We start from the raw sequence: 282,818 nt of genomic DNA, 5'->3' as shown, positions 1-282,818 counted from the left end.
TTCATGAAGACCCAGGTTTAGAAAAGCAGAGAACACAAAAAATAAGAGAAAATTCAGAAGGAAAGAGAAGAGTTAGACAAATCAAACCCCATGGAATCAAGCATATCCTCAAGATATTTTGAGTTACACTGTCGTTTCTGAACTCCATCACATAAACATAGACAAAACTATAATGTCAAGAGTTTGAACCCTAAAGCTCGAATCATTGGACTTTGCCTCAGCGAAGTGAAGTCATCGACGTGTTATGCACTTCGGATATTGCTATGTGTCAGGATATTTTTCTTGGTTTTATCACAAAAGACAAGCAAGTGTTCTCTTTTAGAAAGTTTGTGTACTAATTTGAAGCAACCACCGACCAACCAATGGGGTCTCCACCTTCAAGAACCCTACAACACGGGCTTGCTGGAATCACTTGAATTTAGATTGGCAAGAATTGGGCTTATTACTGAGCAGATGCTCCAAGGATGTTTTGATGAATTCATGTTGGGAGCGCGTGACAGAATTTCGATATTTTCACTAGGGAAGATCGCCAATAGGGGAATCCAAATCTAAGCCCGTCAACATATCTAGTGGATCCACATCTACTCAAAAGCTTAAACCAATGAGTAGTGGTCAACTAGGATAGATACACTACTTCACCTCACACCATTCTCCGATGTGGAAATTTTCTAATACAACCGACATGTGTATTGCAACAATCTCCCATTACTTATGAACTCTGTGTTAGATTTGCTTCCCTTTAATCTAGGTATACCTTGAGTCTCCATCAACACCAAACTTCATCCCCGATTTCTTTCTCTAGATCGAACCTTGAAGTCCGTCATTGAGCTAGCATTGTTACACATGATGCCCTTCGCCCAAAAATCGCGTTAGTCACCAGATTCCTTTCTTGAGATATTAATCATACATCATAATAGATTTGGGGTCCACCAATTAACCACTGGCTCTGATACCATTTGTTGGGAGCGTGCATCAGAAATTCGATACTTTCACTACGGGAGATCATCAAGAGGGAGCCCAAATTCGAAACCATCAACATGTTCAATTAGACTCACATTCATTCAAAAAATTAAACTAATGATTGTAAGCCAATTAGGATATATAAATTTTTCCACCCCACACCAATATAGGACTTTTCCATCATACATCAGAATAGATTTGGGACCCACCAATTAACCATTGGCTCTAATGCCATTTGTTAAGAGTGCACAGTAGAAGTCTAATACCTTCACCACATGAGATTGTTATGAGGGAGCCCAAGTCTAAACCCATTAATATGTTCAGTTAAACTCACTTTCACTAAAAAAACTTAAACTAATGAATTATGAGCCATTTAAGATATATAAACTTTTACACCCTACACAAATATATGACTTTTCTGACATAACTCACACGTGCATCTAAACAAACTTTTTGTGTTCGAACTATCATTTCTTTTTGGGAGAAGGACACAAGTGTCATTAACTTTCCTTCATCACTCATTTGAGTGATATAACTTTTTTACTTGAGTGTCATAACTTTCATACGACATCCACTTGAATGCCATAACTTTTTAAGCGATCGCTTGAGTGTTACAATTTTTAAAAACTTCCATCATATGTAAATAATTGAAAAGTTATGACACTGAATTGAACGTTTTTCAAAATTTATGGTACTTAACTGAGCTCCATACGAAAGGTATAACCCTTGTGACGTCTCTTTGCCACATTTCTCTTTAGTTTACTTCATGCAAATTCCCAACTCATCCCATAGGATGAGAGCGAGGATTGGCTATTGCAGAGGCGGTAGGTTGAACTCGAGCATTTGGCGTTTTTCTATGATGTGGAAGTGAGGAAGTACACCTTACTTAGATAAATCCTGAGACCATGAAATAACTCCAATAATCACATCAACCAGGTAAGACAAGTTAGAACCAGGGTGCTTGAATTAAATATAAAATATTTGCACTTGATGGTGTAGGGGATCAACTATATGTTGAGCACCTAATCAGTGCATATGCATACAATTATATGACTAATTTTCCACTCTTCAAAGCAACAAAATGGTCAAATGTGCTGCACAGAACTGCTTTTGTTTCACTTGGTCCTCACAACTTTGTGCTTGGAAGCATAGTCACCATTACACCAATCAGTTCCTGTCATGCCCAGGAAAAAACTTGCCTAGATTAATTCCTAATTGACTAGTCAGACGATAGCCTTTAGATCACGTTGGTCTCAACTAAATTAGGCTTAGCCGGTTCACGGGTACCTTTTACCGTCATAAATGATCATATTGGGTGTGTAGGAAACAGGCATTGTCATGCTTGAGATGGCATCTTTCAATCTAGAATGGCATCTTTGCATGAATGACAGAATGCAAGCTGTAGGAAAGATGCTTCCATGGTAAAAGAACAATGCTTCCTGATTCAGACACCGATTTAAATAGTCGACTTAGAGGTTCCCCGGCACATCTCGGATGGTCAGGTCGCGCCAAGAACTACGGAATTGAGTCCCCCTACATTTCGGAAAGAGTGGTGGACCGGAGAGCTTCCCTATCCATGTGATTGGCTACTGAACGATCAACATATTAAAAAGGTCATCAATCTAATACTAACTAGGCCCACCTAAACAATGATCAAGTTTTGAATAATTTTTAAGTTTGTCTTGCCGGATATGCGTCTGTTTGTTTCTAGATGCGTAAGCGCTCGTTTGAACATTAAGTACGTCACTTGTACTGCTCGTTTGAGACAGATGTTGATCACAATGTGTCTCTTAAAGCTGGTATATATATATATGGAAGTCTTTGAACTCAATCAGGCAAAGAATAGTTCAGTTTCTCCTAAGAAGTTGATCGGCTTGTTGTCTGTTCTTGTTTCGTTGTCATGGAGCATGAACCAATCAACCTCCCCTCTGATGTTCTTGTCTCATTCGAAAACTTCTATGAATCCTATACATCAAACTCATTTCCTCTGCAACCAGACTCTCCCTCCAACTTCAACCCAGAAAGACTGCTCCAAATTGAGTCAGAAATCACCCAACTGTTGGACTTCGACATTGCGATTGCATCACTGCCAGAGGCACAAGACTCCATGGAAGATCTTGAAACTGGCATCATGGAAGTTGTCGAAACTGGCGTCATGGAAATTGACCCGCTTTCGGACATTATGTTTCATGGTCAAGAAGAAGCGAATGAGGAAGACTCTTTGGGTGAAGAACATTCCCTTTTGAGGGTAATCCAAGAAGAGTTGATGGAAGAAAGCAGCCTGACTGATCTTTTACTGATGGGAGCTGAAGCTGTCGAATCGCAGAACTGGCCTGTGGTTTCTGCAATCATCTCCAAACTGAATGACAATCTGTTCAATCAAGAAAATGGGAACAGCTCGTTTAACAGATTGGCTTGGTTTTTCACTCAAGGCCTTCACTGGAAGAGCATCAACAGTCCTCTCGAAATGCCGCCTCAGACTTTCTCAAGGGGACCAAACACCATCTCCGCCATTCAGATGATCCAAGAGCTCTCCCCGTACATCAAGTTCGCGCACTTCACGGCCAACCAAGCGATCCTCGAGGCGACCCTGGCAGACCGGGATGTCCACGTGGTCGACTTCGACATCATGGAGGGGATCCAATGGCCGCCCTTGATGGTCGACCTAGCACTACGCGACGATGCCTCTCTGCAGATCACCACGATTGTCACCGACCCAGATACTGAAGCTTCAATCCGACAGACCGGAAGGAGGCTCAAGGAGTTCGCGGACTCGATCGACCTCAGGTTCACATTCGATCAGCTCCTAATCCAGGAAGAAGAGGACTTCAGGACTATCCACCAAGCAGGCCACACAGTGATAGCGAACTGCATGGTCAACCAACTGCACATGCCTGACAAGAGCCTCTCAATGGTGAGGACATTCCTGGGGGGCATGACAACATTGTCACCCAAGATTGTTGTCCTGGTGGAAGAAGAGCTGCTGAATTTCGCCAAGGCCTCATCTTCCTTGTCCTTTGTGGAGTTCTTCTGTGAGGCACTCCATCACTACATGGCTCTCTCCGACTCGCTGGTGACCGTGAGCAGCTTCGCAGGCCGGTACGAGATGTGCCTCAAAGTGATAGAGCAGGAGGTGCTGGGGAGGAGGATTCTGGACAGTGTGAGGCAGTTCCCTTGCGAGGAATTGGAGAGGAAGCTGTGGAGAGATGGGCTTTGCCTGAAGGGGTTTAGGCCTGTGCCTTTGAGCTCAAGCAATGTGGCTCAAGCCAAGTACCTGGTGAGTGTCTTCAGTGGGGATTACCGGGTGCGGTGTGAGAAGTTTAGGTTGGCTCTGTGCTGGAAATCTAGGCCATTGACAACAGCTTCCATTTGGGCTCCAATTTCGAGAGCTGTTTGAGGGACTCGAGAGCTTATCTTGTTCATTTGCATGTTTTCTTTGGGCTACTTGTCCACTGTACGTTTAATGATTCGACCTTGGGTCCTCCGTTTTTCACATTAGTGGAATTCCACATCTCTAGGGAGTTATAAAAGACTCCAATGGGGCGAGCATCGGGTTTGGTTCAACTCGAGAACTGAACCAAACTGGCCTACACAGACCGGTTCAAGGCCAATATCGCCGATTCTACTAAGAATCTAGTTTTGAAGCTTCTTTTAGGGGGAAAGTTTGCCTTTAAACCTATGGAGAATCGAACCGTAGTCTTCATAATAAATAAGCAATGTCATAATCACTCGATGAAAATATGCTTTTATAATGAATGACGCAACTTAGAATTTGAGTTTTTCAAACAAAGCAAATTGTGGTTAATTTTCAAGTACTACTGGATACCGACCCATTCGATTCTCTGTTCCAAAGTTTAGATTCGGGAGTCACAAGGTTCATTCTCGGATCTAGGTGGAATACCGATTCATCTAAAAACCAATCACTCCCATCAAATTGTTACTATGGGACCTAACCCTTGCACAGAAAAATATTCACCTGCTTGTTCATTGATTTGTGGGTTTGACAGCAAATGCACAATATGGAGCCTGCTTGTTAAGATTGAGCAAAAGTGAATGGCATTTTCTTCTTGGAGGGCGCTATTTTCACCTTTTAGACGAGTAAATCTACCCAATTTTTACCAAAAAGACATAATTGCCATCAATCATTTAACTGCAATTTAAAGTGATTTTTTTTTTCTATTCTTGTGTAGGATCTAGTTGCCATAATTAAGATTTCACATGTTGTTTTTTTTTTTTGTGGGTATCCCATGTATATCGACGGTATTATGTTTTTAATTTATTGTTAGATATTACTTATGTCAAATTTACTTTTGTTTAAAGAGAAATTTTCAAGAAACTTAATTTTGTTCAACATTGTCTAACAAATTTTTGGATTAATTGACAAATAGAATCGAGAACACTTTTAACATAGACACTTTCTTTTTTAATGCAATTACTTGTTTATAAACTTTCAAATTTGTTGCGCACACCGTCAAATTCTTTTTTATTAGTTGTCTTCTATATATATAATCTGACAATTGATGAAGAGAAACTCCTACATAGAATTCCAAAACAAATCATATTCTCCAATGTGAGACTCTAAAAGATGAAATGCAAGTAAATCGCGAAATTCATAAAATAAGAAATGCTCTTTTTAAATGCCACTGGAATGTCGTCATTTTGCACTGAGAAGAGTTAATATCATCAATGAAGCGTTCTCGAAAATCAAGATAAGAAAGGGGGTTTGATGGCGATATGCACAACATTAGTGAAAGCTTATAAAGATACTATTGTTTTACAAAGTTATCCATAAATTTTGCTTGACAAATTTTAAAAGAAAAAAAATTAGATCACTTGGAATTGTTATTATCGACAAAACTTATTTCATGTAAGTAAAAATTTAAAAATAATAAAAAAGAAAAAAATAATGCCTTTAATATACACAAGATAGCAACATTAATGAAACACAAAATATGAGGAATGTTTGATTAATTGAATGATTGGTGGCAATTTTGTCTTTTCAATAAAAAAATGTGGGGGTGAATTTACTTATATAAGAATAGCGCCACCTAGACATGGCCGGTTTGTTGGAACCGCCGATTTCGATTCCTAAAAAAAGGTGGAATTGGAACCGCCGGTTCCCGGGCCCAATAACTCTTTTTCCCTGGGCCTTCTCCCCTTTTTTTTTTTTTTTTCGGGCCGGTTCCGACAATTTAGAAATTGGAACCGGCCTTTGAGGGCCGGTTCTGATTTCGGGCCCCTGGTTCCATTTGGCCATGTCTAGCGCCACCCTTTTTTTCTTTTGATAGAAAACGTATGCATATATAATCCAATATTATCAAAATTACAGATACTTGGAATTTGAGGAAAGGTTCAAATCTGTATACATTTAATCTGTATATTCATGGCCGTCGTTGGCGTTGTTCGGCCAGATCCGATGGGCTCGGTCGGCGATGCTGGCAAGGGAGGACTGCTCGAGTCCTCTATGAAGTTGAGGGTGACGACGAGGGGTCTCGAGCTTGCAGGTGCCATGGCCGCTCGAGCTCGAGCTTTGGGTTCGCCAGCCACGGGTGAGGCAGCTGCAAGCTCGACATCTGGCGGAGATGGCCGCGAACCGGCAAGGCTGCCTGGGCCATGGCTGCTCGAGCTCGAACTCTGGGTTCGCCAGCCACGGGCGACTGCAAGCTTGACATTTGGCGGCCACGGCCGCAAAACGCAAGCTTATCGCCTATTCCAATCGGCGCACGAAGGACAGGATCAATTGACGGCGAGCCTGTTGCCGGAGACTCCGATCGGGCTCTTCGCCGTTGGCGGTGGCTCGGGCTCGAGGTCGGAGAAAAGAGGGTCAGGCGGAAGAGAGGGGGAAAGAGAGGGGGAGGGAAAGACACAGACGAGAGAGGGAGGGAAACCGTGAAGGTTTTTTGCCCTTTTCATTTGGTGGGGCCCGGTTCGACACGTGTCGCACGATGAATGGATTATGAACCACGTCAGCTCCATCCCGTAGGTACGCAATATTTTCTCTCAGAAAAAAGGGAAAAAAAATGTTGTCTTTATCTAAGCAAATCGAGCACTTCTCTCGGACATTGATGGAACCTGAAGCAGCAACAGTGAATCTCTCCGAAGCGATCGCGTTGGGCGACTACGTCCTGTCGTCGAAGCTCGGTGAAGGGTCTTTCTCGACGGTGTGGAAGGCGGTGCACAGTGCCAGCGGCGAGGTGGTGGCGGTGAAGCAAGTCCACCTCTCGAAGCTTAGTCGGCATCTCAGGAGCTGCATGGACTGCGAGCTCAATTTCTTGTCCTCCGTCGATCACCCCAACATCATTCGCCTTCTTCGCGTGTTTCAGGTTGGTTACGTCGGTCTCTACGTGGATGCTCAGCTCTTATTCACTCGTGGGTCATAGTCTTATATAGACGAACGTGTGATTTTCTATTGCTCTGTCTTAGTTGGTTTTGTGGGAATTGAAAAGCTTCTGTGAGAGTTAATGAAAATTTTGAGGTACTCGTTAGCATCTTCGATGTAGTAAATACGGATCAAAGATGTAGTTTTTACATTCTAAGCTCCAGCTGTTTATTCTTTACATTCCAATTTAGGGTGGGACTTCGTAATGTATCTTCGATTCGGTGTAGTAGATAAAATTTCTGGTGACGGGATTTCTCATGGGATTGAAATGGGTTTGGTTTTCATCATCAGGCAAATGGTTGCATATACATGGTCCTGGAGTTTTGTGCCGGAGGAGATTTAGCATCTTATGTCCGATTGCATGGGCCAGTTCGAGAAGAAACCGCGAGAAGATTCATGCAGCAGCTGGGTATGTCCTTTGTTTCATTCGTATATTATGCAAGTGTTGCTTTCTTCGGATTGATTAGGGACTTTGCTTTCTTGGAAAACATGTAGGAGCTGCCTTGGAAATACTGCACTCTTACCATATTGTTCATAGGGACTTGAAACCGCAGGTATGAGATTTTTTTTCCCTTTGCAAATAGGCGGGTCGTGCGCTTTTGCATATATGTGCCTCGCCTTGAAGGTTTGCATTGTTGAGGCCTATTTTATCATCAAGATTTACTCGAGCCTCAGCAAAATTTCTACTGCACAAGACATGCTATCTAATGGTTGTCAAGACTGGCTTAACTAAAGAGAATTATTAGGCTCACCAATTAGAGCAACTCAACAATGATCCCTTCCATGGGTACTTTCCTGGACTGATTACTTTGGTTTCACTTACCTTACAAACATTTCAACATTCCGAGTTGTCGATGGAATAATTAGGCAAATAATCAGCACGAAGCTAAATGCCTTGTTGTCGATTGTGTTTACTTACTTTAATTGTTGCTTATATGCATATGGATACCCTTGTTTTGTGAGGACTGCTTCCTAGAGGGAGAATTCAGTGATTAAGTGATACATTGAAATATGTTATGACTGATTTCTGGTTATTTTGATGGTTGTGCATTCTTTTTCCCCTTTTCAATTAGTTAGCATTTGAAGCAGTGCATCTAGCACTCTGTTTCTAATGAATAACTTCAGACACAACAATGTCTCTTCTCTAGATGCAAGATTTTGAGAGTTTAAATTACGGACATGTCTTTGTCTAAACTTCAAATGAGCTTATCTCTGCTCTTGCTTTTTCGGCACTGTGTGAGCAGAACATCTTGTTATCTGGTTCTGAAGAGGATAAAGTGCTCAAGGTAGCTGATTTTGGTCTCTCAAGGTATACGCAAATGTTTTGACATCTTATAGAATTCAATTTGGCAACTGTTTTCATTTTTGAGTTGAAATGCTGGGATTTTTGTTGGTATCTTTGGAACAGAACCTTACAACCCGGTTGCTCTGGTGATACTGTATGTGGATCTCCATTGTACATGGCCCCAGAGGTTCTTCTATTCCAAAAGTATGATGAAAAGGTATGAGATTCCGATGTCAATGCATAATAAACCTGGAAGGAGATTGGCATTCTCCAAATGTTTTGGCTAAGGATCAATTCCCTGGCCTTGGTTGGGGTGGCAACGGTGGTCTCCATTGAGACCAGTAGGATGTACACAAAATACTGGAAAAAGAAAAGGAAACAGACAAGAAGAAAGAATTTAGGTTGGGTGATTTGCTGCAGGTGGATATGTGGAGTATCGGTGCTATTCTTTTTGAGCTTATCAATGGTTGTCCACCATTTGGTGGGCGGACTAATGTTCAGGTTGGATAATCTCCTCAAGCAACAGCTTGTTTTAACTTATTGAAAACAGTAATACAAGTTCCCTTAAATAGTTTGTTTCTTTACTCTGCAGCTTCTGCGGAGCATCAAGTCATCTAAAAGCCTTCCATTTTCTCACAACGTGCTTCCTGATTTGCATCCTGACTGCATTGACATATGTTCCAGGCTACTCTCTGTTAATCCAGGTTTAGCATCTACCTTGTCTCAGCTTCATTTGAAAAGAGTTGTGGAATTAATTCTTCTATATGCATCATTGCAGTGAACCGTCTGTCCTTTGAAGAGTTTTACCAGCACAGATTTTTGAGGAGAAAAAGATCGATTATGTAAAAACTAAAAGCTATGTTTCAGTGGAAGTACTACCAATTTTCACTCGCGGTGATATTCCTTGTTGGAGGTTAGTATCTTGAATACCATCTAAATCAACTGCAAGAAAACGCCGTCTTCCAGTAATTCAGCTTTCCATCAACATGCTTCAGTGTAGAGGACTAAGCAATCTCGTATATCATCATTGTAATTCATTATTAACTGTTTCCAGTTCCAGCCCTAGAGTGGTACATTAATCAGGCTATCTCAGTAATTTTTTTTTCTCTGTGTCATGTTTTCTCTTAGCTCATGCATCTGGTGTGATCTCCAATTTCAGAATTAGTGGATCCTCGGCATGCTATGGCTCCTGTACAATCACTGTACTGCAGATGGTTTGGAGAATTGGAATCTTTTGTAGCCAAATCTCTTATACATTTTGTAAAGGTAATTGAATGTCAATATCAATGTTTATAATTGCTATAGAGCCAGCCATAAGGCCTGTGCTATGCACGGGAGAAAAACTACATTTTTTCGAATGAAGTGCGTAACAGATTTCTTCGAAAAAGATCATATGATTTTATCTAAGCTAAATCATCGAATTTTGATGTCATGTTACGTTGAGGAAGTAAATCAAATTATTTTGGAGATAGATAAATTAGGGAAGTTCTACAGGATATGTAGTCCGTCCTCACGCTCCATGAAGCTAATATAGCTAGATTGACTTGAAATGATGATTTCTAGATTTATTTAAGAATATTTCGTGATCTTTCTTGTCTTGCAGCTAGGCAATCTGATTTTACAATGTCTTTTCAAAATTCTTGATGCCGAGCTAATAGCCTCGACCAATTACTCCCTTACTCAGCGTCCAACGAATCCCGGCCAGTGTTTAGCTACCTAACTTGCATTTGCTTGATCATTCCATGTTTTTCTTCAGAGCAAGCAGCAAGATCAGTCTCTTTAGCATTACCATTTTTGCTTGACATTGTCTTGACTCAGGACGAGAACTGGCGTCTCTGAGGATTCTTGCATCTCTCTCTTACCATATACCCAAGCATATGGAAGCAGTGTGTGTTCCGCTTCCATACGCCATCACTTTAGAATGTCTTCATCACTGAACTACTCGAGCCGCATTTGCTCGATACAAGCTAAGATACTTGAGTTCGGTAGCGAGTTCGACCCTCGACACCCCCCTTCACAGATTGGTCACCTATTCGTCGTCGGTTACAGCTTGCGGTGTTCGCCATCAAAGTGTTCGTTGCAGAACGATGGGTATTTGCAAACACTTGATGGTGTTGACATTGACGACGGCGACCGAGCAGAATCGCAGCACCGCGACCGAGCAGAATCGCAGAAAGCACACCGATAAAACTGAAACAAAAGTCTCTTGCAGAAACTGCCCACCACCTGTGCAAACTCCATCTCTCAAAAGCTTTGGCAACCGATATGTTGTCGTTTCTCCGTTCCATGAAATAACCCGCTAAAGAATTCGTGGCGATTCGATGAACAGCACTCCTTTTTCTATGTTATTGGTTTGTAAACGGCGGAGATCTTGAATCCTCTATATATGAGTATTTGCCGCAGAAATTCGCCACAGAAATGGGAGATATTGTCAAAGAAGTCCTAAGCCTTTTAAGTTTATTGATTTAGTTCTAAATCTTTTCACATTTTGTCGATTCAGTCCTATTAATTGGAAATTGCCGATTTGGACATTGGCCATCCTATGTGCTCCCCACTAGTGCTAATGTGGATAATTTTTAACAACTTTGTAAGAATTTTTTTGAATTTTTTAATCTTTTTTTTTTCTGAGTTTAGGGGCCGGTGGCACTGTCGGCTTAGAGCTAGCAGGGTTCATTGGTGATCTAGCCACAGTGAGGGCCGCGAGGGCTTTGTCGCAGTCGTTAGGGCCTCCGACCTCTAAAGCCAGAAAGGAAAAAAAATAAAATAAAAATAGAAATTTTTTTATAAAATTATTAAAATTGTTCATGTCAGCATCGATGATGCCATGTAGGTCGAACGGCGTCCACGTTTGGTTAATATGACTAAATCGGTGAAAGGTAAAAAAAAAATTAGGATTGAATCAGCAAGCTTAAAAGGTTTAGAACTGAATTGACAAGAATGCAAAAATATTCAAAGACTTTTCTGACAATTTCCCGCAAAAATGTCAAATTTGTTTGTGTTGGTGAAATGGGACTCGTTCAGCAACCCAGCATATCACGGCAAGTGATCTTCCAAGTAAGAGCATCCACACATGTCAATTCCGGTCTATTGACGCTATTTTGTAGAGTTCTCGACTGACCAATTCTTCCAACTTACAAAGGAGAACAATCTTTGACGATTGGTCTAGATAATTTATTTTCAATCTTTCTCCATCACCACCAGGTGTCCCGCACATTATATTAAGGGGTAATGACAACGTAAGTGCCTGAACTTTTGCCCGTTTTACAGGCACAGTACCTTAAAAAATCCCCTACTTTAGGTCTAGTCCCAATTCGATTATAAACTTTAGGTGTAGAGAAATTCCATACTGAACTTTTTTTTTATCTCATAAAAAAATCACCGGCTTTTAATTGAGTCTAAATCTGCCCTTGTTAACCATCCATCCAAAAAAAATTTCTGCCCCCCCCAGTGCGACCTATTCAAGCATCTCAAGCCGAGTGTCTAGAGCGCGAGCTCTCCAACAGCGAGAGATGAAAGACTTCCGAGCCCGAGAGATTAAGGAGTGAGCTCAAAATTCAAGATCTCGAGCGAGATGGAAAGGAGGCTATCTTAAGAGTAAAAGCAATTGAAGAAAGCCAAACCAAATAGCTTTATTTTTTACCCAAATTTTAGATCTAATAAGACGTCGTCCAAGAGACATGAATAAAAAAAAAAAAGTTAAGAGTAACGATGTGGAAACGCCACATCCCTAAGGGAGATTTTATGAGACGAAAATGTTTAGAATAGAATTGCGACTGGAGTTAAAGTTGGGATTTTTTAAGGGTAGTAGGCCCGTTTTAAAATGAAGTATCTGAGAAAAAAACCCGGAACAGTAGAAAATAGCTCTGTAAAATACTAAAAAGATAAGTTTTGATGTTGGAACAAATTGAGCACGTTCACACAGCCATCCGGGGTTTGTAAACAAAATTTGATGACGTTAATAGTAAAAGTTAGAATGAATCTGGAAAAGATAAGTTTTGATGTTGGAACAAATTGAGCACGTTCACACAGCCATCCGGGGTTTGTAAACAAAATTTGATGACGTTAATAGTAAAAGTTAGAATGAATCTGGAAAACCATTGCCATCCTATTCTCATCTTTAAGTTTGAGCAAAGCATTCATGGCTGTGCAGCATGAGTTCTGTTGCGTCTGAAGACATATATTGTGAAGACTGAAGAGAATGAAACGATAGTCGAATGAAGCATGAACTCTGAGACGATAACCCTCGTTCACCGCCACCGTAGTCGGTTTCATTCTATTCTGTCTATAAGTCGGGCATGCAACGGCGACTCACCGTATGGCACCGGAAAGTAACCTATGCTAGTAGACACACAATTGAATATCATCTGTACTTTATTTAGTGAACAAAAATAACGTCTGCATATATTGGTCTAATCCCAGAAGGATTACTAGATAGGAGCTCTTGATTCCCCAGCATTATCTACATCAATCTGTAAAGTATTCAGACAAAACTTTTGTCGGTGCAAATGGAAGATGAAGGAATAGGAGGGGTCGGGATTTCGGCACTTCCTTCCAACATCAGTAGAACTCTCTTCATCGGAGGACGGAGAATCGGGTCATCAGAGATGCACCAGAGCGCAACCTTGATAGCGGCCTTCAGTTCATCCTCATCAACCTTCTCGTCACCGGTCAATTTACCGATCTCGCCATTCCAGAAACATTCACAAACCCATTCTTCCAAGATTGCTTCGCTCTCCGGTAAGTCCACATCCACTTTCCTCCGACCACAGATGATCTCCAAGAGCACGATCCCGAAGCTGTAAACATCTGCTTTCACCGTCACAGGCTTGTTCTGGTGCCACTCGGGCGCCACATAACCTCTCGTCCCTCGAATACCGGTGAAAGTTCTGGTTTGGTCTGCGTTTAGCAGCTTTGCAAGTCCGAAATCCGAAATCTTGGCACGGTTTTTGTCCATGAGTATGTTCTGTGGCTTTATGTCGCAGTGGATAATTTGGGTCTCGCACTCTTCGTGCAGATATAGCACTCCTCGGGCTATATCCCGTGCTATCTCCATTCTTTCGTCCCAAGAAGGTCGGCTTTCGGAACTATCGAAGAGAACGTTTGCAAGCGATCCGTTGCTCATGTACTCGTACACCAAAAGCCTATTCGTTCCTTCCAGACAATACCCGATGAGGCGGACCAGGTTTCGATGATGGGTTCGACCGATGACTTCGACCTCGGTCTGAAACTCCCTTTCCCCTTCAGCCAAGTACTTATCGAGTCTTTTGACGGCAACTGTCTTCTCCCCAATCACCCCTTTGTAAACTGTTCCGAATGCTCCTCTACCTATCTGTTCCTTGAAACTGTCAGTGACTACCTCGAGTTCTGCATAAGTGAACGGTCGAGGCGCCGGATCTTTCGCCAAACCAACCTCTATCTTGTTACGGATCCTTTGGTACGTCCACATGCTGTTCTTGCATATTATAACTACTGAAATAGCCATCATAACGAATCCGAAAGCGAGGAGCGAAAGGCTAACGTATAGTATATCCCTCCGAGTCATCTCCTTCTTATTTTGATCAGCGGTAACGGGTTTCGCGATGCCTACCTTGATCAGTGCGCTAGTCGGTTCAGTTAACAATATTCTTCCATATCTCAATGGAAGCCTTTGTTTCCTGCAATTCCCACCATTGTAGAGCGCAGCCTCACAGTTACAATCCTCCAAACAGGCCTGTTTGCACCCATCTTTATCTGTCGACGGAACGACCGAGTACGAATCATCTTCCCAAAGGGTATTATCAACAGCTTGGATGACGTAACTCGCACTCGCGTCGCCTGTCCTGCAAGTCTCGGCGGTGAAATTCCTCTCGCAGCCCGCTGCCCAATTTCCCGGCTCAACAAAATCGAATCCGGGAAGACATTGGCAATTAGCTTGTTGGTCATTTTTTACACAAAAACCGTTTAGGCCGCATAAACCCTTCGGATCACATTCATCATTCGTAGACTGCCATACGACCGACCAATTTCCCTTTTGATTCAAATCATACGAATACATTCTCATCAAGCCATCAGAGTCAATCCTAAAGATGAAAATGGTGCTTTTCGTTGGTAACCCTCCCGGCGTTACATTCCTTATGATATATCCCGTGGTGTTGAGCAAGAACATATGACCATCAACATCAAAGTTGAGCGAGACATTATCTCCCGCTCCGCCCGTCCAAGATGTGAAGTAAGAATATGGAGCAGTATCCGGAGTGTTCACTGGATACTGAATCAGATTCCCATCGTGTTGCATCTTGAGACGGAAAATTCCCGTCGAGTGGTTCGTTGCCGAGATGCTAGAGATTATCTGTTGGCCTGCCAAAAGGCGCTGTGTCGGCAAAAGGGTATCGGTCGGGTAGTCAAAGCTCTCCCACAACACACTTCCCTTAGGATCGTACAGCGCAAAATTGCCCGAATCAAGCATAGAAGCGGAATAGGCCGACAGAGAGGCCGAAGTAATATAAGTTTCTTCACCTTGCGAGGATCGCAGTATAAGGCGGCCATCGTTGGTGAAGAGCAAGGTGGCACCAGCGGAAACAGGTGGATCGTCCCTGTTCGCAGTCCAGACGACGGTTCCCTGCGGGATCCCGGCGAGGAAAACTCCGACCGCGTAGCCTCGGCCTTGAGGGTAGAACCCGAAGGCGTAGAGTCCTGAAGGTGAGAGCCAAGAAGACGAGTTAGCGGTTGGACTTAGGGAAGAACCTGCTGTTATGTTTGATCTTGTTTCTTGAGCTTTTGCAAGAGAAGCAAAAGCGAGAAGAAGGAGAAAACATATGATAGATGCCATGTTGAGAAGATGGAGACTGTGATGAGTTCCTTAGTTATATCAGAGAACAGGTAACGTCTGATCTCCTAGGAATCGTTCAAGGTTGGATAGCAAACAAGTGTCTTTTTCAGGGATTAAGGTTGGGCCAACTAAGTCAAAGTCAACGCGAGGTTTGATTATTGTTTTCTTGATTGGTTGCTAAGGAAACACTCAAATCACGCCGCCAGGCATAAAACCTAGATAATGCGGTTTAATTTTCTTCAAGCACCTCTTAATCGAAAGATTAATTAGTTGAGAGCATGGCCTTCATCGAAACCTTGATTCGCTATTGCCAATGGTTATTCATGTTTTGCTTATGCTTGATCACTGTGAATTGCTAGATTAATGTAAGTGAAAATGCGAAGCTAAGGGTGTATTTGGTTTGACGTTGGAGAAAGTTTTTGAAAAAATGCAAATACCTTTGAGGGTAAAGCGGTTTTCCGAAATACAATTGCATTTGGCAAAAACTCATTTGTAAAGCAACTTTTAGGATAACCAGTGCTCGGCAAAATTCTTCTTGCAAAGGATTTTGGCTGTCGGTAGCCCCCAACAAGGGTCGCGACCTCCTCAAACATTCATCACTTAGATCGCGCTTGTCTTGTTGGGAGTGCGTAGCAGAAATCCGATACCTAGAGAGCCCAAGTCTAAGCCCATTAACATATCTAATTGGACCCACATTCACTCAAAAACTTAAGTCAATGAGTTATAGACTAATTAGGATATATTAACCGCTCCACACTATATTAATTATCCGATATGGGACTTTTCTAACACAATTCATATATGCATCCTAACATGTCTCTCGCTAGTCAAAGAAAAAAAAATGGTAAAGGTAGCTTTGGAAGAGAAAAACTATCTAACCTTAGGAATAGAATTCCACAAATGCTAAAGCCTAAGGCTTTCAACTTTACCAAAGCCAGCATGTGACCAAAGGCTCTAAAAAATTTTGTCAAGCACTCCATATTTTTCCCTACTCAAAACCGTCAAACACTCCATATTTTCCCCCACTCAAAACCCCTTCCCAAGGCTGAACTGAAAGCATCCAAAGATCATCTTGGAACGATTCAAGCATTGGTTGGCGACCAGTCTCTTTCTGGGTAGTTAAGATGAGGCTAACAAAGTCAAAGTCAACTTTTTTTTTTGGGGGTCAAAATCAATGTCAACATCACTGGACTTGTTCCTAACATGTCCATTAAATGCTTTTCCGACGTAGAACCCGTCTGGGTGCACTGGATATTGCATTGCTTGAATGGTGCGGCAATTATTCAATCTTGGACTTGGTTATCATTTTCTCAGGTTACTAATGATGCTGTCTTCGATGTTTGCTACCCCGCGACATGGCACGACACCGAGTTACGGTTGACCTTTTAAGCCCCTTTCCATTAGGAAATTGATCGGGGGAGAGCATAGGCCTCCCGCCACCATGCCGGCTCCAAATAAACCTCGGTTCTAGCATGAGATCCCACCAGCGCCGCTGCCCCCCGCCACCCGAATCTTCTAATGTATGTTGTTCTTGTGAATGAATGATGTTGGGAGCAGCCCAACATGTTCGGGATTTGATTTGAAAGATCTCAATGATTGCTCATCAAGAATACATAATAGGAAGGAGTCCTATTATGGTGGGATGCTGAAAAGGAAGAATACCACAATAAAATCAATTCTGGAGATCATCCAAATTAGAGAGATTTTCAATCAAGAGGTGATTGCGAAATCGGTTAAACGAATATTCTAATTTGGATGGAGATATATCACTATAACAGAGCGATTGAAAGGAGGATTTTGTGTGTGTACCAGAAAATCACTCCGGGGAAATCACAAAAGTTCTCAACAATGAGTAAACATGAGAGATCTTGAGAGTTCGTCAAGTGAGGGTATGTTTTGTGACAATTGTGAGGATTTATTGTGAGAGAGACGCCATTAGAGTGTCGGTTGTAATCCTTTGATTATAGTGGAGCGGTTCTTGGACTAGCGTCCCGTGGTTTTTCCCGCATCGGGTTCTTCACGTAAAAACTTTTGGTGTATCGTTCTTCTAGTCTTCTTTTATTTTGTTGTGTTATTTACGTTTTTTTCTCGAAAGAGAAATTACGGCATCATATTGCGCAAATCTGACGGTTAGAATTCCGCTGCGATCAATTGCGATCCAACTTTATTTACAACAAAGTGGTATTAGAGTAAAGTTGTAAAAGATGTCAGATGACAAGGATAATATGATCAAGCTCACGGCTACGAATTACGCAATATGGAGGTGCAAGATGGAGGATCATCTCTACATCAAGGGCTTGCAAAGGCCAATCAAGACAAGAGTGCCTCCAAAGAGCATGATAAAGACTCCGACATCAGCTTCTAAATCGAAAAAGGCCGAAGAAGAAGAAGAAGAAGAGGATGAATGGACCATTCTCAACAGAAGATGTGTGGCAACCATCGGAAAGTGGCTAGATCTCAGCATCTTTGAAAACTTCACCCAAGAAGACAACGCTTATGATTTGTGGAGAAATCTGGTGCATACAAACGCGAGGAATACATCTCAAAACATAGCAAGTTTGATAAAAAAAGGGTGTCGCGTATGGAGTACAAAGATGGAACAAGTGTCTCCGAACATATAGGCACTATGGGAGGTTTGGTAAATCAAATCAATGCAATGGAGAAGATGATCTCCCCGAAGTTGCATGCACACTTCCCGACAAATTCTATGCCAAAAAGCTGGGACACCTTAGTTGTGTCGATTCACAATTCCACGCCCGATGGAACATTGACCATGGAGTTAGTGAAGGACAGATTGCTGAGCTAAGAGCAAAGGCGCAAAGATGAGGGGTACTACAACCATGGTGAAAGAACTCTTGTTATCAATGAACAAGAGAAGAAAGTAGATCGTGGGAGGAGCAAAAGCCGTGGACCTAATGGTCGCTCAACCTCAAGGCCAAGGACTGAGAAGAGACCTTGTTTTCACTGTGGAAAAACTAGACATCTCATTAGAGATTGTCGATTAAAGGCAGCCAAAAGGCAAGTTGAAGCATCAGCTGCAAATGTCACTACGGTTTATGAAGACATGATGGTTATCCGCACTGATGATAGCATCAACTTAACGTGCCAAGATACCACTTGGCTAGTTGATTTTGGAGCTTCCTTTCACGTTGTCCCTAAGAGAGTTTTTCTCTTCATATACAGCTGGAGACTTCGGTCTCGTGAGGATGGGTAATGATGGCTCACCACATGTTGTTGGCATAGGAAGTGTTAATATCGAGACCAACAATGGATGCAAGTTGATCTTGAAAGAGGTAAGGCATGTCCTTGATATTCGTCTTAACCTAATCTCCACAGGAAAACTAGATGATGATGGTTATGTGAGTCACTCCGGCGAAGGCAAGTGGAAGTTAACAAAGGGTAGCTTGGTGGTAGCAAGAGGAGTGAAAGATAAATCGCTCTATACTATACAAGCAAAGCTATGCAGAGGAGATGCTAATGCGGTGAGAGAGGTATCTACCGAGCTTTGGCATAAAAGGCTCGGACATATGGGTGAGAATGGAATGAAGGTTCTCATATCAAAGAAGCTACTCCCGAAAATAAAAGGTACCTCTATAAACCCTTGTAAAGATTGCATTATAGGAAAAAATAATAGAGTTGCCTTTAAATCTACTCCGCCATTAAAAAAGCCAAATCGACTTGATTTGTTACATACCGATGTTTGTGCTATGACTTCGAGAACTACTGGTGGTGCTTCCTATTATGTTACTTTTATAGATGATTTTTCTAGAAAAGTGTGGGCTATTACATTGAAGACAAAAGATCAAGTTCTTGATACCTTCAAGGACTTGCATATGAAACTAGAAAGGAAGACTAGCAGAAAATTGAAGTGTGTGAGGGCTGACAACGGTGGGGAATACCGAGGGCCATTTGAGGATTACTGCAGAGTTCATGGCATAAGGCTCGAGACAACAATGCCTAAGACACTACAACACAATGGTGTTGCCGAGAGGATGAATTGAACAATATGTGAGAGGATAAGGTGTATGCTCTCCCATCCGAAGTTGCCAAATTCTTTCTGGGGGGAGGCAATGAGGACGGCAAAGGATTTGATAAATCTGTCACCTTCGATTCCACTCAAAGGCAAGACTCCACAAAGTGTATGGAATGGTAATAATTCATCTTACAATCACTTGAAAGTGTTTGGTTGCAGGGCATTCGTACATATACCGAGAGACGAACGAGCTAAGCTAGATGGAAAGGCCAAGGAGTGCATATTCTTGGGATATGCTCACAAAGATTTTGGCTATAGATTGTGGGATCCCGAAAACAAGAAGGTGTTTCAAAGCCGAGATGTGGTGTTCTTTGAGGATCAAAAAATTAAAGATCTCAAGAAGCACGAAGAATCTCAAAGTATAGAGGAAGATTTAGTCGACTTGGAACCCTCGGATTTATCAGAAAATTCGGCTCATGGGGGAGCACAAGAAGAGGTCGAGAATGACTCGGCTAAGCAAGCACAAATCAAGACAACATCCAATGATGATGCTTTCGAAGAAATTGAGGTCGAGACTAATAATGAAGATAGTGGAGATGATGGAGCGGAAGCTCAAGAAGAAGGAGAAGCAGAAACCGATGATGCGGTTGACGAAGAAATAATTGATGTTGGTGATACTCTTCAAGAGCAACCAAGGAGATCAATGAGAGAAAGGCAACCTAGCAGAAAATACTCTCAAAACGAATATTGTTCCTCACCGATGAGGGAGAACCTAAGAATTTGCAAGAAGTGGAAATTAATACCCACAAGAAGGAATGGATGAAAGCGATGCAAGAAGAGATGCAATCATTACATGACAATCACACTTATGATTTGGTAAAGCTACCAAAGGGCCGAGAAACACTCAAAAATAAATGGGTGTTCCGAAGAAAATAACCACAAACCACGTTACAAAGCAAGATTGGTGGTGAATGGTTTCGATCAGCAGAAGGGAGTTGATTATGAGGAGATTTTCTCTCATGTTATAAAGATGTCATCCATTCAAGTAATTCTTGGTTTGACAGCAACCTTGAACTTAGAGGTCGAGCAACTCGACGTGAAAATAGCATTCTTACATGGAGATCTTGACGAGGAGATATTTATGGAGCAGCACGAAGGTTTTGTGACCAAAGGGAAGGAAAATCTTGTGTGCAAGTTGAAGAAGAGTTTCTATGGGCTCAAACAAGCTCCAAGGCAATGGTACAAGAAGTTCAATTCATATATGGAGAGGATTGAATACAAAAGGACGACGGGAGATCATTGCGCATTCATCAAGAAGTTTAATGACGGTGATTTTCTGATTCTTTTATTATATGTTGATGATATGTTAATTGTAAGGCATGATGTCAGAAAAATCACGAAGTTCAAGGAGGAGTTGAGTAAAGAATTCTCCATGAAGGACCTTGGACCGGCAAGGCAGATACTTGGGATGAGGATATCGCGCAATAGAGATTGTAGAAAGCTGTGGTTGTCCCAAGAGAGATATGTAGAGAAAGTTGTGCAAAGATTCAACATAAGCAACACCAAAGCAGTCAGCTCACCTTTGGCCAATAATTTTCAGCTTAGCACGAGGCAATGTCCCTCAAGTGAAAGGGAGAAGGAAGAAATGCTACAGATTCCTTATGCCTCTGCTGTCAAAAGTCTCATGTATGCGATGGTGTGCCCACGACCGGATATTGGGTATGCTGTTGGAATTGTTAGCCGATATATGTCAAACCCTGGCAAACAACACTGGGAGGCTGTCAAGTGGATACTTCGGTATCTTAAAGGTACGTCTAGTTTGTGTTTGTGTTTTGGTGATGGAAAACCCATACTTGAGGGGTTCACCAATGCAAACATGGCAGGAGATGTGGATTCCAGGCGGTCTACGTCTAGTTATTTAATAACTTTTGCAGGTGAAGGCATGCATTGGCAATCAAGATTGCAAAAGTGCGTTGCACTATCCACAACGGAGGTTGAGTATATAGCCGCCACCAAAGCTAGCAAAGAGATGTTGTGGATGAAGAGATTTTTGCAAGAGTTAGGGCACAAGCAAGATGAATATGTTGTGTATTGCGACAACCAAAGAGCTATTCATCTCAAGAAAAATTTCACATTTCATTCGAGAACGAAGCATATTGATATTAGGTATCATTGAATACGAGAAATGTTGGAAGAGAAGCAATTGAAGATCGAGAAGATCCACACCGATAGAAATCGTGCTGATATGTTTACAAAGTCTCTACCTACGGAAAAACTAAAATTCTATAGAAAGGAGGCTGGTTTATCGAACTAATAAGGAAGTTCGAGATCCTCCATGGTGGGCTGGGGGGAGATTTGTTGGGAGCAGCCCAACATGTTCGGGATTTGATTTGAAAGATCTCGATGATTGCTCATCAAGAATACCTAATAGGAAGGAGTCCTATTATGGTGGGATACTGAAAAGGAAGAATACCATAATAAAATCAATTCTGGAGATCATCCAAATTAGAGAGATTTTCAATCAAGAGGTGATTGCGAAATTGGTTAAAAGAAGATTCTAATTTGGATGGAGATATATCACTACAACAAAGCAATTGAAAGGAGGATTTTGTGTGTGCACCAGAAAATCACTCCAGGGAAATCACAAAAGTTCTCAACAATGAGTAAACACGAGAGATCTTGAGAGTTCGTCAAGTGAGGGTGTGTTTTGTGACAATTGTGTGTATCGTTCTTCTAGTCTTCTTTTATTTTGTTGTATTATTTACGTTTTTTTCTCGAAAGAGAAAATACGGCATCATGTTGCGCAAATCTGACGGTTAGAATTCCGTTGCGATCAATTGCGATCCGACTTTATTTACAACAAATGAAACATTAGCATGTTCGTTCCTGCCCAACCTTGAGAAACAAAGAACTCCGGAACCTAATCCATCTATCGGGATTGGTGAGTAATAAATGTGGTTATCGCCATCCACGTTATATTTGTTAAGTCCGTATGTGATTGGTATCCATAATTTTGTAACCCACCGATCACACGCATGATCCGATAAAATTTCCAGCCCGTCGGAGATGGTGGAAAGTTTTCCAAACTTCGCAATTTCCAAAGCAAAGTCAGGCTCGAAGGTTCCTTTCAACCACCAAGTGTTGACAATGGATCACCAAGTAGGTTTAGCTTAGAGGAAATGTGAGCCGCGTATTATACCTATCAATAGCTGCGAATCGTGTTTCGGGTCGGGTATCATGAAAACCCGACCCGACCCGACAATCCCGAGATATGAATGTGTGAAAAGTCCAGCTTTCCAAAATATCATTCTACGCCTTCATATGCTACTGCTATCAATAAATACTCGAGGCGTCAAAATTACCTCCATATATTAACACAGACAATTTCGTGCAAAAATGGGAAAATCCTATGTTCATATTACTCTGACTCAAATTGCCTGCGGATCTTCCAACTATAGAAAACAATCACTCAAGACTTACCGTGTCAATGATCGTAGAATTTCCGATTGCCAATGAAGCATGAAGACAATAGAAGAGAAGAAACTTGGAAAGGGCATACATCATTCCAACTGCAACCTCATATGGCTACTTTTGCCATAGATCGTATGAACAGAGCTTAAATGGCCAATGGCGACTCCTTTCGGCTACGGTGAATGCTACGCATGTGGGCCAGGAGAGATTGTACTTTGCATATTTGGGTTTCGGCTACCCAGCGGTTCTTAGATTAATAGGATTGGACGAGAGATCTCAGTCATCTACCTTGCCAAAAAGACTTTTTAGGGCCTATTTGGTAAATCTCTTGTTTCTACGATTCTTGTTCTTTTGTTCTTGGGAACAAAAATCTGTTTGGTGATGTCGGTTAACTTTTCCGTTGCGAGAACAGAAAAGTGGAGAATAGATTTAGAACAGAAATAAAAAGAAAAAAGAATCCACTTCTCTATTCTGAAAATACAATTAGAAAAAATCATTCCCGCACGTAAATTGTTCCCGAGAACAAAATCGTTACCAAACAAGCCCATACTCATCAAACCTGCAAAAAACCCATCTCAATCGTCCGCCTTTACTAATTTCAATGGAGTTTCAGCCTCATATTTCACTAATTTTGGCAATGTGAAACAGGCTCTAGAATAGGAATTCTTTTTATGGATTTCATCTTCAGCTTTTCCATGAAATAAACATGCAGTGAAGTGGTTTTGCTCACCACGTAGTCCTCCATGTATTTTGTGACCCTTTCCCATAAACTTTTGTGGGACCTTTTTTGTCATTATCAACTCTTCTCTGTTGCTTTGGGGAAGTAAGATTTCTCCATTCTGTGACCCATTCCCACAACTTTTGTGCGACCTTTTCATCGTAATCAGCTCTTATCCGTGATTAGAGTAGTCTGATTACTCTATGTTTCTTTCTTGTGTATGGGAGTGTTATAATTATATATGATATCAATAATGTGATCCCACGTTCAATTTATTGTCACCCACATTAATTTCATTGAAGTTATGTTGCCCGCATTAAGTTACATAATAACTATCCATTAAGTCCAAAAGATATGATAGCGTCTAGATGGAAGACCTTTAGTTATATAAAAGGGTGCAAATGGGATTGTATATATAGGTCTTCTAAGCCAAATGCTCTCAATTAAGAAAACATATCATCGATGTTTGAGAGGGCAAATTGGTTAGAGACGTTCCCATTCACTAGCGTTTGAGGCTTCGCGAAACCTGTTCCTCAAATGAACTTCATCAATAGCTAAAGGTAAGTACATATTCCTTCACGTTTCTGCATTTGATCATGATTACACAGGATTTTGTTCATCCATGTGTAAACGGAATCTATGGTCACTTCAGCAGAGCATGTTATTATCTTGCCTTGATGAATTTTCGTGGATTATGAATGAATTGTAAAATGAGGCAATTCTAGCTGGAGGGGAAACTATCGATTCCGGCCAAATTCTGGCATTTTTGAAATGTTGAAGCACTCATTAATGCAATTAGTGAGATACCTATTTTACCCTCAAAATATTATTAAATATTCATTTTTACCCCTTTTTAAAAGTGAAACCCTAGATTGTTGCATTTATTCTTCTTCTTCAGGGTGACCGGCAAAGGCCAGCAACGGCCACTTGGGGGTCGCACGACTAAGATGGCTATTGGAACACTTGTGACTCAGTATGTTCTGTTTGTACAAATTGTTGATTTCTTCACGAAGCCATTATCCAAAAATGCATTTGGAAACTTTTGTCGATTCTCACATTCCCAATTTGAGGAGCTAATTTATTAATCAAGTGAGAAAAATCTTAAAATGGCAATCAAAATCACAAGTAGATTCTTGAGATGCTATGATTAAGGAAATGACGGCTCTTTTCATTTACCATTTTCGTTATTATATTGTTTCCTTATGAAGTGCAGCACTGTATAATATCTTCAATGAAAATTCTAAATAATAGCCTAAAGTGCCCTCGTTTTCTCAAATAATAGCTTGAAGTGAACCTTATTTCAAAAAAGGGCCTGAAATGCCCTCATTATTTCAAAAAAATGGCTTAACAAGGGTATTTTTGTCATTTATTTTTCTTTTTCTATTTTTCCATTTCTTTTTTGTTTCCTTTTTTTTTCCCCTTCCTTTTTTATGGTGGCCAGCCTTAGGAGACAGCCACCCACCGGCGACAAAAGCCATGACTCAAGCATGCCAAGGGTGGCCCTCGCCCGGGCGAGGCAAGGGCTATTCTCACTAGCCTCGCTTGGGCCTTGCTTAGGCGAGCCAAGGGCTGCCCTTGCCTGCAACTACCAGCGAGAAGGGAAAAGAAATTAAAAAAAAAGAAAAAGAAAAAGAAAAAAGTAAATGATGAAAATGTCATTGATCGAGCACTTCTTTAAAATAATTAAGACACTTCAGACCCTTATTTAAAACAAGCTCAACTTCGGGCATTTATTTAAAAAATTGGGGCATTTCGAACTCTTATTTGGAATTTTTTTCATATCTTTATACAGTGAAAATTATCAATAATTTTATGTTGAGATCAAGAATCAAACAGATTTGCTCTTTTAATTTCTTCTCTCTAAGGCCCTCCTCTCAAAAGTCTCAACCTTACACCGAGTTTCCTCTTTTCCTTAATGTCGGTGCCCCCGTCTACTCTCATTAGTATAATCCAACACTTCATATAAATAAAGGACAATATTATTTAGTTCAAAAAGAACTTAATTAACTTGCACAGTGAGAAATTCGAACAAATGAAAAGAAAAAAATTGTATGTAAACTAGGTTACTTTAAGGAAATGCAAGACCATTACCTCTAGGTGAATGCAGTCGGTTCAGAAGTCAAAATCAACCAACACTAAACCCAAAAGGTCGTAAGGACAATAGGCCACAAGGCCCAACGCCAACAATACTTCACCACCATACGTGACAACGTTAAATCAAACTCACAATCAAATTTCAAGAGTTCGATTCGATTTGAATCAGCCAAGCCGACGTGGTTTTTTTTTTTTTTTTTAATCGAAAGTAAGATGTCATTATACGGCGGTGCCTAGGGTTTTCACAGAGTTGAATCTAAACGTAGAATCGCGCAGAGACGAAGATGAGATGAGAGGAGATGGGAAGAGACATGGATGATGAAGCTTTTCTGGTGGGATTGAACCTCAAAGTTTCGATCATTTTATACGAACACGAATTGATGATGGGAAGTGGGGGAAGCGAAACGTTTCCTTCTGCTTTGGAAGTAGCAATAATTTGATTTTGATTTTCGATCTTAGGATTTCGTAATTTTTCTTTTTCTTTTTTTTTTTTTTATATTTTGGACCTAAAGAGAAGCTTCTTTTTTCTCTTATTATTTTGTTGTTTTAAATTTGACCAAATTAAAAAAAAACGAAACAAAACAAAACAAAACAAATTGGGTCCCACTCTTGCAGATCACGGCACGAAGGCAAAAGGCCTGACTGCTCTTTTAAGGTTGGACAGACTAAAAACTTTAGTGGGAAAAAAATTGCCATGGAAAATAAGAAGGGCAATGTCAATAGCATGGTCACAGAAATTGAGTAAAAAGCACGGCAAGTAGCGCGCATGACAATATTTTTAGAGTAGAATTTTTACTTTAGAAATGCTTTTCAAGCATAAATCTATTTGCCTAGGTTTAGATGCTTTAAACTTAGTTTAGTTTTAGAAAATTTGAAAAAAGACAAAAACAACATACGTGAACACTTAGTAGTGGCTTACCTCATAACTTTAAATATGAATTGAAAATTTGCATGAAACACATTTAGAAAACACTCAACTTCGATATCGAAAAGGCGTCGGTGAAAACACCGATGTAGCCAAGTTTCCGACCTCTAGATTTCCTTGGTTACGTATAACCAAACGGTTTCTCCCAACCGCTCAATAAGGTTTTCGGCCTACCTTCATCAATGACTGGTGGTGATTTCATTGCATGTACACATACATATGCTACCGATTACAGTAACATCGAACTTGATATTCTCTCATTGCGATTTGGTATAAGCTGGGGATGCCCTAAGCCAATCTGAAATCACGAACTAACCCAATATAGTATCTTATTTTTTAAGCTTAAAATGACTCGTTATGACATGTCAATTAGACAGAATAGCACGAAAAATTTTTATATGCAATATATTATATAAGAGAATCAATATGAATTAATCTTCAATTAATTCGAAATGTATGATGAAATTTCACAAAGTAACTACATAATTATTTGACTTAAATGACAAAAATTGGGAAAAAAATTGTTCCTAGGAACAAAAAAAATTTCAGTTACCAAATGTGTTTCTGTTTCGGAAGCAGAAATTTTGTGCGATTATTAAACACATTCTGATTTTCTAAAACTCATCTAGTGAATAAAATATAAAAATAAAATTCTAATCGAATTACCTTTTTGGATCGAGAATCGTTGCCATGTAGGCCCTAAATGGACAAAATTAATAGAAAAATTCTATTACACCCATTTGACAAGTTTTAAGAATTAATTGCACTTTTTGTAAGTTTTTGGACTCAATTGTACTTTCTTTGCAAGTTTCGCTAATGTGATCTCATATTCAGTTTATTATTACCCACATTAATTTCATTGACTTTTTATTGTCCTCATTAGTTACGTAATAACTATCCATTAAGCCCAAAAGATACGATAACGTCACGAAGACGTTATGTAAAAGGGTACGATTGGGATTGCATATCCATTTACACATGATTTTGTTCATCCATGTGTAAATGGGATCTACAATCACCTTATCAGAGCATTTTATTATCTCTACCTTGATGAATTTTCACGGATTATGAATGAATTGCAAAACGAGGCAATTATAGTCGAAGGGGAAACTGTCGATTCTTGCCAAAATTCGGCAACCCATTACCTAGCTTCAGACCGGTACGGTCGCACTGCCATGGGCAAGAAAAGCTCTAAGGATGCATTTGGTTTAACTTTTCCAATGAGCTTTGGGCCTCTAAACCCCCTTAGGGAATTGTTAGGGTGTTTGGCATATCTTTTCAAGCGGTATTAGGCCAAATTTCAATCTTGAAAAGGCTGAAAGCCCAATGCTAGTAAGGACCGACAATGGGCTTTCGGTATTTTTGGAATGTTCAAGGCCCCATTAACGAGAATTAGTGAGTTACCTATTTTGCTCTTAAAACCTTACTAAAATCCATTTTTACTCGATTGTAAAAGTGAAACACTGGGTTGTTGAATTTTATCATCTTCTTCGGAGTGACCGGCGAAGTCCGGCTGGGGTCGCGCAACTAAGTTTGCCATTGGAACACTTGTGAATAATGCGTTTGGTTCAGCATTTTAAATGCCCCTTCAGGTCTCAAAGCCCCTTCGAGAAAATTTCAGGTATTTGGAAACCATTCCCAAGAGACTTTGGGGGTGAAAGTTGATATTGGAAATGTTGAAAGTTTAATACTAATAGGGACCAGCATTGACCTTTCAACATTTTCGGAATGTTAAAGGCCCGATTAATGAAAATTAGTTAGTTGTCTATTTTGCCTACAAAACTTTACTAACAATCAAATTTTACCACTTTTGAAAAGTCAAAACCCTGGTCTACCGTTCATCTTCTTGAGCAAGAGCGGTCAGCGAGGGCCAACGAGACCCGATTCGACTAGCGAGGGGCTAGCAAGGTGCCGATGAGGTCACTCACCAAGTGACCGTCGCCCGAGGTGGCGCGACCACATCAAGGGTCGTGTGACCCTACTCGACGGTTGCCCAATCGCGCGAGACCTCATGTGAAGGCTAGAATTTTCGCAAATTAGATTATTAGGCGGATTAAGGCTTAATGGAGTTGGATTTATAGCAATGTGAATGGGAGATCTATGAGTTTGGTGCGATGAACTATGGGACGTGACTAAGATGACGGACGCGAGAAATATCTGAACGAGGGACCGTTGTACATCGTTATTGTTTTAGATCAAATAGTTTTGTTTGCACAAAAGTTAGTTCTCGAATTGGACCGCGAAACTCCCTTAAACTAACCCAGGCCTCACACCCCACATAACCCCTTCTCTTCTCTCTCCTCCCTCATTTTCCTAAGTTTCTCATCGTGGACATCCCCTCCCTCTCAAGTTTTCTCTTTTCTCTCTTTCTCGCCGAGCTCTTGTGCTCCTTCTTACTTGGATGACGATAGCACGAGGCGACGGCGACTCCTTGAGACTTCAAGACCCTGTGTCTCAGCCCTCGAGGCTCGCCGGTCGGTCCCTTGTTCGCTCGTCTCAATGGCCGTGATGCCAAGGAGGAAGGAAGGCAATATGCACCGGTTTCGTTGTTGATTCGACTTTCGTCTTCACCGATAGTCCGATTATCATTCGTCATAGCACGGATTGGTTTCTTGAAAATGGGTATAGTGTTTGTGAGTTCAGCTTGCATGGAAGCGGGAACACTTTTAGATGAACGATCAGCTACTTGGGTTTGCGCCTTTGGGTCATGGGTAGTTGAGATATGGGAGTTTTTGAAGTGAATTGGACTTGAAACCCATAGTGGGGTATTCAGCCTTGAACTTAAGATGGAGGATTAATTGCCAAATCCGTTCTTTAGTCGTGGGTGAGCTGAATATGGAGGCGGATCGTTTGGATTTCTGTTGAGACGCCTCGGATTGGAATCAGAGCCCTAATGAGTATTCGATCGTGGGGTTTGATGGGGAAGATTGAATCTTTGTTTTTTCATGTTTGCTTTGGCAGATAGACTCACGATTGTTTTGTGACTTCTCTGTGTATGTGTGTCATGGTTTTCCTCGATATTCCATCGTTTGGTTGCCCGTTAAGATTTACTTGACTGAATGAATGGATGGACTGCCTAGTCATATGGCTAGATGTTTACTTGCAAAGCCTTCGGTTCACTCCAGTTGATTTACCCCTTTTTTCAGATAAGCTTTCCATTTGAGAAGCAGTGGACTTGGAGGATGGTGTTGGAGCTTGCCGAAAGAGACGGCGAATAGTACTCTGGAGAACTTCTTCCTTTGTAATCCGCTTAGTGTAATTGTGTTTGTTTGATGTAAAGAAAGATTTAATCAAACGGTTATCTATTATATAAAAATAGATATTTTTGAAATGTGTAACTTATGTGTGCTATGTAACGCATGCTATACAGGTTAGCGAACTCAATAAGGCCATATCCATTACGCATACGTGCTTGCCATTTTTGTTTTGATGCACTTGTCTTTTTCGTATGGCCGACTGCTTATTTATAGTTGATTAAGCTTCCGCATGCGCCCTCCGTTATATGTAAATATCATATTAAGGAAGACCGTAATTAGTGGGGACATCCCGAGACGTCCCGGTCGTTTCACCTCAGGCCTCGTTGCTTGTGGTCGCACGACCCTCATCGAGGGTCGCCACAGGACGTGCGACCTCAGCCTACGGCCGCCAACGCCAGATCCGGCTCTTCGCTGCTCGAACCCTATTTTTTTTATTTTCTTTTCAATAATTCTTTTGGAATAAGAAATAATGCAACCAAAGCCATTTGTAAATTCTTTTTTTTATCAGACATTACTTAACCCAAAGTTACTTTTCAAAAAAATTTCTATCAAACAAACGTCATTTGTATTTTCTAAAATCCCTTAAGCTAAAGGTATTTGTATTTCTCCAAACCTCATTTTCAAAGCCGAAACAAAGGCAACCTAATAAGTATGTTCCATTTGTGCAAATTGTTCATTTCTTCACGAAGCCATCGTCTAAAAATGCATTTGGAACTTTTGTTGATTCTCACATTCCCAATTGGAGGGGAGTAAATGCACTGATTTATCAATCAAAGGAGAAAAATCTTAAAATGGCAATCAAAATCACAAGCAGGTTCTTGAGATGCTAAAATTGAGGAAATGATGGCTCTTGTAACAAAGAATCTTTTCATTTACCATTTCCGTTGTTATATTGTTTCTTTATGAAGTGCAATAGTTTATGATATCTTTATACAGTGGAAATTATCTCAATAATTTTATGCAGAGATCAAAAACAAAACAAATTTGTTGTTTTAATTTCTTCTCTCTAGGGCCCTCCTCTCAAAAGTCTCAACCTTACGTATAGTTTCCTCTTTTCCTTAATGTCGGTGCCCTTCCACTTCTATTAGTATAATCTAATACTTCATATAAATATAGGATAACATCATTTAATTAAAAAAGAACTTAATTAACTTCTGGTTCGTGTGCCCTTTTACTTGCATTATTATATTCTAACACTTCATAAAAGTGTAAGGCCTCTATTATTAAATTAAAAAAGAATTTAATTAACGCGTACATTGACAAATTCGATCAAATGAAAAAGAAAAGTATGTAAACTAGATTATTCTAATGAAATGTAAGATCATTACCTCTAGGTGAATGCATTTCGTTGACATGTCGGGATATCTCCAGCCCAAAAATCGGGGATTAAGTTTTCAAGTTTTATCAATTGCGTGTAAATTGCTATGAGTCTAGGCGAATGCGGTTGGTTCATACTTTGGGAGATCTCCGATTCAAAAATCAGAGGTCAAATTTTCAAGTTTAATTAACTGCATGTAGCTGCTATAAGTCGAGACCCTAGCACATGCCAAGGGCCCGAACATAACCAATTCATGGGGCTTGTATGGTACTTCATGAACCTTTAGAAAGTCGAGCCTCCACATCCGTGCCCTGGAGTATCAATATATATATATATATATTCACAGACAAGTGAGACATACCAAAGAAACAATATGAAGCCCCAAAAGCAGAGTGGACACTTGGGCTAAAAGTCGAGCCTCCACATCCGTGCCATGGAGTATATATATATATTCACAGACAAGTGAGACATACCAAAGAAACAATATGAAGCCCCAAAAGCAGAGTGGACACTTGGGCTAAAATCAACCAATACTAGACCCAAAAGATCATAAGGACAAAAGGCCACAAGGCCCAAAGCCAACAATACTTCACCACCATGCGTGGCCACGTTAAATCAAACTCAATCAAATTTCAAGAGTTGGATTCGATTCGAATCAGCCAACCCGAAGTGGTTTTTCTAATTTATTTTTTTTATCGAAAGAAAGATTTCATTCATATGTTATAATAAGACTTAAGAGTTACATCTTTCAAATTTAATAAATTTCAAATGACTGTTGAAAAAGCAAAAGCAAGAAAGTAAATAATAAAGCACAATTTACAAGAACAAGCGCACTCTCATCCTTTTAGAACAAATCTTCTACCATATAACTTCGGCGCCCAATCACCAAATGCAGTGATGAGCACACTCTGAGATCTCCCACTTTATTTACAACGGCTTTCGTGACCAGAAAATTGCACGAGTTGGAAATTAGGGATGAAATTTGAAAAAAAAAAAAACACTCTGAAATTTTATTATTACCTGTCGTGACGTTAACGTATGTTCCAATCCCTAATCTCATTAGCTGTTGCCATGTTGGCATTTTCATTCAGTTGTTTGTTTTTTAGTGTAGAGTTGCAGGCTAGCAAGTTAGTAAAATTGACTTTTTTTGGCTCTCATGCCACGATGTCAAATTACACGGACTTTACATAAATTTTTGACTAACTGACAGTGATAGATCGTCTTATCGATCTTTGCTCGTCGGGCAATTGAAATTTAATTCATCCTCTTTCTTGTTTTCTAGCCTTCATTCTTGTAGCTTTCCAAAGGACATCATTAATTGAAATTAATTTGCAAAACCCCCCATTCTTTTGTGATGTAGCTATTGCAATTTTATCGTTTAATGTGAATAGTCAAAATGGGAAATAGAAAAAAATATTTCATTAAAGCATGATGGTGGGACCTCTTATAGTCTCTCCCCTTAGTAAGATTTACCCTTGATGCATCTGATCATCAAGTGAAAGAGGGAGGATCATCATGATTGTCATTTCAATGGGCATTCTCTAATTGTTCATTGGACTTGACATTCTCAAGTTTTTGAGCACATTTTCATGACATTGGATTAACTTAATATATCTAGCAAACAAATGCAGCCAAAAAAAAAAAAGACTCTTCTTGTCATTTGGCCTAACCTATAATGACCCGATTCGACAAGGGTGTAGAGTGATTACGAGGGCAAGATGTTGAGATAAGGAGCAGCTCCCGACAAATTTGTAGGATGGAGCATGGGGATAAAAATGAATTGAGTTGTGCACCAAACATGAGGAAAGCATCCTTGAATTATACACGAGAAACTGAAAATGACTTACAAGATGTGTGTTTTGACATAGTGATAACATTTAACATTAAAACTCTAACGACAAACGTGCTCACGTGAGTGCACTACCAAGTTCGGTGATCTCTTGAGGAATAGTCTACTTGCATGTGAAAAGACAAAATTGTGAGGCTCGGGAGGCAAAGTGGATAATATCTCGAGTTAGTTAATTCCAAAAAATGACAACACAAGAAAGGGGAAAACAAAAACAAAAATTCCCCTCTTTACTTGAGCTTATAAAAATATTCATCATACATTCACCATCTTTACGCAACAAACGTGCCAAAAGTAAAGCTTCATAGCTTCGAAACTCATGATTCATCAGACTCAGAGAATTATTTCCATCGGCTCTCCTAATTATTTTCCTTTCAGAAAAAGCTGGTCCACCAACGCAAAAAAGTCATCATTGCATTTCTAGCTCTTAGCCAATCGGGCAAACGTTCTTTCAATTTCATTATCTTATGTAAAACTTTTCGCCATGAAACAAGGAAGGGGTTGAGCATTTATACTATTGTCTTAATGGTCAATGAGGGACTAAATAAAAAATAAAGAAAATTGTCAAAAAAAACCCTAAACCTTTTGCATTATTATCAATTTGATCTTAAACTCTTTGAGTTTGTCAATTCAACTCTAAACATTTGCACCTTTTGTCGATTTAGTCCTATTAATCGAAAATCGCTGACGTGGACGTCAAAGACTATCCTATATGACACCGCCAGCACTAATGTGAACAATTTTTAATAATTTTGTAGAAAATTTTTTTTTTTTTCCTTTTTTTTTTCTTTCCGGCAGAGGCCGGTACCTATGTTGGCGATTTTCGGCCAATAGGACTAAATTGGTAAAAGTTGAAAAGGGACTAAATCAACAAACTTAAAAGGTTTAGGACTGAATTAGCAATAGTGCAAAAATTTAGGACTTTTCTGACAATTTTTTCCTAAAAAGTAATTTTGAGGAATTTCCCCACAAGGCGACCACTTTGAATATAATAAAATATGAAAATTGAGAGACCTCACATGGCACACAGAAAGAAGATATTCGATTGACTTTTAGGTTATATAAAATTGACTTTCATATCCCTTTTGTTTCGAAATAAAATCTTTAATTCTTTAAGAAAATGAAGATGAAAATTGTCTCCACAATGACCCACAGTCTTAACAGTCCCTTTGACTCTAAAAGAAAATTAGACAACATATATGTTTTTATATATATATATTCAAATGAACATGAATTTCAACACCTTATACCATCAATGTTCCTTCTTGACTAGGGATCCCATACCTATGTTCTTAGCCACCTAAACAAAATAATGAAAGATCTCTATTGTTAGGTCCCAACCGTATTTAATTTGGTACAAGTATTAGATCACTAGGTTAAGCTTAAACATGTAATTTTACAAGAGGGTCGCACTTAAATTACCGGACAAGCTTGTGGGACACTGTCATTTAATGAAATTAATTTAGGCAGTACGAGCATTTAATCCTAGCTAAAGAATGGTACCCTTCTAAATTGAACTTAGTTTTGTGTCACTATAAGTGCTAGATCTCCATGGAAGCTTCATGATTTTCCAATCATAAAATAATATTCAAATACCCTTATACTATATACTCCTCCAATAATTAATATCTTTTTTATTTTACTTTTTAAAATTCAGCTTTATATTATGGCCACTAATCACCATTAAGCGGTGATCTCATCAATTACCCTGCTCGCCCACACATGGTGTAGTAGCACTTGACATTATATTTATTATACACATGGACATCTTTGGAGTAATAATTGGACTGCCTTTTTCTCATGAAAAACAGGCGCAAGTTAAGGAATACGCATAAAGGACGAGCCTTTTTCTTCTTCTTGTTGTTTTTTTAATTTATTTCCTTTTTCCAATTAATAATAAAAAAATTCTTTTTTTCTCTCTTAATCAATATTAATTTACAGAGCGAATTACTTAGCTAAGTCACAAAGGGTAATTATACTTTACGCATCGCATTAGGCACGAGGTTCGATTCTTAATCACTCGAAAGTCATCCCTCGACGACTAAGGACGCAATTAACCACACTTAGCACGTAATCGGGAAATCGATAGTACTTGAGTAACAAATTAAGAAAATCCTCCACCGATGATCGCTTAACGATAATGCCCCTCTGCATTAGAAATGACTGGGTCGTGATTTAAGGTTTTCACAAACCACGGCGTTTGAGGTTTTCACCAACATCCTGCGGCGCATAACTCTAGCAAATTCCTCTAGAGCCTAGATCAAAAATCCATAATTCATCTCGTTGGTCGTTTTTTTTTTTTTTAATACCACTAATCTCTTTGTTTCATTAAATGCTCGTTGGCACAAAATAAGAAAAGCAAATGCTCCACCAAACTTCAACTTCAACTTGCCAGCCCAAAAAATCTCGAGAGAGCCTGTTGATGATTTAGGACCTATAGATAGATACCCGTGAAACAACTTATCGAAAAGACATCAGCAGGAGATAAAATTCATTTCTTCCTATGCTAAAGGCCGGTCCGGATCGAAATTATCTTCATTCATCTGAATTTATTATTTGGATAAAGCAAATGAAAATTGCAATGGCTTCCATGACAAAAGGTGCTGGGAAAATTAAAAGAAATGCAAAAAATTGCAAAAAAACAAAAGAGAGAGAGAGAGAGAGAGAGAGAGAAAAAAGGGGAAATGAAGATCAAACTCGTGGTACAAACTTAAAGAACTTGTGCATGTATGTATTGGGGGCTTTTGCCTTTACCCACACGAGTAGTTCGTCCCCACGAACAGATGCGTACAGCATGAACAGAAGTTTCAATCATCAGATCTCTGACAAAACTCTTCCTCAACTGCTCCAAATCTCTCTACGTTTGGACTATGAACCAACACTCGAAATCCCAAGAATACACGAAAGAAGCGTATACATACACAAGTAATAATTGATTCTCCAGTATTTTTCTTCTTCTTCTTCTTCCTCCTTCAGTACAAGGGGAGGAATCCACAGCAGACCTAATACAATACCATCACCAAAAGGGAAAAACACTGAGTTTTACCCAACCACTCCCCCCAATGTACAGTACCCACCAGCAACTCTGCAAATTTTCTTGAACAAAAGCAAGAAAAGGAAGAAGAAAAAGGGTCACCTTCTGTTAAAAAAGAATTGACTCTCTCTCTCTCTCTCTCTCTCTTCGCTGTCAAGGTGATGATCTTGAGCTCTGCAAGCCGATGTCGTTGTGCTTCCTTGAAGGGCCGGAGGCCGGGACTGGGAGGCCTCTCGGCAGGTACCCGGAGAAGTGGCCGATGCTCTGGGACCTGGTGGGGTGGCCGCCGCTCACCTTGAACGTGTTGGTGCTTCTTGGCGATCCATGGCAATGCCAGAGGAAGAGGAGGGACATCAACAGGAACAAACAGATACGCGGAGGAGTCGTGGGAGGCCTTCTGTGGAAGAAGATCATCGCTTGCTATGGTGGGAATTTGCCGTCACTTGGGTTTGTGGGTTCTTGGGGCTGGTGGGGAGCGGTGAAGGGAAGGAAACATGGGCAGTTTAGAGAGAGAGAGAGAGAGAGAGAGAGAGAGAGCTAGAGAGAGAGAAGAAATCAGAAGCTTCTTCGACTGAAAATGGTGGAAGCAGAAAAGTTAGGGACGGCTTTGAGGAAAAGGCTTCTTTGAATGGGTCTAACTTGGTTCAGAGAGATGAGAGACTTCATTTTTTTTCGATTTTTTGTATCTTTTGTACTTTTTTTTTTTTTAATCTGTCACTTTGTCAAACGACGTGAAAAGTAGGCATGGAAGAGGCAAAACGCAAAAGGGTGAAAAGGGGGAGGAGAGGAGGAAGCTTTTTCCAAATCCTCCTTTAATTTTTTTGGAAAATGAAAAATAGTCGAACTTTACTAAGTAATATGGCCCGAACTTTAATTGTTCAATAGTCCCGAACTTAACCCAATGGCAATTGGTCCCAAACTTTGACTGTTCAATGTAGTCCTTGAATTTTTAGTAAATGTTCAATTTAGTCCTTGGATTATATGAAAATATTCATTATTGTCCTTGATCTTAAATTAATGGAAAGACTACATTGAATATTTTCATATAGTCCAGGGACTATAATGAACATGTAGCAAAAAACTAAGGACCATATTGAACAAACTAAAAGTTCAAGGATCATATTGAACATCAAGCTAAAGTTCAAGGATCATATTGAACAAGTTTAAAGTTCAAGGACTATAATGCACATTAGGTCAAAGTTCAGGGACTATTTATGTCATTATCCCATTTTTTTTTTACATTGATCATTAGAGCAGGAGTTACTTAAGCAAGAACAGGATCAATAATTTATGTCCCAAGATTAGAATTCTCTAATCTTAAACATCTCTCTCTCTCTCTCTCTCTGAAGTCTAACCAAAAGAAAGCCATCCACACTGAAGTTATGGGGTTAAAAGAGCTAAAGATTCATTATTCCGCGTTAATCTCTCGTAAAACAGGTTATAATCATAGATTTTTCCTACGGGATAAGTGCAAAGACTAATTTACAATGATGGGTTCTGAGCATCACCGCTTCCTAGTATTCTACAACTAGATGTGTTTTTGGATATGTATTAGGGAGAAATCACGTACAAAAGCTGTAATATTGAATCGAGATAATCTACACAAGGGGCTGAGATAGCTATTAGTTCATCATACCAAACAAAGGTCTAATATCCTAAATTTAAATTCAATTCCAATTCTACTTTAAACTTTTTTTGTTTCATAAAAAACCTTAAATTTTAAGTCTAGTCTAGATTTTACGCTAATTTTTTTCTCTCATAAAAACCACCAACTTTTACTTAATTCCCAAATTGGCCCTCGTTAACCTTTCTTCCAAAGTTCCTCTTGACAACCGAGAGATGGAAAACTTGAGTGCGAGTAGCTCGAACATCTTGCGCTTGAGTGTCTTAAGCATGAACTCTCCAAAAGTGAGAGATGAAAAACTCACATGCACAAAAGATTGAAGACCGAGCGCAAAATCAAAGATTCCCGAGCAAGATGGAAAGGAAGACTCTCTTAAGAATAAGTGAGACTAACTTTCATGAGATTAGTTTTTTTAGTGTTTTTTTAGGCTAGACGATGAGATTAGAATCTGAAATTTGGGTAAAAGTTAGAACAATTAGGATTGGCTTTCCTCAATTGCTCTTATTCTTAAAAGAGTCTTCCTTCCATCTCGTCCAGGGATCTTCGATTTTGTGCTCAGACTTCAATCTCTCATGCTCGGGAGTCTTCCATCTCTCACTTTCAAAGAGCTCGCGCTCAAGACACTTGGCTCGAGACATTCGAATAGCTTGCACTCAGGAGGTTTTCATCTCTTGATTGTCAAGAAAAACTTTGGAGGGATGGTTAACGGAGATAGATATGGGGCTCAAATAAAAGTTTGTGATTGTTTATGAGATAAAAAAAAAGTTTAGGGTAGAATTGAGATTGGACCTAAAGTTTATGTTTTTTATGAGGCAAAAAAAATTATAATAGAATTGAGACTAGACAAAGAGTTGGGGTTTTGAGAAGAAAAAAGTTTATGATAGAGTTAGGACTAAAGTTAAAGTTGGGTTTTTTAGGGTATTAGGGGACCAAACATATGAAATTCTAGGAAAATTTTCATCTAACCCCCTATGTTTGTCTCAGATTTTCAAAATACCCCATCTACTGGCCAAAAGTATGTCAATACACCCCTAAAAGTAGTATGTAAGTATGAAAATCCGAAGGGCCATGAGTCACATCCATCTCACGTGCCTTTTCTATGCCAAGAAAAAGGCATGTTTTTACCAAAAGTATTTTTCTCAAGAGGAAGACAAGCAATTCTGCTATAAGAATAAAAGGGGAGTAGAAATTGGCCTTATGCTTTGCTTCGCCATTTGAGGAAGGGATATCTTAACCTTGATGCGAGTGTTTCCGGGCATAACATTTTCGTGCAAAGAAAACTATGTAATAGGATAGGATAGAACTAGACCAAAAAAAAAAAAAAAACACCCGCTAATTTTTTTTTTTGGTAAAGGACACTCACTAATGTTAATCTCGTTCACAAAAATAAAAATAATAATAATAATCTCATCCCACAAAGCAAACATGATCCCAAAGGTAATTTCCTCTGACCAATTGCATTTTCACTCAAAAAGTCAATTTCAATCTATTAATTCCACGCTAAATAAGGAAGGGATTTTAAATCAGGGGCAGGCAGGCACATGACAATCACGGCAGAAAAATGTTGTCTGTTGCAAGATAGCCTTTTTTTTTTGTCCTATTTCTAACTTTTCTCATTCAGACTTTTGCTCTGCCTATTTGCAAAGCGCAAGAGTTGAATCTTGCATTCATGATACTAACGCCCCCATCCCCCGATCCCTCTACCAGCGGAGCCGCATGCCTATTGGGCTTTTGCCAAAGTTAACTCACGCATCTTTGCACTACACAATCTGTTGAGTATGTACTTTCTTTTCGTTTTCTTATTCTTTTCACTTTTCGCATTGTTATTATTATTATTGTATTATTTGCAACTCAAGATCACAAGAGTAGAAATCCGACTATTTGGACGCCTATGAATCACTCATGGAAGGCCCATAATCGACTTTTTTTGCATTATCGGTGAAAGATAATTACCTTTTCATTTCCTCACACATCTCTACATGAAATGGTATAGCACGACGATATAAATATACAATCCAGTCAGTAACCATTCTTATTTTTAAAAAAGAATGACCTTACGATGCATTTAAAGTAAATTTTTGGAGGGGATGTATGAGAAATCCTAACCCTCTACATACCACAAAACAAGACCTTAGTCAATCCCAATAGAAATTAGAAAGTTTAAGTTAAATCTTAAGATCCCATTTACATAAAAACGATCCGAGCAAATTGCATTGAAAGTCCTAAATTTTGCATACAAAATGCAATCAAAATCTACACCTTTCTATTATTGCAATTATCTCCAAAAATCTTTTTGAGAAAGTACATTTGCACCTTTTCAATGAACAGTACTGGCACACTACGTAGTATAAAAGACTAGTCTACATGGCAACTTAACTTTCTGGATGGATTGCAATTTTTAGTAAATATAGGAATTAATTACATTAATGGAGTGATTACAAACAGACCACCCTTGGTTCAGAACTTGATTGTGAATTCAAAGTTTTAAACTTCGACTATATTTTGTATGTAAGATTTCAAACTAAAGTGATCGTTTTTTCTTTCGATTTGGTACTTAAGTGATCCAAAAAAAATATTGACACCAAAGTGAGCGTTGTATAGAAATATTGACATTTGAGATGTTCTCATGCCAATTTCAAACTCTAGAGTATTTCCTCGTACAAAATTGACTTTTGTAAAAGTATATTAGAGAGGCAATTCGAGATGAAGTGCCATGGCATGACACGGCATCACACAAGAACCTAATTTCACCCCCTACAAGGATCGTGAGCTATTGCAAATTTGCAATTGTGTTAATCATATATCTCTCAAAATCATGTGCCACATCGCTCAATAACATCGACAAAGGCTTTGCTTAAAAAAGTCTATTTCAATAATGCTAATAATTATATTTCCAATGAGTATTTCTTACAAGATATGTCACTTAAGCAATTGCATTGCATTCTCATTTAGACTTCTATATATGCTTCATTTATTTCGCGAAAAATAAATAATTTAAAAGTAATTTCCTACAAATGGTTATTTCGCAAAAAACATATTCACCGTTCACGAAAATATTACGATAGTGAAAGTATGTTTCATTAATTAATTATTTCAAACAATACGAATGATTATTTTTTTAAAAATATATTTTGAAATTTTTTTTAGGATAAATGGAGCCTGATATAATATTTCTTCCTGCCACAAACGGCGGGTTGCTCGCCAGATGCGCATCAAAATCTGAAATGAACCTTTCCTCTCGTCCTTCGAATTCAGAAAGATAGGGAAAGGTGTCGTTGGAGAGACGGACAAGCCCAATTATAAAATTAATATAAATAATACAATAATTTTAATTTTTTTAGTTAAAACAGTAATTTAATTTGTCTTATCACCTTTAGAGCCGAAGCCCTCCTTTCTTTCGTAGGTTTGTCTGGTGGCATTCCTGTACTCTTGACATTAATTAATGATTTAATACAACAAAAAACTCCAATGAGATATATCTATAACAAATTTCCTTTTCATTAAATTTCGTTAAATATAAAAGTGAAATTGCTAAGTTAGATGACACGTGATAGTTGACGGGCATACTGATTTAGGATTTATATACTAATTTGAGATTTTTCATAATATTAATTAAATCTAACGAAAATTAACATATGGTAAATTTGTCAAAAATATATTGACATAGGGTTTTTAATGATAAAAAAATTATATTTGAATAAGTTTATTACAAGTATATCAGTTTGAATTTTTTATTTATAAAAAAATTAATTTAAGATAAATTATTTACAAATATAACGATTTGAGATTTTTGAGAATATTAATTTTTAATTAATTTATTTATTTTGTTCGTTTTATAAAATGTGAACGTCCAGTCCATTTTCCTTAATTAATGAAGGGAATGCACTGTCTATTCAGGTGAATAGTAGAGTGAAATCAGCAAATCTTGTCCTTTTCACCCATCTCCTTCAGACACAACAAACTGACACGCTACTGGCCTCAAATCCATTCCTCCCATTCCTCTCCAATTACTGGCATGAGCTTTTTCAGACACTGCTCTTTTAATTGCCCAATATATTGATTTTTTAATGCTATTCTTTAATTGTTCACACATGTCCTTTCTTGGCAATATGTAAGAGGAAATTATTTCTTTTCACTTATATTCTCTTTACTACTTGTGTTTTTGGTCAAATCTTTATTACTAGTATTTTTGTCAGAATTCTTTATTAATAGTTTTTGTCAGAATTCCTTCCTACTAGTTTTTTTTTTGGGCAGATTTTATTAGTATTTTTTAACATCACAAAAAACTCAAAATTGGTAAATTTATGATAAATTTACTAAACGGAAAAATGGTACACATGGGAAAAATTTTACTCTAAATTAAATTTTTTATCATTAAAAATCTCAAATAGGTATACATGTGACAAATTTACCATCCATTAATTTACATTAAATTGAATTAATATCACGAAAAATCTGAAATTGACACATATGTGACAAATGGAGGGTAAAACTCCAAACTAGTACATCCTTAATTGCCACGTGTCATCCAATTCAAAATTTGATAGTAAAATTTAACGAAAATTGACGAATGGTAAATTTATCAAAGATATATTAGTTTGGAGTTTTTTATGGTAACAAAATTAGTTTAAAGCAAATTTGTCATAAATGTACCAATTTAATATTTTTCGTAATATAAAATAATTTTTTGTCAAAAGATTTTATTGCTAGTTGACTGTGTTAGAGGATGTGCTTTTCCCACTTGATCATGAGACCAAACATTCAAATTCTTTGCCTCTCAATTTATTAAAGTGCCATTCAGAAATTGACATATCGAAATTAAATGGATTAATTACAAGAGACTCGATTCCTTCAGAAAAGAGATAGAATGACTTGACTAAATTCCCAAATGACCTGGAATATTAGGGAGTCAAATCATAGTTTTCTCTGTATTTTGACCTTCAATCAACCTCGACTCGATTCGTTCATAAAGGAGAGTCGGATCAAAATCAAGATTTACTCAATTTCAATCATAAACTTTTAAATGTTAGCTCTTAGTTGAATTCAGAGGAAAACGTGATGACTATATGTGGGATCTATTAGCTAATTCATATAGCTCAATCTCAATATTGTATATTGTCGATATAAAACTCCCCTAGATCTCACTTTTTTCAATTAATTAATTTTAGCATATGGAGACATGAACAAAATTTTTATGCAATGAGAGTGTATGTCTCTCAACTCTCATGCCTTTGTTGAGTATGATTGCCCTGTTTCCTTCTTCATATAAAAAAATGAAAGGGATAGTTACATAAATAATTCCTCAATTTTGGTCTAATGTGCAATGTGATCCCTGAACTTTTAATTTATTCAATGTGGTCTTTGAATTTTAAGTACATATTAGATTTAGTCCATAAATTTTATAAAAATATTCAATATTGTCCGTTAATTTAAGTTCATCAAGAACAACATTGAACATTTTTGTATAGCTCATGGAATTAAATTGAACATGTACTAAAAGTCAATAGATCGATCACATTAAGCTATTTAAAAGTTCAAGTATAACATTATATATTTAGCTAAAGTTCAAGAATTATATTAAATAAATTAAAAATTTATTCAATAATTATATTTGTTATTTTCTCAAAATGGAAATTCAGATGTGGTCATATCTTCCTGTTGTGTTTTCGAAGCAAGAGTAATAAATGTCTGTCGCAAAAGTATTTGATTCTGACATTGGTTTTTTAAAGTAAAATTCTGGCAAGAAATGGCGTTGGTTCAGCTGGAGGGAAAACGTTGTAAGTGCTTGGAGCATTAACTGCGGTCGAACTTAGCTGTGGAGAATTCAATGCATTTCCAGTTCAGGTTGACCCGGATCTTCCGATGCTTCCAAGCTCGGATGTCCATTAAATGATCTCACAAAAAGCCACTGCCAATCGTTTATAGTACGGAGCTTGCAATTAATATTTACGATTAAAGCTCCGCATGTTTCGCGATAAAATAAATAATTTTATAAAATATCTTTTTACAAGTTATTGATTAAAATATTTAATCAATTAGAATTATTTTCATTGCCGACAATGATATATATTTAATTATTTTCGTAAACGATGAGAATGTTTTTTGTTTCACGCAAAGAAAGTTCTCGTTTTTTCACATTTTCTTGTGCAACTTACCAACTCTACCTGTGAAACCTTGATTTTCTTCTTTTTAATCCAAGTTCAAAAACTATCAAATTCTGTCATCCACCAATTTTGCTTGGAGATAAATTCCAAGACAGATGACATCTAGTATACATGCTGGACTTTCATTGGGTTGAGTTTTTTATCAACAAATTGGAGACATAAATTATGTGCCATAATTTGAAAAAAGTTATTACATACTAAACTTCATTATGATGACATAGCTAAAAGTCTCAACTTCGATTCCTCGTACCCTCTCATTTCAGGGAAAAATACCAAAAACATCCCAAGCCTACTACATTGGTACCAATTTAGTCCTAAATATTTTAATTGAATTGATTTAATCCTAAATTTTTTTACATCAAGTACCAATTCAGTTCATTTGGCTAATTTTGACTAGAAATTGCTAACATCAACGCTAATTGTCCTACTTTGATGTGGACATTTTCAAATATATTTAATATACTTTTTTAGTTTTTATGTTTTATTAATTTATTCCTTTTTCTTTTTTTTTCCTTCCCATTTCTATTTGCCTTCTTCTTTTTTTCCTTATATTTTTTGTTTGCCAGTCGTCGGCCAAAGGTGAGGGTCGGCTTTACCGGGCCACACTTGGGCAAGGACTAGCGTCGGCGAGGCCAACCCTCGCCCGGGCCATGGCAGCCTTGTTGGGTGTCACCCGGGCAATGTTTGGCCATGCGATGCCGACCCTTGCCCATTGCCTTCACCTAGATAAGGTAGCCCTGGCCTAAGCGAGGGTCGGCCTCACTAGATCCGGGCGAGGGGGCCTCGCTTGCACTCGCCCTCGCCGACCATCGGCAAACAGAAAAACATGAGAAAAATAAATAAATTAATTAGAATACTAAAAAAATTTTAAAAATATATATATGAGCACCGACCATGTTACGTAGGACGATCAACGTTTACGTTAGCAATTTCTAGCTAAAATTGGCCGAATGAACTAAATTGGTACAAATGTAATAGGTTTAGAAATTTTTTTTATGCCCTATTGGTACATCTCGGGCCTCGACAACTCTAATCGACATGAATGTCCGGTATCCCTTCCTCTCCCAATGTGTTTTCTCTTTGTTGCTTGGCAAGAGACAATCTCTGGTGTTTTTTCTCCGCAACACAGACGTAGCTTTGTCCGACTTTATCCGGCCAGCCTCGAATACATTTCACGTACCACTTTGCTCATCTGCCATGTTCCACCAAACACCGGACTAGGATATGCTGGCCAAGATTACATTATCTTGTCCGGCCTCGCCCGAAAGCCACCGATCGGAACATACCGGAATAGCCGAGCCGGGGAGGGAAAAAAAAAAACACGGGCGATTCGAAAATCGGATGCATCACGTGACGTTGGGGACAACCCCCCTGAATCGAATTAGCGACAAACACGAGCAAGTGGAAGCGCAACTTTTTCCATGGGGCCTCCACAGTCGTCGTCCAAAGCTTAACATGAAAGAAGCAACTGGCGGCAACAGTGCTCGCCATCAATGGGATCTCACACAAAGTTTGCTGTAAAGTTGGTGGCGATCATGAACGCCCTTGCCCTGTTCTATCACATGTTTTTTCTATTCCTTTATCTCTTCAGCTTTTTCCGGATAGATGAAGTCTTGCATGGGAATGTGAAATGTGATCTAGGTAAAAGGTTGAATTCTCATTCAGCACCAGTGGATTTACTGCTCTGTTTTTTTTTTTTTTTTTCCTCTTCTTTTGGGTGATAGGAAGTACTCAGGTTCAATGTGAAGTTATAGGGAAAAAAAAATCGATGAAGGGTCATGTGGCTCCCTAGGGGAAAAAAATTGGGAAAGGACAAACAAAGTATTGGTTGCACCGGGGGATGGAGAATCCTATATAGTCCTTCCGCCAATTTTCACCAAGAATTAATGAGATGTGGTGTGCCGTGTAAGGTGGCCGACGATGACTGGATTGCCACGTTAGTGGTTTTCCGGTGAAAATTAATCGGAAGGACTACACCGAAATTTCATACAAAGGTTTATGATTAATTGGCCAAATTAAAAAGTTAAAGACTAAATTGGCATCCGTAAAATAGGTTTATGACTGATTAGGTAATTTTTTCATGTGGCACTAGTGTGGTACCCCTGATTCACATGATTTCGTTGGATGTTGCGAGTTCACGTGGGTCTAGAAGATTCAATAGATCATGTGCACTGGACTTATATGTTTTGGTGTAGCTATCTAAAAGTCAGGAAATTTTTTTTTTTTTTTGGGTTGAAAGGAAAAGTCATGAATAAGGACACCACAAGTGTCGTAACTTTCGTATAACGCTCACTTTAGTCCCACAATATTTTTTCAATTAGTTGAGTGCCATGACTTTTAAAGAACGTTTACTTAAGTGTCATAACTTTCAATCGATCACTTCTGACACGACTTTTAAAAAACTTTCACCCAAGTGTCGAAAATCCGACGTGGTATGGCAATTGTGGTGAATGTTTTTAAAAAAAATTTGGCAATCAAATGAACACTCAAGTGATAAGGAAAAAAATCATGGCACTCAAGTAAGTACCAAATGAAAGTTATAGCATTTAGGTGATTGAGAAAAAAGTTATGGCCTCAAGTAAGCGGCGTACGATAATTATGACATTGACTAATTTTCCAATAAAACATTGATGTCCGCATGGCTGATTATCCAATCTTATTGTTGGTCCCTTTGGCTAAGTTGTAAATTTTAAAATACAATATTGATGTCCTATCAGAAGTATCAACACAAACTTAAAATAGCATTGATTTCATATACATGACTAGACTCTTGCAATGAGCAAATCCGGACATTAGAGTACGACATTAATAAAGAAATAAGAGATGGGCTAAAAGTACACAACTAAGAAGGTCCAAAATAAGAAAAGTGGATTGGGACACATGGAAATGATAGATTTTTCGAAGTCAATAAAATGGCATCAAGCTGATTGATATTACAAGTCCTTAACTCTAGCAACATAAAAAAAAAAATTAGGGAAATATTTAACGATGGTCCTAAATTGGGGGCGTTTTCTTTAAAAGGGTCCAGAGTGGACCGTGCCTCAAATAATATTAAATAAGCGCTCGAACTCCTAGGGTGGCCAAATCTTCACCGGCCAGCTTATTCCGGCTGTAAGATTAGGGGAAATTTTGTTTGAAATTTTATGCTTTGACTCAATTTGGAGAAGCCCCAAATTACAGTTAGGGTTTGCTCCTTGTAGTGGCTACTCGAGAGTGCTGAGGAGAATCGCCGCCACCCATTTCTTCTGTCCAAAATGGTTATATTGTTGGGTCACCACGACAATCGTCAAAACCTTTAATCATCCACCAAGTCCTCAAACGAGCTCCTCTCTACCATAAGAAGTATAGGCTTGCCTGCCATTCACACATCGAGCTGTATAAGGTGAAAACTTTGTACACCGGTGTTTGATGCAAACATGAACTAGATCAGATGAATGAAGAAGCGGAAGAACTAAAGGGGTTGGTCGATGAAGGGTGTAAGTTGTTGGGCACGCTCGAACTGGTTGGACCACTTTCCTTGGCTGGTTAATTGAGCCTTCGAGCTAAATGTCAATGACTCTTAAAGTTCTTTTTTAGTCGAAAGATCACAACATGGAAAGCCCCGAATCGAAGCTACGTTGGGGATATTAGGAGGAACCCTCTAAAACCTCTAGCTTCCATTTGGGGCTTCTTCAAATTTGGTTAAAGTAAAAAAAAAAAAAAAATTGACTAACTTTGATGCTGCTGCTGCTGGAATAAGCTGGTTAGGGAAGATTTGAACGGTTGGTGAGCTTAGACCTTTATTTGAAACTAAATGGGCCGCTTCAGACTCTTATTTAAAAGAAGATCCACATTCATTTTGGGCTCTTATTTGAAGTTTTCTCAAATTATAACTTATTTATAGCATGACGATGGAAATCTTATTCCAAGCCCGCCTTTTGGATTATGTTTATATGAACGCTCCGGTTACTCTTTAGCATCAATTTCAAATGTTCTGGCTCATAGGACTTTAAAAGTTCAATTGAAGAAACTAAATTTTTTTTGGCAGAGTATTGATAACTGGCTCCAACTACTTGGTCAAGCCATAACTCTGTCCATTTGGTACAGTTCTTGCAGTGGTTACACCTGTGAAAAGGATTGTTGCAGCTTTATGAGTCGTATGGTGAAATTGTCACGGACACAACATTCTTATAATTACAGCAGTTTATAACAGTTTTAAGGAAACTGTCTTATTCAGGTTTGAGGTGCTGTAATTCAAAAACATGTATAGACAATGTTTTTCTCTTCCCTATTGGCAATATCGAGAAGTTTAGTTGATTCAGCATATCTTTCAGGATTATGCATATATCTTATTTGATAATGCATGTCCTTATTTGATTATAATTGATATTATCTTTATTTGTTTCCTTTGATAGTGATCTCATAAAGCCTATAAACAGGCTCGATGTAATTCATTATGATATATCGGAATATATTGAAATTCCTCTCTTCCGATTTATATTATTTAACTTTTCTCATCATTGATTGGACGAAACTTTCTCTGACCAGTCTTTTGATTGGCAGGTTACAAAAATGAGCATCATCTATATTTGTTTTTAAGCAATTTTATTCATACAACTAATGGATAATTTCCTCCAACCACAAAAGCTGAAGGAAAACACAGATGGTCAAGGAGGATTCATCTTGACAATATAGCACTACCACAACAAATGAATTGCTTGCTGCTTATATGAATAATGTGTCTCCATTTACCAACATTTACAATCGAAAAATACGTATAGGAAACGAAATAATCTAACAAAAAAAATTAGCTTACCTAGGAAATAACCGAAATTATCGGACCAATTACATTCTCATACAAATCGATGAGATCTCCTAGCACTCCGACAATATCTTAATATATAGAATCAGAAACCAAGGCCCCCCCCCAAATTTGGAGAAATAGGTAGGGACTCATTTTTCCTCTTATGCAATTATGATTGCCCTTGCTGCTACAATTCAATATTGTAGGAAGCTGAGAAGCGAGACAAACTCAAAACAGTGACTGGATAAGCCTTTGGCAAACTCAAAACAGTGAAAGGAACATTGTATGCCAAAAACGTTTAGATTTCCAGGACAGATGAAACGGAAGACCCGCTCTGGTTCCTGTCCTGAAATGCCTGGCCTGTCCTCGGCTTTTATCGCAGGAGCATTATTTCATGGGAATAATGACAAAATCAGTCCGTAAACTTTGGCCCAACATGTAATTTCGTCCATAACTAACAAAGAGACTTGCACTATTCCTTCCATCCCACGTGAAATTAAAAAGAGGGGCACATTTAGTTTGTTTTGTAGACAAACTCCAACATATAGCTCAGCTCAACTCAAAAGTTCGTTTCGTGGCTCATTAGTTGCTTGTGGCGGGTTCCCAATAATTGGCTCCCACAAAATAAAAGCAAATCAACACCTACACGTCACGTGATTAGCTAATCTTATTTTGCTTGTGGTAGTCATTTTGAGGAGTGCTACTTATGAATCAAGCTTCTTCTATTGCACTAATGTTCTTGTCGGTATCGACTCCTCAGCTTAAAACCGCATCGGGCACGGCGACACTTTATTCCTCACGGCAAATAACTCTCGTACTTCCCAGTTGATGTTTTGCTTTGATACCACTTATTCGTAACGCGGACGTTCTCATTAGCATCGACTCCTTAGCCTAGGAATTGTCCGGCCACAGCACGACATTTTATCTCTCGTGACGTTCGAAAACTGGCACTTCTTGATGGTAAAATATGTTGACACCATTTGTAATGATCAGACCTATTTTACGGGTGCTCGAGAGGATCATGTGGAGGTACGTTTTTGATTATTATGAATGACATCACGACACAAGTTTTGCCCTTCGTCCGACGTTGGATTGCATTGGGATAGACCGGTTCAAACCGAGGGCATTTCTGTAGCAATTGACCTTGTCAGCCGTTTCTTTAGCCGATGGTTGGGCCTACATAAATAAGGCCCATTGAAATGATTTCTCTCTTTTCCCCTCTTTTTAATGCCTTCAAAATTGGAAAATAAAATCATAGAAAAGAGTGAGAATAAGAAATTTATTGAAAAGAAGGAAGTGTCAAATTACATTTCGATCAATTAATGGCGAATTGGTCCCCGCGATAAGCTGGCGTATATTTTACTAGTAAATTGCATACTTAATTAATTTTATCACTAGGCTAGGGGTAAAGAGGATTGGGGAAAAGTTGAGAGAATAAACGCAAATAACAGTTAATTTCGGACACACCTCTTTATATCTCAAGAACAGTTAATTCGGACACAACTATTCGTTGTCTAAAAAAATAATTTATTCGGACACAACTCTTCGTTGTCCGAAAATCTTCACGTCTGAAAATTGCAATTCTTGAACTTAAATAATTAATTAAGACGAAACTCTCTCAACTCAATTTGCTCTCCAAATTACAAATAAGTACCACGAGAAAAAAAAAAAAACCTCTAAGGCTCCATTTATTTCGCGAAAAATGAATAGTTTGGAAAATATTTTCCTAAAATTGATTGCATTTATTGAGTAAAATAATTAGTCAATGAGAAATATTTTCATTACTAGCGATAATTTATGCCTTAATTTTTTTTTGGGTGATAAACATATTTTTCGTTCATTTATTTTTATAAGTGATACAAGCTACCTTTTTAAAAAAAACATTTTCCAAAATATTCATTATCCGTGAAACAAACGGAGCATAAAACCCCACAAATTTTTCGGTCTTTTAAAATCGAATCTTTCCCCGGGTGCGTAAAACTAGAAAACCAGTATGAAACCTATGGAACTGATGGCCTTCAAAGTATAAAACAACCCCAAAAAAAATCCTCAATATTAACAAAAAATTATGCGGAATCTAAGCTAACTTTAGGAGTCGATATTGATAATTAAGGGCTCTCTAACTCCTTCGTTACCGCCCGTCAACAAAATAGTGTGCAAATTATTGTTCGAAACTTGCTTTTCGGGTTTTCACTTATCAAAACGCTTCAAAAATTTATCAACAGGCAAAAACTAAAATAGCTGAAATTAATTAAAGGGCGAGTTAATCTAATTAAGTCTCTAAAACTTATGTTTTAGTTAATCGTTAAGAGAGAGAGAGAGAGAGAGATCCGTTTGCCCCCAATTTGAGGTTCCCATGGGTCAAGAGAGCGGTCGGTCCGAACCCGAAATTTATCAAAAGTACGAGAAAATGTCGGGAAGTTGAAATTGGTCGGAGCGCCGTATGGTGGTGCATAGGCATGCCCACCAAATCCGGCTTTTATCTGTCGAAATTGACAAGCTGATACGTTTTCAGTCAAAACTGGTTCAGTCTCTTTCGTCGTCTTTCGGCTGCAATCGAAATTGAAGTCTACGTCCTTTTCGTGAGGAAAATCTATGACATCAATAAAACAAACCAGATCTTAATTTCCCCATGCAAAGTAACTAATTTTAGAAGAAAAAATACATAAAAGCTCCTAAACCATGATCGAATGTGTACTGTCGTCATTGAGCTATTAATTTGCTAGGTCCGGTTCCTGAACTACCGCCCGAATTTCAATTTTTTCGAAATGCACTATTTAACTTAATTTAACTAAGAAAACACCAGGGAAAAAAAAAACAAACCTTGAAAGTTTTATCTATCTAGAAAATTAGGAGTACGATTAAGAGATAAAGGAAAACTTCAAATGAGGGTCAGAAATTCATTCGTTTTCTTAAATAAAGATCTGAATTGTCCTCATTTTCTCGAATAAAAGCCTATAGTAGAGTTTATTTCAAATAAAAGGCCTGCAGAGGCTATGTCAATCTCAAAAAAGGGTCCGACCTTATCGGTTGATCAAGGGCATTTTCGTCCTTTATTTTTTTTTATTTTTTTCTTTATTTTTTTTCCCTTTTTCTATTTTCTTTTCATTTCTTTTCCGACGAGTGGCGATGCCTGGAGAGGGCCGGACGAATCAAAACCCATAGGTGAGGGTGGCTTCTCATAGACATCATTTTGATCCTCAATCCCGATTTTTACACGGAATTTTAATTAAATTAGGTTAAAAATGTAAAAAAAGTCCATAAAAAAATCAAAAAAAAAAAAAAAGGCTAAAAAATTATAATAAAAAAGAATATAAAAAAAGGAAAAGATTCGGGCCCTTCTCCCACAACCGCCGCCCCATCGCGAGTTGGGCATTAGGTGTGACAAACGGGGTCAACGGCACCTAGGCGCCAACTACCCCTCCGACGGGCGGTGAGGGCCTCCGGTTGGCGAGGGTCATTGACGATCCCGCCGGCCATCGGTGCTTGTATATTTTTGAATGTTTATCTTTTCTAGAAACTCTTAGTTTTCTTAATTTTTTCATCAAGTCGGAATATTTAGCCAGCCGACGAGGTTAAGTCTTATTTGAAATAAGGTCAACTTCAAATCTTTATTTGATAAAATAAGGGCACTTAAAGCCCTTAATGAAATTTTTTTCCTTGATATAATAATGAGAAATCTATAGGTAAATTAACCCTGTTATTAAACATGCTTATCAAACAAATTATTTTAAAAAAAATAACGGAATATAAATCCTATATAAGTTTATACTCTATTATTATAGAGATCATACGTTAAAATATAGTACTTTCACTTAACTTTGGTGATACTTATAAAGACCGAAAAGGAAAAAAAAAAAAGCTAATAAAAAGATAGCATTTTTTGTTTGATTTTGTGAAGGATTAAAATGAAAATATATTTTGAACTCCTGGCAATAGTGCAATTATGAAAACTTGTGAATAATACTAAATGACCGATTTAACTTTATTATTTGATATTGAGGGACCAAACAAAACAAATTGAAAGTTTCGGGACTAAATTGAAGCATTTAAGAATAATTCAAGAACCATATTGAATGGATTAAATGTTCAACGATGACATTACACATTAGGCCAAAGTATAGAGATTATTTATGTTATTTTTTCATATAGGTAAATACCATGTCTAGTATCCTCGCAGGATTGGAGCAGTTGGTTGGAGACACGAGGAGATTCACAGCTCAAGAATTGGAGATAGCCGCTCGAATTCCACCAACTACATGCATACTGTTATGGGTAAAAGCCACATGCACAAGCCTAAGGTTCGAGCTTCACCAGTTCATGAAACTTCCAGGGTTTTTCATGGGCATCCAGGTAGCCATATTTTCATGCCCACGTCCCTGGTTCCTCATAAAAAAAAAAAAAGAAAAAAAAGAGACCACGTACATAAATGAGCAACCCCCTACCAACCTCGATCTCATAGATCAAGTAAAATGTGACTCAAAAACTCGAGTGCATTGTGAATATCGAAGTATAATTCATACTTTCCATCGATAGAAAAGTACGGGGATCCCGTTCTCCGATTAGAGAACAGGAGTTCGGGGGAGCCGTCCTAGCGAGGGTCTCAAGGGGGAGAGTCCTCCGGACACTAGAGATCTTTTATAGTTTGAACCCATTTTTTTAATTGGTAGTTTAGGATTGAATTCATGAATAACTATTGTTATATATATATTCTTTTTCACTTATAATCAAGTTATGCAACAAAAGATGAGATGTGCTAATTATAATGAAATTCTCTGCTGGACGTAGTCCTAATTTAAGAGTGAACCAGGATAAAGATGTTGTGTCTCCATTTTTTTTTCTTGCTTTAACATCATGAAAGTACTTAAAGTCGGCATAACAGGAAATCATGCCTAGCTACGTCTGCACTAATCCACACACACAAGTATACAACGATAAGACAAAGAAATATTATAGAGATCACAAGCCCACTCTGAATATTCTCGGAATGCACGAACCGGAACATCATGAGAGGCCGGCCACCCCGGAACTAGCGGGAACCGCAATCGAAATCGCGAAATCATGAACCAAGAGAAAAGCTCCAAAAACCCTAAGTTTTGCATCTTCCATGGCAGGCTAAAGCTGCCGGACCTTTTCCTTTCTTCTCCTGGCGCGAGATGCTGGGCCAGCAAGGTCGCTGTGGGAGATGAAGCTTTCGGTGCGAGACTCCATCATTGACGTCCTCAAATGCATGATTATGTTTCCAGGAATCAATCGAGAATATCTCCACTCGAGTGAAAGTAACTCGCCCTTATTGCAGATACATCGTGTGTTGGTATAATGTTTGTTTTTTTTCAATCATTCATGTCATCTTTTCGTCGGTGTATCGGGCCTAGGTAATTCGCAGTGACATTCGTAACAATTAGGACACACGTTTTATGTTAAATTCTGCAAATAAGAATCCTCTCGACGTAACCAACAGCCACGGATAGGGGGTTTTGTTAATTGCTTCCTTTGGGACATCGGTTGTCGAGATATCGAAAAATGAGGGAAATACGGTGACGAATTTACCCGAAACGCCAAAACGTACGCAAGTTGTTCTTTGGCCCGTTTAAGATGGCTAAGGAAATGCCGAATGGGGTTAACATCTCGTCGTAGCATTACTCCCACATGAGAAATTTGTTGTTCGAGGGACAAATTTGGCGTTTTGGGGCTGGTGGAGAGGCATCTCTGTAATGACCTGGTCCAATGAGGGCGCTATGGCATGTGGGCTTGGATAAGAAGCGGCTATTGGCAGACTTCTAAGGTAGCAAATGAGGCATTGATGAACCGAATTGTTCACTATTCTGAGTTATATAAATTGAAATTAGCACTTTTTAACGTAACGGCAAGTCTAGCTTTAAAACTCCAAAGTTAAGCGTGATCGGGTGATGGTAGTCATAGAATGGGTGACCTCCTAGGAAAGTGCTCACATATATGCCAAAGGACAAGACCCTCAGGGAGTTAATCCAAAAATGTTACAATCACTATGTTCAAATAAAAACTTCTTGAAATCAGAATAATCTCGTTGCCTTTGGCCCCCTGCCTAATACCTAAAAAACCTTCAACTTTAGCTCTTGTATCAATTTTACATTTTATTTCTTAAAAAACCTCCAACTTTAGGAGCAACCCCAATTTTACCCTAAACTTTCTTCCCCATAAAAAACCCTCAACTTTATATCCAGTCTCAATTCTATTTTAAATTTTTTCTTCTTTCATTAAAAAACCTTCAACTTTAGGTCCAATATCAATTCTACTTTAAACTTTTTTTGTTTCATAAAAAAATCCTAGCTAGGTCCAGTTTCAATTTTGCTGTTTTTTTCCTCATAAAAGATCATTAACTTTTACTTTAGTCCTAAACTACCTCCCCTCTGTCAAAGTAATTTTGCGCTTAGTCTTTGATCTCTCGTGCTTGGGAATATTCCATTTCTCGCGATGGGAGAGCTCACACTTGAGATGCTCGAATACCTCGCTCTTAGGAGTTTTTCATTTTTTGGTTGTTAACGAGAAATTTTGAACATAAGGTTAATGGGGGTAGTTTTTGTGTCTCAAGTAAAAATCTGTGGCTTTTTATGAGACTATAAAAATTTTAGGGTAAAATTGAGCCAATACCTAAAGTTGGGAGTTTTCCATAGGACAAAAAAGATTATGGTAGAATCGGACATGATCTAAAATTGAGGTTTTTTTATGCGACAAAAAAATAGTTTAGGATAAAATTGGGACATGAGCTAAAATTTGAGGTTTTTAATAAGATAAAAGATAGAATTGGGACAAACAATAAAGTTGAAGATTTTTTTAGGAGAACAAACGGTAATTAGTGGATTACAAAGTATCCATTGCTTCGAATTCAAATTTGATCTCCTTCCATACTTTGCAAGCAGCAGCTAAGTTGAGGACTCTATTTGCTAGCCTCACGGATATTTTCATTGATCTCTCATGAGCAAGATCACGTCCCTCATTACAAGCTTGTAAGCATGCTTCCAGAGCTACTCGATTCACTACGGCACTAGGATATCCATTTTTGTACATTCAATGTACTCTACGGATAGAGGAATACATAGAGTTGAACATGGTAAAATAAGAAATTGAAAAATTTCGTTAAAATTCTTCATTTGAAAATTTCCTAAAAAGATAATCATAGGTTCTTCTCTCTATCGAAACAATAGGGCTATTATGCTTATTACTAAACTTGTTGAAGAGATGAAATATAATCAAGGTATATCTTTTTGATCCAAGGTTGAATCGATCATCAGAAGAAGAATTAAGCCAAAACTTAGGATACATTCTAAGAAAATAAAACTTCCTTCGAAGGGAAGCAAATGAAAGGCTTTCATAAAAATTCTCGTAGAATCGAGGATGGGGTTTTCATTCTATACATGTCGGATCATGAATTAGTAACCGCATGCAATCTCTAAAAAGGAGGAAGAAAGCTATGCCATCATAAAATGTTGCTAAATGGAAGGGTGTTATCAACATCCATGTATTAAGTCATTTTCTTAGGTTGGTCTCTGTCTGACCTGTATTGTCAAAAATTAATCAAGTCGAAAATTTTAAAATATTCTCTAACGCGGAGAGAAGTCCTTGGAATTGCTTCCAATCCATATCCAACTGGAGTACCAAAAGAAAAAAAAAAAAAAAAGAGAATAACATGATGTCGGGCGTGAACTTCAAGAAGCATGATGAGTTATATCTCCATAACACATATACCCAAATATTCCAACTTGATTAATCTCACGGATGCATGCAAACTAACTCGATCACGTTCATCGAGTAAAGCTCCATCTACATGATGTCGGGCGTGAACTTCAAGATTACTTTTCAATAGGAGGTACTAGTAAACGACACTCGATTCAAACACAGGATCTATCCCATCCAACCTAAGTGGCTAACCACTATTCGAACATAAAGCCGAGCGTCGTAGGAAATTATTCTCTCTCTCTCTCTCTCTGTAATACCAAAAGCAATAATGAAGCAAAATAAATAAATGGATTTTCCATTTTGCTTTTTCACATCCTTCATGTTCATTGGCTTTCACATTATTGCCTCCACGATGGTATATAATGCACAATCAATTCTCGTACCAACACTCATCAATCGATGGTATCTCGTTCGTGGAGTAGAAGACCGTTGAACCCACGAATGAGTGCGCCCGCAATTACGGGAGTCATCATTCATGGGGGCAATTGCTGATACCCGAAATCACCGGACCCCCGACAATAATTGCACCGTATTTTTAGGCTTTGATTATAATTGAAGTTATTATTGCATTAGTGCAATAATAGAAGACTTTAGGTGAAAGGGTTTTTTTTTCAAAATACAAAGAGTATTTGCTAAAATACACCTTTTTTTTTGTCAGAGGTAAAATACACTTTAAATACACATGGAGAAGCAATTTTGACTTAAATGATGTTTGGAAAAAATTACATTTTGTAAAGGACTTTTGTTAACTTTTTTTTTAATGCTCGGACCATTTGCCGGCGGGACTCGGTGGCCGACGAACCAAATCGGAGGCCAATGAGCCTCGCCTGAGGTTGCGCGACCAAGGTGACAATAGCCTGGGGTCGCACGACCCTGGATAACGGTCGCCCGGGTTCCCGTGACCTAGGGGATGCAGCATGAGGTCGCGCGATCTCAAGTGATGGTGGCTAGCTCTAGGCCGGCTTGTCGGCGGTCGGATTTGGCCTCGCTAGCAGCTTGAACCCCTAGCTGGTGACGTTGCATGAGGTGGGAAAATTTTCAGAATTATGAAAGTTGTGTGAGAACAAAAGTGGAAGAAAAAAAAATTGTATTTGCATTTTGGAATGCTCAAAGCTCAAAGCACCTTCGGTCCTACTTTGGGCTAAAAGCCTTTAGAGGCCTTTCAAAATGCAATTTCATCTTCTAAAATCTCTTTAAAAGATTTGTGAAATGGTATTTGCATTTCTCCAAGGGACTTTGGAACCTTGACAACACAGTTCCGAAAGAAAGTTAGTGTACAAATTTCATTTTCCTAGATTCTGTTTTTATTAATTGTTGTGGTATAATCTGATTTCAATTTACCTCTTCCAAGAGTTATAAAAAAAGGGTAAGCCCGACTTGATATAATAGAATGAGAAAATAACACAAGCGGTCTCCGAACTTTGGTCTAATGTGAGATTATGCCCTGGACATTTTAATATGTATTATTTAGTCACCAAACTATCAGTAAATGCTCAATGTAGTCGCTCTATTAGCTCAAATGGCAAATTTGATGTTATTTTGATGATAGAAACGATCCCTAAACTTTGGCCTTATGTATAATGTAGTCCATGAAATTTTAATTTATTTAGTGTTATCACTAAACTATTGGTAAATGCTCAATGTAATCCTTTCCGTGCGCTCAAATGACAAATCAAATGTTGTTAGTGACGTAGATTATTATATCTCGAGTTGGACTTTTTAAAAACGATGAGTCAACATGTCCATCCTTTCATCTATCTACCTTAGACAAGGAAAAAATATTGGGTGTTACCATGTCCATCCATCATTATTTGATGAAATGGATTATCATACACCGATTTAAGATGAACACTTTACGTAGCCAATTCAATTACAACCTTTTTTTTAATCTATTGTTTAAAGTTAACGGATTGGAAACTGCGTTAGCATATTTCGTTAACTTGAATTTATGGAAGGATGGCACTAAACATTTTCATATACTTTAGGAATTAAATTGAACATTTATCGAAAGTTTAGGGTCACATTAAACAAATTAAAAATCTGAAAAACACATTGCACGTGTTGCGCTAAACTTCATGGATCATTTGTGTCATTTTCCTCATTAATTCACTTCAAAAGAATGTTGTTCAACCGAAGTAATCCAGAAAAAGGAAAATGATCTCTATTGCTAGGTAATGCCAGAACGTTTCTAAAGTCCATTATCACACAATGACATTGCATTTTGGGATCACGAGACAGTGTACTACTAATTTTCAAATGACATGAAATTTAGATTTTACAACATGGGTACGACTTCCTGGCGATGCCGCACGCTGTAAAAGTAGGAAAATGATTCTCGAGATATCATTCTCCACGAGTATCTGTCAGCCAATGCTGTCCACAAAAAACTTATCTAAAATGCATGACCAGGCATGACATTTCATGTGCTTTGACATATGATACAAAGGCCAAACGATGTTATGTTTAAGTTATTCAATTTCAAACACTTCATCGATCCGAAATCAACCTACTTAGGTCGACTTCCTCACTGTGTAAAAAAGATGCGTATCATGTCTCTGATTTGTGGGTTGTACACGCATTGGATATCACCCACAGGAGTTTTCTTGTGGGTGACATGTCTAAACTTGTAATCACACCCACCAAAGGTATGATTTGAAGAGAGCCCCGAAGGAAATGGGATAATTACTCAATACGCCCTGAACTTATTGTGCAGATGTCAATTCGGTTATGAACTTTTCAATTTTGCCAATATAGCATTAAACCTCTGCACGAAATTTCAATAAAATCCTTCTTATCAATTGCCGCCGTAGATCGTTGGCGTGGCGATTAACAAATTGTCCATGTCAACATGCCACGTGGGATGGTGGGCAATGACTAGACGCTACGTCGGCAAGTACCGGCGACAGTTGCTTGGAAGAACTACATTGGAATTCCGCGAAAAAGTTTAAGATTGTATTGGTAAAATTAAAAAATTTATGAATGAATTAATAATTTTCCCTAAAGGAAATAGTAGAGAGCTGTCACGACTTTTGAGTCACTTCTAGATTTACCAAGGAGACATTCTTTTTGTAAAGGTTCGGATTATATAGTAATAAAGTTTTTGCTCGAGAGCCTATCCAAATTCATGTATGTCTCACATTATGGCATGATAATACAGTAGCGTGTGCATGTGCTTTATAATGTCAATGACTTTCATAATAATGACATATAAGAGCGCCCGTCATTCATGAAGGGGGTGATAATTGCAATTATTGTATAGCGCGGTTTTGTCACCGCAATTAAATTTTCTACCCATATATGAAAAGTAATTTAATGAAAAAAATATCGCATTTTATGGTTTAACTGTGTTTAAGTTATCATTTATGAACCTATCATATATAGATAATGCTAAAGTGCAAAATGACTCGTAATAATCATATTATTGCATCGCATTTTTTATATACAAAGTCAAAGTATAAATATTAATGAAGTAACATTTAGCAGAAAATACGCCGTATGATCGTAAAAATTTGAATAAATTTACTAGCATCCTACACCTCCACAATCCCTTGACCAATAGGGTCGCATGCCTATTAGCAATTGAAAAGGTTATATAGCTATATCTAGTTATAATTGAAGCTAATAGTCGGGTTTCTTATTTGGCTAGAAATCACCAGAAGAAAAATTATCATTGATTGCATACTCTCCAATGTGAATGAAAAGATAGAAAGAAAAATTTTAATCCACTATTATACAAAGTCATGTGATTGTTAGGATGCACGTGTACGTAAATTGTGTTAGAGATGTCCCATATCGGAGAAAATTTTTAATCCACTATTATATAAAGTCATGTCTTCTTCTTTTGCACTAAAATTGAAGAAGTTTAAATTTTTTTACAAGAACCGTCCTAGATTCGAGTAATTTAATATTTTTACTGATTGAGATTCTAACCGAAGGATATTAATAAAATGCTTTTTATTTTACAATGTCTCTCTCAAGTTCAATCCGGAATAAGTCATTGCAGTGCGCAATGCTTCAGCTTAAGTTTTACTTAGAGGAATTATTCGAGTAAACTCTTTATGATTATAATTTATGTTTAAAAAAGGTTAACTAACAAGGACCATTCTTTTAATTAACATGGGCAGCATTCTTGTATTTTCACGAATAGTAACTTACACCCTTTTTCATTTGTGATTTTCTTTAATTGACTATCTCGAGGTTATTTTTGTCAATTTGGTAAGTTAGGTAGTGTCGTAGCCAATTAAAGGATGGAAATAACGTGAGCCAAAAAAATGGATGAATTATTCTACGTCACAGTCATGTTTTTAGATATTTAAGGCGTTTAACGTCAAACGAAAAGAAAAAAAATCAACTTGAAAGTTGGAATTAGTTTGCGTTACATTTGTTACGGGTGTATCAATTCGGGATATTTTGTGATATTAATCATGAATTTTATTTGTGTAATTGCTTAGAGAATCTGCTAGGGGTAATTATTTTTTTAAAATAAATTCAACAATTAATATTACGAAAAAGGAGGTTGGACTTTCAGTGGGAAGTGCTCTCGGACAGCTGGTGGAGCTATGCATCAAATGTTATTTATTGCGGAAAAAGCTGACCTTAGGAATATAACTAATGCTTCCTATTAAAAAAAAATAATAAAGAAAATAAAATAAAAACCACTCTTTTGTCTTACCCCAACCAAAAAAGAAAAAGAGATGCCTCTCGAAATTCAACCACGGAAAAAGAACATAAAGTTAGAATAATACCCCCCTTTTTAAGTATAATGCAATAATGGTAATAATGTAGGGACCACTTTAGAAATCAATTTACTAAATAAAATGTGGCATTAATATATATGGCGTCTTAATTGAATGTGTTTATTTGAACATCATGATCGGTTCCACACTTTCGAATCGGTCCGACCACGGAAAAAGAACATAAAGTTAGAATAATACCCCCCCCTTTTTAAGTATAATGCAATAATATATATGGCGTCTTAATTGGACGTGTTTATTTGAACATCATGATCGGTTCCACACTTTTGAATCGGTCCGACCATTTGTCTCGACAGATCCGACGCACTGTACAATTTCGATTCTTCGTCTTAGCATATATAAATCATTTTCGAATGAAGACGATATGGTGTTAATTTGAACTAATGAAGATAAAAAAAATATATTGTATGCGTTTAGATGTAATTAGTTACGTTATATTTCCTAATATTGCTATAAATTACATAATGAGATTATCTTAAAGATTAAAGAAAAAGATTTTAAAAAAAAAAGGTTAAAAAAGGGGGCCTCCACCTTCCGGGTTTCCTTGTAACGCACCTTTGAATAACTCCGTGATGCGAGCCGGACCGACCAACCGAACCCTCCGGTGGGCCCCGGCTTCGAGCACCATTGCCTACTGCTGTGGGCCCCACACCCCGTACGTTCACCCGTTTCCCATCCTCTGCTTCGCTTTCCTCTCCTCACGTGTCGCTCTCCTCGAATCGCGGCCGTCGAAATGATCCCGCGTTCCCATCAGAGCCGCACGGCGCGGCGGTGGCGGGCCGCGCGGGGAGGGCGGGCGGGCTCAGGAGCGCCCTCTGTGCCGCGGCACACGCAAGCGCGCCCCGTAACCGAATGGGGTTAGGGAAAGCGAACCACCTCTCGTTGACCGAAGACCGGAAATCGGTAGTGGGGGTTGCGTACGTTAGAGAGAGGAAAAAAGGGAAACCCAATCATAAATTTGGGCAAAAAGAAAAGATGACAAAAAAATAAAATAAAAAAAAAAAAAGAGTGTTTGTACTTTGCATTGTATTCTTTTATTTTTAAATACCCAATTTTATCAAGAGCCCGTTTATTTATATTTAACACACAAACAAAAAAATAATAATTAATTTTCAGTCATAATTCAGAATATTGTCTCTACCCAATGTATTTATACTCGACACATAAGTAGGACACAATAATTTATTTTTCCATCGTAATTTAGAACACTACTTAAACTTCAAAAGTTTATACAGAATTTACTAAATTCACGTGACAATTTTTCGATATTGTGCATACTTAAGAAGTTTCGATCCAAAAAAGAACGGTCAAAGTGCACAAGCTAAAGATTTAGAATAAGTAAAGAATACAGCAATTAAAGCCAATCCAATCAGGTCTTAACTTTGACCCAAAAAGGAAAAAAATCAGATCTTAGCACTTACTAATAACCTTACCGGTAGATTAATCGAACGTGGACTCCGTCGAAATTTCTAACTATGCTTGTCGGCTATTAAGTAATAGCGAAGTATCGCTTGATCGTGCATAACTGCGAATATATCCTTTTCTAGATGTCTTTGAGGCGCAGCCCGGATTTTCTCTGGCTCGACTACTATTGCATTCCATGGAATCAATATTTTGAAAATCGAATTACTCTCAATAATTATTAAATAATCACAAAATTTTATTTGTGATAAATTTTTTATAAAATTCCAAAAATCTATAGTTTCCTAAAAGGAGGATGACGTCACCAAATGCTTTGACTCTCTCTCTCTCTCTCTCTTTCTCTGTCTTCTTTAAACCCACCCACGCTCTTTCGCTTCACGATCTCCATCTCCCATCACATTCCATTCCTTCTCCGCTTTCCCTTTCCCTGCGAAAAAAGCTTCCTTCCTTCGCCTCCTCGGTCGGAGAAGATGGTGCGGGCGCGACACCGGGACGACCTCTTCATCACCGTCCCCAGCTTCTTCCGGTGCCCCATCTCCCTCGACGTCATGACGTCGCCGGTCAGCCTCTGCACCGGCGTCACCTACGACCGCGCCAGCATCCAGCGCTGGCTCGATGGCGGCAACAACACCTGCCCCGCCACCATGCAGGTCCTCCACTCCCGGGACTTCGTCCCCAACCTCACCCTCCAGCGCCTCATCCGGATCTGGTCCGACTCCGCCCGCCCCGCCGACCAGCCGCCGCCCCCGCCTCCGGACTCGCCTCCCTCCCGCGACCGCGCCCTCGCGGCGGCCAGGAGCGTCGCGGCGGGAGGCGCCGGCGAATGCGCGGACGCGCTGCCGAGGATCCTGTGGTTCGCGAGCGAGTCGGAGGAGAACCGCGGTTTCCTCGCGAGGATCGAGGGTTTCCCGAGCGCGCTGCTGAGGTTGCTCGACTTCGACGGCGACGAATCGGAGAGGAGAGTGAGGTCTCTCGAGCTTGTGGTTAGGGTTTTGGGAATGGTGTCGAGCAAGCTCGAAGACCGCGAGAGCTTCGCGAGCGCGGTCGCCAAGAGCGATCGCCGCTGCTTGGATTCCATTCTCATGGTGATCGAACGGGGCAAATCGGAGTCCAAGGTTGCGGCGGTCAGAATCCTCGAATCGGCCGCCATAGACGCCGAGAAGAAGCTCGCGATGGCGGAGTGCGAGCAACTCCTCCTCCGACTGCTGAACCTGGTCGCTCCGGAGACCGATCTCGGCCTGCTCGAAGCGAGCCTCTCGTGCCTCATCCAAATATCGGTCTCGAAGCGCGCGAAGACCAGGCTGGTGGCGCTCCGAACGATCGGGCGGCTCGCGCGGCTGCTCTCCGCGCCGAGCTTGACAGTCCCGGTGACGGAGAAGGCGCTGAAGCTGCTCGAGGTGGCGTCCTCCGTGAAGGAAGGGCGGGCGGCGCTGTGCAGCGACGCGGCGTGCCTGGAGTCGGTGCTGCAGAAGGTGTTCAAGGTGTCGGGGCCGGCGACGGAGCACGCGGTGGCGACGCTGTGGAGCGTGTGCTGCCTGTTCGGGGACCAGAGGGCGCGGGAGGTGGTGGCGGAGTGCAACGGGGTGGCGAAGATGCTGCTGCTGATGCAGAGCAATTCCCCGGCTCCGGTGAGGCAGATGGCGGGCGATCTGCTCAGGACCTGTAAGGTGAGCTCCAGGCGTCCATGCTTGTCTAGCTACGATACCAAGACGACCCACATCATGCCCTTCTGATCTTGGCTTAACCGAAATCGACCATGGAGACCAGGCACGAACGAACAGAGTGATCGACAGGGAGGGAGATTTGACTGTGTAATGCGTGTAAAAAATCAAAAGGAGAAATTTTTGGTAGTGAATACAAGAGGCGAAACATTCATTTGATTCTGTCCATGGATTGGGGCTTAAAGAAAAAGGTAAGAAGACAGCTTTTCGTCCAAATCGCTGCTGGCCATGGCTGTACGATCACAGTCAAAGGTGGGGCAGCAGCAACAGCAGCTGATGCAGGATACACAGTTTTGAGGATGTCCTTTCCTTGTCTCTCTCTCTCTCTTTCTCTCTGTTTCGCTCTGTCTCGCTCTGTTTCGCTTCGATCAAAATTGGAGCGATCGTAAAGGCTCGAGTTTTCACAGGAATTATTCACGACAAGATCGTTTCCCAATTTCGTACTTTTGCCTTCAACCCAGTGACAAATTCAGGACCTTACATTCGGATGAACAGGGCAACCTGTGACCGTTCTCGAATTTGGGAAATGGGTCTTCGAGATTTTCATCGAACGGATTGGATGTTCGGCAAGTGGTCTGAGATCCATCATCGTTTGGAACGGATTCATGGGTATCAATCAAATCTTGAAGGACAGTCTCGCTCTAGGATTTTTAGGACTTGACACACATCCTGCTGCCCACACACGAAGTGCTAGGATTAGTCAATAGATTTGCGCGACGAAATGCCAAATAAATTCCGACCCAAAGAAATGCCAAATAATTGTACTTTATGATTGGCACTTTTTTGGGAATTTTTCGTTTTACTATATGCTTCAATCTTGAAGAAATACTTAATCTCGACGCTTAAATTTCAACCCCCCTTAGTCACAGCATCAAGAAGATAGAGATTTCTTCGTGCGAGAATGGAAAGTTAGAGTTTACACATAATGCAATATGAAATAGAGCGAAATTGGGGTTTGTCGCCATTGCCCCCCTCTCTCTCTCCACTCGCTCGGTAAGCCCTTTCAAGCGATTGTTCACTAGAAATTTTTATAGAAAACTAACAAATGCTAGGTTTTTCCCCTTTTTTAAATAATTAATCTTATTTTGTGGTATTAATTCAGTAATCGATTGTGCTTAAAGGAGCTAATAAGCCACATCGACTCCCACATCATTTCCTCTATACGTTTTGAAAAATTCGATCTTTTTGTCGGTATCATCCAAAAAAGAATTATTTGGGCTGAAAATTTCAGGTAATCGTATTATACAGACAGAGACAAAACAAAAACAAAAAAAAAAATGAAAAAGGGTCGCCGGAATTCAGCAGGAATTAGGGTTGCTTTGCTGACTGCGATGCAGCTTTCCCTGTCACTAAGATGGTTTGTTTAATTATTGGAAGGAAATGGAAACTGGAAAGGGGACCGAATCACAGTCCGACAAGTCACAAGAAAAAAAATGGAAATCTTAGAATACGATGTCTTTGAAGAAAGCAATTGAAAAAGATGGGTTTGACCGCTCCAACATCGGCCGTGGTGATGCGTATTTATAAACAAATATAACATGGGGGGTAAAAGGACACTAATCTTGGCGAAATCAAACATGCTCCATTGCACAACCTGTGATCCGCACGTATCTAGGGCCCATCTCGACGTGAGTGAGTGAGTGGGTGGCATGCAAAAACCAAGTTGATATGACATTTTAATCACTTTTAGAGGCCGACGGATTAGCGAATCCGGTTAATTACGGACCCTGTTGATTCGAACCACGTCTTCTCGAACAGTAGCCCTGTTTAAGTTTGGAATTTGGGTCTCAAATCATCTCAAACCTTCGATTTTTCTTTTATTTTATGTCTATTTTACCCTATGTCGATGAACCGTATATTTAGAATTGAAATTTTGACGGAAACAACTATAGAGATCGATGGAGTGGAGATCCACATACATATTTCATAGAAGGACAATGAGTAAATAACATTGACAATATTCACAACTATTCCCTAAATTGAATTACCTGCACTAGTAGTTAGTCAGTGGATTTATCATTATTTGTTAGCTTTAGGGGCCTAAAGCATGTGCTTTGGGAAGATTTGAGTTGGACCACTTGAACCAGAAGTTAAAGTTGCATATTTATTAGCAATAAATCAAGTGCATATATATAGTTTTTTTTTATATTTAAAAAATGCCTTTATATAGTTTTTTTTTCCCCTTTCTTGAAATGGGTATGAGCTTCCTTTAAATTTGCAAGGGACAAGGCATTGGTTGGTTGCAACTTGCAATGCCAATAGTGGCTTTTTCACTCTTTCTATGATGAATAATAGCAAATATACTAAAATCGATCTACGACTTTGATGATATTAAGTGATGAGACACGTTCGCGATTGATATCCAAGTGTCTTGCCTCGATAAAGCCCCGATGAAAAGGAATGGCCTAATCCCTTAATACCCTTCAACTTTAGGTGCAATCTCAATTCTACCTCAAATATATATATTTTTTATTTCGAAAAAAGTTCCAACTTTTAATATAATCCCAAATCTGCCAGCGAGTCTAAAATTGCCACTAACTTCTTAAAAATTATCAACATTAGGGTCGATCAGAGATGCATCTTCATCAACACCCGCATCTTCGTATGGAACAACAGCAACCTCCCGATGTTGATAAACTCAAAAAAAAAACTTGTGCCGATTTTTAAGTACGTGGGCAGATTTGGGACTAAAGTGAAGTTGACGATTTCCTTAGACAAAAAGTAATAGTTTAAGGTAGAATTGGGGTTAGATCTAAAGTTGGGATTTGTTTAGATCTAACATTCTTTGAAGTTTGACCGACCCTCTCCGCATAAGTTGGATCTAGGGAACAAATTGACCCCGTCATTTGAATTTTGTGAAGAAAGAGGAGGATGCTTGTGACATAGAGTTTAGCTAGCATTGGAGTCTTCAATGGAGGCACAAGCATCATCCACTTCGTTTGGTGGTCAAATGTGGTCCCAAAACACCTTCTAGTCGTCCATACCGCATCCTTTGTGAAAATTGCGTTTAAAGTTCCACATTCCTGCATAAACTACCATTGACTAAAAGATTTTTCTTTCAATTTGTGGCAGTAATCCTAAGTCACTTTACAGGCCACTTCTACAAGTTATCGAAAATCCGATCTTCGGAGACCTGGTGCCGATGAATCATAAAAGAACGTATCTCCGTCGTTCATTGAAAACCTTCATAAGTGTTTGAGGTGCAACATCTCTTGTGTAAGAGGGACAGCAAAATGTACTAAGATGCGACGTTTTCAGGTCAGGGGATTAGTCCCTCGGGGGACCGTAAAAATCCCATTATTCTCATTTGTTCTTTGTTCTTTCCATGAACAAAACTTTGTTGTTTCACAGCCTATAAGCTTACTGAAATGCGATTCTTAAAAGGAAGTTTGATCGCGCCTCCCAAAAAGGGTTTAGGATTTGATTGCATCAATCGAAAAATTTAAAATCAATTGCATTCTACAGTTAAAACAGATAGTTAATTATTTTGTCGTCTATGAGTTTTTTCTTGAACAATTTAGCGGATGTGCATGTGATGAATCTTTTTTTTTCTTGAACATAATAGGCTCTCGTGTAGGATGTACGCGTGCAATTATTTAAGGTAATTGAAAAAAAAGTAGAGACCAAAGAGGATCGAAGAAACCCAACCGAAAGCAATCGAAGTTGGTGGCCTTGGGCGACCGGAGCAGCCTCGGCGAGGGTCGCGCGACCTTGGTCCATGGCCGCTATCTGGGGCGATGCTGGTCAAAGTTGAGATCATTGCCGATGATGTGCAATGTTAGTCTAATTTGACCAATAAAGTGAGGGTAATGGTAAAGTTGAAATTTAGATAATTTAGTAAGAAAAAAGTTAGAAGATTTTTTTTTCTCATTAAAGCATCATTCTATAAATGTTGAATGCCAATGCTAAGGGGGTGGGTGGGTCGGAATAGACTCATTTAACTGTTTGTGATCATTTATTGCAATAGAAATTAAGTGACATACCCCACTAGACCATACCCAATTTATACTCGGCCCGACCCGATCCATATTTCTAAAACGTTTTCATATTTAATTCAATCTAGTAAAACTTGTAGCCAAATTCAGGTGAGAGTACTAAGTGAGTGAGCGTGAGGTCGAGTGAAGGCGAGAGAGAACGAAGAGAGAACCACACACATGGATTGGATCTAAGTAAGCTGTAAACTCATTTTGGACTTATTTAATACTCATACTATGCCTAAACTCAATTATTGTATATTTATTGAATATAACTAGCCCATGTAACAATTTGACCTATCACATATGGGTGAGTTTATTATCTATTTTGACAGATTTATGTGGCACTTGCATCCAACTAAGTGATTTGCAAATTAACTTTGATTGAAAGGCTTTTTGGGAACGCTATATTAAACACCTCAATTTTATCCCAAAAGCCTTTAGAGCCTCAACGTCTTATCGCAATTGGGAACGCAGGCATTTGCCGATGGGCAAAAACCCAAAGGAGGATGAAATTTGGGAAGACAAACCCTAATTTTAATTGCTAAATCAACCTATTATGTATAGGCACGTCTAGAGTTCAAATTTCCAAATGGAATGTCAAACTTCCAAATTCTCTTACATCACAAGAGCACGAGACCGAATAAAGGAGAGGCCTCCAACGTAGGGGTGGGCGCAATCTAGAGAAACCATGTCTTTTCAATCTTTTAAACTAGTAGAATCATTTCTTTAGCTCAAAAAAATTACATATTGGCATTGCGGTCGTGCCATATTATTCCCTCGGATAAGGAAAATTCATGTCCAAATTTTTTATGTTTCGATACAACTATCTAATTAAACTTTTTGCTGGCTTTATGGAATTATTGCGTCATCGTTATTGAAGTGGATGGGGCCGGACGAATTTCATCGAATGACTGGCTGTCCAATCGGTCGAAGATAAAACGCATAATTGCCCACCATTAAACCCCACCAAAAAAAAAAAAGAAAATGAAAACAGAAATATATTCTTTCTCTTTGGTTGCTTTCAGCTTGGTGACGTCATCCAAACTATGAATAGTCGTAATATAAGTACTGCGTAATTTGGGGTCGTAATCTCAAGTACTGCGTAATTTGGGGTCGTAATCTCACAGATTATGATTTGATTGTGGAGCGTCGCTCTGTGCTCACGTCACAGATCGTGGGAATATATGTCTCGTGTTGGCTCCTTATGAAACATGAACGTTGGTTACGTTGCTTTCACCGTGAGCTCGACACTACACCGGCGAAAATACCCATCGCTCTAGAATACAATAGTGGGCAAGAATCCAAGGAACGCTTATGCTACGTGGCCTGCGATTAGGGTTTGCGCCGGCGCATTTCGGTGACCACACGATTATGTTTCTTATCGAGATGTGTCGGAGTCGTCGGGAATAGAACAGTGAGCAAGAATCTAGTGAAAGTTTATTCTACTGGGTCGGCGATTAGGGTTTGCACCGGCGTGTGCCACCGATTGCATGATGATGCTTCTTATCGAGGTGTGCCGGAGTCGTCAGGTGAAGATGGGAATAGAATAGTGGGCAAGAATCTAGGGAAAGATTATCTTGCTAGGCCAATGGTTAGGGTTTGCGTCGGCACGTGCCAATCATCGCATGATTATGCTTCTTATCGAGGTGATTAGAGTCGTCGGATGAAGCCGGGTTAAATTGTCGTATAGGTACTGAGAAATTGCGATGTAGTTGCTTCTCGATGTTCATGTAAAATGGTTGTGTCCATCCATAGGACATGCCCTTCCTTCCGTGAGCATATTAGTTCTCTTGACGTGGGCAAGAATCTAGGAAAAGTGGTCATGTTGAACCCATGATTATCTCTCATATTAGCATTGTGAAAGATGGTTACTACTCTATATCTAGGCGCACGACGATGGGGAAGAGAATGTCGCGCCCGATCTCACTTTCGACCGGTGCTTAGAACATCGGACTAGATCGACTAGAAATGCCATTTCATTTCTACAAAAAAAAAAAAAAAACCCACATCCAAATTCCGTAGCCTTCGCCCGATATCCCGAATTTTCGCTCCGCATCTCTTGCAAGGTTTAATCTCGATACTTGTTATATGTTATATGTTTATACCCTTCCTTGTATGTATATTTATATTGGCATTGTACCCAATGAAAAATTATCCATTCCATTATCTAGTTACGGTATCAAAGCCGGTGTTGTCCGCGAATGTGCGTCTACCTCCATTAGTCAAATTTTATGTGCCGCTCACAATCTGGCTTGAACTTGAGATGTGGTGTTGAAGTTGTTCTCCCACATCGCTTGACCACGGGTCCTATATGGTCTTTATATTCACATAGTCTATCTCCACCTATCGGTATGAACTTTTAGGTTGGACTTTCTAATACTGATATTTGTTCGTATCCGATCCTCTTCAGCTAAGTACTAAAATGTCCTGGACGGTAACGCATGCCATCGATAATACAATACCATAGATCGTTAGGATTGTTAGGCCTCTATGGTAACCTTGTGCTGTAGTGTCTAGTCCACATCTGGCATTTCCATGATAATCATAGGGATTTGCAATTTATTTCATCTTGGCTCTTCTCAATTGGGCCGTGCTTGTGTTTTGGATAAATTATGTCGGGTCTGTTCAAAAGTGAATTGGGTCTAGGCCCGCTCTAGAATTCAAGTGGCTGGCCCAATGAATTGTTCCAATTTCACCACGATTGGCTTGTAAGCGCGCACAGATTGGACCACAGGACCAAGATGTATAGCCTTCCTAGTCAATTTGTTCCATACAAACTTGGTCCGATGCACTTTAAAAGTCTGCCCCTTTTCTTTCTTAACATTCCAAATGCCCCACAGGAGCAAAGGGGAAGAGTCGGGCTTGGATCCACTACCCGAATTACCTACACACCCGCCCGCCCGCTTTTACCCTTTCAACTCCGTGTCGGATTGACTTTTACCTTTTGCTTTAAGTTTGATCTAATTGTCAACTTGCCGCATTGATTTACACATAATTTTTTCGTTTCATTTGAACGATATTTGAAATTGCGACGCGAAAATGAGAAGACACCTCCCTAACTCTTTTTGTTCGACGACCACTCTACAATGAAGTCTACAAGATCGAGTGCCTCATTACATGGACATGAACATGAACACTTAGCCTCCGTTTAATTCGCGAAAAGGAAAAAATGCTAAAAGAACAAGGAAAACCGAAGCGGTGTCATATTTTATTGAAAATAATTATTTATACTACTTTGAAATAAGTCAATGAAAACTGTTTGTATTATCGACTATTACTTATGCCCAATCATTTCTTGTGGACGAGAGACCATTTTACACTCATTCACGATGTAAGTCCTATAAGTAATCACTTTCATTCCTTTTTTTTTTTCGTGAAATAAACGTGGCCTTACATTCTGACGCGTAATTTGAATACAACCCTCTTCTTTTTGTAGCCAAGTTTGTTCGATCCTTGCCGAGATTGCACGAAATTTGTGCACTTTTCTAGTCAACCACCACTAGGGCAATCAATAGGCTGCTTATAAGGTACATTGTTACATGATGATTTTGTTATTGGGGCCAACACTATCCTGTGCCAATCATTGAATTGGTGAAATATGAACCAACATGCGCCACGCCCACTTCTTCAAATATTTCCCAATTTTTTCAGAAAGAAAGAAGAAATGGTTGGTATTTGAGATAGCATTGTATCTTTCAATGGCGACATCTGCAGTCGACATGTCCACATCCCACTATTTTCCCCCCCAATTCAACGAACGACTTTCTTCTCGTTTTTCCTCATGATCCCCGATGAAGATTATTCGAGCATCCTATGAGCACCATGAGCTTCGCTTTCCATTCCATTATTTTTGGGGGGGGTCAATTTCCATTTTTCATTTACTTTCATATAATTTAAAAGCAACTAAAAAGCATATGCAAAATTAGGGAAGCGTATAGAAAAAAAAAATCCTAAACATATTACATTTGATACCAATTCAGTCGTAAACCTTTTAATTAGATCAATTTTAGTCCTAAACTTTTTCACATTGGTACCAATTCAGTCCATTCGGGTAATTTAAATAGAAAATCGCCGATATGGACGTCGACAATCGGACGTGATATTGCTGGCATTAATGGGATCATTTTTTTCGTGGCGAGGGTTTGCCCGGCGGCGCCTAGGCCAACTCTTTCCTATGGCGGCGAGGGTGACCCTCGCTCGAGCAAGGCCAACCCTTAGTGGTCATGGCCCTGCACAGGCCATGGAAGAGAAAGAAAGGAAAAAATAAATAAATAAAAATCAAAATAATAAGAAGATATTATTAAGAATTGTCCATATCAGCACTAGCCATGTCACATACGAATGTCGGGGTTAAAGTCGGGAATTTCCTGCCGCGATTGGTCGGATGAAACCGAATTAAAACCAATGTGAAAAGGTTTAAGACTAAATTAATATAATTAAAAGATTTATGACTGAATTGGTACCAATGCAATAGGTTTAAAACTTTTTTGATAGTTTTTCCTGCAAAATTAGGTTCAATCGAGATATTAACCTACAAAACACGAAGATCTCATTAAGGGCTCGAGGGAAAGAGAATAGCACGTCGAAGTCTTCCGAATCGTTTATATATAGGCTTATATACCTCTCCTCTTTACGCATTATTTTCAATTGTCTTAGACCTTTATTGAATTAGAATTCTTCTTCCGGAAAACAAGTGAGGATGGAAAAGAGAGATACACGAGAAAGCAGCCAAAGAAGAAACGGCAAGAAATGGGTTTGAATCCGTGTCCACAGCACCATCAACTTCATTCCTATGAAGTGAGTGGACGACGCCGTATTAGACCACAGAAAAGTCAACATCGCATTACCTTTCGGACAACGTACGCGATGTACCTTCTGTTCTTTCCTCTCTCTTTTTTTTTTTTTTCCTCTTTGGCCATTCCGTCGTGTCGTGTCTTGACTCTCTGAAGAGAGCCTCGGACAAGAGAGAGAGAGAGAGAGAGATGGTGATGTATTTGCATCTGAGGCCACACACTCGTTTTCGTAGCTTACGATGCGACAAGAACATTGCGATCCCGGTGATCCATCTCTCCCCTGGAAGGTCCGATGTCTCTTTCGATTTCCCTGCTTGTGATAGACACAGGCACGAGTAGGCGCCATCGCAAGTCGATTCTTGTCCAACGCATGTTAGAATGTATATCCGAGTTGTGTTTTGGTGTGGTGTAAAGCAATCAATTTTGTTTATCGTAACTTATTGGCTTAAGCTTTTAATTGATGGTGGATCCAACCAAATTTGTTGATGAGCCCGGTCTTAGATTTCCTATTGATGATCTCCCTAGGTGAAATTATCGAGCTTTTATTGCGCGCTCCTAACAAATGGCATTCCAAATATGTTCTGGTGTTTGGTGGATGAAGTTGAGCGTGATTTCCAGGCGGTGGGTGTTGTGGGGTAATAATGCGGGATTGGTGGCAGGCTTCATAGTTCGATCCTAGAGAATCTTGATGCAAAAGGATAATTGGATGAAGGGGGAGAAGACCTAACATTGAGATGACATGTGAGGGAGAGATTATTAGGTTGCTCGTGTAAGTTTTGTCGGAGAAATTTCACATTGAAGATCGGTTAATACATTTTAGTTGATCCATAACTCATTGGCTTAAACTTTTTGAGTGAAGTGGATCCAACTAAATATATTGACGAGCTCATATTTTGGCTCTTTCTTGGCAATCTCTTCAAGTGAAGATATAGGACTTCTATTGCACCCTTTCTTAACTCTTACTCATGTCTAAATGTATTCTCGCAACCTTGTATTGCCGAAATCGAGTCAAACCGCTCATCTTGACCGAAATGGAAGGGTTGCGAACGAGTGTTACGGTTGGTGCGTACTTCAAAGCTAGAGATACTTTTGTTCTTTCCTTCCCTTTTATCTCTAGATCAAGATGATCACATGGGCGAGACGAGAAATTGTTGTTAACTTAATTGCTGTACACAAGATATCTAAGTTGCTAATTAGACATTAAAATGGGATACTTAATCAAATAGACATATATTTATCCAAATGGGTGACCATTATGTGGGTCTAAAGTAATAAGTTAAGCTACCAAACCTAGCTTTTCCTCATCATCTCCCAAATCTTATCAACCACTTAAATAATTTCATCCATAATTCTTCGGTTGAATATCCATGATTTGCGTATAATATCGAGGAAATCACTCTTGTTATACGATCACATGGTTTCCAACAGTCCTCTCTCCAAATAAGCATCGCATCTCGAGGAGGGTCAACAAATCGTGGGTTTTAATTCTTTAATTAAGAGAGAGTTAGGCTGTGATTTGGCTATACAGACATATGGGCCAAGGAAATCTCTAGTGCCAGCTGAGCAAAATTCTTTGGAAAATGAACAAAATCAAGGAGGGGTGAGGGTGGCTTTGGCCGTCAACTATGGACCAAACCCTAGAAAATGGATGAGACAAGCACTTGTCTACTTTGCAAAATGTGGAGGGAGTGATTGAGTGAGTGCTCTTGGAGAAATGTGGATTCCAAGTCTAGTCCTATTAAGTTTGGCCAAAAAAGAAGTCAACAGAGCATGTGAGTGGGACATAGAGAGTCTGATCAAGTTATATATTTGTGAAAAAAATACCCCAACGAATCCCTAGATTTGGTAAGCCAATGAAAGATGTGTACGTATGTTCATGATTCAAGATGATGTGTGGCTACATCTCTTTTGAATTTCAAGTTAAATCAAGATGTAAATGAGTGGGTGTGTGCACCTCGTGGAATGGTGGAACTTAACTAGTTTAATGGTGATGATCTTGTCGAATGAAAGATCGTTACGTGGCCCCTTTTGGTCAATATTATCGATTGCCAATGATTAATCTCTAATGTTTTTAGCAATTTGCAATTAAGTACGTCCTTCTCTTCAATTTGAACTTGCAATGTTTCTATCCAACGTTGCATGTATTCAATGTCCTTGATAGGGAAGCCGTGTTCAATGCCCCTGTAGTTCTTCAACCGAAACACGGACGGCCAGTTCATCTCACCGAGCTAAGTTTTCGAAACCTTCTGAAAAGAAAAGTATATGGTCGATATCGATATGTAGACAAAATAACTTACATCTAACACTTTGCGAGTGCAAATTATAATTCCCGAAGAGAAACCGGTATCGAGCATGCTCGGCTTTTACCATTGATGGTATCAGCCAAAGTTTCCCGGATTTTGTGATCCCGATTCTCGATTAACCAAGCATGTCCAAAAGAGGAAAGATTCGAGAGATGAAAATACCGCAAGAGCACATAAATTGGAGAAAAATGAAAAAGGAGTAATCCCTTAAAGATAGGGAAGTTGGCATTATTGTATAAATAAGATCTGATATGTAGGTATAAAATAAGAATAAAGGACAGTAACTTTTGGGTTTTAATGAGGGGCAGATCGAGGCAAGATCGAGCGGAGATATGCTCCCAACAATTAGGGTCCAAGCCTTTGCTTTTTGGCATTTTGCTTAGGTGGCTCCATGAAATTCTTTAATTTTTCTTTGCCCAATTTAAATAATTTCATCATTCATTTTCCTATTTGTTCCCAATATGATATCCCAGCTTCAATGGCTTACACAAAGGCACATCTCTCTCTCTCTCTCTTAGACAAGAGAGTCCACAGTCCACCATTGCTGGAGCCTCAGGCAAATTCAGCAAATTTGAGCAAAAGGTCAGTCTTTCTGCTTCCATGCCCTTGTATTTACATTTTTCCATTTGAGTTCTTCGCAATAATGGGACTTAGAACCGATTCACACTTGTTCGTGGAGTTTCATTCGTGCACACAAAAGTGGAACAAACCCACGATCGCATTTTTTGGCCAGAACTAGGGTTTTTTGTTTTGGCTAAGAATTAGGGTTTTGTTCTGGCTAAGAATTATTATCTGAGAGTAGTATCTAAATTGCCCTTTTGTTCCTTCCTCTAGTGTTCTTGTTTGCTTTTAGAGAAGGGTTGTTATTATTCGAGCTTTCACCATTTTTCTCGAGCCATTTCTTGAATATCTTCTTGTACATCGAGCGAACCGTTTAAGATCTAATACTTTTGAGTTGGTGAATGCTCGAATGAGTTTGATCATTTAACAAGTAATAAACAAAAATAAGGGGACTTAGAACCGATTCACACTTATTCTAGGAGTTTCCTTTGTCTGTTGCTTGAGAGAAATTCGTGCACACAAAAGTGGAACAAACCCACATCACATGTCTTGACCAGAACTAGGGTTTTGGTTTTTGCTAGCCATTATGATCTAAGAGTAGTATATGAATTGCCCTGTTGTTCCTTCCTCTAGTGTTCTTGCTTGCTTTTATGAAAAGGGTTGTTATTATATGAGCTTTTGCCTTTTTTCTCGAGCCATTTCTTGAATATCTTCTTGTACATGGAGCGAACAGTTTAAGGTCTAATACTTTTGAGTCGGTAAATGCTCGAATGAGTGTGATCATTTGACAAGTAATAAAGAAAAATACCAACAACAAAAAAACGAAAGAACCTTTGAAAATCACCATGTTGATTTCTATATACACATGGTTGCCATCTCACATTTTTAAATGAAGTTAATCAAAAATCATAATTGTCTTGTCATAGAAGATAGGTTTCGGTTATTGGCATTCATACTTAGGGAATTTGCTAGCATAATAGTCTTTGGATGACTTGACAAATTCTTAAAAGAGTGGACTCCACAATAATTTTTATAAATGATTTTTTTTTTTTTCAAAACAGATCAGTTAGCATAACAATCACCTAAAAACGATTATATATTTCTCCGATATGAGGGAGATTAGACTTCCTATCATCAACTTGGCACCCATTAAGCTTGAGAAATAGCAATTTAGCTCAAATGCCGATTCTTAAGAATTAATTACAAAGATTAATATTTTAAGATATTAAATACCCAATTTCTAAATTTAAAAAAAATGGGAGATTCGGGCATTAACTAAATCTAATGCTGTTATCAGATCCTCAATCAATTCATTAATGATAAGTTAATTAGGCATGGAGAGCATGGGCACTGTTTTAAACTTTTTCCACCTAATTATTTGCTTAATTAAAAAATTGACGTTCCACTCTTGGCAGAATTTTTTAAGGAAAAAAAAAGACAAAACCTTCGTGGCCCAAGTTGCCACGTGAAAGTAAGTCCCACACGAGCGTCGGGCGCACCATCAAATCTTTGCTCGAAATGACATTTTAGTAGAAAGAAAATTTAAAAAAACCGTACAAGTTGTCCGTACGCACACCTTTGATTTCTTTGCCTTCTTTTGTCTGATCACACCCATTAATTTCAGTCCCCCGAGAGATTGAGAGCTCGATTCGAAGGGTCATCTTTGTCTGGATATCCATTCATGCGTCTCGAATTTTTAATTTGGATAAGTCTCTCGCGGAGTCCATATTTAAGCTCTCATGATATTATGTGCAACAATCGGGTTATGATTTTCCCATCAGACGTCATGTTTCGTATAGAGTATGTCGTATCGAACGGAAGTATACTCCCCATCAATGAAAAAATGCGGGAGCTCACTCCCCGGTGATCGGATCGACATCCGAGGGAGTCGCAGGAGCTAGCACCCCCGAGTTACTAGAGGGCTTTTATAATTTGAAGGTGAATCTAGATAAATCTTGTGTCTCGATTTATTTTTTCGTGTTTACTCTCTACTTCATTGTGTTTGTATGCTCAATTTTAATATGTTGTAGAACCATTTATGTTTAGTCAAATTTAAGGAAAAAGAAAAGCAGTTATAAGGCATAGCATTCCATCTAATCATGGGGATGATAAATTTTTTTTTTTCAAGCCTAAGAATATACTACTTTTGTGCATGATTCTGTTTTTTTTTTTTTTTTTTTTTTTTATAGTCATATGTACTTGTATTGCTCTAGGTAAGAACTTACACTTGTGTTTGTTCAAAGGAATGGGCATGCCTTGCACATTTGCTAGGTGGGGCTTTTTAGATAATGTCACTCCCCTCATGTAGAGGGAGTCATTCATTAATGTGAAGGAATCATAACTCCATTGTAATATTGCCCCAAAATTTAACTTAACAAGATTTTGATTATTATTAGTTAATAAAAAGCTATAATTGATGAAACGCTAATTTAAAATCGATAAATTTGAATAGTAAAATATTGACCGTCATGATTGATCATAATGTGATTAAAGTAATTGTATGATTAAAACTTAAGAGTAACATATATTAGACAAAAAGAAAATCACAAGTAATGATTAATACATTAAGTAGTCATTTGTCATGCTACAAATTATCCAATTACGGTTTTAGCCCAATATCCGGTGAATTATTTTATGCTAAAGTTATCATTATGTCACGTTATAACAATGTCGTCGTTTGAAAATTGCAAGCATATTTTAAATTTACTACATAAATCATCCGTTTCTATCTCCCGCCACATATCTTTCATAAACCAAACAAAAGAACCCTAATCGAAAATTATACTTCTGATTCGAGTCGATTCCATTTCATTTCATTCCACCGGACCAGACGCATCGTAAGTATCAAGAACTCAGTGCTCGCTTCAATTTTTCTTCTTCTTCTTCTTTTTCTTTATTGAATTTATGACACATTGCAACTAATTTGCATTTGCACAACAAGCCAATTCGAGCACAGTGTGTTCACAACCATGGTTGGAGGAGCTTGATTAGGCATTCTTCAATGGTGAAGGACACACTCTGCAATCATTTCCCAAGCCCAAGAATTGCAGAGACTCTAGAGAGAGCTGCAGGCTGTAGGGGTGGGGGGAGGGAGGGAGGTAGGTCACTAGGATTAGGAACAATCGCTGTCCCCAATTGAAAGGGTCAGATGGTTTTGCAGAGAGGAATTATTAATGTCTGCCTAAAAAAATGTGATATATTAAATTGAAAAAAAAAATAGAAAAAAAAATATTAAAAAATGAATTGTAATAATACCAAATAAATGTTGGGATTTAAAGATTGGTTTGTGGGCTTTGGAGATAGAGTTGGCACTGGCAGTGACTGTTGAAAGTGTTTGTTGTGTGACTGGCCTTTTTGAGCACAGCCTGTCTCTGGCCATCCCCTTTTCCACTTTCCTGTCTCCTTCTGTGTTTTGAGTTCATGTTTGGATTTTGGAGGTGAAATCCACCCACAATAAGAAATAAAATAAAACAATAATTGGTATTTATCCAGTTATTATCTTCATGAAAAAGAGCCTAAAAAAAAAGAAGTTAAAATTTGGACATCCCTCTCCTATTGTTTAGTTCCCAAATATTATCAAATAGTGATTTTTTATGAACTTATAAAGTACCTAAACTTTCGACCAAAAAAAAAAGTACCTAAACAAAAAACAAATACATATTCAATGGACCGTACTTTTCCTGATCTATATAGTTAATATTTTGAGAATCATACATTTTTCTGATAAGAACTTCCAAGGCGCCATAATATATCGATATGGAGGTTGGCTTGTGTCAATGATGCCTAAACGCCAAGGCAATCCATTTCCGACACACAATTATAGCATGGATTTTTAAACTCATATATTTTGTATTCTCATCGTATTCAATGTACTTTTTTATTGTCATTTTACTATGGTGGAATTAGTTGGATAGAGTTTTTTTTTTTTTTTAACACTAGTTGAATAGAGTTAGACATGTGACTTTTAGATGCAATCACGAATCAAAACGAGCTACATTAAAGCTATGTTTGTTTCGTGGAAAATGAATAGCTTTGAAAATATTTTCATAAAATTGAGCACTTATATTGGTTGAAATAATTAGTCAATAAAAAATAATTTCATTATCGATAACGCTTTATGTCTAAATATTTTCATCGACGACCAAAATTTTTATTTGTAAGCGATAGAAGCAATCGATCTCTCAAAAAAATATTTTTTAAATCATTTATATTTTGTGAAACAAACGGAGCCTAACTATATATTGTAGGATTTTCTCAATGGTCATTCTCCTTGTGACGTTAAGTCTTTTAATTATTAGGTCTCAAAATCACTCTTTAACATAAATTTCGCATATTGAGCTACAAAAGTTGCAGTTAATATATATATATACACATACCTTCAATTCCATTTTTCGAATAAGCAAATTGTATGTCCTTAATTCAATATTATTTACGCAAAAAAATAATTATTTTAAACATTAACCAAGATTTTGCCAAGACAAGTAGGATAATAAATGGTGAAGGCCAGGATGCCATTTGTCAGATTTGGCCAGCGATGAGGAGGGGACAACTCTGTTTTTTTTTTTTTTTTTTGGTCTTTCGATAAAAGAGGTTGGCCTAATTGAAACCTGCGAAGACAATAGGCCATTCTATAAGAACATCCCTACTTTTTATTACACCCTTTTTTCTATCTTTTTTTTTTTTTTTAAGTTTTGGCCAATTGGTTCGTTATTTATTACGCTTTGAAGGAGCATTAATAGCAAATTGGAAAGTCAACACCTTTGGTCCTTCTCACATTGCTGTCCTATATATGTAGTAATTTTAAATAAATTCATTATATTATTTGGTGAGCAAATCAATTTACTGTAGAGTAAAAAAAAAAAAGAGTTTTCCCTCAGATTACTTTTAGTAATAATTTTCTCGAAAGTATAAGATATTTGGTAAACACCTATCAGCAAGTTTTCGCGATTTCATTTTTCAATTGCTAAGCTGCTAATGAAAAGGGTTTTTTTTTTTAATCCAATAAGAACAAATGGGTTTACTTTAATGCTTTAAAAGGAAGATAGAGGTCATCTTAACCTAAAAACGATACGAAATGATTAACGTCTTTTGAGACAATTAAGAACTACTTGGATATGCGCTTTTGAATGACCGGTATGATTTTTTTTTTTATGATGATTTGTTGTCATGTTAAGAAGTAATTTAAATTCGTTTTGAATCGTGGGTTCTCGATTTCACTTTCTCTTTATTGATCATCAAAGGAAGATTTTGTTAATGAATATCCCCTAGACACATGTCACCTAGCTAGTAAATGGAAATCATGTAGTTTTTGAACATACTATCTTTCTCGAGTCATATGTAATCAATATATTGAAGATCAAAAACTTGTCGGCCATAAAAGCACACTTGCATTTTTCTTAGTCACAAATTTACACCCCGTTTGTACCTGTCAATAAGCGAAAATCCTTTGTTCATCGTGAAAATTTGAAAAATCGTTCACATTTTAAGTATTATGTTAAAAAAAAATTATGGGAGCCTACGCACCCATATCGGAGTATTGTGAAAGTTCTAGAAATTTTACATTCGAAAAATGAAAAAAAAAATAGAAAATGCATGGATCATAAAAATTCAAATGAGGTAAAAAAAAAGAGTAAAAAATTGGTTTTTTTTTTTTTTTTTGGTTTTCAGCTTTTGCCATTTCGACAATGGACTCAGACACACACACTCCCTCTCTCTCTCTCTCTCTCTCTCTAAAACCTTTCTCTGCTAACTTAATGTCGCAGAAAGTGAAACGCTTTTGCTTGCTGGGGAATTCCTGAAGCACAAGAAAGCAAAGGCTCGACTGGAAAAGGCAGGGGCTAAACTTGGCTTGCGGCCTTTCTTCCCCTACGCATTGTTTTGCTGCTTCGGCCACAGCTACACCAGCAAAGGCTTTTCTTGTTTCACGGGCCGCGCCGCTCGTTCTTGTCGCTCGTGCGCTCCACCCTCGCCACGCTTCTCAAGACACACCCTCCCCACTCCACCACACCACCCTTCATTGATTTCTTCATCCATTCCCCCTCTCGGGATTTTGAAGAAACCAAAGAAATCGCGAAGGAGGAAGGAAAGAAAGAAACCCATTTGCCTGATTTGTTTATGCGCCGGGCTTTGTTTATCAGTTTTCGGCAGCAGCCAGTCCATGTAAGACACCCCCCATACACACGCCTTTTCTTGTTCCGCCATTTCCTCTCCAGAACCCGAGTGCCCCGACCCCTAAAATTTCTCCTCTGGGTTCAATGCATTGTGGCGATTGAATTCGGAAGAGGTGTCTTGTTCTGGTCCTGCTGGTGATTTGGCTCCTATGAGCCATAATCTCAGGAGGGTCGGTGGATTACGTGTCGGAATTGTCCGCGTTTTTGCTTTGCATTGAGACCGAGGTAAAAATATTATCTTTTTGTCCTCCATTTGTTTATGTTATCCCAACTTTTGAGGCCTTTGGAGCTCTCCGATTTGTGGTTCCTGAGACTTTTTGGCCATCTGGGTGGTTGCTTGGATTAGTTTTTTATGCTGTGTGTTGGAACTGATCTTTTTCAACACTCACATATAAAAAATTTTCCTGGGTGGTCTTTTTTGGGAGCTAGAGCTTCGTACGTCGTACTTAACCCATCTCGGGGAATTAATTTATGCGATCGTGTAGTTTTTAGTGAGGTTGGGGGAATACCTGCTGCTGCATACCGTGGGTTTTCCCGGCATTAACGAGCGAAATTTGTTGCTTGAACCCAGGGTGTTGCAGGGTGTATAAAGTGATTTGAGCTGCTCCAAGAATTTGATTGCATTGGGGAAGGGGGGTGGCGATCATAGTTGGATCTTTGATATGAATATTAGGCCAATTGCAAGACATGCTGGGTCATAATGAGGTAGAGAATGATCAGTTCTTTGATTCTGCTGAGCAATTTTCGTTACCTGAGGAGTCAGATGTGGCTAAAGATGAATTAGAATTAAGTCCAAGTGGGTTCCGGTACGGTATTTGGTTGAACAAACCACAAAGTGTCAAAGAAAGGCGCGATACCTTCTTGCGCGGGATGGGTTTTGCTGAACTCAACTTTCCGGGCGTGTGTTCTGATGAAAGTGAGATAGATGTGGATAGGTTAAGTGTGTGCAGTGGAGCTGTTTCGAGCTCATTTTTGTCCAGAACTGATTCTCCAGAGGAAGATTTTGTATGCTCTAGGAATGGACTGGAAATTGATGGAGTTTATCTGGTTGATGAATTTGATCAACAACAGGAGAACAAATCAGCCGATGTGGGGGCAGATGGGTTTTCACATTTATCCGTGACATGCAAACAGACGCCTCTTGAAAGTAAAAGGAGAATGAATCGGTGGTGGAAGTTTCTCAGGAACAAGAGGAACAACCACCATGCGATGTCTGTTTCTGAAGCATTCAAACCAGATCCTGAAGTACCCAGATTGAGAAAGCTGAACACCCGACACAACAAAAAGAGGTGGACGGAGTTATCTGCGCTCTATGCTGGACAAGAAGTTCAAGCTCACGACGGCATAATCTGGACGATGAAGTTCAGTCCAGATGGTGAATTCTTGGCAACCGGTGGCTCGGATGGCGTGGTCCGGGTATGGCAGGTCACATCAGCAGATGCCTCTCATAGTTATGTGGATTCTTGTGAAGATCAAAATTGCAGCCTGGGGAAAAATGACTTGTTGCTCCTTGAAGGAAAGAAGTCGAACCACGCCTCAGTTGTAATGCCTGATCAGATCTTCTGGATTGGCAATACACCGCTGCATGAGTTTCATGCCCATACAAGCGATGTTCTGGAGTTGGCTTGGTCTTCTTCTAATGTGAGTTATAGCTAACCCTTCTATATATTGCTGAAGTGATCATGACCTCTCACTTATTCGGCAATGTTTTACTCGGTTTTATGGCTGATGGGAGCTTTCTTTCAACCTTTGCTGTTGCAGAAACTGCTTTCATCTTCTAAAGACAATACCGTTCGTCTGTGGAAAGTGGGTTGTGATCAATGCCTGAATGTCTTCCGTCATAGTAATTATGGTAAACATTAAATTTCTGTTCTTTTCAGCTCAAGATGTCCTCATATAGTTATTCAATAATTTCCCATTATTTTATTTGTTTGCCTTTTTGATCTGAAACAGTGACGTGCATTCAATTCGACCCTCTCAATGAGAACTACTTCATGAGTGGTTCTATAGATGGTAAAGCTCGGATTTGGGGAATATCCGAAGGGCGAGTTGTGGATTGGGCTGACGCACGAGATGTAATAACCGCCATTTGCTACCAGCCTGATGGCAAAGTATGATCGATAGCTTTATGCTGCTAAGCCATATCTAAAGTTTTAGGATGATAACAATTATGCTCATCTCGTCCTCTCTTCAATGCTTTTTGCAGGGAATTGTTGTTGGGTGCATAACGGGCACTTGCCGATTCTTTGAGATGTCAGGTAACTTACTCCTCATATGTTGACTGAATGGCTAGTTTACAAATATAAATAGTGGGTACTTAACTTAGTTTACCTGGCTGCAGGCAATCATCTCCAGCAAGATGCAGTTATCCATGTTCAAGGTAAAAAAGGGACCTTTGGCAACAAGATCACTAGCATTCAGGTTTGGCATAAGTAAAGCTCGAGTTTCTGAAAGGTTCTCCTTACAGTGCTCGTGAATGACATTTAAATGGTTTCCCATTGCAGTTTTCTCGGGAAAATTCTCGAAGGGTAATGATTTCGTCAGAAGATTGCAGACTCCGTATTTTAGAAGGAACAGAGATCATCTCCAAGTATAGAGGTATTGAGCTTCATTCTCATTTGAGGTTTCATGAAATGGTTGCTCATCATTATCCACATTCTGAAGATTAAAATCAAGGCATCTCTCATATTTGCCTTGTAAAAATGCATGGCTTAGTCAATTAATTTGCATCTGAGAGTTGAGTGAAAAGTCCAATAATTTCTGGGAAAAAGAGTTGAGGGCTTATCATTCTTGTGGTGTCACATCTGATCTGTGTCCACAAGAACATGAACCAAGAACACAGGCCTATTTACCAGTGTAAAATTTTGCCAATGTGAAGCGAGGCTTTTCGTTTTGGTTCCACAATCTCCCAGCGATGTTTAAAGCGGTAATTTGCTGAATTTCACAGGGCATCCAAAGTCGGTAAATCAGATGTCTGCTTCTTTTACTTCGAGCGGCAATCACATGGTATCTACTGGAGAGGATCGCGTTTACTTGTGGAACTATAATGACTTTGGTGTGCCTCCTTCAAAGAGCATGAAGTCCGTGCGCTCTTGCGAGTATTTTTCATCCAAAGGCGTGTCTGTTGCAATGCCATGGTCAGGCACACATAGAGGACCGAAGGACCAAGAAAATCACAAAAGCAGATGCTCCTTTTGCGTGCCTGATCCTAAGGAACCCGGACGTTTTTCACTCGGTAATTGCTTCTCCCTCGACTGGTCATGCATGGGCTCGGCCACATGGCCCGAAGAGAGGCTTCCTCTATGCGAATGTGAAGTTCCAGTCAAGGAAGAATACCATGAATTCGGAAAGCGTCAAGGAGACCATTTCCCCCTTTCAGAAGCATGGGGCCTCGTGATTGTGACCGGAAGCTACGACGGTAAACTTAGAGTTTTTCATAATTATGGACTGCCGGTCAGGCTCTAGAAACTCTTTCCGATCAGCTCAGGATGAAACTTCAGTTTGTATCCGAAAGTAGAGACAGAGAAACTCTGTGAAGTCAATAGAGCTCAGCAATTCCATGTTATCCTCGTCCATTCAAAGACGGCTCTGTGCAAAGTGATCAGAATAGTCTCCTGCTGTCCATCAGAGCGAGTTTTGTAAGCTCGTTGAAAGAGGTTACGTAATTTTCCCTGTAATTAGCATTCTTTCTTGGGTAGAGCGAGTTTGTCGGAGCACGGCAGGAAGGAGATACTGTGTTGTTTCCAGTGTTGGGTATTCAGCAAGATGCTTGCTCACCTGTTGGTGCAAGTCACCGAACTTAGCGTTAAGACAGTTGAGTAGTTTGTATGAGAAAACCGGTTAACCTTATCTGACCGAGCCAAGAAAACGAGGAAGTTTGGAAGGGAAGTCGGAAAATTGATACCCGGGCAAAAGCAGAGGATTCTTCTACATATGTTGTATGAATGGTGTGAATGCAATTGTTCTTGAAGTAGCTTGTAAAGAGTGGGTTGTGTTGTATTCCCAACCGAAAGGCAGGAGAGGATAGAATTTGAAGTGGCTTGCAAAGAAGGGAAATCAGGAGGAAGAAGATGGTGATGCAAAAGAAAGTGTGGCAGCTGTGGATGAACATAGGAGTAACTGAACTGTGAATGAAAAATTGGATTTTTAAGTAGCTGTCTTAGAATGTGATTATAGACAAAGACGAAAAGAAAAATTTAGAGAAATTTATTGACCAAAAAGAAACATTTACTCCCGATAGTATATTCTCTTTATGTCGAAAAATGTTCAGTGCTTGAAATTTACTGATATTCATTAATTTCAAGGTTACTTTTATTTATGAAGAGTTAAGATAAAATTTATCAATTATTAATATGATCAAACTAGCTAGTGTCAGTCTGAAATGACTTTCAGTTTTTCAGTTTTTGAATTTTTTCTTAAAATCGGAATCCCGAAATTTTCACAGTATTTAAATGTTGACACTTTTATTCACGTAAATGTTTTCATAGTTTTCTAAAATTTGAATGATATTCCAAAATACAAAATATTGCCCCTGTTTTTTTTCTAATGCAAAAAAAAGAAAAGGGGCTCTCAAAATGTTACGAAATTACTAATTATTGATAGGACAAAAAAATTAACTTTTGTAATTGAGCAAGTTACTAGCCTCTATGAAAAGCATACGGCCTATAAGGTGAAATTTTGTTGATAGCTTGCTAATGTTGGTGCTAATTGTAGTTTGGTCATGAACTTTTTTTTTTTTTTTGGTCCAAAGTTTGGTCATGAACTTGGACCTCAATAACTTTTGAATTTTGTCTTTTAAGAATTCATTTACTTTGTCGGAAGCCTGCTGAGTCTTTTGGCAAGTTGCTGAAAATGGCGTCCCGTGGCTATAATATCGCACCCACCTTAGCCATGACTTTATAATGAGCTTTCACAAAATATAGAAAAAAAAAAGAAAAAAATTCCAAAAAAAAGAGGGGCAAAGGCCGCCGCTTTCTATTACCTCCGGTCGAGGGTCACCGATCCTTTGCTAGCAACGGCAAAGCATCAAAGAACCTTACCACCTTCGCGAACGGTTGCACCATCCTCTATAACTTCCCGTGAGACTCTCCACTTGAAATATATGTGTTGCATTATATAGTATACTTACTAGTCAGTATGGTTTATTTGAGATGACCAATTTTAGAAAAGACATAATGACAATGAAATTTTAGAAATTTATGTCAATTCGTCGTGTTAATTATAAAACTTCTTTTTGGATCATTTAATTCCTAAAATTTGTTGCCTTCATCCAAATTAGTCCTTCTGTTAATGTTGCTGGTTTTCTTTTTAATTTTTTAATTCTAAATTTGAATTGATTAATAAAATAAATAAATGACGAAAATGCCCTTAGCTAGCTAGTGGAGTCAGGCCCTTTTTTGAAACCGATATGGCCACTTCGGACTCTTATTTGAAACAAAGTCTACTTCAGGTCCTTATGTGAGAAAATAAAGGTACCTCGGGCCCTTATTGAAACAAAGTCCACTTTTGGCCCTTATTTGAAAAAATAGGTGCACTTGAGAGCTTTATTTCGAAAATTTCCTTTTCTCAATATTCCTTTTTTCCACACAAATGAAGTTAATGTGATTTCATATTAGAAGAAAATAAATAAAATTGAAAAAAGGAAGAGCAAAAGCACGTGGATAGAGAAATCGAGGGTGAGGGTGCCGGGAGGTGCTGCTCGCAAGAGCTATGTACCCTCGTTCAGGGTGCATTTGATTTAACTTTCGGGAAAAGCCTTTTGGAAATTGCGAAAAACGGTCAGGTTAAAGGGTTTTTTGAAATGCAAGTTGTGTCCGGTAAACCATTAGGGCTGCGCTTTTTTCACTCCCCTTATGGCTTAGATACTCCCCTTTTTTTATTTTATGTTTTAACCATTCTATCTCTTTAGGGGTCACACTTCCGAAACATTTTTGTATTATTTGGTCAACTCATTTTATTTTGTCTCTTCATTTTTTTTCCCCTACGGTTCCCACTTTTCTTCTCCTTTCTTTCTTTCTTTCTTTCCACGCCTCCCACTCCTCCCATTTCTTCCACAAACTATGACTGTTACTTGTGCTGGATATATCACCTGATTGATCTCACACCGTCTTTCGTTTCTGAATTGAGAACTTTTTTGTTTTTGCATCACGAAATACATTATAGCTTCACTTAGAATTTACCTTCAAATGGTCAAAGCTTTTCGCCCTTTAAACTGCGACCGGGTCTACGAAACTCTCGAGCATTCATACCAACTCCACCATTGGCCATCGAACCTGAAGCTCTCATTCTCATCAATAGGATTGAAGAAATCCCCGAGAACCACTGGATTTGGGGTGGCGAAAGGGGGCGGCGGCGGCGGCGGGATCCCAACTGCCATCATATCATCATCATCATCCGAAAATCTCGTACTAGTCAGAGGATTCAAACATATATGGTCACGCAAGTTGGGCCTCCCGCAGATTTCATGAAAACCTCAATCTAGTCGTCTGTGGTGAAAGTGCCGCTTCCATTGTTCAGTGGGGAATCTGATACATCCACCATGTGGGGAGGACATGGGGACGGGGTATGACGAATGCGAAGGAGCTTTCTTGATCTCGATGGTGGAAAATAGAGAGACGAGTGGAAGGCGTGGAAAGAAAGAGAGAAGAATATGAAAAGTGGTCCCGCAAGGGGGCCAAAAAAAAAAAAAAAAGGACACAAAATAAAAGGAGTTGAACAACTAATAATAAAAAGGGACAATACAAAATTGTATAGAAGTAGCGGGTCATATAAAGGACAGGATGATTCAAACATACAAAAACAAAAATTAGAGTGTCTAAGCCCTAAGGAGATAGGAAAAAGCGCGGCCTAATTATAATCGAAAAGTTCATTAGGAAACAACTTGTCATTTAAATAGTGCTCAAAAAAATTACACTTTGTAAAGCACTTTTTCTTTTCGAAAAAAAAAAAAAAAAAACTCAAAACCGATGAAGGATTGAGCGGCTAGGGGATGGCCCAAAACTAGCTACGGTTGAGTCGGATCCGACGTCCGCATCTTTGCCTAAGGGTGCCAAAGCCAAGGCGGCAAGAGCTGGGTCGGGCAAATCCAAGCAATGTCACCTTGGGTCGCGCAAATCCAGGCGGCGGTCAAGCGAACTTCGGTGTTGTTTAGGTTTGCTTGACTCGGGCCGCGTCATCCCGAGGTCGGGTGACCTTAGGCAAGGTTGTAGGCGTGGCCTAGGTCGAGCGGACCCAAAGCGAGGCTACCGACGCTATATTTGGCTTGTCGGCAGTCATATTCGGCCTCGCTCGTAGCCTTAACCATTGCTGGTCTTGCTTCATAGTAATGATCATAGCGATCTCCTCGGGTACCCTTTGGTACGTCAGGATCCTCTCGGTTGAAATACAGAGAATAGAGCTTCCAAGGTTGGGAGCGCGAGTTGGGTTTCTTGAACTCTTAGTAAAGACTTCAAGCAAATATTCGATTTCATAGAGATGATGCACTTTTAAAAATCTATCATATAAGGATGGGTAACGAAACAAACAAAATTTTTTCGAACCAACGATGCTCTCTTCTTAAACAACCTATATCCGCCGCATTCCCCATGGGTACTTAAGAACCCCTTCTTTAACTCAACTCATGCACTTCTAGATTGTATTAAAATTCTCCGGACTCAAGCAACTTTACTTTAAAAAAAAAGAGTGATCAAGCCTCACCTTAAAGCTAGTTAGAGATCTGTCTCTAATATGAATCTAGTTCGAGTCCGATTATCCCTAAAACCAATGCGAGTTTTTCAATTTTTATTTACTCCCCTATCATCCGCTTCCGGAAGAAATCGAAGAATTTATTGGAAATCCTACAAGATCCATTCTTTCTTTTTTCTCTTACAAATGGTCAAAATGAAGGGGAAGACATAAGGACAAGGACGAAACAACAATCAACGAATTGATCATATCCTTCTATGAACCGTATGAGGCACTCATTGGAACAAATTGAGCGTGCTTCCTCGGTAAATGAAGGCTTTCTATTGAGCGACGGATATACTTTTTATATTTAAAGTAGGAACATTTTCGTAATTATGAAAGTTTAGTAAGGGCAAAATTGGAAGGGAAAAAAGCGTATTTGCATCTTGAAAATGCCCAAAGCTCCTCGGAACCAACCTTGGACTTATAGCCTTTGGAGGTATTTGGAAATACAATTGCATCTTTCCAAAGCGCTTCAAAAAACTTGGCAAACGCCATTTGCACTTGCCTCCATACGAATTTGGCTAAATGTTGCCAAACGCAACCTTAGTAGCAAAGAGGGCTGTCGCACCACTACCAATCGAGGGCTAACCACCGTTGCCGTGACTGCGGTGAGGTTGGCCAAGCTGCCCCCGCCTTTCTTGTTAGTCTTGCAATCACAACCGCTCCAGTTTTTATGTTTGTTCATATTTTAATAATTAGTTTACTCTTAAACACATAAACAATACATTTTTGAACTTTAACCAACTCTACAACTTAAATAAGCCTACATTGACTTTTTCGGACACTTGGTCGTTTGGATTTCTAGCTAGATTAGACTGGATAAGATAAGATATGAAATCAAGAGAATTTGTTTTATCTTATCTACTATTTGATGAATTATAGTAATAAAGTCGGATATTTTCACATGTCTATTATTTTATACAAATAGCATATTAGTGTAAATGGACATAAAAATTACACAAGCAAAGATGGTAAGAATCTCTCACAACACTCTTTGCCTACTTCATGTTTATTTGCTTATATTTTTATTTTTTTTCCCTCTCTTTTTTATTTTAGGTATATTAGTATTAGTTTACTACTTAATGAAATTTTCCTAGAGGGTGATGGAAGGGGTATATTTTCATATATCGAATTTATATTATTAAATAGAAATAAATTTGAATCTATTAATAAAAAAGGAATAAATAAAAATGATATTGTTGATATTTTTTGTTATGCTGTATATTTATATTATATTAAAATATTATTTTGACTTTATTAGTTTAAAATGTTTGTTATTCAATAACATTAACTTTAATATTATAGATATAAGAAATCATATCTACCTTTAACCCAACTCTCTCATAGGATAATTGTATCTAGGCTATATCCTTCTTATATCCAACGTTATCCTGTCTTTGCCCTTGGGCAACTACCAAAATAGGATAATTATATATTTTCATATATCGAATTTATATTATTAAATAGAAATAAATTTGAATATATTAATAAAAAAGGAATAAATAAAAATGATATTGTTGATTTTTTTGTTATGATGTATAATTATATTATATTAAAATATTATTTTGAATTTATTAATTTAAAAAGTTTTTTATTCAATAAAATTAATTTTAATATTATAGATATAGGAAATCATATCCACATTTATCCCAACTCTCTCATAGGATAATTGTATCCAGGCTATATCCCTCTTATATCCAACGTTATCTTGTCTTTGCCCTTGGGCAACTACCAAAATACGCGATACTAAATTTTTTTTATTTTCTAAAATTTATCCTAATTATCAAATGTAACCTACAAGGTGACATGCTAATTTTAAAAATGACTAATTTCCAAAAGGAGTATTGAATTTTAGTGAGGGACGACAAGTTTTATGACTCCGCTATTGTTGTCCCATTTAAAAAGCTTCGATTCTCTATTTTTATTCAATGCGAACCACCTAAAACATTTAGGTTAAGTTTGATAATCACAATAAAAGTTAAGACATGATAAAATTTCTCAAATCTTGTATTTGGTCTTTACCCAAAATAGGATAAAATCGGGTATAAGAAATATATAGCCAGGATAAAATATCTTATAGAGAGGTGGGATAAATGTGAGTAAAATTTCTTATGTCCATGGTATAAAAATTATTTGTCTCAAATAAAATTTTATTCAATTAATAAAATAATAATTATTATTATATATAAATAATATTTGAATTATATTATGAAAAATAAAATTAAAAATTAACAAAAATATTATAAGTAATTTCATCTCTATTTATTCTCTCTCACACCCATATAACGGGTTTTCTTTCTACTATATAATATATGTTGTATTATGTATATTTATGTCATATTTTAGGTACATAGGTATTTAGGTATATGAGTATAATTTAGAACTTAATAATATTTTTATTAAAAAATGATGGAATGGAATAACAAATAAATTAAAAAGAGAAAGGGAAAGGGAAAGATAATAAAAAATAAGCAAATAAAATTGAAGTAGGAGAACCCATATTTTAAATTGAACAAATTCAAACTTTAAACTTTTTCAAAAATGAGGGGCAATGAGATTTCTAAAAAACCTTACCCTCTTTGTCTCCTTCTCCCTCGTATAAGATTCATGACTCTTTCATAGTTTTTTGTTTCGCGTTAAAGCAAAACAAAAATAACGAGAGAGTTAAAGCTTTTTTTCCTCAATAGCCTCTAGTTCATGTCGAAAGTCCACTAAAGCAATAAGAGCGGCAAAACTCCTTTCTCCCCTATAATTTTGTGGTTCATTCATGTTGAAGTTTCTAAAAAGTGGCAAAGAGGCGAAGTTCCTATATTATTGGGAACCGTGAAGATGAATGATCATGTTTTCTCTTTTACTAGATTTGACATTTGTTGACCGATCTACCTCGTCGATATTGTTGGTGCTTGTTTAAATCTTTTTGTCATGATCGAACCTGTGGCTTCGGAATGCCGCAACGAGCTTATTTGCTATTTAAGATTTAGATTGTATGATAATCCTAGATTCATCGATAGAGGTTATATAGTATATAAATTTGTTATTTAGCCTTACGTATAATTCCTTCACAAAATCTGAATGTTTAAGAATTTTTTTTTTATCTCTGTCGTGAAATTTCGGATAATACCAAGAAAAAGACTTCTTGTTTTTGTCTTGCTAAGGAAAATGATTTAAACACCTGCGAAAATTTGTTTTTCCACACGAAAGATATTTTATTTTCCCTGAGGAATATCACAATCATCTTCTTCCCTAACCTAAGAACGCATGCTGCAGCGAGCCGTGAGCACTCCCTCCAACTCCAACTGGTGGATACTGTAGACAGACAGAGAGGGAGAAGCAATCTTCTTTAGCGGCAAACGGAGCTTAAACTCTTTACGTCTTTGGCGTTTCGCCTGTCTGTTCGCTGATTCGTTAATGGCATTCTCAGCGTCCTTCGTTCATTCTGTCTCCCTCAACACCATCGCCTCTTCTACTTCTTCTCCGACGTCTTCTTTCCTACCCTGTTGGAGTCCTTTAAGAACCCATTACAGAATTTCGGTGGCGGGTCATCGGAGCTCTTGGCGGCGGTTGTCGGTTCAGTGTACTTCGTTGGAATCCAACCCAGACCATATGAATTCGAGGTACATGCGTAAATTCCCCTTGTTTTTGGCCGCCAGAAGCCGTCTTTGCACTAAGGTTGTTTGATGGATGTTTGTATGTAGAAAGTGGTAAAAGGTGCTTGGCTCACCCTTTGATTTTGATGGTAATTGTCGTTACGAGTGAGTACTTTGAGGCATCGTGGTGGGGATCACTGCAGATGCGTTGGACTTCTTCATGGTTGTTCATTTTTTGGGGAGGAAGAAGAACATAATATGCATATTAGTGTCATTCGCAGACGGAGCCTAGATGGACCTCCCTTGCGGTACTTGATGATTTTGGTGTAGAAGTCATTGAAACAAGTGATTTTATACTCGTTTGAGAAAGAAAGTGATTCCAGAGTTACTGACTCAATGTTAAAAGAGAGGAGCTTGCTCTTGGAATATGAGTTTCTACCTGCAAAAGAATTTCTTGCGTTTTGGTTCAGTTCTGTTGGGTGATTGTCTGACTACTGAAATAGAATAGAAAACTATGCCTGTTACTGCCCAATTATCCAAGAATTTCGGACTTGTGCCATTCAATTTCTGAGTTCCATCAGGAGAATTCACCAACTTGCATTTTCCTAAGCCTTCAGTTTCTTGAGTTATCTCACCAATCAGTTCTTAAAAAGACACTCCTCTTATCTCTAGCTTTCTGGAAATTTTGCTCGTCTCTCAGATTCTGCTGCCACCATTATATTGCTTCTTTGCAGCTCTGGATGCTAATTGTCTATATTCGAGTCAGGTTGAGTAGTTATCAATAAATAAAATTACTGAATTTGGATCTTATGCCGATCAAATCTAGTGGACATTGGCTGGTTAAGAAGAGAGAATGGTTGGTTCCTTGTGGTAATCTTCCTACTTCCATACCATAACGACTCTTGTTGACTGACCTTTTCAGCTTTTTTTTTTCCAAGAAAATGAAGGCAAGCAAGTCATATTATTCTCTTGAGTCACATTCAATCGGGCTTTCGGGGTGGCAAGTCAGTAGTTGAGACAGAGTCGTTGCGGGGAAAGGGGTAAACTTGGAGTCTTGGATAGTTCTGGTGCTTCTTGTACAATTTTCTCTTGAAACATTATTTGTCCTTTAAGCAGACAGAAGGGAAAAAGAAAAGGTTGCATGCCTTACTATAGCACAATGTACTTCCATTTACCAAGTGCTTTACTGAATCTTGGGACTTGGGAGATTTATTATCTTAAATTGTAAAGTTGAGGAAAATTTTTGAGTTTCCAGAAGTCCACTACATATTTCTAGGTATTGAATGAATTTAACACCTTAATTTTTTTATCTTAGTTTGAGCACTTTTATGTGTTGAAATCATTCAATTTCTGGAAATATACTTGTCCTTGTAATCTTTTAGCTTTTGCTAGTCGATGTAATATTATATTCAATGAACTGACTCTCAGATACAGGAGAGGCCTTCTTTTTTTTAGGCAAAAATGACAGTATGTCATTGTGTAAGATGAATCTCTCTTTGCCCTATGTCATTTTGTTAGTTAGATATTCAAGGTACAGGCATATCTTGTTGTCAGAGTGGCAAAGTCACGCTTATTTAGAATTTCCATTAAATATGGCCAACCTCTCACGATCAATGCGTTGGAACTTTTCTACTTCAATGTTTTCCTAGCCTAACTAGCTGTTTTTGCAGGCAACCTCAAATATCATCTCTAGGTCCTTTTGGAGTGTCAATCAGGGAATCAAGCATGGCGAAACCCTCAGTCAGATGGCGGAGGGTGTTGCTTAAAGTGAGTGGAGAAGCACTTGCAGGTGATCGTACTCAAAACATTGATCCAAAGGTGAAGATTCCACATAGGCATCTTTGGCGCTGTCATTTACCTTTTCTCTTTTTGTATCTCGTGAAACTTGGCCTTCTGTTTTCATGTAGATCACAATGTCTATAGCAAGGGAGGTTGCAGCTGTCACTCGTCTGGGCATTGAGGTATAAAGTTACCTGTCTAAGACTTCTTGCATGATTTATACCGATAGCCTTCTGCAAAGAGTTAAGCTATATCCTTTTACTCTTTAATGTTCTTCCTCATAAGCATGCAAGAGATCTTTTGTTTGCCCCAAAAAAAAAAAAAAAATAGAGAATAGAAGATCAGAAGAATGTTTCAAAGACTCAATGGACTTCATCCTAGACAGACAAGCTATTTCAGGCTTTCGCCGATTGTCATTTGTATATTTCTTTCCTGAACCAAGAGGATCATCTTGAATTGCTTTCTTGAGAATCTTGAGTAGACAGTCTTTATATATTTCTTTATTGAAATCTTCCAGGTGTGATAAATGAGTACTGCAATTTGATTTTGGCCCAATCAAACTCATTTCACTATGAGTCACCTTGCTTGCTTGTTCCACCTTCATAAGAGCATTCTCTGTAGTTATAAGATGTATTCTGAAATATTTGCAATTCAACTAATTGGAGTTGAGAACATTTCATTAATGGTGGTAACGCACGTGCCAGAAACTTTTTCCTTTCACTCTCTTTAAATGGTTTTGTTGATGTTCTTTCTCATCAGGTTGCAATTGTGGTTGGTGGTGGGAATATCTTTCGCGGAGCCTCCTGGGCAGGAAGTAGCGGCCTTGATCGGTCATCAGCAGATTATATTGGGTATAGCCTTTTGCTCTCTTTGTGTTCTCACAAAAAGGAAATGTACAATCAATTTTGTTCATTGAATATGGTTTTTCTCTGGATAAATAATGCTTGTGACAGTGGTTGCTCGTTTATGCTTGTACTTTGCATTTTAGGATGTTAGCAACCGTCATGAATGCTATATTTCTTCAAGCGACAATGGAGAGCATTGGCATTCCCACCCGTGTCCAGACTGCATTTAGGATGTCTGAGGTTGCAGAGCCATATATACGTCGAAGGGCTGTGAGGCATTTGGAGAAAGGGAGGGTTGTGATTTTTGCAGCCGGAACTGGAAACCCATTTTTTACCACGGACACTGCAGCAGCACTTCGCTGTGCAGAGAGTAAGTTGGACTTCTCTTTAGCAAACACAATCTTGTAGATCTGTTGCTTTGAGGCTAACTCATCAGCTCAATATTATCATTTGGAAATGCCTCGTGAAAAAAAGTTGATAAAATCGGGATCATCTTTTAGGCTCTGAACCTTGTGCTGTTCCTTTATTGCCACAAAGTTCTTCTGATTTTCTCAGTCATAGACAATCTGCGGTTTGATTTCAATTTGTGAGTAGTTTTCAGAAAATTTGGTGGTAGTAGAGTCTCCAGGAAGGACCTTTTATCATTGACTAAAGTTTCTCTTTCATATTGCTGATGCAGTTAATGCGGAGGTGGTCTTGAAAGCTACAAATGTCGATGGGGTATACGACGATGATCCTAGGCGCAACCCAAATGCACGTCTTCTTGATACACTGACTTATCAAGAGGTGACCTCGAAGGACCTCTCGGTCATGGATTTGACTGCCATTACGCTGTGCCAGGAAAACAACATTCCTGGTGAGTAAACATGTCCATACTCTAGTCACTAGATTTACTCAGAAGCCATGTGGTAGGCATCTTTATGAAGACAAAAGTGATGTTGCCTTTAAACTGATTCGCTTGTTGCAGTCGTCGTCTTTAATCTATCCAACCCGGGCAACATCTCAAAAGCAATAAGGGGTGAGAGGGTGGGTACTTTGATCGGGTCTACATGGAACACACCAGTCAGTATGTCATAAAGAAATGATCCACAAGTTGCTGGCTTTTCAAGTTGAAGTCGGAAGGTTTTGCGCTTTAGGATGTTTTTTGTTGCATAGAACAAGCAATTGGATGTTCTGAGCATCAAGCGGAAGGTTGGGAGGGAGAAATATGACCTCACTGGCATTTTGCATTTTGTCACAAGAGTCTTTTCTTAAACTGTGTTATTTGTAAATAAATTCCCTTTATTCGCTGACCACAAAATTTATTCGAACTGGATTTTACTTGCGAAAACCTCTGTTGACATTGTTCGAGTAGGTTATTGTCTGTCCTATCCTATACATCCACAGTTAGATTATCAGTCTACAGGGAGACTTAAGCCTAGTCCCTTTTGTTTCTGCAATTGCATTTGTAGTTGTATATTGCAGAGAAGATTTGATATCCTTAGCAAAACTCGATTGCTTTGTAATATCTGTTCTCCGCCTCATTTGGAGATTCGATCCCCTGTCTCTATTGAGCTGGATGAATCCTGCAACTCGGATTCGTCTCGTTATGTAACTATCCGGCGGTGTTGTGATCACATGAATGACAAGATGAGGACTGGTAGTAGTTGATTGTCGACTGACATTGAACACCACTAAAGAAATGTGTGGAGTTTGCCTATTATTTCCACATAGAAGATTATACTCAGCCATTTAAGGTGGGGGACTCTTTTCCACTTCAGAGACATTTAACACGTGAGATTATTCACACTCAAAAAGGGGAAATTCCCAACTCAATAGAAATGAGCATGGGTACAAAGTAGAATTGAGAATCCGACCGAACCAGCTATAGGAATTGGTCCTATTTCAGGTTCCAACGGTTACCGGTTCATTAAAAAGTTGAACCGACATTGTGCAAATTGGTTGCTGGTTCTTGGGTAAGAATTGAATTGAGAACAAAAGAATAGGACCAGGACAATTTTATGTTACGTGTTTTGAACTTTTTATTGTTCACTTCATTTTACGTGTTCATTTTTTTATGGATTGTTGCTATTATCAAATGAGGATTGTTGTTATTGCGTTGCACAGCAGGGTTATGAAAGTCCACGAGAAGTGACCGGGTGTAATTGCTATTTAGCTAATAAGCCCGTGGATATTGAAGTTCCACAAGCGGTACCTCTTGATATTATATTTGAAGCAGTTGTTCGAATTCCTTATGATATATGCAAGTTAAACAAGTTCTTGCTAATGGTAAAAAGGGAGGTTTGAATGTGGGTGTTGTTCTTATTTTACCCGAGGGATTTCAATTAGCTCCTCCCGATCATATTTCGCCTGAGATGAAAGAAAAGATAGGCAATCCCGTCTTTTCAAAGCTATTGCTCCACTCAAAAAAATATTCTTGTGATAGGTCTTTGTTTAATTAAGAATAAAACCAAAAAAGGAAGAAAAAAAATGAAGGAAACAAAAAAGAGATTAGCTGGTTCTTGAGAAGACCTCGAAACTTATTAACATAATAATATCCAGGTTCGAGAGTATGCATAGTAGGTTTCGAATTCCAAAATATAGGAAATCAGTTCCGATAAGATAGATTTCGAATTTGAGATTCCAGATAGAATCTGGATGGATACTAAAACTGCTCACCCCGGCAAAGCAATCGTGTGAAAACCCAAAAGGGTAAGCTTTTGTTCAAGGAAATGTTGGAGAAAGAGGCCAGCATCTGTCCTGGAAGCCCACAACGACGACCGAAACCATGAATCGATCTTCAATACGTCTTGTCAATTTGATAATTCCACAAACTTCCCCTAAATCCCAAATTTACACCCCAAAAAATTTGCCAAAAGTTCCAATGAACCCCAGTTACCCCACCCTCCTTCCCACACAGCAGAGCAGCCCACCAAGCTTTATGAATTGATGGTCACTGAATGCAAGGAACTCCCCCACCTTCCTTCCTTCCTTCCCTTCTCTACACAAAACGTACAGATCAGAAACCAACCCCAATGTTATCTTCCCGCCGCCGCGGCGAAGAGTTGCAGCCCGATTTCGGATTTCCGAGTTTTGTCAATGGTACAGAATAACTATGATACAAATCGAAAATCCTGTGACGGGTGCGAAGCTCTTATGATAATCTCCGGCGAGGGCCGCTAATCTTCATCCCTCGGCCAGATTACGCTACCCTGTTTTCTTCTACCCCAAGTATAGAACTCTTAACAAAATTCATCACAATCCAACCCAAATTGAGAAAAGCTGAAAGAAAAACCAACAAAGGAATATATACCACTACAAGAATTTTACCTATTCTGTCTTCTAAAGCAGCTTCTGCTCCTTCCCCTCCTTCTTTCTCTCTCTCTGTCTCTCTAGAAAGCAAATCCAGCTTCGTGGGAGTCAGTCAAAGTCAAAGCAAACCAACCCCTCCAAGGGTTCTTGGTTGGGCGCGACGAATTGAATTCCCTCCGCAGCATCTCGCGAAAGTCGAGGCCTTTCTTCACGCTCAGTAGTTAGAGAACAAGTTGAAGAGATCGATCGACGAAGTCGGCGAGGGGGAGAGAGCCGTGAACAGGGTCGATGGCGATGGGCTGTTGTAGCCGTAGTTCCCGTGCCAAAACGGGCTCAAATCCTGCAACAAGTGCGGGTCCGTCGCCGGCGAGAAGAGCCCCGCCGGTATCGCCTGGAGAGCCCCCGGCGCCGGCGACAGTATCCCCTGAAACTGGCGCAGCTCAACTTCTCCCAACATACCCATCAGGTCATCGTCGCCGGCCCTCCCCGACGACCCGCCCATCTCCGCCGCCGCGGCGAAGCCCTTTTCTCGGCCCGTCGGGCTGGTCCGCTCTATCGCCGCCATCCTGGCAGCCGGGGAGAGGTCGCCGGAGGAGGACCCGGTGAGCTGCTGGACGATGGACATGAAGTTCCGCTCCTCGACGTGGATGACCTTCGGCGAGATGTCGAAGATGATCGTGGGCTGCTGCCGGTCCGCCACCGGCGGGGGAGCAGGGGGAGCCGCATAGGAGGCCGCGGCGTACGGCGGCGGGTGGCGCGGCGGCTTCTTGATGGCGTAGGACTCTTTGGCGACCCGGAGCGGGGAGGGCCGGGGGCCCTGGAGCTGGAGCTCCTTCTTGGGCGACGGCTGCGGCGGCGGAAGCAGCTTTCCCCTGCCGGAGGGATCGGAAGGTTCCATGATTGAAAAGACTTGGTCGGGTCAGCCTTGGTGAAAACTGACGGGAGGGGAAGGGGAAGGGGAGATGGAGAAGAGGCAGAGATTGGGTGGGTAGCGGTCAAAATGAACTCTGGAGCTAAGGGCAAGAGAGCAATGGAGGAGAGAGAGAGAGAGCATTACATTTATGACCAAAGAAAAGTCAACATTTCATCAAAGTCTGATGCAAATTTTCTCAAAGACCTGTTTTTGTTTATTAGCAATTTTGGACAGAGCTTATGCAATGAGGATGATGGCTGGCTGAGGTGTGCTGAACGTCTACTCAGCGAAAGCACCTTCCATGGTGATTTAATAAGAAAAATAAAGCTTTCCATATGCATAACTGGTTTTCACATTTAACTTGTAGATGTGAGCATCATTGATCCCTATGGAAATAATAAATAAGTGCATTTCAAGTTTTAAAACTCGTCACGAAAGTGCAATCCGGTACTTTCAAAAGTTGTAATCAAGTCATAAAATTTGTCATAAAAATGCAATCGAGTACCGAAGCTTTCAAAAAGCGCAATCAGTGGAACGACCGGATCTCATCAATTTGACAAGTTTCAGGATTTGACCGCGCATTTCTAGAGTTCAAGGGTTCAATTGCTCTTTTCGATAAGTTTTAAGATTCAATTTGCATTTTCGTGATTAGTTTTGAGACTTCCGACGCCGCTTTTATCCCTAGAAATGAATCTATATGATTTCTCCATTCCCCTCGTGTTAAAAATCAAAGTGCTGGCTTCTTCTGGGGTATCCCACAAATTATTGGAGCAACATTCATTTCCCAGTCAATTTGACCGGTTTGAACTTTAGGGGTAGGATGTCCACTTCCGAGTTTTGAGGGGTGTGTAGTGTACCGTACCCTTTTCGAATCTTTGTATGTACTTTGACTCTCTATCCATTGGAACATATGAGCTAACCTCACTAATCTTTTGAGAATGCACTCCTAGTTTATCATATGTCGAAGAAGAAAAAGATATTCTTCATCTGCCTCGATTCGCTCTTGTTTGAACCGGTTTTCTTCCTTCCCCAAACCCTAAACTCGCAACTCAAAACTCGTGTATTTCGGGTGCCCTAATTTTTCGCCCCGATTTCGAGCGACGTGGTTTGAGCGGGAGCTAGGTTTGCATTAGCGACGTTACTTCAAGCGCCTTAATACCATGTCAGCGGGCACCCCGTGAAAATAACATATGGTGGAATGACACGTCATAACATTAAGGTCATCGTTAGATAGAAATTTGATAGTGGCCGAATTTTGGTGTAATGACCTAGTCCAATGAGGGACTTGGAGTGGTCACGAGGCCGGAGGGTTCGGATAAGGAGTAACTCCTAACGGGCTTCTAGGATGCGCGAAGGGGGCGTGAATGAACTGCGGTGCACACCGACCAATAGGAGAGCGTGCTTGGGATAGATACGTGAAAATCGAAATGAATTCATGAAGGTGCCTTTTGACGTTGGGGGCAAGTTTTGCTTTGGAACTCCAAAGTTAAGCACGCTTGGATGAGAGCAAGATGCAGGATTGGTATCCTCTTGAGAAAAGGTCCCCCTGTACACCAAATGATGCCATGGCACTTGGCCTTAGTACATCCAACGTTACTCGCATGGGACCGATAAGCAATATCGTTTCCTAAGGGATGAGGCGGACTGCAAGTACGCGTTTAAACAATCACTGGGCTTCTTGACCCCCATGTGGAAGATACTGGTACAGGATAAGCCAAAACGAATAATATCTCGAGTGAGTTAATATGGGAATGTCACATTAGATCCACAATATGAAGATGAAAATTGGGAATTAGTCGTGAAAGAGGCAATGAAATGACATATGTATTTTGAAAAGATATCGGCAAAAATTCTTAATGAACCGCGAAAATGGCTATGCATAGAAGATGCCTCATTCATTGCTAATCTAGTATATGTAGTTCATGCATTACCCCATCTCTCTAATAAATCTCTTTCTATATTATCCGCGGAGAAAGTGATTCGATTTTCCTTTTATGCGTTCTCAGTTCCGTTGACTCGTCCACGTGTGCTAATCCCGAACATTTCACTCCATGCGCACCATTTGGCTATAAAATGCTGCTTTTACAGCTCAATCCGTCACTCTCACAGACCATGAACCCGAATTAGGTTAATATATCTCTATTTCTTTCAATCCGGTCCGATCCAATCCTCTCATTTTGCCCTAGGCAGATCCTGTTCTTCTCTTCAAAATTTGGGTTTGTCTCTACAATCACAAAGAAGGAAGGAAGGAGAAAAGGAGTTGTCTTCACAGAAAATCCTCAAGAACAAGACAACAACCATGGATCAGACAAGGGTTCTTCCAGATCTAAGAGGTTTGTAAACTCAATTCTCACTGGATTATATGGATGTGAATGCCATGACAATTTTTCTTGTCATTCTAATGTTTGAATTTGTTGTAAATATAACACGTGCGGAAGCTAACCCAGATCTTGCAACTAAGTCAATGCAAAAAAAACCACGAGAAATAACGAGGAACGATAAATGACACCAGGAATTACGTGGTTCGGTCCGAATATCGGTACCTACATCCACGGGAGAGCCAGCAAGAATAATCCACTATAATCGGAGAATCGGAATTACAATCGCTCAATACGCTCGTGTTTCCCGCACCTAGATTATACCCAAACCCAAAGTGTTTACAAATAAACAACTTAATTGGATATAACAAAATATAAAGCTCACGAAGCACAAATCTACTACACTCAGAAGCTCCTCGCGCTTGTGCGACTTCTTCGTCCAGAGAAGAAATGTAATCCCCTTCTCTTAGTGCCTTCTGTGCAACTTCTTCTTTGTGCGATGAGAAGCCCTTTTGTGCAGCACACCTCCCTCTCTTCTTTTGGGTGCTCATTATAATATACAAGAAACCCTTCTTTCCTTCTATACGGCTTCTGCAGGTTCAAGAGAAAAGGGGGAAAGCAATCCCTACCTTTTTCTTCTTTTATTCCTTTCATCCACCACCGCTGGGCCCACAAAATTTCCTTCTCTTTTGTGAACGACAATTGCATGAAGAAGCCATGTGCTCTTCTTTCTTTTTGAACTCTCCGGGACCCACCGTGATCTCTTGATCTACCATTACTCAAGAAAGAGGTCGTGCACTTCTTTCTTTCCTATCAGACCAAAATCTTGAGTAATGATCAAACGTGGTCCCCATATTTTGTCTTGTGGTGCCAATAACAATTTTAAACTCGAGACATATTTAACAATTCTCCACCTTGGCTCGATGTTTGAAGCCAAGTTAATAATGCTCATCATCTATGCTGCTCTCCCAACGCCTCCACGGGCGCTCACTCTCTACGAGCGCCAATAGTGCTCAAGCAAAGCTTGAGCTTCGCCAAAGGAACAAGCTTAGTCATCATGTCCGCAGGGTTCTCTGCTGTAGCAATCTTTTTCACAACAACCTTACCCTTCGCTAAGACATCTCGGATGAAGTGGTACCCGATATTGATATGCTTCGTTCGCTCGTGATAAACCGGATTATATGCCGGATAAATCGCACCTTGGTTATCACGGTGTATATCAACACTTTTCTGTTCTAACCCAAAGTCCATGAGCAAACCTTGCAACCATATCGCCTCTTTCGCTACAAAGGTCGGTGCCATGTACTCCGCCTCAGTCGACGACAAGGCTACGTGGTCCCGTAAGGACGCCTTCCAACTAACTGCACCACCTGCAAGCGTAAACACGTACCCGGCTAAAGACCCGCACTCATCCAAGTCACCCGCATGATCGGAATCCACAAAACCAGTGGTCTCACTGCCATTCTTGTCCCTCCCGTATACTATACCAACGTTTGATGTCCCCTTCAAATATCTGAGGATCCATTTCACGGCTTCCCAATGAGTTTTACCTAGACGCTTCATATAACGACTAACCACACCGACAGCTTGTGAAATATCGGGCCTAGTGCATACCATAGCATACATAATACTACCCACGGCACTAGAATAAGGAACACGAGACATATGTTCCTCTTCCTCCTCGGTTTGCGGCGATAACTTAACCGAAAGTTTAAAGTGCTTTGCTAATGGCGTACTCACAGACTTCGGCGATCGCATATTAAAACGTGCAACAATTTTCTCAATATATTTCTTTTGAGACAGACGTAATAATCCTGCAGATCTGTCACGCAAAATCTCCATACCCAATATTTTCTTCGCAAAGACCTAAATCTTTCATCTCAAACTCGGTACTCAATCGCCTCTTCAAAGACATCCATATCGGACATATTTTTTGCCGCTATCAACATATCATCAACATATAATAGCAGATATATCAAAGACCCGTCCTCCAATCTCCCGAAATAAACACAGGCTATCCATCCGACTCTTTGAATAGTCCCGACTAGCCATGAAAGCGTCAAACCGCTTATACCACCTGTCTAGGAGATTGTTTCAGCCCATACAAAGATTTCTTTAATAAGCAAACATGATCTTCCTTACCCGGAATAGCAAATCCCTCCGGCGCCTCATGTAAATCTGCTCCTCCAACTCACCGTGAAGAAACGCCGTTTTCACATCAAGTCGCTCCAACTCGAGATCCCGTGCAAGCAACAAAGGCAAGTAAAACACGAATAGAAGTATGCCTTACCACGGGAGAAAACACCTCACCGTAGTCAATGCCTTCTCGTTGGGTATACCCCTTCGCAACAAGTCTCGCCTTATATCTCGCCGCCTCGACACTAGGAATGCCCTCTTTCCGTTTGTAGACCCATTTACTTCCGACAATCTTCTGGCTCTTGGATACTTTAACTAACTCCCATGTCCGATTTCGATGGAGTGATTCCATCTCTTCGCTCATAGCCCCTAGCCACTGCGACGACTCATAACTAGCCATCGCCTCGCAGTAAGACGAAGGCTCATCTGTCTCCACCTCGTCACCTACAGTCAAAGCATAAGCAAAGTCCGTATAAGCATAACGTACCGGTGGTTTAATTTGCCTTTTCTGTCTGTCTGCGGCTATACTACGCCGCACTGCATCTTGGTTGTTCATTATCACCGATTTCGGGAATTGCGGCCTCATCTCGCAGTCTCAACATCTCGTTACCTCCGAGGTCTCCGGAGTCTCCACCTGAAGCTCCACCTCACTACTAACACCATGATCCGTCCGCTCTGCTGGTTGTGTCTCGTAACTCCTCTGTCGAAGCATTTCGGTCTCGTCGAAAATCACATCTCTGCTGATTAGAAAATCGGGTGATCCGGGATCGGTGCACCACAACCGGTAGCCTTTCACCCCATGTGCATAACCCAGAAATATGCACTTCTTCGACCTCGGCTCAAGCTTACCATCACTCGCATGAGCATACGCGGGACATCCGAATATTCGTAATCCGGAGTAATCAACAGGTTTTCCCGACCATACTTCCTCTGGAGTCTTCCACTCGATAGCAGATGATGGAGATCGATTAATCGGGTAACAGGCCATGTTCACCGCTTCGGCCCAAAATTCCTTGCCTATTCCAGCATGCGAAAGCATGCTCCGAGCCCGCTCAAGTAAAGTTCTCGTTCTTCCGTTCCGCCACGCCATTCTCACGTGGTGTCCCAGTGCTTGTGCGGTGTCTCACAATCCCTTCTCTCTCGCGAACTCGGTAAAATCTTTACCACGTAACTCCATGCCGTTATCGGTTCTCGGGCACTTGATCTGTTTATCCGATCGCTTCTCAATCAATGCCTTAAATTTCTTGAACCGATCAAACACATCGATTTGTGCTTCGAAAAGTATACCCATACTTTCCTGGAATAATCGTCGATAAATGTCAGCATATAACGAGCACCTCCTTTCGAAGGAACAGGAGACGGACCCCAAACGTCTCGAATGAATATATTCTACCGGTTGCTTGGTCGAATGAATACACGTAGCAAACTTAATCTGCGCTGCTTCCCAAAGATGCAAGGTGCTCACATAAGTCTAACTTACTTGTCTTCCGACCCTTTAACAACCCTCTATCACTCAAGCATCGTCATACCCGCCTCACTCATGTGCCCTAGACGCATATGCCATAAACGAGTTAGATCGAATCGACTCACTCGATGAAACCTGCAGCGGCTCTGTCACGGTCTCTCCCGAGTAGATGATAGAGAGAACTCACTTTCTTCCCTTTCATCACCGTCATAGCACCTCGAGAGATCTTCAAAGACTCCACCTTCAGCGGTGTACTTACACCCAATATCATCGAGTGTTCCCAGAGAAATAAGGTTCTTCCCGAGCTCCGGTACATGCCTCACGTCTGTCAATGTGCGCACTACGCCATCGTGCATCCGAATCCGAACTGTCCCTATCCCCACAACCTTGCAGGCTGCGTTATTCCCCAACAGAACTCTACCACCATCTGCAGTCCGGTAAGTAGTAAACCGGTTCTTATGAGGCGTCATATGATAAGAACACCCCGAATCTAGCACCCATTCATCTCCCGATGAACCCGCGGTCACACACAAAATGACCTCTGCATCACTAGTGCTCTCTTGAAGAACATTCGCCACACTGGTTGTGGCTTTCTGCTTATCACCTCTATTTCTCAACTTAGGACAATCTCTCCCGATGTGTCCTTCTTCGTGACACTCAAAGCACTTCACGCGTCCCTTGGACTTTCTATGGCGTGACTTAGATCTGCTTTTACCTCTGCTGCTACTGGACCCTCGTTGTTGCTCTCTACCCCGAATCACTAGTCCTCGCGCTACATCCTGCGCTAGATCGTCATCTCGCAACTTTCTCTCGCCACTCTTTAGAAAATAAGGCGGACTTTACCTCTTCCGAGGTAATCGTAGTACGCCCCCGCAATGATGAATCGGTAAAGTGCTCCCATGACTCTGGTAGGGAAGCTAACAACATCATGCCCCGCTCTTCATCATCAAGTGTCTTACCGACATTCTTCAAATCCATCATGAGTTTATTAAATTCATCTAGATGGGTTCTGATAGACGTACCTTCAGTATATCCGAACCGGAACATCCTCTTCAACATGTATAAGCGATTGTTCAAACCCTTCGTTACATAGAGCGCCCGAAGTTTTGTCCACAATGCTGCGGTATCCTTCTCCTCGCCAACCTCTATTAACACTTCATCCGATAAATTCAACAGGATTAAACTTCTAGCTTTCCTCATCACCACATCCTTTTCAGCATCTGTCATCGTTTCGGGCAACTCGGCCTTGCCCTCCAATGCTTCTGCTAAACCTTGAGTTGTCAATATCGCCTCCATCTTGAGACTCCATAACCCAAAGTTGTTCCTCCCGTTAAACTTCTCAATTTCAGCTTTCACTCCAGACATAATTGCAATCACAAGATATCCAGATAATAATCGGACAAGCAAAAGCCCCAAATCACAATCTAGAATATCCGAACCAAGGCTCTGATACCAATTGTTGTAAATATAACACGTGCGGAAGCTAACCCGGATCTTGCAACTAAGTCAATGCAAAAAAAACCACGAGAAATAACGAGGAACGATAAATGACACCAGGAATTACGTGGTTCGGTCCGAATATCGGTACCTACATCCACGGGAGAGCCAGCAAGAATAATCCACTATAATCGGAGAATCGGAATTACAATCGCTCAATACGCTCGTGTTTCCCGCACCTAGATTATACCCAAACCCAAAGTGTTTACAAATAAACAACTTAATTGGATATAACAAAATATAAAGCTCACGAAGCACAAATCTACTACACTCAGAAGCTCCTCGCGCTTGTGCGACTTCTTCGTCCCGAGAAGAAATGTAATCCCCTTCTCTTAGTGCCTTCGTGCAACTTCTTCTTTGTGCGATGAGAAGCCCTTTTGTGCAGCACACCTCCCTCTCTTCTTTTGGGTGCTCATTATAATATACAAGAAACCCTTCTTTCCTTCTATACGGCTTCTGCAGGTTCAAGAGAAAAGGGGGAAAGCAATCCCTACCTTTTTCTTCTTTTATTCCTTTCATCCACCACCGCTGGGCCCACAAAATTTCCTTCTCTTTTGTGAACGACAATTGCATGAAGAAGCCATGTGCTCTTCTTTCTTTTTGAACTCTCTGGGACCCACCGTGATCTCTTGATCTACCATTACTCAAGAAAGAGGTCGTGCACTTCTTTCTTTCCTATCGACCAAAAATCTTGAGTAATGATCAAACGTGGTCCCCATATTTTGTCTTGTGGTGCCAATAACAATTTTAAACTCGAGACATATTTAACGTAATTCTTGTAAAATGTTGGTGCTTTTGTGTAATTTCGTAGGAATTCTTTCATATGCAAATTGTCGTGTGTGTCGAATCTCCGAGACATGATCGGTCCTTTTAGAATGGCAAATAGTTTAAAAGAGGAATTTCGGAGATAAATAGATTAAAAGCACGAAAATCGATGGAGAAAGATACATGATTTTTGCACCTCCATTTAGGGTTTCTCGTTCTATAAATTATGTCGCTTTGTACACTTAATCTTCTGATCGATAGGTTACAAATATCGATATTAGTCATCTTGTTTTTTTTTTTTTTTAGGTTAAATTTGTACGTGAATGATGTCTATGTTCACGATCCGCCGGTTAGGGCTCGATTGGACGGAAGGAATGATGGAAAGAATAGCCTGAAATGACGAATAAATTAAAAATTATAAGATGGATTATATTATACCGGACCCCTCCAACCATGCCTCTAAGCCCCTAATTGTTGGATTACAATTTACGAGTGTATTCACATATAGTTTTAATTAAACATGAACAAGGGTTGCGTCTAGGTTTGTAATGTGCCAATCAGAATCCTAATTGAAGTTTCTTCCGCAAATTGAGAAACTTAAAAGAGGAAATACATTTTTTTTTCTTAGGGGCATGTGTTTCTTATTGCAAAATTTCACTGGGCATCATATTAGCGCCACGCGTCTTTAAAAAAATTATTACGAAAGTGTTTAGTCGTCATTTTCTATTATTCAAATTGGAACAAGTCAAACGGAGTTCTTTCACTATACTAATCGGATGTATTTTTAGATTTGATTGTACTATTTGAAAGTTTGTCACCCACGACGTGAGTGAGGTTGAGAACCACCCCTCTCGACGCCTCACCGCCGCCACATGCTGTTCCTCCAATAGGTTAGTCTCTAACACGATCCGTGTGATATCCTTGGTTAATACCACAATGGATAATTATAGTGGATAGAGAGGTGGTTATTGGGCGGGCTCGGGCGGGGTCGGGCATAATTTGTTGCCCAAGCTTGATTATGCAGGAAGTTTTTTAGGTCGACTTGGGGAGAGTTTTCTCTTGTAACGCTCTTTGCCCAACTCGTCTATTTACCTCTCGGGCTTCTCGAGCTTAGGTTGATGGAGTGAGCCGCCCTCCAATTGATAACCTCTAAGTTCCATACAAGTTCATGGCTTTTGGAGGATCGTAACACCTCGAAATCAAGAGATTTTTACTCGAGGCGGCTTTGCCTTTAAGATGAAAGGCTCAAGATGCCTTGCTCCTCAATCAATCAATTCATAATGCTATTCTCCTTAGTAATTTCAAAAAAGTGCATTTATCCCTTTAGTTCCAGTGAGATTTATGGACTTATAGCACGATTAACTAAATAATCGATCGATCGCATTACTATTTTAAATTTTAGCTAGGTATTTTTTTCGTGATAAACGACGATCAGAGTCTTGACATGGCATATTAGTTGAATGAGACGCACCATACAATTTTTTTTGTCACATTGATCTCAACCAAAACATATATATATATATATATATATATATATATATATATATATATATATATATATATATAAACACACAAAGAACAAAGAACGAGGAGGATAAATCTCAACAATCATCAACTAGAGCAGAACATTAAACTTAGGAAACGACCCGACCCGACCCGTGCCACTAGCCTCAGAGTTCACACCCCGCAGAAAAAGTTCATCTCTGTCTCTCTCTTCTCGCTCTCTCTCTCTCTCTGAATTGAAGCAGTAAAAACCCTAGTCACTGTCGTTCGTCCTCAATCGAAGGTCCTCTCGTCATGGTTTTCTCAAATTGATGGATGATACACGCAACTCGGCCTCTCCCCGACTGCGTGCGCGTCACTTCGGAAGGCATCTTCTGGTCGAACTCGAGTGGGCGCATTCACCCAGGTCTCGACCCGGTGGAATGGTCGACACCGCGGGTTCGGTTCATTGATATTCGCGTGATTTCGTGCTGCTTTTTGGTAATTCTGCTGCAATTTTCCCCCTTGGAGCTTACTTTAGATGGGTTTGTGCGTGAACTTTGCTGTGTCGAGATTGTAATCCGTGGCGGTTATAGTTCAGAAGTAGCTGAAGGTACAACGGCAATGGCAATGTAAATTTCACAGCTTTCCTTATGTTGATGAGTCAAACTGCCTTTTATGGCTTTGTTGGTTATGGAGATATGTGATTGATTTGTTTAGTTTCGAGCCAGATGACTGGAAACTTTTGGTTGAAATTTGTGAGCCGGAGTTATCGTAAACAAAGAGTTAAGTGAGAGCCAGTTCCTTGTTTGTATTTGGCTAGTCAGAGGGTTTTCTGATATAGGTCGACCCGCATGGCAATCTAATCTTAATTCCGAATGATTTGGTGAAAGTATGCACTTTATTCTATTAGTCTATCTCCATCCTGACATGTGCTGGCTGGGGATAGCCCGTTTTGGCGATACAGGGTGTTGACATGCTCTTTATGCAGAAGGGGTGCTCCTGCAATTTGCCCTAGTTATCGGTTTGGTGGCTGGTTAGGTTAATACTCAGAACAGTAGTTCGTCTGAATTTGTTATCCAATAAAGTTGTTTGTTTTTTATATGATGTAGAGGGAGTGATCTGTAACCCCTGCATGTGGCTTTTCGCATCACGTTTGGCAATCTGTCACCTCCTCACCACCAAATGAATGAGCTCCTCTGTCATGCTCTTCTCTTCTTATGAAAGCTCTGATCCATGTAATAACTATTTATTTCATTCTATAGTAATCAATCTACCTATTTTTGCATCCTAGTATCTGTCTTGCTGGCTTGTTTCTGGAGAAATTAGGTTGTAGCAAGGATATTTAATGTTGGCTATTGCCTAGCAGTTTCTCTAAAAGCCTCGAAAGGAAAGAAATTCTCGTTTGAGGTGAGGATTGTGAATTAACGAGCTTGATTGAAAGAAGAATTTCTGAAGATGCTAAGCTTGAAAAGAATCATTTGTTAGATAAGCTAAATATGATGATTGGAAGACAATGATGAGCGACAGGGGAATCGAATGAGGGTGGTTGAGTTAAAATAATCTGTAACGTGATGACAAAGTTATTTGCAGAGAAGGCATGTAATGATCAGAGAGCATGTTTTTGTTGGTTGAAGGCAAAAAGAACGTGAAGACTATATTAGGGACAAGTGTGGACATATGTCACTCCCTATTTTGGAAGAGATTGCCTCATTGTGGGGTTGCATTTTCTCGGAGCCCTATCTATGTATTTTGGATTGAGGAATATGAGCTGATTGATTGAACAGATAGTTCAGTAATGAACAATTGCCTCTTAAAAATATTTAGCACCTCTGTAACTTAAATAATACAATAGTGATTGTGAGGTAGATAGGCCAAATTTATAAGTAAATGCGCCCAACTAAAATATTCGTCACCAGAGGCTGTTTACCTCATAATTATTTGTGAGCAACGCAAGTTATTTCTGAAGGGTTATGAAACGTACTCTCTATTTGTCATATTCACTTTTCCATCTCTTTATTGTATTTTGCTATTTTTCTTTGATTAGATGGGATGATGCGTTGTCATGGTGGTGGTGGTTGTTGTTGGTTTTCTTTTCCTCTCTGTGATTTTCACATAAGATGTAATTGTGCTCTTCTCCAAAATGTCAAGGACTCTAATGAAGATGAGTTAAACATCAAGTTTGTTGTTGGTTTCAGATTACGGTGCCTTGATTAAGAGAATTTGCAATGAGTGGAAAGCGAAGAAGACACAGTTCTAAGTGGGATTTGAAAGAAGATCCTCCAGTTTCCCCGAAAAAGATGGATTATAGGGCTTGGTCCGGTAGAGCTGATATGCCAATTTATGATGGTAGACTACAGCCAAGGCGAGGGTCTGTAGATGCCGCTCATATCAATGGTCAGAGATGGTCCAATGTGGAGGACAAGAATGTGCCGAAGAGACATGATTTAGAATTTTCGTCACGGGAGCTCATGCTTGCAAATAGAAGCTTACACAGAGATGGCATTGTCGGTGTCGATGGTGGTAGAAAGTCGGATCCCGTGCCATGGGATCGAGATGGAAGTTATAGCACGAGGATGTCTCCTGGTCTTGATGAATGGAGGAAGAGGAATCGCAGTCGCTCCCCCAAAAATAAGTCAGATAGATCACCAGGGTAAGATTCCATACTTGGAACCCTAGCTTGTGAAATTTCTTCAAAAATAATGGGTGGTTCGTTTTTTTTTTATTTTTAATAATGGTTGCTACCAGCCAATAAATCTAATATTGATTCACACCAATGTTGCTATTCTTTTTTTATGGTTTGCTTCTGCCAGGATTAATCCTGCGAAATTAGGCAATGGCAAAAATATGACATTTTTCCTTAACTTTGAATGGTCTTGCTTTACCATTTCATCTATTACAGCAGTAGGAGCAGAAATTGGAGGACAAGCCCGAGTAGGAGCAGGAGCCCAGTCCATGGATCTAGGAAGGACTCTGGTATATATGACAAGAGCAGGAGCCGAACTGGTGTTTCGTCGCAGTTGTGCAAGGAATTTGCTGTTGGTAGGTGCAGGAGAGGAAGTGATTGTCGGTTTTTACATCAGGGTAATCAGCAGTACAATGATAGTTGGGAAAGTAGGCACAAGAAAAGTGGTAGCACTAGGGAATATTCAGAGAGAAACAGATCTTCTGAGTTATGTAACAATTTTCAGAGAGGAACTTGTCGGTGGGGGGCTTCATGCAGGTACATTCATTCTGATGTTCCTGGTAAGGTGTATCCGAAGGAAGCAGCTGCAGCAGGAGAAAATGACCAGAGAAAGAGAGACTTGTCCCTCGAACTAGTTGGTGAGGGTGAATCTCATAAGAGAACGGCGCCATCTGATCCAAGGATCACTGATTGGTCCCTCAACAATAGATGGGAGCATAAGTCCGGTGAAGAGAGCAAATTGTGGGATGACCAAACTAGACACAATCCGCTTAATATGGACCAGAAGCAATTGCCTCAGTTGGAAACATCTGTTAAATTGGGCATGCGTGAACCAAGAGCTACTGAGATATTCATAGGTGACACTAACATGTCTCCTGACTGGCATTATCAGCCTCAGTCTTCAAATCAGGTGACAGATGATAGGAGTAAAGAGACTTACGGTGCACCGTCTCTCATTCATAAGGAAACTCTTGTGGCAAGTCATCAGCAAGATCAAAGTTTGGATGCTTCAGTGCAAATGTACCAGTCTTCCACTACACAACGACCAGGGACTGAAGATTCTTGTCTTCGTATGGACAACTTCAGGGAAAATGGATTGTTGTACAGTAGTAACGCCAATATAAATAAAACTGTGGGTTTACTTACTGATTCATATGTCCATCCTGACGCAGTGCACAAGCAGAATATTGGCCAGAATAACCATAAGCCATGTGCAATGGTACCTCCAATGTCAAATGTGGGGCAGCATCAGTTGGGGCTTCCAAGTGACCCCAGGAAGGCTGGAAATATCGTAACTTCTCTAATTAAGCCTCTCTCTGAGGAGGGGATATCAGTGAATCACCCTCATGTTACTGATGCAAATACATTGCAGGTAACCTCTGCAAATCCTCCAGTTCCAGCCATGATGAGTGGAGAGCGTCTTGTACAACTTAACAACCTTTCAGCTTCTTTGGCTCAGATTTTGGAAGCTGGGAAACAGCTTCCACAACTTTATGCTGCTTTAAACTCCCATCAGGGAATGGATGTGCCTTCCCTACTAAGTTCGGTAACGCTAGGTAATCAAGCTACACCTTTCCTGTCTAGTTTATCTGTTGGATCTCAGAAACACTATGATCCGATATCTGATAGCATTGAACCAAAGAAACCCGACAGCAACGAGAAACAAGTCCATTCATCCAATATTGTTGCAAATGAGAGTACACAAGCAAGTTCTAGTAGCTTACCTCCACCATCTGTTGCTGTAATGCCCAATGGTACTGTCTCACTCAATGCCAGCGGTTCAGTAAGTAATCATGAAAGTCATCAGACAAGTCAGCTGGAGCTGGATGAGAGCTTGAAGGTGAAGGATAGCTCCAAGCTGAGGGAGGATGAAGAAAAAGAAAAGGTGAGTGATGAAAGCAAGAAAGGAAAGGGCAAGGATCCACTGGAGGATGAGCATTTGGAAAGCGTGGAAGGGGTTACTAAGGATGGTGAGAACAAAAAGAGTAAAGAAGCAAAAACTCTACGTGCTTTTAAATTTGCTTTAGTGGAATATGTGAAGGAGCTTCTGAAGCCAACTTGGAAGGAGGCCCAAATTGGCAAAGAAGCTTACAAAACAATTGTGAAGAAAGCGGTTGACAAGGTCACCAGTACCATGCAAGGGGCAAATATTCCCCAATCTCAGGAGAAAATAGACCAGTACCTGTCTTTTGCAAAACCAAAGCTTACCAAACTTGTACAGGTTAGCTCTTTTTTTTTTTTTTTTATCTCTCGTAGACTCTGTCGGTTCAGCTGTATATGTATGTATAGTATGTCATTTATTGATTTATGCTGTAGTCTTTTAAAGTATACTGTCTATTTTAACTCTATCAGCGCTTCTTTCATTTTGTTTGATTTTCTCATGTGCTTTCATGGATTCATTTTCTTCCCCTATTACCTGGTATTTGGAGCAGTTAGCAGTAGCAATTTGTTTAGCTGGCTGCTTTCAGCTTGTTTGTTGTTCATTCACACTCTTGCAGTTATCTTTTCTGAATTTAGCGTTCTAGTAATTGCGATGACTCCTGTCTTTGAAGTCTGGTCCTGGATCTCTCATTGGTAGCCTTGTGTTTCTTCAAATGTCATGATGGGATTACTGTGGTGTTTCTCAGTTCTTTGGTCTTCAGATGTAAAAACATGCGGACACAAACAGACAGCCTGTTCATATGCTGATGATCGCTTTTAGCACATGCGCAACTAAAGAGAGCTAGTTGCTGGAATGAACACATGCTGGCATGTCTTGACTGGTTCTCATTGTTAACCTTTTGCATTACTATGGCTTTGCCCTGTTTATTTCATCTAACACGTTAACCTGGTGTTGCTAGTCTATTATTTATGAGGAGAAGACTGATCTCACCCTATGCCACATTGGAAACTTCTTTTATATTCCTTGTGTCAATCACTAGTAACAGAGTGTGCTCTGGAGAAGTTTCAATCTGTTGTTTTGAGAGTTAAGATTCTTAACGTATTGAATAAGCTGAACAAGAATGCGAAGTGAGGCTCGAGGTTTTCCTTATTGATGCAGAAGGAGAATTAGGAAACTGCCAACTCACCTTTTTTGCAGAAAATGCACTGTCTACTTTGCTGTACTGATTGGTTCAATTTGAGAAGATATTGTTCAAGTGTGGATTTTTCTTTCGCTTACGTCATTGTTGCGGTGCAGGCTTATGTGGAAAAAGAAAAGGCTCGGAAGGCGCCATGAGTAGAGGACATGGAACAAATTTGTGCATCGTTTCTCTTGTTCTGTGCAATGCAACACAACCATTTATTGTTGCTTCTCCGGTCTTTTGTAATGTAGCTTGTAAAGACGACCCAATTCTCTCTCTCATACTAACTCGCCTTTTTGCGGGTTTTCATCGATGTGCCTGTAGGTTCGCTTAACTTCGGCTCGCCATCTTGATCCTTTTTTTTAATTATTATTATTTTCTTGTTCTTTAGTTTAAACAGGCCTGTTGTTAATTATTCAAGAGCCATTGCAATACACAACATTTTTACTTTCGATGAATAATAGATCAGGCCATGTCCATGACCGGATGTGAGAAGATAAGGCGGAGGTTTCGTCTGTCTGCTTTGCCTTTTTACCTTGATGAACTTTCATATATTTTCGCGTTTTGTGTTCAACAAATTTTCTGATATTCCATCAGGGCTTTCTTGATAAATGAATTGGGTGGTTTTTTTATATCTGCAAAAATGGTGAAAACGGCTCGATTGAGGCTACAGTACATTTGTATTGACAAGCTATGATTGAAGCGTTGATCCAAGTACAGACAGACTTTAAGACTTTAGCTTTAGACAAATAATCCTTTTATTTGTCACGACATAAATGGTCTATGAATTTTAATTCAATGTGTGATATGATTTTTGAACTTTAAATTTGTTCAATTTGATTTTTAAACTTTAGCCTAATATCCAATATCGTCTTTGAATTTTTAATTTATTCACTGTTATTCTTGGATCTTTGGTACAGGTTCAATTTAATCCTTAAACTATATATGTATTCAATGTTATCCTTCCATGAATTAATGTTCAGCGACAATATTGAATATTTTTATACAGTTCACAAATTAAATTGAACATGTATCAAAAGTTTAAGATGTACCATATTGACTAAATTAACAGTTTAATGACGACATAACACATTACACAAAAGTTTAAGAATCACGTTGAATAAATTTAAAGCTCAGGGATTACATTTCACGGAGTATCCACATCGTGCAACCTTTGTCGTCCTACAGGAGGGCTTGGACCATTCGTTTACTCTGATGTGCTGGCATATGTCCAATAAATCAAAAGACGAACTAATAGTGAATGAAAATTCACGGGGAGTCTAATAATATCGAAGAACCGACGAGAAAGTACTAAATGTCGGAGCTCGTTCAGAAAACCACAATTATGTAGCTTATTCGTAGAAACTAAGGACTTGTTATTTGACTAATATCGATAGTTGGCCTTCACTTTTTGTGCCCGTCGGCCATTTTTTTTTTAGGTTGCAGTTGTTAATCAACGTTCAGTTCAGTGATTATCATAGGTATTGGTATAAACGGCTATTATATTTTTGAAACAATAGTTGGTAATAAAGTTTAATATCTTGCAAGTTCGAGTGAAATCACTCCACGGAAGCTAACTTCTATGAAGATGAGCACATCAGAAAATTCCAACTTCGAAAAAATTCAAATAGAGAGGCAACCGATTCATGACGGCGAGTAATACAGAAGAGAGAGAGCGAGAGAGAGCATAGACAAGAAGGTAAAAGAAGAGCGTAAGTGGAAGCAATCGATGCTTTGATCATTCAGTTGACCCTTGCCGCCCGTTCGTGCTGGCAAAACCAGGGCCGATGGGAGTCATTGTATAAACGAGTCTATCATTCCTAAACACGTGAAATTTGTTAGAAATTTGACCCACACCAAAAAAAAAAAAAAAAAACCAAGATGAAATTTGTTGAGATGCAACGGGACCACTAGCAAGGTGAAACACTACTTAGTCACCAATAGTGACTATGCTCCCGCTTTTATTTTTCTAATCCGTCATTCAAGTGGTCCTACATTTTCTTCTCAAGGATCAGCAGTTCTGGCTCCTTGAAATGGTTCGACGCTCGGCTTCTAAAGATGTACACGATTCGAAAAATCATAGGCAAAAAAAAAAGAAGTCCCACCAAATGCCATTGTGCATTGTGGTCGATTGTGATGCCTATGCATATAACCATGTCACCATGGCTCCAATGATCTAGTACCATTGTCCGCCGCCAGCGTCGGCGATCATGTTTCTCTAGCGGCATTTTCTTGCGAAGCTTAGAGGTAGGGGGTGCCAAATGGACCCGTGGGCCCGGAACCGGCCCGTTGACCGGGCCCACGGTTCCAACCCGGTTTTAAAAAAAAAAAAAAAAAAAAAAGAGGAGTAGGTTTGATAAAAAGAGTAATTGGGCTTTGGAACCGGCGGTTCCGAACCGGAACCGGAACCGGCCCGGAACCGGCGGTTCCAAACCCGGAACCGGAACCGGCTCTTCAAGGGCCGGTTCCGGTTCCACCTTTTTTTGGAACCGGCGGTTCCGTTGAACCGGCCCCCTCTACTTAGAGGTGTAGTCGTTTCTAGATTCTTGACACTCCAGGCTTTGCCTATTAGAGCGAGAGGGCACTCTAGGGGTGAGCACCGATCCAAGGGAGACCCCGAAACTCGACCATATCGCCCTTGCCCGACCGGTTCTAGTCCAACTCCCGATTTTGAAATTTTGGAACCCGCTATTACTTGATTGAAGGCTCTCTCCAATTAAGAACCGAAAAAAAAAAAAAAAAAACACACGATTTTCTCCACTCTATTCAATTAGTCATGTCTATATTTACTCTTATTTCGGCGGATTTTGGATCCGTCATCCTCTTTATAAATTGTCTAATTATAAAATGTGTCCTACTAATGTTGGTATAATTTCCTTTGGAAGAGGAATCAACTTACACTATTTATTTAAAGAATTAGTAAAGCGACGTGAGATATTTTAATAAAAATAAATTTTCAAATGATTAAATTAGCGAAATGGAAAAACAACAATTACAAAAAAAAATCGCGTACGTAAAGAGAAGATAGAGAATTTTTTTTTTCGAATTTTAATCACCGGCCGAGAAAATCAATGATCCCCATGACGACGTCGCAGATGCGGGTGAGCCCGTCCTCCCGCCGCGCGAGCTCCGGGGGGTAGGCCGTCCCCGGCGACCTCCGGAACGCGTTGCGGCACGCGCTCGGGTAGTCCTCCGCCGCCATGACGTGCATGTAGGCGTAGTCGTAGGCCTCCGCCGCCAGGTCTCGCGCCGACGCCTGGAGCGCGTCCCCGGCGAGGCCGTACTTGTCCGCGCAGTCCCGGAGGAGCCGGGACAGGGCGGGGTCGCCCGCGGCGCCGCCGGAGCCGACGACGAGGGAGGAGAGGAAGGAGGAGGTGGAGGTGGCGTTGGCGAGGGCGACGGCGAGGGCGATGGAGGCGAGGCCCTTGGGGTCGGCGCGGGAGCTGGAGGGGTCGGACTTGAGGGAGGAGAGGCAGAGGTCGTAGTACTTGGTGATCCTGCACGCCTTCTGGATCAGCGAGGCGTCCGGTTTCGTCGGAGGGGCGAAAGCGACGGCGAGGAGGAGGAAGAAGAAGGAGGCGGCGGAGATTTGCAGACCCATTTTGAGGCATTGACCTCGGTTTGACACGCTTTTATAGTTGAGTGACAACCGGCGAAACTAGCTCTTTTTGGAAATTACCCTTTGGTATGCCTACTTTTTCTAATTTTCAATTTTGGTCCCTGCGCTTTGGTTTTTCGATGATTCTAGTCCCTCTATCAGTCTATTGTGTGTATTCAATCAGTCTAGCCGCGCGCCAATCTCGGGTGAAGAATCTGGTCGAGTATGCTTGTTTAGTATCTCGAGCATTACTCTTCTTAGCAAAAACCTGCTTTGAATTAGGCAAATTCAAAACGATGAAAATACTTACCAATCTCACAAATCGGGTAATATGCGAGCTAAAACTCGAGCGAATTGCTTAAATATAGAATTGTCTGCACTTGGTTGCTTGGAGAATCAAACTCGTACCCATGCACCTAATCCACAACAAGCCCACTCGTCGACCACTAATCGACCAACCGATGAGGTCAAGCGCCACCATTTTGTTCAGAACAAAGTGAGAAACGGGCATGTTTGTGCGATTCGATCAAAATGCGGGGGTGCATTTTCAATTATTGCTTAGTTCTTTTGTCCATCATTCTATCATAGAATTTCTATGTTCATCGTAGGGACTGGTCAGTGGCCATAGCAAGTTGGGGCAGCGACCATAATGGTTTGGCTCTTGGGTCGATGCCAAGTATCCGTTCACGGGTTCCACAATTGAAAGAATTACTCTCTGCTCGGTGCAAATTGTGTCGTTTCTCAATTGTCTTGTTTCGTCAAATTTAATGGGGAGACCCGAATTGAATGGACCCGAGTCCGGAAAAACAGAGCAGCCAAGAGATCAGACAAGGCACATTTTATCAAACATGTTGCCAAGTTGAAAGGAAAGATTCTACAGTAGGATAATGTAGAGGACATTCGCAGGAACACAAAACTCAGAGTGTGGCGTTAGATCCCGTTGAGTTTCCATAAGTAAATTCCCGTTCTGTTCGAGTCGTGTTATCGTGTCATGTTAGAAACTAATGCCGCTACACCAGTTTGGCGATGGCCCTTATTGGGCTTTGACATTTCGAACCGTGCCTTTGGCGACATGGTTTGCAGCACGCGATGGGCCGTGATTAGGACGGCCGTGGTCCGGTCCGGCTCAAAACCAAGCTCATTATCTACTACTGTTGAAAGTTTGCACCTACTAGATTGGTGCTTTGTTTTCACTCCCCTTCTATTTTGAAGGAAAGCAGCTTTCTGATTCGCACAAAATTCGCTTAGTATCGCTTGAAATAGTTAATCCATGATAAATATTCTCATACCGAGAAAAATTTATGCCTAAACATTATTGAGAACGATGATGGTATTCTTCATTGATTCACATTTGTAAGTAATATAAACGATTATTTTTAGGCAAATATTTTCCAAATCGTTTAGTTTTCGCGAAATAAACGGAACCTTCATCTCATAATCTTACAAATAAAGCTAGACATTATCGAGAGAATACGAAAATGAACATCCATTAATTATTAACAAACCATTTACAGCAGCAAAAGGGTTATTTTCATCACTCTTACTACGCCTTAAGACACGGGCATATATAACAGCGGTGCAGCTATACCTCAAAAGCCAGCAAAGTTTGTTTTCCTCCCAAAGCAAGGTGGTCTGCAGTTTCAGTAGTTCTAGGCGTCCATGCGGATTATACAGCGAAGGCCAGCGCCTTGAAGCATGTAGTCGAACGCCTTATTGATCTCCGAGAACGGAACCTCATGCGTAATGAACTTCTCCAGCTCAAGTTCCTGCTCATATATGAACAACTTCAGTCAAAACTTCCTTAAAGCTTTGTAGATCAAGAAACACTCAACTGAAAAGCACCTGTTAAGGTGCAATTTATGCTAACGACATTATATGCATTGGTGGAGGCTACTCCCTACTAGAAATGCCGCCTAAGAGATGCGGATTCATTTCGAAAGGTACAAAAGCGCAGGCACTCGTGCCGGGAAGAAGCACGACAACCCGGGTTATACCTTATTCATGTACTTCTCTACAACAGAGGGAAGGTCGGTCCTCGGCTTGTAGTTGCCAAAGAAAGTGCCCTTGAGAGTTCTCTCGTTCAAGAGATTCATCGGATGAGTCTTGAATGCATCGTCTTTGTTAGGGACGCCGACAAGAACAGCCACCCCCCATCCCTGCAGGTTCAATTTCCAAACGGTTAACGAAGAGAGAAACGGATCGACAGAGCATTTCATTGATCTAGCAACTTTGTCTGCAAGTGCTTACATCATGAACACATTCGAATGCAGAGATCATGGCATTGACATTTCCAGTGCACTCAACGCTTCGATCAACACCCCCATCAGTCATTTCCGCAATCACCTGAGTAGAAGTTAACAAATTTCGGTTTGGAAGGACAAGGTATTATACAGTGATCTGATCAAAGGAAAGGTGTCATCAAGTGAGGATGGTAGCACACCTCTTGAACAGGTTTGTCGTAGTCCTTGGGATTCACAAACTCAGTGACTCCAAATTTCTTGGCTGCTCACAGAAAAAGAGAGGGCCTTCAGAGTGCAATCACATAGGCAAACTACAACATGCTCTTTCTCTAAAGACCAAATCATGATGCTAATTTTTAGCTGACTGTTATGGGGATGCTTAGATACATATGAGCTCGTTTACATATCAAAGATGCAATGAGATTTAAATCAATTACCTTCATTGAATCTGTTTGGATTCAGATCAACTCCAATAATCCTCGAAGCCCCCACCATTCGAGCCCCTTCAGCCGCCTGATGAATCATAATATTCAACATTTTAAGTCTTCATTTGCAACTGCACTTAAACAAGTTCATCTGATTTTGTGTGAAAGACAGGAAAAGAAATGAAACTCACAGCAAGGCCCACAGCTCCGAGTCCAAAAATGGCTACCGATTGCCCCTTCTTTGGCTTTGCAACATTCAAGGTGGCACCAAGACCTTCCAATGAGGGAAACAGGACATCAGTTGATGCTGATAAAGGCAATTGAAAAATCCAGCATACATCACATGAATTTTGCAAGACATATGACTGACCTGTGGAAATACCGCAGCTGAGAACACAGACTTTGTCGAGCGGGGCAGCAGGGTCGATCTTGGCGACACAACCAATGTGAACCACAGTGTACTCACTGAAAGTTGAAGTGCCAACAAAATGGTAAATAGGCTTCCCATTGATCGAGAACCTCGACGTGTTATCATTAAGCATAACTCCCCGATCCGTGTTTATCCTGAGCAGGTCACACATGTTGCTCTCCTCGGATTTGCAATGCCGGCACTCCTTGCATTCTCCGGTGAATACAGGAAGGACATGATCGCCAGGTTGGAGTTCTGTGACACCTTCACCGACACTTTCCACAATCCTAGATTGCCAAAGGGAAGAAAAAAGGAACGTGATTTCACAATAAAGCCGATAAACATCACCGATATTCGCATTTGACCTAAATGTAAGTTTAGCCAAAAAAAAGGAGACGAACTTTTTCACGTAAAGGTCCATACCCTGATGCTTCGTGACCGAATATGCGAGGAAACAATGGGGTTTGTCCCTGCAATTCGATTGCATAAGTCCCATTAATCATCGCAATCCGTCATGATGAGTCAATCTAGCCAACATATATCCACAACCGTATAGAAATGCAAATGTAGTCACCTTGGCTTCCCAGAAGTAAACATCGGTGTGGCAGAGGGAGGTGAAGAGGACCTTGATACGAACCTCCATCGCCTGCGGAGGCGCCACCTCCACTTCTTCGATCACAAGGGGCTTTCCAGCTTCCCATGCCACCGCAGCTGCATCACACGTTCGACAAAAATGACACTATGAGGCAAGCCAAACCCACCGCTTAAATCACAGAGATCTTTAGCTATGGAAAACAGTTCGCACGCCGAATCACATATGACATCACTCAGCCAAATTTAAACAGCCAAACGTCATCAAATTAAGAACGGGAAAAAGAACAAAAAGAAAACTTGCCCTTATGAAGATATCAACATTACATAGCTAGGTGATCGCGATCAGAACTAAATCAAGTTCACCATCCCAACAGCAAGATCACTTCCCAGCTAAACGAGCCAGCACAACACATGTCCTCAACAAACACCCAGTAACGCAAGTCTAGAAATTGCGAAGCCCAAAAAAAAAAAAAAAAAAACAGACGAGAGACCCATCGACGTCAAGAATTGAAGGCGATCGCCACACAACAAACATACCCTTGCAGCGAATGACCTGACCAGCAGTGCTCGCCATCTCAAACTCAGTGACACCACACGAAATCCGAAACCGTTTGTCTCTCAGATCCTCTCTGTCTTCAAGAGTCGGTTCTTGTGCAGAAGTGAGGAACTGGGTCGGGCTCGGCGGTGGTATTTATACAAGCGAAGCTCAAGGGATCGAGAGGAGAAAGAAGGTCGGATTGCCCACCTTTTGCGCTTGGGGGAAAAAAAAAAGGAGGAGAGAAACCAGGGACCGTGGAAAGTTCCGACGGTTTCTGATTCCCCCGCGCTCTCTCGCTTCGATGGTGGGGAATCCCACGGCGCCTTTCGCGGTTTCTGGTTTTGGACTGAAATACTTTATTTTCATTTGGACTCCCAACGGCTCGTTGGATGTTGCGCCGTAGAGACGTAAATTAAATTATAAAACAGTAAATATCGAAAAAAATATTACCGTTTAAATTTCAAAAATTTTCAAATAAATGTCTGAAATACTTTATTTTCTCAAATAGAAGCATGGAGTTGACCTTATTTTAAATAAAGACCTGGAATAACGTAGCTATTTCAAATGAGGGTCCGACCTTGGTCAAGGTGTCAAAGTATTTTTTTTTTTGTCAAAAGATAATATTAACTTAAATTCTAGTTAAATTAAAATTAAAAATTAAAAAAAGTCCATATTTTTTAAGACATAAAAAAAATACATGATGGAGGGTAGACCACCTGTGACTAGCCCTCTCGCCCGTGACCACCGCCCCATTACCACCGGGGCATCGGCCAAGCAGAGTTGTCGGCGTCTCGACGAGGGCGACGACCCATATGATAAAGCTAATCGCTAACAAAGCAAGTCGATATAAGTTCTAACCTCACTCGGCTCGATTGTTATGGATTTACCGGGCCTAGCTACCATAGAAAGGAAGGAAAAGCCGTGCAGTTAGAAATTCATACACGTCAAAAGGGAAGAAGCAGCTTAGCGTTCAACCATTACCTCTGGAAGTTGTTTGCTATAGGAAATTTGCTAGCCTTGTTGACCACTTGCCGACCATCGCCAACGCACCACCGGCGATGGGGCGACAACCACAGGGAGGGGGCCTGAATTTTTATGTTTAGCCTTTTAGAAAAAAAAGGGAAAGGATAAAAAGTAAAAAAGTAAAGGACGAAAACGTCCCTGCCTAGCTGGGATTATGGATGGAATTTTTATCTCTTCGACCTGCTTAGGAGAAGTGAGGAAAATCACACTCTCAAAGAGTTCTACACCACTTCTAGCATGTAGCATTTGGGGTTGGTCCAATGTGATGATCAAAATCCGACCGCAAGTGCAAAGAGGACTAAGAAAGATCGCGATCGAATCCTGTTCGAGCTTTCGAAGGATCAATCGGTTGATTGATTTTGTGACGCATCCTTGACGTCGGGATACGTGTCCTGTTAACTCGACGATATCAATCGGCGTGAAATTTTCATAGCTTTCAAATTCATCACATTCGAAGTATCCAACGACTGAATTCCAAATCCGATGATACTCCAAACGCGTTCCGCATTCTAAACCAATTGAAGATTCCCATTTTTCCAAAATTTGCCTAAACCTCTCCTTTTCGCTTTCCTTATTATTTTTATCAAAATTTTTTTAATCGAATGATTCTTTTTATCATTTAATTTTTCGCTTGAATAAGGAGGCTGACGGCGAAACGGATGCTACTTTGGCGGGGTATTGCAGACCATACAGCTGCCTGTTTTCGCTAGCAGTAAGCATCTTCCTCCAACTAGGACGAGGTTTGGGACCTTTCTTTACGTGGGAAATTTTGTCATAAAAGGGAAAGAAGCCACGTCAACCAACAGCAAAGATGCGGCTCCCTTGGCGTGGGGATTTTTTAATGAGAGCTGTCACCCCATCAAGCCATGAGGTTTCCAGTTTGGGCATGCCATAGATTTGTGCACAAGCACTTTGCACAGATTTGACGTAATCAGACGTTGATGGTCACTGAGAATGTCGGCAGTACCACATCGTACCGTGAAAAGAAGATATTCGACACCGGAAGAGACCCGGTTTCGGCAATGTACAAGCTTCTATTTCATTCAGAACATAGTTAAAGAAGGATGTACAAAATCCTGGACAAGAAGAAAAACCTAGAGCAAGATCTAGGGCTGAAAATCCAAGATTCTCCTCTAGCTAAATCAAGTAAACCTACAGCTGTTGCCGTTCTACAACTGGACAAGCCTAACAGATCACGACATCAGAACCTATAGGACAGATGTAAAAGACAAAAAAGAATCTTCCTACCTTCTTTTAGGAATGGAGCAATCGGGAATTGAAAACACTGGACGTTGTCGGTTTTTCCCACCTTAGGTGTACAAGAGGCAAGGTAACCCCCAGCAAAAGGCATTTAAGCTTTGGCTTGAGTTCTGGCATGCGTGGTGCCATTCTTTTGCTTGCATGTCAGGAAACTTTCACCATTGTATCGTTTTAAAATGCCTCTTTTGGACCACATATGCACTCAGGATACGGATTTTCATAAAAGGATTCCTCCGTCCGGGAACGTGCTTTGCCTTTAACTCCTGGCAGTGGGCCTCTTCTTTTCCTGGGAGCTCCTTGTCTGTTTTTATGTTAAGATGGTTAAGCACATTTCAAGAAGGGACACACACACACACAACCCCCGCCGCCGCCCCCCTTCTCTATACAGAGAGATTAACCATAAACATATAATCAGTGAAAACTGAATCAAGGAGTAATGATTTTACTAGCAGATCAGTTATTTTTAGAGATTAGTCATTTTAAGTTTCTAAAAAATTTCACTCATTCACATAGAGGATGGTTTCACAGTAGTGAAATGTCAAGTAAAAGAATGTACTTGAGTTCTATCGGACACCAAATATGCCTTAACACAGAAACTTATAAGGCATTTTGTGGTGGCATAAAATTAGGTTACCTGTCATCATGCATCTGCCGCACAATATCTGATAGCGAGGAACCTTCTCTCAGGTTTCCTGATTCCAGTCTATCAAAAACTTCAACCAGCCCTTTCCTGCATATGATGTGCAGATTTAAAGCCATAACAGGTCTGGAACATGGAGTTTAAAACCAAGGATTCTAAGATAGAATACTTGAAAAGTTCAAGGAAATAGGGAACTCTTTGCAATAAATCAAATCACATAGATGCCTGATTTCGGTTAAAAAGATTTACACCTCCACCACTGGCCATGTACATTGTATATCGTGAATCTGTTTATGTTGGTTCCAATGCCACAGAATCATCTTACAGGAAAGTAGAAAGCAACTTTTCAGTTAGCTGTCTTCTTGACTGGATCATACCTGTCTGGTGTGATTGTCCTGCGGTAGCCTAAGAACCTTCGATGCCCTTCAACAGCTCTTGCCATGTTACCGGAATAAGAAGAAACAAACACATTGCTCTCCACAGAGATAATGTAGTCAATGGCAGCAGTCTGAGATGCATGCGTAGTGAACCCTTCCAATTCTTCCTTAGTGGCAAGAGTTTCCTGCCATACAACCAGATTCAGTTTGCTTTTGAATGTGATAAACAGATCATTATAAGTTCACTATTTTTTTTTTTTGGTTTGGAGAGGGGGGGGGTTTCAGAGTCAGATATAAGTTCATTAGTCACTAATTTGTGAATATCAAAAGGTAGTATAATCATTACAAACCTTGAAAACAAGATTAGGGAAGCACGAAGAGAGCATGGATAACTGAGCAGTACCACCATAAATTTCTCCAGCAGCAATATAGATTAACGTCGATGGAGGATAACCAAGAGCTCGGAGGAAAATCCCCACCTCTTTGGGGGTCAAAGGGCAATTCCCTCCTAATCTCTGTACTGTGGAATTAATCTTTTTCACCTTCCAATGATTAGTCTTCTCCCTGTACAAACAAATTGACGCATATAAGGTTATTAGAATGCAAAGCTGGGAACACCTCACTTATTGGGATAGATGAGGTAGTGAGGTGGGAAGCCATTAGCAACACGAGCATTCATCCTATTGTGACATCGCACGTGTATGTGACTGTACTAGAGAGACATGTATCTGAGAGCTTGTGGAACTCTCACCTCAATATCGTCAGCTCTTTTGATTCCACTTCAGTCAGGCCGTAAGTACAACCCGTAAAAGACAGCATGTCTTTCTCATATCTAAGATGAAGAGCGATGTATCGTCCCTCACGACTCCTTAGCCTCTCTATCAGCTTCTGTGGTTTCACCGTCATGCATGCTCAGTACCTATTTTAACAGGAAGCCCCGTAGGAGACCTCTTAAATGCATTAATCTAACATAGGAATAAAATGGGATTTATAGCTCATATTTATTCAGTGACCTGCTTATCCAGCCACGTATTGACCTGATCAAAATGCCTATATGTCTATCTCATATGCTGATTTATAATATAGTTTCTTTCGAAATTATTAATCACTTTCTCTGCCATGTTAGACTTATCAGTATCCATGAAGTTAAAAAATTCTTGTAGACATGAAAAGATCAAGACAGCGAAACAAAGTCCATTATTAATCAGTACCCCACCTTTGCCAGGATCTCAATTGGGGGAGAGAAACGAAGTGCGTTATACATTGCACGGCACCTCAATCTCTGGATGTCAAGAGGCAGATCATTGTTTGCTAGTCGAGAATCAGATTTTGCAACGTGAATTACCTGCCAAGGACTCCATTAACCCCCACACCAATAATACGATGAACTGATATGACTTAAAGAGCCTCTTTGTGTAACATGGAATTCTGATCAGACTTTCAGGGAGTTCGCTTCAATAAATGAAGAACAGGTTTGACAATCTCCAGTTTTGGATATATTACAAGATCACCCCCAGAAATCCAAAAAATTGCAACGACACCAAAGTTAATTATATGAAAGTTCAACATGAAGAAATTTATGTATATCAGTAAAAGATTCTATCCAATATCTAAGGAGATGATGATGGTCAACTCTCTCGAAAGTTATATCTATTACAAAGAAGGTGATTGTAAAAGAGAGAATGTTAAGATTTTTATTGATAGAACTCAATATATATACATACTAAACCCTCAATAACCCAAAGACCATTATACCCTTTCTATATCTCTAACACTCCCCCTCAAGCTGGAGCATAAATATCAATCATGCCCAGCTTGTTACAAATATATCCTACTCTCCCATTACCCAGAGGTTTAGTAAAAACATCAGCAAATTGTTCACCAGTTCTAATATAACTGGGAAGAATCAATCCACTCTGAAGCTTAATTCAACTCTCTCGATAGTTATATCTATTATAAAGAAGGTGGTTGCAAAAGAGAGAATGTTAAGATTTTTATTGATAGAACTCAATATAGATACATAATAAATCCTCGATAATCCAAAGACCATTATACCCTTTCTATATCTCTAACACTCCCCCTCAAGCTGGAGCATAAATATCAATCATGCCCAGCTTGTTACAAATATATCCTATTCTCCCATTACCTAGAGGTTTAGTAAAAACATCAGCAAATTGTTCACCAGTTCTAATACAACTGGGAAGAATCAATCCACTCTGAAACTTCCCTCGAATAAAATGAAAGCCAACCTCGATGTGTTTTGTTCTCTCATGAAACACAGGATTGGAAGCTATATGTATTGCAGCCTTGTTATCACACCATATAACCATAGGAGCCGAAGCTTTAAAGCTTAATTCAGTCAGGAGCTGCTGAATCCACGTTAATTCACATGTCACTTGTGCCATGGCTCTATATTCTAACAATATTCATATTTTTTTATATGCTCTTATGAAAGTTGGAGCTTTGGAATTTATGCCTTAAAGCTATTAATGCAATGCAGAATGTGTATAAAAGAGAGAATGTTAAGAATTTTATCGATAGAACTCATATATATACAAAATAAACCCTTGATAACCCAAAGACCATTATACCCTTTCTATATCTCTAACGGTGATCATATTTTTTTATATGCTCTTATGAAAGTTGGAGCTTCGGAATTTATGCCTTAAAGCTATTAATGCAATGCAGAATCTGTATAGAACAGTGATTCTCACTTCCACTTTTTGGAATGATGAAAAACTATTTTGTTTTCCAACCTAAAATTGAGTGGCAATATATTTAGTTTCTGATTATGTTTTGTGCTAGAAAACTCATGGCACATGCAATGATGCTAGTCAACAAAAATTACTGCAAACATCATCTTAATTAAGCATTTCCAATAATATCAGAATTAGCATTTAGGTTAGCTTATTTAGCTCTTAGGAGGAAGAAAAACGTGGTTCTAATGTACTTAAGTGATCTCAATTTACTTAAATTCTTAGTTCATTATTAGAAAACTCATCTACATTGTTGAAATTGTCAAGTATGAGCAACCTCAATCTAATTGAATTCAAAGGACATCCTTGGGTCCAACAGCTACTTACAAGGTATCCAAGTCAATTTTTCAAAAAATACAAAGGGTATCACGATAGACTTTTCAAATAGAGAATTTATCCAAAATTGAATAGACTTCACTTTAAAAATTAGCATGACTTATTCAGACCTGATACTCATGCCACAACCTTGTCATCTCTTCATAGTAACCTGTGCTGGCCCAAGAAGAAAAGTGCTTCCGCGCGTGAGGAACTGATTCCAACTCCTTTGGGAGCTCCCTGGCAACTCTTACATCTCCTTTCAAGGCTTCTATAAAATGAGTCTCATCAAAGATATCTGAAAAGGTACTGTGAATATGACAGCAATGTCAGAATACATAGTTGTGTAAGACAAAAATCACACCTACAAAAGAATGTCAGAATGCCGACGAATACCTTGTGTCATTCCAGAATGATCGTCTATCCAGTTGAGGAATAACTAAAGTGGCATTCATTATGTGTGCCACGGCCACCATATCTGCAATCTGCCCAGAGAACATAATTACGGATAGGACCACAGGAAATTGATTAACACCACTACAAGCATAGCTGGGTAACTCATCACTGAACAAAAACAAAAGAAGAAAACAATCAAAGAATGAAATTGGTTCTACTTAAGGACTAAAATGCAATTATGTGTGCCCCAGTTTATTGTCATCCAATGCAAGGAGAATTAAAAGAGCTTACAATTCAGAGTTCTACAAAATGCCTGCACCCGACTTATTAGCAACTTCAAAACTTCTCAACAATATTTCAAAAGTCTGAATTATGGTCAATATCAGAGAGTTAAATCACAACAAAGTGATCAACTTACACCAGTCCGCATCTGATTTAATCCTCCATTGCTCCTCACAGTTATATATCGATCTGATTTTCGTGCACCTAACATAGCAGAGATGCAGATACAGATTTTGAGAGAGAGAGGATTTCCTATACCAGACTGGCATTTACAAAAGGCGAATACGATCATTAGCATTTCAATATCTTATTAAGATGGCATTTGATGAAAATATTTGCATCTATATGGCAATCATGGAAACTTAGCTCTTTAATAATCAGAGCACTGATGGTGACTTGATACAAAAAATATCTCATCAGATATATAAACTGATATTATGCTAGTTTACATTCTAAATTCACTTTAGTTGCGCACAAAGTGGAATTTGGTCACACATGAGACATCCAAACATTTCATTTGAAAAAAAAAAAGTCCTAGAAAAAGCAAGACCTCTATGTAAACATTTAAAGCAAGATTAATATTAAACCCCATGAGGCTGCAGTGACCACAGACATGTAAGTGTCTCGATTCCTCACACCACCTAGTATAAGTAATCTCATATTTCAGCTATCCAATAGTGTTTCAGCTTAAGTTTTATCTAGTTCATGAGGTCAACAGGGTGTTTCACAGCCAGGATTTACACACCTAAGTGGGTTTTCTTTCTTAAAGGGAGCTTGACAATAATATTCTCTTCTTATTTTTTGGTAAGTCTCTAAATCTATTCATTTTTACCATAACTAATTATCAATATTAAAGTGCTATCCATTTTACACCGGTAGAAAAAGCATGTGAGAGAATATCAATAGCAAAATGAAGCAAGAAAAGTGCTGAAAAAGAAATCAGTGATTGGCAGATGCAGGAAAACTTGTAGTGGTAAAACTAATGATAGACAGAAAACAACATGGATTGAGAGTTTATCTGACCTTTGTATCTAGCAGTGGGCTTGATGCAGGTGTGTAAACCCAAACTGAAAGGAGCATCCCAAAGCTCTTGGTCTGGAATCTGCAAATAGAAAATTATCCTCTTCACCGAGAGAGAAGAGACTATCCATATGCATGTACTCCATGTAAATCACAACAACGTGCAACATTCCACCAATTATATGCCTCTACTCTATTCCTTTTGACCTAAGAAGCTAAGCCAGGAAAATAGACATTCGCCATATATCACAAACATCCGTCACAAAAGCATGCACGGATCTCATTCTTACTCAATGAACAATCAAAAACAGGATCTTCCGAATGGAGTTGAGAGAACCTTAAGCCTCAAGCAATAGCTAACTCGTCCACAGAAACCTCAAAAGGAGCTAATGCCTAATCAGTAATTAAATGCTAGATCCTATGATTACCATCATAAGCTACAACAAAACAATTACGCAAACATCTATCCAGCAGAACAGCTCAGCTGACCCACCACAATCGCACCTACACAATCATCAACCCACAGATACCCCTAAGCAGTCCGTACTTGACAACAATCCTACCAGCGAACGCGTAAGAATCAACCAAAACCTTGAAAATCGAAACAAACAGAAGCGGAACCCACTAATCCTGAGACTACGACTCCAACTACTACTACTACCGAGGAGTGAGATTCGAAACAGAGCGACGCACCAGCCCAGACTGATCTTCCTGGGGCGACACGTGCTCCCGACCGCCGTCGAAGCCCTTCCTCGACAAGTAGATCAGCGTGAAGAAGGAGAGGGCGATCAGGAGGATGGCGACGTACGCAGCGACGGCGCAGAGCTTTCTCCGGTGGAACCGGAACCTCCTCCCTCTGGCCCTCGCCATTTTTTCAGAGCTCCTGCTCACAGATCTCCCGTTTCGCAAGCGCCATCGTCGTCGCCATTTCCGATCTCCATCGACGGTGGGATTCTGTGCTCGTCGATGTGTTTCGCCTGCTCTGTAACTTAACTCTGGACCGACCGGGCTCTTCCTAGTTCCTATACTCCCTTTTTTTGCCTCTCTTTTCTTTTACTTGTAAGAATTTTGTTAAACAGGATGCTGATATTAACAATTTTTTTTACAAATTCTAAATTGAAATTAAATATTCTTCATTATTGTGTAAATTAGTTTAATCTTATTTCCTAAATGATCCAATTTTAATCTTTCGTAATTTTCTCTCACTCTACATATTTACAGGATTTTTTTTTGTGAGCACGAGAAATGATGATTGAAAATCTCAATAACTTATGGAATTACTAGAAATTAGAAAATATCACCGAATATAAATTTGACACTCCTTCAAAGAAGTATCAATTCTATATTTATGCCATTAATTATTAATTAACTTACAACATGCACCCTAATTTTTTAAGATTCTAAATGATCAAATTAAATATATCAAATTCTTTGTTATTACCTTACAAAATCAAATATCTCACTAGTGATTTTGTAATTATGGAAAAAAACAAACCTTAAATGATGCTAGAGTTTTCAATTTTTGTTCCCTCTCATTCCTAATAATTCAATCAAATCGATATATAAAAAAAAATATATATATATACATAGATAATTTGTCACAATGAGTTTGTATGTTCAGTAATAACATGGCGTCTATGGCGTCAACATACACCAATCTTTATCAGAATTTGTGTTTCTATTTTTTATGTAAGACCAAATCCTAAATAAAAATTGCGCAAAAAAATCGAGAGGCCTTACTCAAGAATTTGGAAAAGTTCAAGGACATGGGAACAAAATATTTACCTATTGACAAAAAAAATGAATGTAAATATTTTTACAATTTTAAAATGATTTTAAAACTTTCGATTTTTTCGAAAAGAAAATGTAATGCGCTTATTAAATCCAAATTACGGGAATCCAAACAACACTGAAAATTCTGGGTGGTTTCACATTTGCAGCTCGCCGTCCTCTCTCGCTTCCTCCCCCGACGCCACCAGCAGCGAGCTGTTGCTCAATTCCGGTCGGCGGCGACACCGCAGGCGGGCGTGTCTGTCTGTCTTTCTCTCTCTGGCGTCGCAGATTCACACAGCTGGTCAGGTTCGGTTGATTTTTGTTCTTAGTTCGATGCTTCGGAGCTATTGGTGTCTGGCTAGTGCTTCACCTTGCGCTGGTTCGTTCGATCAGACTGAGGTTGAATTGAGCAGCAAAAAGGAGCACGAAAGGGCGAGAGGATGTCGTTTATGAAAGGAGATCTGCTTACGAGAACCAGAAAGCTCGTCAAAGGCTTGGCTAAGGCCGAGCCTGTTTGGCTCAAGGCTATGCAACAGTTAGTCTCCCTCTCCCTCTCTCTCTCTCTCTCTGCTAAATTTTTCCTTTTTTGGCCCCTTTACCTTGTGTTTTTCGTAGTGTTATAATGGCCTCGTTGTTGCTCGAGTAGAGCTTGCTTGTTTGTTCTGTGAAGCCTCAATCTACGCGAATTGTTTTGATTTGGGTTCGTTTGTGTCCATTTATTGGATTAGGATGGTAGGAGAGTGTTGAAACTCAATGTGCTTTACTGTTCTATTGATTATTCTGTAGTTTGTTTCTTCGGATTGGGATTAGTCACACGGGCGGATGATGGGAGCTTCTTGTTTGGCAGTGTAGTCTAAAGAGCAATGTTGTCTTTGTGATCCCTGTTTTTGCCGCTTTGTTGATCGGTGTAGATTAACTTTCGCATGAATTTCTGTCGAGAAGTTCGGGAAACCTGGTTTAGGAATGCGATGGTGCCAAGAGTAGCCCACTTGTACTGTACACTACTCCTTCTCATTGTTGGGCCACTGCAAAAGCAGTGACTATCGATTGATTTTTGTGCAGCATTCATTAGAGTTGTATGAGTTTTTTGAAGGGTGACGTTTTTAAGTACCGGTCGAGTGCTTTTAGAATCCAATGACATCACTTATTTGGTGATTATGGCATCATGCAGGGCACCACCTGCAGTTTTCCCTCGTGCTGATGAAATCAAGAAGATCACTCTCCCCGAGGATGTTTATATTAAGAAGTTTTTCCAGAAGTATCCGGACTCAAAACACGAGGATGCGATCAAGTAAATCTCTTTCTTTGCTTATGTATTTTGCCATAGCTTTTATTTTGCTTTCCGAATTCGATGCTGATGTACTATGTTTCCTTTTCCTTTCCAATCTTTGTTATTTTGTGCTTGTGACGAAAGTAGCACTGGTCGTGTCTAAGAAAGAGCCAATTGAGTGAGTACTTTAGGCCTGCTGCTTTCATTAGCTTGGTGAATGGTATGATTGTGTATCGAGCCTTGGCATGGTATTGTGTTTCGTTTGTGATGGCAGTCCTTGCATTCTGCGATCATCCTTTTTGCTTCCATGTGCTATTCTTGTGTATGCATGTTTTTATATAGATAGTCTCTGCTGAACGATTTTGAGGACTGGAATTAGTTACTCTAACGTTAGCTTAAAATTGTTTCTTTCCTAGTGTTGTTTTGACATAACAAGATGCATCGGCATTGGAGCATTTATGGCTGGTAGACCTTATTGTGGCTGTAATTTGACTCAGGCTACTTTGTCCAACTTGTTAATTCTTTAGGATTTTGGGTTCTACATGCACTTTAACAACTTAGCTGATAGCTCACATATTTCCAGCTACAAGAACATTTTGCCTGTTATTGAGCTAATCAGACAGTATGGCTTCATGTTGTGCTACTGAGCTTGAAGAGCCTTCTCTACGTTTCTTTTAATGTAATTTACTTTGCAACTGGCATGGTTTGATGGATAAATTGTCCATTCATCACAACAAATATAAAGAAAAGTTTGGTTGATATGTCTGCTATTGCTGTATGACCTATGGTGGCTGTAATTTGACTCGGACTACTTTGTTCATCTTGTTAATGCTTTAAGATGTTGGGTTCTGATTGCACTTAACAACAACTTAACTGATAGCTCACATATTTACAAAGGACCAAATTGTGCTGTCTCTGAGCTAACAAGACGTCATGACTTCATGTTGTGCCACTAAGCTTGAGGAGCCTTATTCATGAATCATGAGTCTTTCCATGTAACTTACTCCACAACTAGCATGGTTTTGTGGATATCTATTCAGTACATGTCTATCTTAACCCTCAATAAGGACAGTGATATAAAAAATCGCATCGACAAAATAGGGCATCGTCGCATTTGAACAGAGAGAATTTGTATAACCGTGCAGCACTTTCCAATAAATGCGTGTATGTGGGTTCTTATTGCTGTTGAAGCACCGGGTTTATTCACATATAAATCCGTAGAAAGCGTTAACTTCTATGAGACCTGTTGAAATAGGATATGTGGTTTCGACCCCCCTCCTGCCCGTGTCTTTGGTCAACGAGTCCTTGAGTTGAAGGAAAATGGAGTTAGTGAGGAAGAGGCTATCAGCGTAGCAGATGTAAGTTACTGCCTTCTTGAGTTAACTTTCTGCCCTCACGAGAAGATTCTTTGATCTTCCTACCTTTGTTCAGTTATTTCTTTGTTTTGCCTTTTGCTTTCTACTGATCCTTCAATCCTGGCTTCCCTGCTGGAATGTTAGATGGAATACCGGCTAGAAAAGAAGGCAAAGAAGGCGGCGTACACTCGACTGAAGCAGATTGCGAAGCTCCAAGGCAAGAGACCTCCTCCTAATCCCTGCCCGAGTGCTATTAAAGAGATACAAGCAGAAGAGAGGAAGTATGTTCTTGATCGTTTCTTTAACCCCGAGATCCGCAAAATAGTCGAGAAGATGAAAGAAGAGAAGGCAGCTGAAGCTCAGTACAGAACGGGAGGAGGTGGCTATTATTAGAGTTTGGAGCCAGTTCAAAGTGGAAAAAAACGTTCTTGGCTTTGCTTTTGGAGCCTTACATTGTGATGACATTGCCATTACCTTTTTCAATAAGTTGTGTTTGAAAGTCACAGAAACTGGAGGAGGAGGATAGATTGTATCCGTTGGACGCATCAATTCGATTTTCCCAAACTTAATTCACTTATTTTCTCGTACCAAAAAAGAGTTTTTTTTTATTTTTTGTTTATTTTTTTATTTTAAAGATATGTTTTTCACCATCTTAATCAGAGTCTCTCCGTGTATTTTATTCAATTAGGCTAACGAAATGTTGCCGTGATTTTTTTTTTAATTTCTTTTTTTGTGACAAGTGATGTCGATGTGGCACTTATCAAGGGTCACACAAAAAAAATTTGAAAAAAAAAAAAAGATAGAAAATGAAAAAGAGTAAATAAAAGAAAAGTATCAGAATTTAAAAAAAAAAAAAAGGTTAGAGCTTGATAGCCTCCAAATCTCCTTTGCTCCATGTAACTATGGCCCGGGAGCTCCAAGTCTCCTTCACTCCATGAGCCTGATGAAGATAGAACGGCCATAACTACGTGCTCGAAGAAACTTCGGCTATCAGGGCCGTGAGTTCCAAATCTCCTTCGCTCTCCAGGAGCTCGACGGCCATGGTCAAACTCGACGGAGCTCAAGCGACGATACTCGAGCTCAACTTGAGCAGCCATGGTAGAGAGCTTGAAGAAGTTCTAGCTGCCTTGACTACATGCGCTCCAAATCTCCTTCCTCCACCCAAGCCAAAGCCGAAGGCCCAACTGCAATGGTTCGGACAAAGTTGTGACTTGGGAAAAAATAATGTGGTTTTTTCATGAAAGGGCTAGGGTTTCATTTTCCTCTCCTTTTTAACAAAATAAAAAGGAAGAAAGATGAGGGGCAAAATCGAAATTTAGAAAAATTGATGAGGGTAGTTTTGGAAGAAATTTCAACCTTCCCAAAACCCCTTAGAAAAGCTGAAATAGACGTACCTAACATTGGAGTTAAATTTAACAATCACACAGAAAAGTGAAAATAATAATAAAAAAAAATCACATTAGCATTTTTTTGCTACAGATTAGACGGAGCCAACAGAGAACGCATGATTGTACAAATTTTGACAAATTCTAGGACTTATTGGACTTTTGAAAAATCTTAGAACTCAATTATATTTTCGCGAAGAGTCATAGAATTTTTTGGTGCACTAATCTCATTTGAGTTGTATATTCATAATGATACCTTGAGCATTGTAGGGCATCCCGAGATAAGTCCGAATCGAAAGATTACAAACAATAAATTTTAAAACGAGATGCAATTTTTCATATAACGTGAGTCCAAGTAATTAAAAGCTCTTATTTTCATGAGTGACTCTCTAAACATTTGTAATTAAAAAATTTCAGAAAATGAATCAACATGTATATTTTAAGAAAATAAAAAATAAAATGAATAACGATTGTTGAAAAAGAATCCGTAAGTTTGAATGCTGACGTGAGCATTTCTTCGCTTTCGTCACTCTACTTGCTGCTCGCTATCTCCTACGATTCCGTAATTTTCAACCAGCATGTGAGTGGCGGCAAAAAGGAATCGCTCAGGACGCTCTCGTCGATGGCTGAGCCAGCACCGGCGGTCGTCGATCTAGGGATTCTGGACGCTCTCGGCGACGCCGCTGTCGACGAAATCCTCCACTGTTACGCCGGCTTCTGCTCCGCCACCGACTCCCTCCTCTCCGGCTCCGGCGATCTCTCCGCCGGCGCCGACCTCGTCGGCCACGTCCACTGCCTCTGCAAGCACGGCCTCCTGTCTCTTGTCCGGGACCACTTCCTCCGTGCCCTTGAGGTATTCGCGACGTCCCATGCCTTTTTCTCTGAAACATAACATTCAGTTTAGTTTCTTAAGGAGCTTGTCATGTGGAAATGAGCGAAACTCGAAATGGAGGTCCTCTCTGGGATTAAGTTGGCAGTTTGATTGAGGAACTTGTCTTTCTAGATTAAGTTGATCGATCGATGGATCGTTTGTGTTTGCTGGAGGTTTCGTCTCGTACACTTGAGATATCTCCGTGGTTTCGTTTTATTTAGCTCCTGTTTTGCAAGGTAAGCAAAAGAATAAAAGCAAGAAGAGGAGACTGGTACGCGGGATATTGGGTTTTTTTCCATAGAATAGGGCTCCTTTTACGGCTAATACCATATAGAAAGCGCAGTTTTTTAACAGGTAAAAACAAAACGTGGAAGGTGTAATAGGAAGGAAGTAGCTTGCCTAAAAGGAGAAGAATTCTACCCTTTTGGGTGGACTGCTAATGGATGACGAACCAAACATGAACCACTTCAACCACAGAGAAAGCATTGCACTTAACTCATGGCTACTCCAGGGGGCAGGCCTACAAATAAAGAGCTGGCTTACGAAGCTTACTCATCATGAGGCAGCGTTCATGCATTGGCATGGCGCAGGATTTCCTTCAGCAAGAAAGGATTGCTGCTGTGAGTGACCAGCACTCCTAAAAGTTCAATAGTAGGCTCAAACAGCTCCGCTCCCCCTTTGCATTTTATCATGGCCGAAACTTACGTGACAGTTCAATTTAAGAAAAGGACTTCACAGCTCCATCATTTATGCTTTGTATGGGAAGAGAGGGGAAGGAAACTGAGGGGACAGAGCAAGAATTCACTTGTGGAATGTGGAAGCTGAAGCTGATAGAAAGACAACTTCCTTCGTTACCTCTGAAATCTACAGTGTTTTGTCTCAATTAACTTCCTTTTAGTGAAGCTCTGAGTCTATAATATGTTTGTGTGTACAATGCAGAGAAAGTAAGAGATGGAGTTTCCTCTGGTAGCAAAATGATGCTTTAAGTATAGGAGCGTTTTGGAATTAGCTATCAGCCATATGTTCTGCGTTCTGCCTTAAAGGCAGTGTGCTTTGCCTGTTGTTTGATGCAGCCACTTATTGGTTTAATTGCAGGAAAGTTTTGAAAGAAATGGTTCATCGAAGTTTTGGCGGCATTTTGAACCTTATAGCGACATTTCGCTCCTCAAAAGCAAGTCTCTCGTATGTACATATCACCTACCACCCAATTTATTGTATCAGTAAGAATTTCTGACCAAAGGCTATTAACTGTAATTCTAACCCAATAACTGAAGCAATATATTTGTCGTGCATGTTGTGAAAGCAGATTCATGATGATGAAGTCCAGCAAGTATTGTGCATTGCACTGGAGGAGATTTCTTCAGAAAAGCATTATCAGGAGAAATGCTTGTCAATATTGGTTCATGCTTTACAGTCGTACGAGGGTGACATGTTGCAGGGAAAACATAATGCAGAAGCAGATCGGATTTTTCTCTTTTCTAAGTATCAATTAATTGTCTCTTCAACACTTATGGCAACTCTTCCCCAGTGTTTTCCTGGTATGTACATGAGGAGTAGCCGTACGAGTCTAATCTCATCTTTGAAGAAGCGCGTTTCTGTTCATCATGAAAATGTGTCTCAATGTGATGTGTTGTAGTCAAATTGGCATATTGTGCAATGGAACCTTTGTCAGTTTTCATTCTCCATATTGTTCTAGGACTTTCGCTATACTAGTGTAATGGACTACAAATTATTAATGCTAGACAATTTTTACTCTTCTTGCATAAAACCATGGACATTGTGTCAAATCTCTCCTGTTTGATGCTATAAATTGAATATATAGAAGTCGCAAACTTGTCCTTTTGCGGGGATTAGTGGGTTTGTTATAGCAACCAAGCAGCAACAAAAGATGCGACGTTGTGCTTGCATTTGATGCTTAAAGGACATGGGACTAATTTTAGTCTTTCTTAATCTGGACTTCATTGTGTCATCTTTTTCTAGGGCATTAATGAAATATACGGAGAATGTGAAAGTGCAGGTCTGTACAGGATATTGGCAGTTTGTCTTTGAAATTTCAGTTATAACATGGATAGTATAATTGGCAGAGTGTATCTATGTATGTTAATGTTTGTTGCTTAAGAAACAGATGTTTGTTGTTTAAGAGAGAAACTATGAGGTGTGGACAGTTGGCCGCCACTGCTGACAACTATAAAGCAAATCTTCTAGATACTGTGTTCTTGTGTTTTTGTTCAAGATTGGTATCTCTTGGGCATCGCATATCTGCTATCAAATTTTCGAGCAGAAAAAAAATAATAAGTGCAAAATCTGCTAGTCAAGCAACCTCTATCGCCATAACCTGCTCTGATGCTACTGTAAATAGAAGGAAGACTGGAAGACTAGATTGTCGGATCATAGATGCCAAGTGATTCCCACTTTTGAAGTGAACTTGGTTTATAAACTTAAGGTGCATTTGGAAATTTTGGAAAAGGCCTTCAGGTAACTCCTAGAGATTCAAATCCAGGACCTTAGCATTTCTTGGCAGGACTTTCGATTCTTCACCAATGGGTTTTGTTGATGCATAGTGGCTGTTTTTTCCTTGGCTGTGATTAAGCTATCTGCTGGGATGTTTGGTGAAATTTCTCTCCGTATTCTGAAGATATGTGGTAGCGTATCTTTGATGTTTGTCCCATTATCCACTTAGCTGAGCATTGGTGCTTAGGTTGTCTAGTGACATCTTTCTTATTACCTAATTTTCACAAAAATGTTTATTGATGTGATGAATTAATTACATAATGTTTTCTCTTGATTCTCTTTCTGATTTGTTTTTTTTTTTTTTTTCAGAAAGTTATTGTCACTTACGCCTTTGAACTTTTGTTGCCCCTTTGGCTAAGAGCCTAAGGTCATCAAGTGTGATGTAGAAGTAAAGACAGCAAAAAGAATCAAAATGAAGGCTAAATTGGGGCTAAATTGGATACAGTAAAAGATGGAGTAAAAAATTGATACTCAAGGGTTAAGAGAAAAAAATATGTTTATTTGGGATAAGACGGATGACGATTAAGTGTCATAGAGAACATATACTGGGTTTATAGACTCAACTGGATAAGAATCCCTGTTTGGACATAAAGGTCTACCAGCCAACTTCATTAAAACTCACATGCATATCATAGGACATTGAAACTCATAACCTGAAAAAGAAGCCTGAGTAAGAAATGGCACTTAAAATTATGCTTGTGCATCAACGTTTTACCTAATATTGTAGCATCCTTTTGCTCAATCTGTTTTTTCACCTTGTCTTTGTTAGAAGATTACTTATTTCATTTGACGGTCTAAGTGATCTTGTACTGACTTTATTGGTGTTCTTAGAGATACTTCACTGGTATTTCAAGAGAAGGTTGGAAGATATAAGCACAATGATGGATGATGGTATTGATTCTGCGGGTAAAGATGACATGGATTTAGATGAGAAAAGCACGTGTATTAAAGCTGGAGAGATGGATATAGATGAAGGTCATCACCAGGGAAAGTATCTTGATGAAGTAGTAAAAAATATTGGGAAGGTTGTTCGTGACCTCAGAGGTCTTGGGTTTACATCGACGACGGAAGATGCCTATGCTTCCGCCATTTTCTTGCTTTTAAAGGTTTGTATGTATGTTTCGGCAGTGTAAGCTTTTTTGTCCAGTTGGGACCTTCAATTGACATTTTATCTCCGTTTTGGCAATACTCATTTATCACTCTCTCGTTAGAGTTAATACAGATGGCTTATCCTCTTCGTACATTATGTAATGTGGCCTTCTTTTTATGCATGATTTGTGCATATGTTCATATACAAGTCACATGCCTTGTTTGCTTGCAGGCTAAAGTACATAATCTAGCCGGTGATGATTACAGGAGTTCAATCTTGGGGGCTGTTAAAGGCTGGATTCAGGTGAATATCATTTTCTGTTGTCATTTTTTGCCCTTTGTGTAGTCGGCTCCACTTAGTGGTGTTGGTGGTGGTCGTGGTGTGTGCTGTGTATGAGAGTAAACCTTCATTTTTAAATATGCTTCCCACATACGTGGTTTAGTAGAAGCCAAGTGATTTGTCTCTTGTATCATATATTCTTGCCTACCATGTTCGGTTTTTTAGATGAATTTATGCCTTGATGCTGCTCATGGTTGAGGAGATTTTGTTATTTGATTAGATAAATGACTTCTTTAGGAGAAGCATTTTGAAATGTGTATACTGATTAATAGACCAAAAGAAGGATAGTACCCCTCTCTGTGTGCATACAACTTGACTTATCTTCACATGCTAGAATTCAGGCAAATTCGGTAATCACTATGTCAGAGTCTTGCTTTTATTCTTTTCCTCTCATAACTGACTATGCCCAGCTGTATCGATGAAACTTAGATGCAAATTGTGGCAGGCTGTGCCCCTTAGATTTTTCAAAGCCCTTCTCTCCTATCTTGGTGATTCTTATGATTATGATAGTCCATCATCTGGTCTCAAATCACCCTTGGCTTCACGACCATCTTCATGCTATCCTGGAATTGATGCTCCCTCAGAAGGATTGGTTCGATGGCAGTTACGACTAGAGTATTTTGCTTATGAAACCTTGCAAGATTTAAGAATTGCCAAGCTGTTTGAGATTATAGTGGACTACCCAGACAGGTACTCTGATAATCTTTGCCCTTTTTCTCATTCAAGGTTGCAGACATGAATTATGAAATTGGATATTTCCAGAAAAGAAATATAATACTTGATCGGTTCGTTGTTTATGTGTTTTTAATATGTACTTTTATCACTTGTGCATGTTGTCTCACATTAACAGCTTATCTTCACATGATATCTTATTCTTGGCTATAACACTATGTGACCTCATCTTCTTGTTGGAGGAATCATTCAATTAGTTCTTTTTTGGTGCCGTATATAGTGGGGTCAATTCCTTCCATTCTCATGCTACTGATGACATGCTTTTTAGGTTGCTTAATTTTGTTCGTGATTTTGAGGATCGTACTTGTTACCATATCCCTAAATATGCATAACCTCATAATTCGAAGAATGTTGAGCTTTCCTTTTTTATTCAGTGGAAAACACAATTGTCGGACTAGTCTCCTTCTCGGAGAAGCTATGAGTAATTTACTTTGAGGATTTTGGTCTTATAATTATCCCAGTATTTTATCACTCTTTTTAGGATTCTGAAAAAATTTGCTTATTCTGCAGCACCCCTGCAATTGAAGACTTGAAACAATGTCTTGAGTACACAGGACAACATTCTAAGCTGGTCAAGTCATTTATATCTGCGCTACGATATCGATTACTGACTGCAGGTGCATCAACCAATGATATATTGCATCAGTACGTTTCAACTATTAAAGCACTCCGAACTATTGACCCAGCAGGCATTTTCCTTGAGGCGGTTGGTGAACCAATAAGGGAGTATTTGAGGGGCAGGAAAGATACTATAAAATGCATTGTTACAATGCTTACGGATGGGTCTGGTGGCAGTCCAGATGGAACAGGAAATGCTGCGGATAGCCTTCTCGAGGAACTGAATAGGGATGAAGAAAGTCAGGAGAACAGTGTTTTTGAAGATGGTTTCAATTCTGATGACAAACAAGCCTGGGAAAATGCTGCAAGGTAGGTTTATTCAGTCACGACTATGTATGTCACTGAGATTCCTTATCTTCTTGATGTCTTATGAATACTGTTGACTTCTGCTAGCGATATTGTTCATCTACAGACGTGACCCGAGTTGACTGTCCATTTTGATTAATCTTTCCTCTTTCAGCTGGGAGCCTGATCCAGCAGAGGCTGACCCCCTTAAGGGTAGCAGGAACCAGAGGAAGGTGGATATATTAGGAATGATTGTTGGAATTATAGGTTCGAAAGATCAACTAGTTAATGAATACCGTGTCATGCTGGCTGAAAAGCTTCTCAACAAGTCAGATTACGACATCGACTCAGAGATACGCACTTTAGAACTCCTCAAGGCAAGTAGTCTGGTTCTCTGGATGGAAATGCCGTTTGGTCTGTATATTGTGGTTGGTTGTGTGGCATTATTTCATTTTCTTGTAATCACCCTTTTTTCTTTAACTCTCTAGATACATTTTGGTGAGAGTAGCATGCTGAAGTGTGAAATAATGCTTAATGATCTGATCGATTCCAAAAGGACAAACAGCAATATAAAGGCAACAATAAAACGCAATCCGCAAACCAGTTGAGTTTTGGCTTTTCTCCTCAGTGATATCATTATTCCTTCTCAAATAAAATGGTATTCTTTGGCTGCTAAACATACTTTTTTCTAAATGATCCTCAGGTGCGAATTTGGGAGACATTGGGCTTTCTGTGGATAATCTTGACTCTACAATCATATCCTCTAATTTTTGGCCTCCCATCCAGGTATGGCAGTGACTTCTGCTTTGGCTATTAAAAAGTTGTTGCTCTGAAGTTTAATTTGGACATTTCTCACAATCACATGTGAATATCTCAATGAGAGAAGCTAGTACATCTCACAAACGTTACCCTAGATGGGGCTAACGTCACTGATTGCTGAATACTATCTTCAAGCGTGTAAATTTGTGATCTTATTCCAAAAACAGATTCGTCTGTCAATGCTGCTTAAAGGCTTTTCAAAGTAACTTTTAGTAAAGCACTGTAGGTTGTTTGCAAACTTATCCATAAAGGCCAACTGGAGCTACACAGTACATGATCATGCCCGTGAAGAGATTACATGTCCCTGCTCTACCATAATTCTTAACTAAGTTGAGAGTTTGTTTAGTGGTTACTTTGGCTGCTGTCGACTGATGTGGAAGATATTGCAGGAGGAGACCTTTAATCTGCCAGAACCTTTTGATCAGTTGCTTTCTGATTATGCAAGAAAATACAACGAAATCAAGACCCCTCGTAAGCTTTTGTGGAAGAAAAATATTGGAACAGTCAAGGTAATTGCTTTAAATTAGCTGATTACAGGTCGTCTTTCTGTTCTGGTCAATAAGCCATGTTGCTTGTTTGCAAGGGATAGATTTTTTTGGCCTTCTTTGTTTTGTATTTGGAAGTTAGTTCATTTACATGCTTAAGTTCCTATGCTAATGCAGCTTGATACGATAGGATTGCTCATCTATTTCTGCTATTTTCAGTTGGAGCTGCAGTTTGAAGATAGAGAGATGCAGTTTTCTGTGGCTCCTTTGCATGCTGCAATTATCATGCAATTTGAAGATCAGAAAAGGTAATCACCAGCATGTAATAATGTAGCGTTTCTATCATATAGTGGTATACTTACCTTTTGGCTATCAGTTGGACCTCGAAGAATCTTGCAAGTGCAATTGGGGTTCCGATGGATTTACTCAATCGGAGGATAAGTTTTTGGATAAGCAAGGTATATTGGCTAAGCTCTTTTCATCACCTTTCTTTGGTCTGATTCTTCCCTTTCTTACTTTGTTGCTGGGACGCTATAGTAACCTGCAAAGGAAACGTGCGAATTGTGAATCTTCAGGCTAGATGAAGAATATGCCAAGTGCACATTTATGATTCGTAAATTGATAGTTTGAATATCTACCTGTGCCAAATGCTTGTGTGGGCAAATCTTTTGTTAGCATGTATTTATGAGAAACCCTGGCTGACTGGTTGCATTTGGGCAGCCTTGTATGTCTTTGAGCCTGTTCTAACCAAACACTTACTAGTTTAGAAGCCTCCTCTTTGATTCGCCTTTCACAGAACTGTTTATTTCTCCAATGGGAGTTAAATCATTGGCATTGCCTTTTTCTGTCAATTTCACTCTTGCGTTTATGGAGTTGGCCTTCATTTCTACTCCACCCAACAGACTGACTTTTTCTTTCTTCCAGTCTTATTTTTGCCCTTGTAAATAGTGCTAAAATGATCTGGCGGTGAATAATAAGCTTCATGATTCATCCACCATTGTATCACTAGGGAATTCTCGCAGAATCAGTGGGATCAGACTCTGACGACCGCATATTCACGCTAATGGAAAGTGGCGCTGATGCTAGCAGAAATTGTGGTAACACTCAGTGCTGTGAGGAGCCTCTAGCTGGTGATGAGGAAGGAGAGAGTTCTGTGGCCTCTTCAGAGGATCAGCTTCGCAAGGAAATGACTGTTTATGAGGTTAGCACTGAATTCTCAGGAACTTCTAATTTCTTTCTAGGTTAATATTGAGGTGCTATTCAAAAGCTTGCCTCTTGGGGCAAATTTCCTTAGCTTTACCTCCGGTGGCAAGGTTTTGTCGTTTCTTTCCTTTTATATCTTTTGTTTTTTTTTGGGAGGGGGGGAGAGGGAGGGGAACTGAGGTAGACTGGGTTAACACTAACTGAAAAGTGAGCGTGTGAGTTGAGCAACAGTTCAGTTTGATGGCGCATGTCCTGTATGTCTCAAATATGGTAACCCCTACTCCTTTTTTCCTTCTCCCCTTTAGAAATATATCTTGGGCATGCTCACAAATTTTGGCAGTATGGCATTGGATCGAATCCACAATACTCTCAAGGTAAGAGCAAGCTTTTTTTGCACTTTTTTCTCAAGACTTATGTAGTTTGCGCCGGACGGATGCTTATTTCAGATTCCGAACTCATTGCTGCAGATGTTCTGTGTGGCTGATCCTCCATACGATAAATCACTTCAGCAACTACAAATCTTCTTGTCTGGTCTTGTTGTTGAAGAGAAATTAGAGCTTAGAGACGGGATGTACTGTCTGAAGAAGTAAAGCATAACAGAAGCTAGAACATCCAAGAATCTTTTTGTGAACAATCAATTAACGACATGAATGGTGAGATTTCCCGGAGATTGTCATTCAACATAGCCCCTTCACTTCTTACTTACATTTATGACAGAGAAAGTCAATTTTCACTCTAATATGATTGAGCGAAATTCCTTGAATCGGGATGGTGTTCGAATTTTCACATTATGAGGCGGATGAGAATGTAGTGTGCATGGAGGCCTTTTATGGGATTGGCTTAGAGATGCTGGACTACTCTTTTCGGATGATCGCTCCAATTGGTGTACAGTCCAACTTCGGATCGGTGACTTCAGAGAATGGAGGGTCGTGGATGAAGCGCAGCCACAGGAGATCCCGAATTTTTCTTCTGTGTAGCTATTTCATTTCCTTGTCACATTGTTTTATGAGTACACTGCAGTATTTAAAAGCTTAATATTTCAATGCATTTCTTTGTAGACTTGGTAAGAGACTTTGTCTGACTGTATACATAAGTATTATATAATCCCACCAAGAATTTTTCGTTTATTCATTGTCAGTAAATGCAGGTTACAACGTAGCCGAGAGTAGAAGATTCGAGGCAGAGGACAGGAAAATTATTGTACTTATTCTAAAGGAGCTTCCAAGAACACGTTAGGACGATTCTCTTCAGTCAATTACCTACCGACAAACTCCTATGTTCTTTCGTTGCAGTATTTTTTAATAATAAGTTCCTGAATAACAAGCCTAAAAGTTTAAGACAAGGCACTTAACCGTGACTCTGTTCGGCCGTTTAGGCAGAAATGCGGCATTATTGCTTCTAAATTCGGCCCGTCCGACCTTGATCAAGCTAGAATGACAGATATTGCTAGCAATTTGCAGTCTGCTGGCAGCATCAGAGTTCACTAAATATCAATATTTATTTAAGACATAGTTCTTTCCGGCTTTTTTTAATTAATATTGTTTTCTTTCACTTTGATGATTCCGGTTATCTTCGAGTCCACTACTGAGACCAGGCCGGCATATTCCTACTGATGTTTGAAACTACAAATTTGCATCTCATTATTCAGTCATCACCTATGAGCACATATTGAATAACACAAGGATCAAGTATGGTCAGATCCCATCACTCGATCTTCTGCTTTCTTTGGTCAGTTCTTGCCAATCAACTCGGTTGCGGTAAGTCGAGTCTGCTTTGCTTCCTTTTCTTTTTCTTCGGCAGTGCGGCCTTTATCGGGTACTTTTGCTTCTCCATGGATAATATCATGTCGATTTTTTTCCTTTTAGTTTGTTGCATTTCGATATCGAGGCTTGTCCCGACAGCCGGTGATTGACATCCGCGCATGTTCTTGTGGGCAAGTATGCTAAATAGATGAACGATGATCGACATCGCCTTCTTCTTATTCCTTTTTTGTCGTCCTCGTCGTGTAATACACTGATATAATCCCTCTTTTTTCCAGATGGAAAGGTGATGATGGAGTACATTGGCGCCACGGGAGTGCCTGTGAAGTTCGACTCCGTGCCCATCGACGATGGCCTAGATTTCCACTTCCTACTCGGCTTCGCCATCGATGCTGACCCATCGGGGAATCCCCGAGATGGGGTCTTCTCACCCTACTGGGAATCCACATTGACCCCGGACTCCGTTGCCTCCATCAAGCAAAAGCATCCCAACGTCAAGGTGCTCGCCAGCCTCTCTGGATGGAGCCTAGGCCCCAAGGTGCTCCGTTGGCGTGACCCAAAAGATGCTGAAACATGGATTTCAAATGCCTTCTCATCTCTCAAGTCCTTGGCCAAAACCTACCATCTCGACGGGATCGACATCGACTATGAGAACTTCCCAAAGCACGGCAACTCGAGCTTTGCCTATTGCATCGGCGAGCTGATCACCCTCCTCAAGAACCAGAGTGTCATCTCCACTGCGACTGTTGCGCCCTATCACCTCACCACCGGTCCTTACATCGAGCTCTTCAATGGGTACAAGGATGTCATTGACTATGTTAACCATCAGTTCTACACCGATAAATTCATGACCCCGAAGGGGTACTTGGAGGCATTTCAGCTCCGAGCCAGTCAGTTCGACAAGGACAAGCTGCTCCCTAGCTATGAAGTTGACGGGAGAGGGATTCAAGGGGATGCGTTTTTCGACTCTCTGAATCTTCTGCAAGAGAACGGGTTCAAAATTGATGGGATCATGATCTTCTCCGCCGACAGGTCTTTGTCGGATGGCTTTCACTACGAGAGAAAATCACAGGAGTTCCTACTTAATTCAACTGGTGTGTGACCGTCAACCAATATGAGGTTGTAATAATTTCGGCATATTGTACTACCTAGTACCCTGTTCCTCAATAAAAATAATCATTTCTCCGAGAGGAAAGATACTAATTATCTTCAGCAAAATGAACTGTCTGAAAGAACGAATAATAGCCCTTTTCCATTCAAATTTCTGCTAGCCATGACCGGGAAAGAACCACATTGCACACAAAATGAGCCGTGAAGACAGAGACCCATATGGAACCTTAAAAATCTCATTTCTGTCAAATCTGTGGAACTGCATAAAAGATCAATTGAAGAAACATTTTCAGTAATTTCAAAACTCAATTATGGCTAGCAGAAATATTTCAAGGGGTTTTGAGTTTTTTTCAGTTAAACTTATGCCACAACACTACGAACAAATCACGTTACAAGATCAATGTCACTCCCAAGTGCATGCAGTAAATCACGAGGAAGGTAACCAATGCCGGATCAATCCCACAAATCTTTCAGTCTTCTACAAAGGATTAGACTTTTGCCGGCTAAAATTTTGTAAGATCCATGGTTTCAGCACCTTCAAATTGACCTGATATGTGGGAATTGACTTTGGTGTAAAACTGCATCACAGAGACTTTTCAAAACGTAGAATAAGAAATAGTAAGCTTGGGATTAGGGAATCATCCAAAGGATTTATTGAGTTAATGCATACAAAAAGACCAGCATGCCATCCAAGTCAGGGGAGGTCAACACGGTAGATGCTTCCACAATCTATAACATCAAAAAGCTGACCACAAAGACTGTAAAATCTCAGGATGAATGTCAGTCACAACTGCAGCCAAAATGATTTTATATTGTCTGTCGTGGAGGAAAATGAACTCGAAAAAGCAAACAAAAGCATGATAAGGTAATCGTTGCAGCAGAAGCCTCTATTTTTTTTTTTTTAAGACTCTGCTCGTGGCCCCCAAACCATGACAAAAAAATTATAATAATTAAGCTGTCCCTCCCATCCATCCTCAGAAACAGAGGATTCGGCCACATGACCTCCCTAATTACCAGAAACAGAACCCAAAAATTATGGTAAGAGGCATGCCACCTTCAGAATATCACTTTGTCTCGTGGGCAAGTCTTCACAATAGCCTGCTGAGGGACTTTATAAGCAATTTCAAATTTCGTCTTGTAGCCTCATCGCCCGTGAATCCCAATATATCAGAACTTATACTCTGCATAATACAGAAAGAGGAGAAAGATAAGCTCCCATATAGATAGTTGCCGATGAGAAGTTAAACAATGACTTCATGTGGTTTGAATACAGATTTTAAAGCTGATAGGAAGACTCACCTCAACGTTCTTCAACGTGAAAATTAGAGTGTAGATGGATTTCTGAATCAGTTCAGTGTTTTCTGGAGTCATGATAGACGAGTGCACCCTTCTGTAGAAAGAAGAACCTAAATAGTTCAGGTTCCCAGAACTTGGTGGGTGAACACACGCCGGAAGGTCTAAGAGAAGGAGACGCTAATTGCAAGCATGGGTAAACACTTATGGTATTTTTCAAGACTAATTGCAAGCATGAAAATATGTGAACCATGTTTAATAAATCTTGCTTATGACATGCGTCAAAGCTTTTTCTTAACCTGCCGCAATCCTAATCACAAGATCATCCTGCAATGGGCATCATGCAACTTGTTCAATCAAACTACCAAGCACATTATCAAAAGCAGCATTTCCTCATCCCTAGACAACTGGTGGCCGGTTGTCCAGTCAGGTAAGACTATCATCGCCACTATCTACAGTTTCTTGATGGCATTGAAACAAGATAACAATGGCATGGCAGAGGAAGAGAACAAAAAATTTAAAAATGAAATAGAGATGGCATGGGACGGTGGTGAATGGCTGTTGCACTGGCAGAAGAGAATTGATGAATATCCATGCCCTCAAAACGTGAACACGTTACTTATTATTGCATGCACTTGTTCCAACTATGCCTTCATGTGGAACACCAGCAACTACAATTTTCTCTTTGCAAATGTCATTAAAGATACAATAAAAGGACTTTTATTTTTCACCACGAATCTTACAATAGGTTAATTACAGAAAAAGTGGGCAACTCATTTACGCACAAAATACTATCACTACCACCTAAACAACTAGACATCAAGTCCACAATATCATTGAACCGAGAGCTCAAACTCTATCAACTGTGCTACATCCCTCAAAGCCAAGTGGAGCATAATGTTACGTGGACAAAGGAGACTGAGACTACCAAGACAAATGTCGTGAAAACTGAGCCAGATTCTAGATCGCTAGTTCAATTATGTTTTCTTCACTGAAGCTGAAACAAAATCAAAAGAAAACTTGAATGGGGTCTTATAATGTTAAAATGCTAAAATCTGCAAGGATGTCGAGCACATTTAACCAGCGAATACATCCACATGAATCAAATTGGGTCGTAAGCTGGGGGCACCCACCTCAAATCTTCAGAGACTTGTGTAAGGCTTCTTGTCAAACTCTCAACTTCCTTCAGCAAACCACTATCGCGAACCTCAGCAAGTAAAGGCTGGACATCTTCGGCCATGGCTTCTATCTGAAATATTGCTATGTGGGAAAAGATAATTATATACATGAGAATTTCATAAAGACAGAAAATAAAGGTAACCTAGGTACACCAGCAGGAAGCAAGCAGCAAGGTGGACACTACAAACAGAGGGCAAGTTGGGAGAAACATGTCTAATAATAGTGGTGATTACTCATGTCTAGAACTTTCAAGAGCAATTGCATAATTTTCCCAAGTATCAGGCTTGTGGCATTTGCAACAAGGGTAAAATAGTAGACAAAGTAGCCAAAAACTACATAACCACTTTAACAACGAAAAATCAAAAGAAGCATGTCACACCTTCGCTAAAAGTGGCTTAGCATCTTCAATAACTGAGGAAACTCGTTCAGCTAGTGCATAGCTTCTAGCAACACCAATTTCCTCGACTTCACGTCCAAGCCGGGTGAATATGCCCACTAAAGCATCCAAACTTACACCTTGATATCCCTTTATTTTTTGCCTGTCACAAATGATGAGACCCTCTTTATCACATTCTCGATGAAGAGGTCCTACTGATGGTGTTGGAATGGGATCTCGAGGGGTAATGTCAATCAAAGTCTCCATCAGAAGACCAGACTGGTTCACCTCTACCAGAGCATTTCGAGGGATGATTTTCTTCTCATCATCAACCTACAATGTGGAAGATAGACTAAGCAATATGCACATTACATTGCAGTACCACATATATTACGACGTTCCTCTATAAGATAGAATTTTTCAGAATGCTCAGCAAAAACATAAAGCCAATTGGATGAGACATTGACTTAACCTCAGCAACTGCTTCAATATTTTTCAATGATGGATTGACGCGGATAACTTCTCCAACAGTTACACCTCTTATCCTGACAGGTGTTCCTGTGCAGATTCCCGAAGCCTGAGCGAATTCAAAAACAGCTAAATACTTCCTGAACTTGGAACGCATTTGAAATGCCCTCAACCAAGCCAAACTAAGCGCCAAAAGCACGGCACCCGACACCAGAAACAACCCAACTCCGCCTTCCCAGATGCTTCTCCGACCGAATCCATAATCACTCAGCGGGCGCAACGTCTGCCGCCAAATGATACGAGGAACATCCAACACAACCGCAATCGGGCTCTTCTTCTCGGATGAAGGCGAGGGCTGTTAGGTGTGCCCCGCATCAGCGGATGCGGCCCGGATTCGATGCTCTCGCTTCCGGGGTTTCGCGGGGAGGTAGGGTAAGCAATTCGGAGAGCTACGAGGGAGGGCATTCAACTTCAACAACGTCGGGCCAGTCGAAACGTGGACCAGCGAGTGTACGACCATCTTACTCGAAAAACCCCAAAACCTCAGCACAAATCAAAACCCACCTTCAGAACACCGACCGGAGAATCAAAGCTGCGTCCTTGAAAGCCACGCGCTGCTCAAATCGGAGTCCCGGCTCGCCGGAACCCATCGTCACCGGAATCCCATCGGAAACCTAAGAGACGCGAACAGGAATCACCAGCTAAGAGATGAAGAAAAGAGAAGGAACGAATTCTGCTCCAATGGGGGAAATGGAGAGAAATTCTTCCTCCATATGATTGGTTGACTGAAAAGTGACAGGAGAATGGGAGTCAAGAATTTTTGCAAGACTCAAAATAAATAATTTAAAAATCATTATTCTAAAAAGTAAATATTATGAATTATTATTATCTAAATAAGAATACTAGCCCTACCAATAATTATTTTTAAAAAATATTTTTTAAATCATTTATTTATCACGGAATAATCAAAATAAAATTATGCCCTTCATTTGCAAACCAAAAGGCAATATAGCCTATAGGGAGCGTCTACAAAGGATAATATATTATACACATATTACTAAGGATTGATGCAGTAAAAAATATCAAATTGGCATTGCGCGGCACATTTATTCCCAACTAATTGAAACCTAAATTGACATTTGTGACCCAAAACTACACTATGTTGGCATTTTGTCCGTTGTGCCCATCAAATGCATAAGTGTCAACACATGTGACAATCGACTTCAAAGCAAATGTGACATGAAAAATCCACATGTTAGTGACATGGACGCACTTTAAGAGGGGATAGATTTGAATAAGGGTGCCGATTTGGGGATTTTGGTGAGATCATGACAATTTGAGGCAAACATGTGATGAGTTACCGATTTGAAAATTATTTTGGGGAGATGTCTCGTGGGATGCCAATTTAAAATTCTTTGTGAGATTGAAAATTTAAATGTAGGATAAATGGGTGATGGAGTATCAATTTGAGAATTGATAATATCAAATCCTCTATATAATTTAGTTTCCATAGCCAGATGTTTTCAATTCATGAGATTTTTATCCACCAAATTTACACCTTATCACAAGCTAGATTTGTCTCCATGAAATTAATCATAGCTTGCAAATTAACTATAACAAGTTACAAATTGTACACGTCAGATCAAAATGGACATTCCGATAACTTTTGAAAAAAAACTGTTGGTCAATCCTATTAAAAAGCTTGAATTTTACCCAAGAAACATCAATAATTGGAATATTAATTCAAATTTCAAACAAATTGTGAAAATGAATTATAATTTTAGATCCAGAAACATATATAAAAATTAAAAATCAATTTAGACTGGCCCTTAGTTTTAATCACTGCTTCTAATAGAACAGACTATAGCTACTATTTTGGAGGAGCAAAAAAGAAATTCATTCCGATTATGTTCAAACATAACTAATTTGCAAAATGACATGATTTACTACGAAAGGGCGGCGAAAAGGTTGAAAAAATGAAGAGATTTTTTTTTAATGAAGTCTTAAAATGATGTTGGAATAACTTGAGTTTTGCCAATCTGATTAAAGAACGTAATTGAACCATTTTGGCGGTAATTGTTAAGGGTGCGCATGGTAACACTTCTCTCCGAGAAATCAACTTATGATCAAAAGTTGATTTCTCTACTTCTCCTCAAAAATAGAAGTTGATTTTTCTACTTCTGCTCCGGATTGACTTATGATCGAAAAAATTCGTTTGGTAACGGTTGAAAATTTCTACTTTTGAAACATTATTAACAAAATTTTCGGGAGCGATAGTCGACGGTGGCGGTCGGCAGTAGTCGGCGGCGGCGGTGGTGGTCGGCCGCGGCAGTTGTGGTCGGCGGTGGCGGCGGTGGTCGGCGGTGCGGTGGTGGTCGGCGGCCGATGGCGGCGGGGTGCGCGGCGATAGTGGCGGCGATGGGCGGTCGGTGGCCGACGCGGCGGTGGGCGGCTGGCGGCGGTCGATGGCGAGCGGGGGTCGGCGGTGGCGGCGGCCCGCGGCGATGGGTGGTTGGTGGCCGGCGACCGCAGAGGTCGTGTTCGGCGGCCGACCGTCGCAACAATGGTGGTCGGCGGAGGCGGGTGTGATCCAAGAAGTGATTCCGAAGCCGAGAAGTTAAAATTTTTTACTTCTCAAAATTGGCCAAAAATCCTATCAGAAATGAAAAATTTTACTAGAAGTGAAAAATCATACCATAAGTCAATTTTTTTACCAAACAAATTTCTACTTCGATTAGGTTTTTATCAAACACATTTCTCACTTGGGTGGATTTCTGACGAGAAAATGGAAATTCGGAAGTGATTTCATGCGCACCCTAAGCCAATTTGTCTTTGGGACTTTAAATAAATGACACGGAAGGTCATTATCGAAAAAAAAAAAAAGGACTGGTTGTATGTAGATTCGGTCCCAATAGAGCTTAATTATGTGAAATTTTGAGAAATTGGTGGGAATTACACTTGGTGGCCAAAGGACACGTGTGGTCATGCATGTGTGACACGTGGCGGTCGTGAACCAAGCCACCCATCCACTATATAAGCCTAAATCTCTCTCTCTCTCTCTCTCCTCTCTGGACCCTCTCAGCTGTGACTCCCTTTGCTCTTCCCCTCATCGACACGACGCTACCCTCACTCTTTCTCACCCCCTCGCGCGGCCTGATTCTCTTTCGAACCCTCTTTGCCCGTGTTCGTGCGCAACGAGGTGAACCCGAGGACGATTTCCGTGGGGGGTTTTGTGCACGAAATCAAGGCGACTCTTAGATTGTTCAATATAGTATGCATATTGCTTCTATCGAGCTGGATGACGTTTTTAAACAATGGATTTTGTGCCTTTGATGGTTGGGGTCGTCAAATCTAAGCGGAGAATTGAGAGTGCCGTGAGGGATTGGGTTCGGTGTTGTTTTGTAGGGGCCTTAAATGTTGTGAATGTTGTCCCAAAGAGAGAAATTGATGTCTTAACACATAGAGTAGGTGGGAATTGAGGACCGGTTGCTAAGATCTTGTGGTTCGATGAAGGTACGGAGAAGGATGGCGTTCGGTTCAGCCTTGTGATGTACCAAAATGTTTCATTTGATGTTCCAATGGGATTGACTAAAGTCCTCGGGGGTTGTGACGCCCCAGGACATCATTTTGTTACGTGGCTTTGTTTTAATATAATATTATAAATAGAGAACCTATGCATAAGTTTAGTAAACTAAAAATATACAAGCGGTTAGCACGATGCTTAAGAAGGTATGGCCGTTCATAAGGTTTTGCTAACTTGTACTATACACCGAAACACAAAAATACTAATTTTATATAATAGATAACCATTTAAATTACATCTTTTTTTACTCAAACAACCACTAAATACATTGGGAGGATTCAAAAGCTAAACATCCACCCCTCATTACTACCACCAACGGCGTGCTCCGTCGCTATTACCATCATCCAAAGCCGCTGGTACCTAGATATTTGAAAAGAGGATAACAGCTAAAGAGTGAGCCGGAGTTCAGCAAGTAAGGCACCTAACCGAGCAACTAAACCCGCGAAGATGGAAGTTGAATTGTTGTAGAAACGAGCTTGGGCTCCCTCCTTCTTGCATGCAACCGAGGGACAAACGGGAGGCCGAGCGAGCGAGATGAAGAAATGGATGAGCGATAGGCTATGGTCAACGGGCGATGAGGCTCGAGCTGGTGTCATGGTTGCTGGGTTAGCGTCTAGGTGAGAGGGACAAGAGATGAGAGGAAGAGAGAATCTCCTTGGGGGTATACCTTTTAGCTCAAATAATTCACCGTCCAACTTAATAATCCCAAAATCCATGTTCATTATAGACTCAAACCCGATAAAACTCTAGTCCGCATATAAAATTCACTTTGTCGGAAATTGGGTAAAAATGTAGGTCTTCACAGGGGTCGAGTGAGTGGAACTATTGGACGAATTGTCAAAATTTGGTGACGAGCGGTAATGGCCGAGAGAAATATGGTTCGGCAAGAGAGAGTGGTGCACCGAGCTGGTTTATAGGTTATACCTAGGGGCTTGATTGATATCCTTAAGGGTAGAACAAGTGAGATTAGTGGACGGATCTTTGAATTGGAAGACGAATTGAGGAGGGCTGAATAGCGTGCGGTTCGATTTTGGGTATTATAAGACCTAGACTGCCAGCGAGATGGGTGTGGACTTGAAATGCAATGATTGACGAATTTTCATGCATATGGCATAAAACCACACATCTCGCTGATGAAAAGTCATGTGCATACTTCATATCGAATTTATTCAATCCTATCGTGACGTCGAGCATGTTTGCTATAATTTTGATATGACTATTGTTGGCCAATTAGATTTGGACTTGTCGAGTGTTAGCTCACTCGTGTTGAATTGTGATTTTTCATATAACTAGTAGCATGCCGTTGATTTCAGCTGTTCCTACGGTACATTATGGAATGCCAGTAGACCTTACTCGGACTTGGGAGGAGTATGTTGATCCGAAATTTCCAGATGTCCAGCATAGGAAACTGTTGGTTAATGTATGGATAGAAGCGTGAGCAGATTCGGGTATTGTTCTTTATTGTTTTGTTTCTTTTTTTGTAAGAGCTTAGGATGGAAGTCTGGTGGGACCACTTCCTCTTTGGCAGGATAACGACGACGGAGATGGCAGTGGAGTAGAGTAGACATGCTAGACGGTGTTGATGGAAGGCCCAAGGAAGTGTCTTTTGCTGGCTGTAGTGGTGTAGTGGTAGTTAGGTTGTAATGAATCCCAACCTCCTAGAAATCCGTTAAAACTCGTAGTGCTTTATACTTATGTGGTGCACTTGTTTGTAATGATTAATAGAGAACCCTACCTTGGCCATACCTTTATTTGCGGGTGTGCCTGCTTCTTTGTTTTTGTATGGTCTAATACTCTATATTTGACATCGTTTTTGCGCGCGCTATGTATAATGAGTCGGTAAAGAATAACAAAGCCGCGTACTAGATGCGGTAACGCCTCGAAGGACGTTACAAAGCTCTCGTCTCGAATAAAGCTTTGAAATGGGCAATTTAGTCTCGAAACGTAGCTCGTCTCTTCGCTCGGTTAAATCTTCACCGTCCAATGAGCACTTGTGTCTCCCCGTGCCACTTTCCAATCTCACACTGATCACATGGAAGGCTTAGGAGGACGAGGAGGCGCAGGAGAGATCGGAGGTGATAACATCTACGAAGTGAGAACCGTTCTAGTTGTCTGCTAAGCCTTCGTCTCTTTTTCGCTCTTTGCGAAGCTCACGGCCTATGTTATCGAAAATTCTGACCTCTATCGGTTCATTCTTCCGGCGAAGGTCCATAGGTTTTGTGGTTGCATGAGGCCGACCACCTCCATGGCCGCAGCGTCGAGACTCGACTAGATGGTCTTATGCAAGATGTTGAAGCTCTTGAGAATCGTCTCGGCCATTAACCAAAATAATATCCCCGCACGTGAACCTTTCTAATATTGATTATTAAGTTCAAAAGTCGATTAGCGAACAATGGGGGCGCATGAAAACCCTTCTGTTTTAAAAGTCAACTTCTCATTGGAAGTTGATTTTTTTTACTTTTCTATTTTTGGAAAGAATAATTTTTTTTTTTACTTCTTCAAGTGCTACAAAATTACTTCTAAAGCATAAAAGAAAAAGAAAAAGCTTTAGAAATAAAAAAAAATGAAAACTGCATAGCCAAACAAATTTCCGTTCCGGAAGTTGCATTACCAAACGTAATTCTGCCCTAGAAGTGCTTTCCGAGCAAAAATTCTATTCCAAAAGTGTTATCATGCGCCCCTGAACCGAGTTAATCACTTTTCTAAATTATCAATAACTTAATTGTGCAAAAAACGAATGAATGTAACTGATTTAAGACTTGAAAGTAGGCTAAAGGTCCAAACAAAAATGGTACACATCTCTTTTTTTAGCTTTCATCATCAAGTTTGAAATTAGTGGGTAATCAATGTAACCATCTCTCTTCCAATTCAAATCATTAAGTCACTAATTTCATTTATCACTTAATCAATTAATTTAATTTTAATATTAATAAGTTAACAAAAAAAAGAAGAACCAGAACAATGAATTTGAAATCATGGGCTCGTCCTTGTCCTCTTTCAACAGCCCCAACCACCCCCTGCACTGCCACGACCACCACCACCATCCCCGCCACCATCAGCGCTGCAGATACGCCGCCGTCTGTGCAAGAATTTCGCCGTCAGCTGACGCAATCAGAAGTGGGTTTCTCTCTCCGCGGGGATTTGCTCTCGTGGGTCCTCGCATTCGATCGAATCTGTGCTTTTCCGCATTTGCAGAGAATAACCCACGATCAGTTTTGCCCTAACAACGCGTACATCGAGCGTCGGCCTTCTGTAACCTCGCTCGTCGACGTCAGGGAATCCGCTGCATCGTGAATTCGTCAGCTCTTTCTTCAGAATTTGGATTTGGTAGCCGGTGGGAGTTGCGATTTGCAAAGACCCGTGCTGGAACATCCAACTTCAATTCGAGGTACAGTTGAATGCTGATTTGGGATTGAGAGAATAGGTAGAGAAGTTAGTTAGGTGACATGGGTAGGGTTTTGGGAAGGTGATGGTAGATTTTGATTAGTTGATTGATAATGGTGCGGCTTCTGGGACTTACGATCGGAGAAAGCGATGATTCTCCACGGGAGATCTCCACCTCACGCACACTCTTGGCGAGTGATTCTGGAGAGACCGGGTGGCTCATCAGGTTCTTCAACTCCGCTTTTTTCTGTGAGTGGATTGCAGTTAGCTACCTCTACAAGCATGATCATGCAGGGGTCCGCGATTATTTATGCAATAGGATGTACACATTGCCCTTATCGGGTATTGAAAGCTACCTATTTCAGATATGTTACATGATGGTGCACAAGCCAAGCCCCAGTTTAGATAAGTTTGTGATTGATATTTGCATGCAGTCGTTGAAGATTGCTTTGAAAGTGCACTGGTTCTTGATGGCTGAGCTTGAGGATAATGATGATAATGATGGCATCGGTAGGATTCAGGAGAAGTGTCAGACTGCAGCTACTCTGATGGGCGAGTGGCCCCCACTTGTGCGGCCTCAAAATGCTACTGCCAGTCCCGGGAGCAGTAAGAATCAGGTCTTGAGTAGGATTTTGTCATCCAAACAGAGGCTGTTGTCCCTAACATCTTCTCCTGATGACAACAAGAGGAGGTCCATATCATTCTCCCCTTCATCAGGGAACACTTTGCAAGAGGAGATTGGTCAGTCACCTCCTGAGGAAAATAATCTTTTCAAGAAACTTATTCCTGGTCCGAAGGTTAGGGATGCATTATTGTTTAGGAAGTCAGTGGAGAAGGATGATGAAGACTCAGGAAAGGATGGTTTCTTTAAGAGATTACTGCGCGACAGTAAAGGCGAAGATGAGGAGTTGACAGCTAGTTCAGAGGGATTTTTCAAGAGGGTCTTCAGGGACAGTAAAGGCAAGGATGAGGAACTGACATCTAGCTCAGATGGTTTCTTCAAGAAATTATTTCGCGATAGCAAGAGTGATTCTGAGGACAAATCAGTTTCAAAATCATTGGAAGATTATGAGAAGGATGGGTTCTTTCGGAAGTTTTTTAAGGAGAAATTCGAGGATAAGAAGGATGGGAATGATGATGAAGATAAGGGGACAACTGAAGAAAGATGTTCGAAATCAGCTGAAGATGATGAAAAAGAGGGGTTTTTCCGAAAATTCTTTAGGGAAAAGTTCGAGGATAAGAAAGAAGGGAATGACAAAGTTGATGAGGTTAATGCCCACATAGATGAAGAAGAGCCTTTGGACTTTTCATTGTTCCGAAGACTATTTAGAGTGCATCCTGAAGATTCCAAAAATATAGTGCCAAGTGAAAATGGCCCTGCTGGCAACTCATTTGAAAGCAGTCCTGGGACAGAGAACTTTTTTCGCAAACTATTTAGAGATCGTGATCGCTCTGTGGAGGACTCTGAGCTTTTTGGCTCAAAGAAGCAATCTGAGGTTAGTGTTCAGTTATTTGTTGTATTGCAACCGGCTGTTATGGGAAAAGTACCTCATTTTGCCACTTTTGCAACCGTCTTTGGCTTTGGAATTGCTCAGCAATTGCATACCTTGTTTTTCCAGTAAAAAGGCTTTGCTCATTACAAACGATGTGTTGCTTAACTATTAAAAAAAATCATGCGTTGCTTTCACAATATGAGTTTCTTTCTTTTTCTCCCCTTTGGAGGCTATTAAATGCTGCTTAGGAGTCAGGTATAGATCTTTCAGACTCATATGTGGAACAATTTACATTTGGAATAACCACATAGTCCCTACTCCCTAGTTTTTGACTTACTTATGATCTTTTAGATAACTTGAATTGGTCAGTAAAAACGAAATATCGTGGAATGGCAGCAGGGAAGTGCCTTCCTATCGATAGGACATGAGTTGATTACTTCCCACCCAAGCAAGCATTAAGGATGGAAAGATGCATAGGCTGATGCATCAATGTCTTGGAACCAACTAGCGAAAAGCATTGACGATGCAAACTCTAATGCATCAATTGCAATACACTTGAGTTTTGGTAATGCACTAGCTCTTCTATCGAGAAATCTGAAAAATTGCTTGGAAATCCCTGACCACATCGCCATTCATTATTTCTTGGCCCACTATCAGCAAACCTCCTGGCACTAGTTCGAAACCCTTAATTTGGAATTGTGGATGGTACACTTTCTAGCTCGTCCTACGGACTTCTTGCAAACTTACTCTGTAAATGTTTAGAAATAGAAAATCTGTCCCCATGAATATGTTTGTGAAGTGGAGTAAAGTGAATCCCTTTTCCTTTATTAGGTGGGCACACAAATTGATAAGCTCAATCAGAAATTCTATTACTGAAATCTCTGTGTGGCGTAATTAAGTGAACCTACATCCTTTTTCATTGCTTCGGTTGTTGTTTTTTTTTTTTTTTTTTTTGGGGGGTTGGTGTGGACGTCCAACTTATTATCATTATTAATTTTTTTTTTTGCAATTGGTAACTTTTTCCGTTGGGAGAAAAGATCAAAATAGTATACAGTACAGTACCGCTGATGCTTGATTGGTTGCACCAAGCGAAGTAATCTGGCTCCACTTAGAAAATGCTACTCATTTTCTCATATTATAGGTCATCAAAGATTTACTACTAGTTTACAATCATGAGAATGATAGAGTAATTTTAATCAAGTGAGTAATTTTGGTGAATAGTAGAAGCCAATAAATGAATTGAAAAATTAGGAAAGAAAAACAGAATTAGTGCCACTTGATTTTCCTATATGTGCAAATCTAAACCGGGCCAATTTAGCCTTTTCACTTGGATTTGTGCCACAGAAATTCTAGTTTATTGACGAAAATGATGAAGAAATACATTTTCATCCCACTCCAATCTATGACCTATGAATATATTGATGTTTATTTCTCTGATCTTGATTGATATTTGAGAGAAGTTGTGACTGCAGAATCGTCCGTTCCTTTTTCTTCCCTTTGCTGGTAAGGAGTCTGAAAAAAGTCATAAATAATAGGTTACCAGCTGAAATGGACATTGATATCTGCTGGAGGAGCAACAATGAAGTCGGAATTTGGGATTGGTTTATATGTTCCAATCAACCAACCCTTAATGGCCTCGTTCGTTCATGGGTGGAGCCATTTATCTAATTTTGATATAGTATCTCTTCACTGTCTGCTGGTTTGGGCGAATGCACTATGCAGTTACTTTTATTTGTCATCCAGTTAAACATGCATCTCTAGATTTGGTTCTAGACTAATAATCTAATTGAAGGACATACTCAGAATTTGGACCGTGTATACTAAAAGAAAGACCCACTTCTATCTCTTTTGATGGATGTCACTCTCTATCCTATTGCTAATATTCTCAGTGGTACTTGTGAATTTTGCCGAGGCAAACTGCACTTTTTTTATATGAATTCCCAGGTGCACTATGATGTGCAACGAAGAAATTCTAGAAACAAAGGTCACAACTCTCGCATCATTGAACAAGTTTTACATGTTGGGCATTTTAATTTGGTTTCTTAGGATGTCGGTTTCTCTGATTCGAATAGTTGGTTCGTACAATCTGCAGTTGTGGCATTTGGGAGCAGGCATATGTTTATCGTTAATTCCTTGTCGAGAATACGCAAACTTTGTTTGGCATCTTGTTCTATGTTGCTTTTGGCAATGAATCTCCAGGACAGGGCTTATTTTTGCATGTACATATCGGCAATTTCTGTTCTTTTGCCTCTCTCCCTTACGTTATGTTTCTGTCAGACTAGGTGCGGCATTTCTGTTAGATGAGGGTACTGTATACACCATCTACTTGAAATTACCATGCTATTTTGCATGGGTTTGGCTAAGAGCACCAACTCTCAGATTATTCGGAACATGAGAACCCAACCAACCTTTCTGAGCTTTTCCTCTTCCCTTTTTTCTTTGGTAACCCGGGAGGACAGACATAGGACTTAGGGACTTTAGAAGAGAAATATTTATGTAAGTGACTGCAGCATAGTTATACTGCACTTGCTTCTCATAAGGAAGTTTTTCCCCTTTTTAGAAGCTTTGAATTGATAGATCCCTCCTTCTGCATGTTATCGTTCCTCTTGGTGCATCTAGGTGAACTGTGTAGAAATCTCACAAGATCAAAGAAAAAGTCCATATTTGTGGCGGCCTCGTGCTTTTAATTCACTCTCTATACTTTGATTATCACAGAAGCGCCCTGGCTCACCTAAGGAGAGAGATGACAAGACCAATGCCAAGCCTCCTCTTCCAAATAAATCTGCTTCTCATTTCCGTAAAGGGACATATCATAAGTCATTAGACTTTGTGCGGTCATTGTGCGAGACGTCATACGGATTAGTGGATATATTTCCTGTGGAAGATCGTAAAACTGCACTACGGGAGGTTGGTTCTTGTTTTTTCTCTCAATTTTTGAATGCCACGTCAGTCCTTTCCATATCACTTATGCTATATTTTATCGCAACATAATTTTGTGGTCTTTCGCTTGTAGTCGCTTGCAGAGATCAACTTGCTTATAGCTGAAGCGCAAGATAGTGGAGGTATATTCATTTCTCTTTGGTTTAATTAAGCATTTGGAAGATCATTCAGATTTAATGCATTCAAATACTTGTTTTTTTAGCTAATCATTAGTACATTTTAGGGTTCAAAAGTGGTCTAAGAGTTTGTCAACATGCCATTGAGGAGGTTTCTTATGAGTACTGTGACTACGTAACCATGTTAATGTGATATGACAGGGCTGTGGGTACAGGAAACTTCATCCTTGTTTGATCATGCTTGTTCGGACACTAAGTTTAAGAGTTTATGCGGGAAAGCCTCTAATGATGTCAAAGTACAACTATTGAACTAGTAGTTTAATTGAAAAGTGAGTTTGTGGGAAACCATCCACATCCATTTATACTTTTAATAGTGGACATACTTTTCTAAGCTTTGTATTTTTACGCATCTCAAGTTTGCTGCACAATTATTGAGTTCACATATCTCAACTCTAGATGAATAGTTGAGTCGGACATGAGTACATGTGCTCTGTACCTGATGCATGCAACTGAGTCGATCAAGATACTTTCATCGTAGAGGCCTCTTGATTTTGTACTTAAGGGTCATGATTTCCAGCACATTGGGAATTGCAGGAGCATCAGGTCCCGAAAGGCTGAAATTTTGGAAAGTCAGGTTTTCTGTTGTTCTATCAACCGGAGGGGAGAGGAGTGATTATGTGGACTACTTCATTTGAAAACATAATGTTTATCCACACGACTTTGTTATCCTTGTAGGATATCTTTCTATTTGTAGCACTTGTACTTTAAGATGCTTCCAATGCAAAATTTTGTTAGGGAATTTAGGTTTTTGGCATCTTTTCTTACCTAGGACTTTTTGGCCGGAAAAGAGGAATTTGAGAGTGAAGTTGATGAGTGGAGAGAATGGAAGGGAAGGAAGTGCTCTTCCTCTGAATTGGACAAAAAAGTAAAAATGAGAGGAGACATTTTAGAAGGAAACAAGTAGCTTGGTCTGTACTATTCATTTGATCCAAAAGTGGAAATTATGTATCAAAATGTGTGATTTTAAAATTCGTTTTTTCTTTTACTTTTAGTTATGACATAAGTAAGCTTGAATTCTCAAAAGTATTCTGTAGACAAGTGGAATAATATCTCTTACAACTGACACAGTCCTTTGTTTTTGTTGCAGAAACAATTTTCTTAGCTTTGTAGCTGAGTTCCAATGAAATGAGATATTTAGGATAAGTTAATGCAGATTAAGGAGCAATCTATGAAAGGACATCAATTGAAAATCATCTGTGGGAAGAAATTGTTCATTGAAATAATGAATCACCACTAAAATTTTATGAGATCTCCAGCTCTCTCGCTTTTCCCTAAGTCGTACAAATGCTCCTGTACTTTGAAAAGCTACTATTGACTATTAGAATCTGTTGGAATAACAAAGTTCAGCATGTCAACTTATTTGGATTGATTAAAAAATATGCACAATAAGTTCACCTTATCATATTTTGTTTATTGGTAGATCAAATCGGTTCAGACAGTGTTTCAGACTAATTTTTCAGAAAAGAGGGTTGTTCTTGCAATTTTGAATAAACTAAAGGGGTGTAAGATTAAATTAACGTAAGTTAAGTATTGCTATGGACTCTGGATGCTCTTTAGTTCTGTCATTTCGACTTCCATTTGAACATGCTGAATAATAAAAAGAATAAAGGAACAAATTGCTTTCCTTACCTTGCCATTTGTCCTAATTTTGTTGTTTTATTTCGTGCCCTTGTTCTTTTGGTTTGCAAGTTACTACCTTATAGAGTCAGAGGCTGTGATGGCTTTCTTTCTTGTAAGTTGTATGCGGCTGTACCAAAACATCAGTAAAATAGGGTAGACATATGAGTTTTTGGTTCTTATTAGATGCTGACCTCTTAAGTCTAGGATTGATATGCTCATGCCTCCCAAGACCAGCCATTAATTTTTTTCCTTTTCTACTATGCTTAACTATTGTACTATATACCATTGTCTTAACTTTACGAAATGGGCTTTTTTACGGGGCTGTTGCATCAGTGGGAGAGGTTTTCTTTACACATCCTTTCCGATGGAAATGGAGTAAAGATACCATGATTGCCACAGTTATCTAATGTCAGGACGGTATCTTGGGTGTCAACTTCTCGGAATATGTGCAACCCACCAGATGTGGAGTTGATGAGCTGGTCTCTCTTTTTTTATTTCTATATAGCGGACTCAAAATCATTGGAAGGAGGCCGATGGAGCGTGGTTCAGACCAGATAAAGGTGGCGTGTTCTGAGTGTAGACTTTGCATAAGTATTCACTCTCATAGTTTAAGAATGTTTCTGAGGACGAAATAGCGGCGCATAAAATGGAGCCCCAACATTCTCTCTCTCTCTTTTTTTGGGATGCTTTCTTGGAAGATACTCTTGATGAGTGACAATTTGCGGAAGATTGTTGATAATGCTGTGTGTACCATAAGGATTAGGAAATGGGAATCTCCTACTGTGATTGGGTTCATCAATTATGTTTTTAGGCTTTAGCTGTAATAAACTTGAGTTGGGCCCCGGCGTCATTGAGGTTATAGAGTTGTGACTTGAGATGAGTAGATCACCCTTTGTTGATATGTTAGGTTCCTTGTACATTGATGGACTTTGTTGGCAGTAGCGCTTCTTTCGTTTTTTGTGAAAGTACTTCAGTTAAAGGAGGACATGTATTCTGGTTCAAATGATATGAGTTTATATGCTGGGAAACTTATTCCAATTTTACTGAGCAGTAGGTTCATTTTTTTTTTTTGGTCAGTTTCTGCAGAAACACATTAAACTTGCTGTCAGGTGGGACGCTTTCTGCGAGCACTATATCCTTGTTGACTTTGTCATATCACTTATTTTAGGTGTTTGCTTTCCATTGGGAAGGGGGATGTATCGTGTAGTTCAAATACCCGAAGATGAAGCTGTTCTGTTGAACTCCAGGGAAAAGGCACCCTATTTAATTTGTGTCGAAGTCTTGAAGAGTGAAATGCCCAGGTAATACACAGGTTTTAGTCTTCTTAATCATTGTTTTATTGAGTTTATTTCTTTCTTAGTGATGAGTATCATCACAGTCTATGATTTTCCATAAAAATTGAGAGAGAAAGAACCTATCTGTTGCTATCTTAAGCCTTCATAGTTTTTATTCTAACTTAGCTTAAACTTTACAAGTGTCTCTATCTTTTGCCTCAATTATCTGTTTATGTCACTAGCAGAAACCAATTTTAGTGATATTTTTATTTGATCTCCTTGTCTCCCCTTTGATAATTTCACCATTCTTTGGTTTGCTGCTTATTTATTTCTCTCCAGTGGGATTTTAGCTTTGGTGGATTTTCCACCAAAGTCTCTCTCTGAGTGAGATGGCAGCTAACATTATGGTTTAATATCAACTATCACAGAAAGATGCATGCATGGTGGTTGAGTTATCATTTCCTCCAAGCGACAGAAGAAATAGATAGGGAAATAACATGCTTGATGATTGATGAAACATATGGTTACTTATAAGTAGAATTCTTGTGACTAGATGATTAAAGTAGATACCTTTTAACTTACTTTGTTTCTTTTCATTTATTCCCCTTGTCTTTACTACTTTTTAGCAATAGTAAGGACACATGTGGATCACAAAAGCTTTCAAAAGGAGGAATTCCACTAGCAAATGGAGATGCCCTACTGCCTAAACCACCTCCTTGGGCTTGCCCATTAAGGACTGCACAAGAGATATATCGCAATAGTGCTGATAGAATGTCCTTTTCTGCCGCTCAAGCAATAGACCAGGCAATGGGTCATAAGTCAGAGGCCAAAATGAAATTTGTTAATGTGAACCTTTCTGTAGAGAAGGTGAAACGTCAGGCAACTGGTAAGAAAAGTGGTAGCAGTCGACAAAGTGAAGGGGAACAAACAACAGATTTGGAATGGGTTAGAGTTGTTCTGACGGCAGATCCTGGAGTGAGGATGGAAGATATCCAGGATCAAGGACCATCACGTCGGAAGGAACACCGCCGAGTTCCTAGTACAGTTGCTATCGAGGAAGTAAAGGTAAAACGATGACATCTTTTCACCATACAATCCCTCAATTCACAATAGAGGCATAATTTCCAGCAACTGTACAAATTATGTTTTTATAGCGTCACAAGTTGTTTCTTCGTGCCTTTTGTATATTTTATATTTGTTCCTCTTACATTAGTTAGCACCAGGTTTTTTTTCCTGTGTGTTCTTTTGTCCGATGCCAGAAACTCTATTTGCTCACTGCTTCACAGTTCACATTGGTGGTCTAAGAACTATTAGGTTGCAAGGCACTTTGTTCCTTGTTGTTGAGTAATCTTAGTTTGTTATACAATGCATTGTAGATTGTCCATCAATTAAGAAGGGTGGTAGAGGGGTTTAGATATCACTCAGGACGTGATGAGTGTTGAAGGTGCTGGTGTAGATGCTTTGCTGGTCGAGTCCCTGGCACGATGAACAGAGTCCTACTTGATGGTGGTTATAGACCTGGAGAGAACTGGGGAGCATGGTAGTGTAATGTGTGTACAAAACATGAATTCTGGCTTTTATATTACAGATCAGAAAAGGATGGTTGAATTTCATTCAGCTTGTAACTTTTGAAGCTGGTTCGGTGATTTGTTTCATTATGACATGATAGGTAATAGGCATCTCATATAGTCAGGTTGATGATTCCTTCTTGCTGGCAAGATGCACTGTGGTAACAGATGGGGGCTTAGAGGCTTACTCGAGAGGAACATTAGGACTTGGAACCTCTCAATTTTCTTAACAATTGCTTTATTGGTTGCTGAGAATTTTAGCGATATGAAGTTGGATTTTGAAATGAATGGTGTGGACACTGACTGTGGAAGAAACATTTCCATTTAGATAAAATCCTTCTGCTTGAAGGACAAAAGCAGTGTGGAGAAATAATACAGATTAAAAGGTGGCTCTGTTCAAGGGAACAGGGAAATGGTGCGGATTGGTGGCCTGCAAAGGAAAATGAAGCTATTTCACTAGCTGCTTCTTTGTGGAAAGAAGTTAACCCTGATAAACTATTACTTGAAATGAGAAAGGGTGAGTATCACTGGTGCGGGACTGCTTGTATAGTAATGGGAGCAATAAGGGTTGGCTGCCCTGTCGGGCTATCCTTCCTGCTAGGTTTGAGTTCAATTATCAGTAATCCTCTCCACCTTGAGCACCATAGTTGACTCTGTTTTTTCTCACATTATGTAATTATATGGGTCCCAGCATTTGCACTGTAAAGAGCTGTCTCTTTTTTTCTCCGGAACATGGATGGGGAGGTTGTTAGAAAGACAAAATGAACTAGCTAGCCTCTGCTTACCTGGAAATTGTGAAGCCGTGACTCTCTCCCCACCTTTGGGTGTGCACTTGTGTGTAATTAATGGAGATATGTTTTATTGAAAATATTTGCTGGGCTAAGTATCTATATGATGTTCACTTATTTCTGAGTTTTACTCAACACAGGCAGCTGCGGCAAAAGGGGAAGCACCTCCTGGTCTGCCTTTGAAAGGGGCTGGTCAAGATTCATCAGAAGCACAGCCGAGAGTGAGTTGACAGTGAATTTGGTTTATCTCTATGTTTCTTCTAAATGATATATCTCACTTGAAAAATACACACTTTCTGAAAGGCTGGGGGTACTCTCAAGGCCGGAGATGCCTTGTCTGGTGAGCTCTGGGAGGTTAAAAGGGAGAGAATCCGAAAAGCTTCAGATTTTGGGAAGTTACCTGGTTGGGACCTGCGTTCTGTAAGTTCTACACCTGCACACTCCACCTTCCCGACTGCCAAAACCACTTTATAATGCATGTTGGATCTTTACTTGGCTCCAATTGTCTAAAATGATGTCATCGGTGAGTCAGGGTAGAGTTCTGAAGTAATGGTAACTTAATGAAAAATTTTGCAAACTGAAAGTGTGATTGTTAATTGAAAAGCAAACTCAAGTGGAAAGGACAAAATAGACGCCACTCAAAGTGTATGAACTATTAAGCCAAATAAGATCAGCTTAAGCACCGTTTGGGCCATTTCTTTCGGTTCTCTCAATGCTTTGGTACCATGTTGATTTCCATTCTGAGGTAGGTTTTCATTTCCAAACTTTGCTGTTTGTGACGATTCCCTCCATTGGCTGTAGAGCTCTGTTCACAATTTTATCTCTCCTCCTCCTCCTCCTCCTCCTCCCCTTCCCCCCCTCCCAAACAAAACCAAAAAAAAAAAAAAAAAAAAACATGCAAGCACGTGTGAGTGCCCAGATGTGAGTTGATTCTATTTTTCTATTATATGTGTGCATTTATGCGCATGTCCATTTTGAGGCATTCGGTCCTCTTCTATACTATATTCCTGTTGCAAATTCATTGAGAAGCTGCCTTTAGATGGAAAACCTAGATGTAAATACTTGTTTATCAATCCTTTTTTTGAAGTTATTCTATCCTTCGATTCTCTAAGACGATAAGTCACCTCTTCTTTTTCTTTTGTCATTCTTAATTTTTTAAGTAGACTAAGATATTTGGTTGTGCGTTGATACTTTTTTGGCTAAGTTAGATAGATACAACTCTACAAAAACAAGGTGATTGTTACTGGAGAAATGCAAGCTTGATGTGACATGGTCTTGTGTTTAAAAGTGATTCTTCAATGTTGTTTCTATTTGAGATATTAGGAAAATGCATTGAGTTGCAACAATATGATGACATCAATGGCCACCCTTAGGTGCATTTAAGTGGTGGGAGACAGTTGGAGGAGTTTTTACCTGGCCTTGTCCAAGAGATGTGCCTGTTGGTGGCCAAATTTACTCATTAAGCAATTGTGGGCCATGATTGCCTAAATTTTTATGGTTTGAGGTGGTAGATGTTGCTTAAAATGTTCTTATTTCCACAAGCAGTAGTTGTTACATATCTTCGCAAGTTATTGCCTTGTAGGTAACCAAATGGTTTTTCTTTCTTTCTTCTCTTAGATTATTGTAAAGAGCGGTGATGATTGTCGACAGGAGCATCTAGCTGTGCAACTCATCTCCCACTTTTATGGTTAGTTCAGTGCTCTTACCACTATGACTTAACTTCTGGTTGTGGCAGCTTTCGGTTCTCATTTCTCATTTCACTTTTTCCATCTCTGATCTGGTTTTATCATTATGCTGTTTTTGGTATAAATCACAATGCAGACGATTTAGACTGTCTTCTTTTACCTTTAAATTCAGAATTACCTTGTTGATCATTGTTCATAAAAAACCATATTATGTTTGACGCTAGATATCTTCCAAGAGGCTGGGCTCCCTCTCTGGTTACGCCCTTATGAAGTTCTTGTTACTTCTTCTTACACAGCTCTTATCGAAACCATTCCAGATACGGTATGTTTGTTCTATCATTCTAGTGTTTCTTATATTGAAAAGAAGTGTTAATCTCCAAGCTAAGTCTGCAGTGTCTTACAGGCTTCGCTCCATTCGATCAAGAGTAGATATCCCGACATAGCTAGTTTGCGTGATTTCTTTGTTGCAAAGTATCAAGAGAATTCTCCAAGTTTCAAGCTCGCCCAGGTAATTAAGTAGTTCAGAAAAGTAAATGTCAGGCTACAACTGATTTTCTGCTTTCCCTAGATTGTGAGGTTCTTATAAGGCGATTTTACTGGCAGAGCTGTCTTTTTTGTTGTGACCTGAGGATTTTGTAATGGGAGTATGGAATCATTTTGGCTTCTGTAGGGAATTACTGCCATTCAAAATCTCTTCAAGGAACTTTTCCATACCTGATAATTTGGTTAAGTTAAAAAGTATCGATATGGAGAGATGCAAAAGATTAAAAGGAAAGGTCTAGGCTGAGTATAAGTCGGAGTACTTGTTAATTTTTACCTCTTGAGAAGAAGGAAGTGGCTGCTTTTATATTGTGAGTAAGCAATAAACCTATAGTCAATTAGTTTTGTATTTAGCAAGTGCTTTGATTCTCTAGATCTGCCTTAGATTTATTCTCTGCTTAGACAATGAACCTCTTGTAAATCTTTGACAATTCCTTATGGTTTTTTATGTGATGGTTGTTATGTTCACCATGAACGTCTAGTATGCTGTATTGCGCATGCTCTTCTTTTACTTGATGCACATTAAAATGGCCACTTCACTGTTCCCGTGAAATATAACATGAATTTTTTCTTCCATTCTTAACTGATGTCCTTCAAATATATGAGGGCAAAGAGGTTGTCTCTTGTGGATGGAATATCCTGACATAAGCGATCAATTTGAGCATTGAAACTAGCCATTGAATTCACGATTGATGTCAGACTTTTTTCTAGTCAAATCACCTCAAGGTAGGCAAATATTGCAGATAAATTGCTGACTGAATGAAGCATGCATAACCATTTCCCCAACTAGTCAAATTCATGGGCTGGTGAATCTTATCAATAATGTTAAGATTGAATTTCAAATGTTGAATACCACCCTGCTTTATTTAATCAAATAATCACACCCCTAGGGTTTTAGCTTCCCCGTTCAATCTCCCCTTGGAGCTTCACTATCAATCATCATCGCCTATTTGTCTTTGACGGGCCCATTTCATAAAAAAATCATTTACCTTCTGCTTCCGTTTAGACGATTGCATGGTTTGCTTGTTTTAGCTTATGCAGATCTACTGAAGGGGGGCAACATTGTGAGCAGAAACTGAAGTCTTACTCTAATTTTGAATGAGGAGACACTGTAGTAGTGTAAGAAGGATGGAATTTGAATTAAATAGAATTGATATGGTTTTCTAAACTTTTAGCAGAATAGTGTCCATCCTGTCAGAAGCTAAAGAAAAGAAAACTGACTGGGCCTCCTTCAATAAGGAGTGTGGCAAAAGCCAAAAAGATAACCAATTGTTGACTCCTTCGGACGAGAACTGGGTATTAATATGATAATCTTTCTAGTGGTCATCAACAACTAGAGGATGCTGATTTTAGAAGCGATTCTTGTTGTTTTATATGACTCATAGGATCCTTTTGATCCCACTATTTTGGTCTTGTTGTTTTTTAGTTTCCTTCTCCTTTTTCAGTATATGACCTTTCTGGTAGAAGGTCATGTTTTCTTCGTGGCGATGGGTGGAGGTGGATGAGGTGATTTAAACATTGTTATGCTCTTGCTTTAATTCTTCTTCAGTTTGGGGGATCATTTCAGGCACTGCATTTTGTTGATAGGCGGCTTATTTTGCCTTTTCACTAGCGAGATTCGGTTAACTAGTTGACACAGCCGATAGAGTCAAGATTTTGGAAATGATAAGTCCATTTACCCAGTTTTGTGTCCTTACAGTATTGTCACGTCATTATTGGGTATATCCTTGAGTGTATTCTATCATGAATTGTTTGGTGATGTCCATGCTGGTAGGCTCAAGTGAGTGTGCACATGAGCTTGTGTAGTGCTTGGTTGTGTCTCTTTGTACATGCTTGCTCAGGGGTGCAGTGTGGGTCTGTGCCTGTGTGTATGCTCGCAAATATGTTGGTATTTGCTTCATGGCAATGCATTGCTGATAAGTGCACGAAGGTATGAGAATGCTCTCTTATCCATGCACATATCTAGTGATCGTGAGATCTAAGGAACAACTCCCTCTCTGTGCATTGCTTTCTTTTTTTGTTTTCTGTTAGATCAGTTCACTCCAGCCAGAAAAGAAAAATTAGATGAGTTCAATCATCGCTCTCTTTCATGTGTTAAGTGAAGAATTCAATAAGGTGAACTTTTGAACCGTAACAGAATATGAATATTATGTTCTTCCTCTTATTCTGATCTTATTGTCTTGCTCGCAGAACTCCCTTTGAGAGAATTAATTCCTCGGCCCTGTGAATTTTAAGATTGATAATGAAAATAAAATTTTTAAGCATTCAAAAGTCTGATCACATGTGAACTTTTTCCTGACTGCAGAGAAATTTTGTCGAAAGCATGGCTGGTTACTCGCTAGTTTGCTACCTTCTTCAGGTAAGAGAGCCTCCTTTCTCGGCATCTGTTCTCAGAGACAGAAAATGTGCATGATCACTACAATATGTACTCCATGTATAATCCATTGTATCTAATCGCAATCTGATTTATAAAATCAAAAGATTTTATGAGCCAGATCATGTGAATCATGTTAACTCAGTTGAAAATTGTTTGTAGGGGTAAAATCAGCGAGATTGTGATTTAAATGGTTGGAACCGTTAAGATTGCAAGTTGCCTCCCATAGAATTGGTATTGGCTGTTTTTTCCTGTCCAGGTGTACTTCGTTGGGGGTTCGGGCTCTTGAAGCCCAAAAACCAACTAAAACAAGCCCATTATGCATTATTGGAATGGTGTGTTTCACTGGTGCTTAATTGGATAAATAAATTTGAAAATAAAGAGAGATAAGGAGAGGGACCCCACTTCTCTCATTGCTACGAAGAGATGGAGCTAGACTGTTTTTACATTAGATAAATTATTCCAGAAAAGATAAGACAAGTCTTTCTTTGTCCAAAATGAATTTGTCTGGTAGAGTGTTGCTATTGGTATATTATTTTTTCTGAGTTTTCATGAACACAGTATCTAGTTAAGTTTTAGAGGTACCGGTAATTAGAGAGTACAGTCCAGATTGATCTGTGAATACATTAAATTTTTGAGGTAGTATAACATCGTTAGGTTTTAGCTACTTCCAAAAAACCATTTTCAGGTGCTATTGAGTAGTTCTACTTTCATGACGTGAGACCTAGTTAATTGATAGTCTGCGTTATATTTATATTTATGCTGGCAATCGTGGTGTTGATGTTACCAGATGGACCATTTACTTGGTACTTGTTGAGTTTACTAATGTACACTTTCATGATCAATTTGACTTAGTCTCAGAAATTTTTTAGAAGTTCTTTTATAAAGTTTGTAAAATCTTACGAATCGGTCTTAGGATTCGATATTATGGGGACCTCACTGGTTGTAGGTGGGAAAGCGAGTTTGACTTCCTTGTTTTAACCTGAGCGCTTTGTTGGATAGTGTGGCAATGAGGTGGACTGGCCAAAGCATGAACAAAGAAATCTTATTTAAGTTTTTAGGCAATCCTAGCAATTTATATTCAGCAGGCTACTGATAAAATTTTAAGGGTAGGATAAATTGCATCAATGCCTCGAAGTCTCCACATGCACCTATCCAATAATGAGAGTTCATGTTTTTCCACATATTTCTCATGCACCACTTGTCTTGACCTCTGAGCACTTTCAGTTTCTGAAATGGATTTGTTTGGAGCATATGGAAAAAGAGGTCAAAGGAGATGCTTTTACAAGGATATGACCTGAATAGTTTTTCGAAGATCTTCTTGTGTGATGCTTTCCTTGGTTCTCTTCTCGCATGATGGGTGTTGGAGATAGGGTAGTGAGTTGGAAGATTACACCTTTTTGCTGTTTTGAGCATCTTATAGCACACGTGAGGATGTTATACTCCAGAAAACATGTTTGTCGTTGTAATTTTATAATTTTATCGCACTCCTTGCTTGTGAAAGTAATCTCTTTCAGCGATTGATGGACCTTTTTGTAAGTTGATTGGTCAGTTTTCACTAGATTCTTCCAACTTCTGGTCTGTTGCTGATCTAAGCATCTTATAGCACACATTACCTAGGAAGTTATTTTCCGGGAAACATCATTTTATTTTGAGTTTATCATTTTTATCTCAATTCTCACTTCTTAAAGTAAACTCTTTCAGTGATTATGGGTTTTCTTTCTAAGTTGATTGGTCAGTTTCTACTATTGTCAGTCTTTCAAGGATTGAAGGTTATCGTTGTTGATGTTATTATTCTCTTGAAGTTTCTCATATCTCAATTCTTTCTGTGTTCGACTGAAAAAAAAAATTTCTTTCTGAGAATTTTGTTTGTGTGCTGGATGAGCAATAATTGTGGATCTTGCTTATAGATTGCATTTTTGGAATAAGCTAATTCCCTTGTGCACGTGCTTTATTTGAGTAGTTGTATCATTTGTCTTCGTTTTTGTACCATACGTTAAGCCTTTGATTTGTGGTTTCGGAGGCAACTGTAAATTGACCATCGTGTTTTTTTCCCCTTCTGTCAGGTGAAGGATCGGCATAATGGGAATCTCTTATTAGATGAAGAAGGCCATATTATTCACATTGATTTTGGCTTCATGCTGTCAAACTCACCTGGTGGGGTGAATTTTGAGAGTGCACCTTTCAAATTAACGCGCGAACTTCTTGAGGTGATACAAGTTTTCATTTGAATCGCATTTCAGTTTTTTGGTTACTTTTTTTATTCACATGGAAGTTTTGCTTTGTATTTGAATGAGGTTTTAAATTGTAAACTGCGGCAGGTCATGGATTCTGATGCTGAGGGAATACCAAGTGAATTTTTTGACTACTTTAAGGTATGGGAGCAACTTTTCAGTCTCATAAATGATTTTGGCTTCTTCCCTTTACATGCGTTTCTGATTCTTTCTTCCAGGTTTTGTGCATCCAAGGGTTCCTTACGTGCCGCAAACATGCAGAGCGTATCATTTTGCTTGTTGAGATGCTGCAGGTAAGTGAAGTGCTATTTATTGCCCAGGAAGAGCTCAACAATTGACTCGAAAAGATTTAGCTAGGCTGTCCTTTTAATTCTCAAGGTTAACATTTTACTAATAAGATGGGTGGCCTAATGGGAACTATTATTTTGTGACTGGCCAGAGCATTTTACATTCAATTCCTTGTCATTTTTATAATGCTTTTCAGCGCATGCTTGTATTCTCAGATTTATGAAGAATCAGGATAACATCTTGGAATTTACTTGAACATGGGATTGTGAAGTAAGCAAGCATGATTTTGAAACATGTCTAGTAATAGATTTATTTCTTTCCGCTTTTAAATCAGTTAATTCCAAAATGATTTGTCCTCAGAAAGAAAACTAGCGTCATTACCAAACTAAAAATGCTCATTTGGCGAGTGTGAAGTTTTAGTGGCTTAAGGAGCTGCAACTGTTTAAGTATTGTAATTGTTTTACCAATCCTACCTTTCATCCAACTTGTGGGGTATTTGGGTGGACCTGAAAGGTTGTTTACCTTAGTTCCTTGAGACCAATAATCTAATCAGTCGTACATGCGTGCTCCAGACCTTAAGCTGAAATAGAATTCTTTGTCTTGATTACTCCGATGATATACTTACCTCTTTGCATTGATTGGGTCAGGACTCTGGGTTCCCCTGCTTTAAAGGTGGTCCACGGACCATTCAGAATTTGAGGAAGAGATTTCATCTAATTTTAACGGAAGAGGTTAGTTCTGGGTTGATACATACTTTTGCGATGCACCTTCTTTGTTTACTACAGTTGTTACAGCAGTGTCTTGGTTCTGGCAGCAATGTGTGTCCTTGGTGCTTTCCCTAATTAGTAGCAGCTTGGATGCATGGCGGACGCGCCAGTATGATTACTATCAGAGGGTTTTGAATGGGATACTGTGAGCAGTGATTAAGTTTGTGATTACTGGGTCATTCTATTTGGTATGGCTGCCGGGTATGAAAGATCCTGTCACACTTGACTGGTTTATGTGCGCTTGGAGGGCTGCTTATTCACTGTTGGATGCCTTCATATGTTTTCACGGTTGCAAAGATTTGTGATTCTTCTGGGTTTCTGGCTGGCCTACTTGTTTGTGGATGAGCATGATGCGACTTTGCCGGCGAAAATTCGTCATGAAAGTCCTAGGCAGCTTATACTATTACACTGGAGCTTGTGTCTGACGAAGATACCCTTTCTTCCATGTACTTTGGAATCCATTTATTGCAAGCATTGGTACTACAAAAGACATCCATAGTCAACGAGCATACTGTACAGAGATTTTATTGGGGGAAGATGCAAAGGACTTGTCGGTGGCCAATGAAGTTCCAGAGTTTCCGATTCTTGTAAATCGGTCCGGCACTGAGAAGATGAGCGATTCTCCCTTTCTGCATTGGTCATTCAGAGAGATCTATCTTCCCCGCACAACATTTTTCCATGAAACAGACACACACATGTAGAATTGTTGGGAAAAAGGGCATGTGGATTCCTTTGTTCCCTCTCTTTTTCCTTTTCCGCCTTTGCTATAGGCATGTGATCATTTGAAAAGGATGTGTAAATTTTTTTGGTTTTGGTTTCTACGATGAACTTGACCACAATACTTATTGAAACAATGTTCGAACTGTATTGCCACGGTCAATATCGACGCGTTTGATCCAAGCATTCTTGGAGAGCACACGGTCAATATCGACGCGTTTGGTCCGAGCATTCTCGGAGAGCACATGGTCCAAGCTAATCGGACGCATTCATAAATGTTTTATACGCAAAGATGGCATACTGCCATTTCGTGTGCTGTGCAATCTGTGTTTCAGCTGAAGTTGTTAACTGCATTTCGAGTGCCGCCAGTTTGACATCAGGTCGATCGGCGCGATCATCACCGACAAGTCACACGGTCTACGCGGTCACGCCTGAGGCAGCCGAATTTTTTTTTTGCACGGCAGGCTTTGATCGACTTCAGCAGCTGATTGGATATCGACATCAAATTCTAGGTGACATGCAACGTGAACTTGTATAACCATCCACAAGAGAAATAAATCATGAGCCTAGCTGTCGTGCCTTCTCCATTTTAGTTCAAAGACCAGTGGAACTTGGTGTATCTGGTCTCATTGGCGACGAGTAGGGAATATTCTGTTTAGTCTCAATGCTAAAACGACTTGTCGTTCGCACGTTTCAACCAAAGCTTCTCCTAAGAGAGGCGTGCTCAAGGTTGCTTGTGAGGTCGTTTTAGGCGGAAGCTTACAAGAGACGCGTTCAATACGTGGCTTTTTTTTTTTGTGGGTTTCTAAATGAACCATCCGGGAAATAAACCATTTGAGAAGTCATTATTTACCATTTTTTTCCTTCTTTTTTGCTCGTGTGATCTTTTTTCTCTTTCGCACCAAATTCAAAAAAAAAAATTGTAATTTTGGAATTCTAATAGTAATCGAGTAATATAATTATACTTACGAGAAATTTAAAATTGTTATCCTAAGTGTTTTTACGAAGTAAGAATTAACCGATCAAGTAATTAATTTTATGTTATACCAAAGTAGATAACCTTTGCAATTTTTTATAAGGTCAGGAGAATTTGCAAACGGTTTTTGAATATTCATATTTACATACTTTTAGGTTTTTCAATTTCAAAATGAAAGCAAGATTATTATTATTATTGAAAATTAACACTAACCCTCGAAAAATATTGACTGAGAGAGCAAGTCTTCCCTCCTCTCTCTCACTTCTCCTCCTACTTAAAGAGCGAAGCCACAGCTATTTGCGCCTCCCCTTCTTCCTACTCTTCGCTTCCACCACTTCCATCTCTCTCTCTCTCTCTCTCTCTCTCCCGCACGCGCTCCACCCATCTCTCGCTTCCCTCTTTGCTTCCGATTCTTCTTGGCCGTGTTTCCTCCATCCGGGTATTGTTTCTTGGATCTATCTCTCTCTCTTGCTTCTCCGATTCTTGGGTCGATCGGTTTGTGTCGTCTCGTCCGTCGAGATTTTGCTTGATTAGGCTAGAGTCTTCTTGGTTCGATCGTCTTGAACCCGGCGGGCTTGCTTGTTTCCCTGCGAAAGATTGGGGTTTCTCGTTGGGGTTTTGCTGAAGAGAGAGGATCTTGGAAGTAGATGATGGCAAACCGAGGGGTTTTTGACCCAAAGTTTTATTTTTTATTAGGGTTTCGGTTTTCATACCCAGTTGGGTGTTAGAGGAGGGTTCGATTCGCAATATCAGTCGGATTTAAGTTTGTGTCTTTGTGGCTGCTGTAAAATCTTGTTCTTGAATTGTAGTTTCGGGGTGATCAGGGTGTGTGATTTTCTGTTTGCTTGTTAGGGTTTTTTTTTTTTTGGGGGCACTCTTTAGCTAATGATTTTCAAAGCAGGGTTTTTATCGCGCGCCAGATGTCTTTTGAAGGGAGCGAGAGACATTCATCGTTCCTTCGCTGTGTCTACATTTTCATGATCCGTGGAAGACTCTGTTGCACGGGAAGATCCTATTTCGGCACTGGACCTGACAGATCGTTGTTTCCTTACAGTTTTTTCATTTTCAGTTTAGTTGTTTGTTTGCAACCTTGGTAAATTCCTTTGGAAAGGGGACTCCTACACGCTCAGTTTTTACAATTAAGAAAAGTTGCTCTATTTGGTGCTTGTGAAGAGAAACTTTATTGGCTACAAGATCCTCCGAAATTTAAGTTGGTCTTGTGATGGCGAGAACATCTCTTCCTCCGGGTTTCCGTTTTCACCCTACTGATGTCGAGCTGGTTGAGTATTACCTCAAGAGAAAAGTGCTGGGAAAGAAGTTTCGTGTTGATGCAATTGCGGAGGTTGATATATATAAGTTTGCTCCTTGGGATCTTCCAGGTATGTGGAAGTTTCTTTCTGCATATGTTTGATATTTGGGTTCAGATCGAGTTTTTTTGCTTTTAACATGATTTGGTGTGCTAAATATGAATTTTTTTTGCCCCCTTAATCAGATAAAGCTTGTTTGAGGACTAAAGATCTGAAATGGTATTTCTTCTGTCCCCGTGAGAGGAAATATGCAACTGGCGGTAGAACAAACCGATCGACTGAATTTGGGTTCTGGAAAACTACTGGAAACGATAGGCCTGTAAATTACAAAGGTCAACCCGTGGGAATGATAAAAAGCTTAATTTTTCATCGTCGAGGCGGAGAACCTAAGCCAGAGCGAACAGATTGGGTGATGCACGAGTATAGGCTTGACAATGAGGATTTGAAGACGAAAGGGGTGGCACAGGTATTGCCTTGTCCATTCCTGATAAGGGTTGTGCAAATCCTCTTCTCATGGAACTCTGATCTCCTTCCGTGAAAATCATATGTGAGCGAGTTTGTTATCATTGTTGTTGGGCATTGTTTATAGTGGTGTCATGCATCTTATGGTACTGTGGTGCTATAGTCATTTACCATAAGCAAAGCTAGTTGGGTTTATCCATTCAGATGATCGTATTTAGATTTGGTCATATAGCCTGGTTGGCTTGCTTGGAGTTTCTACATGGTGTTATCCGAGATGTTGATCTCCCCAAGTTCATATACTTTTATTCTCGGTTGAATTCTTTCATTAGTTATGAAGTTGGCAATTCTAGGCTGCTTATTAAAACGGCTTTATCCTGTCCTAATTATGTTTCAAAACCCCTGCATGTGATTATTATGGTGTCTTTAGTTTTTCAGCACACATCATCCAGAGTCTACTGTTGACCTCTTGCTTTTCAGTAATTTGTCCGACTCTGCTTTGCTCATCTTTCACTTTCTCTATGCCAGTATGGTTTGGTTTCTTTTTTGTTGAACCTGATGTTGCTTTGAGGAGGCAGGGAAAATCTGGTGAAGTGATTGATGTTTGGTGTCGGGTTATAGTGTATTTTTTTTAGGCTCTGAGTTTTTTCCAGCAATAACAATGTGAGCCACAATATGGTCCTAATTTTCTTAGAGCAATAGCTGCGAAGGCTGAGACTCGGGGAACTTCTTTTGTAATATTGTTAGGGCTTTATGATTGTATGTCTGGTAACTCACAAGGGTACAGTACTAATCACTGAACTTTCCTGAGCGCAGGATGCCTTTGTAATTTGCATTATCTATCAGAAAGATGGTCCTGGTCCAAGAAATGGTGCCCAATATGGGGCACCCTACAATGAGGAAGAATGGGATGACGACGGAGAAGCTGATTGCCCCTCCACTAGCAGTTTCACTCAAGCATTTATTTTACCTGATAAGCAGAAGCAAACTGTTGATATCGGAATTACTGGTTCTGAGCAATATTGTGGAAGGTCTACATCCAAGGCATGCCCAGGTGGACCATCTGAGATCGCTCCTCCTGTTGTAAATGTGCCTCCACCAGCTCTTCCCAATGATGTGACAATGGAGGATCTTCTTTCACATGGCATCTTCGGTGATGAAATCCCTGCAGTGTCTTCTGAGAACGACAAAGTTGAGGTTTGTATCAGTTCTTCGCTCTTTATGAATATCCTGCTGGTTATAATTGCTTTATTGTGCTAATGCTTTCTCATATGTTGATAGTTTTCTTTTCCTTTCCAGGGAAAATGTTTATAGTTATCCATTATTTATACTGTTGCCAACCTGATGTCCCATCTGCTACTGCTTGTAAACTTCTTTCTGAGCCTGGTATTTGACATTTACCATTCACTTTCTTTGCACTGTCATCTCAGCAGGAGTAATGCCTTCAAAACAAAAAGGGCATAAACCAACTGCTTTTTACTGAATGCAAAGGTTCCAAATTCCCACGATTTTGGCCATATTTTGATGATTCTAATTTAATTGAAGGAACCTTATGCAACACATGTTACTAATTGTAACCATTGGAGTGTGTATGCTATTGGTCATCTCTTATCAAATAGATGCACCAAGAAGAGGTAGATGATCCTAAAATTGTGTTGGTCTTGAGGCATGCTTCTCTGAGGTAGGTTAAAGATAATTGATGAGATAGCAATGGGATTAATCAACAGTTGTCAGATGATATCCCTTTTGTAAGTTATCTATGGAAATAATAATATCTGCATTTGACAACCGTCAATGGCGAATCATACTTTTCTATCGTATTATTCCATCAGATGAAACGGATCTCTTGGATGAGAACTTGTCAATCAAGAATAAGTAACCCAATGTTTCGTCAGACAAATTTGAGCTATGAGAATGAGACCTTATCAATTGACAAGAGGCAAATGGGAACAAAAAAGAGGCAGAACGAACTAGGAGATGATGCTAAACTTAGGCAAGATGTTTGAAATATTGCTAGAGCTTGTTCTAAGTTCTTATTGTTTAGCACTGGCAGTGAACCGACTTCTTTTTAATATTCTGAATAAAATAATTGAATGGACTGTTTGCTTTTGGATTTTGTGATGAGGCTTCTTGAACTCTTTACCCCTTTCCTGGTTCAAAGTATTTTTTTTCATATTCATGGCTAAAGAAGTACTTTGTTATTTGTCTGTTTCTTTTTCCATTCGGGTCAATTTTGGGGGATCGAGCTCCACTTTGTCTTTGGCAATCTATTGCGGAATGTCCATTTACCAGCTATAGGATTTATTAATGACTGATACTTAGCTTTCTGTTGTCTAACTAGTGTTTGTTGTTCTTCATTGGGTAACTTATATCTTTCCTGTTTTCAGAACCTTGACCACATCAATCCTGATGGAAATCACCAAGCTGAGCTTGCAGAGGATGATATCTTTGTTGGTTTAGATGACCTTGGTGGCTCATTGGCTATATTGCCACCAAGTGAAGCATTTATGGAGCTGAACGATTTTGATGCTCCATTGACTTCAGTTAATGGATCTGGTCCATCTGGCCACAACCATTCAGATAGATACCTCTCTATTGCTGCTGAGAGTTCTTGGACTCAAGTAATTCCAGATGATGCAAATGCTCCTGGGTTGGGGTTGAATGATCTCGAGATTCCGTTGACTTGGTTTAGTGAGGCTACTCTATGCAATCAAGCATATGCCAATGCCTCATTTTATGGTCTGGGTGGTAACGATGGTTTAGGTGGATTTGGCACATCCAATCCTCCTGTTTTTGCTCAGCCATTCCATGGTTCAGAAGTAACTTGCATTGCTGAGGATTTCCCTTGGTGGAGTCAGGAGGTGAGTAGTAGCATTTGCAATTCACTATTTCTTTCTCCCCTAAACACCACCCCCCATCCCCCCACCCACCCCCACCCCCAAAAAAAAAAAGGAACAACAAAAAGGAAATATCATCTTATTTCTACTTTTCAACACTACAGGGTTATGGTGTTGAAGAATGCACAAATCGAGAGATTGTAAGATATGGTGCTGGTGTAGCAAATTCTCCAATCAATGATCTCAATTTGGGATGCGCACATGCTTGCGAAAATTCAGGAAGAGGTAGATCTTAACTCTGGTGACTGATGGTTCCCCACTCTTTTGGCTGGAACCAGCTTTTCTGTGCTCTCTAATAATCTTCGAAATGGCAGAACATCTGGGAATGTTCTGATTGATGGACTTCTTAGTGCATTCTTCATCTATGTTTGTGGTTACTTGTGTTGTGGAGTGATGCCCAAGCAACGAATGCTCGGGATTGTCCGAGCGTTATTTACTGTGTTGCCATTGTGAAGTCAATGCTGCAGGTTACTTGAACTTCCGTCCTTTGTGGAGTCTGGGAGAAACTAAGCCCTTACTATTTCTTGTTTATTTTGTCATATTTTCGTGCCAGGGGAAGAGACAATTTTCTGTTGTGTGCTCCGATTCTTGGAGTATCCCGCACATCCGAGTTCTGCCGTAGAGCGCCCTGCTCCAAGTACTGGAGCGAAGAGATCTGATGGGCATGCTCTCGTTCTTCTCTACCGAGACTCCTCCTTCCATGCCAAGGCCGAGGTGACTCTTGGAGGAGGTGGACGTGGGTGCACTAACGACGCTTTGTCAAGCGGGTTGGAGGGGTTTCCGGTTGTTACTGATTGCGAGGAGAATGGAAGTGGATCAGGAAAAGGAGCGGCTAACTGCGGATGCGGGATATTGTCATCACTTGTCCTGTTGACTCTCTCCGATTACTATGGTGTCCTCGCTGCGAGGGCATGTATTATTGGAGACTTACATGAGACTTCTAGGTTATTGTTTCTTGATGTGGTGTGGCTGATTGAACCTATTTCTGTTTGGTGTGCCTGCATTGAACCATCAGTGTCTTCTGTTTCTGTTTGTGTTCTATGCATTTTCCTTGCCCTTGGGAATTCGCAGTATTTCAGCTCCCCACGTTCGTGCGCAATTTATTGAGTACCGATATCATTAGTTTCTGAAGTTGGGTCGTCCGTCTTAATTGTTGAGGTTTCAGTTGATTTTTGCCTATTGAGTCTTTAGAGACTAAATTCCAGCCTAGGAGGATCAGGATGAGAATGTGTGCTGATTTTGATACTACAAACGGTCCAAAGAGCACTTCTATATCTCGTAGATTTCATTAGCTTAGATGCAATCCTTACGCGCGAGGTTTTTACCTTTAGATTTTCCATTGTGTGAAATTTTGATCTCCTACTTCCATTTGCTTTAAAATTACCATAAGTTCTTGTTAGTTGCCTACAAAGTTGGATTTACACAATCCAATAAGATTGTACGAAAGGATCAAGAGAACTTTCCGGTCTACAGTCAAGTGCAAGAACCCAAAAGAGTTGAATACTTCAGCATTAGCTCATAAGAGGGTTAGGGGCGAAAGTGTTGAAATGATCAATGATGCTTTTGCTGTCCCATAACTACTTAGGCAAAATCTTCCCTCTCCTTGCACTGGTCGGTCTTGTTCTTTAAGTACTCATGCTTTTGCTAGACCGGACCTGTTGCAGCAAACTGTTTTTTTGGCTTGCTAGTTGCCCAGAAACCAACTGTTTTTTGGCTTGTTAGTTAACCTTTTGTTGACTATAATCGCGCCTTGCCTTGGCTTAATGGTACTAGTCGAAGTACAATAGAATTGGGTGCTAAGAATAAGATAGATCAGAAATCACCCTCGAAACCACGTCAAGCACATATGGATGACGAGATTCGATAGCAATCTGATAAACAACCGTCGTTCGACAGAGCGGCGATGTGGGGATATAGTCAGGTGGCGCTTTCCGTGTCACAAACACTGCAGCAAAGGCGGTGTACAAGCAATCATTTTACTACGTGTCGTCGTTAAAGCATAACCGTTAGCGTGCGATGTCGTCAATGGCGACTTAGATTGCGCGCGACTGATGCTGTTTTTCGAAAGGGGGGAGAAAAACAATAAAGCAGCTCACTAGATAAATAATACCGGTTGCTCTGAATCGAGTTCGTAGAAAACTGTAATTTACAAAATTTCTATCTACAGGAAGGATCAAGAGCTTAAATCGAAAAAAAGCCACCCAAAAAAAAAAATATATTGCTGTGAAGTCGATGGGTACAATGCGGATGGGCTAGACACTCTAGAAGGGAGCAGATAGAACATCCCTGGGTTCGGGCCATTGCAACTTATTACTCTGCCCATGCCCGAAATACTCCTCGTTCGGATCCATCGCCGTGTCGGCGTTTGCTGCCCCGGAGCTTACCACCGGCTTCAATCCCTGCACACAGGCACGCACGTCAACAATGGGCCGAATTTTCATGCATCTGGGACAATTTTTACGACGACATTCGCGTATACGTCTCCGGTCCATGTAGCTATGCTTCGACCAACATTTTATCACCTTAAAAGCTGCCAATTTTCTCTCTAACTTTGGGTCACTGAGAACTAACCCATCTGCAAAATTTGTCTTGCAATGCATTTGCTATGATCGCAATCTCCGCCATCAAAGCTAATTCGACTATAATTTTTGTAAGCCGATCGCTCTAAAGCGCTCGGAATCGATCTTGTTAACCCGGTAGCAGTATCTTGATCATCATCGAGCCCGAGAGAGAGAGAGAGAGAGAGAGAGAGAGAGAGACGTACCGAAGTGAAGATGGTCAAGGCTTCATCTATGCTTCTGGTGTTCATCACGTACTCTGCTAATTCCTGAAACAGCACCATCAATCAGAGAGTCAAAACCAAAAGAGGAATCATTCGAAAAAAAGTCTGAAATTTTACCCTCGCGAACTGGATTTGGTCGAAGCCCAGAGTCCTGGGCTCGCTTTCTATGGACGATTTCCGGTCGATCCTCCTCACCGCCACCGGCTCCATCGCATCGATCCCTCTCGTCCCGTCGCGTCGCCTCCGTGAACGAACGACCAGACGCTCCTCTCTATATATATATATACGCAGTACGCCCACCCACGCAGGACCACATGCACAAATCATGCAGTGGGCGACGATGAGAGCGACATGATTAGCCCCACGCAGACGACGACGTGGAGGCGCGGGAGCAGAGGCACGCGAGCTGCCTGGCGGACAGCGAGGAGGGCGGCCGGGGCACGTGGCGGGTGGCGGCGACGTTCTTCTCCGTTTTGAGGAAAACCCCCCAGCTCGGGCACCGAGGATCCGTGGGCTTCCCCGAAATGGGAAGCCTGTCGGCGCCGACACCAACTGAAATCGCGCCACGATCTTCATCGGAAAGCGATGGGAGGGATCGCGGTCGACCGTACGGGGGGCGATGGCGATCGTGTCGGTACACGTGTATGGATACAACGGGGTTTCGTGATCGGCGGGCCCCACCTCGCATGTACAAATCAGATTAATCACGTCGCCGGGGGGGACAAAGGCGGTCTTGTCGTGAAGTGTTTTGCAGAGTCCGATGGGATGGTCACATAGTTCCGAAGGATTTTTAGCTAAAGATATCATTTTCAAAGTCATTTCGATAAAAAAGAAGAAGAAGTCATTTAGCCTTAAAAATAAAAAATAAAGAATTAAAAAAAATGTCCTTCAGCCTTTACAAAAAAATAAAAATAAAATAAAATAATTCGATGCAAGTTTCATTTAGAATTTAGATTTTAGCATTTTCGAAATGCTATTCCGAAGTTCAATGATGATTTTTTCCACTTTAATTCTTGTTGTCGCTAATATTTTTGTATCGAATCTTTACCGTTCTTGAGAATAGATTGTGACCTTGGTGTCGACTTGAGTAGGGACGAGCGAGCCCTCACTTAAGATTACACCGATGCTCAAAGGGCTAGATCCTATGTTGCCTAGACTTGTTTGCGACCTCCGTAGCACCTAGGGTCACGTGAATCCGACATCGCCTCGACTGGGGTTGCGACCTCTGCAGCTCTACTTGGGATCGCTCGACCTTGGCCTGAGCCGCCCGAGCTCATCCTTTTTTTTTTTTTTTGTGTTCTTTTTTATAAACTAAAGTTCTTTGCAAGCGTTCTGCAACTCGTGTTTACCAAACCCTTCGCAACTACAAATTTCAAGGCATTTCGGCTTCAAAACATGTCCATCGCGAATGCCACAACAAGATTAATACAGAGAGATAAAGCTTATAAACAAAATAATTGCAGAGGTAGTTTGGATTTCCTTGTTTTGACACGGGCTGAAACACGAATTACAAAGAATAAATTTTTGGTGGAAATGAATCGACACGAATTAAAAATCAAATTATAGCATAAGTAGCACCGTTACAACATGCGATACGACACGACACGCCGACACGTGATTTAAAAAAAATAAAGAATTCCGACACGTTGGGACACGTTATATATTAAATATATATTTTATATAAACAAGATAAATGATCATGTACATATAAAAAGATCAATCACGATTAAGTTTTTTCTTTTGTTGGCTAGGGTATTAAATTTGGAATGGCTAGACATATGACTTAAGCATATATATTTTTGGTAAATATACATTTTGACCCATAATTTATTGAAAATACTTAAAATTGATCCCGAGCGTGTCAAAATGACGTGTCGGGATGTTGGACTCGCGTGTCGTTGGCATATTTAGAGCGTTGACAACATGACGATCGTATGTTGGAGAGTGTCGGAGTATCGGACATGACACGATACGAAAGCCCTCAAAGAGCATTGGTGTTTCCTAAATTATAGCACGTTGATATAAATTTCTAACCTCTGTTTTAGCCATAGTGAGGCTAACATCACTGCTTAAGTCTCTATTTCACATTAGATTTAGATTTTAGTCTCTCCACTCGGTGGCATCAAGACTCTTTTCATTATTTACACAAAGTGAGTCTTAGACTAAAATCGGAAATCGGACAGAACCGGCCACAAAAAATCGATTCTAATAGGATATATGTTAGGATATATGTCAGGTTTCTGGTGGAATTTGTTGGTGGTTTGTTTGCAAAAACAAACTAAGAGGTGCTTTGTCCCATATCGAAAAGATGTGAGTGCGCACGTGGACTAGATTTGGCACTAATCAACTATTACCATTACTTTCTAGTGAAACAGTCCGGCTATTCACGAAGGATTCTAACAATCTTGAAAGGTTGTGTCTATTCAATTAGCGGCTATTTTCTAAGGCACTCTTACAATGTTTAGTGTGTTTGTGTTTATTCAGAAATAACTACCAATTCTTACATGAAAAGGTGTGATTGAATAAACTGTTTGGGCATGAAGAGTTGCATGAGAAGAAACTATTTTTCGGACGCGAAAATGTGTGTTCATTTCTCGTTATATATTCAAGTGTTCTATCCATTTTCAGAATTTTTAACTTCACTTTTCAACTTTCCTTCTTTCAACACCAGAGAAATATAGCCTTTGTTTCCAATTGTTTTCTAGAGAGATCCTGGAGAAATATTAGAATTGCTATCTGCTATTCTCATTGAGACTTTGTTGTATCTTGGAGGATATTTGCTAGGAAACCATTTGCAACGTTGTGGAGCAAATAAATCCTTAAACAAAGTAATTACACGCCTCAAAGTCTGATTCTATTGTTCATCCCTTTCGACAAAATTTTCCCAATAGAATTTGGACGGATCTCAAATCTCTCATCCCTACCAATCATCATTTTTTCAGGTTCCAGGTGAAATTTGGACAGATCTAAAATCTCTCATCCCTACTAATCATCATTATCCTTGCGTCGCGAAACCCACCCCCATCAATCATCGCATTCACTTTGCACGCCACTTCCGTTTGATTTCTTACCGGATGTGCCATCATCACGTGATGTAACCATCGTATTGGAACATCTGCTCTGCTCAGAATCGTTATTAAAGAAACGAAACATTACAAAAAAAAAAAAAAAAATTACCTGCACAAGCACCATAAGATGTGTGAGTTAATATCGTTTGAAGGTAAGGCACATATGGTTAAGTTCCTAGATTTTGCCTCTAATTGGTTTGGCTTTTGCTTTAACTCGGAGCACCTAGGATCATTCGAACACCGAATCTCATATTTCGAATCAACTTTTTCAATTTAGGATCCGTTTGTTTCATTGAAAACTTAATCATAAAATTAAATATTTTTCATATAAATCATTTTCAAGAAGCCTTATCGGATTGGCAATTCATAATCTTGTTGTTTTTGGTCCATGTAGAACGCTTTCTGCAACCGGTTGCTTGCTCGTCATCCGAACACCGAAAACTCGAAAAATAAAATCCCGAGAACAGTTTCCCTTCAAATAAACGATCGCTTGAATCCGATTTAAACCGAAAACGTTTAGTCTTTCTTATGCACGAGACAAGTACTTCAACTTTCCTAGATAACTGCAAAACTCATGTAAAAAGATCTAATGCGTCGATGGTCACAACGCAGCTATCGAAGCACAAATGGATATAACTCGCGCATATTATGGATCAGAAATGTCGACATTTGGGTGACAAGGACTTCCACGAAATTGTCACCAACATTGATCTCAACTGCAAAAACGTCGTCGTTTCGTAGATAATAATGGTGTGATTCTCGACATTGTTTGCACGGAGCATATCCCTTTTTATGAATTGCGAATCCGTTGAGGTTTCTTGTCTGGAGCAGTGGCAAAGACAAAAAGATGACCACGGCATAAAATTATCGATACCAATTCATGTCTAAAATTTTTTAATGAATTGTAAAAATAATTTTGGCTCATTCATTTTTAGAATTTTTTTTTTCCGAATCATTCATTTTTTGAGAAGCAAACGGAGCTTTTCACGGAAAGAAAATAGTGATTGAAATTGAGTTCTATTCTTGATGCTAAGATGCTCTTGCGAGTTATACTAGAAGATTGAAATTAGGGTTGGTTTTTTTTTTTTTTTTTCAAACCCTCCTTGGAGAGAGTGGAAGTGTATTCCCTACTCTCACCAATTTTTTCTATTCACCTACTCTTATTTGTTTTTATTTTTATTTTTACAAAATATTTCCCCCCCTTTTTTCCTTTTGTAATTATGAATGCATATATCATAATAAGCATAAACCATTTCTCAAACATTTCATCACTCTTTTGCGTATTTTTTGCTCTCACTATTTCCCTCCCATTACGGATTTTTCTCTTTCCTTTTAAATTTTTCCCTCTATATATATCATCTTTTTTTTTTTTGCCTCGTCCTTAATTGTTTTTACTTCATTGCTATGTGAAAATTCGTCTCAAACTCAATATCATATTTGCATAGCTTAAGTTTATCTTAGTTATAATTATAACTTGTGGAAATCGTATAGGTTTATTGGACAAGATTTAGATTCTTGTTTGAGTAAATATATGTATGTGGACTTCCGAGAGTAATATCGAATTCCACGATAAAATCATATTGGACAAGATTTAGATTCTAGTGATAAAATGTGGCATGGTCATATCGGTTTAGGTTTATTGGACAAGATTTAGATTCCAAGATAATTGTCACACATTTACTCAAAACTAGTGTGCTCCCGTTGCATTTACTTTAGAAAATTTCAGAATTACCACAATTTGGGGTAAATGTGAACGAGCATATCGCTTTAGGGTAAATGTAAAATAGATGTACCCCGTTTTGAATTTTTTAGGATGTAAAAATTGGCTTGAGATAAATGTGGTGTGCACCAATTTGAGAGTTTTTATGACACAAAATTAGTTTGGGATAAATGTGGCTTTGCTATACTAGTGTATGATTTTTGGTGATATTAATCATTCAAAAAAATATTCATGTCCCTCCATTATTTTTGAATTTTATGTGTTAGGGTCAGGATAGATCATTACATTTTTCAGGCTACTTTTTATTTAATAGATCTGATTTTTCTATTTAATACATTAAAAGAAGTGTTATTTTACGCCATTTCTTTGTGATTCTATCATTTAATATTTGTTTTCTTTCCTCATGAGATTCTTCCTCTTTTAAATAATTAACACAATCCTATCTCGAAAAAACGTTTGATTTTCCAAATGAACTATGTATGGATAATATCAATTCTTTTCTTTCCACTATATCTTATCTAACAGTATATATATATAAAATCAAAATGCATTTAGCTTTTTTGACATCATCTTTTGTAGTATCGAAAAACTATAAATTTATCAAAATACAAGTGGGAAATTTTGTTTTATTTATGTCGTAAACAAACTGCAGACTATGTCTTAATATGAAATCAACTAAATTTCATATGGGATCACCGTGACATGCTTAGATTATGTCTTAATCAACAAATGAAACAAGCAAATTTCTTTATTTATGAGGATTACTTAATTTTATATCAAATCAAATGAAAACAATAACTGGAAATTCAGGATAAATGTTTTTTTTTTTTTAAATTTCTATAGCTAGGGTAACGTGCTCAATAATGACCCAAAGAAAAGCAGAGGTTGCCTCATTTTCCACGCCAACAAACAAACTAACTTACCGAACTACACTCCAAATCTCACTCTTCCCAAGAACATCCAACGCGCAATCTCCACCGTCCATTTATTTTATTTTTTACTATTTTGGTTTTTGTAATTATTTTTTTTTTAACTTTTCACTCGCCAATATAAAAAAATCCCAAACCAACTCACTCTCACTCCCACACTCGCTCTCGCCATCTTCGCTTTCTCGACCTCTCTCTCTCTCTCTCTCGGCAACATTGATGGCTCCGTTCCCGTGACTCGGCCCCTCCCGGCTCAGAGCCATGACTCGCCTCCCCACTCAGTCCGGCGCCTCCGCCCCCGCCGCCGCCCCGGTCCGGCGGAGAGCTACCTCCGGGCGACGCCCCCGCAGCCACCGCCGCACCTCCTGGTGCTGCTCCTTCACCGTGCCGCCTTCCAGCCCCGAAACCCTAGCGGCCTCCCAGAACCAGCCGAAACCCCTCAACGGCAAGGGCTCCAAGCGCGAGAAACCTCGCGAGTCGTTCTCGAAGCACGGTGCTGTGAGCTCCATCCCCAACTCTCCTCAGAGCTCCAGGTCGGGACTCGGCATTGTTGGCCGGATCGATCCCCGCCGGATCTTGTCGCCTGGCCGAGTCTCTCCGATTGACTCCGATTCTGTCCATGACGCTGATCCGGCTCCTAATTCGTCGGTGGATGTGGCCAAGCAGCCGCGATCCGGTGATTGCAGCTTCCGCGCCCAGTCGGAGAGGTTCTCGATGACGGAGCTGCAGGCAGAGAGCTTCCGAGCGCCCTCCGAGGGGCTCCAGGCTGCGCACGACGGTCTGTCTTCGTCCAGATCGGGTTGCAGCGAGAATGCAGACAACGCGTTTGATGTGAGGCTTAATTTGAGGGCGAAGAACGGGGGTGCTTGGTTTTGGAGCTTAATTCAGATGTTTTGTCTGCAAATTCGGAGGTTTTTGCGGGTTTGATTGCAGAGCACCAGAAGAGCTTTGGCCAAAATGGGAGTTCCACGAGCATTTGTCAGATTGAGGCGCCCGAGGTCGAGAATTTGGGGATATTTAGGGAGACAATTGAGTTGATGTTCGAGGATGACATCACGAAGAGGCTTTTGAAGATTGGTGTATATCGCTGCATTGATATACTTGAGGTTAGCAATCTGTGTTCTCTTGAGAAGGGTGCTATTTTTGGGTTTTGCTTGGGCAGACAATTGGATTCGCTTTACTGCGAACCATTAACTTTCTAGTTTATGGGTATTCTAGCAACTATTTAGAAGGAGATGAGCTGTAATGATGTTCGACAATTTACTTACAAAATTCAAATGCATTAATTTACAGTTACCAGAACCTAAAAGTACTCTCTTAGACGATACATCTAACTGTGCATGGCTAAGCTTGAAATTCTGTGGACAAGAAGAATTTCATTAATCACCCCAGCCCAAACTTAACTGAAGGCCAAATACTGATTCTGCTACGCAACTAAACCCCAGGTCAATGCAACTTAGGTTGTCGCAGACATATGTCTTGAAGCAATCTCCCAGTGAACTGTCACACATGAATGTTCTTCTTCCCTGCAAAAGGGAGTGGAAATCCCGAATTCATAGTATTGTCTTTGCCATATGTGTTTGCGGCATGGATGAATGTCCACTAATATCTTGCAATGTACTAGGATGTATTTCTGTCTGTCGATGGCCCCCAATCATCCTAAATCATTTCAATGAAGTCTCGAGATCTCTGATTTTTTTTTTTCGTTTTTTGGTAAAACCTTAGATGTTGGGCTTTATACTTATTTTGCTGGAAATTGGAGAGGAAGTTCCTTATTTTGAATTCCTGGCATAAGGAAGGGAGAACTGGAACTGTTTTTCTTTTCACGGTGAGAGAGTCTGGCTTGATTTCAGCTTATGGCTTTCATTTGATTTCAAGAAGTCCACTTGCAATTATATGATGGGAATCGGGAGACGACTAATTTTTCCGAGCATTCTTTTTCAAAAGATTTGGATTCAGTTAAAACAGGTGAAAACTTGTTTAAAAAAATCGAAAAGTTATTTATAGATTAATCTAGTTGCAGACATTTAGTGATATGGAGGACTTATTCATTCCCCCTTTATATACAATCAATCGAATGGGATCACTAGTTGCATTGATCAAAGGGAACAGTAACTGTAGCGAGATGCCTTTGACTTATCAATTTCAAAAATCGCGATTGCCAAAAGATTGGGCTCTGCAGGAACAAATCTCAAATGCCAATGTTCATCTTTTGAATAGTAATATGTATGTGTCGTAATATATTCTGGTCTGTTGCTGTTGAAGCATATTCTTTTTTCTTCTTAGGAGAGAGATATGACTGTTAATCGCTTCTAAATCATTTTTCTGACATCTGGCCTTTGGTTTCTTTTATTATTTCCACTGGTGTCTGTACCAAGATTGTTGCTGATTCTGGCACTCTAACTTGTTCATGGAAATGACTTCATAATCCGTAGAGAAGTATCTAACCTAGAAACACCTAGTTGTCCCTAGTCAGAAACCATTGCTTCTGCGATGCCTTGGCTTCAGCTGCTATTACTTTATTAAGGTTGGCATAGACTACTTGAACCACCTTTCTATTCTTACCACTCCAGCACTACGAGTTACTATGTTTTATGGCTGCCTGTTGCCTCTCTTCATTAGCTAGTTGGAACCCTTACTATTAGTTCTTGACTTGCTACCGCTTGTTATTAACGACTCTTGAATTTGAACAATTACTACCTACTTATTTTTGAAAACTCAATCACCAACATTAATTAGGCTGTTCTGTTCGCTAGGACACTAGTAACCTATATTCGCAATTAGCATTAAAACTAGGTCCCCTGTCGCTACCTATTGTTAGCATGATTTCCATTTTCGGAACTTCAAGCAGGAACTGTTTCATTTTCCATAGACATTTGAGGTGTCATGCTTTTTGTTTAGCTTTCACAGAGATTTATTCCAGTGGAAACTTGATGAGTTAATTCAAACAGATTGCAAGTTTTATCTTTTTTGCAAGCCATTTAACCTTTCACTAAGGCCTTCTCATCACTGCTGTTGCATTGTCTCTGTCTTTTATGGTGATGGATATCATTTAATGGTGGCATTCAGTACAATCTTGAAAATTGTAGATACTGCTTGGTATGGTGTCTAGTTCTTTTGTGAATTAAGTGTCATGAGGTAGTGAGAGATTTCCTCATCTATGGCAATGAATTGCCTGTCTGAAGCTAGAATCTTGTGGCATGCTTGTTAATGTAGGAACATATGTGGGTCACTTAAACTGAGTGTGCAAAGTGAGATCTATTTTGAGAAAACTGGAAGCAATATGCTTATTTTTTGTGCATCTACCACTTGATGCATCCCTTTCATGTTCTTGTTGCAAGTCTGATTAAAGTCCAATGAGAGAGTCAATTGTCTACGTACCATTAGCTGAAGATTTGATGAGTATGGAGGATAATTAGCCTGACTTAGATGCATCTCAGGCGCCTATATGTGTTGTACGACTTGTCTAAATTTGTAAATGGGCAATTCATGCCTTAGCTATTTGGATATTGGTCTTTTAGATATCTGCAATAACACGTGGTAATTTCTTTTGTACTGTCAGGGGCAGGTTTTGGGATGCATACAGTTTTCTTGATATTTTAGCAATGCATTTCAATGTACGAAGAATGACTCAAAAGGGAATTCTTGTTTATGCTTCAGCCAAAGTAAAATAATAATAATAATAATAAAATACTGTTGGCTTACCCGTCAATATCTAAAATTATAAAAAAAAAAAAAAAAAAAAAAAGAAGTGAATCTACATTTCAAAATTTGTGCATTGTTTAAGGTGTCACTGGCTAAGAAAAAGTCAAAAGTGTGCGCGTTGCAAGATGTGGATTAGGAAAAAAGTAAAAAGTAAAAGTCTATGTAAATACACCCTTAAGTTAAAGTTGCATTTCTGCAAGTTTGGCATGATGGGCAAAACTAGCTTATGAAAAGTAGACTAGAAAAATATTGGGAAGGATACTTCGCTCTCTCTCTCTCTCTCTCTCTCTCACGGGTTGGCAAATGTGCGCCACCTTTTTGGTAATTGAAGTGATTGAAACTGAAATTTTGCTGTCAAAGTAAAGACATCTCTTCCTTATTTTCATTCTATGCATGTAGTTCTGATTTGCTTATTGTAGAATCCATCTGGCAGTCAGTTTGTGCATCTTTTTATTTGTCGGTTGTTGTGCGGAGGGATTATCTGGCTCTTATTCTATCTCTTCACTATAGACTAATGGGACTAACATGAAAATTGTAATATGCTTGTACTAAGAAAATACTCACTGTTCTTCTTTGGTTTTCTATTTGCGTAAATAGGCTTCATATGTGTGGCTTCATTTTCCTCTATTTAGATGTGTTGACCTCATGCACTCATATAATTTTTCTCCTCATCTCTTTACGTAGCTCTTAGCTAATAGCATCATCTGCCCGAGTTCCTTATTTGATTTTGGAACTATGGCTTGTATTAGGTGTGCCGTCATATCAGTGTGGTATTTATAAAACGAAGTGAAAAGAGTGTGGTAGGTGGTGTGTGTGTGTGTGTGTGTGTGAGAGAGAGAGAGAGAGAGAGAGAGAGAGAGAGAAGGGGGGTGTTGGGGGAGAAGGGGGGGGGTGGTTGTGAACGAAGAAATACCTTAAATTCATCATGATATTTGGATTCTATAAGGAGGTCAGCTCACAATCCCGTTCAATGATTTAATCAGGTATCAGCTGGCATTGCCTTCAAAAGAGGCATTTCATCTTGCTTAAAATATCTGGAGGCTGTTCCTTGGACAGAGGAGGAAGAAGAGAAGCTGAGGAGCTTGTTCACAAGGTTTAGCTTTGATAATGTGACAACTAAAGACATCTTGTCCAGACTTTATACGCATGACACGGAAAATTCCCAGCAGAATTTAGCTAAACAGCTCGTTTTTTCAATTACCAAGTGTTCTGATGCAAATGCAAGAAATGAGCTGAAGTCACTAGTAAAGGGCCTTCTTTGCAAAAGTTCAGTCTATGTGAAGGACCATACTGACCTGAACAAGGAGGATCTCTATGGTGTTTGCCAAGCTTGTCTTGATTCATTAGTCAGCTTGTTTGAGGAAGCCTCTGGTTTTGCTGCTACCCATGAGACACTGTCAAAGGATGAAACAAGTAGACCCTTGATAGAACGTATCTCAAGACAGGTCGATAACATCAACTGGCTGCTGGAAATCCTGCTTGACCGTGCATTGGCAGAGGAGTTTGTGGAGATATGGACAGATCAACGTTTACTGCTGAAGATGCATGAGATTGCATCACCAATGGTCAGGTATGAGCTCAGTAGGGTTTCCGCAAATTTGTTCATTGCGATGGGAACCAGAAGACTTCACTGCCATTCAGAAGTGAGAGCAGGTCTCTTCCAGGCCTGGTTTGGCCCTATGCTACTGGACTTTGGTTGGCTGCAAAGATGTCGCAAGGGGCTTGAGATGAAGTTGCTGGAGGAAGCTATGGGCCAAACCCTCCTAACGCTTCCGCTGAAACAGCAGTATGCACTCTTTATGGAATGGTTCCGATGCTTCTCCAAGCACGGATCAGGATGCCCAAACCTTAGCAAAGCTTTCCAGATTTGGTGGCGTCGGTCGTTTTTGAGGGGCTCTGAGACTAATGCTGTAGAGTCCAGGTGATTCGTACGACTCTTATTGTTTGTTTGTATGATATGTTTCCTGCCAGGCCCCCCTGTCAAGAGATTCTGAAACATCTGGAAGTGAATATGGAGATCAGCATTGTAAAATTGTTAAGATGTTCAGTTGGCTTTCTTATTTCTAGAGCTTCAGCTTCCGGTTTCTACTGTGTGCATCTAATCTTTAGGATTGTTTTAGTCTGGTTAGAAGGTCAAAAGGAATATCGAATAATGTAAACCCCCGAGGATCGCGGACTTAATTGCAGAAATCTCCCTTCATTGTTGTGCTCCATTCACTGGGATCCAATAAGTAGTTCACATTCTGGAAATGGCTTACGATATTTCACTCATTTCTCGTTAAATCTGACCGATTCACTTTGATGCTAGTTCCTAACATGAAGTTCGATTTTGTTGCGTATCTTGTCATCAATGTTGGGCATGCCCAAATTTACTAGTTAAGTTCTTTTAATCTTATCTCTTGCCCAATATGTATTCTCTACTGTTTTTTCTATTTGCATCAAAATGAACAGGACTGTGAACACTTGAGATGATTTCAAAGGCTCTAGATCTCACAATATCATCTATTTGACCAACTGGAGCCAAGCCTTTGAGGAATTGAAAGTTCTGTTTACAGAATGATCTATAGCGCTCAACTTATTCTCCAAGCTTCTGTGAAGTATTCTTCAATTCAAAATGAACACAATTTACCCGTAAATCAGATGATCTGAAAGCTCTATACGTCACTTGATGCACTGTTTGGTCTAGTCGGAGCTAAACTTTTATAAAATAGAAACTTTTTCCTTGAACTAATGCTCTCAACTTGTGCTCTGAACTTTGTTAAACTCATGTTACGATCAAAATTAACAGAACTGCAAGCAAACCAGATGTTCCGAACAATAAAAACCTCATAAGATCAAACCCAGTTGGCACTAAATTGTCTTGGAATTGGAAATTCTTCCTTGAAAACGGACTGTGGCCCTCAATTTGTGCAAAGCAAGTGAAAGTTACGCAAGAGATGTTCCGCGAAACTCTCCTTGAAGCCCTGAGGATTAATTGATGATCGTCCCACAAACTCTCTCAGAGGTTTTCCAGGTCATATGAGGAAAACCACTACCGCGAACAATCACGACACTCTTACGGGGCCGACAATCTAACCATTCGCCCCGTCTGACAAAGAAAGGAGCAGCCAAGATCCTCAGTTCGAGATCGCCGGCATCCTCGATACGCGCACGGAAACATCAATTGCTTATATATGATTTAGTAGGAGAACGAGGAGAACAAAGCGATGGAAGCTAAAAGCTTCACTTTCAGAGTGTGTGGGGGACGTTCCTCTAAGAGGATATACAAATGAAAGAATGAATAACGAATCAACACACCGTCTTTTCTACGTCTTCATATGATACAAAGTGATTAGTATACAGGAGGAGGTGTATAGACATACACTTCCAGTGTACTTCCTAATCAGTGAAAGCAGGCGATATAGCTAGATTAGCCGTAAGGTTGGTCCGACTTCTTCCTCCAGATACCGGGTTTTCTTCTTTGGCCTACTTCGATGACGCCGCGATGGTTAAGCTTTACTTGTTCTTCTTTCCACCGGCCAGAATACGTTGGATCTGAAGTCCTCGACTGAAGGCCTGGTTGAACAACAGCCTGGTCTGGAACTCCGAGACGAATGGGAACCACGCCAGCATGGCCACCGGCGTGAAGATAACCAGTCCCATCATGTACTCGAACCCTCTCGCGAGTGCTTTCACGGACCCCCACATTCCGAGACCCTTAACCAGTGGTCTGCATGCTTGTGATATCTGCCTCATGAATAAAAAATGCAGAGTTACGAGCGATAACCAGGCTCGCCGAATCACAGAGAGATGGGTTTACGAGTCGGAATAAAGTACTAATCAGATGGAAGAAAATCATCGACTATAAGACCGACAGCAAGTTCCGCGAAAGTCCTTTTTTTGTGGCCCCAAACTAAAATCCCTGACGCGAGAGCCGAAAAATCTATGACAATGCCGGCACGGACAGATGATCATAATTCAGTTGTTTTATACTGTGCAAGAAACTTACCTGCAGCAGGGCCCACCCCGTCGGCATGAAGGCCAGTAAGCTGGCGAAGATGTCTCCAACTGTGAGACTAAGGAACGCGAAGAGCATGCCCAGAGTGACTATGAACCCAATGAACAGGAACAGCTTGAGGAGTCTGAACATCAACTGGAAATCAGCACTGAACTTCTTTCTACCCATAGATACAATCTGCAAGACTCCCGTCAAAAAATTATATTTAGAAGAGATCCAAACCAGAAAACCAAAGGTCTCCACTGAATATGGTTCACGCTTCCTCACCTTTAAGATGATCATAACAGCAACGATTACTAGCCATGATAATCCATAAACCTGCCAGAAAATTGATTCAGAGGCATTTGTGATGTTAATCATCTAAATCATCAGAAATCCCCATGCAAGAAACATATGAATCTTCAGACATATGAGACAACTGGTGCCGTATGGCAACAAAGGCTTTCTATTCCTTGTTGATTTTCACTGATGAACAGGGGAGGCCTTTGCCTTGTTAAGCTTTCTACTCTGTAAAACTGGCGAGTCGAGAAACATAGCGAGCTACACAGATCGTGAACTGAAACATATAGTATTCCGATGTAGAAAGCATGGAAAAAAGTTGTGAAGCCAGAAAGGCAGTCCTACCATGATGCTCTTGTTATCTTGGGCGACGTGTAGGTGATAAACGATCCCATATTGGTATAGGAAAAAACGAAGAGAGAGAACAATCTCCCAAAATCTTCCCAAAAACCCGGTGCTCTGTAGATGTTCCTGTTCTTCATCCCACCAGGACTCCCAACTCTTATTTGCAGGCACACCAATGCCGCCGCAATTGCCGATCCATTTTGTCCAGTCATCCCAGTCATCCACTATCTTCTGCCATTCGAACCCTGAAGGATTGAAAAGGAAAGGAGCAAACAACCAGGAAACCACCAAGAACCACATGGAGACTGTGAGGAGCAAATAAACAGTTGAATCATTGAAGGTTGAACCATAGATCTGATACACTATTAGTAAGATCATGATCTCCAGCCCTTTCACAAAATGACTCCTTGAATACATCCTGTAGTTCTCTGCAAACTTCTCATGCCGAACCACAAACCCACGGCCAGTTGCCCTGTACTTGGCCCCTCCATGCAAAATAGTGCGTCCAAAGTAATGGGCCTTCGTACCAAGTGAGAAAGTAAAGAAGACTGCTGCCAGCTGTAGCTGCATAATTATGATGTCGCCTAATGCACTTCTGAAACCTCTTTCCAGTCCAATTTCCATTGCCATGGGTAAGGCCATTAACAACCCAAGTTGAACAACAGACTGTGAAGCCATGGCATTCTTCAGAGGGTCATTTCCCCTAGCACGGGCAATCTTAAATATTGACTGCTCCAATCCACTCAGCGACAGGTAGAGCTTGCCATATAAGAAAAGATAGACAACAAGTACAACCATCTGCATAACGGAAACAAAGAGAATCTGTATGAGGAATAGACAACAAGGACACCCATCTGCATGATGGAAACAAATAAAATCTGTAGGACTAGTGATACGATAGAGATATCACCAAAATGAAACTGGTAATCACAATTTCCAAAGCTCAAGACTTGTTTCCCAATGAAAGGGGCAAGATTATGCATTGAACCAACTAAGAAGTTCTTGAAAATCTAAGGACAAATACTGAAGGCAGAGGCATGTGCCAAGAAGATCTTGAAAATCCAAGGACAAATGCTAAAGGCAGAGGTATGCCACGACAATGCGCTAGAGGACCATGGTAGAGTTGGTGGACCATATAGTTGATGCCTTTGGGAACAATGTGAGTTTTGAAGCCACCAAAAACTACCTTGCAGACTTCCATTCTAAGAGTTACAAGATCAGTCAAGAAGGCTAGGGAATAAAACCGAAGCTTTCCGGAAGTTTTGACTTTCAGTCAGCTTGTGTTGGAGATATAGGCTTTTCTCAGATTGAATCCAGCGTCAACAGGACTTACCATGGCACTGACATAAAAGCCCACAGTTGTAAAGTAGGAAGACAACATGCGGAAGAAGTCAAACCGGTGTCCCAACCGATAGATATCCCTGCTAAGAGTCTGCTCCCCATTACCACAAGCTACCTTTGCTTCAAAGAGTGATATTTGATTGAGTCCCACATCTCGACCCTTGCCAACTTGTATGTATTCATGATGAGTGACATTCCCTCGTCTAAGTGTTGAATTGAATCCTACACAGAGATCATACTTTTTCAGAAGCGAACTAAACTTCAATTTTTGTTGCGGTCAAAGGAGATTTTTGTTTTTTGTTACCAGCAAAAATATCCTCGCTGAGATTGATGCCACGGGAAGCTTTGCTTATACCACCCCGTGTAATGTGAAAGATTCTGTCGAATACATCTGGATGTCCATAGTGGAAACGGACCCTGAAAAAGCCAATTTGAGCAATATGAAAAATACGGGTTGGGCCAACCCTTTATTCGATCACTTCAGTTTAAGAAATAGGTAACTGTTTTGTACTAAGCTTACTTCAAAGGCCTTGCGAGAACTCTTTGACCGATGGTGACAAAGCTGGTTTCTTGATTTGACATAAACCATGCCAAAGAAGAAACACTGCAATTGACAGTTAATAATTCTCAGAAGTAACAAATAAGATACTTTGGAGCAAACGATTTTGAATTACAAAATTCTCATCTGACCTTCCAGTAAAGATATGCTCACGGACACCTAATATCGTAGGTGGACGTACTCCGTGATCCTCATTAAATTCTTCCAACAGATTACGCATCTTAAAAGCTTCTTCCAGATAATTATCCTGTGGAGAATTGACATCATAGAGTATGTTAATTAGTTTCAAAGATTCAAAGTGATAGAGTGATAAGAAATCTACTCAAGTTACCTGGTTCATATCAATAGTTTGAAGAGCTTCCCCTCGAGTAAAAATTATGGCATGGTTCTGATTCTCAGGCTTGCCTTCTCCTATTTTAGCTGAACCCGGTAGTTTTATGCGATATATTTCCTATAAAGAGCACAACATAAACAATGAAACTTTATTGGAGTTGCTGGGAGAAGATTTTCCTATGCCAAAGCAAAACGATTTGTTGAGCTATTCACCTGGTCTAGATTGTCCAATGCTTTGACCAATACAGAATAATACACCTTCTGTACCTTTCCACCATCGCGTTCTTCAACTTCGTCAATATAAGCTACGCGCAATGCCGGATTACTGAAGAAGAAGATATCAATAATTGGGGTTCACATAAGTGATCTCAGTAGAAGGCTCAAAGAACTCCAAGACATGATGAGGTAGAGAACGTACTTAACCATCAAATTAAGTATGTCCGTAGCTCGACGATCTCCACTCCGCTTCTGATTTCCGTAGTTCTGACAGGTAGCAACATATGTGAACTTCATGTCAGCCATTGCCTCTGATTGAGCGGACAGAGATCTAGCTTTCTTGTCTTCTTCTGATGGAATTGTCATGGCTTTGTAGCCCTGCAGTATCTCTGTTCCCCGCAAAATAAGTAATAGGACAAGATGTAAGCTTCGGAGGGGACTATCATCCAGCATCTTTATTATGTGCATGCATTCAAATGGATTATACCCTTGTAGACGACCATCACTTACAGAATCTGAATATAAGTGTCCCATACCACTATGAACTAAATTTATGACCATGAGGAAAAAACTATTGCTTATATTAAATGAAAACTTTAAGAGCCTCCATAATGGCAGTTCTATCATGTCATGGGTGATTATCACTTATTGCTCATTGTTGGAATAAGCCCATATTTTGAATCACCAGAAGATATTTTTTTTGGGCAAACAGGAGGTGGAAATGTGTCGAGTAGAGTAAGTTTCAAGGTTAATTGTGCTCGTGCTAAGTCAGATTCAGGTTACTCTCTGTACTTTTCTCTTTTGTGTCATCCCCACATCTTTAGCTGAAGTTAGAGCCGTGTACTGGCTTTCTCATTATTTGAATGTTTCTCTCCTAAAAAGCCAGGATCTTGGACGACTTCAGTTTTCAGCAGCAATCACGTGAAAACATGACTTGTTAATGATTTCAATGCAATAACTGTTTATAGGTAGGTCCTGTGAGCAGCTATATTGACAACCAGAGAGGTATATCATATTCCAGATACTCTTTATACAAATGGACATATACATGAGTTTTCAGGCTACATTGTTTTAAGGAGAGAAAGCTGCATAATTCTTCAAGTACATATATCCACTTCCATAATCTCTATGCACATATTATTGCATTGTTGCTCAACCGAAGGACTTGGAGGCATGCATCTTATCAACAATTTTATCTCACTTTATGCTGATGCATGGTAACATAGAGATTCATCATGGTGTCCTAAAAGAAGACAAGTTCGAAAAACTGTATAATTGGAGCTATTTCTTATTTCTTTTGCATTTAATCCATCATTTCGTTGTTCAAGTTGCTGAAACTTTAGTGCTCATAGAAATTCTTGCAGATTGAAAATTATTTGGTTGTTAGTCTCATATGATGGGGAATCGCATCACCACTTTACCTTCCTCATCAGCCATGTCAAGAAAAGCCTGAAGCTTCAATGCTCTCGAGTAATACATCATCCCTCTAACTGCAGAATCCATGGTTACCAGAACATGAGAAAAAACTTCTTAGTGAGTTCAAAGTGGGCGTTAATCTAATCAATTACCAGTTCTCAAGAGCGTTTGTCCTCTTAAAGAGACCCAGTGGCGAAGTTGCAGTATATTCTCTTCATTTTCAAAGACCTCGCTGTCTTGATGACAGTTGAGCCGCTCCTTGAAGTTATCCCACTCATCTGGCAAGATAGAGATGGTGATCGAATTAGTAGGATACTATCAAGCAATTCTAAAGAAGTTATGGTTATATCAATTCATTTGGCACAAACCTGGAAAGATCTTCCGTAAATAAAATATGATGGACACACCATCTTCATTCTCCTGCTCAAGATCAGCTCTGGAATAGACAGTTTCCTCACTATAGTATGGAGTCATGACGCTGCCAAATCATAAGAAAATCAAAGAATTTAATAGCATTAGAGCTGGATGGATCGTGGAGGAACTACTCTGAAAAGCAGTAGCACCATGCAGATGAATCCTTAAAGACGGAATCTGTATTTTGGATTGCTAACACCTCTAACCACTGCAAGAGTGGAAACTGTACGAGAAGGAAAGAGTTTTAAATGCATGAGTTCCTTCTTGCAGCCTGTCATCTAGAGTGAAGGAATGCAAGCAAGAGGGATCTAATGATTCAGAACACCTTAACCCTGGAGATAGAGTATTTAATTGAATCATATTGCAAAAATAGGGATATTGACAGCAGAAATCAGCTTTATCCATATTCTTTCTTTACCTGAACGAGAGCATTTTATGGACACGAGGAGGACGTGGCATATCCATGAAGAGCGAATTGGCAAAGAAAGTCATCCTTCGACGAGCTTCAAGGTTTGTGGGTACATCACTGGCGGTCTCCTTCACCGTTAACAGGAGATAGAGGCGCCTTATCTAATCATATTGAAAATAACAGGCATTACTTTTTACCAGGCCAATTCTGAAGTTAACAGCTAGAAAATAACATTTCCATGCAGTAAATGACTATATGTACCTGTTCTTCCCATTGTGCTGTTACCACAGGAGGGAACGCTATGGCAGGTTTCGGATCAGTACCAGCAAAAAGTTGTCTGCCAGTATCTTTGCTGCTATGCCCGATCTCCACTAGTTCCCTGTGAGGAATTCAATAGAACAGATAAACTCGATTAGCCTCCACAAGAAATCACTGATAAACAAAATACCCTTTTCCCAAAGTAATATGCCTAATTCAACTAACCTGCTCTCATTCACCATCATATCACGTGTAACTACTTCTAACATGTCTTGCAGAAGCAACACCACTCTACCTTGTTTTTCTGGATCAGCATCTTTCTGCCATAAAAACAGAAGTGAAGTTTGCTTCTCATATTACAGCTAAGAATTTCACACGCAAAATGCTTCAGATGAAAAGTACTCACCAAGATTCCGACAAGCTCCACAAATTTCTCACAAAGAGTTGGTAAAGGACCCATTCTGAAATTCTGAAGGAGTGTATTCTTCGAAATGTTACTCTCGACTTCTTTAATGATTACACCCACAATCCTGTGAAAAGTTAATTCATGTGATGAGCCATGCCTTGAGGTCTAAACCTTATGCGCAGTAGTTTATTTCCTGGGGAAGGGAGAGATGGGTGGTAAAGAACTAGGAGTCAATAACCACCAACTTATAAAGTCAAATATTGTTATTCATGTTCCAGGTCCAAAGAGTACAATATTGCCAAAGCTCATTAGTGACAAATAATTTCCTTAATGCATGGAATGGCAGAAAGCAGCTGTGGGTATGGAAACAGATTTATGATTGCTTGGATCCCTTTGAAGTGACAAAGATTAAATAACAACTAGAAGTTGCCTAGGTGGGATGGTTATCTACATGAATGCAGCAGGTCACCTGCATTTGAAATGTCAGTTCTAATTTGGAGAAAAGACATTCCAGAGATGATATGTATACTATGAAACAAACCTCTTTTCAGTCTCCCCATTCACTAAAACATTGAGAACAAGTTTAAAAGATTCGTAGCATTCAATCACTGCACATTTCATGTATTCATCTGCGCAGATACGCTTCCAAAGATCAGAGTCCTTAGATCGAAATTGAGCAGCCATATCCAATGCTATTGGTATCTGCAGAGTAGACCAAAAGTCACTGACGTTCGTTGTTGATGTAGAAAAGTGATAAATTAAAGAGGACTGTGTTCACCTTGCTAGCAAGCAAAAATGGGGGCCACTGAATTATCTTCAGGCTAGGATCAGATGTATAAGGAACTAGCAGCAGATCCATCTCCCTGAATAAGACAATTGCAAAGTTAGTTCGTAAAATCAAGCCGCAATCAAAGAAATTAGATAGCTTTGACTATGTGAAATAGTTTTCTGGTACGGTTTCTTTCCTGTCACTTATAAGATCTTCTTCCCGGAAACTACATATTACTTCATTCCATAACTGAGCAAATTTTGCAGCTTCACTTCTCCGGCTAGCTGGAACCTAAAAAATGAAAGTATGATCTAGATGCTGTTATACTCGTCGATTCAGTGATATGACTTTAATTCATTGGTGTGAGTACAATAGTCAAACCTCTGCAAAACGTTTTGAGAAAGAGAACCCTCTTTTCCGTGACTTGTTTGAGGGTACCAAATATGTGTTGAAAGCACCAGGTAGAGACTGGAAACGAGATCTTAGCATGCCCAATGTGCGTATCTATGATAAGAAAATATAGAGCGAAATCAAGCAGCCGCAGAAGATGTGACGTTGAACTTGCTAAACATATAGTGACATGTTCTTGATCTTAGATACCATGAAAGCTTTAGGAGTATGGAAAAGAATGGGTATTAATGGAAATAAAAATATTTCTGCAGTACTACAAAGTGTGGCATTCGGCACTGCAGTAAAATGAACCTATACTGTCAGGTTTTACTTAGATAGAACTGCCACTCTACATACCAAGAATGGTCAGAAGGTGTATGACCCGTATATTCGGAGGAGGAAAAAACTTGCCAACTTAGATCTTGACAGTACAAAGTAGAATTAGTTTGTCTAGTTCTCTTTAGATGACTACAGATAACGTGACCACCAGACATATGGTACTGAAAGGGTTATGAACAGCTCAAATATGAGTAAATCACCTCTCCTAAGCGGTCGAAAGCCCCAATGATGCCACCATACAAAGTTGAGAAAATGGAATACCATATTTGTGTGTCCATAAAATAAACCTGCACCATTATTGTAAATAAATATCAGGTGAAACCCTTAAATTTTAAGAACTCATGAAAAACAATTCTAGATCGGTGCAATATGGTCAAGCAGAAAAACAATCATGAAATTATAAGAGTTTGAATGAACCAATAGGATATTGCTAGACCCACCATGATTACTGGTGCCCAGAGTGCTACAACTGCTCCATAATTGTGTTTAGCTGCATCCATAACAGAAAAATTAGCAAGGAATGATAAATTCAATAGAAATTCAAGAAGCACAGTTGTATATAGGCAGTACCATTAGGGAAAAACTCATGCCATTCATACTTGATGCGAGTAATGTTCATTATGTCCTTTGTGGGCTTCACCAAAGGCTTAATCTGCGGAGCACCAAAACAAATTATAAGAAGTCAAAATGCTAAAGAAGCAATCAAATATATTCAGTCTAGACACAAATATACAAGTAGAAAATGAACTTTGCTACCTGTACAAAGTAACTAAAAGCGAACTTGGAACATAAAAGGAGTGCCCAAAAGAAGGTGTACCTGAAATGAGTTATTGTTTTAAATACACATAAACTCTTGAGTACCTAATAATCTGTATCTATGTTTAGTGAACTCACTTAAGGAGGGCAAACTGACTCTCATGCATCCCCCGACCAACATAAATTCTTGGCTGCAGATATCAAACATGTGCAGGTTAAACCCCATAAAACTGAAGATCTTTAGACTTGTAGAGGATTAATAAATGAAGAACGAAAGCGGAAAGCATAAGTGTTCTGATGAGCATAAAAACTTTAATTGCGGCTTTTATCCGCTTCATCAACAGCTAACAAAGTTTGGCCAAGCGGGAATGAATTACCACAATACATAGAGGGAAACAATGATGATACGAACTATTATCACATATGGGTCATTTGTAGATACCTGCAAGTCCTTTTGATGAAAAATTACTTCCATTAATCTTATGCTAGTTGACAGGGTTCTAAAATGCTTAATCGAACACCATTCTTGCAACATCTCTAGAAGTTGGCATACTATGTTTTTTTCCAAATTGAGTTCTTCGCTATTGCAAGAAAAACTTCTTTTCTCAATACCACTGCATGCAGTTATATTCTTGATTCAGTAACTTGTTTCCAAATTCTCTAAATGCATGCTCCCCATGCTTTTCCTAAATTGGATCTCCCCAAATATCTGCAATAGCTCCCATGCTATGCAAACTCGGATAGAATGTCAAGTGCATACATGCATTGGTGTGTCTATGCCTCTAAACTTTTGATGTTTTGACTCAGCAACACTGTTACTATCTATGCGTTTAATATTTGCCAATTCCAATTTCTTTCTCTCCTGCTGGAATGTCTGTACCATTGTGCAGTTTTTGCAAATTATATCAGACATTGAAATTTGCTAGGAATTAACAAATTGAAGATGCCGTGCCACTTTTCAAGATGAAATTAGTTTTGTAGGTTCCATCCACACAGCCATGTTGTGAGCAAGGGTATGGTGGCTCACTAGAAGTCACTGTCAAACTTGAGCAAGTTTGGTATCAACAGTGATGAGACTATGAATGTTTTGCTGTCAATGAGACTATGATTTGTTTTGACCACAGGAGATATATTGTGGACTCAAGAAGACAACAGTGCGTGATTTTTTGCTAAATAACATCTCTGCCGATTTCTAAAATTGTCCCTATACATGTACAGAGAGTACTCCGGTATTAAGAACAGAACATGCCAAGGGAAAAGCCATGACTAGATACCTGTGACCACCATAGCAGAAATCTGACAATATGCCAGTCTGAGCTTTCAATCCAGCGCCGGAGCATTGGGAAAATAAACAATACAGCTGCAAGTAAGTTTGGAAGCAAATATATGCCTACAGCCATGATATACAGAGGAGGAATTCCTTTCATTTGAGGAAGGAATGAGAGCAAATTCCTTATTTCAGCAGGGGCCACTGTGGTTGACTGCACATAGCAGAGAGGAAGGATGACGGTCCATGCTAGACTAACCAAAATTTTCAGGACGTTTCTTGAAACATTGCTGAACCTCCATCTATGATAGCCGGGGAAGTTCAAAACAAGGTCCAATACACCTATTTAAAGATATAAAAGATGAGAAAACAGTCAACTCATAAATGCTGACAGATCAATCTCATAATGAAACTAAAGGTATCAACATTGAGATGCCCATGTACCAGAGACTACTGCTTTACTTGGCTATAACTATATAATGGCATGAATTGCCTGTATGATCTCCAGAAAAAAAACCAAAACTGATGCTGAAGTGGTCCTTAAGCAATACTATTAATTCTTGGCGAGAGTGGTGGACAATTCTTTAAGAACTGTTGTACCTACATGACTTTGTTTAGCATAAGGATTGACAAGAAGGTTACACTCAATAGGTTATCATGGTCCCACTCCGAACCATCTAGTGACATCTTTAATGGATGATCATAAAATGTTCATGTGAAATCCAACTGAGTTTCTTAGAATGTATTTAGAGACGCATGGTTAGATAACAAGCATAAAGAAGCATTCTTCGAATGCTTGAGTGGGTTTAGTTTTTCTCCAAGCAGAAGAAGATACGCATTCCAGAAAACCAAATGGAAAAACATATCCAGGAAATAGGCGAAGATCTGTTGCTTCCCAAGCAACTTTGGTTATGAGAAATCACATTTCACTCCATTCTATCCATGTACTGTTATATCTTCTTCTAGAAACAGACAAGATATGGAAAGGTTTCCTTTCACTGTATTATCTCTCGATCAATATTTCTTCGAAGAGTAAGACAAAACCATTTCAACCAGAATAAGGAAAAAAAAAATTCAAGATCACGAAAACAAAGACCTTTGTTTAGGAATTTTAAATATTGAGAAATTCATGCAATGCCCTGATTCCACCGTTGAACTACTCTCTATAAGTCAGTGGCTTGCTTTGTGCTGCCTGAATTGTGCAATAATGATGACATTATTGACATACCCTGAACAAATCGAAGAAATGCTGCCGTCATGAAAATACTAGAGATCTTATACAGGATTTCTTTCTGGAAGATCTCCATTGGTGTTACTCCACTCCATGCAATGATGATCATTGCCTGCAATCAACAGCATTATGATTCCAGATTTAGCAGATCCACTAAAGATCAACATGCAGAGTGACTAAAGATCACTCGATCTAATCTTTTGCAAACCTGTAAAGCCAAAATGTAGAACGTCCACAGACGATCAAAACTTCGAAAAATGTGCCAAAATGTGCGGGTTTCCACAAAGTTTGATTTCCCAGTGCTTCCACCTTTTCTGTTTGAAGGCTTTCTTCCCTGGAATGGTTTCTAAAGTTAGTAGGAGATAACAGTTTCAATCTTACTACCCAAAAATTATCATTCATAAAGAAGCCATGCCTGGATCAAGTCACGTGTTGACTTGAAGAAATCGCCATCATCCCGCATCGGCCAACCAAGAGAAAAACAATCAGCAGACCTGGAAACATGTTTCAGAATCAAAATTTAAGCAGTAAAACAAAGGTTATAATTTATGGCCTGCTTGATTTTGTTTTGAATGCCCCACAAACCAGAAGTATTCATTTAGATCATCATAGTTGCACCAAGCTGAATATGGAGCTTTTCCATTTTTGCTCTTCTTGGCTTCCTGGTATCGGCAAGTGTAAACTTCATTTGTCTGATTCCAGAAAGGATAAACTAAAGTACGATAAGACTAGTGCAAGCTTGTGCTTACATACCTTTTCTATGACACGATACAGAGGGGTTATGACCTTTCGAAGGAAAGCCTCGTCGTCCCCTCCATAAGAAGGCTTGATGTTTTCTCCAGTGACAATGCTGACATTCCCAGCCAACAGCCCATGAAGTTCATACGCCATCTGAAAAAGAATTTCAGTTAAGAACTTCATTTCGTTACTAAATGGGGAGCTCAAGATAACAAGTGGGGACGGGGTAGGTTGGGAATAACAGGAAGAGAATTCTCTTACTATACAAAACAGTACTGACATTATGGAAAATGTAGCAAAGGCACTCCGGCATGAAGCGAACGTTGGCTGCTTCACCCCATATTAATAAATATAGACCCATGTAAAGCAACTTCCTTTGCTGAACTTCTGGTTGGCTCTGTGGGAGTCTGTACAAAAATATGAAGCTTAGTTCTGTGCTCTTTCGGATTTCAGATGACAAGTTCAAGTTTGTTCACAAAGTACTATATCTCGTTCTCACCTCAAGCTATGTTTTCTTCCCAAAAACTTGCACCAATTTTTGTAATTCTTAAAGAGCTTGTTCATCACGGCATCTACGGCTCGCTCATCAAGCTATGAAAGAAACCAGTGTTTGAGAATGTCAGAGAGAGAAGAAAATTAGGCAATGCAATATCCATCGGGGCTTCATAGACAGAAATATGACAGCGACCAATGACGTTCGCTACATGTTCTAAGCACAACTATGTCGTCGCACACCTTCAGAGCCAATAATCCTCACTTTCAGAGGGAACTAGATGGTATGGCCATTGGTTCATAAACTATGCTATCGACCACCGTCTCTATAATGCCATGTAACAAACATAAACTTTTTACCATGACTGATGTGGAGTGTAGGTGCCTACCTTGTTCAGAGGTTCAGGCTTGGGACGGAGCCTTATATGAACGTTAGCTATAAACATGATCAAATGCTCCCTCTGGTTCCTGACGTTGTCTCTCTGTATAGTTGCATAAAAACCAAAGTCCTTAGAGTGTAACACAGTGATGTGATTTCAAGCTACTATTATATCACTTTTACTGTCTGTATACTTGCCTGGAACCCAAACATTGCCCTTAACCAATCAAGAAGATCTAAATTTCCGGCTCTCTGCCTCTGTTGCTCAAACCCAGTGGGCCAACTAAGGCCGCGTATATTGCTCAGAGCAGCTACAGCAGCCTTTACCTGAGATACAGTAAGACAATTTAAGTATGGTTGTAACCGCAAATAGAGTGGCCAGGACAGGGAATACCAACATGCATTCTGTATATGAAAAATAGAAAAGCATGTAAGCAAATAAAGCAAAGAAAGTACCTCTTCAAGTTGCATAATAGCTTGGGATCCCCCAGCAGAATCCAGGGGTAAGATATTATAAGGTGCGTATTTTTCTTTCTTCTCCTGGACATCTCTAGCTGCGGCGATAATCTGCTCAGAGGAGCAGAAATTAAGCATACAACTCTCAAGTCAATTGAGTTCCCAACAAACAATTTAGTAAAAATACCTCTGGGGCAACTTCTTCTACTTTCTCAGACTTATTAACAGCACAAAGAACTTCAAAGAGCACTCCTGCTGTCTGATAGGCCTTGCCAAGTTGAGCTCTGTCAAACAAATTTTAATGGGAGAGCAGCAGCAGTTCAACTCATAGGGATGTGATCATCTCATTGCGTCGTTACTTCTTTCACTAAATCATTTGAAATCCTCCATGATATGTGAAAGGGGTGTTCGAGAGAGGCACAGCGAATGGTGACAAAGAGAGAACAAAAAGATCAACTTATGTAATTACCTGTCAGCCTGCTCCCCCTGGTCCAATGCTTGCACATAATTTTCATAGTATTGATAATAAAAGCTCTCAAATTCATGTGCATCAGTCTTCTTCACCCGAGATGCCAGACTGGACGCATTGTCCTAAGTAAGAGAGTCTCCAATTCAGTCCACAATCTTTGGTAAACAGAGATTGATATAGCTGTCTCTTCATTGTTTGTGTCAAACAGGTTGCTGCTTTACTAGACATGATTTATTCGTCACATTTTGGTAATGGCAGAGTCAGCAGCTGACATTTAGACAATCATACAACCAAAGCCCCTACTTTTTATCGATGAACTCACTAGATATGAATGTTTAAAATGATGTAAAAGAAGAATAGTTGTTCAACATCTAAACATCTAGGAAAAAAATATATGGAAGGCGGAATTTAGATTGCATCAACAGACAGGACTATTGGAGGCAGAATCAGATGAGAGGAGAAGAAATTACCCTCTCTAACCGCTGTAGGAGACCTGTCTTGAACTGCCTTACACCACGTCCTGTGGAATTTGGGTCCAACCTATGCGCTTTCTCGAAGGCATAGAACCGGCCTAATAGGTATAACGATAATAAATGCTTCAGTTAACTATAAAAAATATGGAACCAATAACTGATGATACAGTAAAACAAAGAAGTGGCTGTGCACTTCATATTCATTCATTAGTCGATCAAATCAAAGACGAGCAATTGGTTTCGGGCAAACATACAGAGGTAGGCGACGCGAGGTCGCTCATGCTCGATCTCCTTGGCTGCTCGAAGGATGGGAGAGATGATGGAGAGTGAGGATGGAACAACCTCATTGTCGAACACCTCGGTGGAGAATATGGTGGTGGCAGCGCTCCGAGATGGCCGCCGAGAGAGCCCTTGAGGGCCTGACTCGTGGCTTGCCATTGGTTCCACTGCCCGAGTGGAACCTACTCTGGCTACTTTCCCCGTCCTGCCCACAAAAAGTTCAGCAATGGAAAACACACATCACAACATCGAAATTTGCAGCATCTGTTACATAAGAGAACTTCACAGGCATGATCGCCAACTCTCTCTCTCTCTCTCTCTCTAAGAGCACAAAAATGCCCACGAAAATTCCACCATAAAGCTCCACTCGAAGTTGGATAAACTCTTTTGTTGATACCTCAGTTGGTCATATCACCATGAAAGAAGCGCCACTGGAAAAACTAAATACCGTCATTTGATGATGAGTCCTAGTCTTTGAAAAATTAGTTTCCGCAGAAAATCCGATTGACAACTTTCTGTAGAGTAACGACGAGTATATTCACAGCAAAATCAGCTATTAAACAAGATAAAGTTAGACTCTAACATCCTAAAAGTTATCTCCAATAAGAAACTTCGACAGTAGGCCTATCAACGGCGACAAAACCTTAACGCACCACCAGAGAATGCTCTCCAGGATAATCAGTAGTCTCCAGGGGTCCCATTTCCTCTAAAAAAGCACGCTAGGGACAAATCTAAATGTGACCGGCCGGAGCTTCGGTACCAATTCTTTGGCTCGCCACATACAGGGAGGACTCTCAACAACCTCGCTCTTCGAAGATCGCCATAAACAATGCGATTCACACTCGAAGAAGCTACGTCTCGCGGAAACTCCTAACGTTCTCTCCCCCACCAACTCAGCTCGAGGTTCGCACGACGAAATAGGAAGAAAAGCCAACAACTCAACTCACCGCCGAAGACCTTATCGCGCTCAAAATGACTCCCCGCGGAGAAAACACGCGACGACGTTCGATTTCCTCAGCTGATCGAGGATCGAACGGCGAAGTCGATCGCGCGAGAGGAAGACGAGGACGTCGCGGCAACAGAACATGCTCTGCTTTCGCGAGGAAATGAAGAGAGAGAGAGAGAGAGAGAGAGAGAGAGAGAAAACCTTTGTTTTGAGCTGTCAGGGAAGGTTGTTGCAGCTGCTTCGCCAGAGGCTCGCGCGAGACGAAGACGATGACGAAGGAAGGAGGGAGAGAGAGTGAGAGAGAAGAGACGCGGGAAGAGCTGAAGAGGGAGAAGTTTTGTCAGGTTAAGGAAGGAGGAGAGAGAAGGGAGGGGCAAAACGGGGAAATCGAGGGGAGACGGAGGACACGTGGCGGGAGGGGAGAGGGCGGTGTGGTGTCCAGAGTACAGTCGGGCGTGACGAAGCCGAGGGGGAGGCGTACGTACATGCATGGTTTTCGGTTGCGTTTGTTAATGAGCGCATATCTCTCTCTTTCTCTCTCATTTGACCGCGACGACCGGCGGTCCATTTTTTTCTCGCCCCTTTGTAGTAGAAAAAAGTGCTTCGTTGTCTTAAATCAACGAGTCGTCAACCACATGGTGCTGGATGTGCCTATCATCTTAACTGACAAAAATTTAGTTTTTAATCTTTTAAGATAGGCACGGTAAAACCGACGAATTACGGACTGATCACGAGCCGAAATATGGCTAGGGTACTTGCGTGTCTTGCCAATTACTCAACGTGAATATCACGTCCGATTTGTTTGTCATCGATTACCGGGGTTTTGTTTAGGGCTTTAAAACCCGTAAACCGAAGAAGAATCACTTTTGATGACCTGAAATTGAAGATAACTCCGAGTAATCTCGTTACGTGTCATGCCCGCCGGCCACTAGACGTGATCCCGTGATATGTGGTCAGACGGACATGTAATGTCACTTTTTACTATATTTGGCAAGCTTGAGACAACGCGATACACGGGACGGCTCCTCTCGATCTGGTGCTATTTGCTGTAAAAAAAAATAATAATAATCTCATCTGGGTTGGGCTCTAACATCAGACTGATTGCAGAGAATGCTAGGAGTCTTCGTTTGAAGTGGAGGTTGATCCCTCCTTGATACTTGATGCTGTAGCTGTAGTTGCTAGAGGTGAGTCAAGATGTTTTTCCATTGAAAGTTGACTTGCTGTAATGGGGTTTGTGGTGGACTTTACCTCCCACTTTTGACGTTTTATGGAAAAAAAAAAAGAGATGCTAATTTACTTAGCTTTGACGAAATAACTAAGTAAAATGAAGTATATCACGAGCTTCGAGGCCAATTTGATTATGCAACTATCCTTAATCTCCTGCGAGATTAACAGTCTATTTTTGCAAAAAAAAAATTAAATATTTGCAGACTCACAATAGACTATAGCCACCCATGTAGACATGGAATGTCTACGTGCAATAACATGAATGACCATACTGATTACATGGAATGCTGATGACCTGGCACTGTTATGATATGTCCGTGACGTGGACATGCGAACCGCGAGGCGCAACTCCAAGTCGAGCCGAACCCGCGTTTTGTGCAGCAGAAAACAAAATGAAAACATGTGTGCTAAACATGATGACCAGACCACCACCTTACCTTGCAATTACCAGCAACTGGGTGATGACTGCGTTGTACCCTTTTACAACATTATTCATAGGATTGTAAACATCTTCACTAATCGCGTGATTTACACTAGCAATGGAAAGAAATCGGGCTTCGCGTGTGCATGAAAACTATTTCGATATTATGGGACAACAAGGTTATTGTCAAGCTGCTCATCCTCCCCTAGGAAAGAGAGACTTTCAGCTATTATTGCAGCATTAGGACACATTTTGTTCAAAGACCGGTCGAACGGTCCGACACTAGGGACATAACTTGTGGTTGGCCAAGGTTTTGAAATAGAAAGCGGATCCTCAACGTCCGATGAAGTTGCAGAACATGATTTTGAAGTATGTAAGAAGAAAAATGTATCGTCATTAATGGAGATTAGGAACGCATTGCTTACTCCCGACGACTCTGCTCTCGACCATGGAGATCATCAGGACGAAGAAGAGTATTGAAACCAAGTTGAAGAAGATGGTGGACTTGCGACCGGTGATCTTAGCCATGCTTATCAACTCTCTAACTTCTCTGGATATTGAGTTTGTGAGAGATATGCCTTGTGTATCTTTCTATTTAAAGATGAAATTATAGCACGAGACAAATTGCATTGTCACTTATTTAGGAGAAAGAGCTGGCTTAGTGTCGATGCTTCGGATCACATGTTGAAAAAAACCTTTTATTTTATTATATGACATGAGGTGAATGATAATACCTATTCGAGTATCCTTTTATTCTTTTTGGTTAATTGCGGCAGTTAAACTAAGAATGTTCTTTTTACATGAAGAATTGCCACTAGCTTGGACTTTCATGGTCGATGAATTATTAGGACGAGGCCTGCATGTTTTCGATTTCCTAGGATGAATTATACCTTAAGTGAAAGTGTAAAAGTTTCCCATGCCGCGGCTGATTCACCGGAGCTTCGGCTCATATTTGATGTAGGCCATGATATTACCGAGGCATTTCATTGGGTCCGCAACTTACCCAACTGAGAAATGAGACTCCTTTCCCGGAAGAACTGTAAGATGACAGTACTAAACAAAAATATGAGTGTGAAAGACATAAATTTCACCTAACTTATGGTAATTATAAGGAGTTGTTTCATCATGACAGTTCTTGTGATTCTGCTGATTATCGGTCATTGGCCACATTTTCTTGGGGAATAGAATCAGAAGAGAGAAAGAAAAACTATAGAGGAAGAAGAAACATCCGTTTGGCTCTTTAACTAATTCTTCCAATCACAAAACACCATTGAAACTTCAGCCTCTAACCTTTGATACTGAGATGATGTGACAATTTAGGGTTTGCAGGTCACGAAACACGGCAATGGGAAGCGGGAATCGAGCTCTTCAATGCCATTTCGTAACATCCCTCTGATTTCTGAAGTTGTCTCTCCCTGAATTCGTCGATCAACGATGTGTGTCGAACATATCTTGATCTGCACATAATCTTTTTCTGAAATTTTCTTTGTCACTGAACACTTGATTTCTAATTTGCATTTCGATTCATATGCCACTGGACCTAAACCTGTGATCTATGGTCGGACGAAATATAACTGAAATGCAGTATGAAATGTTCGAACATAAGTATAACCGTATGTGATTGTATGATTAGATGATAGTACAAAAGAAAGATAAGAGTTCTTGGGATGTGGAGATGAAGCGGGAGAGCACTCAAGCTGCTTTGGAAGGTAGTGTCATTGCCAATTCAGCTGCTGAGGTAAAATCATACTCTCAGGTTCAAGAGATGGAGTTTTTCATCCAGCCGATCGCCATTTCTGTGGTACTAATCGATGCCATCTAGTCAGAGATAAATCATATTGATACGGGTTTGGAGTTTTCTTGGGCCGGTCGTGTACCACGAGGTAGATTTCGGAGGAAGTCTCTGCTGAAATTAGCTTGGTTGCCACTTTGTACTATATTTGGTAAGCTCGAAATGGTGGGATACGCAGCGAACGCGCTTCTCCCTGTGCTGATAAGGCTTCTAATCTGGTGCTATTCGCTATTAAGAAGAGGATCTCATCTGGGTTTGGCTCTAATAATCCGACTGTTTTGTTGAGAATGTTAGGAATTATTGTTTGAAGTGGAGGTGGACTACACCTTGAAACTTGATGTTGTATTGTAGTTGCTGTTAGTGATTCAAGTTCCTTTGCTATTGATAGTTGATTTGCTGTAATGGGGTTTGTGTGTACAAAGGGACACAAGTTACATTACAGGCATGTTTTTCAAAAAAAAAAAAAAAATCATATTGAAAAAATTATTTCTAGAAATGCTCATTTAGGCCAAAACAAGTATTCTAGAATTTAAAATAAGTACATTGTAGAACCATTATGGCAATAAGCAATAACCATACTTCTGTCTACTTGCGTTGGTATTTACTAAATCGGTCCAACTGAAAAATTTAAGACCGAATTGGTACTAATGTAATAGGTTTATGACTTTTTTTGTACTTTTCCCTTCGAATTTGTAAATTTATTCCACAATAGAAAATTCCTATAGTAAAATTAGATCCCTAAGATGACGCCATGCTCAATTACTTATGTACATGTTAACCATACTTAACACAAACATAATTTCAACAACTTAAATGACTCTTTTTTCCCCGAAAAAAAGCTTTAATAAAGTAAATTACGAGGGTTGAGGTCAATTGATTGAGATACCGTAACCATTCGGATTGACTACGCTCCTTGAATTGGGCTTGTGAGGTCACAAGCAATAACACCGATGAAGATATCGATGACATGGCGGTATTGTGATATATGGTGACGTGGCATTACGGACAAGTGTGGACAACATATGATGATGATCATGCCGAGTATTATCGATCTCAAATCAGATTCTATCTAAACCTCGATCCACTCTAACTCAACTAAAACTTTATTAGACTTTAGTAAGCGCTCTCTATATTTGGAGAACGACAAAACTAGTTTTAGTAACGGTTCGACCCTAGTTTGGCTGCATTGTTCTATTTCTTCGTTGAAAGTTGGAATGGAGAATCGACCTTGGTACTAAATGTTTGTTAGGTTTTTATTTGTCTTTGTCGAAAAAACTACTAACTATAAAGATATGTCCGTCTTTCTCGGATAACCAGTTGTAAAACGTTTTTATTTCCCTTTGTTCATACCTTCGATAGAAACACTCAAACTACATTCTTGACGACAACGAAATAAAGCATCATGACCGGACCACGACACTAGCATTACCCACAACAGCTGGGCAATGAGTGTGTTTATTCATACAAGTATTAAAACATGTTTGTGGCTCAAGTGAAGTTCCCGGAGATGCAAAGCCATTGACCAACGAAGAGAGCGTCGCAATTGAGATTCGGATTGATGGAGCTGAAGATTTCAGAAGTCAACTCGAACTCCCGTGCTATCGCAAAGCAACTGTCTCCACCATTCACTCCCACCACTTCGTCACACACCGAGCCGGGGTTTGTCGTTGCAACCCCCGTGAAACAGGTAGAAAAAAAAAACAGCCATAATCATTACAGAAAGGCATAATTTATGATGTATAATTAAATGGATATTAGTAATGCATTACTTACTTCCGACAACTCTGCTCTCGGTCAAGGAGACCATGAGGACAAAAACGAGTATGGAAACCAAGTTGAAGAAGATGGTGAACTTGGGGCTAGCTATCCTAGCCATGCTTTTCTCTTCTTCAAATTCTTTGGATACCGAGAATGTGAGAGATATGCCCGATTTATCTTTCCATTTATAGATGAAAGTAGAGCATAAGACAAATGACATTGTCATGGGATAATACAAGAAAGGGCCGATTTAGTGTTTGATTTACTCTTTAATACTAGGGATTGCGTGGTAAAAATAAGCTTGATTATGATGTATGACATAAGGCGGAGGATAATACAATGTGAGCGTCTTTTTTAATTGTTAATTGCAATAGCTAAACTAACAATGTTGATGAATATTCTTAGGACGAGGCCTGCACGTTCCCGATGTTGTGGCGCATTTACCTAAGCTTTGGCTCACATTTGCTATAACCTGTGAGATTACTCAAGCATTCTATTGATCCGCAATTTACCTAACTAGGAAATGAGATCCCTTTTCTTGAAAAGAAGTGGAATATGATACTATCATATAGAAATATGAATGTGAAAGGCATTAATTTCACCAAACTTTCTTTCACTCGCTCTTGTTTATTTCATGAAAAATTCGGCATTTCTAGAAAAATATTTTTTAAGAACTTATTTTTTGGGAAAATAACAATATTTGTTGACGTTTGGCCTAAATCAGTATTATTTCTATCGTTTGGAAAGGCAAAGGTCATTTTATTAATCCAAAATGATATGTAGTATTCGCGTTGTTGACACCTAATTTTGTCACCCTTGTATTTTATTATTCCTCCGCAAAATAGAATAGGTCGATTCATGTAAATTCACCCATTGTGCTTTTAAAAAGAAAAAAGGAAAAAAAAAGAGAAAAAAGAAAAAATGGAAAAAAGGAAAAAGAAAAAGAAAGAGGAAGGATGTCGGATCGAGTCGTTAAGAAAAGAAGAAGAAGAAGAAGATGATGACCCGGTTTTAAAAAAAGAAGAGAGAGAGATCTACACAAAGAATTTGCAAATGGAGAATATCTCAAAATATCATCTACAACAGAGAATATTATTTGCAATAGAAGATATTATCTACGCTAGAGGATAAGAAGAAATGGAAACCGATTAAGCTGGTTTCCAAGACCAACAACTTGTCGCTGAATACACCGCACTTGGAGATTTTCGATGAAAGGACAGGGAGCGAACACACCAAACGCAAAGAAGAATGATGACTGAAGATTTAGAAAACAACTTGATGGCGAGATTGTAGCTTGAGTCATCCAGTTCCCAAGAAGCCGCAAGCCACGAGATTGGTTATTGAGAGAGGCCGAAGAGCCAAGGAGCAAAGCATATGGGACAAAAAGAATGATGACCAGAGAAAGATAGAGGCAAGTGGAAGTTGCAAGTTGAAGTTGATCAGTCTTTAGAGGCTGATTTGGGCGATCAGGCAAAGCAGGAAATCCAGCAGAGAATTTCAGTTGCAGCAAAAGGAATGATGAATTTAGATTAGCAAGCAAGTTGAGACCGATATGGAACCGACGTGAAGCCGATGTGGATGGCTCTTGAAGATAACTTGGGGGCGACTTCTCGGAGAAGAAGCAACAGAAAATTTCGGCCAAAGACCAGATGCAGAACACCTTCAACAAGCGAGCATGATATTCAATCACCGCTGGCAAGTTAGAGCTGATGTGGAGCTGAGGTGGGCAACTCTTATAAGCTATTTTGGGCAGTTGTTTAGAGGCAATCAATAGGGAATAGATGCTGTGCAGAAACAACAGAAAATCTCGCCCGAGATAGAGAGGAGCAGAGGATTAGGAAGGTGTTGCCTCTTGTGGTGCAAGGGGGGTGAATTTCCTGAAGTGATGAGAACAAAAAAAAAACTGTTAGCTGGTGAAAGATATAAAAAGAGAGAAGGGACAGAACGTAAAGGGGGGAGCTCTCTCTCTTACGTACTCTCTCGATAACAAAAAGGAGAATGGCAATAAAAAAGGAGAGGGTGAGGGTTAAAAAAAAAAGAGTGAACAAGGAGGACTCCTAGGCTCTAACGTCAAGTTCATCACTGTTTTTTGAGGTTCCAACCTTTAACAGGTAGCATATCTACTGTTGGGTCTTGTTTGCTTTTGTTTCTCTTGCTACTCGGGTTCGCCGGGCCGAGATCCTTGGTTTCCTCGGTCCGGCGAACTCGAGCTTAAGTTGGCATTGTAATTTGAGCTAAAAATGGAATTCGTTCATGTCATGTTATGGCTATATACTGTGCTGTTTTTTTTTTAATTTTTTGTTTTTATTTTCTCCCCTTTCTTTCTTGACCTTGGTTTGGTTTTGACTGATTGTGCTTTACTGCTGCAAAACCGTTGAATCTAAGTCATATGGCCGGTGAACAGGGGTCTCCTATATAGCTTACTTCACATTGCTTTTTCAATGAGTGCGCCTAACAATTTTTAGAACCGATCAATGCGCCGGAAACTACACGTTACCTAGTTTCATTAAGACCAAACACTTTTTCTTTTCTAGTGCATACATGAAAGACTTTCCGATCGGAATGAAGCTTATCTACTTGTTTGACTCTAAACCCAGTTTTTCTCGAGCATGTCAAACTCGCATATTGGGGTGAACTTTCATTGGGATTTCATTTGATCCATCCTTCGCTACTTAGTTCAAATCATTCTACGTGCATGGTAGTTTGTATCTATGTTTGAGTTTGCTGTTTGCGATACCCGAAGTTCATGATTTGCGGTCATGAAAACACTCCTTGAGGCGATTTTTTATAGATTCTCTGTAAAAGCAAGTGTATGAGGAAAGACCAAAAAATAATAATAATAATAATAAAGAAGGAACCCCCTTTGTTTATGACCCACGGTGCTTTAAGATGATTCATATTAGACTTAGGTTTCTATTATTTTGTTTGTGTTTTCGCATTTTTTTGTTTTTGTTTTATTAGAAGATTTTGTAATCTAAAAATAACATAGAATCAGAAATACTTTTTTCTTTTTGTATATGAAAGACCAAAGGGAAGTAAAAAAGGAAAGGCAAAAAAAAAGAAGAGGGAATCCGCTTTATACAAACTCATGTTATTTTTTTTTATATTACGTACGAGTCAGATTTTTTTTTTTCTTATTTATACGAAGAACTTTTTTAAGTTTATAAAAGAAAAGTAAAAAAAATTCAAAAAGAAAAAAAAATTCGGAAGAACAAAACAATCTTTGCTTTTGCATTTCCGCCGAATTAGTTTCTCTTGTTGTTATTTTGCAATGGGTGTCGATTGAGTCATTTTTTTTTAGTTTTAGTTAGTATCGGGTATCTCGCTAAAATTGCGTTGAGGTTTCCGATTTGTGAAAGCTCCTTCCTATGAATATTAGCTTGAAAACAAAATAGATAATTATATGAAATGACAAAAAATTTTTTATCAATGGATAGTCTTTAAGTTTTAGTGTAATGGGTCAAATGCATGGTCACTTTAGGAATACCAATTGGTTAGGTACCGAAAGGGCGTTAGTTAAAATAATTAGTGTAAATAAGTCCCCGAACCTAGATGCTCTGGTTGTGTAGGAATTGAGATAATACTCCCATATCTCTATTGGTTTCTAGTCGACCCCAAAGGCTAGTGGCGACTTTCAATGGTTTAGAATTTTAGTTCATAAAAATGAATTCCAATGTCACGCGAGGTAAGAGTTGGGAGGATTTGCGCCTAAATGGATAGGTAATGCCTCTAAACCTAAACGATCCTCGGGAGGGGAAAGGGTAGGTCGTGAGAGCTTGGCGACTCCGCTGGGGACATAGTTTGCTACTTGTGGACTTAGGCCTAATAACCAATTGTTTGTTTCCTAATTTGATATGTCTTTTGTAGCATGAGTGAAAGTCGTGTGGAAAGCGAGGTTAGTCCATTAACCCGTGTTAAATGTTTTTGCAGATTGGGAGTCATAAGGGTGTAGTAATATGTGCATTTGAGGATATATATAGAAGTGATGTTTGTTTAAATATGACCGCATATTAAGGATATATATAGAAGTGATGTTTGTTTAAATGATGACCGCATGTGAATTGCATTTGCACGACAAAACTTTCCGATCTAGTGGGGAAAAGTACACTAGAAGTGCCATAACTTTTGTACGGTGTTCACTTGAGTGCCATAACTTTCAAAACATTCACTTAAGTGCCATAACTTTTAAAAATCGTTTACTTACAATGTAGGGCACCAGAGTGGCCGGAAAAGTTACTTATGCGACACACGGAGGAAAATGCCAAAACCTAAACGCGTGGGGAACGACCCGTGGTAAATCCCTTTAGCACTCAAGTGAACGATTTTGCTCCCATGTAGCACTCATTTTAACGCATTTTTAAAAGGCACTTAAGAGAACGTTTTGAAAGTTATGGCACTTAAGTGAACACCGGGTACAAGTTATGGCACTTCTAGTGTACTTTTCCCGATCTAGTGGAAATGGGAGCCTTTAGAACCTCACCTTTTAGAAGAACTCACAAGTGCATACAATATGTGATTGAGGTTGGCATTTCAGGTTCATTTGTTTTCATTCAATTTGTAAGTATTGCTTCAATTTCTTTAATTTCTTTTTACAAAGAGTCATTATATTCCCGTGACAAATGGTGATTGTTTAAAATGCCTATCTTGGTTTAGATATAATGGGGATTCCCGAGTTACGTATCATCCCGATTCCGAGGAAGGCCATTCTTGACATGTGGAACAAGCTGGGTAAAGTCGAGCAAATTTACGTTGAGAAAACGATTGGACGCCTTATCTCCCTCCTAGACGTGGAGCCTCGGGTCGCCATGGTCAAAGCTTTAGTCCATTTTTGGAACCCAAAGATGTCCACCTTTGTGTTTGGTGAACATGAGTTAACCTCGACTTTAGAGGAGTTTGATGTCATCATAGATTAGCCAGGCTTGCTAGGTTTCGCTAGGCCATCTGTTATTTCCAACCCCGTGACCGTGTTGAGTCAATTCCTAGAGGTTGAATCCGCTGAAATTAGAGAAATCTTAAAAGGAAATTCAAATGCCTTGCCACTATCTTACCTAGAACACTATGTTGGCAAATTACCCGCTAGGCCATACCTCCGTGATGCTAAAGTGTTCGTTCTGGCTTTCTTCGGATTTGTCATTTTTCCTTTTACCAAAAAAAACAATGGACCCTCGTGTCGCTTATGTAGCTTCCAAAGTATGTTTGTTTAATGGTTTCACAAACATGATTCTCGCAGAGACCTTCATTTCACTTAATTGCTTTAAAGAAAAGGTTAGCGGGATTCTTATAGCCCCAATAGGTATGCTCCAGGTTTGGTTCTTATCTCACCTAAGGGAGTTCGGAAAACATATGCTCATACTCGAGTTGTCCGAGTTTAGTCATCCTCTCGCTAAGTTCCTGCGCATTCAAAAAATCATGCACTCCTAGTTTTCCATCTTGGTTTCATTTTCTGAAAAATCTTACCCTTAACCAAATTAAGTGGCAAACCGCTTGGATATGTTTCCCTAGGGCTTGTCCGTCGTGTAAAGATGAGGAATACGTCCCGCTGTTAGGGCTTACTGGTTCCACGTCATATTGCCCTCTTAGAGTTGCCCGATAATTCCGTGTCATCCAAGACATCCCACCCCCTCCGAAGTCGGGTTTATATCATCTTGACTTTCGCAAGGAGTTCGTTAGAAGAGATCAAGCTAGAGACTTAGAAAAAGAAATCAAGCACATCTAGAGCTTACTATACCATTGCCTACCGAAGGATGTTGACTGGGTCGTCGAGCTAGAAGGAGAAATGAAAGTATATCACACCTATGTGAACTACATACGCCGTCGGGTTGGGCCGGAACTCAAAGTGGTCCTTCCGTACGTCCCCCTAAACCCGATGCCTAAGGAAACCATGATGGCTCGTATTATCAATGAAAGAGATGAGGCATTAGCTGAAGTAGAATGTCTTACCTAAGAGAACAAACGCCTTTGCGCCACAAAGAAGTCCACCCGAAGAGCTGGAGCCCAAAGTACTTCACATCAGCAGATTTCTACTAGGCACTAGGTGGGTTATGTAGTTTGGTTTGTGAGTGTGGTAATAAAGCCGCCGCTACTTTGGGCATTGTATATAAGCCTTCCCTTCGCTAAGTTGGGCTGTAATCGGCGAAGCCTTTTGTGTGTTTGTTTTTCATGTACTATTGTATATAAACCTTCTCTTCACCAAGTTGTGATGAAACTGGTGAAGACCTTTTTGTTTTTTTGTACTCGCCTAGCTGAATGTAAATGGGGGCATTTTGAACAATCATTGTGTGTTACTCCTTTAAAATGTCATATTTTCCCTTTTTGATGAAACATCACGAGAATTATCAAGCTTTTCCTTGTCTCGGTTTCATCACAAAAGAAATATGAACTTAAAGTCTTATGTGATATTTTCAATATTTTTTTATATGCTGACTTTTCCTTTAAAACAGGTAAAAAAATCACAAAGTTCCAACGTTCACCTTACCGTACTAGGTCCCGGGTTGCCCAAATGGAACAAGAAGCACAAAACCCCGGTGTAACCGCACCGGCTAAAGTTCGTGAATTAAAACAAGTGATTACATAGCTTGTTCAAGAAATGAGGACACCGTCGCAGCACAATCTGAATCCAAATGCCGCACCACTTGATATACCCGATTTGGTTGACGAGAACCCCGGAGCCAAAATCATTGAAGGGGTGCCAATTCCTATTCCTAGACCCGTTGATCTCGATCCCATAACTATTGCTATCTCGGCCCGGTTGGAGGAACAAGCTAGACAAAGGTTTGCTGAGCTCGAACTAGAATTCAAAAACAAGCGCGATCGTGAAGCAATCAAGGATTTGTCTCGGTTTGCCAAAATCAAATTTCCAGAGAAGTTCAAAGTACCCGACTTCGCAAAATATGCTGGGACAGGCGATCCTAGAGCACCCCTTAAGCACTATGTCAACAGAATGGGCCCATATGTCAACAACATCCCTTTGTTGACTTAGACTTTCCAAAGCAGCCTGGAAGGAGCAGCTCTTCGTTGGTACCTAAACTCGAATGTAGATAAAATTGAAAGGTGGGAAGAATTGGCTAAGTTGTTCGTAGATCATTACCAGTATAACACGAAAATGGCTCCAACACGTGATGCTCTATCACGGACGGAAAAGAAGAGGGATGAAACATTTCGGGCATTCGCCCAGAGATGGCGTGCGCTAGTAGTAGAGGTCCGCCCACCCCTTGAAGAAAGTGAATTGCTGGACCATTTCTTAAAGGCACTTCCTAATGAATTTTATCACAAGCTCGTTTGTTCAAGGTGTCAAAACTTCCCACAACTGGTTGCGGTAGGCGAACGAATCGAAAGTGGTATGCATTTGGGGAGAATTGTGGAGGGGGCAAGCCAAAGGCCTATGTCGAAGAAGGAGAAAGAAATGGAAATCGCCTTTGTACAAAATCCTCCTATAGTGGAACGACTACCGGCGGCCTCGTCGGGTCCCTCGACCCCTTATTACAAGGGTTATCAAAATAGCCAGCCTAGAAAGATGAAGTCGTTTACCCCACTCCCTAGACCTTTGTCTCGGCTCTTGCCGATATTGCTGGAAAAACGTCTTGTAGCCAAAGAAGTTGCTCGAGATCCTCTCCCGAATTATTTCGGATTTGGCCCATCAAAGTCCCGCATATACCATATGGGCGAGAAAGGGCATGACGTTAATAACTGCTTTGTCCCCAAGCTTAAGATCCAAAATCTGCTAGATAGAAAAATACTTTCGTTTAAAAATTCTGAACCCAACGTCCAGAAAAACCCCTTGCCAGCACATCCTCAGAATGTTGGGATGGTACTTGAAGATGAAGATCCTTCTAGCCAGAAGTTATGAGTAAACATTTCTCGATTATATGAAACCCCGGTGATAGCTGGACATTACGGTGCGAAGGATGCTACAATCCACGAGAAACGAGCTCGTATCCATGAAATGGTCCAAATGGGCATAATATGAATCCCCGAAAAGAAGCTCCCTACTCCTTTATCGATGGCGTCATGTGTCGTCCGAATACCCGAGCCCGAAGTGGAATTGGATGGGACCAAGATTGGCAACCTCTTAGATGAGCTAGAGGACTTTAATGAATCCGACACGTCATCAATTGGGTCGCCCGATGAACAGGAATCTGATCCTGAAGACAGACGCCGATGGGATCATGAGTTTTTGATAGCCGCAGTCGAAAATGGTGAGGTGCTCGACACCTTAGGGCAACCTAGCGGGGGATATGATTTTATGGTGAAGTATTCGCCCCCTTCTTGGTTTTTTCAAGAGCGTATACCCAAGACTCGAGCCCATTGGGATGAGTGGGATGATGACTATGATACTCCTAAGTCTAGCAATGGAGTTACTCTGCCAACCCCACTGCTCCCGACTATTGATGCTGAGGATGTTGCTCTAGAAGGTTGGGAAGATATAGCGGTAGCATCGAACCCCGATGAATTAACTTATTCTGTAATAATACCTACGATCGTCGACCTACTTGCTGAAGAAGATATGTATAGGTTTCTAGAAGAGGACTCGGGACATGCGCTCATTGATTTAAATTCTCTAGAGTTCATCAAGATGGAAGCTAGTTTAAATGCTAGTATGGATCTCTATGGTAGCAATTTTTGGCCGATCATGATTGACACACACCGCCCCGGTGCAGAGGATGGTTTCTCGCCCGGTGAACCATTCCAACTAGTCGATGTTGAATTTGCTCCTTGGGATTACAAGTTGACACCTCCATGGAATTATGATGCAACAGCTCCATGGGACTACAATGTAGTAGCACCATCAAGTTTCAATCCACCAGCTCCATCAACCCCGTGGGATCACAATGCAGCAACACCATTGGATCACAACACAAGATCCTCTTCAGCCTCGTTAGACTACAAGGCGCTCGCTCCCTGGGACTATAACACAAGTGGAGTCGATTCGGTTACCCGAATGGGTCGCTCTTATGTATGTCCAGGGCCGTCCGAAAAGAAGCCTATGATTGAAAAGAAGTCTGTAATTGATAAAGAGGCCAAACAGCTCCCGTCAGCAGTAAAAACCGGTGAATTTTCAGTTGTGGATCAACCGAGGAAGATGCCCGCTCGGATCTCGATCCTCGACCTGTTTCAAACCTCAGATAAACATAGAGAGGCCCTCCTAAAGGTTCTTGGTGAAGTCCATGTACCGGAGACAACCAATGAAGCTCGGCTAGGAGAATTTGTTGGGTCCATTTTGCTTAAGGACTAGATATCTTTTGCTGATGAAGACCTTCCCCTTGGTGACCGATCACACGCAAATGCGCCGCACATCTCCTTGAAATGCCGTGGAAGAATGGTATCAAGGGTTCTAATTGATAATGGGTCTGCGGTTAATATTTGCCCATTAATCACCCTTCGTCGGGTTAATTTTCATGAGTCAAGAATGCGTGCGTCAAACTTGAATATTCATGCATTCGATGGTGCGAATAAGGATGTTCTAGGCGAGGTGGACTTGGAACTCCTAGTTGGACCAGCTACCTTTTTTATCACTTTTCGGGTCCTAGATATCCCTCCTTCCTTCAATTTGCTAGTAGGGAGGCCCTGGATACATACAGCTGGAGCTGTACCATCAAGTTTGCATTAGAAAATCAAATTTGTTGTTGGTGGCCAGCTGATAACTATACATGGAGAATCCGATATGGAAATCTCGGAGGGTGTGGCAATCCCTTACATTGAGCCCGGGGGAAGCGAAGAGGCAAGCTACCACACTTTTGAGCTGGTATCCACTATCCATGTTCCTGAAGGAGCGATCATGCAAACCCCAAGAATGTCCGGCCCATCACTTATGTCCAGCCGGGTTCTACTCCAGCATGGCCATGTACCTGGACAAGGTTCGGGACTACATGGCCAAGGAATCACAGAGCCCATCATAGCACATCAGAAGCTCGGCAAAGGAGGTATAGGCTATGACCTAGCATGCGATCGAAAAGACCGAAGAAGCCGAAGTTGCCTTGGTGATAACTGGGATCGTCTAACATATACAGGCGATGGTATAGCTACCATGGATTTGTCTTATAAAACTCCTATTGAAGAGGTTTTCGTTGGCCCGGCTAGGATGTTGCATGAGGAGGAGATGGCCATGGATGGTATAGCCGAGCTGTTCGAGGAGTTCATCATTTGTGTCACTCTAGGATCCGATGCAGCTGAATCATCAGGGGTTTCAGTCAACCCTCCCGAGTAGGGTTGTTCATTCCTTTATGTTTTGAGATGTACATATGTCTTTTGTGACAATTTCCCGTACATGGGATTCCTATCGGCAGTGTGTAAATTATTTTTTGACCTTTAGACCTAGAGCCGTGGGTCTAAGGTTGTAAATGTTGTAATGCGGCTCCCTAGTTTGAATAAAATGAGGCACTACTTTATTAAGGACGTGTGAAAGTATATGCCGGTCCTATGATGAGCTTAATATAATCTTGAGGGCTGGACTTTCACACGCATCCCGATTTCCTTTATAAAAAAAAAAAAGTTTTCTAAAGGCCTATCAAGTCCGATGAGATGAAGGCATATCCAAAGGTTTCCTGTTGAAAAATGTTTTGCCAAAATGATTTCAAATGATTACACGTTTTGCACATGTTATCTATGTTGAAATTTGCTAACCCTTCTGCATCATGTCTCAAGCATGACATTCTACATATTCATGAGAATACATGTGATTCAAATTCACCAGAGAAAGCATCCCTTGGACTCGGACAACGATACCGAGGACCCAAAGATGATTGAATTCGAATGGAACCGCCATGAGGAGTCAAAGCTCTAACAACAGAACCAACGAAAATGGTAAATCTAGGTAGTGCGGAATGTGTCAGAGAAATTAAAATCGGAGCACGATTACAAGAAGTAGAAGTCGCCAGGATAGTTTACCTTCTCCAAGAGTATCAAGATGTGTTTGCCTGGTCTTACACCGATATGCCGGGACTAGATCCCGAAATCGTGGAACACACTTTGCCAAGCAATCCAGCGATATCGCCGAAAAAGCAGCGTTTGAGAAGGATAAAACCCAAGTTGTCCAAAAAAATTGAGGAGGAAGTGATGAAATTTTTTAAAGTAGACTTTATAAAGGTCACACAATATTCACATTGGATAGCGAACATCATCCCCGTGATTAAAAAAGATGGCAAAGTCAGAATATGCGTTGATTGTTGGGATCTAAACCGAGCTAGCCCCAAAGATGATTTTCCGCTTCCCCATATCGATGTGTTAGTCGATAGCACGGCTGGATTCGAGCTATTTTCTTTCATGGAAGGTTTTTTTGGTTATAACCGGATACGGATGAAAGTGGAGGATAGGAGCAAGACTTCTTTTATTACTCCATGGGGAACTTTCTACTACAAAGTAATGCCATTTGGCCTAAAAAATGCAGGAGCCACATACCGTAGAGCCATGGTCGCATTGTTTCATGACATGATGCATAAGGAAATTGAAGTATATGTGGATGATATGATCGCAAAGTCTAGGCCGGGCGAGGACCATGTCGAGGTTTTGCGCAAGCTATTTGAACGTCTTCGCAAGTTTCGACTACGCCTTAACCCCGCGAAATGTGTGTTTGGAGCAAAGTCCGGGAAATTGGTGGGTTTTATGGTCGATGCGGGGGCATTGAAATAGACCCGTCGAAAGTTAAAGCCATATGCGAATTGCGACCTCCTACTTCTATCGAAGAGGTCCGTAGCCTATTGGGAAGGTTGAATTATGTGGCGAGATTCATATCCCGATTATCCGAGACGGCAAAGCCATTTTTTAAGCTCCTTAAGAAAAACGCAAAGATTGTGTGGGATGTTGAATGCTAGGCAGCCTTTTTGAAAATTCAGCATTACCTAACTCATTCCCTAGTTTTAGTGCCACCGACTCCTGGTATTCCTTTGATTCTCTACCTTACCATCCATAAGGAGTCATTAGGGGCAGTGTTAGTTCAGAAAAGACCATCAGATGAGAAGGAATGCACGATATATTACCTCGCTAAAAAGTTCACCGACTCCAAGGTAAACTACTCCGAGGTTGAAAAGACTTGTCTAGCTCTACTTTGGGTATTGCACAGGCTCTACTTTGGGTATTGCACAGGCTGCGGCAATACACCCTTCATCACCAGATCCCGCTAGTCACCGAATACAACCCCATCAAATACCCGCTGGAGAAGCCAGCGTTGATTGGAAAACTCGCTAAGTGGCAAATCTTCCTCTCCAAGTTTGATATACAAAGCATGACTCAAAAGTCTGCGAAAGGTCATGCTATAGGCGACATGTTGGCGGAGAACTCGATGGGTCTAGAAATTCCTCATATCGATCCTCTTGATGATCGCGTCCTACTTATAACCACTAATAAGTGGACAATGTACTTCGATGGAGCTATAAATCTTTTAGGTTCGGGTACGGGAGCGGTGCTTATCTCCCTAGATGGCCAAGATTATCCGATTGCTGCTAGGTTGATATTCCCATGCACCAACAATATTGCTGAATACGAAGCTTGTATCCTTGGTTTGCAAACCGCTATAGATATGGGGATTCGAAGACTATAGGTCTATGGTGATTCAGCCCTCATCATCCTCCAAACCGAAGGAAAATGGAAAACTCGTGACCCGAAGTTGGTCCCGTATCATGAATTCTTAGCGGGGCTACTTGAGGAGTTTGAGCAGATAACATTTGAATATCTTCCTAGATCACGTAATCAATTTGCGGATGCATTGGCCACGTTGTCCTCCATGCTTCAGGTAATCGGAGGGTCAAATATTGAAACGTTAAGAATCGAAATTTTGAAGCGTTCGGCTCATTGTATGGCGATAAAAGAAGAGGCGGATGGGAGGCTATGGTACCAAGATATCATGACATATCTCAAAAAGAGAGAATTCCCCGAAGGAAGTGAATCGGCTGATAGAAAATATTTGATAAAGCTCTCATCAAAGTTTTTCCTCAATGGCAATGCATTGTATAAGAGATCATTTGATTTAGTCCTTTTGAGATGTGTCGATGCCAAGGAAGCTAATCAACTGATGAGCGAAATTCATGAGGGAGAATGTGGTCCCCATATGAATGGATACTTGCTTAGTAAAAAGATCTTGAGACCGGGATACTATTGGCTCACCTTGGAGGCTGATTGTATTCAACATGTTCGCCACCGCCATCGGTGCTAGGTTTATAGTGACAAGATCATCGCTCCGCCCAATGAGTTACACCGGATGTCCGAAGCATGGCCGTTCTCTATGTGGGGAATAGATGTGATTGGTCCGATCATCCTCAAGCATCGAACGGGCATCGTTTCATTCTAGTAGCTATCGATTACTTTTCAAAGTGGATTGAAGCTAATTCCTATGCTAATGTCACCGCAAGGACCGTAGCCAAATTTGTGCGTCGTGATATCATTGTCCGATACGGAGCTCCGGAGGCTATAATCCACGGATAATGGCATAAATCTAAACAACAAGCTAGTTGATGAGGTATTTGAGGAATTTCGGATAAGTCATTTGAATTCTTCTCCGTATCGCCCATAAATGAATGGGGCGATTGAGGCAAAGAACAAGAATATCAAGAGGATTCTATCGAAGACAGTTGAGAATTACCGTGATTGGCATGAAAGGCTTTCTTATGCATTGATGGCATATTGTACATCAATTCGTACCTCGACCGGGGCAACTCCTTTCTCATTGGTGTATGGTATGGAAGCAGTTCTACCTGTTGAGGTCAAGATTCCTTCGCTAAGAGTTCTCACACAAGTAAAGCTATCGGAGGCTGAGTGGATCTATTAGAGGTATGAACAATTGAACCCGATTGATGAGAGAAGGCTACGTGCTTTGTGTCATGGCCAGGCTTATCAAAAGAGAGTGGCAAAATCGTTCAACCGTAAAGTTCGCCCCAGGCTTTTTGAGATCGACGACCTAGTATTAAAGAAGAGGCTGCTATTTATACCACACCCGGGAGGCAAGTTCACTTCAAATTATGAAGGGCCATATGTGGTCAAGAAGGTCCTCCCCGGTGGTACTTTGATTTTAGCTGAAATGGACGGTTAAGTATGGCTAAGCCCTATAAATGCCGATCTTGTGAAAAAGTATTTCACATGAATAATATCAGAAGGGCCTTGATGGCCATTCCTCCTAAAAGTTTGAGTCATTCGTGCTGTTTTACTTCATGCATATCATGCATACATACATATTTGGTTTGTTTTGCGGGTGATTGAGGTATATTCAAAGAAGAGGATGTCGAACCGACATAATGGGGTGCCCATTGCAAAAGCCTTACAAATAATCGACGTTTGAAATAATACGAAGGAACATGGCGTGCTTGGGCGGTTTCATATAAATAAAAAGGGGGCGCCTTATAGACGCCAACAGCGCCGTGGCCTGGTGGTCAGGGGAATGAATAGGTCTAGACGCGCCCGGGGTTCGATCCCCGGGAACGGCATGAATGGGGCACCTTGTAAATAGAGAAAGGAAGCTCCATTGTAAATATTAATAAAAAAATTTTGCATCTCCTTTTTGTAGGAAGAGGATGCAAACATCCGGCCCAAATGAAATGAAGAATTTTTTTCAATATGCCAGCTCACAAAGTCCACATGAAACATCAAAGATATCTCTAGCAAAGCATTCCAAGTATTGTGATAGTTATCAATGATGAGATGGGGTTCGGTCTCACACAAGTAAAAGCAAAAGGATTCACCGATTAGCATAGTCCAGGTAAATATCCTTCCCCCCCCTCCCAAAAAAAAAAAAGGAAGTTGTTCAAATGTCTTTTCATCAAAATTGATTTGAAATCACCATCTTCAAATATTTGAGTGGCATTCATTAATCATCAAGACATTTATGAAGAACTTAGGCATCTCATGTCCAAGTTGAGCGATCTTAAACGCATTGTTGAAATGACATCTTGAATAAAAAAATTGTTTCAAAAAAAAAAATCCAGCATTCAAATCATCATAGAAGCTCAGAAAGCATTTTGTCCAGAGATTTGAATGACCTTCTTTGACATTGTCCATGCAGCGCATACATACATCTTGCAAAAAAAAAAAAAAAAAAAAAACGTCAAGGTCGATTTAAACATGTGATTTTGCAAAATGAAGACGAGGTACTAGAGGATGCCGAGTGAGCATCAAAGAGGATGGAAGGCAAGCCATGTCCTAAACACGTCCTTGATACACTTTGAGAGTTGAGTGTAGTAAAAATCGTGTCTAGGACACAAGGCTCATTCACAATGTATACACGGGGTCAAAGTGACGAAAGGCATTTCTTTCTCTTCCCAATACACTCAATATATCCCTTGCTAACCACTTTGAGCTTGAGTAAGGAGGATGTTCAAAACACCCCTGTCAAGAACCACCCTACATTGGGGCAAACACACGAGATTATGGTTGAAAAATTAGTTGGAGAAAAGGTAAGAAAGATTTAATTGCCTTCACTTGTGTTAACCTTTTTGTGGCAACTTCAGGTGAATCTTCGTTGAAGCTTGAAGCATCTCAAAATGAAGAAGAGCATCTATTTCTTCTACCCAAACACCGATATCCTTTGCTTAGCCAAGTTGAGCTTGAAATCGTTCGTTTCTGAAACCCGAATGATGATCATCTCCCCATACTAGGGCAAGGCATGTGATTTACCAAGAAAAATGGTAATTATGCATTGATGTAAAATGTCTTGAGAGTTTAGAGAGCTCATATTATAAAAAAAAAAAAAAGAAAAAAAAGAGAAGCATAAAGCTTACCTTGAATAGAAACAAATGTAGAAAATGGAGTGAAACTCTTTTCTTGCCAAACAAAGATAGATAGCCAATGGACTCTCAAGATTTCGTGGCTTCCCAAAGTAAGGTGCTTTTCAGAAGCATATAAGATTGGTATTGATGCCAATATGATCACCGACCCATGAAGCCTCCAAAAAAAAAAAACGAGCCTTGCAAGCCTTCCCAAACCGACATTACAACCCATCTAAAGTCTCTTCTGATTGGGATGTTTCAAGTCGACACGAAGACTTTACAATGAAGTTACTACTTGAAGGAGTGGAGCCAATTATTTCTTGTCTTACCTTCCAAGTTCTTGACTTGTAAACCTAGCGAAGGTAATGATCGAATGCTTCTCTAATGAGACCTCAAAGTAGGAAAACCCTTCATGTAAACCCATGACCGAGCCTACGTTACGGACCCCGAAAGACCTTTCAGATTGACTGAAATGTATGTACTGTGAGTGTATCCGAGACCGTAGACACAAAGAGAGTGTAATGAATCGAGAATACTTAAACCTGAGTCCCCATAACAAGTAGAATGATATTTGCCATTCCCTCAAAGGCCAAACCCGTTCTTACATGGTCGTGCCATTTTTCTTTCCCCAGAAAGGCCAAGCCCGTTCCTACACGGTCGTGCCTATTTTCCTTTTTGCCAAGACCAAGACGCGTGCCATTTTCTTTCCCCGAAAGGCCAAGCCCGTTCCTACACGGTCGTGCCTATTTTCCATTTTGCCAGAAGACCAAGCTCGTTCTTACACGGTCGTGCCATTTTCCTTTTCCCAGAAAGGCGAAGCCCGTTCTTACACGGTCGTGCCTATTTTCCTTTTTGCCAGAAGACCAAGCCGGTTCTTACATGGTTGTGCCATTTTTCATATCCAAAAAAGCCAAGCCCATTCTTACACGGTCATGTCATTTTCTATATAAAAAAAAAATCAATCAAGCCCTTTTCTTACACGGTCATGCTATTTCCCCAATAGGCCAGGCCCGTTCTTACACGGTCGTGCCTATTTACCTTTTCCCCAAAAGGCCAAGCCCGTTCCTACACGGTCGTGCCATTTTTCATTTTCCCAAAAGGTCTAGCCCGTTCTTACATGGTTGTGCCTATTTTCATTTTTGCCGTAAAGCCAAGCTCGTTATTACACGGTCGCGCCACTTTTATATTCCATGAAGACCAAGCCGGTCCTTGATGGAACAAAATTAGATGTTCAATCGTCTTAGAATGGAACCTCTTTAAACTCCCCTTCTAAGAGGGGCAACTGTTGACACCTAATTTTGTCGGCCTTGTATTTTATTATTTCTCCGCAAAATAGAATATGTCGATTCATGTAAATTCACCCATTGTGCTTTTAAAAGGAAAAAAGAAAAAGAAAAAAGAGAAAAATGGAAAAAAAGAAAAAGAAAAAGAAAGAGGAAGGATGTCGGATCGAGTCGTTATGAAAAGAAGAAGAAGAAGATGATGAGACACGGTTTAAAAAAAAAGAAGAGAGAGAGATCTACACAAAGAATTTGCAAATGGAGAATATCTCAAAATATCATCTACAACAGAGAATATTATTTGCAACATAAGATATTACCTACGCTAGAGGATAAGAAGAAATGGAAACCGATTAAGTTGGTTTCCAAGACCAACAACTTGTCGCTGAATACACCGCACTTAGAGATTTTCGGCTAAAAGGAAAGGGGAGCAGAACACCAAACGCAAAGAAGAATGATGACCGAAGATTTAGAAAACAACTTGTGATGGTCGGATTGCAGCTTGAGTCATCCAGTTCCCAAGAAGCCACAAGCCACGAGATTGGTTATTGAGAGAGGCCGAAGAGCCAAGGAGCAAAGCATATGGGACTAAAAAGAATGATGACCAGAGAAAGATAGAGGCAAGTGGAAGTTGCAAGTTGAAGTTGATCGGTCTTTAGAGGCTGATTTGGGCGACAGTGCAAAGTAGGAAATCCAGCAAAGAATTTCGGTTGCAGCAAAAGGAATGATGAATTTAGATTAGCAAGCAAGTTGAGACCGATATGGAACCGATGTGAAGCTAATGTGGATGGCTCTTGAAGGTAACTTGGGGGCGACTTCTCAGAGAAGAAGCAACAGAAAATTTTGGCCAAAGACCGGATGCAGAACATCTTCAACTGGCGAGCATCATATTCAATCATTGCTGGCAAGTTAGAGCTGATGTGGAGCCGAGGTGGGCGACTCTTGTAGGCTGTTTTGGGTAGCTGTTTAGAGGCAATCAATAGGGAATAGCTGCTGTGCAGAAACAACAGAAAATCTCGCCCGAGATAGAGAGGAGCAGAGGATTAGGAAGGTGTTGCCTCTTGTGGTGCAAGGGGGTGAATTTCCCGAAGTGATGAGAACAAAAAAAAAAAATGTTAGTTGGTGAAAGATATAAAAAGAGAGGAGGGACAGAACGTAAAGGGGGGGAGGCTCTCTCTCACGTACTCTCTCGGCAACGAAAAGGAGAATGGCAATAAAAAGGGAGAGGATGAGGGATAAAAAAAAAGAGTGAACAAGGAGGACTCCTAGGCTCTAACGTCAAGTTCATCACCGTTTTTTGAGGTTCCAACCTTTAACAAGTAGCATATCCACTGTTGGGTCTTGTTTGCTTTTGTTTCTCTTGCTACTCGGGTTCGCCGGGCCGAGATCCTTGGTTTCCTTGGTCCGGCGAACTCGAGCTTAAGTTGGCATTGTAATTTGAGCAAAAATGGAATTCGTTCATGTCATGTTATGATTGTATATTGTGCTGTTTTTTTTTCTCCCCTTTTTTTCCTTGACCTTGGTTTGGTTTTGACTGATTATGATTTACTGCTGTAAAACCGTTGAATCTGAGTCATATGGTCGGTGAACAAGGGTCTCCTATGTAGCTTACTTCATGTTGCTTTTTCAATGAGTGCGCCTAACCATTTTTAGAACCGATCAATGCGCCGGAAACTACACATTACCTAGTTTCATTAAGACCAAACACTTTTTCTTTTCTAGTGCATACATGAAAGACTTTCCGATCGGAATGAAGCTTATCTACTTGTTTGACTCTAAACCCAGTTTTTCTCGAGCATGTCAAACTCGCATATTGGGGTGAACTTTCATTGGGATTTCATTTGATCCACCCTTTGCTACTTAGTTCAAATCATTCTGCGTGCATGGTAGTTTGTATCTATGTTTGAGTTTGCTGTTTGCAATACCCGAAGTTCGTGATTTGCGGTCATGAAAACACTCCTTGAGGGGATTTTTTATAGATTCTTTGTAAATGCAAGTGTCTAAGGAAAGACCAAAAAAAAAATAATAAAAAAGGAAGGAACCCCCTTTGTTTATGACCCACAGTGCTTTAAGATGATTCATATTAGACTTAGGTTTCTGTTATTTTGTTTGTGTCTTGCAAATTAAAATAAATTTTATTAGAAGATTTTGTAATCTAAAAATGACACAAAATCATAAATACTTTTTTCTTTTTGTATATAAAAGACCAAAGGGAAGTAAAAAAGGAAAGGCAAAAAAAAAAAGAGGGGAATCCGCTTTATACAAACTCATGTCGTTTTTTTTTATTTCGTAACATTGAGTTTTAGATTCTTCCTTCATACTTTTTTATAGCGAAGGAATTTTTTGTTTATAAGAGATATCGTAAAAAACACAAAAAAAAAAAAATTTGGAAGAAAAAAACAATCTTTGCTTTTGCATTTCCGCCAAATTAGTTTCTCTTGTTGTTATTTTGCAATGGGTGTCGACCGACGTGCATTCTTGTTTAGTTTGTTATATATCCGACCACGTTTCATTTCCGTTTATTCGAGTTCGCAATTGATTCGCAAGTTTTCTTTTTTTGTTAATGGATAGTCATTTTTTTCTTCTTTTTAGTTAGTGTCGGTTATCTCGCTAAAATTGCGTTGAGGTTTCCTTTTTGTGAAAGCTCCTTCCTATGAATATTAGCTTAATAATTTTAAAATCAAAAAAAAAAAAATGGATAGTCATCTTTAATTTTTGTGTAAGGGCAAATGCATGGTCATTTTAGGAATACCAATTGGTTAGGTACCAAAAGGGCATTAGTTAAAATAATTAGCGTAAATAAGTCCCCGAACCTAGATGCTCCGGTTGCGTAGGAATTGAGATAATACTCCCGTATCTCGATTGGTTTCTAGTCGACCCCAAAGGCTAGTGGCGACTCTCAATGGTTTAGAATTTTAGTTCATAAAAATGAATTCCAATGTCACGCGAGGTAAGAGTTGGGAGAATTTGCGCCTAAATGGATAGGTAATGCCTCTAAACCTAAACGATCCTCGGGAGGGGAAAGGGTAGGTCGTGACACGCGTGATATAAGAGCAACATGTGCTATATCATTAAAATTTACATAATGTATTACCGAATTAAATTGTCATAAAAGAAAAACCTTAAAAAATTGCAAACAATCTGTTTTTTTTTTCTCTCCGCAGAATCCAGGTTCGCTTGCTTAGGTACTAGGCCTTGCCTTGGGGTACTCGGGCCCGAGCATCAATGTCTTGGACCCAATCAAGGGTGACCTGGCCTTGATTGGCTTACGTTCGGCTGCCAAGATCCTAAACTCGAATGCTAAGGACTAAACCCGACTCTCGAGTGACTTGGGCCTAGCTGCAAGTGACGGGGTTTCTTCATCTAACCACTTGGAACCCATGCATGGGTGCCAGGGACCCGAGCCTAAAGCCGATGACTTAATATATGCTATTTCCAAACAAGCGTTAGTAAACAACTCAAACGAGAGTTGGTAAACTAAAATTAGTTATTAACCTAATGTAAGAAAAGGTAGTAGAGAGTAGATAAATATAAGGTGCTTGTAAGAAAGACAAATAAAAGTTAGTGAAGGATAAAAAGTCGATAAGCTAAACATTGGTAAGCAACCTAGCGTAATCCAACACTAGTGGAAAATTTAACCAGCGAAAGGTTGCTGAGTCACCCAAATAAAAATCGGTAAATTCAAATAAAAGTTTGAACATTTTAAGGCGTTAGTAAGAAAGGAAACCGAGAGCTGGTAAAAGACAAAAAAGAAGTTAAGAATTTGCAAACCATTAAAATGATTGAATAAGTTATCAAAAAACTGAAAAATCAAGGGATAGGTAATTTTTTTGTATCGTGTAAAATAGTGTGAACCTAATATATGTTTTATTCAATGAAGAATTGACTTCATGCAATGCCCATTTAGCTTGGAAGATGAATGGTGGTACTTGCCTAGATATGAAAATATCCTTTGCATCCGGCCTCTATCCGTAATTAAATTTAAGTACTTTGTCTATTCGTCAAGTAGTATCAAATGACTTGAAAAATCTTAGTCAAAATGGGCTCGATTGAATACTCTAATTTGCTTTCTTGCTATTCACCTAAGTACCCAATTCCCCCACATTTGTACTTTTAACTATTGCATTCAAAACGAAAATAAAATAGAAAAGGAAATGAAAATTGACGACAATATACCGATTACATGCCGCTTTAATTCTGTCCGAACTTGGAGTATTTAACTAGATATATAAATTATGAAAAGGAAACTCACATGCGCTATCATAATTACGAGAACAACTTCGAGCATCATCTTTTCCGATTCGGGACGAATGCATGTTTTCTTTGACATAGCATTTAGAACTATTCTTACCTCTAATAGGCGGGTCTCTTCAGTGGGCAAAGTACAAAGGGCTATGCTAGGGAGACGGTCCGTTAAAGTGACGGACCCACCCCTACCGTACATTTCAGAATGTGGACTTTAGCAACTTCCTTTTGACAAGAATATTACGCGGATGCGTGGTGCCCGTGCTCCGTCACTTTGACGGACCGTCCTCTTAGCTTTTCTCAAATACAAATTTACTCCTATTGCCATCTTTGGAAGTATGATTGTGATTAGGGAAATGATATTGGACTAATTTACTCCTATTGCTATCTTTGGAAGTATGTTTGTGATTAGGCAAATGATATTCGACTAATTTACTCTTAACAATCCGGTCGCAATTACCGTGAGGATCCTCGAGAATTTATAATATGAAGAAAAAAAAACTCCCTCTTAAATTTAACTTAAAACTATTCAATATGCTAGCTATCTCGGTTTGTACAGTAAAGATACAAAATAAAGCGTGTGTACTAAACTTTTACTAACACCTTTGATTAGAAAAGAAAACCGGCGATTATTGCAAGGCTAAAAGGTCCGATGTGCCGATGGATCTTTTCACATATGAGCTATGTACGGGCCTGGTTCCTCACTTCTCCCAGTGCGAACTTCTCAATAATAACTTGTGTCGGGTCGGGGAAAGATGTCGGGACAAGCCCCCGTCTAAGGGGTGCTAGGGCTTCACATGCGACTACACGGCGAACGTCGAGAGACGCCGTGAGTAGGCGGCCCGTGTGGTGTTGCCGGAGTCTAGAGGGGGAGAGAGAACGTCTTTATTTTTTTCGACGTTACATTGTTCACGGTTTGTACTGTTTACACCTTGTGGCAAAAAGCATTAGTCCATCCCTTATTTCCCTTTTGGATTAACCACTCCACTTATCCATCACGTTCGACCTTCGACCATCATGGTTCGGTGATGAATGTCACGGTGTCTCTTTATACATAATTAAGAAATATATCTAACATTCATGCTCATGAGTGATTTGAAAGTTATTTTCCCAAAAATAATCTCCTATATGACGTAAAATAATTAGTTGATAAAAATATTCTCTCTACGATAGAAATTTGTGTCTAAACATTTCTATAGACGATGAAAATATTTTCCGTTCATTCATTTTTGTAAGTCATATAAGTGATGATTGTTTTTTTTTTTTGTGAAACAAACAGAGTCTCAAACTAAAACAAAATAAAATCGTACATATGATAAGAAGAAGGGCATTCGATAAGTAATAAAAGAGAAGGATATAATACAAGACGCTGATTGCATTAATATTCCTTATCAAATGTGTATTCGATGAATTGCAATTCTTTTTACAAAATACAAACAACAACTAACAAGTGATCGAGGAAGTAGTTGTAAATGTAACACCCGGAAGGGTCTCGGACTTGAGTAGCTTACACGACCACCGACGATTTTTCAACTTCATTCTCATTTCTATTTTCTGTTTCTCCTTTCTTTTTATTCAAGTTGATCTTCTTCTTTTTTTGGGTTAGAAGAAAATATTAGAGGAACATAACTTCCAAGCAAAACAAATCTCATAGTGTTGCAAAACAAACTCTTTTTTTGGGTTAGAAGAAAATATTAGAGGAACATAACTTCCAAGCAAAACAAATCTCATAGTGTTGCAAAACAAACAAAACCCAGAAAACAAAAGAGGACATCATGCAGCTACAAGCACGCTCTCATCCCAAAGGACCAGATCCGTCACAGTATCAAAGAACAATCAACCTAATCACCGGAACCGTCGTTAATGGGCACATGCCAAGATCTTCTCCTCCGAAAACTGCAGCTTGCTCAATGCTGTTGCCATACGCTAGCTGATAAAAACAACATGTCCATTTAGATACATAATTTCGTAAATTACGTATAATTTTGAAAATCTCAATTTTGGTTAATGTAAATTTAGGTATTCGATACTGAGCAGCGCTATTTTCACTCACTTTATGACTAAATACATCCTCAATTTCACTAAAAAGGAAAAATTGCCCACAATCAAATTATTGCAATTTAAAGTGGTGGCCCTAGATTTACTTACCTTCCTTCTTTATTATTCTTTCCTATTTCTACTTAATATCTAGTTGCGTTTTACGTATTTTATTTTTATTTATTGTTGGTATCCCTCGTACAATCGAGGTATTATGTTTTTAATTCGCTTGCATGGAAATAAGTTTTGTCAAAAAGAGTAAAACCAGTTTTAGTAATGGTTCAACCCCGGTTTGGCTGCATTATTCTGTTTCTTGGTCGAAAGTCGGAATCAAGAACCGACCTTGGTCCTAATTCCATTTTAGATTTTAAAATTTGGAGCTCGATTAATTCTCCCTAGAACCCAATGAAAACAACTTGCTCTTCCTTAAGTACAATATCGTGAATCCAACCCTAGAATCAGTTGGACATTTTGGTAGTTTTGAAATATTATTTTACAATGATTTTGATAGAATTTTGACCGCAATGATTAGTCCTCATTATTTTCAATAAACGGTTTCCAATGTTCGTATAACGTTTTTCTAATGACGAGCCCAAACGTTGTTGAACTCAAATGCCGGTGAGCTCAGACGTTGGCTTAGAAGCTCACAAGCTTAGACTTTGAGGAGAGTCTTAGGAGCAATGTTCACTATCCTTCATTAATATATAACGGTTCTATAACGGTTTTGCAGCAATCATGTAACGATTTTCTAATGGCTTTATAAGACCGTGTAAAGGCAGATTTATTTCTTCATAAACCATTCATTATTTTACAACGGCTTTATAACGGTTTCTCAATGGCTCTATTTTGGTTGAATATAAATTGAATTTCCAGAAACAATCTTATATGGAATTTGCATCACATAAGAGAGTTTTTCCCTTCTTTCATTTTCTTCTTTGTTGGGTTATACACATAATGATGTTCCTGTTTCTTCTAATATTCAGTACAAAATATAGAAGAAGTTCAATTGTATCTCGGGGGGATAGCCGCTAGAATCCTTACGCACTAAGTTTCATACTCCGAGGAACGGAATTATTCTTGAGGACATTGCTTGCATGCATTAGACAATTGTTATTAGTTTCTCGTCTTTTCTAAATAGATTTCTAACGATTCTTCTATCACATGTTATTTAATATTTTTCCAACAATCGACATGGCGGGTTCTATCCTCGAATTGAACCGGCATTTGGAATCATGAATCAAATTGGCACTAGGTTTGTTCTAGAACCCGATTGATTCTCCTCGGAATACGTTTCGATATGCGAGTAGCAAGGTGTGGCTACCAAGTTGAGCCGAACCCATGTTCTCGCTTCTTTACCCCAACAATCAAAGGTGATAATCATTGAAAAAACTATGGCCTATATAGATACGTCCATCCTTCTCAAATACTAACTTGGTTCAAAAAGTTCTTATTTGCGTTTGTTGATACCTTCAATGCAAAAACTCAAACTACATTCTTGACAACAACGAAACAAAGCATGATGACCGGACCAAAGCACTAGCATTACCCACAACAGCTGGGCAATGAGTGTGTTTATTCATACAAGTATTAAAACATGTTTGTGGCTCGGGTGAAGTTCCCGGAGATGCAAAGCCATTGACCAATGAAGAGAGCGTCACAATTGAGATTCGGATTAATGGAGTTGAAGATTTCAGAAGTCAACTCGAATACAAGTGCTATCGCAAAGCAACCGTCTCCGCCGTTCACTCCCACCACTGCGTCGCACACCAGCCTAGGGTTTGTCGTTGCAACCCCCGTGAAACAGGTAGAAAAAAAATACAACCATAATCATTACAGAAAGGCATAATTTATGATGTATAATTAAATGGATATTAGTAATGCATTACTTACTTCCGACAACTCTGCTCTCGGTCAAGGAGACCATGAGGACAAAGAAGAGTATGGAAACCAAGTTGAAGAAGATGGTGAACTTGGGGCTAGCTATCCTAGCCATGCTTTTCTCTTCTTCAAATTCTTTGGATACTGAGAATGTGAGAGTTATGCCCGATTTATCTTTCCATTTATAGATGAAAGTAGAGCATAAGACAAATGACATTATTATAGGATAATACAAGAAAGGGCCGGCTTAGTGTTTGATTTACTCTTTAATACAAGGGATTGCGTGGTAAAAATAAGCCCGATTATGATGTATGACATAAGGCAGAGGATAATACAATGTGAGCGTCTTTTTTAATTGTTAATTGCAATAGTTAAACTAACAATGTTGATGAATATTCTTAGGACGAGGCCTGCACGTTCTCGATGTTGCGGCAGATTTACCCGAGCTTTGGCTCACATTTGCTATAACCTGTGAGATTACTCAAGCATTCTATTGATTCGCAATTTACCTAACTAGGAAATGAGATCCTTTTTCTTGAAAAGAAGTGGAATATGATACTATCATATAGAAATATGAATGCGAAAGGCATTAATTTCACCAACCTTTCTTTCACTATACTTTGTTTGTTTCATGAAAAATTCGGCATTTCTAGAAAAATATTTTTTAAGAACTTATTTTTTGGGAAAATAACAATATTTGTTGACGTTTGGCCTAAATCACTATTATTTCTATCATTTGGAAAGGCAAAGGTCATTTTATTAATCCAAAATGATATGTAGTATTCGCGTGATATAAGAGCAACATGTGCTATATCATTAAAATTTACATAATGTATTACCGAATTAAATTGTCATAAAAGAAAAACCTTAAAAAATTGCAAACAATCTGTTTTTTTTTTTTCTCTCTGCAGAATCCAGGTTCTCTTGCTTAGGTACCAGGCCTTGCCTTGGGGTACTCAAGCCCGAGCATCAATGTCTTGGACCCAATCAAGGGTGACCTGGCCTTGATTGGCTTTGGTTCGGCCGCCAAGATCCTAAACTCGAATGCCAAGGACTAAACCTGAATCTCGAGTGACTTGGGCCCAGCTGCAAGTGACGGGGTTTCTTCATCCAACCACCGGGAACCCATGCATGGGTGCCGGGACCCGAGCCTAAAGCCGGTGACTTAATATATGCTATTTCCAAATAAGCATTAGCAAACAACTTAAAAGAGAATTGGTAAACTAAAATTAGTTATTAACCTAATGTAAGAAAAGATAGTAGAGAGTAGATAAATATAAGGTGCTTGTAAGAAAGACAAATAAAAGTTAGTGAAGGATAAAAAGTCGATAAGCTAAACATTGGTAAGTGTCGCGACCCTCCTTGGATCGAGGGGCTAATGGGTCGCCCTTCCGGCCCGGTTGCGTGTGGACCTTCGGACGCGGGCCTCTCCCAAGGCCCATTACCCAAATCGCAACGGAGGATAAAATCGAGTCGACCTTTCGGTGCGGTCTAGTGACATGTGCTACGTGTGCATGCCTCGGAGTCGCCACCAATTGTTTTGTGGAAGGTACGATTGGAAACCCTATCGAATAGTCGGGAGTTTCTATTCGATTCTGCGAGAACCGGAGAGATGGGATCGGGGACTTAGTTACGCCAACTATCAGAGTTGACGCCCTTTCGGTACCTAAGTTGATTGAATTTTCTAACCTCGGATTTCATGCATATGAGTGGGGTACGGATCCTAAATCTAGGAGTTCATGCAGATGGGAATGACTATCCTAGCAATCACAATCAATCAAAGTAAATGCGCAAATCAAGGAATCAATAACGTGCGGATAAATCGCATCAAATCGGCGTGGCATTCCTAGTATAGCTCTATCAGCTTAGGGAAGGGACATTCAAAGCATAAGAAGAGGTCCGGAGTGATTTAGAAATGATTCGCCCATGAGGTACAAAATCGTAATTTTGAGAAAATCTGGGGGGCGATTTGCCAAAAAGGGCAAAATCGTCGTTTCGGAAGAGATTTAGAGTGAGAAATGTTGAAAATAGGATTGGTCACTTAAACTGACCTATTTCCTAATTTCCGACATTTTTTTTTGAATTTTTTAGAATTTTTTATGAAATTTTTGGGGACAATTTGCCCTTGAGGGGTAAAATTGTCATTTTTGGAAAGATGGGGAAAAGAAAACTCAAAAATAGGATTGGCCAATTGATTGTGGCCATTCCTCAATTTTTGAGAATTTTTGGAATTTTTGGGAATTTTCTACAATTTTTCCTACTTTTTTTTGGATTTTCTATGATTTTTCTATTTTTTTGGATTTTTAAAAATCATTTTTTGAATTCTTTTTTTTAAGAAAAATATTTTCCGGGCCGGATCGGGTGATCCGGCCCATGACTCAAGAGCGGCCGGCCCGGCCCACGTGGATCCGGATCGGCCTCGGCCAAAACGACGCCGCTTTTGGAATTCCGTTCGAATTTAAAAAAATTCAGATTTTTCATTCAATTTTCAAAATTCCCGCCCAAATGAAATGTGTGTCCCAGATTGCGCCACGTGGCGCTCTCTGGACGCTCCGATCGGACAATGAGATCTACGACTCAGGGTGAGCCACGTGGCTTAATATTGACGCTTCGATCAGGGGAAGAATCTAAGGTCTCAAATGGGCCACGTGGCTAATCCACAGCCCTCAGATCTAGAGATCAAATCTATGGTCAGGATCGGACGACGTGGCTAGTCCACGACCGTCCGATCAAAAGTATTTTTTATTCCAAAAAATGATTTTTCCTTTATTCTTTTTTTTTTTAAAGAATGATCCAACGATCAGAATTGTGACACGCGGGCAAACCTGGGCCGCACGATCACAAAATATTTTTTTTATTTTTGAAAAATCGGAATATTTTCAAAAAATCATTTTTTATTTTCCAAAAAATCCCAGATCACGACACGTGGTACCACGCTAACCGTCGGATCAAGTTTGTTATTTTTTTGTTATTTCTGTTATAACCACCGGCTGACGTGGCTGCCACGTGGCCGCCACGTCAGCTCCATGTCTGCGTTGACCGGGTCAACTCCCGCTGAGAAGACGACCGGCGCCGGCGGTCTCTCGCCGGCGCCTCGTCGGAAGGCCATATATCGGCCATCCGACGTCCAAACGACACGAAAATAACTCCAATCAACTCGTTTTGACTAGTTCTACAACATATCTCAGCCACATCACATCAGAATTACGTTCACCGGACTTGCAATTTCCGGCCGAAGCTAACCTCCGGCGCGACTCATCATAACCATTCTATGCACAATCTATCTTAAAAAATCAATCATGAAGCATCGCGGAAAGTTGAGGAGACTTATCTGTGGCCCGCGATGGCTCGGTTTGCTCTGAACTGAGCTCACGAGCTCGAGCTTGGCCGGAGTAGTTTGGAGGTCGACTCGGCGATTCAGGCAACGAAACCACATGTGATCAAAAGAAAAAATGCTGAGCAACGCAAGGCAAAGAGATCGCAACCAATTTCGTGTAAAATGATCGCATATTGCCTAAGATGCCATGTGAGGCCGAGATAGAGCTTCGAAGTTCGACTCACCTGTTCCGGGCTTATGGAGCTCCGCCGCGGGGTTATGGCTGCTCCTCAGGCTCTCAGGAAGCTCTCGGTCCGATCAGCAAGGATCGGTTTCGCCTGGATCGCTCCGACGAGCCCTCAGAAGCTCACGGCTTCAATGGCCGACGCCTGCAAAAAAATTTACTCTCTCTCGCTTTTTTGCTCTCTCTCTCGCTTTTTCTCCCTGACTCTCCTTTTTTTCTTTTCTTCTTATGGATCTGTTGCAACTGAAATGTGAACCCCCACCTCAACAGATTTTTTTTTCGTTTTTCTCTCCTGTCCCCGTGTGCACGAGAGATTTGCAGAATAAAGCTGCTTCCGTGGTTCTCGGTTAACGGCGTCAAAGTCAATGGGTAATCCGTTGGTGAAAAATTGTGGCTTGGGTCTTCCTTCTGCAACAACTAGGCGTGCCAAGAAGACTCTGCAAAATGAGTTCTTTGGCTCTTAGTCAACAAAGTCAATGGGTTGACCGGGTTGGTCAACCCAACCCGATTTCAAGTTTTTGGTCCAATTAACTGTCCATTTGACCAATTCGCATGAAATTAATGTCAAAATTGAACATTAGAATATGGATACCCTTTATGAATGTCAATTTCGAAACAAATTGGTACAATTTCATGCAAAAGCCCCAAATTTCAAATTCGACCCGAACATAAAATCTGCTCAATTAGGGCCCTAATTGACCATTTTTTGTCAATCTAACCTCACCAATGTGTTTAGAAAACCAAAAAACTTGTGGGTCAACGTTCATTTCTGTATGGGTTCGCCTTTAAAATGACCAATTTGACCCTAATTGAAAATCGAGGACTAAATTGGAAATGCAAAGAAGCACAATTTGCAATCTGCTCAAAAATTGAAATTGATTGGACTAAAATGCAATTAAAGGTGTAGGAATCAAATGTCATAACTGACTCAAAGTAAGAAAAATAATAGAAAGACCTCAAATGATTTTTTTGGCTCAATTTAGGTCCACATTTGCAAAGAATCATGTGACCCCAAGTTGAATTTTTCAGTTTTTAAATGGTCAAAATGAAGAGGGAATTAAAGGAAAAATATTGGATATTTTCCTATATTTTTTTAGGCCGAAAATGCTATTTTTCGTGATTTTGTGTATTTTTCTAATATACGGAAAATACTAAAAAATATGAAAAATATCGAAAAATATTTTTTGTTCAAAAATGAATCCTTAAGCTTGGCCAAGGCTTCCAAAATTGATTTTTCGATTTTATGAATTTTTATGGATTTTTTAAAGATTTTTTCAAAAGAAAAACCGATCAAAATCGAGTGTCAACAATAAGCAACCTAGGGTAATCCAACACTAGTGGAAAATTTAACCAGTGAAAAGTTGCTGAGTCACCCAAACAAAAATGGGTAAATTCAAATAAGAGTTTGAACATTTTAAGGCGTTAGTAAGAAAGGAAACCGAGAGTCGGTAAAAGACAAAAAAGAAGTTAAGAGTTTGCAAACCTTTAAAATGATTGAATAAGTTATCAAAAATCTGAAAAATCAAGGGATAGGTAATTTTTTTGTATCGTGTAAAATAGTGTAAACCTAATATATGTTTTATGCAATGTAGAATTGATTTCATGCAAGGCCCATTTAGCTTGGAAGATGAATGGTGGTACTTGCCTAGATATGAAAATATCCTTTGCATCCGCCTCTATCCGTAATTAAATTTAAGTGCTTTGCCTATTCGTCAAGTAGTATCAAATGACTTGAAAAATCTTAGTCAAAATGGGCTCGATTGAATACTCTAATTTGCTTTCTTGCTATTTACCTAAGTACCCAATTGCCCCACATTTGTACTTTTAACTTTTGCATTGTAAACGAAAATAAAAATAGAAAAGGAAACGAAAATTGACGACAATATACCAATTACATGCTGCTTTAATTCCATCCGAACTTGTTGTGTTTAACTAGATATATAAATTATGAAAAGGAAACTCACATGCGCCATCATAATTACGAGAACAACTTTGAGCATCATCTTTTCCGATTCCGGACGAATGCATGTTTTATTTGACATAGCATTTAGAACTATTCTTACCTCTAATAGACAGGTCTCTTCAGTGGGCAAAGTACAAAGGGTATGCTAGGGAGACGGTCCGTTAAAGTGACGGACCCATCCCTACCGCACATTTCAGAATGTGGACTTTAGCAACTTCCTTTTGACAAGAATATTACGCGGATGCGTGGTGCCCGTGCTCCGTCACTTTGACGGACCGTCCTCTTAGCTTTTCTCAAATACAAATTTACTCCTATTGCCATCTTTGGAAGTATGATTGTGATTAGGGAAATTATATTGGACTAATTTACTCCTATTGCTATCTTTGGAAGTATGTTTGTGATTAGGCAAATGATATTCGACTAATTTACTCTTAACAATCCGTTCGCAATTACCATGAGGATCCTCGAGAATTTATAATATGAAGAAAAAAAAACTCCCTCTTAAATTTACCTTAAAAGTATTCAATATGCTAGCTATCTCGGTTTGTCCAAGAAAGATACAAAATAAAGCGTGTGTACTAAACTTTTACTGACACCTTTGATTAGAAAAGAAAACCGACGATTATTGCAAGGCTAAAAGGTCCGATGTGCCGATGGATCTTTTCACATATGAGCTATGTAGGGGCCTGGTTCCTCACTTCTCCCAAGATGAACTTCTCAATAATAACTTGTGTCGGGTCGGGGAAAGATGTCGGGACAAGCCCCCATGTATGGGGCGCTAGGGCTTCACATGCGACTACACGGCGAACGCCAAGAGACGCCGTGAGTAGGCGGCCTTTGTGTTGTTGCCGGAGTCTAGAGGGGGAGAGAGAACCTCTTTATTTTTTTCGACGTTACATTGTTCACAGTTTGTACTGTTTACACCTTGTGGCAAAAAGCATTAGTCCATCCCTTATTTCCCTTTTGGATTAACCACTCCACTTATCCATCACGTTCGACCTTCGACCATCATGGTTCGGTGATGAATGTCACAGTGTCTCTTTATACATAATTAAGAAATATATCTAACATTCGGGCTCATGAGTGATTTGAAAATTATTTTCCTAAAAATAATCTCATATATCACGTAAAATAATTAGTTGATAAAAATATTCCCTCTACGACAGCAATTTGTGTCTAAACATTTGCATAGACGATGAAAATATTTTCCGTTCATTCATTTTTATAAGTCATATAAGCAATTATTATTATTATTATTTTTTAGAAACAAACAAAGTCTCAAGCTAAAACAAAATAAAATCGTACATATGGTAAGAAGAAGGGCATTCGATAAGTAATAAAAGAAAAGGATATAATACAAGATGCCGGCTGCATTAATTTTCCTTATGAAATGTGTAATCGATGATTTGGAATTGTTTTTACAAAATACAAATCGCAACTAACAAGTGATCGCGGAAGTAGTTGTAAATATAACACCCGGAAGGGTCTTGGACTTGAGCAGCTTACACAACCACCAACAATTTTTCAACTTCATTCTCATTCTATTTTCTCTTCCTCCTTTCTTTTTATTCAAGTTGATCCTTTTTTTTTTTGGATCAGAAGAAAATATTAGAGGAACATAACTTCCAAGCAAAACAAATCTCATAGTGTTGCAAAACAAACAAAACCCATAAAACAAAAGGACATCATGCGATTACAAGCACGCTCCCATCCCAAAGGACTGGATCTATCACAGTATCAAAGAACAATCAACCTAATCACCGGAACCGTTAGTAATAGGCACATGCCGAGATCTTCTCCTCCGGAAACAGCAGCTTGCTCAATGCTATTGCCATACGCTGATAAAAACATGTCCATTTATATACATCATTTCGTAAATTATGTATAATTTTGAAAATCTAAATTTTGCTTAATGCGAATTTAGGTATTCGTTATTGAGCAGCACTATTTTCACTCACTATATGACTAAATACATCCTCAATTTCACAAAAAAGAAAAAATTGCCCACAATCAAACTATTGCAATTTAAAGTGGTGGCCTTAGATTTACTTACCTTCCTTCTTTATTATTCTTTCCTATTTCTACTTAATATCTAGTTGCGTTTTACGTATTTTATTTTTATTTACTGTTGGTATCCCATGTATAGTCAAGGCATTATGTTTTTAATTCACTTGCATAGAAATAAGTTTTGTCAAAAAGAGTAAAACCAGTTTTAGTACTGGTTCAACCCCGGTTTGGCTGCATTATTCTGTTTCTTGGTCGAAAGTCGGAATCAAGAATTGACCTTGGTCCTAATTCCATTTTAGGTTTCTAAAATTTGGAGCTCGATTAATTCTCCCCGGAACCACATGAAAACAACTTGCTCTTCCTTAAGTACAATATCGTGAATCCAACCCTAGAAACTATTGGATATTTTGGTAGTTTTGAAATATTATTTTACAATGATTTTGATAGAATTTTGACCGCAATAATTAGACATCATTATTTTCAATAAACGGTTTCCAATGTTCGTATAACCTTTTTCTAATGACGAGCCCAAACGTTGTTGAACTCAAATGCCGGTGAGCTCGGACGTTGGCTTAGAAGCTCACAAGCTTAGACTTTTATGAGAGTCTTAGGAGCAATGTTCACTATCCTTCATTAATATATAACGGTTCTATAACGGTTTTGCAGCAGTCATGTAACGATTTTCTAATAGCTTTATAAGACCATGTAAAGGCTGATTTATTTCTTCATAAACCATTCATTATTTTACGACGGCTTTATAACGGTTTCTTAATAGCTCTATTTTGGTTGAATATAAATTGAATTTCCAGAAACAACCTTCTGTGGAATTTGCATCACATAAGAGAGTTTTTCCCTTCTTTTTATTTTCTTCTTTGTTGGGTTATACACATAACGATGTTCCTGTTTCTTCTAATATTCAGTACAAAATATAGAAGAAGTTCAGTTGTATCTCGGGAGGATAGCCGCTAGAATCCTTACACACTAAGTTTCATACTCCGAGGGACGGAATTATTCTTGAGGACATTGCTTGCATGCATTAGACAATTGTTATTAGTTTCTCATCTTTTCTAAATAGATTTCTAACGATTCTTCTATCACATGTTATTTAATATTTTTCCAACAATCGACATGGCGGGTTCTATCCTCGAATTGAACCGGCATTTGGAATCATGAATCAAATCGGCACTAGGTTTGTTCTAGAACCCGATTGATTCTCCCCGGAATACGTTTCGATATGCGAGTAGCAAGGTGTGGCTACCAAGTTGAGCCGAACCCATGTTCTCGCTTCTTTACCCCAACAATCAAAGGCGATAATCATTGAAAAAACTATCGACTATATAGATACATCCATCCTTCTCAAATACTAACTTGGTTCAAAAAGTTCTTATTTGTCTTTCTTGATACCTTCAATGGAAACACTCAAACTACATTCTTGACGACAACGAAACAAAGCATGATGACTAGACCACAGCACTAGCATTACCCACAACAGCTGGGCCATGAGTGTGTTTATTCATACAAGTATTAAAACATGTTTGTGGCTCGGGTGAAGTTCCCGGAGATGCAAAGCCATTGACCAACGAAGAGAGCGTCGCAATTGAGATTCGGATTGATGGAGTTGAAGATTTCAGAAGTCAACTCGAATACCTGTGCTATCGCAAAGCAACTGTCTCCGCTGTTCACTCCCACCACCGTGTCACATACCGGGCCGGGGTTTGTCGTTGCAACCCCTGTGAAAAAGGTAGAAAAAAAATACAGCCATAATCATTACAAAAAGGCATAATTTATCGTGTATAATTAAATGGATATTAGTAATGCATTACTTACTTCCGACAACTCTGCTCTCGGTCAAGGAGACCATGAGGACAAAGAAGAGTATGGAAACCAAGTTGAAGAAGATGGTGAACTTGGGGCTAGCTATCTTAGCCATGCTTTTCTCTTCTTCAAATTCTTTGGATACTGAGAATGTGAGAGATATGCCCGATTTATCTTTCCATTTATAGATGAAAGTAGAGCATAAGACAAATGACATTGTTATGGGATAATACAAGAAAGGGCCGGCTTAGTGTTTGATTTACTCTTTAATACTAGGGATTGCGTGGTAAAAATAAGCTTGATTATGATGTATGACATAAGGCGGAGGATAATACAATGTGAGCGTCTTTTTTAATTGTTAATTGCAATAGTTAAACTAACAATGTTGACGAATATTCTTAGGACGAGGTCTGCATGTTCCCGATGTTGCGGCAGATTTACCCGAGCTTTGGCTCACATTTGCTATTACCCGTGAGATTACTCAAGCATTCTATTGATCCGCAATTTACCTAACTAGGAAATGAGATCCTTTTTCTTGAAAAGAAGTGGAATATGATACTATCATATAGAAATATGAATGTGAAAGGCATTAATTTCACCAAACTTTCTTTCACTATGCTTCGTTTGTTTCATGAAAAATTCGGCATTTCTAGAAAAATATTTTTTAAGAACTTATTTTTTTGGGAAAATAACAATATCGGTTGACGTTTTGCCTAAATCAGTATTATTTCTATCGTTTGGAAAGGCAAAGGTCATTTTATTAATCCAAAATGATATGTAGTATTTGCGTGATATAAGAGCAACATGTGCTATATCATTAAAATTTACATAATGTATTACCGAATTAAATTGTCATAAAAGAAAAACCTTCAAAAATTGCAAACAATTTGTTTTTTTTTTCTCTCTGCAGAATCCAGGTTCACTTGCTTAGGTACCAGGCCTTGCCTTGGGGTACTCAGGCCCGAGCATCAATGTCTTGGACCCAATCAAGGGTGACCTGGCCTTGATTGGCTCAGGTTCGGCCGCCAAGATCCTAAACTTGAATGCCAAGGACGAAACCTGAATCTAGAGTGACTTGGGCCCAGCTGCAAATGACGGGGTTTCTTCATCCAACCCCCGGGAACCCATGCATGGGTGCCGGGGACTGGAGCCTAAAGCCGGTGACTTAATATATGCTATTTCCAAATAAGCGTTAGTAAACAACTCAAACGAGAATTGGTAAACTAAAATTAGTTATTAACCTAATGTTAGAAAAGATAGTAGAGAGTAGATAAATATAAGGTGCTTGTAAGAAAGACAAATAAAAGTTAGTGAAGGATAAAAAGTCGATAAGCTAAACATTGGTAAGTAACCCGGATGTAAGCTAGTAATCCAACACTTGGGGAAAATTTAACTAGCAAAAAGTTGCTGAATCACCCAAATAAAAATCGGTAAATTCAAATAAGAGTTTGAACATTTTAAGGCATTAGTAAGAAAGGAAACTAAGAGTTGGTAAAAGACAAAAAAGATGTTAAGAATTTGCAAACCATTAAAATGATTGAATAAGTTATCAAAATACTGAAAAATCAAGGGATAGGTAATTTTTTTGTATTGTGTAAAATAGTGTGAACCTAATATATGTTTTATGCAATGTAGAATTGCCTTCATGCAAGGCCCATTTACCTTGGAAGATGAATGGTGGTACTTGGCTAGATATGAAACTATCCTTTGCATTTGCCTCTATCCGTAATTAAATTTAAGTACATTGCCGATTCGTCAAGTAGTATCAAATGAGTTGAAAAATCTTAGTCAAAATGGATTGGATTGACTACTCTAATTTGATTCTTGCTATTCATCTAAGTACCCAATTTCCCCATATCTGTACTTTTAACTTTTGCATTGTAAATGCAAATAAAAATAGAAAAGAAACGAAAATTGACGACAATATACTGATTACATGCCACTTTAGTTCCGTCCGAACTTGGAGTATTTAACTAGATATATAAATTATGAAAGAAAAATCACATACACCATCATAATTTTACCAATAAACTGGACAACATTCGAGCATCATCTTTTCCAAATAGTTAATCGAAAAGGGAAATGAGGGATGGACTACTACTTTTTTGCCACAAGGTATAAACAAGACGTTGAAAAAAATAAAGACATTCTCTCTCCCCCTCTAGACTATGATACTACCATACAGAAATATGAATGTGAACGACATTAATTTCACCTAACTTTCTTTCACTATGCTTTGTTTGTTTCATGAAAAATTTGGCATTTCTAGAAAAATATTTTTTAAGAACTTATTTTTTGGGAAAATAACAATATTTGTTGACGTTTGGCCTAAAGCTGTATTATTTCCGTCGTTTGGAAAGGCAAAGGTCATTTTATTAATCCAAAAAGATATGTAGTATTCGGGTGATATAAGAGCAACATGTGCTATATCATTAAAATTTACATAATGTATTACTGAATTAAATTGTCATAAAACAAAAACCTTCTAAAATTGCAAACAGATTTTTTTTTCTCTCTACGTAACCCAAGTTCGCTTGCTTAGGTACCAGGCCTTGCCTTGGGGTACTCGGACCCAAGCATCAAGGTCTTGGATCCAATCAAGGATGACCTGGCCTTGATTGGCCCAAGTTTGGCTGCCAAGGTCCTACTCTCGAATGCCAAGGACGAGGCTTGAATCTCGAGGGACTTGGGGCCAGCTGCAAGTGACAGGGTTTCTTCATCCAACCACTCGGAAATTCGTGCAAGGGTGCCGGGGACCCGAGCCTGACGCCGGTGACTTAATATATGCTATTTCCAACTAAGCGTTAGTAAACAACTCAAATGACAATTGGTAAACTAAAATTAGTTATTAACCTAATGTAAGAAAAGATAGTAGAGAGTAGATAAATATAAGGTGCTTGTAAGAAAGACAAATAAATGTTAGAAAAGGATAAAAAGTCGATAAGCTAAACATTGGTAAGTAACCCAGAGTAATCCAACACTAGTGGAAAATTTAACCAGCAAAAAGTTGCTGAGTCACCAAAATAAAAATCGATAAATTCAAATAAGAGTTTGAACATTTTAAGGCGTTAGCAAGAAAGGCAACTAGGAATTGGTAAAAGATAAAAAAAGAAGTTAAGAATTTGCAAACCATTAAAATGATTGAATAAGTTATCAAAAAACTAAAAAATCAAGGGATAGGTAATTTTTTTGTATCGTGTAAAATAGTGTGAACCTAATATATGTTTTATGCAATGTCGAATTGACTTCATGCAAGGCCCATTTAGCTTGGAAGATGAATGGTGGTACTTGCCTAGATATGAAAATATCCTTTGCATCCGCCTCTATCCGTAATTAAATTTAAGTACTTTACCTTTTCGTCAAGTATTATCAAATGACTTGAAAAATCTTAGTCAAAATGGGCTCGATTGATTGCTCTAATTTACTTTCTTGCTATTCATCTAAGTACCCAATTTCCCCATATCTGTACTTTTAACTTTTGCATTGTAAATGCAAATAAAAATAGAAAAAGAAACGAAAATTGACGACAATACATGCCGCTTTAATTCTGTCTGAATTTGGAGTGTTTAACTAGATATATAAATTATGAAAGGAAAATGACATACACCATCATAATTTTACCAATAAGCGCGACAACAACTTCGAGCATCATCTTTTCCGATTATGGAAAAATGCATATTTTCTTTGACATAGCATTTAGAACTATTCTTACCTCTAATAGGAAGGTCTCTTGAGTGGGCAAAGTACAAAGGGTTATGCTAGGGAGACGGTCCGTTAAAGTGACGGACCTACGCCTACTGCACATTTCAGAATGTGCGCTTTAGCAACTTCCTTTTGACAAGCATATTACGCAGATGCGTGGTGCGCGTGCTCCATCACTTTGACGGACTGTCCTCTTAGCTTTTCTCAAATGTAAATTTACTCCTATTGCCATCTTTGGAAGTATGATTGTGATTAGGGACATGATATTGGACTAATTTAGTCCTATTGCTATCTTTGGAAGTATGTTTGCGATTAGGCAAATGATATTCGACTAATTTACTCTTAACAATCCGTTCACAATTACCGTGAGGATCCTCGAGAATTTATAATATGAAGAAAAAAAACTCCCCCTTAAATTTACCTTAAAACTATTCAATATGCTAGCTATCTTGGATTGTACACTAAAGATACAAAATAAAGCATGTGTACTAAAATTTTACCGACACCTTTGATAGAAAAGAAAATCGACGGTTGTTGCAAGGCTAAAAGGTCCGATGTGCCGACGGATCTTTTCACAGATGAGATATGGAGGGGCCTAGTTCCTCACTTCGCTGGGTACGGACTCCTCAATAATAACTTGTGTCGGGTCAAGGCCCCCGTCTATGGGGCGCTAGGGCTTCATATGCAACTACACAGCGAACGCCGAGAGACGCCGTGAGTAGGGGGCCTGTGTGGTGTTGCCAGAGTCTAGAGGGAGGGAGAGAACGTCTTTATTTTTTTCGACGTTACATTGTTCATAGTTTGTACTGTTTACACCTCATGGCAAAAAGTAGTAGTCCATCCCTTATTTCCCTTTTGGATTAACCATTCCACTTATCTATCATGGTTCGGTGAATAATGTCACGGTGTCCCTTTAGACATAATTAAGAAATATATCTAACATTCAGGCTCCTTATTTTTCATGAAAAATGAGTGATTTGAAAATTATTTTCCTAAAAATAATCTCATGTATCACGTAAAATAATTAGTTGATAAAAATATTCTCTCTACGATAGAAATTTGTGTCTAAACATTTCTATAGATGATGAAAATATTTTCCGTTCATTCATTTTTGTAAGTCATATAAGCGATCATTGTTTTTTTTTTTTTTTTTTGAAACAAACAGAGTCTCAAACTAAAACAAAATAAAATCGTACATATGATAAGAAGAAGGGCATTTGATAAGTAATAAAAGAAAAGGATATAATACAAGACGCTGACTGCATTAATATGCCTTATCAAATGTGTAATCAATGAATTGCAATTCTTTTTACAAAAGACAAACAACAACTAACAAGTGATCGAGGAAGTAGTTGTAAATGTAACACCCGGAAGGGTCTCGGACTTGAGTAGCTTACACGACCACCAACGATTTTTCAACTTCATTCTCACTCTATTTTCTGTTTCTCCTTTCTTTTTATTCAAGTTGATCTTCTTCTTTTTTTGGGTTAGAAGAAAATATTAGAGGAACATAACTTCCAAGCAAAACAAATCTCATAGTGTTGCAAAACAAACAAAACCCAGAAAACAAAAGAGGACATCATGCGATTACAAGCACACTCCCATCCCAAAGGACCGGATCTGTCACAGTATCAAAGAACAATCAACCTAATCACCGGAACCGTCGGTAATGGGCACATGCCGAGATCTTCTCCTCCGAAAACTGCAGCTTGCTCAATGCTGTTGCCATACGCTAGCCGATAAAAACAACATGTCCATTTAGATACATAATTTCGTAAATTACGTATAATTTTGAAAATCTCAATTTTGGTTAATGTAAATTTAGGTATTCGATACTGAGTGGTGCTATTTTCACTCACTATATGACTAAATACATTCCCAATTTCACTAAAAAGAAAAAATTGCCCACAATCAAACTATTGCAATTTAAAGTGGTGGCCCTAAATTTACTTACCTTCCTTCTTTATTATTCTTTCCTATTTCTACTTAATATCTAGTTGCGTTTTATGTATTTTATTTTTATTTATTGTTGGTATCCCATGTACAGTCAAGGTATTATGTTTTTAATTCGCTTGCATGGAAATAAGTTTTGTCAAAAAGAGTAAAACCAGTTTTAGTACTGGTTCAACCCCGGTTTGGCTGCATTATTCTATTTCTTGGTCGAAAGTCGGAATCAAGAACCGACCTTGGTCCTAATTCCATTTTAGATTTTTAAAATTTGGAGCTCGATTAATTCTCCCTAGAACCAAATGAAAACAACTTGCTCTTCCTTAAGTACAATATCGTGAATCCAACCCTAGAACCCGTTGGATATTTTGGTAGTTTTGAAATATTGTTTTACAATGATTTTGATAGAATTTTGACCGCAATGATTAGTCCTCATTATTTTCAATAAACGGTTTCCAATGTTCGTATAACGTTTTTCTAATGACGAGCCCAAACGTTGTTGAACTCAAATGCTGGTGAGCTTAGACGTTGGCTTAGAAGCTCACAAGCTTAGACTTTGAGGAGAGTCTTAGGAGCAATGTTCACTATCTTTCATTAATATATAACTGTTCTATAACGGTTTTGCAGCGATCATGTAACGATTTTCTAATGGCTTTGTATGACCATGTAAAGGCCCATTTATTTCTTCATAAACCATTCATTATTTTACGACGGCTTTATAACGGTTTCTCAATGGCTCTATTTTGATTGAATATAAATTGAATTTCAAGAAACAATCTTCTGTGGACTTTGCATCACATAAGAGAGTTTTTCCCTTCTGTTATTTTCTTCTTTGTTAGGTTATGCACAAACGATGCTCCTGTTTTTTCTAATATTCAGTACAAAACATAGAAGAAGTTTAGTTGTATCTTGGGAGGATAGACGCTAGAATCCTTATGCACTAAGTTTCATACTCCGAGGGACAGAATTATCCTTGAGGACATTGCTTGCATGCATTAGACAACTGTTATTAGCTTCTCGTCTTTTCTAAATAGATTTCTAACGATTCTTGTTTCACATGTTATTTAATATTTTTCCAACAATCGACATGGCGGGTTCTATCCTCGAATTGAACCAGCATTTGGAATGATGAATCAAATCAGCACTAGGTTTGTTCTAGAACCCGATTGATTCTCCCCGGAATACGTTTCGATATGCGAGTAGCAAGGTGTGGCTACCAAGTTGAGCCGAACCCATGTTCTCGGTTCTTTACCCCAACAATCAAAGGCGATAATCACTGAAAAAACTATCGACTATATTGATAGGTCCATCCTTCTCAAATACTAACTTGGTTCAAAAAGTTCTTATTTGTCTTTGTTGATACCTTCAATGGAAATACTCAAACCGACAACACCGAAACAAAGCATGATGACCGGACCACAGCACTAGCATTACCCACAACAGCTGGGCAATGAGTGTGTTTATTCATACAAGTACTAAAACATGTTTGTGGCTCGGGTGAAGTTCCCGGAGATGCAAAGCCATTGACCAACGAAGAGAGCGTCGCAATTGAGATTCGGATTGATGGAGTTGAAGATTTCAGAAGTCAACTCGAACAGCTGTGCTATCGCAAAGCAACCGTCTCCGCTGTTCACTCCCACCAGCATGTCGCATACCAGGCCGGGGTTTGTCGTTGCAACCCCCGTGAAACAGGTAGAAAAAAAATACAGCCATAATCATTACGAAAAGGCATAATTTATCGTGTATAATTAAATGGATATTAGTAATGCATTACTTACTTCCGACAACTCTGCTCTCGGTCAAGGAGACCATGAGGACAAAGAAGAGTATGGAAACCAAGTTGAAGAAGATGGTGAACTTGGGGCTAGCTATCTTAGCCATGCTTTTCTCTTCTTCAAATTCTTTGGATACTGAGAATGTGAGAGATATGCCCGATTTATCTTTCCATTTATAGATGAAAGTAGAGCATAAGACAAATGACATTGTTATGGGATAATACAAGAAAGGGCCGGCTTAGTGTTTGATTTACTCTTTAATACAAGGGATTGCGTGGTAAAAATAAGCCCGATTATGATGTATGACATAAGGCGGAGGATAATACAATGTGAGCGTCTTTTTTAATTGTTAATTGTAATAGTTAAACTAACAATGTTGACGAATATTCTTAGGACGAGGCCTGCACGTTCCCGATGTTGCGGCAGATTTACCCGAGCTTTGGCTCACATTTGCTATAACCTGTGAGATTACTCAAGCATTCTATTGATCCGCAATTTACCTAACTAGGAAATGAGATCCTTTTTCTTGAAAAGAAGTGGAATATGATACTATCATATAGAAATATGAATGTGAAAGGCATTAATTTCACCAAACTTTCTTTCACTATGCTTCGTTTGTTTCATGAAAAATTCGGCATTTCTAGAAAAATATTTTTTAAGAACTTATTTTTTTGGGAAAATAACAATATCAGTTGACGTTTTGCCTAAATCAGTATTATTTCTATCGTTTGGAAAGGCAAAGGTCATTTTATTAATCCAAAATGATATGTAGTATTTGCGTGATATAAGAGCAACATGTGCTATATCATTAAAATTTACATAATGTATTATCGAATTAAATTGTCATAAAAGAAAAACCTTCAAAAATTGCAAACAATCTGTTTTTTTTTTCTCTCTTGAGAATCCAGGTTCGCTTGCTTAGGTACCAGGCCTTGCCTTGGGGTACTCGGGCACGAGCATCAATGTCTTGGACCCAATCAAGGATGACCTGGCCTTGATTGGCGCGGGTTCGGCTGCCAAGGTCCTAGAATCGAATGCCAAGGACGAGACCTGAATCTCGAGGGACCTAGGCCCAACTGTAAGTGACGGGGTTTCTTCACCCAACCTTTGGGAACCTGTGCATGGGTGCAAGGACCCAAGCCTAAAGCCGGTGACTTAATGTATGCTATTTCCAAATAAGCATTAGTAAACAACTCAAACAAGAGTTGGTAAACTAAAATTAGTTATTAACCTAACGTAAGAAAAGATAGTAGAGAGTAGATAAATATAAGGTACTTGCAAGAAAGACAAATAAAAGTTAGTAAAGGATTTAATCGATGACCTAAACATTGGTAAGTAACCCGGATGCTAACTGCATTAATTTTCCTTATGTAGCGTGTAATCGATGATTTGGAATTCTTTTCACAAAATATAACGGGCAACTAACAAGTGATCGAGGAAGTAGATGTAAACATAACACCCGGAAGAGTGTTGGACTTAAGCGACTTACACAACCACCAACGATTTTTCAACTTCATTCTCATTCTATTTTCTCTTTCTCCTTTCTATTTATTTAAGTTGATCTTTTTTTTTTTCGGATGAGAAGAAAATATTAGAGGAACATAACTTCCAAGCAAAACAAATCTCAAAGTGTTGCAAAACAAAACAAAATCAAAAAAAAAAAAAAAGGGATATCTTGCAGCTATAAGCACGCTCCAATCCCAAAGGTTCGGATCTGTCATAGTTTTCAAAGAACAATCGGCCCGATCACCGGAACCGTCAATAATGAGCACATGTCGAAATCTTCTCCTTCATAAACTGCGGCTTGCTGAATGTGATCGCCATATGCTGACAACAGGAAGTCCATTTAGATACATAATTTCTAAAATTACATATAATTTCAAAAATCTCAATTTTGGTTAATGTCAATTTAGATATTCGTTACTAAGCGATGCTATTTTCACTCATTATATGACTAAATAGATCCTCAATTTCACTAAAAAGGCAAAATTGCCCACAATCAAAATGGAATTTAAAGTGGTGGCCCTAGATTTACTTACCTTCCTTCTTTATTATTCTTTTTTATTTCTATTTAAGATCGAGTTGCGTTTCACGTATTTTATTTTTATTTATTGTTGGTATCCCATATATAGTCAAGGCATTACGTTTTTAATTTACTTGCATAGAAGTAAGTTTTGTCAAAAAGAGCATTTTTCAAGAAACATAATTCTTTTTGCCTCGCCGAGCAAATTCAAGTAAAATCTAAAATTTTTTAACATAGATAATTTTTAATACAAATACTTGTTTGTCTACTTTTGGGTATGCTTATTATCGTCAAACCCTTTTTTATGTTCGTAATTTTCGTAAACACAGCATGGATCATATTAATTTTTCTCAATCCAAAATGTTGAGGCTTCACTAGCATTTTTTTAAAATAATCTTATTTCATGCGAGAGTTTGATTTAATTAAATTTCATCTTGTAAAGTTTCACGTTCGAGAATGTAATTGTGATATTACTTTGGAAAATCTCTAAAGAGGGCATTTTTTTTTAATCCAATCATCCCATTTTATGTATATATGTATAAAAGACAATTGATAAGACAAACTTTGATGGTGATATGCACAACAAAAGTGAAAGTTTATAAACAAGTGATTGTGTGAAAAAAGTCGTTATGTTCACATTTTCTGGATTCCACTTGACAATTAATATGTAAATTTGCTTAGCAACGTATAAAAGGAATTAGGTTTTTTGGAAATTTATCTTTTCAATAAAACTAATTTTTATAAGGGTTAATATCACAAAAAATTTCAAACCGATACACCTGTGACAAATTTAACCCCAAACTATCTTTTCACTACAGAAAACCCCAAATTGATATGCTTGTGACTAATTTACCCTCAAACTATTTTTCTATCACAGTAAACCCCAAACTGGTATAGTTGTGACAAATTTACCCGAACTACTTTTTTACAATAAAAAATTCCAAATTGGTACATTTGTAACAAAATTACCCCAAACTAATTATTTTGACTATCAAAAACCTTAAATTAGTATACATGTGACAAATTTATTATTCATTAGTTTTCATTAAATTGGGTTAATACCGCGAATAACCTCAAACCAATATACATGTGACAAACATAAGATAATAACCCCAAGCTAGTACAACCATTAACTACTACATGTTATCCAACTCAGCGATTTGATGGTAAAATTTAACGGATGGTAAAATTTGTCGCAACCTAAAAATCGGGTTTTTCAATTTTAGGTTAATGGATTGCCAAATTAATTAATTAGATTAATTAATTTAGCTCGAACTCTCCCAAGTTCTACCAAATCATGACTTATGGTTCGAAAGATTTTTTAATTTTTCGGAGCCGCCACTAATCATTTTTTATAAGTCAATTAGAAACCTAAATAAAATAGTGGGAGAAAACTATTTTATTCCTACGAACCAGAAATCTTGAGTTCGGAACTTGGTTACATTAATTTATAAAATTAATGCCCTTTCGGTACCAATTTCTTGAAAAATGTTTAGTTTGGCAATTTTGATTAATTCTGACTTAAAATTCAAAGGTGTAATTTTTTGGGTTTTCTTTTTATGATTTTTTTTTTTTTTGTATTTTGGACTAATTTCTGAAATTAAAAATTACTGAAAAATGAGGGTGAATTGGCTCAAGATTAACTTATAATTCTCGGGTTTAACTTTCATTAATTTCCAAAATTTTTAAGAAAATCTCTTAATCCTAAGCATACATCTTTTTAAAAAAATTGAAATGGATTCCAAAGATTTTATTTAAAGATGCAATCCATTAGATAGGATATTTCTAAAAATGATCAGACGTGGCTTTTAAGAAACCATATCTTCCTAATCTTTTTTTTATTTTCTGACATGAAATTTAAAGACATGAGACAAGAATTTTTTTTTTTTCTGATTTTTTTTGTGTTTTTTCAGTTTTTGCGAATGAATTTAAATTCAAGTTACAAATCTTTCAATGAAAAGGATAATTACGCTGAATCTTTAGAGTTAAGTTTCGATCCGAAGCCCGACAGATCGACCCTAAAAATTCAAAATTCCCGCCATGGAAATAATTCTATCTAAAGCCTAATAGATAGACTTATTTCCATATGTGCGGTTGCGGATTAGGAAATTCCTAATCGATCACATTTTGAAAGGCTTTTGATATCTTGAGTATATGCGAGGATTTTCAAATTTGTCCCGATTAAGCAAGTAATATATCACAGGATGTTCGAGAATATTCAACCTAGACTTCAAAATTGGCAAGTGATAATTACAAAATTGCAGGAGAATATTTAATTGTAGATATACATCAACCTCAAAAAAGCAATTAAATATTCTAATCTTGCAATAGAATTTTTCGACGTGCAATCTAAACTTCAATCCATGCAAAATAGGTAACACAATATCGCAAAAATTCAAATTCGGAAATATACCTAGATTGCAATATTGTTTTCCCAAATTTGGACTTGCGCCAAACTTGTAGATCGAACTTCAATTCTTCGGACCAGTCACTCAAGGATGTCGCACGGCTAGGACTTGACCTGTGATGAGATGAATTCGCAACAGCCAATCTGAGCTTCAATTTGCACTAAACGACAAGAATTTCACCTCCCAAAGTAACATAGAAATCAACCTGCTTGTGAGCAAAAATCTGCACCGATTAGTATCAAGGAATCGCCCAAAACAGAGCTGTTTCGGGTATATACTAGCAGAAAAGCAGCAGCAAAACAGTGAGTATTTGAGCGCCGAAACAGTAGAAATTTCAGTGTCAAAACAGCAGCCAAATAAGCCCGGAATAGCAGCAAACTTCAACACCAAAGCAGTGATAAGTCGGTCCTTGAATAGTGGAGAAAAAAGCTGCAAAACAGCAGCTAGAAAACTGCCCTGACAGTGGTGAAAATCAGCACAAACGGCGGGCGATTTGGTCTTTGAACAGCCCCGAACAACTGAGCTGTCAAGCTGAGCAGAAGCACGGCAATTCTGCTGCAGCGGTGGTCGACTTCGGGCGCGGTAGGATCTGCAAACGCCTGACGAACGAAACTTGAACTGCTTTTGTCCTTTTCCTCAAAACACCAACAACCACTCTCTCGCTCTCACCCTTTTCACGTGAATTCTAGGATTGTGAGTAGAGTCTTTTTTTTTTTTGCCGACCCCCTCTTTTTATATTGTCTTCCCTTGTACGAGTGTACGTGCATATCTTCTTGATTATTATTTTTCTTCATTGAAGATTATTGCTGATCAAATCAATTTTTCCAACTTGGGTATTTTTTTTTTTAGATATCAGCCATGTGATGGGTCTTTGCGAGATCCTTTGTGCAGGCATAGTCCAATCAATCCAATTAATTACAGAAACATCCGTCGCCGATCCAATTAAATATGAATGATATGCAAAAATTAAAATGAAAATGAATTAAATATTTTTGTTAGAGACTAAGATTAAAATTTTTTAAAAAAATTTTTTGTCAAAAGTTTGGTGTTAACAAAATTGTCACAAGTATACCAATTTGAAATTTTTGGTGATCAAAAAATTAGTTTGGGGTAAATTTATTACAGGTGTATCAGTTTGAAGTTTTTGGTGATCAAAAAAATGATTTGGGTTAAATTTATCACAGATATATCCGTTTGGAATTTTTCGTGATATTAACCCTTTTTATAAAGGCAAAGTTTTACGATAAAAAAAAAAAAAGACAAAGTGCTTTAATATTATATGGGATACCCACAATAAACAAAAACAAAACGTGTGGAAATAATTATGTCAAGGAGAACCTACGTAAAAATGGAAAAACTGAGAAAGGAAGGACAGGATAATTGGGTGGATCTAGTGACATGGGAGGGTGGAAATAGCGTTACCCAATAATAATTAGTGAGATATGTTTTCTTGTTAGATTATGCATTTTCCTTTTAAACTTATAATTTTATTAGTTTTTTTTATATAGTAATAGGGGCTGTGTTCTCCATTGAATTAACGCGAAATTGGGAGGTGTTCTTTGTGCCCTTTGGGCGTTCTATACATTGAAGGCTCTAATACCAACAAACGCAGCGAAAACGGATACACACGGATAAACTCCCAAGTGCATGCCTTAAGCGAACACACACGAAGTCCAACAGAGATAAAATCTTACTATTCCATTGATTCAAAAGGAAAAACATGAATTAAAAGAGACGCACACGGCAACCGTCATCGTCATCGGACTAGAGTCATCTCACCCTTGCGACCGTGACCACTAGACGAGGGCCCTTGCTTTCATCCATTGTGGTTGTTACAGACATACATGATCAAGGAAGAAATATGCGTAACCTTAATATATTTGAAGAATCAAAGAGAGATGAGGAGAATCTATATAAGATACACTACTAATTCCTGCTCAAACTTAATGCCTCAAACTTAATGTGAGATAGAAAATGTTAACTAGAATTTAGAGAAATTTAAAAAAAAAAAAATTCATGGCGGATGTGCAATAGTAAAGATCACTTAGTTTGATCAGGTAGAGAACCCGTCTCACGGGCTACGTTAATGGTCTACACTTTGCATGGCAAGAGTAGCGACAACAAGTGACCGCTTACATGGCAAACGTAGGGTTGATAGGTTGACATTGCTGGCTGACGTCATCTTCGGAGGAGACGAATAATGTGAAGGATCGAAAAGAAATACGAGTAGTAATTGAAAACGAGAACCCCATAAGATGCGAGGTATGCTTCAGATGTGAAGATTTCCTCGGGATCTACTCTGATACTACGATAAAAAATATATTCCAAAATTAAAAATACACGAGGTGTTTTAACTATTGACAAGATAACTATATAAGCTAACAAGATACCGATTATATTAACGAAGGACACACATAACCAAGAAAAGACATAAGCATGATCTAGATAAATATGACGAACTGATCGGCCCTTCTCACAACCCTAGCAATGCTCACAAGGCCCTCGTTTCTTTTTCTTTTTTCTCTCACTATATTATGGCTTCATTTTTTTTTAATTCGAGCATTATGCTCCGTTTGTTTCACGAAAAAATAGTTTTCATAAAAATTTTTTGGGTTAATACTATGAAAAAACTCAAACTAGTACACTAATGATAAATTTATCACAAACTACTTTTTTACCACAAAAAATCTCAAACCGATACACTTGTGACGCAGTTACCTCAAATTAATTTATTAACCATAACTCTAAATTAGTACACATGTGATAAATATACCGAACCATTTCCGTAAATTGGGATAATACCACGAAAAAATACCGAACATGGCCAAACTCCAAACTGGTTCACCCATCAACTACTAAGTATAATCTAACTTGGCAATTTGACTGTAAAATTTAACTAGAATTAATAGATAATAAATTTGTCACATGTGCACCAGTTTATGATTTTCTGCAGTATTAACGAAAAAAAAATTGAATTTTCCGGCATTTGGTTCATATAAAATAAACTAAATTCGTTTATTTAGTATGCTGAAGTTGTTTTTTGCGAAACAAATGGAATATAAACAATTGCTTCAGAATTTAGCAAGCTCTGCAATTAATTAACGGCCACGTATATGTACGTTAATGAAGAGAAAGTCTGCTTTCATTATGCTAAAGGAGATAGCAGAACGATGGAATCCTCAAACAATAAAGTGACAGATCGACGCAAGTTTAGGACTCCCAGTGTCATGATCTCTGATTAAAAGACCGAATTAATCAACATTATAGGACCCATTTCAAATGTAAGTAAAACTTGGGCACGTGCGTAGCACATGAGTCTAGTCTAGAATTATTTTATAAGTCCCATTTACATATTTCGGTCTACAAATTGAGATAAATTATTTATAAGAACAAATAAAACAAAGTTATCAAAATAATATTAATGATCATGGAAACAATCCTAATAAAACAATGATACTTGCTTCTTTACTTAAGCATGCGAAACAAGTCGCTAAAAAGTGAAATATAAGTTCTGTTTCTTGTATTTGACCTAAAAAAAAATTATGTTTCTTGTATGACAAATAGATACCGCGATAAACAAAAAAAAAATCGAAATTCTTAAACTTCAACATTTAGATTGTACATAGAAAAAGGAAAAAATTCCAGATAAGGCTTTGAAATACCCTCGTTTTCGCAAATAAAAGCATGGAGTGAATCTTGTTTCAAATAAGTATATGAAGTAGTCATGACCGTTTCAAATAAGGGATTGATCTCGCTAACCGACCAAATATTCCAATAGGACATTTTATCCAACGAAATTTTTAACCTAAATTTAGTTTAATTAGGTTAAATTAAAAAAACTAAAATTTTTGAAAAAAAAGAAGAAGATACAAGCTAGAGGGCTGATTACCTCGGAACCGGAGAGTCGGCAAGGATGGTGACACAAACTCTCCCCAACCGGAGGTGACAACTAGCAAGGCCGGTGACCATCGTTGAGGTGTTGCTGACCATTGCCGCCGCGTCACCGGCGATGGGGCAACCGCCATAGGCAAAGGGCGTTGTTTGTTTGTTTGTTTTTTTTTTTTTTTTAAGATTTATCTTTTTTTCTTTTTTGAGTTTAAAAGCGAAAAAGGGAAAAAGATCGAAAAGAAAAAAAAATCGTAAAACTAAATGATCAAAATGCCTTTGACCAACCAGTGATGTTTGACCCCTTTTTGAGATTGATATGACTACTTGATATCTTTATTTGAAACAATATCTACTTCATATTTTTATTTGAGAAAGTAAGCGCACTTCAAGCACTTATTTGAGATTTTTTTCTCTATATATATATATATATATATATTAAAAAATGGAAGGAAAGGAATTAAGTTGGAGGTCAGCGCTTTAAGCTGCAATTAAGTGATGACAATCTTATCTTCTTGGATAATACATGAGATTTTGAAAGCAAAAAAAAAAAAAAAAATTTGTGTACTCCTAAAATCTAAGTGGAATAAAGAAACCCTAAGTCCATTATTAATCTATATTCTTCTCCTTCTCCTTCTCTCTTTCCTCAAACGGAGCCCCGCTAGTGCTTCCCCACTCGCAGTACCGTTTGTCGCTTCGTCGACCGTTGACCGTCCGCCGCCTCTCGAGACTCGCTCCCTGGGCTGCCTCCGTAGCACGGCGGCTAACCCGACGCTTGCCGAGCAGCGACGCCGCACGTGCGCTACCCGTGTTTTAGCCAGCATCCTTCTGTTTCTGTTTCTTCCTTTCTCGGCCTCTGTAGTGTGAATCGGTTCGCCTCTCTCCGTCTTTCGTTTTTGCTAAAAAACACTTGCTTGAGCCTCTTTCAGTAGTTTTTTTTTTTTTTTTGTGGGGGGCCTCGCTGAATTGCCTTCGTTGAACAGGTCTCGGGGAATGGCGTGTGCTGGAGAAATCACAGCTGCCGAGTTCTTGAAGGTGTGTTAAATCACCATCGTCCCGAAAAAGATTGTATTGTTGTGTTATGATTTTTGCGAGTTTTGGTTGGATTTTGCTCATAATTGGAATGCTTTAGCTTGACTATTTTTAGATGATTCCTTCTTTTGCTTGTTTTATGCTCAAGTATGGGTTCGATAAATCTTTGACGCAGGGCACCAGTAGGCAGACTTTGTTTTTGCAGAGAAATGCACAAAGACGACGGACCCATTTGCTTTGGGGTACGCTTCAAAGACAGAATTTAGCGGGGTGGGCGAATAACGGTAGGAGGATTTCTTTGAGATGCCGTGCTCAAGCGAAGCCTAAAGCTGTGGTTTCCGAGGGTGTGGGCAGTGCTGTTGAAGAAGAATCAGCTTTAAGCGAAAAACCCGCCAAAGAAGTCATACATTTTTTCCGCGTTCCATTGATTCAAGAGAATGCAACTTCAGAACTCCTCAAATCAGTTCAGACCAAAGTGTCCAATCAGATTGTTGGCTTGAAGACGGAGCAGTGTTTTAACATCGGGCTTGATTCGAGGCTTTCTAGCGAAAAACTTTCGGTTCTCAAGTGGCTCCTTCAAGAAACGTACGAGCCGGAGAATTTGGGGACTGAGAGCTTTCTTGAGAAGAAGAGGCAAGAAGGCTTAATTACGGCTGTAGTTGAGGTTGGGCCAAGATTATCATTTACGACAGCTTGGTCTGCTAATGCAGTATCCATTTGTCGTGCTTGTGGGTTGAGTGAAGTGACAAGATTGGAGAGATCGCGAAGATACTTGTTGTACAGTAAGGTTCCTTTGCAGGATCATCACATTTATGAGTTTGCCCAAATGGTTCATGATCGGATGACGGAGTGCGTTTATGCCCAGAGGCTGACATCTTTTGAGACCAGTGTGGTGCCTGAGGAAGTGCGTTATATACCTGTCATGGAGAGGGGTCGAAAGGCTTTGGAGGAGATCAATGAGCAAATGGGCTTGGCTTTTGATGAGCAAGACTTGCAATATTACACTAGGTTGTTTCGAGAGGATATTAAGCGTGATCCAACGACTGTGGAGTTATTCGATATCGCACAGTCGAACAGCGAACATAGCAGGCACTGGTTCTTCACTGGGAAGATGGTCATCGATGGACAGTCCATGAATAGAACTCTGATGCAGATTGTGAAGAGCACTTTGCAGGCCAATCCAAATAATTCCGTCATTGGGTTCAAGGACAACTCAAGCGCAATCAAGGGCTTCCCTGTAAACCAGTTGCGACCTGTTCAGCCGGGTTCAACATGTCCATTGAATGAAACAAGTCGGGAACTGGACATCTTGTTTACAGCTGAGACCCATAACTTCCCATGTGCAGTTGCACCTTACCCTGGTGCAGAGACAGGAGCTGGTGGCCGAATCAGGGACACCCATGCCACTGGGAGGGGGTCTTTTGTCACTGCAGGTACAACCGGTTACACTAGTGGAAACTTAAACCAGGAGGGGTCTTATGCTCCTTGGGAGAATCTGTCCTTCTCATATCCATCGAATTTGGCTTCACCTCTGCAGATCCTCATTGACGCTAGCAATGGTGCCTCAGATTATGGGAACAAATTTGGGGAGCCACTGATTCAGGGGTTCACCAGGACTTTTGGCATGAGACTTCCCAGTGGGGAGAGGCGTGAGTGGTTGAAGCCTATAATGTTCAGTGGAGGCATTGGACAGATTGACCACAGTCATATATTAAAAGGGGAGCCTGACATAGGAATGTTGGTTGTAAAGATTGGAGGGCCCGCTTATCGAATTGGAATGGGAGGCGGGGCAGCATCGAGCATGGTTAGCGGGCAAAATGATGCTGAGCTCGATTTTAACGCTGTTCAGCGTGGAGATGCTGAGATGGCTCAGAAGTTATATCGTGTTGTTCGTGCGTGTATCGAAATGGGGGAGAAGAACCCTATCATCAGCATTCATGATCAGGGAGCAGGTGGAAACTGTAACGTCGTCAAGGAGATTATATACCCAAAAGGTGCTGAGATCGATATTAGAGCTATTGTAGTAGGCGACCACACCATGTCTGTTCTGGAGATTTGGGGTGCAGAATATCAGGAGCAAGATGCAATCTTGGTGGAGCCTGAAAGCCGTGAACTATTGCAATCGATATGTGAAAGGGAGAGGGTTTCCATGGCCGTCATAGGAAGTATAAATGGTCAAGGACGAGTTGTTTTGGTTGATAGTCAGCTTACCAAAAAATCCAAAGAAAGTGGACTCCCACCTGCTCCTCCTGCCGTGGATCTCGAGCTTGAGAAAGTGCTTGGCGACATGCCCCAAAAATGCTTTGAGTTCCAGCGTGTGGTCCATCCACTAGAGCCGCTTGATATTGCTCCTGGAATCACAGTGATGGATTCTCTGAAGAGGGTACTGAGACTTCCATCTGTTGGTTCGAAACGGTTCTTGACAACTAAGGCGGATCGTTGTGTGACAGGTCTGGTGGCACAGCAACAGACTGTGGGCCCCTTGCAGATCACACTAGCAGATGTTGCTGTTATTGCTCAGACGTATAACAACCTGACAGGAGGTGCATGTGCCATAGGAGAGCAGCCGATCAAAGGTCTTTTGGACCCAAAAGCGATGGCTCGGTTGGCCGTTGGAGAAGCACTCACAAACCTAGTTTGGGCCAAAGTTACTTCTCTTTCTGATGTCAAGGCTAGCGGCAACTGGATGTACGCTGCCAAGCTTGACGGGGAAGGGGCAGCCATGTATGATGCTGCGACAGCTCTTTCTGAAGCAATGATAGAGCTTGGGATTGCTATTGATGGCGGAAAGGACAGTTTGTCCATGGCAGCCCACGCCGCAGGGGAGGTGGTCAAGGCCCCTGGAAATCTTGTGATCAGTGTCTATGTCACATGCCCTGACATCACCAAAACAGTGACGCCAGATCTCAAACTGGGCGATGATGGTTTCCTGCTTCACATCGATTTGGCAGAGGGGAAACGAAGGTTAGGTGGATCTGCTCTGGCGCAGGTTTTTGACCAAATTGGGGATGAGTGTCCTGATCTCGACGATGTTTCTTACCTTAAGAGGGTATTTGACGGAGTTCAGAATCTCATTGATGATGAAATGATATCGGCCGGTCATGATATTAGCGATGGAGGGCTCTTGGTTTCAGTTCTCGAGATGGCATTTGCAGGTAACTGTGGCTTTATCCTAAGTCTGGATTCTCGTGGAAATAGCCTATTCCAAACGCTATTTGCGGAAGAGCTTGGACTTATCCTCGAGGTCAGCAAGAAGAACTTGGATATTGTGTTGGGAAAGCTCTCTGAGGTGGGTGTTTCTTCTCAGATCATTGGCCGAGTTACTTCTACTCCCGTGATAGATTTGAAGGTTGATGGGGTAACGCACCTGAATGAGGACACTGCTCTCCTTCGAGACTTGTGGGAAGAAACCAGCTTTAATATTGAGAAACTCCAAAGGTTGGCTTCATGCGTAGATCAAGAGAAGGAAGGATTGAAGTCCAGGCACGAACCTTCTTGGAATTTGTCCTTCATTCCTTCGTTCACTGATCAAAAGTACATAACTGCCTCTTTGAAGCCCAAAGTAGCTGTTATTCGAGAAGAAGGCAGCAATGGAGACCGAGAAATGTCTGCTGCATTTTATGCTGCTGGGTTTGAACCGTGGGATGTTGCAATGTCGGACCTTCTTAATGGATCTGTCTCTCTGAATGAATTTCGTGGAATAGTCTTCGTTGGAGGGTTCAGCTATGCTGATGTGCTCGATTCAGCCAAAGGTTGGTCAGCTTCTATACGATTCAACGAACCTCTTCTCGCTCAGTTTCAGGAGTTCTACAGGCGGCCTGATACATTCAGTCTCGGTGTCTGCAATGGATGTCAACTCATGGCCCTGCTGGGATGGGTTCCAGGTCCCCAGGTTGGGGGAGTTCTTGGAGCTGGTGGGGACCCATCACAGCCACGGTTCATCCATAATGAGTCTGGCCGTTTTGAGTGTCGTTTCTCTAGTGTAACAATAAAGGATTCACCTGCCATGATGTTCAAAGGAATGGAGGGTAGTACGCTGGGCATATGGACTGCTCATGGCGAGGGAAGGGCGTATTTCCCAGATGATGGTGTCCTTGATCGTGTGCTGCATTCACATCTGGTGCCGCTGAGATACTGTGATGATGACGGAAATCCAACTGAAGCCTATCCTTTCAATGTGAATGGCTCTCCTTTAGGAGTGGCTGCTATATGTTCTCCTGATGGAAGACATCTAGCTATGATGCCTCATCCCGAGCGTTGCTTTTTGATGTGGCAATTCCCCTGGTACCCAAAGCATTGGGATGTGGAGAAGAAAGGACCTAGCCCATGGTTGCGTATGTTCCAGAATGCAAGAGCATGGTGCCTCGAGACAACTGGTATATCCAACCGTTGCCTTCTCGCGGTCTTTAACTTTTTAAGTGCTTGAATTTATTTTCTCCCCCACTGTACACAGTATTCTGTTTTTAACTGGACCATTAATGGTGCACTCCCTTTTAGTTGCTCATTCATCGATCTGCTGGTTCTCTTTGCAGGCAAAGCTTAAAATTGCTGTCCAATTGCAAGATTTGTTAGATACCACCGGAGCACCAGTCCCTTGTTCTAGGTATCAGTCATTGTGATTCTAATATCGCCCTTTGCCATGAGTTTCTTATATCGCATTCGATTGTTTTTCTGAACTGACTGGTGTATCTACGTTCTTCAGACCTGGCCATGGGAATGATAGCGACGCAGAAGAATGGAGCGTGCAGAAAACTGTTACGGTTAAGGCGGTGTTGGAGGAGGTGTCTCAGTTTATGGTGTTATGTAGGAGCTGTGATACTCAAATACTTTTTCTTAGTTGACAATACTCAGAGGTGAATTCACCTTTAGATCTTGCATACTTAGGAGCTTTTGTTATTGTAAGTGATGGTTGATGGCCCCATCTTATTGAGCATTAACCCTGCAGTTCTTGTGTACTTTTTCCTGCAACTGTTCTCTTCTCTCTTGACAAACTCCATTGCATATGCTAAATGGGTTTTCGCCGTGTGCTTTCATGATAAATTATTCTCTTAACAACAATTACCCTGCAGTTGTTGTGTATATTTTCCAAAGGCATGAAACAGAGAAATCCTTACTATGATGAGAATTTGGAGATTGTTGAATGTGGAATGACACGGTCATCTTTTATTTGCTGATCATAATTTTCCGTCTTTCTCCGTTCACGACGGAACGAACTTGGTGTGATTGAACAATGCCGAAACCTTTTTCTGCTTCATGCCTCAGATCAAAGGGTTAATTCTGCCGAGATTTGCGTTCTGTTGCTCCTGCAGTGTTTCGACCACGATCGCCACAATTTTGAGTGTAGAAAGCCAGGAATCTAAATTCTCTCTGTGGTGAGAAGTGTCGCTAATCATAATGACAACGCGAAGCTTTACGATGCGGTTGCGCAAACAAGAATTTTGCACGCGAATTCAGAACGAGAAGTCGCAGGCCGCCATCCATTTCAGATTGAAGTAACTAACCGATACAGGATGAATCGATGAGGACTTGAAGTAACCAACCGACCACCATTATCTATGTACTATGAATCTCATCCTCTTTGTCGCCATGTACTTGTATGCATCTCCCTTTTTATTGATCAAACAACGCGACGTATCACTATCACGCGCCATTGTGACTAATAATTTCGTCTCGGAAAGTTACGTGAATGTTCTTGAAATAGACTCAAGGTACAGATAGCTCCAGAAACAGAGTTGCTAGACTGAGCCTCTACCGGTGCAAGATTTAAGAATTTGCTAAACAGAGAAAGGGTGTCCATTTGTCCGACTGATTTTTCATGTAGGAGACTCATACACTACCTGGGGGAAGAATTACCAAAAAAATCATAAATTTATTGTAATTGTATTAATTCAGTCCTTTTTTTTTTTTTGGCCAACTTAAGTCTTAAATCTTTTGCATTTGTGCCAATTCAATCCATCTAGTCAATTTTAGCAAGCCGGCGTTGATGTGGACTTTTTTAAATAATACTTTAATAATGTTTGAATGTTTTGTAAATTTTTTTAAATGCAAAAGCTTTTAGCACTGAATTGGCAATAAAAAAAAATTTAGCAAAAAAAAAATTAGTACTGAATTGACACAATTGTAATAAGTTTAGAACATTTTTGATAATTTTTTCCTCTGACGGGCTAGCGCGCCCACTATGCTCAAACTAATGGAGAGTTGTGCGTGTTTGTAACTCTATTCAGTCTTCACAATGTTACTATCGGGGGACAAATAGGCCACTGATGTATCCAGGAAACGCGGGAGTTTCTTCCGCCGTTAAGCATTTCTCTTCCTCTTGTAAATCCTTTGCCCCCAAAAGACATAGAAAACCAAGAGAAGGATTTCAATAGGATGTCTTGCATCCAAATGTTCCACCCTCATGAACTTACCACATCACACTATTTTTCTATGAAGAATTTGTGTAACAGATCTCATCTGCCATGGGGAGATTAGTGACAGAATCAGAGGAGTTGAATTTGAATTGGAATTAGAATATTGTCAAAACGGATCTTGACATGGTTACAGTACACAAACTATCGGGAAGAGGAAGATTTAACATAGTTGTCCCACTATGGCATAGCTTCAATTATGACATGATCTATGTTTACAAGTATATAGATCTGCAATCATGCACCTGGAATGTCACAATCTCTCATAGTCGAGTTTTTCCGACTGCAAGAAATATGAACCTGAGTTAGGTGTCACAAATGGTTGAGCAAAATATTGATGAAATAAGAACTTCAAGCTTTCAGTGCCAATCTAGTAGTTGAAGATCAAATCTCAAAGTTTTCTGATATTTGGGTCAGGGTTTAGTCTTGAGCAGCAATGGACTATATTGAGGTAGGCTGGAGAAGCATTCAGCCACAATCAGCTGAACTGTTACTATAAGCGCCTTGTGTACTTGCCACAAGATCAAAACTTACAGTATGCCGGAACAGGCTAGTTAGAATAATAAATTCATTCAAGCTCCTGAAGCAAGATTAAGCTAGTTTTAGCAGCATGAGCCGAGTCAAAACTCTTCTTTGTTTTTGTTTTCCTCTTCTCTTCAGCCCGAATAGATAAGCCAAACATGAATGTGGGCAATGCTGTCCAGATTGGACTCAATTAAGAATAGAGTAAAATAGCGATATATTTAAGACAACCGAAGTGCAAAATACAAGGTAGTATTTATTGAATTCTACAATTAACGAATAGCTGTTAGGACAGGGTACCTTGATTAACATGTCAGTTGGAAGCCACGCTGGTGCAGTAGGAATACCTACCCATGCAATCTGTGAAAATGCATCATATCAAATATCATTGTTTACCGTAAGTAACCGGTGTAACAGCTGAGTTAAAGGACACTGCCCTAGTTTTGCTTCAAAATCTCTTGGAGATACAAACAAGCTGAGGACATAAGATTAATGTTTATGGTATATCCAGAAGCTAGTTGATGTCAAAATATAATATTTCCTGGTTTCTGGTGGCTCAAAATGAATAACAGTAAAGTAGGAATCTCAAAGCTGCAGTGACATTTAACCAATCTTTTGCCAAATTTGATGTTACTTGGTGCTCATACTATTTATTCAAAATTTGTATAAAAAAAAAATCCCCGTTACTCGTCCCGAGTTCAAAATGCTTTTGAACTTACAGGGGAAAGTAAACTTACATGGGAAAAACAGAGGCAAACTTCAACTGGAACTCCAGTAACAAAAGTTATTGAATTGACAAAACCGACATGGTCAAGTACAAACTTACAAGTGCATATTCTCCAGTCTCAAAGATCCGTATATCCAAGACCTATGATTGTTCAAGCAATCAGAAATGCTAATAGTTAGACGAAAGCACTAGATTATGGGGACAATTTCCAATTCAATTGATTGAATTCCGCAAGAAAGAAACAACCTACCTCGCCACGATCCTCATATATATAGTCCAAACCTTTATAATAAGGCGGATGCCCGACTGATAGATACTGAAAAGGAACATCCATATGTCAGCATAGTCAATTACCCCAAACAATCAAATTATTAAATCTTTCAAGGAAATCGAGAGGGCACATAGAAGAATTAACAATCTGGTAAGTTAGAGCTCCTTTCTAAAAGCAAGCGATCTTCTTTTCGCACAAATTCATACACAGTTGGGACTCATGGATACACATTCTTTGATGAAAACAAACAAAACACAAGAACCCATTTACCCATTAAAAGGAAATGGAAAGAAAGAATTGCTCTCACATTGATACTGTTGAGGTACTTCTCCTTATCCACCCTCACGATCTGGCCCTTCTTCACTGAGACAAAACAGCAAACACCACACAATCAGTCAGTCAACTCTGTTCCCTCATCCTTCAATTCATACCAACCCAAAAGTGAGATTGACCCGGAGGGGAACCTCACTGGAGTAAACTGGCTTCTTGGGCCGTTTTGGAGCCACGGTCGAAGGCTGAGCGTTAGCATTCGAGGAGTCTTCGGTCTTCGCCTGCGCGGGCTTCTCCTTATCCTGTTCGGACGCAGCAGCAGAAGCTTTCGTCTTCACCGCCAACGCCCTAATGGATGGCGAATGAAGAAGAGGGTGGTTTCTGGGAATGGGTTGAGGGTGTGGAGGAGAGACGCAAGAGAAAGTGTTGTGCGAGAAGACGGCGGAGAAAGCCATGAGAGAAGATTCCAATGGCAGGAGAGACTACTCTGTTCTTGAAGCAGTTTTTGGCTTTGGGTCCTGTGAAGCAGAGACAGAGAGTGAGAAGTGGAAGATAAGAAAACTGTCGTCCATCTTCTCTTTCTCAACCTTAACGGCCAAGGTTGCGCATGGTAACAGTTTTAGGAGGGAATTTCTGTTTCGGAAGTGCCTTTAGATTAAAAATTTATTTGGTAATTTACCTTTTAAAGTAGAAATCCGTTTAGTAAAAATTTTTACTTTTAAAAGAAAATTTTTACTTATGAAGAGAATTTTCACTTTGAATGTTGTTTTTTCCTCAATTTGAGAAGATAAAAAAAGTAGCTTCTCAACTCAAAAAGTACTTCTTTTAAATAAGGCCCGCCTCATTGACCATCGCCATTGTCGACCACCGCGGCCACCGCCCTGTGACCATCGCCAGCCACCGCCCGTGACCATCGCCGGCCACCGCCCATGACCACCGCCAACCGCCGACCATTGCCTCCCGCTTCCCATCGCCCACCGCTAGTTGTGACCATTACCCACCGCCCGCCGCCAACCGTGACCGCCGGCCATTGCCCGTCGCCGCCCACCGCCCTCCGTCAGCTGCCGTCGCCAAGTTGCCAACTCCGGCCACCGAAATAAAAAATAAATAATAATTTTTTATTCTTAAAAAGTAAATAATATTTTTCAATAATAAAAATTATTTTTTAAAGAAATTTAAAATTTTTTAAAATGAATTAGAAATTTTTCGGCCGCCGACAATAATTCTTCATAGAAGATTTTCTATTAATAATATTTTAGAAGTAGAAATTTTTAACCGTTACCAAACGGATTTCTATTATCAGAAATCAACTTCCGCTTCCGAGTAAAAGTAGAAAAATCAACTTCTCACTGAAGCAGAAGTATTATCACACGCACCTAGAAATTAGTTATTACTTTTTGCTGTGACATTTACAAATTAAAAATATAAATATTTAATGTTTAAAAAAATAATAAAAGGAAAATTCAAGTGCTCTACTGGTTAATAGTTATATATCATGAAATATGTGAGGAACTCAACACTGAATAAAAATCAAAAAATAAAAAAATTACGTAAAAATAAAGACGTAAAACGAAAAAAGAAAAAGAAAAAATCCTTCCAAGCAATGAATTTTTTAGCATCGAACATTTTAAGCATGCAATCATCGAACATTTTAAGCATGTACAAAAGGTAAACAAGCCGAAATGTTTATTTCATCTTTTGGTGAGAATACTTGCGCCGATTTCATCGATCAATTTACATCGAAAGAAGGCCGTAGCCGTATTGTGAATATAGATTCTGAAAGTACAGGACCTTTCTTACAAATACAAAAGTATATGGAGATGCTTCAAGGATGCTTCTGCACAAGTAAAATTGGGAATGAGAAAACTCGAATTCATGCTCTAGTCCAGACTCGATACGGAAGTGTTCGAGCCTTGAAACAGCGCTAAACTTGTCGGAATGGTGTGTTTTTTTTTTTTTTTTCTAAGTTAAAAGGGATGCCAGCATATGACAGGTTGAGCCTAAATCTGATAGTAGTCATGCTTGGAGGAAGTCCATCCTCAAGTTGAGATGGCAGCTAAAGCCCAATGTGCAGCATATTGTTGGTCATGGCAAGTCCATTTCATTGGGGGTTTGATCATTGTTGTACCCATGGAGTTCTATTAGACAAAGATCTTGAGAAGGGACTAATTTAAGAAGTGATGCTAAATTAGCCGATGTCGTTGTCGATAATGGACGGAGATGGCCAGTCCTTAGATCTGCATGCGGCACAATTGTTCCAAATTCCATTCTTCCTGGTAGAGTGGGCTTCATGGGTGCCAAAGGGGGTGCATTCACTCAAGATGAAGCCTGGAAGTTGACTAATGTGTGGAAGGCCAAAGTGCCTTGGCACAGACTCCTCTGGTCCAAGCCTAATGCTCCTAAACATGGGTTCATAGCCTGGTCTCTGCTTAATAGGCTACAAACTAGAGATAGAATGGGGAAATGGTGCTCAGTTGATGGGTGTTGCTTGCTGTGGAAGCGGCAATATGAGTCGAGTGAACTTATTCTTTCAGTGCTCTGCAGGGGACTGGGGTTTTCAGATTGCATGGGCTGGGCAGAGAAGGAGAGGAGTATTTTAAAAGATGGTCTTGATGAAGCTTGCTTGGAATCCAACCATTTATCCTATATGGAGGCAAAGGCAGTACGCTCCATGAGAAAGTTCTGCCACAGCTTGATAGAGTGATTGTTGTGATCAAGTCCCCGGCATAAGTTGCTTTTCAGACATTACTTCAAGATGGGAGAAAGATGCTTCCCGATGGTGAGAGTTTTATGCAGCAAACTGAGAAACTAATGCTTTTGTTAACGGTCGAAATGCCTAGATAAAGTCCTAAACTGTTGCTGCTTCATTGCTAGGAGATTTACTGCTGATGCTGCTGCTTTGCTGCTTGGCGATCACTGCTGTCGCTTGTGGCTGTCTGGTTCATTGCTGTTGTTTAGGTGCTGCTTTGTCTTTGTGATATAGCTTAGTTTCTGTTCTTAATTCTGGGACAATTGTGTCATCACTTGGTTGTCTTAACTTCCTGTGGGAACATTTGAGATTTACTTGGGATTTTTTAGGTTCTTGAACAAGTGAATTACCTAAAAAAAAAAAAAAAAAGGGGTGTGCGAGCTTCCGAGAGCGATGATGTAAGCGCTTGAAAACACGTTTCAAAGGAAATCAAAGTGCTCTAAAATTGAAGTGCTGAAAATGTAAATGCAAATACTGAAAAGAGTCAACTTTGCGAACAAAGACATCTAAACACTAATACTACAAGCTAAACAACAGACATCAGGCAAAACTAAATAACCGGTACTGGAAACTAAACCAATTTTAAGCCAATGAGCCTCTCCTCATCTTGGCTCGACTGTCGCCACAATCTTGTCACATTCTCAAGCGGCTATGTTATCCTGTGCTGCTCCTCCATGTATTACACACGTCTTCACGAAAATAACTTCGCTCATAGCTGCATTGTCGGTCGAGAATGGGTTGGTCAAGTCTCCCATTTCTCCTTTATTGAGTTTCGCTCCAGGTCGAGGATTCTCAAAC

General features: G+C 39.7%; 23 protein-coding genes and 1 long non-coding RNA gene across 46 annotated transcripts; 15 read left to right on the top strand and 9 right to left on the bottom strand.

Moving 5' to 3' along the window:
• Positions 1-2,860: 2,860 nt before the first annotated feature.
• Positions 2,861-4,357, top strand: LOC115750475 (protein NODULATION SIGNALING PATHWAY 2-like). Its single transcript, XM_030687856.1, has one exon. It carries the CDS (start codon positions 2,861-2,863, stop codon positions 4,355-4,357), a length of 1,497 nt encoding a protein of 498 aa, XP_030543716.1.
• A 2,610-nt stretch (positions 4,358-6,967) lies between these two features.
• Positions 6,968-10,656, top strand: LOC115750518 (serine/threonine-protein kinase ATG1t). Of its 7 annotated transcripts, none has more exons than XM_030687929.2 (10): positions 6,968-7,283; positions 7,631-7,748; positions 7,835-7,893; positions 8,584-8,648; positions 8,748-8,841; positions 9,045-9,125; positions 9,217-9,328; positions 9,403-9,537; positions 9,784-9,890; positions 10,228-10,656. In XM_030687929.2, exons 1-8 carry the CDS (start codon positions 6,981-6,983, stop codon positions 9,468-9,470), a joined length of 900 nt encoding a protein of 299 aa, XP_030543789.2. In that variant the 5' UTR covers positions 6,968-6,980; the 3' UTR covers positions 9,471-9,537; positions 9,784-9,890; positions 10,228-10,656. The 7 variants fall into 7 exon arrangements, with proteins under 7 accessions (XP_030543789.2, XP_048128736.1, XP_048128737.1 ...); XM_048272779.1 differs by having other exon boundaries at positions 8,745-8,841; positions 10,443-10,656; XM_048272780.1 differs by having other exon boundaries at positions 8,745-8,841; positions 10,381-10,656.
• Positions 10,657-12,970: 2,314 nt separating this feature from the next.
• Positions 12,971-15,441, bottom strand: LOC115750448 (G-type lectin S-receptor-like serine/threonine-protein kinase LECRK1). Its single transcript, XM_030687818.2, has one exon. The coding sequence runs from the start codon at positions 15,430-15,432 to the stop codon at positions 13,105-13,107; it is 2,328 nt and encodes a 775-aa protein (XP_030543678.1). The 5' UTR covers positions 15,433-15,441; the 3' UTR covers positions 12,971-13,104.
• Positions 15,442-62,904: 47,463 nt separating this feature from the next.
• On the top strand, positions 62,905-64,436 carry LOC115750463 (U-box domain-containing protein 27-like). The gene has a single exon (XM_030687840.2). It carries the CDS (start codon positions 63,002-63,004, stop codon positions 64,262-64,264), a length of 1,263 nt encoding a protein of 420 aa, XP_030543700.2. The 5' UTR covers positions 62,905-63,001; the 3' UTR covers positions 64,265-64,436.
• An 8,725-nt stretch (positions 64,437-73,161) lies between these two features.
• Positions 73,162-97,317, top strand: LOC115750464 (uridylate kinase). Of its 2 annotated transcripts, XM_030687841.2 has the most exons (9): positions 73,162-73,212; positions 90,757-90,762; positions 93,145-93,395; positions 95,039-95,186; positions 95,276-95,329; positions 95,907-95,998; positions 96,136-96,362; positions 96,672-96,848; positions 96,960-97,317. In XM_030687841.2, exons 3-9 carry the CDS (start codon positions 93,190-93,192, stop codon positions 97,067-97,069), a joined length of 1,014 nt encoding a protein of 337 aa, XP_030543701.1. In that variant the 5' UTR covers positions 73,162-73,212; positions 90,757-90,762; positions 93,145-93,189; the 3' UTR covers positions 97,070-97,317. The 2 variants fall into 2 exon arrangements, with proteins under 2 accessions (XP_030543701.1, XP_048128419.1); XM_048272462.1 differs by lacking the exons at positions 73,162-73,212; positions 90,757-90,762 and having other exon boundaries at positions 93,021-93,395.
• On the top strand, positions 81,612-85,905 carry LOC115750461 (WD repeat-containing protein YMR102C). 2 transcript variants are annotated; one of them, XM_048272461.1, is made up of 8 exons: positions 81,612-82,281; positions 82,628-83,697; positions 83,818-83,908; positions 84,010-84,167; positions 84,263-84,314; positions 84,398-84,477; positions 84,561-84,654; positions 85,004-85,905. In XM_048272461.1, the coding sequence occupies exons 2-8, from the start codon at positions 82,744-82,746 to the stop codon at positions 85,519-85,521; spliced, it is 1,947 nt and encodes a 648-aa protein (XP_048128418.1). In that variant the 5' UTR covers positions 81,612-82,281; positions 82,628-82,743; the 3' UTR covers positions 85,522-85,905. The 2 variants fall into 2 exon arrangements, with proteins under 2 accessions (XP_048128418.1, XP_030543699.1); XM_030687839.2 differs by having other exon boundaries at positions 81,612-83,697.
• A 1,335-nt stretch (positions 97,318-98,652) lies between the features above and the next one.
• Positions 98,653-100,360, bottom strand: LOC115750519 (protein MKS1-like). 3 transcript variants are annotated; one of them, XM_030687934.2, is made up of 2 exons: positions 99,613-100,360; positions 98,653-99,579 (listed from the first exon to the last, which is right to left on the bottom strand). In XM_030687934.2, the coding sequence occupies exons 1-2, from the start codon at positions 100,179-100,181 to the stop codon at positions 99,498-99,500; spliced, it is 651 nt and encodes a 216-aa protein (XP_030543794.1). In that variant the 5' UTR covers positions 100,182-100,360; the 3' UTR covers positions 98,653-99,497. The 3 variants fall into 3 exon arrangements, with proteins under 3 accessions (XP_030543794.1, XP_030543793.1, XP_048128158.1); XM_030687933.2 differs by having other exon boundaries at positions 98,654-99,584; positions 99,618-100,359; XM_048272201.1 differs by having other exon boundaries at positions 98,655-100,358.
• A 9,665-nt stretch (positions 100,361-110,025) lies between these two features.
• Positions 110,026-116,165, top strand: LOC115750466 (zinc finger CCCH domain-containing protein 38). Of its 2 annotated transcripts, none has more exons than XM_030687845.2 (4): positions 110,026-110,247; positions 112,058-112,512; positions 112,762-114,766; positions 115,724-116,165. In XM_030687845.2, the coding sequence occupies exons 2-4, from the start codon at positions 112,088-112,090 to the stop codon at positions 115,760-115,762; spliced, it is 2,469 nt and encodes an 822-aa protein (XP_030543705.1). In that variant the 5' UTR covers positions 110,026-110,247; positions 112,058-112,087; the 3' UTR covers positions 115,763-116,165. The 2 variants fall into 2 exon arrangements, with proteins under 2 accessions (XP_030543705.1, XP_030543704.1); XM_030687844.2 differs by having other exon boundaries at positions 110,027-110,358; positions 112,057-112,512.
• Positions 116,166-118,544: 2,379 nt separating this feature from the next.
• Positions 118,545-119,210, bottom strand: LOC115750474 (cell wall / vacuolar inhibitor of fructosidase 2). The gene has a single exon (XM_030687855.2). It carries the CDS (start codon positions 119,206-119,208, stop codon positions 118,660-118,662), a length of 549 nt encoding a protein of 182 aa, XP_030543715.1. The 5' UTR covers positions 119,209-119,210; the 3' UTR covers positions 118,545-118,659.
• A 1,528-nt stretch (positions 119,211-120,738) lies between these two features.
• Positions 120,739-123,661, bottom strand: LOC115750506 (alcohol dehydrogenase 1). Its single transcript, XM_030687905.2, has 10 exons — positions 123,411-123,661; positions 122,854-122,990; positions 122,703-122,749; positions 122,241-122,566; positions 122,062-122,144; positions 121,883-121,958; positions 121,646-121,707; positions 121,453-121,548; positions 121,200-121,361; positions 120,739-120,971 (listed from the first exon to the last, which is right to left on the bottom strand). Exons 1-10 carry the CDS (start codon positions 123,445-123,447, stop codon positions 120,855-120,857), a joined length of 1,143 nt encoding a protein of 380 aa, XP_030543765.1. The 5' UTR covers positions 123,448-123,661; the 3' UTR covers positions 120,739-120,854.
• Positions 123,662-125,238: 1,577 nt separating this feature from the next.
• LOC115750504 (O-fucosyltransferase 38) lies at positions 125,239-132,508 on the bottom strand. Of its 3 annotated transcripts, XR_007196945.1 has the most exons (12): positions 132,174-132,508; positions 131,484-131,562; positions 130,597-130,664; positions 130,179-130,267; positions 129,914-130,091; positions 127,928-128,056; positions 127,463-127,599; positions 127,062-127,275; positions 126,712-126,896; positions 126,329-126,424; positions 125,683-125,995; positions 125,239-125,382 (listed from the first exon to the last, which is right to left on the bottom strand). XR_007196945.1 is itself a non-coding variant. In XM_030687900.2 (11 exons), exons 1-11 carry the CDS (start codon positions 132,348-132,350, stop codon positions 125,866-125,868), a joined length of 1,482 nt encoding a protein of 493 aa, XP_030543760.2. In that variant the 5' UTR covers positions 132,351-132,508; the 3' UTR covers positions 125,427-125,865. The 3 variants fall into 3 exon arrangements, 2 of the variants coding, with proteins under 2 accessions (XP_030543760.2, XP_030543761.2); XM_030687900.2 differs by lacking the exon at positions 125,239-125,382 and having other exon boundaries at positions 125,427-125,995; XM_030687901.2 differs by lacking the exon at positions 125,239-125,382 and having other exon boundaries at positions 125,427-125,995; positions 132,142-132,347.
• Positions 132,509-133,403: 895 nt separating this feature from the next.
• On the top strand, positions 133,404-136,293 carry LOC115750508. 2 transcript variants are annotated; one of them, XM_030687908.2, is made up of 5 exons: positions 133,404-133,554; positions 133,647-133,788; positions 134,425-134,544; positions 135,779-135,881; positions 136,023-136,293. In XM_030687908.2, exons 2-5 carry the CDS (start codon positions 133,694-133,696, stop codon positions 136,269-136,271), a joined length of 567 nt encoding a protein of 188 aa, XP_030543768.1. In that variant the 5' UTR covers positions 133,404-133,554; positions 133,647-133,693; the 3' UTR covers positions 136,272-136,293. The 2 variants fall into 2 exon arrangements, with proteins under 2 accessions (XP_030543768.1, XP_030543767.1); XM_030687907.2 differs by having other exon boundaries at positions 133,404-133,559.
• Positions 136,294-137,815: 1,522 nt separating this feature from the next.
• On the top strand, positions 137,816-147,343 carry LOC115750502 (anaphase-promoting complex subunit 2). Of its 5 annotated transcripts, XR_007196944.1 has the most exons (17): positions 137,820-138,116; positions 139,230-139,316; positions 139,441-139,672; positions 141,477-141,751; positions 141,967-142,038; positions 142,520-142,764; positions 143,317-143,733; positions 143,885-144,086; positions 144,198-144,312; positions 144,413-144,495; positions 144,918-145,037; positions 145,233-145,321; positions 145,390-145,471; positions 146,023-146,214; positions 146,522-146,590; positions 146,684-146,869; positions 146,984-147,343. XR_007196944.1 is itself a non-coding variant. In XM_048272700.1 (16 exons), exons 1-16 carry the CDS (start codon positions 137,886-137,888, stop codon positions 146,804-146,806), a joined length of 2,634 nt encoding a protein of 877 aa, XP_048128657.1. In that variant the 5' UTR covers positions 137,820-137,885; the 3' UTR covers positions 146,807-147,343. The 5 variants fall into 5 exon arrangements, 4 of the variants coding, with proteins under 4 accessions (XP_048128660.1, XP_030543757.1, XP_048128658.1 ...); XM_048272700.1 differs by having other exon boundaries at positions 146,684-147,343; XM_048272701.1 differs by lacking the exons at positions 146,522-146,590; positions 146,684-146,869; positions 146,984-147,343 and having other exon boundaries at positions 137,818-138,116; positions 146,036-146,208.
• Positions 147,344-147,708: 365 nt separating this feature from the next.
• Positions 147,709-149,078, top strand: LOC115750507 (chitinase 2-like). Its single transcript, XM_030687906.2, has 2 exons — positions 147,709-147,973; positions 148,255-149,078. The coding sequence occupies exons 1-2, from the start codon at positions 147,907-147,909 to the stop codon at positions 149,076-149,078; spliced, it is 891 nt and encodes a 296-aa protein (XP_030543766.1). The 5' UTR covers positions 147,709-147,906.
• Positions 149,079-149,693: 615 nt separating this feature from the next.
• Positions 149,694-153,136, bottom strand: LOC115750505 (protein TRIGALACTOSYLDIACYLGLYCEROL 2, chloroplastic). The gene is given in 6 exon segments (XM_030687902.2): positions 149,694-150,267; positions 150,386-150,476; positions 151,513-151,628; positions 151,938-152,267; positions 152,407-153,004; positions 153,043-153,136. Coding segments are annotated over 5 exon segments (1,146 nt in total). The 5' UTR covers positions 152,923-153,004; positions 153,043-153,136; the 3' UTR covers positions 149,694-150,174.
• A 5,814-nt stretch (positions 153,137-158,950) lies between these two features.
• LOC115750491 (phosphatidylinositol 4-kinase beta 1-like) lies at positions 158,951-177,955 on the top strand. 2 transcript variants are annotated; one of them, XM_030687878.2, is made up of 16 exons: positions 158,952-160,865; positions 163,578-163,769; positions 163,876-163,924; positions 166,767-166,899; positions 167,499-167,937; positions 169,369-169,449; positions 169,532-169,648; positions 170,846-170,915; positions 171,138-171,235; positions 171,317-171,421; positions 173,759-173,812; positions 175,894-176,037; positions 176,149-176,202; positions 176,280-176,354; positions 176,997-177,080; positions 177,164-177,955. In XM_030687878.2, the coding sequence occupies exons 1-16, from the start codon at positions 159,483-159,485 to the stop codon at positions 177,263-177,265; spliced, it is 3,180 nt and encodes a 1,059-aa protein (XP_030543738.1). In that variant the 5' UTR covers positions 158,952-159,482; the 3' UTR covers positions 177,266-177,955. The 2 variants fall into 2 exon arrangements, 1 of the variants encoding a protein (XP_030543738.1); XR_007196831.1 differs by lacking the exons at positions 170,846-170,915; positions 171,138-171,235; positions 171,317-171,421; ... (4 more) ...; positions 176,997-177,080; positions 177,164-177,955 and adding an exon at positions 169,805-169,849 and having other exon boundaries at positions 158,951-160,865; positions 169,532-169,755.
• Positions 177,956-179,089: 1,134 nt separating this feature from the next.
• LOC115750473 (NAC domain-containing protein 82-like) lies at positions 179,090-190,134 on the top strand. The gene is made up of 6 exons (XM_048272439.1): positions 179,090-179,248; positions 179,711-180,188; positions 180,302-180,582; positions 181,392-181,772; positions 182,963-183,071; positions 190,064-190,134. Exons 2-6 carry the CDS (start codon positions 180,032-180,034, stop codon positions 190,132-190,134), a joined length of 999 nt encoding a protein of 332 aa, XP_048128396.1. The 5' UTR covers positions 179,090-179,248; positions 179,711-180,031.
• On the top strand, positions 183,516-184,545 carry LOC125312778. The gene is made up of 2 exons (XR_007196832.1): positions 183,516-183,697; positions 183,787-184,545. It is a non-coding gene; the product is annotated as an uncharacterized LOC125312778 (long non-coding RNA).
• LOC115750493 lies at positions 185,719-199,933 on the bottom strand. Of its 2 annotated transcripts, XM_048272210.1 has the most exons (4): positions 199,928-199,933; positions 186,372-186,495; positions 186,237-186,299; positions 185,719-185,871 (listed from the first exon to the last, which is right to left on the bottom strand). In XM_048272210.1, exons 2-4 carry the CDS (start codon positions 186,462-186,464, stop codon positions 185,734-185,736), a joined length of 294 nt encoding a protein of 97 aa, XP_048128167.1. In that variant the 5' UTR covers positions 186,465-186,495; positions 199,928-199,933; the 3' UTR covers positions 185,719-185,733. The 2 variants fall into 2 exon arrangements, with proteins under 2 accessions (XP_048128167.1, XP_030543740.2); XM_030687880.2 differs by lacking the exon at positions 199,928-199,933 and having other exon boundaries at positions 186,372-186,512.
• On the top strand, positions 192,148-197,886 carry LOC115750492 (BTB/POZ domain-containing protein At2g13690). Its single transcript, XM_030687879.2, is given in 3 exon segments — positions 192,148-192,830; positions 192,833-193,074; positions 196,657-197,886. Coding segments are annotated over 3 exon segments (1,785 nt in total). The 5' UTR covers positions 192,148-192,229; the 3' UTR covers positions 197,599-197,886.
• LOC115750501 (callose synthase 5) lies at positions 198,844-214,969 on the bottom strand. Its single transcript, XM_048272211.1, has 43 exons — positions 214,832-214,969; positions 213,660-213,889; positions 213,403-213,503; positions 212,933-213,054; positions 212,651-212,747; positions 212,464-212,574; positions 212,206-212,334; positions 212,018-212,110; positions 211,636-211,727; positions 211,417-211,543; positions 211,152-211,289; positions 210,984-211,060; positions 210,814-210,892; positions 210,607-210,732; positions 210,396-210,510; positions 209,175-209,509; positions 208,039-208,091; positions 207,901-207,961; positions 207,715-207,796; positions 207,585-207,634; positions 207,345-207,431; positions 206,797-206,919; positions 206,612-206,706; positions 206,425-206,509; positions 206,188-206,348; positions 205,647-205,770; positions 205,466-205,560; positions 205,244-205,361; positions 204,992-205,143; positions 204,528-204,637; positions 204,312-204,437; positions 204,165-204,233; positions 202,946-203,132; positions 202,741-202,852; positions 202,526-202,645; positions 202,326-202,441; positions 202,156-202,239; positions 201,940-202,052; positions 201,628-201,857; positions 200,295-201,092; positions 199,938-199,988; positions 199,662-199,847; positions 198,844-199,399 (listed from the first exon to the last, which is right to left on the bottom strand). Exons 2-43 carry the CDS (start codon positions 213,841-213,843, stop codon positions 199,169-199,171), a joined length of 5,745 nt encoding a protein of 1,914 aa, XP_048128168.1. The 5' UTR covers positions 213,844-213,889; positions 214,832-214,969; the 3' UTR covers positions 198,844-199,168.
• Positions 214,970-231,386: 16,417 nt separating this feature from the next.
• Positions 231,387-232,360, top strand: LOC125312824. Its single transcript, XM_048272437.1, has 3 exons — positions 231,387-231,509; positions 231,657-231,827; positions 231,884-232,360. The coding sequence occupies exons 1-3, from the start codon at positions 231,387-231,389 to the stop codon at positions 232,358-232,360; spliced, it is 771 nt and encodes a 256-aa protein (XP_048128394.1).
• A 38,496-nt stretch (positions 232,361-270,856) lies between these two features.
• LOC115750531 (probable phosphoribosylformylglycinamidine synthase, chloroplastic/mitochondrial) lies at positions 270,857-276,714 on the top strand. Of its 3 annotated transcripts, XM_048272811.1 has the most exons (6): positions 270,857-270,911; positions 271,023-271,074; positions 271,247-275,447; positions 275,604-275,674; positions 275,774-275,924; positions 276,381-276,714. In XM_048272811.1, exons 2-4 carry the CDS (start codon positions 271,033-271,035, stop codon positions 275,612-275,614), a joined length of 4,254 nt encoding a protein of 1,417 aa, XP_048128768.1. In that variant the 5' UTR covers positions 270,857-270,911; positions 271,023-271,032; the 3' UTR covers positions 275,615-275,674; positions 275,774-275,924; positions 276,381-276,714. The 3 variants fall into 3 exon arrangements, with proteins under 3 accessions (XP_048128768.1, XP_048128769.1, XP_030543819.1); XM_048272812.1 differs by lacking the exon at positions 275,774-275,924; XM_030687959.2 differs by lacking the exon at positions 276,381-276,714 and having other exon boundaries at positions 275,774-276,111.
• An 839-nt stretch (positions 276,715-277,553) lies between these two features.
• Positions 277,554-279,829, bottom strand: LOC115750533 (NAD(P)H-quinone oxidoreductase subunit O, chloroplastic). The gene is made up of 6 exons (XM_030687963.2): positions 279,471-279,829; positions 279,309-279,364; positions 278,981-279,046; positions 278,830-278,871; positions 278,304-278,363; positions 277,554-277,764 (listed from the first exon to the last, which is right to left on the bottom strand). Exons 1-6 carry the CDS (start codon positions 279,724-279,726, stop codon positions 277,735-277,737), a joined length of 510 nt encoding a protein of 169 aa, XP_030543823.1. The 5' UTR covers positions 279,727-279,829; the 3' UTR covers positions 277,554-277,734.
• Between the last annotated feature and the right edge of the window lie 2,989 nt (positions 279,830-282,818).

The sequence above is a fragment of the Rhodamnia argentea genome, chromosome 11 (assembly GCF_020921035.1).
Source record: "Rhodamnia argentea isolate NSW1041297 chromosome 11, ASM2092103v1, whole genome shotgun sequence".
Lineage (NCBI taxonomy): Eukaryota > Viridiplantae > Streptophyta > Magnoliopsida > Myrtales > Myrtaceae > Rhodamnia > Rhodamnia argentea.
Note: the sequence above shows the minus strand (reverse complement) of the source record. Positions and strands in the feature narration are given on the sequence as shown.

Excerpts from the sequence above, each read along its gene's own strand:
- LOC115750533 (XM_030687963.2), bottom strand. The coding sequence starts at position 279,726 with ATGGCTTTCTCCGCCGTCTTCTCGCACAACACTTTCTCTTGCGTCTCT. Across the intron at positions 278,364-278,829 it reads AGACTGGAGAATATGCACTT|ATTGCATGGGTAGGTATTCC; the intron begins GTAAGTTTGTAC and ends GCATTTTCACAG. Across the intron at positions 277,765-278,303 it reads CAACTGACATGTTAATCAAG|TCGGAAAAACTCGACTATGA; the intron begins GTACCCTGTCCT and ends TATTTCTTGCAG.
- LOC115750448 (XM_030687818.2), bottom strand. The coding sequence starts at position 15,432 with ATGGCATCTATCATATGTTTTCTCCTTCTTCTCGCTTTTGCTTCTCTT.
- LOC115750475 (XM_030687856.1), top strand. The coding sequence starts at position 2,861 with ATGGAGCATGAACCAATCAACCTCCCCTCTGATGTTCTTGTCTCATTC.
- LOC115750466 (XM_030687845.2), top strand. The coding sequence starts at position 112,088 with ATGAGTGGAAAGCGAAGAAGACACAGTTCTAAGTGGGATTTGAAAGAA. Across the intron at positions 112,513-112,761 it reads AAGTCAGATAGATCACCAGG|CAGTAGGAGCAGAAATTGGA; the intron begins GTAAGATTCCAT and ends CATCTATTACAG. Across the intron at positions 114,767-115,723 it reads AGCTTACCAAACTTGTACAG|GCTTATGTGGAAAAAGAAAA; the intron begins GTTAGCTCTTTT and ends GTTGCGGTGCAG.
- LOC115750501 (XM_048272211.1), bottom strand. The coding sequence starts at position 213,843 with ATGGCAAGCCACGAGTCAGGCCCTCAAGGGCTCTCTCGGCGGCCATCT. Across the intron at positions 210,511-210,606 it reads TCTACATTTTGGCTTTACAG|GCAATGATCATCATTGCATG; the intron begins GTTTGCAAAAGA and ends TGTTGATTGCAG. Across the intron at positions 204,234-204,311 it reads ACAAACGCTCTTGAGAACTG|TTAGAGGGATGATGTATTAC; the intron begins GTAATTGATTAG and ends TGGATTCTGCAG.
- LOC115750506 (XM_030687905.2), bottom strand. The coding sequence starts at position 123,447 with ATGGCGAGCACTGCTGGTCAGGTCATTCGCTGCAAGG. Across the intron at positions 122,991-123,410 it reads TCAGGTCATTCGCTGCAAGG|CTGCGGTGGCATGGGAAGCT; the intron begins GTATGTTTGTTG and ends CGTGTGATGCAG. Across the intron at positions 122,750-122,853 it reads TTTACTTCTGGGAAGCCAAG|GGACAAACCCCATTGTTTCC; the intron begins GTGACTACATTT and ends ATCGAATTGCAG.
- LOC115750519 (XM_048272201.1), bottom strand. The coding sequence starts at position 100,181 with ATGGAACCTTCCGATCCCTCCGGCAGGGGAAAGCTGCTTCCGCCGCCG.
- LOC115750502 (XM_048272700.1), top strand. The coding sequence starts at position 137,886 with ATGGCTGAGCCAGCACCGGCGGTCGTCGATCTAGGGATTCTGGACGCT. Across the intron at positions 141,752-141,966 it reads CCATTTTCTTGCTTTTAAAG|GCTAAAGTACATAATCTAGC; the intron begins GTTTGTATGTAT and ends GTTTGCTTGCAG. Across the intron at positions 145,322-145,389 it reads CAATTTGAAGATCAGAAAAG|TTGGACCTCGAAGAATCTTG; the intron begins GTAATCACCAGC and ends TTTGGCTATCAG.
- LOC115750508 (XM_030687908.2), top strand. The coding sequence starts at position 133,694 with ATGTCGTTTATGAAAGGAGATCTGCTTACGAGAACCAGAAAGCTCGTC. Across the intron at positions 133,789-134,424 it reads TGGCTCAAGGCTATGCAACA|GGCACCACCTGCAGTTTTCC; the intron begins GTTAGTCTCCCT and ends GGCATCATGCAG. Across the intron at positions 134,545-135,778 it reads AAACACGAGGATGCGATCAA|GATATGTGGTTTCGACCCCC; the intron begins GTAAATCTCTTT and ends CTGTTGAAATAG.
- LOC115750464 (XM_030687841.2), top strand. The coding sequence starts at position 93,190 with ATGGCATTCTCAGCGTCCTTCGTTCATTCTGTCTCCCTCAACACCATC. Across the intron at positions 95,999-96,135 it reads TCATCAGCAGATTATATTGG|GATGTTAGCAACCGTCATGA; the intron begins GTATAGCCTTTT and ends TTTGCATTTTAG. Across the intron at positions 96,363-96,671 it reads AGCACTTCGCTGTGCAGAGA|TTAATGCGGAGGTGGTCTTG; the intron begins GTAAGTTGGACT and ends TTGCTGATGCAG.
- LOC115750504 (XM_030687900.2), bottom strand. The coding sequence starts at position 132,350 with ATGGCGAGGGCCAGAGGGAGGAGGTTCCGGTTCCACCGGAGAAAGCTC. Across the intron at positions 130,268-130,596 it reads TAAATCAGATGCGGACTGGT|ATTGCAGATATGGTGGCCGT; the intron begins GTAAGTTGATCA and ends TTCTCTGGGCAG. Across the intron at positions 126,897-127,061 it reads TCCCTAATCTTGTTTTCAAG|GAAACTCTTGCCACTAAGGA; the intron begins GTTTGTAATGAT and ends GTTGTATGGCAG.
- LOC115750474 (XM_030687855.2), bottom strand. The coding sequence starts at position 119,208 with ATGGGTCTGCAAATCTCCGCCGCCTCCTTCTTCTTCCTCCTCCTCGCC.
- LOC115750461 (XM_048272461.1), top strand. The coding sequence starts at position 82,744 with ATGCTGGGTCATAATGAGGTAGAGAATGATCAGTTCTTTGATTCTGCT. Across the intron at positions 84,315-84,397 it reads CCGATTCTTTGAGATGTCAG|GCAATCATCTCCAGCAAGAT; the intron begins GTAACTTACTCC and ends ACCTGGCTGCAG. Across the intron at positions 84,655-85,003 it reads GATCATCTCCAAGTATAGAG|GGCATCCAAAGTCGGTAAAT; the intron begins GTATTGAGCTTC and ends TGAATTTCACAG.
- LOC125312824 (XM_048272437.1), top strand. The coding sequence starts at position 231,387 with ATGTGTGTTTGGAGCAAAGTCCGGGAAATTGGTGGGTTTTATGGTCGA. Across the intron at positions 231,510-231,656 it reads CTCCTACTTCTATCGAAGAG|CATTACCTAACTCATTCCCT; the intron begins GTCCGTAGCCTA and ends TTGAAAATTCAG. Across the intron at positions 231,828-231,883 it reads AAAAGTTCACCGACTCCAAG|GCTCTACTTTGGGTATTGCA; the intron begins GTAAACTACTCC and ends GGTATTGCACAG.
- LOC115750531 (XM_048272812.1), top strand. The coding sequence starts at position 271,033 with ATGGCGTGTGCTGGAGAAATCACAGCTGCCGAGTTCTTGAAG. Across the intron at positions 271,075-271,246 it reads CAGCTGCCGAGTTCTTGAAG|GGCACCAGTAGGCAGACTTT; the intron begins GTGTGTTAAATC and ends TCTTTGACGCAG.
- LOC115750463 (XM_030687840.2), top strand. The coding sequence starts at position 63,002 with ATGGTGCGGGCGCGACACCGGGACGACCTCTTCATCACCGTCCCCAGC.
- LOC115750507 (XM_030687906.2), top strand. The coding sequence starts at position 147,907 with ATGGTCAGATCCCATCACTCGATCTTCTGCTTTCTTTGGTCAGTTCTT. Across the intron at positions 147,974-148,254 it reads TGCCAATCAACTCGGTTGCG|ATGGAAAGGTGATGATGGAG; the intron begins GTAAGTCGAGTC and ends TCTTTTTTCCAG.
- LOC115750491 (XM_030687878.2), top strand. The coding sequence starts at position 159,483 with ATGGTGCGGCTTCTGGGACTTACGATCGGAGAAAGCGATGATTCTCCA. Across the intron at positions 166,900-167,498 it reads TTGAAGAGTGAAATGCCCAG|CAATAGTAAGGACACATGTG; the intron begins GTAATACACAGG and ends ACTACTTTTTAG. Across the intron at positions 171,236-171,316 it reads TCGAAACCATTCCAGATACG|GCTTCGCTCCATTCGATCAA; the intron begins GTATGTTTGTTC and ends AGTGTCTTACAG.
- LOC115750493 (XM_048272210.1), bottom strand. The coding sequence starts at position 186,464 with ATGGAGCCGGTGGCGGTGAGGAGGATCGACCGGAAATCGTCCATAGAA. Across the intron at positions 186,300-186,371 it reads ACCAAATCCAGTTCGCGAGG|GAATTAGCAGAGTACGTGAT; the intron begins GTAAAATTTCAG and ends GTGCTGTTTCAG. Across the intron at positions 185,872-186,236 it reads CCTTGACCATCTTCACTTCG|GGATTGAAGCCGGTGGTAAG; the intron begins GTACGTCTCTCT and ends GCCTGTGTGCAG.
- LOC115750473 (XM_048272439.1), top strand. The coding sequence starts at position 180,032 with ATGGCGAGAACATCTCTTCCTCCGGGTTTCCGTTTTCACCCTACTGAT. Across the intron at positions 180,583-181,391 it reads AGACGAAAGGGGTGGCACAG|GATGCCTTTGTAATTTGCAT; the intron begins GTATTGCCTTGT and ends TCCTGAGCGCAG. Across the intron at positions 183,072-190,063 it reads ATTGGCTATATTGCCACCAA|ATAATAATGGTGTGATTCTC; the intron begins GTGAAGCATTTA and ends GTCGTTTCGTAG.
- LOC115750518 (XM_048272781.1), top strand. The coding sequence starts at position 6,981 with ATGTTGTCTTTATCTAAGCAAATCGAGCACTTCTCTCGGACATTGATG. Across the intron at positions 7,284-7,630 it reads GCCTTCTTCGCGTGTTTCAG|GCAAATGGTTGCATATACAT; the intron begins GTTGGTTACGTC and ends TTTCATCATCAG. Across the intron at positions 8,842-9,044 it reads TCCAAAAGTATGATGAAAAG|GTGGATATGTGGAGTATCGG; the intron begins GTATGAGATTCC and ends GATTTGCTGCAG.